The following is a 267,506-nucleotide window of genomic DNA, read 5'->3' as shown; positions in this document are numbered from 1 at the left end:
AATTCATAATTTGTATAGATAAAGCCATACTTACAAATGAGCTTTTTTTTAAAAAAACCGACACCCAGGGGCTTCATTTAACTTCGAAGATGAAATGCCTTAAAGAAAAAATATATTATATGTATACTATATATATGTATATATACTATATAATATATTGTATATACAGACAGATCAAAGGATCAAGCTGGGACCGACGCAGCGTTTGTCTGTAGAGACCGCCAGTAAATGTTCTCTTTACCCCATGCTTGCAGCAATTATACCGCTGAGCTTTATGCGAGAGATGAGAAAATTAGGGAAGTGGCTACTTCTAGATTTTTAAAACTTATAATCTACACTGACTCACAGTCCGCTCTGTTAAATTTGAAAAACATGTTTTTCCCCATCCTCTTGTGCAGAACATGTTAAATGCACTGGACGTTCTGCAGTGCCAGAATATAACAGCTTTCTTACTTTGGGTACCTGGGCACAGCGGGATAGTTGGGAATGAAGCAGCGGATAAAGCCGTAAAACGGTCTAGAACATGGCAAACGGTCTGGCTTTAACCACCATGAAGGTTTCATGTCCCACTTGAAAGAAATGATATGGCTAGCATGGCAACGAGTTATGGAGGTACGGTAACGCGGTATGGAAATAGAAATGATAAAATGAGGGAAGTTAAACCCCAAGGCACATTTTAGGTGTCTTCTTTTCGATCCTCAAGACACGAAGAATCCGTTCTAACTCGTTTAAGAATAGGACACACGAGACTCACACATGGCAATCTCATGGCCAAGGAAGATCTCCCTACCTTTGTAGTGTGTATCGTGCCCATTAGTATGAAACATTCTCAAAGCCTGCAGAGCATATGAGGACGACAGGAAAAATTATAATATGCCATACTGCCTTTCAGAAATTCTAGGAGATTGACCATAGATATTGACAGGCTGATAACATTTCTAAAGAAAACTAATCTATTTTCAAACATTTAAATTAGAAATCTAGCCATAATTGACATCATGCCAGACTTTTAAGGCGTAAATAATCCTTATGTCGGTTGACACCTTTATATATATAAAAATGATTTTCGGCCTTCGTTATGCAAGTATTTCCAGGTTATTAACTATCGGGTTTTTCGTAGGGTAAGAAAAAAGTATGCTGGATATATAAAATGTTACAAAAACCAGAGACACTTACGGTAATATAGGAAAATTTTTTTTAAATTTATTTAAAAAAAATTAATCGGTTTAGTTTTAAGCACTCTTTATAGCCTTTAAATACGACTTTTTCGGCTGGAACAGCTGGAGGAATTTTTTTTCGATATCTGGTGCTCTCCTTAAAATTTCACAAGGACTTTATGTTTCTGTAAAACAAAAGAAGTTTAAAAAAATATTATACTTTTAATTCTAATTTATTTACGGAGGCCAAGTTTGTAACTTTACTGCTCATAAAAAATCGACCACCTGGTTTATGCACGAAAAAATAGCCAAATTTAGCATATTTTCTCAGCCTTTTAAGTCACAGACGTGCGCTAAGTCTCATTTTTTAGAACATTTAACACTGAACAAGATGGCTTTTTAAATGCTTTCCTAGCTTCAGTCATTCATTATTAAATTCAACAATTCGGGAACATGTTAATTTTTGCGCTTTTTACGAAAACTTCCAATTGAATTTTGCATCCAGGAAATCGGGAGAGAGAGTGATCGGTTTTTTTGGGCACGTAAAAAGCACGTTTTTTTGCCAAAAAAATCGCGAACCCAAAACGGTTGAGAAATCGGGCGAAGTGGGAGGTGACCAACTGAAAGCATATTAAACTACTAGCAAATAAAAATGTATGTAAATTCAAATTTCGATAGGAAATTTTAATAAGCTTTCAGTTGATCAACATCCACAATGCCCGAATTCTCTACCATTTTCGATCTATTCGCGATTTCGGGCAAAAAAACGACAGCAGTAGCATTCCGCATCCCAAAAGGTCAAAGTAAAAATTGTTGCTTTCCTGTTCACTTTTTGAAAAAGTCCCCAGAACAAAAGTTGTTGAGAGTAAAATTTGTGAAAACAAGACGGTTCAAAATTTATCCATTCTTGAAAATCGGGAGAGAGATAGTGATCAGATTTTTCCATGAGGACGTAAAAACCACGATTTTTTTACCAAATAATCTGGAATAACCCGAAAACTGTTAAAAAATCGGGCAATGTGGAAGTTGACCAATTGAAAACTTATTAAATTTCCTATGGATTGCTGAAAGAATTTTCAGTAGAATATCCTCGCTCCACAGCTCAATTTAAAGTTTCCGTAAAAAGTGTACCGAATTTTTTTACTTTGCTGATAAATGACTGAAGCTAGGAAAACGTTTAAACAGCCTTTTAAGCCACAGACGTGCTAGGTCTCATTTTCTAAAAAATGACAACTAAAGCAAGTCTATGTCTAAAATAATTGGCCATTTTTCGTGCAAAAACCTTTTTTTTATGGGAAATGTGTATATAAAGTTTATAGGGTTTTCTTATAGGGTATTCCAGTCAAATGGACAATGATCAACCTTCAAAAGTTAACAAATGTGAAGCACGTGCTTTGAGATGTAGTAAACACTTGAAAGTTTAATGAATTTATAAAACACCAAATAAATAAATGTTTCTCCAAATTTTTCCCATTCGAGAATCGATGTAGGAAGTATTTGGCTAAATTCAATTGTGTTAATAAATCGAAAATCCGTATTTGGTGAAAACTTCTTGCGCGTTTCTTCATCTCAACATATCCAAAATATTTGCAATAATTGTACTATGTTTATTGGTGACAAGGTGAGGCTATGAATTGGATTACCGATTTTAATCGGACCTTTTTTCTTGATAATAATAGGTATAAAAATATACACCTGCCCAAGTGTTCTTGTCAGTCGGATTCGTTTTAAGAGCCATGAAAAATTCATATTTAAATTTTGCATGGGACCAATGTATGGATTCGCCGCGGTTAATTTTTTTCTCGGCGTTTTCCGTTGTTGTAATTAAAATTAAAACATCAGAATCAACCTCCCAAATTACAAATCTTGAAAAGATTCATTTCTCTTTTTTGCGAAAATGTTAACAATCTTTGGTTTTTAAGTTATTAAAATAAAGAAAAGTAAGAATGAAATTAAACTCCCCAAAGTTTTTAGTTTATTACAAACTTATGACAATGAGAAGTTGATAGGGTTCTAAACCTCTGTAACGTTTCATAGATTAGTGGATTCGTTTCAGTGATATATTTATTTTTTGAATAACAAAAAATAATCGGGATGCAAACCAATGTAGAAGTAAAACGTTTTTTGATTTTATGAGAAATTTGAATTAAGAAGTTGTTGGATGGAGAAAACGATCACTATTTTTGGTTATAGCCATAAAAATATTTTGACCTATTTTGATACGTTGTACCATCACTACGCCAAAATTTTACTTGGTATATAGTCGTAATATGGGTCACGTAAATACTGGAAAATGTACTTTGTATCCAAATTACGAAAAAGATTGCATTATTTTTTCAAGGTGACTGATATTTTTATCAGATAAGCTCTTTTTATATTCGATTGAGTCAGGATAAAACTAGTCACGGTATACGCAAACATTTTAGAAAACTTACAAGATTCCAGGCTTAACTGGCAAATACGAACTAACTGAAATTAATACTATATAAAGAAAAAGCAATAAGGAATGATGCACATCAGCTGGTTAGCTACTGTGTCATACTCGATGACTAAGAGAAACCACAAAAACAATTTAATTTAAATTGTTTAAAGGCTAAAAACTGACAACAGCAGTTAACCCTTTTGTTAGTGACAATCTGGGATATTCTCTAATATGGGGTCCTTGGATTGGCATTGCGCCATCATCAGTAATAGTAAAACTGAGTTTGTTTTGCAATTTTAGGTGCCGGACCGCATGAGAATGTAGCGAGAATATAAGATTTTATCATTTATTTTACAAAATAAATATAGGACTTTTTTCTCACGTGAGCTGGCAGGCAGATAAAATCCGTCAGAATTGAGATACGAATTGGGAAAACTCCCTTCTCGGAATAAGGAAAGTTGAACGTGGCAAATTGCGTTCATTTTCTGTCGATTTCGTGGTATTGTTTAAAACTAAATTAGTTTAAATGAGAGCATTTTTTCACCCCCTTTCCCCTTGAGGAAAAACGAAAACAAAGGATTTCTTTAATAAGTCATGCATGGCTCACGCCACGCCTTTTTAGATCTCACGTAGACACTTATCACGAGAGTGAACTTCGGCTGGAAGTCAAATAAATAATAATAAGTGTTTACACGATTTAAAGAAAAAATCAATAAATGTACACGTTTATATGACGGTGCAGCGTAAGTTCACCAACTCCCAGACCAACACGAAGTAACCACTCTAATTTTTCTTCTGTTTCTACTATTAAAATCCTTTCAAAGATCCTAGGGACGTGGGGTCATCGATTTTAATCAAACTTTTCTTAGTCATCCTTGGTCAAAAAATATTCTTCCCAATACACTCCAGGAGCCGAGAAAAAATTTTAATTGCTTATTTAAGTACATACTTTCAATATTTCTTTTGGCTTTGTTGTTCATGTATTTCAACGTTTTATATATTATTCGATTATTTTAAACTTAGGATAAGACAATGCCGGATCGTAGTGAATGAGATTAGACAAGTTAAAAGTTGTAAAATCCATATTATTTCCAGTGAAGTAAACAGGCATTTTTTTTAAATGGATTATTGAAGGCGCTAAATACGAATTTTTATAGCAATGACAAAAGAGACATTTTCGGGCTAGTTTCAGATACGTTCAGATTTCAATTTTTTCCCAATGACCAATGTTCCACATTAAAATTCATAATTATTTGGAAATCGTGAGTATGGGTCCGAGAATGCTCCCTTGTGGGACGCCGGGTTGTATCTGTTTGACTTCCGAGTACTCGATCCCGTACCTCACTCTGAAGAAGCGGTCTGCTAGGTAGAATTTTAGATTAAGACAATAAGGAGTGTGTAGGAAGCGTTTAAGTTTATAAAGCATACCTGGGAGGAAAAACTACATAGATCCAAATTCACTAATTTCGTGGTCCGCTTGACCATTTGATATATTATAATTAATTAAGGTTTTTAGTTGAGATAAAAAAGTCAATGGCACGAGCGGGATTCGAACCCACGATCTTCGGCTTGATACGCTGCTGCTCTACCATTTGAGTTATCGTGACCTCGATCCACTCGGACACCAACTTCCCACCTCAACCGCATCTTTTGAATTTTCCCTCCTTTTTGCCATTTTTCAAATGTCGTGTAATCGGATTGGATTCTCGACGACAAATGAATGGCCACGGAGAGCTTTCGTGAAGTATACTTCATTTTAAATCATTAAATTCACTAATTTCGTGGTCCGCTTGACCAATTGATATATTATAATTAATTTGGAAAATGGCAAAAAGGACGGAAAATTCAAAAAGGTGCGGTTGAGATGGGAAGTTGGTGTTCGAGTGGATCGAGGTCACGATAGCTCAAGTGGTAGAGCAGCGGCGTATCAAGCCGAAGATCGTGGGTTCGAATCTCGCTCGTGCCATTGACTTTTTTATCTCAACTAAAAACCTTAATTAATTATAATAGATCCAAATTTTGTTGTGTAGGATACGTCCTGTATTTTATTATAAGGAGTTGTTGTTTAATGTAACATCTTTCTTCAGTAAATATTTAAAAAATATAATATACTAAAGAATCTGATTAAAATATACCATTGCAAAAATTTATATTTATGTGAATTTTAGTACGGAGTCTTCCAAAACTTGGATGATATGCTGTTGAAACAGCTTTTGCTTAAAATGAGCAAGGAGGAAAAAAACTGTTTGTTTTGGTTTATTTTTTCGGCAGATGTAAGAGAAAGGGATTTCCGAAAAATATGCTGGAACGGTGACACCCGATCCAATGGTCTCTCTCTCTTTTATTTCAGCAAATATGTTTTGGTTTTGAGCGTTTTAATTGACATAGGGCAACGTACAACCCTCCTGGGAAGCTGGAGGAGCAGGTGTGGTTGTGTAATCTGCCATATACTATTATATTATTTACACGCCCGGTGTCAATATTTGTCCAAGTCCGTGCTCGGCCGGGGACGGATCTGGTGGGCTTATCGATTTCACTTATTCGTTTCCCATCCCAGATATAAATAGCATCTTTGCTCCCGGCTTGGCGTAGAGAGCAATTTCCGTAATGTTTGCCGGTTACCGGATAGTCGACGAGGCCGGGTTTACCCTCCAGGAAAGGACATTAGGATTATCATGCTCGGCAAACATATCCCTGTCATAAAGCCGCGTGTCCCTTCGTAACTTCTTAGACAAGAGGAACGGGGGAAATTTTATCCGATTATCATAATCTTGCCCCATAACAAATCGATTTAGTTTCAATCCCTTTACCTGATGGTACGAAGATCGATCCAAATAGAACAATATGATAAATACAATAAAAAGTTTCGCATTAGCCATGTCATTATCCTTTGTACCATTCAATATGCAATTTGTATGTGTTTTCTTAAAAAAAAGCATTTCAATCAATCCATAAAAAATTATTTTTGAACATATATGTATGAATATGTATGTATAGGGTACAAATAAAATAATTTTTAAAAAAAATTAGTTTTCACGTCAACATCACAAACCACGTATATTGCAGAGTTTTAATTATTGCCTTATTGCATTTCTGTTTTACACTTTGCCGTCCAGCGTAGGAAAGTTTTTTTCAATTAGTGAAAAACTACAATAAATTTGTATTTAACGGTGTAAATAATTTATAATAGTATTTTAACTTTTTTTCTGTTCTTTCTATTAGAAAATGTTAATGGCAACGCCTGTAACTCAAGCCAGAACCTCGTACTTGATAGATTTGGGTCTCGTATTTCAAATATTTAAAAAAATATTTATATACATTTTATGTTAAAAAAGAAACTACGATTTGTGTGTATATATTTTTAGCAAAATATTTAAGCTGATTTTCTCTCGTCGATATTAAAAGATTTTGATGGTAGCGACTGGGACCGAACCAAGTAACGGGCGTTCGATTGATTTATAGCATTTTTCAGTCAAATGAAACTTTTTTCAACCAAATGAAACTTTTTTCAACCAAATGAAACTTTTTTTTCAACCAAATGAAACTTTCTTCAACAAATGAAACTTTTTTTCAATCAAATGAAACCTTTTTTCAATCAAATGAAACCTTTTGTCCAGCAAATGAAACCTAAAACCTAACGATAATAATTATGTAGAGGAATAAATAAATGACTATAATACTAACAATAATTTTTATGATGATTGAATATTAATATTACAATAATTGAATCGTAGGTACAAGTACGTTTCTTGTGAAGATCCGTTTTCGCGTTGGCGGGGTATCTGCGAGTTCACTTTTGCAATTCATGTCGAGGGACGTGTTTGTAGAAACCCTTCAACCTGATGATGAGCTAAAGGGCTCGAAATCCGGATTGTTGCGAAACAACTTACTGTGAGTAGGAACCATCTTTTTAAAAAGTATTGAACTCCACACCCACTCCATCATTCATAATTTCTATCACAGAAAGTTGTTGCTCGCTCAAAAACACTTTTCTGTCTTACTTAATTAAATTTCGACGGGGTGGGTGTTTGATGAATACGGATCTTCACAAGAAACGTTATTGTACCTAAGCCTTACGATTCAATTATTGTAATATTAATTTCACTAATTTCGTGGTGCGCTTGATCAATTAATATATTACAATTAATTAAGGTTTTTTAGTTGAGATAAAAAAGTCAGTGGCACGAGCGGGATTCGAACCCACGACTTTCGGCTAGATACGCCGCTGCTCTACCACTTGAGCTATCGTGACCTCGATCCACTCGGACACTAACTTATCATCTCAACCCCACCTTTTGAATTTTTCCTCCTTTTTCCCATTTTTCAAATGTCGTGTAATCGAATTGGATTCTCGACGACAAATGAATGTTCGAATCCCGCTCATGCCATTGACTTTTTTATCTAAACTAAAAAACCTTAATTAATTGTAATATTAATATTCAATCATCATAAAAATTATTGTTAGTACTATAATGTCATTTATTTATTCCTCTACATAATTGTTATCATTAGGTTTTAGGTTTCATTTGCTTGAATAAAGGTTTCATTTGATTGAAAAATAGTTTCATTTGAGTGAAAAAAAGTTTCATTTGATTGAAAAATAGTTTCATTTGATTGAAAAATAGTTTCATTTGATTGAAAAAAAGTTTCATTTGACTGAAAAATGGTATATCTCTCGAGCTCCACATGTATTAAAATGAAAATAAAATATCCCAGAAAAACTATATTTATACTAGTAAGTACTAATAAAAAGTATATTCTATATATAATATATACAAATCTTCCAGTTTCTTTTTTATTTGTTATGCCTTAAAATTTGAAACACAGGAGTCCAACGCGGGACGTCGTACTCCAAAAGATTTTACTCTTCTGAATTAAATGTATCGAACACAAACCCGATGGCGATGTCAAACTCTGATAAACTACAGTTTAATTGTATATATATTTTATAAAATTACCTCAGCTTCTTTTCTCTCTTTTGTCAGAAAATTTTGATAGAATTACGAAGAGCCCAACCCATACTCTCCTATGTGACAGATTTGGCTCTCGTATATCGTATATACAACAATGTCGAGGTAAAGCTATGATGAAATGTTTTTCATCTCATGTTTTACGGAAATATTTCAGCTTCTTTTCTACTTTTTAGGAAGAAACTTTTGGTTGAAACTCAACGAGCTGCATCTAGTAGGTCGTACTCAACTGATTTGGCTCTCGTGCTTCATATATATTTCTAACAGGACAAATATCCTTGTACAACTATGAGAAAATTGTGCTTTTGAATTACTTCAAATGTAGGTATGTACGTTCATTATTTATTTTACTTAAGAATAAGTTGATGGCAACGCCAGATGCGTGTTTCAAATGTGTCAAAAAAAACATTCAATTATGATATTGTTTTAACTGTATATTAATCTTTATATGAAACATTTTCAGTCATTTAATAAGTTTTTATATCAGAAAAGTCTGATTGAAACACCAGGAGTTGAACCACGGACCTCGAACATGATTTTTTCCCCATTGTATTCTTCCAAATGTATAGAAAATAAACAGAAAAATGTCAATAAAAACTGTAATACTTTTTTACTTTAATTAATTTATCATACGGACCTTTTTTAGAACTATTCCACTCAATCTTCTCTTATATTTTATATCAGAGGAATTCACGTACTTTTAACAGGGAAACTTCAGTTTTAGGGGGCGTCGGTGGCCGCAACGGTTTAGGCGTTGACACGGCGCTCATCACAGTAACGTAAAGGTCCCGGGTTCGAATCCAGCGGCCCTGCATTCGAGCCCGACATACTTACAAATGGGCTTTTTTTTTTTCAAAAACACCAGCACCCCGAGGGTTGATATAACCTCTGCTGTTGCGAACCCTCTTAAAAAAAAAAAAAATAATAATAATAATAATAACTTCAGTTTTATCATATTTCTTTATTTACATTTAACTTGCTTTCCATATAGTTGGAACACCAAAGTTTCCCCGTTTTTAGTTTGCATATATTTTATCGAACTGTTTCATTAGCTTTCATTTTTTGTATTATGCAATTTGAGAGGCTACTACAACGACTGAACCTAAATGTTTTACACGACGGAAATGAATTTTGTATTGTTTGTACCAATTTTTACCGTGTTTTTATTGTAAAAAAGCCAAATATTATAACAAAATTTACGTACTAATATAGCCGGAAATAAAAATTTTCTTTCTCAGAAACTATTACCAAATTTTGAGGACAGCCAATGGGATGATACCTCGTAGCAAGTGTCATGTTATATTGTAGTGCTGTATAGTTAGCGAAACTGTATATGACAGAAATGTTAAATTAAAAAAAAATTACTGTTATAAAATAATTTTTTGTAATTACTGCGATAATGCTTGACACATTTTTATATATAAAAATGATCTAATCTTGGAAATAGCTTAATTGGCATTTAGGTTGGCGAAGATAATTGACAATGATGCAAAATTGCTAGAAACAATTGCATACGTCCACATAGATTATTAGAAATCTCATGTCTTGAAAAATGGGCTACAATTAAAATCGTACGCGAGAACCACTACTTTCAACAAATAAAAAAATACCCAAGGACGATGTTAAATAGTTTACAAAATTTCAGGAAAGAAAATTGCAAAATTGAAAATGTATAGTATAAATATACACAGAAACAGTATGCCATTTTTTCCTTGTCACATTGAATATCACGCAATTCAATTCAGCAATTTTTATTTTTTTTACGCAAGGAAACGAGGAGAAATTTTGTTGACTTTGGGATAAGTCAGAAAATCGTTAAGATAAAACATTTTTTGTTATGGCGCTAAATCCAGGGCAAAAGGGTGTTATTTGCAATATATTTATTGAAAACAGGTGTAAAAATAGGATTCAAAAAGAACTAGAAATGTCATAAATTCGAATAGCTTTAGGAAGGAGGAATTTAAGCCTAAGGATTGTTAAAGCAATGCCGTAAAATAATAAATGTGTTACAGGAAAAATATGTATGGATGTTTATGTGCACGAAAGATAGTTAGAAATCATATTTATTTAGAAAATTAGAGGGATGATGAGGAGTTCGATGAGGCGTAGTTGTATGGATACCCATATTGCTTAGTGGTCTGACCCTATATTTTTTCATCCATAGCTGCTCTGACTATGGCAGGGGAAGGGTCCGCGGTTGATATCGTCAGGTCTGGGGCTGAGGTCTAACGGGTCTGCCAGGTCTGCCGATTCGGGTTGGCGTCCAGTCGTTAGAAAACACATCCAATGTTGCAAGCGTGATGAAAGGTGTCTTGCCCAATGCATTATTAGATGAAGATCCCCATGTTTTATTCTGTGCATTAAAATCTCCATATATTACGGTGTGAGGAGTCCCAAATTGATCGAGAATTTCCTTCCAGTATTCTTCAAGAGTATAGTGACATAAGAGTACATTGTAAGGACCTTTATTGCTAACAACTGTACGTAATTTCTAGTATTGGGAGGAACTGAATGTTTGTGTCTTAGGATTCTTTCCGTATCCGTCGATTCTCTATTCTCGAATCATGTTGTAATTAGAGATGATAGCCTAATAAAAATAAAATGAAAGCGACTGAAAAATATCTATAAGGAAAAACTAGGAACTTAAGTTTTAATATAGTTTTTATTCACCTTTAACTAGTTTTCCATATAGTTTGAAGACCAAATTACCTAGGTATAATCTATGTAATTGTTGTCTATATAATTGAATGTTCGTATGTGACGTTGTATCATTAACGATAAAAATGGAAACTTCCGAACCGATTCGATGAAACTTTCAAACTTTGGTTTTATTAGTGCCGGGCGGGTGTAGATTGATAGGCTAATAATGGGCGTCAGGATATACAAAAAGAGAAATAAGAGCTTTTATTATCTCCCTGGGCAACGCCGGCTTATAAAGCTAGTATTGTACTAAACTAAACAAGAGCAACAACTAATTAAAATTTTAATCAATTTCAAGAACAACAGCTGTTCACTATCTAGACTCGTTAACAGGTAGTGTAAAACGGCTTGCGAAAAGATTTTTCCCTTTAAGTTTGTGGCATTAAAACGTTTGAATTAGTAAAAGTGAGAATTGAACTCTTTAAACGAAATCGTTCTTTGAGGAGTTGCAGTTTAAGCAATTTCAATAAAGCCTCGATCCTTACAGGGATCAATACAGATAGTATAATTGCCAACTATATGATCCAAAAAACTCTTTCCTGTGCATATTTGATAGTTTCCGTTTTTTAGTATGTTACGCCTTTCGTTGACTGTCTAAAACCTCTTTTACGTGTGAAACGTGGTCTTGGTAATTTTGACTAAAAAGATGAAAATAATTCAAAACAAATTTGTATTTAATATCCTCCAAAATCTAATTCATTAGAACACCGAGATCCGCCTTAGGCTATGATTTTTTATGAGGTTATTTAGTTATCGACCAACTTTGATTATAATCTGGCTTGGGATGTTATTGGGTATGTGGTCCTTCAATGAATCATACACTGTATTATACAGTTGCCAAGCTTTCGGCTCTATTGTTGGCCTTAGAGGTGTATTTAAAAAATCGTTGACTTGTAAATGGTTATTACATTATTATTTTTAAATTCACTAATTTCGTGGTCCGCTTGACCAATTAATATATCACAATTAATTAAGGTTTTTAGTTGAGATAAAAAAGTCAATGGCACGAGCGGGATTGGAACCCACGATCTTCGGCTTGATACGCTGCTGCTCTGCCACTTGAGCTATCGTGACCTCGATCCACTCGGACACTAACTTCCCATCTCAACCACACCTTTTGAATTATAATAATTTTAAAAGAAGAACAATTGGACTCAGCCACCCAAACAAAATTGAATCATCAGGTTTACGTTGCTTGCAATACATTGGGGAGCTATTAGAAAAAGTAGGTAAAATTTTTAAACGAGAAGATTTTAGAGTAGCTTTTAGAGTGTTCACTCAGAAACATCCTGTCAAAAACCTAAAGACAAGGATGACAACATGTTAAAAAGCGGGATTTATAAATTATTTGTAATGTTTGCCATACTAAATATATAGGACGAAGCGGCAGCAAAATTAAAACGAAACTTAAAAACTATACTTAAATCCACACAAATTTTCTGATTTTAAGAACCATCTAAATGAAACGAAATACTATTTAATTTTAAACACAACAGTGTTACATTGTTTTAAACAAGGGAGGGGACCAGATTGGTTTGAAAAATTTGAAATAAAAAAATGTACTGTAGAAACCATATGAGGAGTACACAAATTGGATGATAAAAGATTTAGGTTAGGCCATTCATTGGCATGGTGCAGAAGAATAACAGGATGGAACTGGGGATGTAGACCGGAAACCCTGCTTTGGATGTACACCATGATAGTAAGACCCATACTTACATATCGAGCTGTAGCCTGGGCCGATAAAGCAGAACAAGCAACTAAAATAAAAGAACTCACAAGAATACAGAGACTTGCATGCATCTGCATAACGGGAGCAATGAGAAAATGTCCCACGGTTAGTATGTAAAAAGTATTGGGATTAATCTCCCTACACCACATGGTAAAGAGGACAACACAGAAAACTATCATTAGTGACTTCTCAGACGCCGCAGAACCTTGTATCATTGCTGAGGCAGTGCGCGCAATTCATTGACGGCCAACATCCCAAATGTGCGAGGGTCGCAAAGCATGTAGCGCAACGGTTGACAGACAGAAAACTATCATTAGTATTATCAAAGAAAAACCTCCAACAGGAATAAAAGTAAAATGGAGAGATAGCAACAAAATAATGAAAGACCATCCGATACTCATGGCTCCAAGAGACGACATAAACAGGATGTTTGAATTTAATCAAAACTTCCAAATAAATCTAGGTACCAAAAAAGAATGGGAAGGAGAGGGAAACATCTTCTTTAAGAATGACACCCCAGATGGATCTAGAATACAAGAAGGTACAGTGGTTGGAGTATTCCGTCCTGGAACCAAATACTCAGAACCCATGGGAAAATACACCAGTATCTTCCAAGCTGAGATTTAGGCAATCGAGAGATGTATCCAACTCAACTTGAATAAAGGATACAAAAACAAGAACATGGCTATCATGTCAGGTTGCCAAGCAACCATCAAAGCACTAAGCCCAGATATCATTAGTCCAAAGATGGTGTTGAACTGCAAAACCAAATTAAATATTTTAGGTACGCAGAACAAAGTCTGCTGGGTCCCAGGATACATGGGAGTCGAAGGCAACGAGAAAGCGGACGCGCTTTGCAAGGAAAGGAGCTGCTACACCGCTGACAGGACCCGAACCATTCTGTGGCATAGGAACCCACACTATTAATGACTAACTCAGACAGAAGGACAAAAAGAATATGAAGGAACAGTGGAATTCACTCATTGGACATAGGCAATCCAAGAATCTCCTAACAAATTTTGGAAGAAAAGAAATTAGAGAATGTGTCAAAGGGATCGGAAATAAATGCGAATTGTAATAGGATTCTTCACAGGATACTGCAATTTAAATGTACACTTAAAGAAGATTGGAATAAACCAAGTCGGCACATGCAGATTCTGCAAAGATGTAAAGGAGACCCAAAACATCTACTAACGAACTGCGGTGCCACACTTGCCCGCAGGAGGAAGTGTTTTGGGATGTAAATGTGACCATGTAAGATACTCAACCACTGAAACCGGGCCTACTAATCAAGTTTCTCAATGAAATAGGAGCCACCGGTGTGCTTTAGGCTGAGAACGGGGGATACAATAGCTCTTCAAGGGCGCAGTATATTACACCCCGAATATTACATCTACATCTGCATCTAGACCATTTATTGGCAGTGCATTGTACTTGCGACAGTTTTAAACCTCATATTCATCTGTAGAATAAACCTTGTTTAAATGCAAGAACAATAATAAATAAAAATCCGAAGCGTGACGTCAACATTTTTCTTCCGGTCCCCTGTTGATTCGGACGATTGTTTTCCATGACATGTTAATTGTCGCGCTGGGCAGGAAAGGGCTATATCTTCTGCTTGTATCAGAACGGTTCTGAATTGCCCGTCCATATATCATCCACTTCCGTTTTGACAGGATTAATTACACTAGACGCTTTTCTAGGTCGTGTCACCTGCCGGGCCGTTAATTTTTTTTTCCACCGTTGCGCCTCTTTCGGACATGGGAGAGGAAACCGAGGCCTCGGCCTTCTCGAAAACCTTTTCCGCCAACTATGTCTGAACGTTTTCAAGTCCGAACATAAATATAATCACGCCAACTGATTACGTACGATTACGGAAATCGAGTTAACTGACATAAGTGGCCTCATTCATATCAGATCCTTCAAATGTCAGTTAGACATATTCACAAGTTACAAAGTTCTGTTTTTAAAAGACTCGATTAGACCATGTTATGGATCGTTGACGTTATGCTAAATGTGTGCTATTTAGCGACCGTTAATTAATGCTTATTTGGAGATCGTGAGATGCGGTCTGGTGAGACGTAGGTTTTAGAAAAACATTTTCTTTATCGTGCCAACGTTTCGATCTTTATTGATATCATCTTCAGGGCCTGGGAGTTGTAAAAATTGTTTAAATTTTACAAATACATGTAGGATGTGAAAAAAATGAATTTATACAATGCTGTAGCAATTATGTGCTAGCATTATATATGTTCCATTTTTTCACATCCTACATGTATTAGTATAATTTAAACAATGTTTATGAATCCCAGGCCCTGAAGATGATCTCAATAAAGATCGAAACGTTGGCACGATAAAGAAAACATTTTTCTAAAACCTACGTCACGCCAGATCGCATCTCACGACCTCCAAATAATCGTTATGCTAAATATACATTTTCAACAATCTTTCCTATTTATAAGCAAGGAGAAATGACCGCCTGGATTTTGCAATTCACTATTAACCTTGCTGGGCCTGTTAATTTCTTGGATGTATTGATGCTTACATGAATACAAAACTCGATTTTCTGAATTTATAACTTATACATACTCCACTGTTCCACTGCAACCACGGATCGCGTTATATTAAGTGGTTATGGTTTATTCATAAATGGACATAGTTTAAGTCATCAGTGGTATGTGGTCACTAGCCACTCTAGTCCTTTTATCCTTTTTGGTTTATTATATTGAAAGCCAGCATATTTATTCCATCTCTGATTTTTTTTTATTTTATAAATATCAATATTAATTATTTATGTGCCTAATTTTTATTAATTACATTCAATTTTTCTCTCCCTCTCTTATTGGGTGAATCATTTTCATTAAATAATCAGCTAGTCTTCTTTTTCTTAATTATTTTTATCCTCAGTCTGTATGTATGCATCTCTCTCTCTCACTCTCTCTCTCTCTCTCTCTCACTCACTCCCTCCGTTTCTATTTTTTTTTCTCTCCCTTTCTCCCTTTCTCTCCCCCTCCTCCTCTCTATCTCTTATCTCTCTCTCTCACTCTCCCTTCTTTCCCTTCAAATAACGAATTCGAACCTCAACTGGAGTTGTAAAATTTTTAATTATATAAATGTATCACAAATTAATATAGAATAAGAAAAAATTATATACATTATCTGTCGGTTTATTATTGTATGTATAATTATGTCGTTGAATGTAAGACTGGCAGTATTTGTCCAAATTCTCCTACCCTAGATAAAACCGCATTCATTCTGTCTCACTCTCTCTCTCTCTCTCTCTCACACACACACACACACACACACACGCACTCTATCTTTCTCTCTCTCTCTCTCCCTTTCAATCCATCCCGCTCTCTCTCTCACTCTNTCTCTCTCTCTCTCTCTCTCTCTCTCTCTCTCTTTCTCTCCCTCTCTCTCCTTCTTTCTCTTTACTTAAGTCTTATTTTATTTATTAATTTATATTTTTGAATTTATTCGTTTTATTTGGTAAAAAATTGCTTGCACACGCACACACACGAATACAAACAAAATTATTTATCATTTCTCTCATCTTTAAGCTTGTATAATTCCAACGTTTAACAAAAAATTCAAAATTACCCAGCACCTCTACTTTTCTAGTTTCTCTGTTGTCCTCTCTGACTATCTGCTTGTCTTTCTGTTCCACAATTATATATGGCACCATGCTTCTGTCTGTTTATCTTTGCCAATATCTGTCCTATAAATATTTAACTGTCTGTTTATCCTCCTCTTTTTCTGAATTAACTTCTGTGTACATTATTTATGCCGCTAATAAAGCAAAAGTTGTAAGAAGAACGATAATAAAGCAAAAGAAGTAAAAGTGTTGGTTATGCAATTTTTAAAAAAAAAGTAAAACAAATTGAAAGCGATTTTGACAAAATAAAAATGTAACATAAAATAAAACTTAAAACACAACGTATGGTTAAAATCAATCCTGAAATTAAAATATATATTAAACGTACACAGATATATTAAAAATGTAGGTTATGATTCGATAAAACACAAGTTTAGCTTAAAGAAATGGTCATTTATTTGTTTAAAAAGATAACAAAAATTATTTTCGATGGTATTTCCTAAAAATGTGTATGGTCTGTTACAACCAACATTTTTAATGTTACCCAAGTATACTACGAATTCCTATAGAATACTCACTTTATAAATTATTTTGGCAACAACGTAAAATATTTTTGTTTTAAGAAAATGGTGACTGGCGATAAGTATCGGAAATTTCATGAAGTGTTTCTACTCACCATATGCAAAAAAAATTTCCAAACCCCTATCCAAATCTCAACGGTAAAGAAGTAATTTCAGGTTTTGGGTTTTTTCCCATCTCCACCAATTCGCTGATTGTCTTCCCTCTTTCTTCTAGTGAAAGCACCAGTTTCCCTCAGCCTCTGATGAATTCGTAGGAAGGTGCGATCTGCGGGACGTCTCGATGTGGAAAACCAGCAGCAGTAGCATTACCGTTGCAGTAACCGTAAATGAAATGCATATCAGCAAGATTTGCGTTAAGAAACAAAGACCTAATTTAAATCACCACCCTGAGGACGTTTTCAACTGATAACATAAAGCAAACTGATTGAATTTATCAATAAAGAACTGACACAAAACTCAAGAGCCAGACGGATTTCCTGGAAAAATTGAGCATTCCCCCCAGTTTTTTTCTCAACAAAATGCAAATTATTTGGGCCTTCCAGAAGCGCAATACAAAAAGGTGGGCATGCCGCTGGAAGCAAATTGAATGGAGAACTTTGGAGGGAATTTGCAAAGCTACAGGAGTTTGTAGTTATTAACATTCACCAATCAAACATTTTCTAAAAATTCCAAATTTCAACATTTTTGTTTTTTCTGAATTTTTCGGGCAGAACTTTTTCATCAATTTTGCAATGTAGAATGGTTTTCTTACAGCACATTTAACATTCTTTCAGGCGGCGCAAACCAGATTTTTCTACAGTCCGTAATTCTTAAGTTTATAAGCAATTTAGTAGACCTAAGTTGAAAATTTTTTTTAAAAATCCTGAAATTGCTTCTTTACCGTTGAGATTTGACAGAGATTTATAGGATTTTGTTTTCGTCACCCTGCATGTTCCGTACTTAGGTTGTACCTTTTTTAAATTCATCACTACGACGGTTTGCCTATTATTAATCTAGAAAATGATGGAAAAAAAGTTTCAATATGCAATATGTTCCAAAAGTTAGGAGAAAATTGTACCGATAGGTGATAATATTCAACTTTTCTTGAAAATATACCGAAAAAACGGTCAACAACCATAACCTACTGTTAAATGCGGTGAGAAATATGTAATTTTATATTAATTTTTATAAGTCTATATGTATTCACGTTAAATTATGTCTTTTCTTTTGCATAAATAATTGATTAAGTGGTGAAAGTTAAAAAGAAGTTAACACAGTATTTTATGAATTGATTAAAAACGCTTCACGCTTCTTAAATAACAGTGCAGATGTGGGCTGAGTGGATTATGATGGATCAGGTGCCCTTGAGTGGCCTGTTAAGTCCGGTAGCCGGTCTAGAAAGACGAGGGTAGGAACGAAAATATAAATTGAAAAAGAGCGACCGCTGTTATCGTTATCAGACGGGATTTGGAATGTCTTCACGCTGATAACAGAATGACGCGATAATCTACCCGTTATCAGCAACCCCCAAGTTATAGTTGACTCTGAGCTTAGCAGGGCAAATAAATTGACAGTGCATATACCAGCGACTGTGGAACGATTCTGACACAGTTCAACAGCTTTCTTTAACTTTATATTTTGAGTAGAAGATGTCAACGAAATCAATGAACTGTGTTCTAAATAATCAGCTTAATTGAACGTTTTGACATTATTAATGGGGGGGGGATCTTTTAGAGGAAAGGCTTAAGTATACATGTTCTGCATCTGTTAATGTACAAAATAAAAATATTTGATCCTTCTTTCAATTAATTAATCTTTGTATAAGGTATTGGTTGAGATAAAAAAGTCGGTGTCACGAGCGGGATTCGAACCCACGATCTTCGGCTAAATACGCCGCTGCTCTACCACTTGAGCAATCGTGACCTCGATCCACTCGGACACCAACCTCCCATCTCAACCTCACCTTTCGAATTTTCCCTCTTTTTTGCCATTTTTCAAATGTCGTGGAATCTATTTGATTCTCGGCGACAAATGAAATGGCCATGGAGAGCTTTAGTGAAGTTCTACTTCGTTTTACTTATTAAATCCATTAGATTTCGTGGTCCCGCTCCTGATACTGACTTTTTTATCTCAACCAATAACTTACATAAAGATTAATTATTTGAAAAAAGTTATTTGGTCAATCGGACCACGAAATCTAATGGATATTTTACACTGTTAAATCAAAGAAAAAATTATAATAAATACTTCAAGCTACCTACCAATAGCTTTTCTGCTTCTCATTGGAATTATTATGATATACATAATACTTAAACCATAATTAATTAGAAATCGGCAACTCATTTTTACCTTAAAGCTTCTAAGTTCACATTTAGAAAATAGCTATTTCACAAATTTATATCAAGTAGAAGGCAAAATAGTACTAAGTGACTAAGCCTTCATGCTAATGGCATAAAAAAATATTTATAGTTATTACTTGATGTGATTTTCTTCCTTGTACATGTATTTCATTTTTACGTATATCAGTCGGTTTGTAATATTAGGACAAAAAAAAATCTCTGAATTTCATAAAATTAGATAAAAAGTTACAAAAACGAAAAGAAGCTTTTAATAAAGTAGGTCAAAAACATTTTTTTTATGAAAAAACAATTTCGAATTGTTTTAAGCACACTTTAAAACCCTTTAACACGAATTTTAATTGCAATAAAAATATCACAGTGAAATTTATAAGGGCCGCCCAAAGCCCTTTCACAAGCCACTAAAGGGAGGAGGAAGGAGACTTCCACTGGACTAGATGCGACGTTTGATTTTTTTGGTGAAAAAGCAGTAAAGATCAGCCCATTTTCATCTAGCGAGAATCATCACGGAGGGTTTTTCATTTTAATTTGTTTTTCGTGGAAAAGGATTTCTTTATCATTTAGTTTACAACATAGAGTCAAATTTTTCATTTATTTAATCAACACAAAGTCTGTCTTACAGTTTGTTTGTTCAATTTTATTAATAATAACAATATTTAGTCAATTAAGAATTGTTTCTGTATTTTAATATAAAAATTACTAATAATAATCAGTCAGTTTCCTTTACAAAATTGTCAAATTGTTAATTCCAAACTGACAACCTTAATTTCAAATTTTGTTAATATCTCAATATAAGAATTGTTTCTTTTTTAATATTATTTTATTTATTATTAATTTATTTATCTAAACAAGGAAAAGATCCACTCCCTCAGGGAAGGACCAAACAGTAAGGCAATAAAAATTAGACAATTTTGGGGTGAATCAGCTTTTTTTTTGTACACTCTACTTAAAAATTCATAACCCTTCTGAATTGTGTCGAAATTGAACTTTGTACGTTGGAATCGTTCGTTGGAATATTTCTCCTTTAAGGCTATCGTTTAGACCAGTGTTATATAACCTTTTTTGTGCCATGTCCCAATGGACTTTTTCAAATCTCTTCTGCCCCATCCCTCAACCCCAATGTACATAATCTATAAAATTAAACTGCTCATGGAAAAAAGTTAAAAATTATTGGGATAATCACTATAGAATAACTGATAAAACACAGTATGCAAATTTATTGAAAACCGGGAAAACCATGTTCCACGTTTAGGTTACCGAATATGATATTAAAAAATCATTTGATTTTGGAACTCATCCTCAACAACCTTGAAATACATGGCCAACTTTATGGCTAAGACAAATACATGTTGTAAAATTTATGTAAAATACATAAAAGTAATGGTTCCATGAACCTGGGCATTTTAGGTCATAACAGCTGAAGAGGTGGAGCGAGCAGAACTCCGTAATCGATATTTTTTAATAAATAAAGACTACTTTTTATGAAAGTGTGTTTTAATTGTCTCCGTCTGTAGAATAGCGTGGGTTAAGATAAAAAATAAATTTCAATAAGTACAATATTATTAAGGTAAGATAATATAGTTTTTATGCTTTGGTAAGTGTTATTGCGTTACTGTTTGGTCCTTCCCCGAGGGAGTGGATCTTTTCCTTGTTTGGATAAATGTGTGAATAATAAATAAAAAAATATTTTAAAAAGAAACAATTCTTATATTGAGATATTAACAAAATTTGAAACTAAGGTCGTCAGTTTGGAATTAACAATTTGACAATTTTTCAAAGGAACTGACTGATTATTATTATCTTCTTTTAGATTAAAAAACAGAAACAATTCTTTTATTAACTAAATATTACTACTATTATTATTTTCTTTAATTAGAAAACGGAAACAATTCTCATGTTGAAATATTAACGCAACAAAACTTGATATTAAGGTCTCAGTTTGGAATTAACAATTTGACAATTTTGTAAAGGAAACTGACTGGATATTATTATTTTTTTTATATTAAAATACAGAAACAATACTTACTTCACTAATAATAATTATTATTATTAATAAAATAAAATAAACAAACTGCAAGACTTTGTGTTGATTAAACAAACGAAAAATTGACTCTTTGTTGTAAACTATAAGATAAAAAAATCCTTTTCCAACGAAAAACAAATTAAAATGAAAAAAACTTGCGTGATGATTCTCGCTAGATGAAAATAGGTTGATCTTTGCTGCTTTCTCGCTAGAAAAATCCAACGTGTCGCCTCTAGTCCAGCGCAAATCCAACAGGCTTCTTCCAGTGGAAGTCTCCTTCCTCCTCCTTTTAGTGGCTTGTGGAAGGGCTTTGGACGGCCCTTATAAATTCCACTGTGATAGTGTTTAATATTGTTCGTTTCTCAAAAAAAATTCGTTCAATTCCTCCCTCAACCCAAGTCCGCAAGCTTGTTATGACAAGAGAAAAAGTATTTTGAAGTATAATATCTGAAATTTTTAATGGATGCATTACATGATTATTTATTTTCTAATATTTACGAGAAGACTTGATGGATCCACCAAATCTAACATCACAAAATTCACTATAAACACGGAAGCGTCTCGGCCTTACAGTCAAGACTGATCTTTAATTTGTACATAAAATAAAATTTACAACGCTTAATAGCATAATCTATATGATGTAGATTTATTTAATAAGTTGCTTAACCTGAACTACAAACCGAACCAACTTCTGGACGAGAAGAATGCCCTCTTTTGAACCTGAAAGCAAGGAAGGACATTTTCCATTTTATAGCGGTTTGCCCTATTCCTTCTGAATACAGAAGATTATTCTTCAGGTGCAGTGTACGTACAAGAAAAGAATTTTTAAATTTTTTGGATGGATCCAATTGGGTTGCATTGTGTGGAATACACCAAGGCAGCCTGGATATACAGAAAAGATTATATTGACTGATAACATTGTTTTTATCTCTATCTATTATTCGACGTTATTATTACTTTTTAGTTCTTTTTTTTAATTCTCGTTAGTAAACTTATTTCCCTTCTTAATTTTATTCTTGTTTATCCTTATTTCGTTTTCTTAACCTATTTTTACTAGGGTTTATGGCATTTAACTAACTCATTATATTAGTTTCTATTTAGTTATTTATGTTATTTCGGGATAATTGTACTTTTGTTAACCATTTACAATAATTTATAATCAGAGAGGTATATATTATTTTGCAGCGTATAAAATTATTTTTTTATTTTATTAATTCTGTTATTATTATCATTATTACTATTAGATTATTAGATTCTGACCACCTTCCGGCAGACGGAGAATCTATGCTGTATTGTTTATTTTTTATTGAGTACATTTATGTTCACTTTATTATAATATTGCTTATACATTTAATAATAATAATAATTATTATTATTTATTGTTAAGGGCGTTTTAATGGCTAAGGTCATTTCACGCCCTAACATCCAAATCTTCTATCTTAGGTTTGAAACCCTTCTGAGAGCTACAAAGACTCCAAACATTCACTCGTAAACTAATTTATCCTATTGCCATCCAAACTTTACTTTATCTTTTTAAAATCTTAATTTGGAAGGCCAAATGTATTCAAAAATCCCATTTTAAATTACATATAAAATTTATTTCTGTTTCTTTTTTTAATTAGAATTCTGAATTTTTGTTCCATAATTTAAACATTTCCCATAGGCTTGTATGGCTAATAATAATAATAATGGAGTCAGACTAGCAACAGTCCGTATCCTTATCCTTTTATTCTTCCATTCAAATATGATACATAAACTAAGTCTACATAACAATAATAAGAAACAAAACACTATAACACTTTTTTTTTTTTTTTGAGGGAGCTATCTTTCTTATTTAAATTGCGATTTTGGGCATTTATTACCCCGCAATTTGTATTTGTTTCCATTTCATTTTTCCGCTCCGGCAGCCTCAAAAACTTCTGAAAAAAAAGAAATCTTGCACGCACAACTCTCATTCAAACATTAGCAGGCAAACATTTAATGGTACAACAATTTGGGAAAAGGTCTAAATCTCATTATAAATTCCAATAAATTTGAGAAAACTGAAAAGTGCTCTTCGAAAGAAACATGGGGACCCAGTAACTCCTGTAAATCACTCGAAAGGTTGAGCCTTTGTCTAAAGGGTTGCAAAGTGGGACAGTCGACCAAAATATGTTTTACTGTCAGAATGATACGTTCTCCAGTTCGCATACATTGAGGACAAGTTGGAAGGTTGTTGCCTATTAAAGGCCTATTATGGATTAGCCTGATGTGACCTATTCGCAATCTAGAGAGAATCACAAGTTCTTTTCTCTCAAGTTCCTTAGTTGGCCATTTATGTACAACTGCTTAATTCCTTTCATACTATCTCTACAGACATTCTATCTTGCCGCCCACTTTCGTTATTATTATTATATTTAATAAGGAAACCTGATTACAAGAGTTAGTATTATTTAAATATTAGCTTGATCGACCCGGATTACCCTGATCCGTCGGTTTGTTTTTCTTTGGATTTTTGCGGAATGGAATTTTGATTGACAATAGTATAAAAAAGTATTGAAAATCGGTTTGCTCTGATCCAATGGGTAGTTGGACAATAGCCTGGATAACAAAAATTTAAAAAGGAAAAACCAGTTAAGTATAAATTAAATTAAATTAAATTTATTTTTAATTCGATTCCTCTATTACCAATTTAAAATCTTTTGATGGACATTTGCCTGAGGAACCTAAGTATAATGGGAGGAAAAATGATAAAAACGCCATTGAACAGACATTTAAGACTAACATACAATTCATAGTATAAGAGAAACCCCATAATAACCTTGAATAATCTAATAAATGGAGCAGAAATTATAAAACAAAATTATAAAGGGACATTTGCTTTTTATGCCATGAGAAACTACAAAGCCAATCACACGATAAAGTGAAAGCTCAAAGAAAAATGAATGAAATAATATGGTTAATTGTTTAAGAAACATAAAGTTCAGTTGATGTACATGGTAGTTTTATTTCATTTTAACACTCTTGTATGTTGCTTCCCAAAGCTCAGATTCTTCTGTTTTTATATTTTAAACAAAACAGACTTAGCTTAATCCTATTTCGATAAAAGGAAAATGGATCGAAACCTCGTTTCGAAGATATGGGCAAGAAAGGCATACGATTTTCAACATTTAAGTTCAAAATAACACGATAAATATATCATTTCAAACTGTGCTCTCACAAAAATGGAATCGTAAGGAAAAGGACAGCCGATAAGTGGCGAGGATATGGGCACTCGGATGAGCTGGATGACATAGGGCAGAGGGTGGCCAGCCAACCCCGAAACGTCAGCCGCTTGATGGATCGGTTGTTGGAGCCAATCACGGATCGGGCTTTCGATTTGAGATCTGCTCCTGCTGTAATTGAACCGTCCGTCCTTAGGGTGGCACGTTCAAGTACGTCCAATAAATATTTAAAGGGATATTGTATTTGTCGATAATTGTTAATTACTTGTTAGAGCTTCTGTGGACATTCAATTATTTACTTTTGAAGAATATGATTTAAAACATTATTGGACAAAGGATCAAGCGTAAAATGTTTGTGACGTTAATCGATAAAGAACAATTGGGAAAGCATGAGTTACATCATTTTAGAAACAGCTTCCATCTTTTCAAAGATTTTTTTTATTGTTATGGTTAGTAAGGCAGGTACATAATCTATTTTTCGGATAAACTAAACGTTTCTTTGCCAAAAATAAAATGAGTAGTGGATGAACTCCTGAGGTAAACTCATGGTTAAAGAAAATAAGGCTCACTTCTTACTTTCTGTTATTTGATGAAAATTCCCATTATAACTATCTAATAGGCAGTAGGTAAACAAATGCAAAACAAAATATTAAAATAGTGTAGAAAAAAGTATACTGGCCCACCCAAGGAGGCCCAAAACCGTACTATTGGGTTGGTGCAAATCAAAAGATTTTGAAAATTATTTTATTTTCACAGATACTTACTACTATAAAGATACAGATATTACACAGATACGAAACTAAACCCTCAAATCTAATTTATGGATTTTCATAAATACTTTTAACTGTTATCCACTAGGACACCAACTCCCCATCCGAAAAATGGCAAAAGAAGGGAAAATTCGAAAGGTAGGTTGAGATGAGAAATTGGTGTCCGAGTGGATCGAAGTCACGATAGCTCAAGTGGTAGAGCAGCGGCGTATTTAGCCGAAGGTCGTGGGTTCGAATCCCGCTCGTGAAAGTTACCAATACCTTAGATAAAGATTAATTAATTGAAAGAAGTTATTTGTTCAATCAGACCACGAAATATAATGGATTTTATTGTATGTTGGAGGGACAAAATTTTGAGGCGATGAAGCTGAAAACTTTCCAAAACTATATTGCACGTGAATAAAGATTTTTTTATTTCAGCGGAAGAAAAGCGCTTATTACACGTTGGCAAAGAATGTGATGGACAAATTTCAAATAAATTTACTTTATTTTATAAAAATTAAAAATAGTTTTGACCGCCTTTTCAAAACCTGCATTACTTTTGAACCAGCCCAATATCATTGCATCGAAAATACTCTTGGTATTACAGTAAAAAAGTTATACGAATCACTGAATTTGTCTTGACCTGATCTTTGCCAATGGAATACGAAAAAATTTAGCACCACCACGGATAAGTTATTCCCGTTAAGCGAAAATAATATTTTAAGGGTACCCGTGTGATGGTACCGTCAGGTGGAGGTGGGTGGAAGGATTCGTCTCGGTTTCGGTTAACAGACCCCGTCAGATGTACGGTCGGCCTGGTGGCTTTGTTCTACTTTCCCGTCCCACAAGTTTGCCCATTCATGCTATTCACGTTTGACGGGACTGTCAAAACAGGACTGTAAGCGACAGGGTTTGCCGTCAAAAAGCCATTTCCAGGACGTTAATACGCTCGGTGATTCGAGAAAAACGTTAAGGACAACTTTCAGATGTTTGATTTGACCTTTGATTCACAGACCGTGTCCAATAATGTAAATAAGTCAGAACTACAGGTTTTCCTTATTTCGGCTTTTTACTAAAGAGGTTTTCTTATTGAGAATTACATTTACAAAATTATTCAGCCAAAATTATGTTGAAAATTTCTATTTCTTACAGAAAACATTAACATTAAAACGGTATCACGCAAACATTTGCTAATAGTGCGTGATAAAGTCAATTTTTTATATAGATTCTTAAGGATTTTCTAGCCCTTTTTCACCCAAATATTACTAATAGACTTCTTTTTGTTAACGAAAAATTATTTTATATATTTTTTTAAAAATATTTACAGTGTTTGCTTTTTCAAGGTTTTCTAACACTTTTTCTACTCTCATACAATATTCTAATATAAAAAACTGTTTTTGGTTTATGCAAGGATAAATTATTTTTTTACATCATTGTTTTTAATTTTTTTAAGGTTTTCTAGTACTTTTTCTTCACTCATATATCAATAATATACTCTTTTGGTTTCTGCAAGGTTAAATTATTATTTTATATGATTTTTTTTTTTAAATTTTAAAAGATTTTGTTGCACTTTTCTTCACTTATATTTCGATAATGAACTACTTTTGGTTTATGATAGGTTTAATTATTATTTTATACGATTTTTTTAAAAATGTTTTGTTCTTAAAGGCTTTATAGCACTTTTTCTTAACTAAGCACTCTTTTCCTTTCATATTTCAATAATAAACCGTTTTTGGTTTCTTCAAGATTAAATTACTTTATGATTGGTAATTTTTTTTAATAGGTTTTTTAGCATTTTTCTTCACCCATATTTTATTAATACACTGTTTTTGGTTTATGCTAGGTTAAATTATTATTTTATATGATTGTTATTTAATTCCCTAATATTGTAGTCCGCTTGACCAATTAATATATTACAATTAACTAAGATTTTTAATTGCGATAAAAAAGTCAATGGCACGAGCGGGATTCGAACCCACGATCTTCGGCTAGATACGCCGCTGCTCTACCACTTGAGCTATCGTGACCTCGATCCACTCTGACACCAACTTCCTATCTCAACCCCACCTTTTGAGAGTCGGAGAATCCAATCCGATTACACGACTTTCGAAAAATGGCAAAAAGGAGGGAAAACTCAAAAGGTGGGGTTGAGATAGGAAGTTGGTGTCAGAGTGGATCGAGGTCACGATAGCTCAAGTGGTAGAGCAGCGGCGTATCTAGCCGAAGATCGTGGGTTCGAATACCGCTCGTGCCATTGACTTTTTTATATCAACTAAAAACCTTAATTAATTGTAATTGTTATTTAAATTGAATTTTTGTTTTTAATGTTTTATAGCACTTTGTTCTTTCATATTTCAGTAATAAACTATTTTTGGTTTCTTCAAGATTAAATTACTATTTTATATGATAGTTTATGATTGGTATTGTTATTATTATTTTTTTTTAAAGGGTTTTGTAGCACTTTTTCTTCACCCCTATTTTATTAATAAACTGTTTTTGGTTTACGCTAGGTTAAATTATTATTTTGTAAGACTGTTTGTATTTTAATGACTTTTTGTTTCTTTTTAGGGTTGTATAGTATTTTTCCTCTTTTTCCTCTGTGTATTAGTTTATGTTTGGTTAAATTATTATTACATACTATTTTATAGTGTAATACAATATGAAAATGTGCTAGCAAATTCTAAAAATAGGTTCTATTAAATAATAAGTTAACCTAGCATAAGCCAAGGAACAGTTTAATATTACGAAGTTTTGTGATGCCAATGTGTCCATTTCTGAACTAATAACACATCGACATTAGGTTGGGTCTAAAAACATTTTGATCGAGGCTGAAGGTTCAAAATTCTGTTTAAATCAGGATCAAAAGGAGCTCCATCAAACATATTCCTAAACGAAACTTTTCAAAGAAAAACTCTCAACTTTTTGTAGTTATCTTTGTAATCTCCAAAACGATGATTGGGTTTGTACGTTTTAAACGTTATCGTGCCTTAAACCGTTTTTGCGAACTTAATGAATTTAATATAAATTTTGTACATTTCTTTTTGTAAATTGGGACAATTGTTGATCATTGGGACAGAGCGCAGTCGAAGAAAGAAAAAATCTTATCACACTAGATAACCAAATATTTACAAATCAATTTACCTTCGTACTTTTTTTTTCAAAAAATCCTAATCGAACTCTTTATCGTTGACGCGTTAACATTTTGTTTGAATAAATTTTTTAATTAGGCTATATCTTAAATAAATAATTTATATCTTAAAAATTTCTACGCTGATTTGTTGTGAAATACATTGTGTATTTAGTTTGTACAGATAACACGTCTTCGTCGATACTTACATGTACGGTGTTGTTTTTTTAAAACGGGTTTCGTGAAAATTTGACGCCGTCGATCGATCAAATTGTGTCAAATGGGATTATACCTTCATTCTTATCTTTTTTTCATAAATATACTTTAAAACGTGTTTACTTTTTCGATAGAAAAAAAAAGAAAACAATGGAGCTGGACATGGTGGTAGAGGTACTCATCTTCCGCCTACTCTCGTTTGCTTTTACCCTCGCGAATTTTTTTTTTCAATTTTTGTGGTGGCTTTTAAAACCATAAGTGGGTTACATCATTTTGGAGGACAAGACATTGTCTGTATCATTTGGTTTCAATAAAATAAACCATTAGTTCGTTTTGCGTTTTAATTAAGAAGAAAATATATAATAATATAAGATATGCTATAAAATAACAATAGTCTTTTCAATTTTTCCCTGTGTATCGCGAGACGTCTAAAACACCGTTCTTCTTATTTTTTTGTGGGGTAACGTTACTTAAACAGACCCGCTGTAAATTAATTGTGAAGCCGAACCACTCGGATTACCGCACGCTGCTGACATGATGGGTCCTGACAGTCGGGAGATAGAAATCAGGCACTCAGCCGTCTCTGGAGCCAACTCGGTGAGCGGGCCACAGGCGCCAACTAGTTTTTCCGGAGGCGTAAATTTGATATAAAACGCTTCCAGCGGATCACGTTTCCTCGTCTCCTCGTACGTAGAATTTAATTAAATTCCAAATACTCCGCCTGACAACCGGCAAAACTAACAAGGTGTGAGGAAAACGTCGGGGTTCGTTAAATCTCAAAAGATTGGGCTAAGTGACTGTAGAATGAGAAGAATGCGATGTTTTCTGTCTTTCTGTCTTAAGAGTAAAAGTGATCTTACCTGCTGAGTTTTGAACCAGCAGACAGAAAGAAAATAAATTAACACATTTAACAATAATTAGATTAAATCATGTTAAGTATCTAATGAGTGGCGTAGTTTTTGAAACTCTAAGCCAAATTTTTTTTAATGTTATTTTTAATTTTTTGTTTAGTTTTTTTTGTTTAGTTTTTGTTTAGTTTTCAATTTTTGTTTAGTTTTTTTTAAATGGTATTTGTTGTTTAGCTCTTTCTTCATTGTTTGGGCTATTGCCAATTATTTTCTGCTACTCTTTCTTCTTATAGAAAATACACTGACAGGGAAAAAATTCTGCCTACTTGTAATATAACTTGATTTGTTTATATTTTTGTATATTAATCAAAATTTCACGTTTTTTAACGTTTTCTCATTTTAAAGTAAAGTAAAAAAATAAATTGCTAAGGAAAATGACAAAAAATTAATTTAAATAAAAGACGGACAGATAAAATTTGTTGTAGATTTTTAATTAACATTTCAATAAAGAGGATTTCCTCCTCGTCCCTTAATTACGTCTCGAAGACGCTTCGGCATACCTTCTACCAGTTTGGAAATGTTTCTTTGCTGGAGGTTAGCTCATTCTGCAAGAGTCCTTTGAAGATCGTGGAAGTGATGGACGTGCTTTTATTCGTCTTTTGAGATTATCCCAAATGTTCGATGGGGTTCAAGTTTGGAGAACGGGCTGGCCAAGCTAAGACCCTGATGTTATTCGGTTGAAGGTTCATTTGTACTACGCGAGCGACATGTGGACGGGCATTATCGTACATTAGAATAGGATTGTCGCTGATTTCATCGAGGAAAGGCAACGCATGATGTTCCAAAATTTCATCCACATAGCGAGTGGCAGTCAGAGACCCTCCACGAACAACAACCAAATCTCTGGGACTGTCTACACTATCACTGAGCTACATTGAAAAAATTGGCTCTGAGAAAAATTGCATGCATCCTACCTTTCATTTCGCCTTTTCCGTATTCTTTCACGCCCATCTGGAGAACAAATCTACACTCATCTGTAAAAAGTACAGCAGACTAATCGTCGAAAGACCAATGGCTGTGTTCTCGAATAAATGGGAGCCGTGGAACTCTGTGTGTTCTGGTCAATTCTGATCTTCTTACGGAGCGAAAAGTCATCAGTTCATACGGATTTAATCTTCTTCAAGCAGTGCGTTCAGAAATTTGGACACCTCAAATTTCCTGGAACTGATGAATCCCTTGAACAACAGTAAGGTGCTGGTTTCACAAAATTCTCAAATTCAGAAAACGGTCATCCATTGGTTCTGTTACCCTAGGGCGTCCAGAACCGGGCCTTCCATGGTAGGACCCAGTTCCTCGAAAACCTCTAACTGCATCTCACAGAGTTTCGTAGTGAACTCCTATGGCAATAGCCGCATACCTTATGGAACGTCCATCATCAATAACAGTCACTCCACGCGCAACCTCCTCAGCACTAACTAAGTGGCGTTTTTAAGTTTCAAAATTGAAATTAAGAAATTAAATATGAAAACTAAACAGTTTATTGTTCGAGAATTCAAATGAGTTTCAATAAACATTTTTAATTCCGTGTAACTTAAACATGGAAAAATCCTTTCTCCTTATGTGTGGTGATTAGTGACCGTTATTCGATATTTATTTAGAAATCGTGAGATGCGGTCTGGTGTAATGTAGGTATCAGAAAAACATTTTCTTTATCGTGCCAACGTTTCGATTTTTATTGAGATCATCTTCAGGGCTCAAAGTGTTTGTCTTCTGTGTAATTGTGTCATTCTTGCGTGTCAAAATAGCAAAATCTCACTGGCACTCTCGACACGACACGCAAGAATGACACAATTACACAGAAGACAAACACTTCGAGTGAGTAGAAATACTTTGATTGAATATATAAAATATATTTTGCATTGTATAAATTCACATTTCCACATCCAAAATGTAATTGTAATATGTAAACAATGTTTGTAAATCCCAGGCCCTGAAGATGATCTCAATAAAGATCGAAACTTTGGCACGATAAAGAAAATGTTTTTCTGAACGCAACATCACACCAGACCGCATCTCACGATTTATAAATAACTTTCTCCTTATTTTGGATTAAGGAATAAGTGTTTTTACGTTTAATTGATATACCCAATTAAAAAATATATTAAACAAATATTTATTGATAAAAATGAAGGGCAGAATTTTCGTTTATGGAGAAAATGAATAAAAAAATCAATAAGGTGGAATTTTTTGCCTGTCACTGTATTTTGATGACTTATCAAAACAGCTCGAATTTCAAGTATATAAAAATTCTTTCTAGGACACATCGTTTATATCACCAAAAGTTGTTATTGCGGCCGTTTTGCCGTCCTAATTGCCGCGTATTGTCCCCAAAGTCGAAGGGTTGTTCTGGGACGACATAGTGATGCCCTGTCGGCGCTATTCACCGAGATTGATGGATCGTCCCCAAGGATTTGTAAAGGTAATACGGGAGCCAGTAGGAAGAAACACGTCCGATATTCGAAGACCTTCCGGCCGAAATTCACCCGCTGAATCACTTTATTATAAACTGGAGAAAAACGCTACGAATTAAAAATGCACAGTACAAATTCGCTGTATGATTATTGACTACATTTCAAACAGCAACGTACAAAAATTCGTCATTATTTTCCTTCTTACATTATTAATTAACATTTTGTAGGAATTTTTTAAATGATAAATTAAACCAATTATTTCCGATTATCTTAAAATATGTAAAACCGTTTAATAAAAAAACCAATTTCCTGAAAATGGAATAGGCTTAAATTCTTGAATTCACTAATTTCGTGGTCCGCTTGACCAATTAATTATATTACGATTAATTAAGGCAAAAAGGAGGGAAAACTCAAAAGGTGGGGTTGAGATAGGAAGTTGGTGTCCGAGTGGATCGAGGTCACGATAGCTCAAGTGGTAGAGCAGCGGCGTATCTAGCCGAAGGTAGTGGGTTCGAATCCCGCTCGTGCCATTGACTTTTTTATCTCAACTAAAAACCTTAATTAATCTTAAATTCTTGCTTGATTTTGGGAAAACTGACTTCAATGTGAACTAAACTGCAAAAAATGAATAGGGATATTGCCAATTTTGCAATATTTACTTTCGTTTTATCTTTATTATAAATTTAATTAAAACTTATTAGAAATTATTATGTATTTTAATGAAGGAAAATTTTAATTAAGGTATTTTGAAAACTAACATAATAAAAGTTTTTAATTTCATAATTTTGTTTGTATTGGACACTTTTTTTTTTAATTTAAAGAATTGATACCGTGTATAATGTCCTCAGTTAGCTAAAACCTCTGTGCACCTGTTAGGTATACTGGTAATAAGCTTGTCACTAAATTCATAAGGAATTTCACTCCATAGATGTTGGAACACTGCTCTCAGTTGTTGCAGGTCAACTGGCTGCGGATGGTGATCAAAAATCCTTTCTCTGCGATGCATCCCATATGTGCTCAATGGGATTGAGGTCTGGAGACAATGGGAGAAGGGGCAGATGTGAGATTCCCAGATTTTCTAAACATAGATGAACAACTCTGCACTGTCATCCAGAAATCAAAAATCTCTGCCAATGAGATCCCTGGTTTGAGGGATGTATTCCTTGATAATTTCTTGGACTTAACGGACTGCAGTGAGGTTGCTTACAACAATATGGAGTCCAGTTCATCGTCCAGTGTAAAACCCAGTAAACTGCGCTGAAGTGAACATGAACTGGGGCATTGTACGAATCCTCTGTTCTTGGTGGACTCTTCGGCACCTGCTATCACAATTAGACAGAAACGTGAATCATCAGTAAATGTAACAACATACCGATTGGTGTTCTCTTTTAAGCACTTGCTGCACCATATTCTTCTGAATTGCTGGTGATGAACTGTTGTTGCAGGTGGTTACAAAGGGGCATAGAATGTGAGGCCAATGCGATGTGGCTCTGCATATCTTCCAAAGCAACTGCAGGATTTGGTCAGACAGCTCTGTCATTGGCAAAAGATGCGAGGAGGTTGGTCTAATGGGAATATCTGCAGTATAAAGGTTGAACCGACCACACTGTTCTGTGGTACCCCAGAGTGCAATATTCAAAGTAATCTGATCCTTATCAGACATGAAAGAACTGCTCTTTTAGATATGAGCTCAGGACTCATTATAATTTTTACAGTGTACACATGGATCAAACGTTTGTGGTACATCAAGAAAAGCTCCCATATTATTTGTGCTTAAGAAAGAAGGATATATGGTCTACAACGCCTGATGAATTAACAGCAACTTTTACAGTATATGTAGTTTGATATTTTTTGATCATCCTATTCTGCCTACTTTGCTGGTTTGTAGAAACATTGCATCCAGCATTTTGCCATCTTCAGTGTGTCTGACAATTTTTCCCTGCCAAATATATTTATGGATCATCTCACAACCAATTTATTTATTAATATGTATTATATTAATATGACTAATTGCAAGCACTTAAATCTGAATTTTTAAGAATGATTTGAACAGTAAAAATATTCAATGTTATGCAATATTCTGTACATTTCACAATAGTGGTTCAATAGTACATAAAATTTAAATTTTGTTTACTTTAATTCATATTATTAGTTGCCTTATTTCCTTTGTACATTATTTATTTTAAAACTATTTGTGCATATATTTGTTTTGCCCAAGTGAAAATGGTATGCTTGTCTGATCGAAATCACATTTCACCTTGTGAAATGTAAATATAAAAACACAAAGAATTTATTTAATTTATTTATATTTCAATAATTTTTACATTTAATAATTAAATATATAAATATATTTGATAATAATTCATAAGAAATGACTATCAGTAATTTTTTTAAAGCTTTATCAAGTTGCCACTAGTTGGTAGGGTCGATAACTTACCTGTAGAGTGCAGTAGCAACCAAAGCTCCGGTTTCATGCTTTGTCCTTAGAATTGGTCATTATTGATACATTTAAATATTTTATATATATTTGTATAAATTGAGCCGTCGACTTGCAATGGTTTTCCTAGTATAAATAAGTCAATGATGTAATTGAAAGAAGGAGAGGTTCGGGTGAGCCTAAGCTGGTTTCTCAAGTTGCTAAGCTAAGTCCTATATTTAATTTACTAACTTCTTTAGACAATAAAATAATATGCTCTATTAATTTATTCAATGAATCAAGAAGAAAATGGAATCTATGGTGAGAGGAAAAAAAAGTGGCCACCCTTAATCTTTTTAATTATCTTTTAGACAATCCTCCCTCAAATATCTTGCAACAATATTTAGTACATTTTAAAGGATTGGAGGTTAAAAAAAAAATGTTTGATGATCAGGCCGCCATCGCATCAATGGTCATATAGAATAGATGATCATTATGTTGTTTGAATGTATTCCGTTATCAACATTCTATCAATGTTGAGATCAAACAACAACTTCAAGTTAGAAATACTAATATAAGTTTACACACTGTAAGCCGATGACTTTCAGAAGCTGGATTATATGCGAGAAGGCCTGCAACTGGTCCCAGAACTTCTGACAAGGCACAGAACACCTCGGTTAAGTTTTGCAAGAGATCCCATCAATTAGTCTGATCAAGATTGGACTAAAATCTTGTTTCTTGATGGATCATGATTTTGTTTGATGTCTTCTGATGGCTGGGAGAGAAGTACAGGAGAGCAATATATTCTCGCAATATTTTCTGTTTGGAAAAGCTGTGGTGGTGTTATGGTTTGGGCAGGCATGTTTATGGAATATCGCACAAATCTGATCTTCATAGAGGGTTCCTTAACAGCTGCATGATATGTGTTATCAAAAGAAGTTGTTTCTTATATGCCACTAATTGGAGGTGGTTTTTCTTTTATGCATGATAATGCAAGACAATGCAAACAGCTAGGTAGTCGGTGACTACTTGGAACAGGCTTCAATTCAATATTTGAAGTGGCCAGCATGTAGTCCCAACTCAAACGGATTGTCAAAAAAGGAAAAAAGTCGCCCAGGGATGCCAGAGAATTTACAGGAATTGAGAACGGAGCTGTTTGAGGAGTATGAAAATATTCGGTATAATGTTTATCAATGTTTGTCTTTCTTCTTTCGTAAAGTACATAATCGTTCAATGTGTAATGGATTGTTGGTTTCTATTCACAGGATAAAAATGGGCTCACATTAAAATAGCTTAATTGTTTATATATTTTATAGATAAAACTGATTGGTACAAAACAAAAACTAAAATATTCAGCTGTTCTTAATATGTTCGTTTATTAAAATAAGAGTAAACCAGGGTTTCTAGTTGTATTGTTCTTTGAAAACCGCCGTCCAAACACCTGTTCTTATAACGTCTTGAGCTGCTGGAAGGCTCGTCAGATTGGGTAAAAACGGACGTTTAATTTTTTTCTACCGATGGCGACCTGTGCTGCTGACAAGAGGCCGGGCCTGTTGTCCAACGACGACTTCCGCCAGTTGCTGTACACCCCAAGGACATCGTCGGGCTTTACGGACGCGGCCGGTCCCGCAGAACTTCCTTCGGCGAAACCTGCTGAAAAGAGGCAACAGAAGGTCACGGAGAAAAAAGCGAAGAAAAGGCGCTATACGGAGGCCATGCGGAGAGAAGACGTTCTCTCACAGGTAAAAGACAAAGAAAATGAAGCCAAACTAAATGTAAAAAACTCTGTTTTGATCATTTATTCTTTAAAATCACAGATAACATATGTTCAAACATATACAATTGTAAAAATAAAACACAATTTTTGAGAATAATTTAGAACATGAGAAAGAGGGAGGGAGGGATATATATAGTTCAGCAGATATATAGATATATATAAAGATAGGTAGATAGTGAAAGAGAGAAAGAGAAAGAGAGAGAGAGAGAGAGAGAGAGAAAGAGTGAGAGAGAAAGAGAAAGAGAAAGAGAAAGAGAAAGAAAAAAAGAAATTTTAGAGGAAGCAACGAATGACTACGACCAATGTTGGTCTATTATGAACCTCCATTATTATCTAGACCTTTTTGTTATGCTTAGAGCTTTTTGTCAGTTCCAAAAGCTTTAAGAATACAATGTGTATCTTCAGGCAAGGTTTTTCCTCCCCCAGGAGAAAGAATGTCATTATGCCTAGGCCAGCTGACATGTTCCACTATTTCCTACTTTTACTGGCAATATCTCTAAGGCTTGTTTCTGTTGCTTCGAGTCTACACTTCATCTGGAGTTTGCGGTGTACAATCAGAGGGCAGCTATCATTTTGGCTGAAACATGTTTTAGGTTTAGTAGTTCTGCCTTTATTTCTGCGATGGTCGTTTGATGAACATTTGCCTTCTGCCCATTACCTGGTATCCAAACAAAAGTAATTTTGTTGTTGTCCCCAATGCTCTTCCATGTCCTTCATGCAATCTCAAACTGCTCTAAATTTCACTACCGATGAGTAGTAGTAGTGGCCTTTAGTGCCGCCTGGCTGTCCGAGTAGATGGCTATTCTTTTGTTGGTAATGCCCAGCCTTTTGGTATCTTTGGTACTCCACTTAAAAGACCGACATATTACCCAAGGCTTATAAGAACTCTTCTCCTTGGTATATTCCCGTACATACCAGCATTTGACCCATGCTACGTCTTATAGTCATCTGTATACTAGATATAGTAGGTATTAACTAGTATCCGTTTCTGTCTCTCTCTGCTCTGGCGGATATTTGTTAGGGTGATTGCATCTTTAGATTCTTGTCTTAGCCTGTTTCTGCATTACCCTGTGGGGCTCTAGCTTCTCCTTGGATAAATATATGTAGTGGCTGTAGATTCAGGAGACCTCCAGGACTGCAGTGGGGTGTTCTTTCTCATTGCTCCTGTAATGGATAAGTATGGTAGTTTCTCAACAGTACTCGGTTCCATAATCATTATCCGTAAGCTATCCCTGGTCTAATAACCGCCGTGTCCCATAAGGATATGGCACTAACGGTTAGTACATAGTCCGTAGTTGATTTACTGTCACTTTGGAAAGTGCCTAGATCGAGGGTACTTTCGTTGAAGTCCTCAAATCGTGTATGGTCAATGTACAATAGATCTGTTAGCTCGTTCCAAAGAGAAAATTTTTCTAAACAACTGAGAGATCAAATTAAATTTTTCTTAAATTATTTTCAGCTTCAAAAGAAATACAGGGACAGGGCTCAGGAGAGGAGGGACGGGCAAAACCCTGATTATGTTATAAGCGAAGACAGAGAACTGCAAACGGTATCAGCAGGGGCGTATCACGCAGTCGCGCCGGACGCAGGATACAATAGGAGGCAGGCCCTAAGGAGAAAACAGCTAATTCAGGAGTCCAAATATTTAGGAGGCGACATGGCCCATACTCATCTTGGTATTTTCTTTAATTAATAAATCATTCAATAAAAACAATAAAAATTGTTTTTATAGTGAAAGGCCTTGATTATGCGCTGCTCAACAAAGTAAGAAAGGAAATCGAAGTAAGGAACAAAGAAAGAGGAGCGAAAGAAGAAAAAGAAGAACAAGAGGCAGAGGCAAAAGAGCAAATAGCCGTAACGAAGATAGGCAAGGCGGTGATGGATGTCGTCTTTTCGAGGCGAGCTCTAGAAAAGAATCCGTTGTTCGCTCCTGGAAAAATGTCGTACGTCGTCCATCTAGAAGGGGACGAAGCCGAACACGAGATCCCGACCATTGTTATTAGAAGTAACAGGGACATCGATCCTGAATCTCACATTAAGTCCTTGACGACGACTGACGCAGTCATCGAAAAGCTCAAGACCGTGCTGGCTCATGTTAAAAACGGGGTACGACTGCTAATATAATACGGGCTACTTAAATTTACAAATTTTGTATTTCAGGTAAAAATCAGAAGGTCGAAGAAGATTAGCAATGAAGACCCTTACAACGAATATCAGGAAGAAAAACCTCAGAAACAAGAGGTTAAGAAGACGAGTAAAAGCCCTACTGCCGAGTCATCTTCACTCTACAAGAAAACCCTCAAGACTAAAGAAAGACTGCTCCAGAGGTTGAGTTCCGAGCCTACGAGTTATGCAGAATGCTACCCTGGACAAGTTGAGTCTGTAGAAGCGACGTACGACTCGGACGAAGCGGCTGATTATTCCATGATGGATAGAGCGAGGAAGAGCGCGGTCGGACGGTAAGTTTAACATTTATTGTAAGCAGTCTCTGAGAATAGGCAGACCAAAATGAACAGAAACGACTAAATTATCAATTTCACCAGGTGGGATTTCGACCACGAGGAAGATTACTCGGAGTATATGACCAGGAGGGAAGCCTTGCCGAAAGCCGCCTTCCAGTACGGACTGAAAAAGTCTGGAGGAAGGAGGACGAGGAAAGGTAACCCGGAGAAAGCAGCCTTGGACCGACTCTGGGGAGAGATCAAGACTAAAATGCAGCAGATGAAATCTGGAATAATAGAACCGATCACCTAATACCTTATAATGTATTTTTACGTGAAACTATTCAATACAGTAATATTACATTTTACGGTTTTTGTCTAATTTTACCTACAGTAAAGGACAGTCAATTGTATAGATTTATAATATTGTAACATTGCAGTAGTATTTTTTCTACCAGTCACAACACTGAAATAAATTAACAGTATGGTATTATACTGATATTGTATTATCGTATCCATTATATTTCGTGGTCTTTATGTAAGGTATTGATTGAGATAAAAAAGTAAGCGTCACGAGCGGGATTCGAACCCAGGACCTTCCGCCCAATACAACACTGCTCTACCACTTCAGCTATAGTGATCGATCGATCGACTCGCACACCTATTTCCCATCTCAACCTACCTTTCGAATTTTCCTCCTTTTTGCCATTTTTCAAATGCCGGGTAATCTATTTGATTCTCGACGACAAATAAAACGGACACGGAGAGCTTTTTTTTAGTGAAGTATACTTCATTTTACTTTCATGGTTCGATAGACCAAATAACTTCTTTCAATTAATTAATTTTTATGTAAGTTTTTGGTTGAAATAAAAAAAGTCACAGGGCAAAAAGGAGGAAATTTGGAAAGGTAGGTTGAGATGGGAAGTTGATGTCCGAGTGGATCGAAGTCACGATAGCTCAAGTGATAGAGCAGCGGCGTATTGAGCCGAAGGTCGTGGGTTCGAATCCCGCTCATAACACTGACTTTTTTATCTCAACCAATACCTTACATAAAAATTAATAATATTATTATATTGATATAGATTATTGAGCAATCTGAAGCAGCCCCATTCTTCAAAGTGAGCCTCCCTAGAAAGGGCATGCACTACACCAATGGGAATATCTAGATAGAAATAACTTGTGAGTCCATTTAAACAGACCCTTTCAGGTGGTGCATTGCTTTCCTTATGTTGCGTCGAAAAATGAACCACCATGTACCGAAATTGTAATATCAATGTGAACTATGATAAAACCCTAGAAAAAAAATAAATCCAAAATTTGGCCAAAAATAAAGTTACAACATAGACTATTATCATTTTTTTTAAATTAGTTATTGGGATTTTTACAATTTTATTTTTTCGAAAACTTCAATACCCGTGTTACATTACCGTCAGTCGAAGTTGAGTCCGAGTTTGGTAGATAGCAGCAAATGCTAGAATTCATTGTTTGGCTCCTCCCATAAATCACCCCTCGCTGTCAGCCGTCAGCATGATTCGACGTGGTAGGGTGATGGGACGCCATAGTGACAGGCTGTAAACAACCATCGTGTTTCAAAACCTGGGAGGCCATTAAAAAAGACAGGAATTCTTAAATCGAGTAAAAACCGGCCGAAACAACCGCACACTTATTATATTTTAATATAATATTTTAAGTCACCCTCTTCTACACAAGATTCACTTATGTTACAAAACCGCATATCAACAATTGAAAAAATGTAAAACAAGGTTTAAACCCTCAAAGTCACAACGTATCACTTTTACACCCCGCCGTGAGTGTTCTCCTAACAATACTTAAACAACGAACCTGTTTCTCAAACCGACAAAGTTAATTATTTAGGACTTATATTTGATAGAAGACTAATTTCGAATCTACAGACACGATTTAAAAAAACAGACACTCAACAAACGATTTAAAATGCTTTATTGCCTAACCGACAATCAAAACATCAAAATCAAAACTTTCTACATACAATTCACTAGTATCGTGGTCCGCTTGACCAATTAATATATTACAAATAATTAAGGTTTTTAGTTGAGATAAAAAAGTCAATGGCACGAGCGGGATGTTCTCGATTCACTCGGACATCAACTTCCCTGCTCAACCACACCTTTTGAATTTTCCCTCCTTTTTGCCATTTTTCAAAAAGGTAGGGTTGAGATGGGAAGTTAATGTCCGAGTGGATCGAGGTCACGATAGCTCAAGTGGTAGAGTAGCGGCGTATCTAGCCGAAGATCGTGGGTTCGAATCCCGCTCGTGCCATTGACTTTTTTATCTCAACTAAAAACCTTAATTAATTGTAATATATTAATTGGTCAAGCGGACCACGAAATTAGTGAATCTATTTTAAACTTTTTCAACAGGATTTGTATTTGCCTGAACGAGTATATTTCTTTTTTAATTACCTGAGTAGCTAAGATTTTTGGTAACCTATCATCTGGAAGATTTAGAATTTTAATTGTATACTCAAAATGCAATTTACTTGTATACAGAAACATGGGAAACACAACATATTCCACCATCTCTGGCTCTCTAGATTATTTAGGTATAGAGAGAATAACGTGGGACTGAGGAGGCAGCCCTGCCTTACTCCCATTTCGGTTTGGAATTCCTGTGTTACGTGGAATTCCGCTTATGAATCAAACGTTGTCTCAGTATTTGCAAGTAGGTTTTTTATTGAGTTTATAATTTTTGAAGAGAGGCTAGTCCGTGAAGTTTAAATGTAAGTGCATATCGGTCAACACTGCTGGTTGTATATAACACATATAAAGTTGTAGAAAAAAATAAATGAAGTAAAAAAATTACGTTACAATATAAGTTCGTAATCAATGAGCACTGGATGGAGATGCCTATATTATATAATATAGGTTTTCAGCCATAAATAAACATGATTTTACATTTTTACCCTTCGGTTGTTGTCGTTTTAAATTTTTCTTGGGTTTCTTTTCACGAACTAGACAACCATCAAACTTATTTTCTTTTTATATATGGAAATTGAGTTTGATGGTTGTCTAGTTACTGAAAAGATACCCAAGAAACAGGTTTTTGTTACTCTTAACCTAGGAATTTTTATTTGTATGTAATTGATTAATTACTTTATACAAAGTGGAAGTTTGAAAAGTCGTTTGTTGTGATAATGGGTCTCCGAAGTCATGATAGCTCAAGTGGTAGAACTCGAGACACTAATTTTTTATATCAACTACACTACATAAAAATAATCAATTTATTAAAAATTAATACTATAAATTTAGTTTTAAATCACCAGTACAGAAATATTTGGCATCATATGCATTCTATAGATGAAAATTATAATGTAAATTGAAGAATTGCCAATTGCATTATCTCTTTTTTACAAAAAAATTATTATAATAAAAAATAAAAATAAATAAATATTTAGTCTTCCAAAGTAATTGATTCCCTGAGAGGTTTATCTTTTTATTTAAAATTATCCTTATAAAATATTATTATAAAAAGTAAACTAATGGAAATGAAGCATGAAGGCCAAACTACCAGAAAAATTTTTTTTACTAATAAGTTGCCCTGGAAATGATTAAATATGTAACAAAAGGAACATTGAGCGAATTAAACTAACTGAAGATAATCCGACAAACTGCGATTATACATAAAAATAAACGAAGACAAAAAATGTTTAATATTTATTTATGTCTAACAGACCAAGGGTTTTATGGTTGTGAGAAACCCTTCTTGCATTTATTTTATCATTTTTTAATACATGTTGCTACTTTTTAACCCTCTGGCATATATTATGCTAATCTGTTTAACTTAACTGTTTTACTTTTCTCTTTCGCACATTAAAATTTCATAAACTTCCATAGTCTCAACAACAAAACGGCCTTACGGTAAACAGGATTTAAAAATATTCAAAACCAACTTTTTTTTATGTCAATATTTAAATATAACCTAAGCTATTTATTTTTAAATATCAATAAAATTTAGTTTCAAAAAGAAAAAAACTGAATAGTTGAGCTGGTTTTTTAGTAAGCCATTATTGATCAATTTTCGCCATTAATCTCTTTGAATCACGGTTCGCCTAGATACGCTTTGATATGATAAATTTCACTTTTTTAGCATTTTTTCAGACACTTATAATGGGAAAGAATATTTCGACCTTTTTATTAATTGAAAATGATAATTCAAGATATGTTTTCTTAGGGGGGTGGGTAGAAAAATAAAACTTCTTGATAAAAAAAAATTGTAACTTGTAATTTAAGGTAGGGTTTTTAAAGTCTGAGTAGCACTTAGTTTATTATATAGTATGAAAAATGTAAATAAAGGTCCCCAACAATTTATATTTTATCTGAACAATTGTCTACAGTTGGGTGGTTTCTGTTATCTGTCCGCGTGTTCTCGCACCTTCCTCCCCGACCAAGTCCAGCGTTAGTTGATTCTTTACAGACACTAGTCAGATCGGTCGAAATGTATGATTAAATTATATTTTATGTGTGGGGATTAGTGACCGTTAATCGATAATTATTCAGACATCGTGAGATGCGGTCTGGTGTGATGTAGGTTTCAGAAAAACATTTTCTTTATCGTGCCAACGTTTCGATCTTTATTGAGATCATCTTCAGGGCTTGGGATTTACAAACATTGTTTACATTTAACAAATACATTTAGGATGTGGAAAAGTGAATTTATACAATGCAAAATATATTTTTTTATATTCAATCAAAGTATTTCTACTCACTGAAATTGTTTTTCTTCTGCGTGTCATGTTGAGAGTGCCAGTGAGATTTTGACAAAAAAAAATATTTTGCATTGTATAAATTCACTTTTCCACATCCTAAATATATTTGTTAAATGTAAACAATTACAATTAATTAAGGTTTTTAGTTGAGATAAATAATTGTAATATATTAATTGGTCAAGCAGACCACGAAATTAGTGAATTTAATGTAAACGATGTTTGTAAATCCCAGGCCCTGAAGATGATCTCAATAAAGATCGAAACGTTGCCACGATAAAGAAATTTTTTTTCTGAAACATACATCACACCAGACCGCATCTCACGATTTCTGAATAATTATATTTTATGTGTTTCAAGTGAATAGATAGTTTTTTGTGTTTGTCATTTTTTCTTCGCTTGGAACAATTTATACTTTGGACGTTTTCGATGATTTTGGTCGGTATATTCGCGCCGTTCGGTTTTCCGCAATATTTAGTTTTGTGTGTGTGCGCGAGATTCAATCATACAATATTAAACAATTGTCAGCTGCGGGATTGTCACGTGTCATCTGGGTCCGCCTGTTCTCGCTCTGCTTCATTTTTGTTTGTTTCCTCAAAGGCACTATTCAAACCGGACAGACTAAATATTTAAAAATTGCTATATTGTTATTTTCAATCTATGAAGCGATTTGGTTTATGTTGGTCCACCAGCCCTTCTGATCTGGCACTTTTCTTTATTTAGTTCAAAACGGATGGTGTTACTGACATAGCCAATTCTTAGTCTAAGAACGTTGTGCACGTTTTTACTTAATACATGATAATTTTTGTCTTAAAGTTTTGTTAATAAAGTAATACATTGATTAAGTCTCTCTTAAAATGAAATTCTTGAACGTTTCGTTAAATAAAAAACTAGACTCATGTTTGATGGATTCTAAAAATTTTATTTAGTTTGTATCAGACGGTAGATCCTTTGGTGTAAAATCCAGCATTTTATTTAGAAAAAAATAAAGGTCAGGTTTATTGAACAGGTCGTCACCTTTGAATACACAAAATAACAAAAAAAAATGTAAACCCTGGAAAACGAGGGTCGGGTGGTATTGAAATATTATAAAGCACAACTGGTAGGAAGGGCTGGTATATCAGAACTCTGTTTATCAGAGACTTCCATACGTCACCGTTTTCATATCTTCTTATTCGTCCCTTTTGCAAGAAAAAGCGAAGAAGATACATAAAATTTTCAAATGACAAACCCTATATTCAGTTTATGAAGTTTTCGTCACTACTGATATCTAAGATTCGAGAATTCATGCCGTTTTATTCTACCTGCTATTTTCTTCGTTCAGGTCAAACCAATTTTTTATATCACAAATTATAAAATATTCGCTTCACCATTAAAGATATATAAGGAAATATGTCATGAAACAAGGGTAGATTACGCTATTAACAATTGCAATATTATAAAGACATGAATACGAAAATTTTTTGAACATTTTTTATGCAACTTATATTGGGTTGTCCGGAAAATAATGCAGGATTTTAAGTTTTCATTAAAAAAAATCTATATAAAATATTCTGTTTACGTTTACAGGATTACTCATTTGTATGAATGTCAACACTTATTAATCCTCTTCCAAATGATATTGTTTGTTTACCTCTGTAGCATTCCGCTACNGAAGATCCCGTGGCCATCGTCTTTTTAGTCGGCGAAGAGGGTTGGAAGGAATTCGTCGGGATGAGAGGATTTGAATTTGAGGATTTATAGTGGTTGGGAGGTTTGTGAAAAATTTTTGGTAACGGGAGTGGATTACATCTTGGACAAAAGGAATATTTAGGTCTTTATGGGTAGTGTCGTTGGACACATAAAAGGGAGCATTAAGGATTTTCCTGAGGATGATGGATTGGGCTCTTTGGATGCGTAGGATATTGAAATGTTTGGCTGAACCCCACACTTCCAGTCCATAAGTCCATATTGGCTTCACTAGGGTGATATAAAGTAGTCTTTTGTTTAAGAGAGGTAGGTTAGAAAGTCTGTCAAGAAGTCGTGAAAGTGCTCTGTAACGTTTCATAACTTCTTGCCGTTTCAGTCGTGTGTGAGGATACCACGTCAGACCTTGTCCGCAATTGGGAGGGGTATTTGATTGAAGTAGACTGGAGGAGGGATCTTTTTGCGGAGGGTGAAGATTATGTGGGTGGATTTTGCTGGGTTGAATTTGAGTCTTTTTTTTACACCATGATTCCAGTAGTGTGAGGTGATCTTGAAGGTTTCGAGTGGAAATGACTGGATCAGAATTGCTTGAAAGGATCGCTGTATCGCAAAGGTTAGAGTGGTAGTTTGAGGATGGGATGGGAGGTCTGCCGTAACACTTGGTACACTGCCCTGCGGCACACCAGCAAGGAGAAGGTGGTTTGGGGAAGACGCCGATCCTTCAATGACTCGGAAGTACCGGTCAGTGAGGTAGCTTCGAAGGATAAGGTGATAGGTTGAGGGAAGGATGTCCTTGAGCGAGAACAGCAAGCCCTGGTGCCAAACTCGATCGAAGGCCTTGGCCACATCAAGAAAGGCCCCCGAACAATACTGTCCCAACTCAAGAGAGGCAGAAATAACATCTACTTCTCGGTGGCACTGCTGAACTGCTAAGTGACCGCCACGAAATCCAAATTGATGGTTAGGGAAAGAAAAATTGACGGATTGTTATTTTATCAATTAAACTTTAGCAGTCCATGACGTTTGATGATGTTGGTCTGCAATTTGTAAAATATTTGTTACCTGGTCGTGACAGAGGTCCACAAACAATATGTACAATCATTTGCTTTATAGATCTAACGGCAGAAAAATATATATTGAAAGGAAAAATAAGTACCATATTACGTGTTCTTTTACTGTATATTATAGACCTAAGTATGGATTTTGAAATCCAAAAAAATTCCAAAATCCAAAAAGTTAAAATCACATTGGGGAAATTGTGGTAAGCCATGTAATTTTCTACTTTTTCAACGTTTTCATACCCAGGTTCCGGCTTTTAGCCGACCACTCCTTTTCTGTTTATCCGGCTCGTCTCCATGGGGGCTAATGCGGCCCGGATAAGACCACGGCCCTCAGTGACAAATGGGCTGGCGTGATCGCCGGCTACCTGAACCAATAACCCTCCGGCAGCAGCATTTGTCCATTGGCCGTCTGACACCTTGGAAACGGAAAACGGTGGATGTCATGCCAGCCGATTGTCACTCGGAGTAATAATAGAAACTAAACCCACCGCCAAAACAATAAATCGAAAAAAAGTTGATATAAAAAATTATTTCACAAATAATAGTTACTATTTATGTATTTTCTTAAAGGTTTAATTCTTAACGGCTTATTTAATACTTAACATTTTAATACTTAAACTTTTTAATAAAGAGTCATTTTTGAGTAACTAGATGGGTTTTGGTGTTGTTGTCTTTATCTTCTTTCTTAACCATTGCATTCAGGCTGTCTGACTCTAAAAATGCAATAAAAAACATGATTTAAAGAATGTGGCAGCGTCGGTGGGTTGGATTGGCAGATAAGATCTCAAAGATACAAGATAAGAACCTGACATAGGTGGCCTTCGGAGGAGCTGACTCATAGAGGAAGGGTCATCCTCACAGGATGAAGAATAGGCAATGCTAGGTTGACACTCGAGCACTTAATTTTAGGCCAAGTCCCGCTTATTTTTCCTGGATGTAAAGAAAGCTTGCTCGATCTGTGGCACCTAGTTGACTGGTGGAATTCCTTGGCTCAATGTAGAGAGCGCTTAGAAACACCGCTCGATGTGAGAATTGTGCTTGAGTATCTGGTCCCCTGTTCCGATTCTCGAGCACAGGGTTATCAGGAAACAGGGTTATAATGATAGTTACCATGCTTTCATGAACTAGGATACAATATGAGCGTGAAAGTATATTTTCTCCACTCACTCGTAGCCTACTTTCTCGAGAATCTTGGTGGCTTCTGCGAAGAGAATGGTGATAGGTTCCACCAGGATTTAAGAGAAATGGAAAGGAGATACCAGGGTAACTGGAATTCGTGCAAGATGGCAGACTACTACTGTTGTATGCTGAAGCGAGACTGCAAGGATGGTGGGTCAACTTTGGAAAACCAAGAAAAGAAAATTCAAAAACTAACCTAGAAATGAACTTGGTTGTAAAAATGTATTTAGTTTACTTGCATAGTAATATAAAGTTTAAAAATATTTCATGTCTCAATAAATTAATTTAAATTATGGGTTCTCGTTGATTCCGATAATAAAATTTGCTATTATATTGAATTCGATTTGTCAAAAATCCTGACGTGGTAGAAAAAAACTGAAGTCATATTCAGAATTAGCACTGAAAAACCATTCAGAAACACCTGATGTGATGAAATCATTGCTTAAAAAAGTTTTATTTGCACACTGGTGTCGTCATTTTCCCCCGTAGCGTGTGTTAGGAGTGAATGTATTTATTTGCGTAAGAGAGTCGATGGCCGAATATTGAGTACCCCATCGGCCCCAGTTAGGATGGGCACAATCGATTTAAGGGGCGATGGAGGGATTTGAGAACTCCATCAACTTAACTGAGTGAATGGTAAGTATATATAGGAAGAATGCATTTAAGAGTGAGTGAGAGTGTGAATGGGTTTGGTTTTAGGTATCTAGACCTAGGTGTTGACCAGGAGCCTAATCTCGGTGGCTGAACGGATAATACCGAGGTTTGAACCCGAATTGCCATCACCAGGGGTGGGTTTTCGAGGCCTGCCTATAATTTACTGTAGATTGATGCGAGAAGTGATAGGCTTAACTCTGTACAGCTGTATATTATGTACGTGCGTGTCAGATTTGAGCTTTTATAAATCAGTAGTGAGAGATGGGTTTTTATCCAACCGTGTTTGCACATATAAATTTTCTTCTAATTTCGGCTTAACTATGAGAATTAAATAGTTATTTGTAGCTTTATAAGCTATTACATGTAGCATAAAAGTATTTTCCATTCTCTTCTGAACTTGTCACAAATAAAAATATATAAGAAAATAGTGACAAAAGAATATTGTAGGGTTGTGTTAACTATGGGAAATCATTCCACCAATTGAAGTTTGACATTGTTAGGAAAAATAAACGTCTCGATCAACCCCAGGATGATTTCTTTCTGAATTACGAGGAGTACAGGTAGCCATGATATAATGGAGGTCGTAATAACACGTCTGGAGGGGCGAACTCGGGGAAAAAAATTATCAGTAAATTACACAGGCCGGTTCCGAGCAAGATGGAAACACTCCGTAGAAAGAGAAGGCAGATAAAACACGATAGACAGAATAATAATGGCGGCTGAGTAATTGGGTGAAATCACACGGGAGTTGTAATTTGTCCTTCCAGCCGTGGCAGGGAGAATGGAGGATTTATGACCATTCACACCTTCTTCTTCAGCGATGGTGAATAGTGGGGAAAAATGTAAAATGGGAATGACCGTACGTGTGAAAAGGCCGTCACGAACTCAATTCCAAGACAGAGTTTTACCAAGCTCATGTCGGATATGGAATCGTGCAGGTTCTCCATTTCCTTTTAAAATATCCAATCAATCAGATTTCGTCTATAACCAGCTCTTGAAAAAGGACTTAATATTTATACAAGTAGGCTAACACAAGTCCCAATGTACGGACTTGCGGTCAAATGGTTCTACGCTACATTCGTGACTAGGTAAAAATGAATCCTGAGAAGAAAGGCAACGACAAAAAAATCCTGAAGAAATCGTGTCTGGGACATTTAGGACCATAGAAGCGGAAAAGTCGTGCAGTTCCACTTGAAAAATAAGATCTGGAAAGTAAGATTAAAAAAGTTCACTTGAAAACTCACTAACGAACTGTAAAATCAAAGAAAAGATTATATTATTCTAAAACATACATTAAGGATATACAAATGCATATTATGTACAAACTGATTCACATGTGACCATATGGACTGTGAGATGGTTACAAGTATATGTCCAATAAATTTTTAAAGTGATCGTCTAGCAATAAAAACCCTCAACCCTTTCCATTTTTAATTCCCGTCTTTTTTACCACCTACTGTCCCTACAATTTAACACCCAGGATGTCCAATTTCTGTTAATTTTACCCCTTTTTATTTAATTTAGTTAGTTTAATTTTTTTGTTATAAGATTTAAATTTTTATTTAGTCAATGCCTATCAAAAAACACCGACCCCCCTGGATTTTGCACGAAGAAATGGCCCAATTTGGAAAAGCATGTTTTCTCAGCCTTTCAAGTCAGACTTGCGCAAGGTCTCATTTTTAGATAATTTTACGATGAAAAAAATTCCTTTTTTGAATGTTTTTCTAGCTTCATTTTGACAGTTTTTAAGAAAATTTTTGACCCAAAAATCGCGAATAACTCGAAAATGAGAAATTAAGCAAAGTGCAAGGTGATTAGTTGAAAGCTATTGATTATATGACCCCGCACCAGGACGATTTCCAGGATCCTCAGCTCAATTTGAAGTTTTCTTAAAAAACCTAAGCCCTCTCCTGTTGCGATTTTTGAAGGAAACATGGCTGTTATTGTATAAAATACATATCTCATTTTACTCGAACGCTTTACTCATATTGACATTCAGATCATTTTCCTCGCAATATAAACGAAAAGTGATTTAACTTATTCTAAGCAATTATGCCAATTGTCCGCATGAAAGAACGGATCAAAGCTCTCCTCTTTCCAATTTCAATCCTAAGTGCTCCAAGAGGTGAGTTAAATACTTTATTATGACTTGCGTAAAACAGGAAAACAGAAATGGGCTTATAACTTTACCCTGCATGACTCCCTCAAAGATACCGTTTAGAGTGACATCATTTTTCATGAGGCATTGAGTCTATCGCTTCACGGAAGATTATAAAAATACCTTCTTTTGAAAAATATATTACCATCTAGCTCTTCGCCCTTTTAAAGCCTTATCTGAAATATCTTAAATCTATTCGCTCAGGGTATTAAACAAACTGCGAAAATATAACTAAACACTTTCAATAAGGTGCTACGAAAAGAAATGCCCAATGTTTATTTCCAAATTCAAAATGTATACTTACATTTGACAATAATCCAAACCTTGTATATTTTTATTTTGTTTTATTGTTTATAGCCATGTTATTTAAAAATGTTTATTTTTATTGACCAACAAACACTCGCCGGTCGATAATGTCATGTTTTGTTTGTACCGTATGACCACCATTAGTGACATTTAAATTAGCCCCATCATGACATCCATTTGTGAACAATTGTTTCGCAAAGTTAAGACTTAAAGGTAGTAATAAACAATGTAAGTTTGTTGTTTGAATCTTGAACTTGAATTTTTGTAATCGATCTTGCCTTTATTGATGGATGTTCCATTCAACATCGTCGAAAAATATTATCTTATGAAATTATGATTTCTTAACGAAGGGACAAGATTCCGTCCTTATATGCAACTTTATATATTCAAATTTGGATTTATATTACATATTTACATTTTTTTATAAAGAAGAAAGGGTTCCTTATCCATGTAAATATTGTGTTAAATTGTTGATACAACACAAATTATATCAATTCTGCATACTCCAGTTTTCAAGGGGTAAAAGATGTCAGTTCGACTGCACTTCTCCCAACCCTTTTCCTCTGTACACAAAATAAATTGGATGATGGAAAGACAAGCCGACTGAAACTTTCCTACGCCTAATTGATATCAAGAGCCCGGCTTGATAATATGACATGGAATTGACTGGAGAACTTTGGAGCAACTTCACTATCTAATAATTAGCCGTTGGTGAGAGGGTACGAAAGGGATGGAACGCGATGGGCGGGACGGGAAAAGAACTGAAAGTGGGTGAAGGATAATAATTATAACGTCGTTATACGTGTTTTGCTTTCCCCCAAACCGAATTTCATTGAAGGTTCATGGAATGAAAAAGTGCGAAATAAAAATATATGTTAACATCCGTATTCTTAACTCACCAATTTTAAATACCTAAGAAAAGCTACGATGCGGGAACCACAAGATTAAAAGTTTTGCAAGATATTGTTAAAAATTGAAAGAACACAGTCAAACAATCGGCCCGATCAATGATCAATGAATAAATTCATTGGGGCCATGTCGGGATCGCTTTCAAAGCATAAATACCACTGTGGTTTAAGCATTGGTCGTTGGGTAATGCCCTACGAAATACATCACTAAATCCTTGGGACGGCCGCGAAATGATTGATTGCCGCAATCCGTTGCTGGTTTGAGTTACAAAACAGAGGTAATCCACCGAATTGCCATTGGGACGCCTGGCATTTAAACCAATGGATATAACCTACAATAACTAAACGGTTATTCTCCCCCTAAAATGGAATTACGGATTGAACAAAAACGCACGAAATCTTCCTTTGTTTAAAATTTTATATATTAAACTGTATTCATTCATTTCACAACCTCCGGTAGATAGATTTTCTATCCATGCTGTAATGCTTACGTCATCTATTTATTTGTTAATTATGTACACATGTATGAATGAATGTACGTAATGGAGAACTTTAGAGGTAATTTGCAAAGCTCCACGAGTTTGTAGTTATTAACAGTTACAAATCCAACATTTAAAAAAAATTCAAAATTTCAACATTTTTGTTTTTTCTGAATGTTTCGTGCAGAATGTTTTCATCAATTCTGCAATGTAAATAGGTTTCCTTACAGAAAATTTAACGTTCTTTCAGGTGGCACAGACAAAATTTTTCTACAGTCAGTAATTCTAAAGTTTATAAGCAATTCAGTGGACCTAATTCGAAAAATTAAAAAACACAACAAACCTGAAATTACTTATACACCGTTGAGATTTGTACAAGGGTTTATAGGTTTTTGTTGTATATGGTGAGTAGAAACACATCCTGAAATTTTCGACAATTATCGCCAGTCACCCTGTATATAAATTATACCATCCCCCTCATTTCTCCCAGTTTCTCATTCTCTCTCTCTCTCTTTCTCTCTCTCTATCCATCTACCGATCTATATATTTATTTATCTAACTTCTACCGATCTATATAATCTCTTGCACACGCCCTTAAAAATCATTAATTAATTATTAATGCTATGCATTAGTTTTCTTCTTATTTTTTACTGTGTTAGTTTGCTTTCTTGGAAATTTTCGGTGCCCTAGGACATATCGCTTAAGCTATTGCTTAACAGACGAAGGCATTATGAGAGGCAGTTCCTTTCTTCTCAATGCATAATCTAAAAATAGGTTAATTAAATATGCCTATGTTGTGTCAATGTTTATCGGTTCAGTGTACAGTCATATCACTTTTCTGAGTTTTATTTTGTCTGACTGTAGCAATGTGTAAAATCCTTTTTTTTTGTAGGTGTATTCTCAGATACCATTGACTATTATTCTCTCTCACTCTCTCTCTCTCTCTCTCTCTCTCTCTCTCTCTCTCTCTCTCGATTTCCCTCTCTCTTTCTCTCTTTGTTTGTAACTGTGTGTCTGTGAGTGCGAGATATTCCCTGTTTTACAAATATGCACTTAACATATTTTTCTATATTAATTCTATATTAAGAATCGCCTACTCTGATTCAACTATATACTCTCAAACTCTCTCAAAATATGTATGTAACAAAATCATTTGTTTTGTTTATTTTGTATTTATTTATTTTTGTAAAATCGAATATTACAAATAAACTAAAACACACAACAATAATAAACACTAAAACGTAATGGAATGATAAATATAGTTTTTCAATTCAAATCTATTCTTTTTTTCTTCCCTATCGCCCATCTCTATATCTCACTCTCTCTCTCTCTCTCTCTCTCTCTCTCTCTCTCTCTCTCTCTCTCTCTCTCTACCTCCCTGCCTACCCACCAACCTACCTACCTATTTAACTATCTAATCCATTTATCTACCTATCTAATTATTTCTGTCGATTTCTCTTTACTTATCTATTATCTCCCCTCCCTCCCTCCCAAAAATGTGGGAGTTGGTATCGAGGCGGGTTAAGACGTCAGCTTCTCAATTTGTAACCGAGAAACATGTAATGTTAATGAAGATGAAATTAACAGCATCACAACGCACAATAACCCTATGTATTTACTAGTGTACAATCTTAATTGAACAAATCTGATTTGTGACATAATTTGCTAAAACGCTCAGCATGAATATACATAAAAATTGGAGGACATTTTGAATTTTGGTACAGCCCCAAAAGTTTAGTGAGTGTCTAGTCTAAAACGGGTCTTATTCTTTGCAAAAAGGGTTCTATAAAAAAGTAAAAAAAAGATTTCAAATGAAGACATCTTTAAATAGTACTTAATTTCACTAATTTCGTGGTCCGCTTGACCAATTCATATATTATAATTAATTAAGGTTTTTAGTCGAGATAAAAAAGTCAATTGCACGAGCGGGATTCGAACCCACGATCTTCGGCTAGATACGCCGCTGCTCTACCGCTTGAGTTATCATGACCGGTCACGATAGCTCAAGTGGTAGAGCAACGGCGCATCTAGCCGAAGATCGTGGGTTCGAATCCCGCTCGTGCCATTGACTTTTTTATCTCGACTAAAAACCTTAATTAATTTTAAATAGTACTTTTGTCTATAAAAAATTGGAAAAGTAAGCAATCATAAAAACAAAATTATAAAAAAAAGTTGATTTCGTTTCTCTTAATACCATTCATCATCCCTGCTATTTTTTTTGTTTGACAATTTCGTAGATGGCTAAATCTTCTCTTTTTCAGAAAACGCACTTTCTTCCATGTACCAAGGTACATGTGGGCCCGCAAGTCACCACCTTGGACGACAGTGCGTGGCTACAGGCTGATAATTAAGTTCCTTGAAACAATTATGGAATAGTCAATGAACTAAATTGTCCTTTTGGCCTTGACCGTGGCGTTGACACCCTTGGAGAAGCCATGTCACTTTCGTGCCTTGGTTGACTCCAAGCAAGTCTCAGGAATAAGAAGAAGATGAACGAAATTTGATAGGAAAACAGAAAATTAATTTTATAATCTATCTCATAAAAACAGAAAACGGTTTTTTTGTCGATTTTATAATTTATACGCAGTCTGTCAGGCATAAAGATGTGCTGAAGTATGACCAAATCTCACTTAAACAAAATTCGATTTTTCAAGTTTTGCGGGATGATGCAAAAAACTTATAGTGGGCAAAATAAATCAGAAAATTAGCCTATTTATAATTAATTCGCATTAATGTACTGGCTTGGAGGTAGCTTGCGATAAACTTATTGTTAATGCGGGCTTTGAATTTGCCAGCTAAGTCGTAGAACAAGCCAAAATTACATCGGCCAAAAGCTAAATTCGCGCCATTTTCCAAAGAAAAACGGAACAACAGGCACGATTAAATGTCACGCTGTCAATTTTCCGCGGAAGGGGATGCCCATGTATTTAAAGCCGAAGGGTTTTTCTTACGATCGGCCGAGGCAAAAACGGCCGAAGCCCTTGGCTCAAACACTTGTGGGAACTAATTAAAAACGGATTACGCGTAAACCTAGTAGCGCGGGCCTGTTTCAATTACATTTGTGACTTCTGGAGAGAGAAATGGTTTAATAATTGGCAGTGCTCCCTTCTCCGAATTGCCGGCCCAGTTCAAAGAATCCTATGGAACGTTAATGTAAGTGAAGTTCTTAGTGTTCAAATATTTCGATAAAGGTTGAATTTTATCCTGGCAAAACAGTGTGCAGAACAAAATACACAGTTAAAACTTGCGCACATAAACCCAGCCTTTCCGTTTAAATATACTTATGTACCAAATTGAAATAGGGTTAAAATGTTAAGGACGGTTGACAGACAAAGTAAACAATTGAGCCGCAGTGCCCCATGGAGCGATGCGATAGTCAGGTAATATCAAGCAATCTTTAATAGACCGATACAACCTTTATCGGCGCAACATTCGCGTGCCCACTAGAGCAAGCAATACGATACATACCATAGTACCTTTTTACATTAAATTATTATATATGCTGACTAGCTTTTACCTGCGACTTCATCAACGCGGGACTTTTAATGCCATGCAGTGCTAGTAGGCTTTTTAATGCAATATGTAGTTTCTCAAATTCTTCTCTTCTTCAGTTCACTTCGGTCTATACAAATTGACCATATGATTCCCTTGGAGATGGAATTTCAAAAAATCTTTTCTTAACGGCTATTACATTTCCATTATAAGAATGCACTGTCGAAATTTCACCCCTTTAAATGCAGGGGTTTGGTCTGTGCGTTATCTCAGTCAGTCACAGAACTTTTTGATATATATAGATGATGTGGTACTACTGGCAGACTTTCCTTTGGTGATACAAAAAATGGTAAAAGATTTAGGAATGTATTGCGATTACTGGAAATTTAAAGTTAATAACGCTAAATCAAAAATTAAAATTATTATATTTAGAATTTAAATAGGTACACCCATATAATGTTAACAATATTTTCAGCTTCAGCTTTTGTGCTATTTTCTTCCGTGCTACGCTTGTTAAATTAGTTCTTGAATGACTTTTCAAAGAATAGTTCCATAAACACGGGTTCTGTTCAACTATTTTGTCAGAAGAATTAGCAGCAGAGACGTCCTATTGTTGACCGGACATAATTCACTGACGAGTCACGCCGATTGACAAGCTGTGTCGTCCCAACCGATACGCCGCCGATAATTATTGCCGTTGTATCGTAATAGCGCTGGAGTGCACTGGTGGCCTAATTTCTTAGGAACACGTAGTAAGCGATACGGTGTCGAAATTGCATATCGCATCACTTGTCGTATCGCGTATTGCATCGCACTAGTGGGCCCCGCGCCAAGTCATGTGAAAGGCAGCATTAATGAATGACCTAAGCGACTATTTTTCATTTTGAAACGTTTTCGAGACTGCAAGTCCCATCTTCAAAAAGTTTTCCAAGTGGAGTGCCGATGCAAACGGTAAATATTCAGGAAGAATACAGGTACAAGAAGAAAGTATATAGACGTTTGATAAATATAATAAATAACTGTACATAATTAGGCATAGTATTGACACCACTTATTGTCAGTTAATCGCAAACTTTGAGGATAAATACAGAATAATAAAGAAAGCGATTTATAATATTTATTCCCGAATTTTCCCGAGTGGAATACAGTTAAGACAAACTAGTTCAAACTAAATTATAGCCCTGTTCGGATTCGCAAAAATTTAAATTAGCTTAAAAACTGCGATTATCCAGAAGAAAGCATTAAAATGAAATCTAGTATATCAAGGAATGTTTGTAAAGAAACACTGAGTCAGGGATGGAGGTTTAAATCAACTGCACAAGGGTGAAAGTGTTGTTTGGCCATTTCTGAACATTTTGGTTTACATATAATCACTTTTAGTCCGTCAGATGCGTTTTGGTTTCTCATTACAGCCTTATCATTACAGAACATACTTGATTAGGTATTGCCACAGCACCTCTTAAGGGAAAATGAAATAAGTCCGGATCTAAGAGAAAGCCACTATAAATATCTGAACATAATAAAAATAAATGAGATGGATACAAAAATGTGAGATAAAATTGCCTTATTACGATATACAAATCTAACCTGGAATATGGTGTTGGGGAAGGAGTAAAAGGACCATATTTTGACCTAGCGAAACCTCTAGGCTCCACAATATTCATTTTCAGAACTGAGATCCATGCAGTACTAATAACTCTGCACAAAAAAGGGGGATTAAAATGGATTCAAAAGTGCACAGATATGCACATTCTCTTACAGTCAAGAATCACTGTAGTCTTTAAACCCCTCTGCCTTCAACGCAAAGATAGTCTGGGTATGCCTAACATATATACTAACATTTCAACTCCTGGGAAATCAGATAACTGTGATGTATCAATGGAGGCAATGAACAAGGTGGAAAATAACAAAAATAGGAGTGGCACTCATAACCTTTGGACCATAACAGGAAATTGAGACCTCCGCGCCCCAAAACAATCAAAAATTTTTCTCAATATCTCAACCATGAAGTAAAAAAACATTTTGTCTTCCAGCAGATGTTACAACTTTTGAAGATATCAGAAAAGTAAAAAATTCACCCCAACGTCGCATGATGAAGTATTTCGCAAATTTCTGAGGTAAAAAGAGACTGCGAAAGGCTTCTTTGATATCTGGCTGCCGGATGAGATTATACTGGCCATAGCTCGTTCTATTACCATTTTAAGAAAACCGACACAAACTTAGAAAGTAAACTAAGTCTGTCGTCAAAAGCAGTAACATGGGATCATGCCTAGGAAAGCGAATAGAAACTCGGAAAAGGGCAACTTTTTAGTTTAGAAATAAAAATGGTCAATTTATACCAATATAAGGGGCCCTGTAGTCACTAGTGACCTTGGAGGGAAAATGTCAAAAAACATCTGTTCCTCGACCTAAATGTCTATTCTTGTTAAAACCTTACACTGTTATTAAAGTGTACTAGTCAGCTTTAGACTGTTGATCAAGTTTCACAGGTTGGTGATTCTTTTGTATAGGTAACTGCTTGTGGTTTTTTCTCTTTTATCAGCAGAAATTTACACCCAGACTAATCCACTAAGACGACTCTTTTTGAACATAATGCACAATAGTAATTCAGATATCGTGAGATGCGGTCGGGTGTGATGTAGGTTTCAGAAAAACATTTTCTTTATCGTGCCAACGTTTCGATCTTTTATTGAGGTCATCTTCAGGGCCTGGGATTTACANGTGATGTAGGTTTCAGAAAAACATTTTCTTTATCGTGCCAACGTTTCGATCTTTTATTGAGATCATCTTCAGGGCTCAAAGTGTTTGTCTTCTGAGTAATTGGGCACTCTCAACACGACACGCAAGGATGGCACAATTACACAGGAGACAAACACTTTGAGCCCTGAAGATGATCTCAATAAAAGATCGAAACGTTGGCACGAAAAAGAAAATGTTTTTTTCTGAAACCTACATCACACCCGACCGCATCTCACGATATCTGAATTACTATCGATTAACGGTCACTAATCTCTACACACAATAATGCACAATGTTTCTTCACGCAGTGCTCCTATCCAGTACATGTGTCTTAGGCGCCAAGGTTTAATGAGGAGAATTTCCTGAGGGGTTAGAAGGAAGAAGAAATTTTGAGGCAGTTGAGAACTTTCAAGACTTCAAGAAAAACCTAACTTTTAGGTAGCAGCATAAGAAAAGGAGGCTGTAGTCACCAGTGACTCCGTAAAAATGATTTTGCTTAATGAAGATGATGAGAAGCCGAAACGCTTCTGGCTGATTAAAATCTCGTGAATAGGCAGAAAATTTGACGGGGAAACAAACAAACTACATTTAAACTATTGGCAGAAAAGGAGTGTGCTACGCAGGTTTGTCGATCTCCATTGTACAAAGCTATCTGAAAGATATAAATACAATTGTTTGACCACTTTGTGGAATTGCAAAAAAAAAAAAAAAAAGGAATTAAGAAAAAACCTAATATAAAACTAAAATATTTTTTTGAAAGATGATCGCCAAGGACGTTATCGTGATTTTTAATTATTATAAACTGGCAGACCGTGATGATGACCAAAGAAATAAAGCTGAAAGTTTGACAAAAGCCTGACAATACTCAGCAGATCCATTCCAATATAACGTTCAAAAAATGATCCACTTTTTCAAAAAAATAAACTTTATTATGTAAGAACATATTATTATGTTATTAGGATGTGGTTTTTGGATTTATATAAACCTAAAGGTGCACATGTGGCACACACATGAGGCATAGTTGAGCCTATTACCTCTTGCAGTACACCGGCACCTCCAGCTTTTATAATTTACACCAAATTTCCTCCTCGTCCTCCCGGTCCTTGAGAATCTCTCACCACGGTGGTTGACAGACCTCGGTCGTGTCAGTCCAGCACCGGTAGCTACAACTCACGACAATAAATTCATTCCACTCAACACATGTTAGTTACTCAAAACTTTCAAAACTATGTACGATAAAACATCCAAAAATCGGAACAGGCTACACAAAGATTCGCTGCCGTGCTCGTATATTATTATGTTTGTTTTTTAGAACACTTTCTTATCAATTCTTAACTTTACAATTTGGATGATTCAGTAATACACTCAGGTGAAACACAACAAATTTTCAACAGAGTAACTGCCCTCTACCAGCAATGTAATATTTTCGATTTGAAAAAGTCACAGCCGTCTCAACACAATGGAATCATTGTGAAGATTCCCATAGAGTAGGATAGAAGATTGGATAGACGACATTTAAAAAACAGCCTTCATATGAAATTAATTACGGTCATAATAAAAAGCAACAATGAAAAATCACTTGCCCCCAGGTTTTATTCCAATCAGGCGAACGACGACAGACGCCTCAGGAAAATGGATGGCAACACGGAAAGAATAAGATTCGGGCAAGACATCCGGTTGACCATATCCATGGAACAAGGAGCGGCTGGCCGCGGAATGGCGTCCAAACCACGCCCACCTGTCAACCATTGGTCTTTTCAAAATCTGACAATCAATAATTATTAACTTTTACGCTTTTTTTCACTCGCGCACTTCGTTTTTTTCCAATTTGTTCTTTTTGTGTTGTTCCGAGGAGTTAATGGGAAGCGTGACCCGAGCTTATGGACGTGGGCGATCATTGATCGATTGGCCATTTCGGCCTGAAATGGTTTGAAATTTTTTTTCGGAACGTGTAGTCGATAAATTAATATAATGAAAAAGTTACAGTATCACGAACAAACGTCATACGTGGTTCAATGTTAAAAATCTCGTCTACTATTTTATTTTCTATATTTTATACATATCACTTAAAATGATAATTTTATGGTACAAGTTGTAAGATTCTTTCTTTTATTTACTTTATAAAAAGTTCATTATTGCAAGTGCAAAAAACCATCTCGTTTTATATATACTATATACAAAGGAAACGAGAGCGGGAGGGAGGAAGAGAGAGAAATAGAAAGAAAGAAAGAAAGAAAGAGAGAGAGAGAGAGAGAGAGAGAGAGAGAGAGAGAGAGAGAGAGAGAGAGAATAACAGTCAATGATATCTGAGAATACACCTACAAAAAAAGGTATGTAAACGAATAGAACTGGGCTACTTGCAAAGGTGCTAGACACAGAGAAGGAAAACTTCAGCTCAGGAAAACTAGCAAGCACATTGCTACAATAAAATATATAAGCTAAATAAAACTCAGAGAAGTGATATGACTACATACTGAACCGAAAAACATTAACACAACATGGGCATATTTAATTAACCTATTTTTAGATTATGTACTGAGAAGAAAAGAACTGCCTCTCATATTGCCTTCGATTTTGAAGCAATACCTTAAGAGATATGTCCGAGTGCACCGAGAATTTCCAAGAAAGCAGACTAACACAGTAAAAAATAAGAAGAAAACTAATGCGTAGCATTAATAATTAATTAATGCTGTTTAAGGGCGTGTGAAAGAGAATAGATAGATCGGTAGATTGATAGAAATAGAGTGAGTGAGTGAGTGAGAGAGAGTGAGAGAGAGAGAGGGAGAGAGAGAAATGGAGAGAGTTAGAGGAGAAATACAGAGATCCATAGATATCCATAGATAGGTAGAGAGAAAGAAAGAGATAACGAGAGAGTGAGAGAGAGAGAGAGAGTGAGATAGAGGGGGGGAGAGTGAGAGAGAGAGTATAATAGTCAATAGCCTGAGAATACACCTACAAAAAAGTATGTAAACGAGGAGAAGTGGGCTGCTTACAGAGGTGCCAGACAGAGCAAACTCACGAAAACGGGCAATCACTTTGCTTCATTGAGGCGAAATAAAACTCAGAGTAGAGATAAGACTATACACTGAACAGAAAAACATTGCCATAACATGGGCACATTTACTTACACTATTTGTAGATTATGCAACGAGGAGGAAGAAACTGCCTCTCATATTGCCTTCGACAGTGAAGCCATAGCTTAAGAGATAAAGCCTATGGCACCAAGAACTTCCAGGGAAATGAATTAATTGCTATAACCCTTTTTACAAGAAGAACTAGTCAATTAAAGAGAACTAAGGAACTAGGAAAAGTACAATAAACAAAAAAAGGTGGAGTGCTTACGGAACACAAAGCCCCCACTTCCTAGTAGCACCATACCTCACCTGTCCTCTCAGACGTGTTTCAAGATTTCGACATTTTCAGTTCATTTTGATTACAATTATATTAATAACTGATCGATAAGAAAAGACCGGACTACACAATCACCCTCGTCCAGTCTCCTCAAATTTTAGAGTTTATCTTTTTAGATATATGTTTATTTTCAGATTGTGTGTGATACTTTCATAATCTAGATCTGTTTCTGGATTATTCGGTTTTTTTTGGTGTTTTTATTAGGAGGGGGGTATGTAATCTGAACCAAATTCAGTACCTCCTCGCGGGATTTTTTTGCAGTCATCTAGCGAACCGTCGAATTGCCGCATGTTGCCAAAAGAATAAATTAATCCATATATGACTTTATTTCATTATGTATTTACACAATAAACATGATAAAATGTTGATTGGTCATTGTAGCTGCCTGATGATGCTTAAATAATAAAAAAAGCTAAACCGGTTGCAACATCCAAAAAACTGTCTCAAAAAAGTGATGTGAAACGTCTTAACAACCCTAAATTTAAAAAATAAGTTGTGAATTTATTTGTATGAATTCATACTTTGTTTAGTTTTTATGTTTTGTTACGATTTAATTTTACATTTTATTTGTACTGTTTGGACAACCTAGGAATGTTGAAAAATTCAGGGAAATCGCGGTCAAAAGATATCTTACTCTAAATCAAGGCCGATGGGATCTAAACAACCGGTGGAAATATGTTTTTTTGTTTCCCGGCTCCGATAGGAATAAACGATAAGCGAGGCGGCGAAGGCGGACGGCCACAATTGTCAAACGATCAAATCCGCCGGTTAATGCGCGTTGGCCACGGCACAGGGCAATCACCGACGGACGGTACGAATTACTACCACACTTTAATAATATCGGGGGATTTTTTTCCCCCGGTTTGACAAAAAAGAAAGGCCCGGATAAGGAAAACGGTTTGCTTTTTGACCGCCTGGAACGTGAAGAGAAAGGAAATGAACGGAGTGCGTGGAGGAATGGCCTGCGCTGTCACGGATTCCTCCTCTCTTCCATCACGAGCAGAGGCGTCCTTTTACCTTTACCGCTTCCTTGCATAACTGGAGACTTGCTGGAAGTGATTTATGTCCGTGTTCACCGATTGTGCCTCACTGGTATTACGGTGCCGCGGAAAAGGACAAAACGGACATTCGTCATTTTACACAATATGGTTTTCGTTCGTGTCGTTCCACCTATTCAACTACGGCGTGGAAATGAAGCATAACATATAAAAGTGAAAATCCAGCGGAGAAATATAGATAAATGTACAATTTTATAATAAAAGCCGACCAAGGATAATGCTAATTAGAAAGAAGAATAGTACTATCTATGAAATATCCCCTTCGTCAGGATATTGGAAATGCTCTCAGTTATCGGGTTTGTTCAAGATAAACAGCAAGGTTTTGCTTTATTGTCAATTTTTCGACTGTATATTTAGTCATTTTCAAATTGCTACAATGACAAAACCGTTTAACAATACAGCAATTCAAGAAAAAATACACATTTTTGTTTCGGACTTACAAAAACAATGTCCTAAGTTTATAATTATTTATGAGCATACGAAAATCACGGTACAGGTAACAAAATAAATACATGCCTCTCTTTATCACAGTACAATATCATTCAAAAAAGATAGCAGACCAATTAGGTGCCGTTCTTACATAATATCCAAAGCACTAACGCAACTTTCCCTCTGTTGGAAGGTTTTTTACAAATATCAGAAAAAAAAGCATTAGGTTTTGCCACAGATGGAAACTCAGGTTAAACACAACAAAAACTGAGGCAATTCTATTCACAAAACGACATCCTATACATAGAGAATTTATAAGAATCGGTGACTCAAATGTTCCTTGGCGCAATAGTGTCCAATACCTTGGTTTACACCTCGATAGCAAGCTTAACTTTGGTACCAACACTTGTAAAAAAAGTTGATAAAGGGAAGTGTGCTATCAAGACTCTGTTCCCTTTAATGTGTAGAGAATCTGGAATGAGCCCCCAAAATAAACTCATTATATATAAAACTATAGTCAGACCATTGCTGTTATACGCCTGTCAGGTATGGAGCTACACAGGTAACACCAATATAAAGTGCCTACAAACAATTCAAAATAAATTTTTAAGGTTAATTACATCCTCTAAAAGAAGTGTTCGTATAAATTATATGCACGACATTTTAAACATCCCATACATTAAGGATGATATCAAAAGGATCACTAGCTCCTTTTATGAACGTAGCGCTGAGAGTACAAATATGACAGTAAAGAATGTAGGAAATTATAACCACAACAAAAATTGGAAACGCAGGAGGATCAAACACATTTTAGTGTGACTGCTTTGTATATTTATTCACTGTGATATTATTTATTATATTATTTATTAAATTGTTAATTTTACTGTTTATATATGTATTTATTTATTTATTTACCAAATTAGTAAATGTCAGACTATGTATTGTACAAGTCTATTCAATGATTTTAACTCAAAATAATTAGTAATTATTTATTAACTTGCTTATTTATTAACTTATTTATGAAATTAGCTAATATTAAAGAAATGTGTTGTTTATCAAACTTATCTATTGTACATATGTAGTCAATGACTTATGATTTATAATTTATAATATATGTAATTATTTCTAACTTCCCTATTTATTAATGTATTCTTTCTGCAAGTGGTTTTTAGTATAATTTTCACCACTGTTCTTATTTCTCTAGGCCAAATCAACAAATATTGTAAATATACTTAAGCCCTCTGCCACAAGGATGTTTAATGTCCTAGACATTTCCCCTTGTAGTCACTTTGTACAAAATATATGTAAAATTATCTAATAAATAAACTCGAACTCGAACAAATATCAGAACTTATATAAATAAATATGAATAAATAAATATGAATAAATAAATATGAATAAATAAATATGAATAAATAAATATGAATAAATAAATAAATAATAAATAAATACATAAATCCCGTTCCCGCTCTACTATGGTTTTTGTAATCATATGTTTGATTAATCATGATGGAACTAATAATATAAAATATGTGCCATTAGGGATGGTTAGAAGGTAGGTAAAAGAAATTTATGTAAATTTTTTTTTTATAAAAAAAATATTTAAAATTATTAGGTAAATTAAGGCATTATCAAATTATTAGGGAAAATTACTTTAATTTACTTTTAGGTAAAAGAAATTTCCACAAAATTAAATAAATTACTAAAAAGAAAAATAGAAAACGTCAGTTGTTTGCAAATTTGAAAACAAAATAGAAATTTTTTTTACAAAATTAAAAGACAAAGAAAAAAAAAGTAAAAATATCCAACGTTATACATTGTGTTGATTGTAACGATTGCCCCACGTGTAGTAAGGTCTGACTAAACAATTTTTGGCCGAACGCATTAGTCCCACAAATAATATGATTACAAAAACCATAGTTGAGCGGGAACGGGACTCGAAACATTCAATTGAACACAAAAACACAACTTTAAGTTAAATATTCTTTGTATATAAAGTCTCGGTTGAAATGAAAAAAGATTAGTGCCATGAGCGGGATTCGTACCCACGACTTTCGGCTCAATAGCCCCTGCTACTTAGAGTCACGATATCTTAAGTGGTAAAAGCAGCTGCGTACTAAGCCGAAAGTCGTGGGTTCGAATCCCGCTAGTGGCACTAAACTTTTCATTTCAACCAAGACCTTATATACAAAGAATATTTAACTTAAAGTTGTGTTTTTGTGTTCAATTGAATGTTTCGACAGTCCCGTTCCCGCTCAGCGATGGTTTTTGTAATCATATTATTTATGGACGGAATGCGTTGGGTCAAAAATTGTCTATCCTGACCTTAGTACACGTGGGGCAATCGTTACAATTAACACAATTCACGGTACAATTGCCATCCGAAGATACACACATAAATAATTTACAAAATATAAATATCCCTGGACTATGCCATAGATACACATATATTTCCACCCGATTTGAGGGTGATGTCGTCAAAATGGTTTAAAAAACTTTAATAATAACGATCATTTTCATTTTTGAATAATTAATGATAATTTTTCTCATTATCATATGTTTTACCCATGTAGGGGACTAAATAAAATTATCGTTATTATTACAGGTTTTTAATTTTTTATTTTTTTATTATTTTTTTTAATTTAATTTAATTTTTTTTTAATAGTCCAGGTATATTTATTTTTTGTAAATTACTTATGTGTGTACCTTCGGATGGCAATTGTACCATGAGGTTTTCCATGTTTAGGTCTGATGATGGGCCGTAAGCCCGAACGTGCATGTAATAGAAAAAATAAATAAAATATTTCAACCATGGATAATTTGGGATTTTTCAACCATTTACATAATTAAGATTTTCTATGGTACAAACATAGAGATCATGTTTCAGCTTGAAAGGGGTGCACTTCTTTAATGAATTTGATTGCCCACATTTTATCTAGCTCAGAATATACCGGTTTCTCATTTGGGAACCATCTATTATGCATTACCATATAATTGTATTTGGTTAATTTCTCGAATAAATTTGATGAATATTTGAATAGACTTCTTATTCTCCTCATTATTTACGTTGGTTGACGAGTCAACCTGCTAAGTATAACTCACAAGACGTTGCTTGGTGGCTTAATTAACATTATGTTGTACGAAAGTGTTACGGACCTATTGAAAAACTGTGTTCGTACAATATACACGAAAAGTCGTTTAACACTAAAAAGGTGTTTTCCTTTCTTTTGTATTTTTTTTTTAATATTTCCGTGTGGTCTGTTTTTACGAATCGATTGATAAGATCGGAGGGAGGAGCTTAGCCCACGAAATGTTTCCAAAAAAGGTTTCAAGTAGTATAATTGTAGTGCTGGCTGCACGATAGAAGGAACGCGATACGGCAATAAGAGAAATTGTTGAAACGTCCCACCCACATCTTATTTTTTTTCTTTCTCTTTTTGTCCTCTTTCTATCAAGTCCTTAGGAAGAGTGAGAAATTGAAAATGTTTGTCATATATCGACGGAAGCATATTCATAACGAATTCAGTCATGTGTTTGGAAACTCGTTTTATGATTTAATTTTTTGATGGTTTTCAAATCATCGATATTCAATTCAATTCCGTTTAAATTACATACAATTTTATAGAAATACAATTTTATAGAAAAGTATGAACAAAAACGACAATAAAGGTTATATTACGTTGTAATGAACGTCGTTCAGTTCTGAACTCCATTTAAACCATCCTTCGGGACGTGGGTTCGAATCCCGTTCTTGAAATAACTTTTTCATTTCAACCAAGACCTTAGATAAAAATAATAATTAATTGAAAGAAATAATTTGGTCAATCAGACCACTAAACAAAATGGATTAAATATAGTATAACCCATTTTATAATAATATATAAAAAATATTGACGACATAAAAATTGTAGACTATGAAAAATTTCTAGGGCGTAGATTACGCAAAGAATCTATATATGCCCAAAAAGATCCCAATGCTTGCAATTTGAAAACTGATTACAATATTATTAGTACAATTTATACCTGGACTTACTTACTCTAGAGACTTAATTACTCCTTCAACCTGATGATGAGCTAAAAGCTCGAAATCTGGATCGTTAGAAAACAACTTACTGTGAGTAGGAACTAACTTTTTAAAAAGGATTGAATACCGCACTCACTCCACCATTCATCATTTCCATCATCTTCCATGTTGTCCAAAATCTGATTATCAAGTATATTTCAGATAATGTTAAGTTTTTTCTCCATAAAATCCCTTGTATCTCATCAAATGTTAATCCTAAAGTAAATTGGATTACATTAATAAAAAGAGCATTAAAAATCTATGATAATCATATATGTTTATTTTAAGCTTAGGCAAAACAAAGGCTTAGCAGATGAACTTTTTTGAGTTGCCAAAGTTCAAAGTGTAAGAAATATTTTCATGGTTTTGTAAACATGACTGAACCATTTCATGATCTTGTTAAATTGTTGAAATGTAATGATAAACAGCACGTTAAGAAGCATTAATAGCAATAAAAATTTTTGTCATCATTACGAACTAAATCTTCCGTTTTGCTTAAAAACATCGATTTTCTCACAATACCCAGTTCTTTGTGGTGTTTGATGTACCAAATCCTCGAAAATATAATGCACCTATCTTACCAAGCATACCATTCGAAGGTTTATTAAATGAAGCAGTTTTTGTGGAATGAGCCAAACTTTAGGAAGTTGAAACTGTGAATTTTTGAAATTCTTGGTAGATCTTCCAATTATTAATTTTATAGGTTTGTACCAGAGAAACGGTTTTCATTTGCACCGATAGGGTTCCGAAGATAAATCATTCTTTAGGTAGTGTAACGTAGATTTTACAACTAACCTTAATTTTGATGACAATTGCTTAGTTAAACTGAATTTAAGGAACTAGCAAAAGCACAATAAACCAAAAGGTTGCAATGGTTGGAGAATAAAAAACGCATGCTTCTTAATCTCTTTTCATCAACATCATCATCTTCGATGTTGTCCAATAGTTGTTTCATGTTGTTTAGCAATTTCTAAAGTAAAATTTAAACTTTCTTAATTCTACTGCGTTTACAGCCAATCATCCATTAGTACAGCAAACCATCCTGTATGGCGATAACATCTCAAAACTGAAGAACAGAAAGAAGTAGAAAGTAAATATTCTAAAGAACAACTGATAAAGAAGATATTATTCGTGGATCAAAACAGGCTATTCTAAAATGACTTTTTATTAGTCTGAAATGCTTATGACTTAGAAAAAAATGATTTCCTGTCTGGAATAAATAATACTTAGTTATTATGGCGACCGCCTCAGGGCCTGTTCCATGAAATAGGAGGACCTGTAGGTAAAAATTGATGGCCATAAATGAACAAGAAGTAAAAAAGGGAAAAGAAAGATTTATATCCATTAAGCTCCAGGAGCGATTAAGGCATAAAGGAAGCGTACAGAATCGGTGAAATATCAACGTTCTTAGTTTCCATGGTGTCTAAAAACAAAACAAAAACTATTCCAAGGCGTTTTTCTAGGATTGGCCGGTGTGGGCCGAGAACAATGAGCCATTAATAACTTTCACCATGGCGTCGGCCAATTTGATATATTTGCCGGGGACGTCCCATTATCTAATCGTCATGAAATGTTCATTCGATTTTTTTTTAAATAGTACATTTATTGCTGCCTTCAATGAGCAGACGTTATAATTCCAACCGGGTTTGACAATTACTCAAGACTATAATTTTCTTAGTAGCCTTCCATCAGACAGAAAAAGACAAACAGAAATTCTCCATTTCCCATAGAGCAATTATGGGAAATTCTTTTGGTATTCGTATAAACTTATAAGTAATGACCGAGAAAATTATAGGCTTCAATACGAGCCGCATATATTTAGGTTTATACGGGAACGAGATGTGTCTTCATGATCATTGTGCCATTCAACTCTCTCAAATTACATCCGAAGTCCTTGATTCTTCGATAAGAGATCCTGAGGAAGACGTCAGCTTTCAAACTAAATAGTTCAAATTAAATAGACAACATCCAGTGTATTAACATATATCGCCAAGTTGGTTTCATGGTCGATATGTATTTTTTAAGTTGTCTCACCATAAATGTATAAAATATTGCAATATTGATTTTTTTGCTTTATTAGTTCTTTAGTTGTTAAAGACAGTACAACCCAATTTTTTATTTTATTCATTAACTCTCCAAAGAAAAATCCTGAGTTGAGAGTAGGAGTTGGCAAATTACTTATTAAACAATATATACTTTAAGAATTAATATAAATATCTGAATCAATATTTAGTATAACTGTTTAAATTATCCAAATTATATAAATTTAAATATACTTAAAAGTAATTGAATATTTAATTTTATAATTACAAATAAAAAAATATAATACGTATTACATTTATTTACATTTGAGCTAATAAAAAACAAAAAAATCGATATTTCCAACATATTGATATAAGCTTCTAAATAAGAAAACTTTAATAGCAATAATAGAAATAAAACATTACAATAAATCACTTAAGAAGCTCTCGCGTATCGAGGACTGTCGATAGGTGGCTCTCGAACGATCTGGGGTCGTCCTCACCTGAATGAGAATAGGCCACGTGAGGTTGACATACGGACACTTACTTTTGGGCCAAAGCCCGCGTATGTGTCCAGCTTTCAGAGAAAGTTTGCTCTTGCTCTTTGTGTCCCACCATTAAATTATGGAATTCCTCGGCTACACATAGAGAGCACTTAGGAATGCTACCAGATATATAATGACAGCAATAAAAAGAAAACCAAAAAAGCTGTTTGGTATAAAATAGAACATAAGATACAACATCGAGCTTCTAAAAATTTTATTAATTTAAAAAAATTCCACCTTCTTACAGAATACAAGACTGACATCGACCCCTTACAGATTTTACTGCTTTCAAGCTTTATTAAAAAAACGACAGTAATATAAAGTAAACCAAATAGACACTTTAGTGCACAATTGAACAGAAAAAACAATAACAAGGTTTTAACAATAAATTGTTAAAAATGTCCACGTTCTTAAAGAATACAAGCTTGACATCGTTTCCAGACAGATTTTATTGCTTTCAAATATCTATTAAAATAATGCCAGCAATACAAAGTAAACCAAAAAGGCGCTTTGGTACAGAATTGAACATAAAACAAAACATCAAGCTTCTAAAAATTATATTAATTTTAAAAACAAGTCCAGCTTCTTAAAGAATACATGCCTGACATCGATTACCTGCAGAAAAATTAAAAAATTATGACAGTAATATAAAGGAAACCAAATAGACACTTTAGTGCAAAATTGAACAGAAAAAACAACAACAAGATTTTAACAATAAATAGTTAAAAATGTCCATGCTGTTAAAGAATACAAGCTTGACATCGTTTCCAGACAGTTTTTATTGCTTTCAAATATCTATTAAAATAATGTCAGCAGTACAAAGTAAACCAAAAAGGCTCTTTGGTACAGTATTGAACATAAGACAAAACATCAAGCTTCTAAAAATTATATTAATTTTAAAAACAAGTCCAGCTTCTTAAAGAATACATGCCTGACATCGATTACATGCAGAAAAATTAAAAAAATATGACAGTAATATAAAGTAAACAAAATAGACTCTTTGGTACAAAATTGAACAGAAGAAAAAGGACAGTAAATTGTTAAAAATGTCCTCATTCTTAAATAACACAAGCCTGACATCGTTCACTGGCAGATTTTACTGCTCTTAACCTTCTATTAAAAAGTAACGGAAGTAGAACAAAGTTAACAAAAATTCTCTGAGGTACCAATTGAACTTAAGAAAAAACTAGAATTTTCGAAAAATTAATTTAAACAATTTGCCGGATTCGTGAGGAGCGGCCATGAATGAGGTTTTTAAAAACCCATTTTTCTTTTTTGTCGAAGTTTCAACCTTTATTCGGGTCATCTTCAGAGCCAGAGTGAATTACCAAACATACGTTGATTGGAAAAAATTCAATACAGACTTAAATATAAACTTTGGATCTAGTATTTCACAGTCACATAAAGTGTGTTGCTTCTTCTTGAGGTGTCATATTAGTGTGCGAAATTGTTGTGAAACTTGAATCCGTGTTTTGCTGTTTAAATCACCACACTTTAAATGAATATGAAATACTTGGTTAAAGCCAAATTTACATCTGAATTTCATTTGTTTTCAATCAACGTCTGTTTTATAATTTACCAGGCCCTGAAGATGACAGAAATGAAGGTCGAAACGCCGGCAAAAAAATGAACAAAGTGTTTTTCTGAACTACCTCATTCTTGACCTCTTCTCACGAATCAAACAAATTAATAAATAATAGGTCACTAAAAAACACACATTAATTTAAATGTTAAAAATGACTACCTTCTTACAGAATACAAACCTGATATCGTTTTCTGACAGATTTTACTGCTCATTGACATAAATCATCAAAATCATGGCATGGTTTTTGAATAAAGAAATATATTCTGACTTGATAATGATGGTAAATTAAGTCTTTTACTATTAGAGTTGACCAATATAGTTTATGTTAATTAATAAGAATTTTTTACTTAGCTATTCCCATATATTAAAAAAAAATCATTAAAAAACATGTTTTTAAAGTCATAAAAATCACTCCTAATAAACAAAACGAAGCAACAAAATTAAAAGAAGTGGACCTAATACAGTTCCTTGGGGCATACCTCAGGTCACACATTTAATATTCCTTTGAGTATCACCTCTAACATCAAGCTTTTTGAGATTCTTCAATAATCATAAATAGTTAATAGAAGGTACTAGTTTTATTATATTCTGTATGTATATATTATATATACACAGACTGATTACATAATTACCATTAATGAGTGTTTCATATATATATTTAGAAACGTCCAAAATAGCATGGAAGGTTGACTTCTCGATCTGAAAACTATATGAATATGCAAAAATAATTATTGTAAGTTGCAAAAAGTTAACTAGTACAATTTTATAACGCTTTATGACAATTTAAAATGATTTGGTTATTATTGTATTAAATCCATTATATTTAGTGGTCTGTTTGACAAAAGCACTTCTTTCAATTAATTAATCGTTTTATGAAAGGTTTTGGGCGAAATGAAAAAGTTTGTGTCACGAGCGGGATTCGAACCCACGACCTTCGGCTCGATTCGCCGCTGCTCGAACCACTTACCATGTCACGATAGCTCAAATGGTTAAAGCGTTGGAATCCCGCTCGTGACACTAACTTTTTCATTTCGACCAAAACCTTACATAAAACGATTAATTAATTGTATTAAATGTTGGGTTACTTTCGGAATAATATAGCACAAATACGCGGGAAACGAAATGTAGTTGTGTTGTATAAATAGAATGACGTTGTATTTCCGGCCTGTATAAAATAAATAAGAAAGATTCGGCAGAGATCGAATCCTTGTGAAGGGGTTCGGTAATCCGCAGAAACAGAGAGGAGAGAGAGATAGAAGAGGCGGTTCTTAAAGACGCTTTGAAACATTTATACGTGGCTGTTGGATGTGCCACCCCAAGGAGTGACGTTGATGGATCACCGGGCGGCCTGACTCACCAGAGAGTATTTAGATGTAGCACCCACCCCCCGAGCAACCCTCTACGCCTCCGCACGGCACCCCACAGCCGAAAGCGATGCCCGAGCGAATTGGATTCATTAAAATCCTCCTGGCACGCAACACCCAGCACATGTGTGCCTCCGCCCCCGACCTGGACTACAGGTGGTATTTAATAAACGTTAGGATGTCCGTTTCTCTCGCTGCATCTCCACGACCCTCATGAACCCCGTCATGTGGCATGTGGTAGGAGATGTCGGGGATGATTAGCACACTGAATTTGGTGAATGTAAAATATGAAAAGGAAGTGAGTCCTTATGTAGAGAACATTTCACATCGTATTGTCTGAATACAGAAAATAAAATCTTTTCTTTCCAATATTTTTATACAATGACCACTGACCAGAGAAATAATAAAAAATAGTTTTATTTAAAACTTGATAACATCATTGAGTCACCTATCTTATCCAGTATATCTTTTCATTCTACAACAATCCATCTAATCTCATCATTTCGGTTTGCCACATATTTCTGATACTCGTCAACGTCAGGCTGGCCCTGAGTGGTGTGAAAAAGGCCAACAAAGATATCCCTAGAAATAAAAAAACTAAAAGGTTTATCTTGGTCGAATGAGAATAAAAATACTGGGAATTAAAAAAGACAAAAAGATTACTATCTACCGTGACAACTATGTTACTCATAATCGACTTCTTCAACCTAAGGTAATGTAAAATTGACTTAAAAAAGGCTTTAGGGAGCTACAACCCTTACGTGGAAGAGCACAATAGTAAGGCCTTTTATTAATGCGAACCTACTAACTTTACATAATCTATTATTTTTTTCATGGTCAAATCAATGTAACAAGTCATTAAATAGCTGTGTTAGATAGTATTGTGGTTTTATTGAATTCTACATGAATTCATTGCATATAAAAGGGGTATTCACGATGTTTGTAAGAAGTTATCTCGTGTTAACTCGAATAGAGAAATGTCCAGTAAGATCGTAAACGCCCCCTTCTTTTCTTAGCATGTTGAATGTTAATTTTTCCGCAATGCTGCGCGTGGCGATTTGTAGAACCAAAAATAAAGATATAACAGTCCTTGAAGGCGTGTTGAGGTTTGTTATGGTTTTTTTTCTGTTAAATTGTAAGATGCCAGAAGTTAATAAAAAAGGAAAATTAACCAACTTTTCCATTCGAAATGCTATCTATTCACTCGAAAGTACTAACAAATGGCACGCTTCAATTCGTGCCGACATACTTAACATGTATCCTAACGTCATACAGCCTACAACTTTATTAGGATTATCTATTATGAATAAGAGTATCAGGACAGGGCAGAAATTAACAAAAGAAATGTATTGGTAAGATTTAATTAATGCGTATTTAAGAATAAAAATACGTGTTAACAAAAAACAGCTGTTATATTCATGGCTGTCATGTTGGTTACCGACGCGCTAACGGATAGCACTGTGACTATTTTTTCGACCTAACATTGGCCCTGGCCAAGCAATGTTAACTAGCCGATTCTTACAAGTCTACGTCATCATTTTTCTCGATCTAACAGGACCTAACGGAGTTATCAGGAAGATCGAGAATACCCCTAAAATGAATTTATAAAAATTGTAGCTAACGATTAAATACATATAATGCTGTTTGTCAAAGCAGGTTATAATTTTGTTATTTAACTTCAAATTTTGTTAGTTTCTATAATTTTCTCTTGTTGCGGAAAAGTGTTACAGTCTAAAAAAATCGATATGGACTCCGTTTTAAATACCACTAGTTTTCTAGTTTCAGCAACCCTGGTCAATTTCGGTAAAGGTTTTAAAAAACAAATCAACACCTTTTTTCTGAATGGTCGTAGGTTGGAGTTTTTCCACAGGAAATCTCATTTTCTCGAGTGAGGATGTAAAATTGGAATTCGGGGCTTGAGGGTGTGCGGCTCTAAGCCCTTGGCAAGCCTGTGATGTGGGGATCAGGAGAGTGACAGAGCAAATTGGATCCTCGGGGTCACCATCCGACCGGTAAAACACCATCCTTTACCATCTAACTTGATGGGATATTTTACGGAAAAGGGGTACCACGAAAAACGCCTGAAACGTCTTTACACACGATCCATTAATTTAACATAAAAATGAACTAAAAAAAAGAAAATTCGGCCAAATCCTTATGTTAAATATTCCAGGTTTAGACCCATCTTCCCAACCCAATCAATCGAACACCTTGAGTAAACTTCAAAAAACAAATTTTGCAATATCTGTAATTATAGTGAAGTTATAATAAAACGAGAGGCCTTCCGTACAATTCACTTACCAAAAAACACGCCACAATACTTGTGATGTAATAAAATAATACAACACGATTTTAGTACAAAAAATAAACTTGGGTCACTATTGAAAAATTAAAAATGAAAGTCAATGGTTCGAGAAAGAACATTAGGCAATTTTCAAATAAACATACACAAGCACGAGACCTTGGAAGAATAGGAATGACCTCATTACAGCAAAAAACTATCTGACCCTCAAGAAGGAATGCAGCGAAGACAAAGAAAAAAATTGGACACGTCTTTGACCTCTAACAGAAATCTGGGACAGAGAGAAAATAAAAATGTCACAAATTTAAAAATGGGACTGGAAGAGTAACAAATAAAATAATAAATTATATTATTTTTTATATGTGGGAAAGAAATACACCAAGACAAAACCTTAGCTTGCCTTAAAAGACTCCTTGTTGATAGATGATATAATGTAAAGTAACTCCTAGCCCTCTTAAATCAACTTTATTTTTCATTAAGGAAAAAAAATAATAAAAAAGACGGATCCATGTACCTGAAAAGTCCCCCTGCATATAAACAACGCAATATAACCTATGAATTTCTTACAAAATCAATAGTGGGTGATAGGAATCAGAGAAATTATCCAAACCCAACATTGAAAATGACGAAATTCATTCCTTGAGTACTGCATAAACTCTTGAGTAGATGGGACTTGTAAAGTAACGATAATACCGATAAAAATACCGGTAAAAATCCTTTTTTTAAAGGAATTGTATTGCAGGTTGCATTCAAAAAGTTTTATTAAAGGAGCATCCCAGACATTTTCGCAAAAACCTACGACATTTGAGGACTAGAATGATAGCTGGACTTTCACAAAATACTGGAGATTCCTAAGGAATAAGTATAAAATCGGAGCTCACAAACAAGCTGATAACAAGTGATGATATTGCCAAGAAGAACAAGAAACAGAGGAAAATGTCCTCTATTAGTTTATGCAGACTGAGATTCATACTCCTGGGAGTGGAAGGCAAGGCCTGAAGGATATACGAAGAGCTCTACACAATAATGGGATTGCACAGTAGACCGACGTTGATATCGGTTCGCAAGGTCGTAAAACGGCCGATTCATTATTTAAAAAAAAACTACCTAGGTAGAAAAGCTTATCAAGCTAAGTCCAGGGGTTAACTTCAACAAATACCATGTTATCACCAAGTTTTCATTGGGTATTTCAGAAGCTTATCAACCTTCCACATTCACTGGAAAAGCACTGGCTGCCAGTACATAGCACAAGCTCCCTCACCTATCCTAGGATGGAGGATATAATCTCTTTCTTGCTAAAATGGCGCAGCAAGTTGGCGGTTTATTAGGAACAAAATGCTTTGACAGCGTAGTTCGTCTTTTCAGGTTGCACTCCAACCGATGTCTGCCCTCGCCGTTACAAAATGAGATACATAAGAAGACATACTATTCTACTTGTCAAACAAATCAGTTCCCTACTTAATTCCGCTAGGTCAAACCGTCTTTTAAGGCGATGGTAGTTTCGCGCTCTATGATACATAAAGTGCCTGGGCACAGAACCTCACCTCTTCAGGTTGCATTCCACCCCAGGTTATGTCTACCCGCTTTATTTATTTATTTAAATAAATATAAGATCAACAGCTTTGGGTCATTTTCCGCCTTAAAAGCTTCCGGCTGGGAGGCAAATGTGCCACAGACCAGGAACACCCGACAGCGGAAGCCCCGGCAGTATCACTTGCCCCCAGGACACCCTTCATATTAGACTTTATTTAGTACAGATCGTTCAAAGGTGTGTGGATGTGAATGGGGTCGTCCACACACCTCCTCAATCTGGGCCTCATAATGACACATGGATCCCAGGGGCACACACCCCGCCCATGGCACCACCACCCGATGGACACTCAAACCGCATTTTAAGACATCTACCAACCTTTGAGTAAAATACAGATTAATGCATAAAATGAATATTCTTTTGTATTAAATTATAATTTTATCTTCATATTTCAGAAATTAGTTTAGTTGCCAGGAAAGTTAGTAGTTTGTCCATTTGGTGGAAATTTCCAGCGGATGTCTTTCTCTTTCATATTTTTTTCCAATTTGTCAAAATGTGTTTAACTGTTATCCTTTCTGTACAAACATCACAAAACGGAGTATCTTATTTTGCTACTGCTTGGATACTTCTTGCCTGGAACCTCTATGAGATGAGGCCCAAGGTTTTACACAGTCTTTTACCTCCCTAAATTTGACATTAGAAGTCGTTTCCCATTCCTTTTGCAAAGACTTACTGCTTACTTACTTACTTATTTACTGCTGCAAAGACTTTCTTTTATGCCAAGCCGTCACATCGGATTTTGTTTTTTTTGTAATTTTATCTCCATTGAGGACAGCCTGCTTTGCCAAATGGTCCACTTTCTCATTACCAAATATTCCGCAGTTTCCAGGAATCCACATGTATACTACACTATTTCCCTGATTTTGCAGTAATTCAATGGCAAATAGGATGTCTTATATTACTGGATGTACTGAAAAGTTGTTTTTGTCTGCCAATAGCGCCGACAAAGAATCAGTACAGAAGACTATCGTTTACCTGGAGGGGACTAATATAGTTAGCTCTTTGCTCAGCAGTATAGCTGCCACGTATATGTTGTAGGGTAAACATACACTGCGCATTATTTTTACAAATGAAGAAAGCAGCACCTGCCCCTACATCATTTTTTGAGCCATCTGTAAAACAGTGTTGCATTCAAAAAGGTATTTATTGTTTTATAAAATTCTGACTATACATGTAGGGGGGAGTATTCTGCTTTAAAAATTTAGTAAGGTCTAAGTATAAATTATGCTTCGGAAGCAGCCAGGGTGGTTTGGATGAAACTCCGATTTTATAGAGAGGGGGATAGCAGCATTTATTAATTGGAAATGAGCAGCCTCTCTAGATGGAAAGTGTTTTCGTTGACAACATAGAGTATTTTCAAACGGAATGGAGTTTCCGCTTGGAAAAAGGGAAACTGAAGGATGGGAAGGGCATGAGAGAATTTTCACTGCAAAGTTCAAATCAAGCCTTAATCTCCTATGATCGAGGGGCAATTCTCCGGCTTCTCCATGCACATTAATGAGCTGTTTAAACTAAATCTATTCTCTACAACGGATTCAACCCGGGGACAGGCTACCACTACACCCAACGGGTTGCACTGGGCTTCTCGGACCAAGGAAAAGTCTTCACGGATTCAAACTCCTGCCACGCCGACCATATAGAATCTTGCTCAGTCAGGTTATTTATTTCCATACATCTAGTTGGTTGAATGGAAAAACGTAATAATTTCGCATAGATGGCAGTGCGGTGTCCAATATTTTTCGCAATCATCCTTAGGGGATGTCTATGTACTCTTAAAATACGTGGGATGATTAACCTATTGAAAGATGGTTGTTAGAAAAAACCGGTGGCCATCCACCTCCGCCTTTGCGTATGACCTTTCTTGCACCCCGGCCGCACGGGATACGAAGGATCGGACCGTCGTTGAGGACGCTCAGACTACGCTGACGGAGTCCCTCGAATGCGTGAGAAATGGAGGATGGGAACGGATACTGGTCGGTGGTGCCTACATGAATGGCGTACTTTACCGAAGGCAGTCTCCTCTATTGGGTGATTAGTAATTCCGCTTTAAAAAAAACCGCGGCCGGAGCGGATCCCGAAGTTCTTACTCTGGATGAATGCCAATACTCTGGGAGATAACGGACCTTCTCTATCTAGGGAATGAGTGGGAGACCAGGCTGATGCATTTCAGCCACCTTGGGTAGCCCTTTACCCGCGGTGTACGGTCTGATGCTCTACGCAGACCCGACCACTCGGAATGGGCAAGCGGGGAGTGAGATTCGTCTTTCTGTGTGTAGGAACTATCTTTTTAAAAAATGATTGAACACCGAACTCACTCCATCATTCATCATTTCTATAATTTCTACAACGCAACACACTTCAGTCGTGAGCGGAGGTGCGTCATCTCTCATCTTGAGAATCAAAACGTCCGGTGAGGGCATGAGCCAGGTATGGACGCTAAAGATTCTCGTTGTCCTTTTAAGGACGACCGAGTATTTTGGAACGGTTGTTTGAAGAAATCATGTTTTAAAAGATAATTCTACTTTTTATAAAATATTTAAAAAAATCACTAATTTTTATGTTAAATATCATTTTTATACACCGTATTCGTTATATTTTGTATCAGTGGTGCTATTAGTTTCCCAGAGTAAATAGTGAATATTTGGATATTTTGCAGTATATTGGATTTACGATGTGGGGTAAAAATTTAAATAAGCGTTTATGTGTCGCCAGTGAAATAGGCCCTTTGAAAATTCAAATGAACTCTCCCAACCCCCAATTCTCATAAATCCACCCGGTCGAAACAGAGCAAAAGGCCGGGCAACAAAACAGTAAGAATATGCGTAAACAGGGCCGGATATATGGAGTGAGAAGGTGAGAGGGAGAAGGAGAGATTCGGCCCGATACATAATAAATCCCTTCAGCGAAGAAGGAAAGCACCGGTGCGAGGAAAGAGAGCGATAGACGTCCGGGGGTCGGAGGGGGTGAACCGCTATATGTATAAAGGGGAAAAAAATCCCTCTATTTCCATCTCACTCTCTCCATCTCTTCGAGCCACCCCCCTTTTATCATTTACATAATGGCTGTCTCATCGATCAGTCGATAAAATTGTGCGATGCTAAGTCAAAGCCGGCCGGCCACCCTCCGCAGCGACACGAAGTTCTCCGAGGATCGGTGCGAACTTGACGAGGGATCCTACGAAGATTCGAGAAATAGAACTTATGGTCGCCATGGTTACACCCGAGGTTGAATACTCCCGACAGTGACGTGCTAATCAATTCAGCAGCGGCGTCATCGCTTTCAGCAGGCCATCGTAAATGGAGTCGAAAGGGCCAATTTTGATAAGGCCTTTATATCATCTCGTGTAATAGCGGACACAATGAGTAAAAACTTTTTTTTTCAACCCTCCAAAGAGGGAGAAAAGGAATCCCTTAGATGCTTATTACTATATAAAAATATTCCAAGGGGAGCGCCGTTTAGGCATAACAATATCGGTATTCTCTTCTTACTAAAAAATTGTAAATCCTTCATGTTTCCTTAAGCCTGATATATTTCAAGCCCGCTTGATAAGTTAATTTTTTGAATAAATGAGCACAATCTACGTGAAACGCAATAAGTTACATAGGTAATATATATAGAGAGATAATATAAAAAAGAAAAACGAAAAGTCATGGAATGGAGAAGCTGTCCAGTCCACCCCTAAATCAGAAATCATCATTTACTCACTCGCCGGACATTTAGGTCGTTATAGATGGCGCAGTTGAAACATAAAACTAGAATAGAAAAATGTGATAATAGTATAATTCATCAATTTTTACCCTTTGCTCAATGCAAATAGGTGTGTCTGGAGGTGAGCTATGGCGTGGTCAGGGTTAGAAATTAAAATGGCATTATCATCTACTTATGTTAGGATTGTGGTGTCGGGATGGAAAGGGAGCAGTACATATTGAGTATATAGTAATTGTAGGCCGAAGACGATACCCTGAGTGACGCCCGCTTCCACCCTGTACAACGGAGAGTGTGAGGATCCGACCCATTCTCTAAAGTGCCAGATAGGAGTTAAGAATTAGGAAGTGGTAGACGGTAGGATAACCCGTGAGTTTTCCAGAGCAAACCGAGGTGCTAGACTCGATTGAAAGCTTGTCCGACATTGAGAAAGACCCCCGAGGAGCATTTTTTTTTTTAAGGAACGATGCGATGATTTCCACACGATGGCATTGTTGGATTCATATGTGCAGTTATAAGGCACAAAAAGCATTCTTACCTTTATGAAATGACATTTTTCTAAATGTCTATATGATGATAACCCTGATCCTTGGTTGTTTCCGGTCATTTTAGTCTGTCGTAGGCGTTTTCTCTTTTCACCATCTTCAGTGTTGGGTTACAGTTTTTTTAATAGTGATAAGAGCCGTTTGTATTTTTTTCCATTGGGAGTCAAAGGGATTTCCGTTAGCTCTTAGAATTTTGTTTAATTGTGCCGTTCTGTGGCAATCTTGGAAGATTTACCGAACTATGGTGACAAAATCTTTAGTGCTCAAGAACGGCTTTCCCAGTAACATAGCCTTTTGCTAGTTATTTCTGGGCTGGTCTGTTCTTTTGTGTCTATTTTACACATAACCATTTGGTCATCTGTTAATTGTCTCATTGTTTTAGGGAGAGACTTGGCTCGACCATATCCTGTAAATATACCAGTTTTTTATTCCTTGTTAAGTAGGGATCACTCTTTCCCCATTTGGGTTGATTTTGCTACCAGTCTTTTTGCTTGTTTTTGCCTGTTCGCTCACAGTATTTATTGTGTTCTTTAGGTAACCCTAGATTCCAGTCCTTTAATAACTGTAACTATAGTTTATGCTAAGCAATAGATTTGTGCCTACTTTAAAAAAAGACAAATATAGCTACCTTGGTGCCTGAAAATCATGATCTAGTATCCACAATAACATTAGGCTCTGGCTAGATTTTTAGGGAGTTTCAGTTTTTTGTTCACACCGTAGACATAGAGAGTCTTTAAAGCTGCCAAGCTATCAAAAACTATTGTTATTAATAGGTATTAAGATTTTTATTATTTATTTTATGTGTACATGTTTCTAGGCTAGCAGTTCGGCTTGAAACGTGTTGTGTAGCCGAAGGCCATGTAGTGCTCAAGGTTTTGCCCGTTTATGCCCATGTCCTTACAATTTCCCATCTTTGAGATTTCCATAAACCATAAAAAAGTATCAGGTTTATATACTTTTGTTTTATTTAACAAATCAGCTCTCTTTTCAATAATTATTATGAATGCTTTTTCAAACCATAGTATTTTCTAAATAAACTATGATTTATTATAACTATTGGATCATGTAAATACAAACTGAACATATTTTAAAAATTTTGAATTTTTTTCACATTTTCAAATATTGCCTCGTGTTAATGCAGTCTACCATATGGTTTTAAGTGATGAATGACTGTATATAGTTTAAACTCTGTTCGCATTTTTCCAATTCTTGTCAATTTCCTGTTCCATTGAAAACAGAAAAAATCGAATTTTTTATGATCTATGTTGTTTCTTTGAGCTTACCATTTTGTGTGTAACTATATAACAAGAAGTAAATAATAATATGATTTTTATTAATAATTAAACACATTTGTAAAAGACATGTAGCAAGTGCAAGATTTGTATTTTTTTTATATTCTAAGCATTCCGTTTTTACGCCTTTCTGGTTCTTCTATTTGTGAATTAATTGATTATTAAAAACCATCCACGATGGGAGTCACCGACTGGAAACTGATGACATTCGCGGGAAATGAAAATTTCCGAAAGGCCTGCGAAAAAGAGGCGGATTCCCGCTATTATTGGGTCGAGAAATGGGGATGGATCACGAAGGAAATCATGTGAGTAGATTGCGTCGGAGAGTCTGTAACTTACGTGTTACGCGTTGTAAATCGTTTTGTTAAAATAATTTCATTGCAGAGACGTGAATACGAAGATGCTAGAATTGAAAGCGGAACGGGCGAATAGGCGGGAAAGTCTGGAATTGAAAAGGGAAAACGAAGAGAGCTCCGAGGAAATTATTGTACTTCAAGACCCCTGCCCATTTCCCGACACGACAAACCACGAGGTATACCAAAGCATAATTATACTAAGCATAAAATACTTTTACCTCACAATTGCCGTACATAATCCAGCCTATTTCTCCGTTCAATAAAGAAGGTATTTCCCAAGACAAGATCCTGAGCCCTATGCTTGTTAAAGTTTTTATTACACTTTAATGCACAATATAGTTACTTAATAAGTTTGTTATTAACCAACCAAAGCTATTATACAGACCCCTGTTCTTGAGAAAGCGCTGACTAAATCGAAATAAGTTAAATCTCAAATTTCTTGTCGCTCGCTCACCAATATTGTCTAGTATACATCAATATGCAGTATAGTAATTGAATACACTACATTTTAATACTCTGTTGTTAAGCAACATATTAAATGTATTTTTAATTTTTACAACCTGCAACAGGCGTTTAGTTTTTTATTCAGTTTAGTTTACTCTGTCACTAACCAACAATTAGAACCTCCTTAGTTGTTTAGTGCTGCCTACATCTCACACCTACACCTTCTAAGTCGGTAAGTTACCAATTAAGGTAGTTTAATAAGATGGGAATATTTTTTTTCTTTTATCAACGTTTAATGATACAACTTTCCATGACCTATTTCATTTTCTAACACTTGAATGCACAATATAGTTATTTAATGCAGTTTACTAGATGTAGATGTAGATGTAATATTCGGGGTGTAATATACTGCGCTCTTTACGAGCTATTGTATCCTCCGTTCTCTGCCTAAAGCACACCGGTGACGCCTATTTCATCAAAAAATTTGATTAGCAGGCCCGGTTTCAGTGGTTGAATCTCTACGGTCCCATTGGACATCCCAAAGCACCCTCCTGCGGGCAAGTGTGGCACCGCAGTTTGTTAGTAGATGTGTGGGTGTCTCCTCTTTGCAGAATCTGCATGTGCCGTCTTGGTTTATTCCAATCTGCTTTAAGTGTCCATTTAGCTTGCAGTGTCCTGTAAAGAATCCTAGTAGGATTCGCAGTTTATTCCTGCTTCCTTTGACACTTTCTGTAATTTCTTTTCTTCCGAAATTTGTTAGGAGAATCTTGGATTGCCTGTGTCCCATGAGCGAATTTCATTGTTCTTTCATTTTCTTTTTGTCCTTCTGTCTGAGATACTCATTGATAGGGTGGGTTCCTATGCCACAGAAAGGTTCGGGTCCTTTCAGCGGTGTAGCAGCTCCTTTCCTTGCAAAGCGCGTCCGCTTTCTCGTTGCCTTCGACTCCCATGTATCCTGGGACCCAGCAGACTTTGTTCTGCGTACCTAAAATATTTAATTTGGTTTTGCAGTTCAACACCATCTTTGGACTAATGATATCTGGGCTTAGTGCTTTGATGGTTGCTTGGCAACCTGACATGATAGCCATGTTCTTGTTTTTGTATCCTTTATTCAAGTTGAGTTGGATACATCTCTCGATTGCCTAAATCTCAGCTTGGAAGATACTGGTGTATTTTCCCATGGGTTCTGAGTATTTGGTTCCAGGACGGAATACTCCAACCACTGTACCTTCTTGTGTTCTAGATCCATCTGCGTACCAAAGGATGGTGCCATTCTTAAAGGGGTGTTTCCCTCTTGTTCCCATTCTTTTTTGGTACCTAGATTTATTTGGAAGTTTTGATTAAATTCAAACATCCTGTTCATGTCGTCTGTTGGAGCCATGAGTATCGGATGGTCTTTCATTATTTTGTTCCTATCTCTCTATTTTAGTTTTATTCCTGTTGGAGGTTTCTCTTTGATAATACTAATGATAGTTTTCTGTGCTGTCCTCGTTACCATGTGGTGTAGGGAGATTAATCCCAATACTTTTTCCATACTAACTGTGGGACATGTTCTCATTGCTCCCGTTATGCAGATGTATGCAAGTCTCTGTATTTTTGTGAGTTCTTTTCTTTTAGTTGCTTGTTCTGCTTTGTCAGGCTTCAGCTCCGTATGTAAGTATGGGTCTTACTATCATGGTGTACATCCAAAACAGGGTTTCCGGTCTACATCCCCAGTTCCTTCCTGCTATTCTTCTGCACACCACCAAAGCTCGAGTCGCCTTCGTGATGGTAGAGCCGCTGTGCTTCTTAAATGTTAGTGTTTTATCTAACGTGATGCCCAGATATTGACTTCTTTTTTGATCTCTATCACAGTGTTATTGAGTGTTATTTGCCTCATGTGATCTAGTTTTCTTTTCCGTGTAAAAGCGACTATGGTCAAAATCAGCGGCTTTACACCATTCTTCTGTGATTTTTAGTCCCTCTTGGATTATGTCACAGAGAGTTTCCTCCAATTTTCACCTAGCAGTCAGGACTATGTCGTCCGCATATCCCTGACATTTTATCCATTTACGATCCAGGGTATGCAGTTTATTACACATGTATTTACTGTTCACTAACCAACAATTACAACCTTTTAAGTTCGTTGAGCAAATGCTTCCTTGATCGAAATGCTGCCTAGATACCACACCAATAATTTCTAGCTATAAGATGGTTTATTAAACTTTAAACAAAGTATAGTTTTTTAATACAGTTTAATACCGTGTATAATATTACGTTTTGTTACACATAGTACACAGTATATAATATGTATAAACAATATTAATGAACAAATCCTTTTTTCGCCTAGGGTGTCGAGAATGTGGCGTTTTAAAAAGCAATACCTTATAGCCGTCAAGTTTTCTAATAATATTTATTTATTAAACTTTAGTTCGCAATATAATTTCTTAATACAGTTCAATACGCTGTTAGTAATTAATATTTATATTATTTTTGTTGTTGAGTATACGTCTCCTAATCGATATGCTGTCTTGATCTCATACCAATAACTTCTAGTGTCCATGTTAAAGATTGTTTATTTAATTTTAATACTCAATATAGTTATTTAAATCACTTACTCACTAACCATCACTATCGTTAAAAGAAGGCAACCTCTTTAAGACCTTACGCACCGCGACCAATATTGGTCTACTGTGCGATCAACATTATTATCTAGAATTCACTAATTTCGTGGTCCGCTTGACCAATTAATATTACAATTAATTAAGGTTTTTAGTTGAGATAAAAAAGTCAATGGGACGAGCGGGATTCGAACCCACGATCTTCGGCTTGATACGCCTCTGCTCTCCCACTTGAGCTATCGTGACCTCGATCCACTCGGACACCAACTTCCCATCTCAACCGCACCTTTTGAATTTTCCCTCCTTTTTGCCACTTTTCAAATGTCGTGTAATCGGGTTGGATTCTCGACGACAAATGGCCACGGAAAAAAATAGCAAAAAGGAGGGAAAATTCAAAAGGTGCGGTTGAGATTGGAAGTTGGTGTCCGAGTGGATCGAGGTCACGATAGCTCAAGTGGTAGTGCAACGGCGTATTTAGCCAAAGGTCGTACGTTCGAATCCCACTTGTGACACGGACTTTTTTATCTTAACCAAGAATTTACATAAAAAGAATAATTAATTAAAATAATTATCTAGTATCGTTAGGCTTAAGACTTTTTATCAGATCCCAAAGCTTTGTTAACGACTATGTTTATCCTCCAGGCCTAGGCTTTACCTCTCCTAGGAATCACAGCCTGGATAAGCTTTCGCACCAACAGAAGACATGTTCTTCTTCTTCTTGACAAAAGCCACAGTCTCCGCCTGAAAGACTGGCACAATGCCCAAGACTTATTTGGACTTTCGTTTTGGTTTATTTCTATAAATTCAAGCTCTTGTCCCATACTCGATATTAGTGCCATTTGAAGACCAGTTATAGTCAGTCGGCTTTGACTTGAATCCTTTTTGCCCAAGCTTCTCTATCTTGTGTTAATTAGAAATGTTTGTATCAAATCGCAATTTTTTCGTCAACAGGCTCCTTAGAACTTTAACTGCCTGAAGTTCCTCCCCAAGCTTTAACCGATTATTTATAAACACGTATAGCAACCTGTCCCTGAATCAGTATTTGAAATGTGACACTAGCCTCTCCCTCGATGAACAATATGCAGTGAAGGATAATCAAAAGGACTTCGGGACAGCAGTTCCTAAGTAATGACAAGGCATGCTAGTTTCTGATCAGTACTGAGAATCCTGACTGGCTTAGGTAACAATAAGGACATTTTTGGACTAGCTCTCTGGTTTCCCAAAAGAAATTTACTTGTACATACACCTATTGCAATTTACGCGTCCCTGTGTGATTTTATTTAGGTCAAAGATAACGTCTAGATATTTCAAAATTACAGCTTGTGCATAAGTCCTCCCTTCTGTTGGTAGAGGGACCACAAATAACTCAAATAGAGCTATTCATTAAAGTTTATCATACTCTGTCGCTAAACAACAACTACAACCCCCAAGGTTTCGTGAAAGTGTCATCTACACTGGTTCGAAATGTCGTTTAGATCTCACAACAAAACCTTCTAGTCGCCAAACTATTATTACGTATATTTGTTATGTTTTCAACGAGATTCAGGTTGTTTTATTTCTATGATTTTATACAGAAAGCATCAACTTTTTAAAAATGTTATAAAATATTGTTCTTCAGATCCAACTAACTAACACATCTAAGTTTGAATTGAAGAATGAATTTGTCTTATTTATTCGTTGAACATACAGAAGTTTGTCTCTATATTAACGTTTTTTTTCCGGATATGAGCTATCAAAGACTTGCCACCTACACATTTTTCATGATCCTATTATATTTCTTTTTTCAGTACGGATGGTTACATCAGTATAAGGACTGGAACTTGGAGAAGTTTGGCCCGTTCCCTTTGATGCCTCTTAAGGCCAGGACGTCTTTCACAAAGGAAGAGATCGACGACATGATCGAACTGAAGAAGAAGGAACGACGCAACAAAAGGCGTAATTTAATGAAACACAACTAAAACATGATCTGTAATTTATAGTGGTTCTCTGTTTAAAATGAATAAATGGAATTGCTTTGTCATTGCTGTTTTAAAACCGTTTTTGTTACTATCTTCGCCTTGAGGAGAGAGGATCGGTCCCTCAAAAGTTTTAATGCGTTTAAAATTGGACCTGTGGGAGTTGGGGTTGCAGCGTAGGGCAGGTACGCAATTACACCACCGCCCTCTGTGAAATTATGTTGTTTACGACTAATCTTCGGTTTAATTGCGGCCATTATTATGTCATTAAATTCCACCGTTATTCAATCGTTGGATGTACAGACGCCGGCGGTGAGCAAACGCCTGTGAATAAATCAAATGTTTTTACGGTACAATTAGAATTTACAATATATATGTATTTAATACGATGAGTTTCTGTTGTAAAATATGTCAAGATGGGTAGGAAGGGAAGGGACACATGGTGTAGGCAATATCGGTTTTGCGGCCTTCGCAATATACTTGGCGGGAAGCTACGGTCATTAATCAAACAAATTGAAATAATCCCCTGGGGTGACTCGGACATCAAAAATTAAGCCGGGGCCAAGTTGTCTGATTGATCGGAGTCGGGGGAGGCCTTGTCCTAAGAGGGTGGATTTTAGGCTGCCGGGGGAGGAAGAGGGTCATCCGGAGTGGACACCATTATCAAACAAATTGACGGCTCAGCTATATCCGGGGGGAGGGTAATAGGCCATTTAATAATAATTTTGTTTGTTCAAGAGTGAGCTTATGTGAAGTAAAACGCAATACCATTTAACATATTCAATTAGTCATTATTATAAAGTTCAACACAAACGTCTTTGCATCCTTAAAATCTTTGCCAACTCGTACAAGGATCAAACCATTAAACATATTGACGTAAAATTGATTACAAATTTGTTAATTTTTATTCTTATTTTCAAACTGTCACGACCAATGTTTCAGGTTTGTTTAAATCTTTTGCGATTCCTACGTGTGATCTGTGAGGTTATTGAGCCTATATTTTCTTCTTTTTTTTAAATTTTAAATTTCCAAGTTTTCAAGAAAGATAATTTTTAAGTAAGTGTTTTGTAGTTTCATGAAAGTATGCATTATTTAATGTTATCGGTTTATGTGAGGTGCGTCACGTAGTGACATATTTCCTTAACTATTTCACATGTTCTTTGTATCTTTTATTTTTCCTTCTTTCTGTTCTGGCTTATCTCCCCCATTTTTGATAAGTTGGTTGTTGTTTCAAGTTCTTTTTTTCTGCCTCGGTAAATATAATTAATTTTTACGTTTCTTTCTCTATGTATGTGAAAGTGGTCCATTTTTTGCCCGCTTTTATAATGTCGTTTTGTGTTTGATTGTGTTTTTGTTGTTGTGTTTGTGTGAAATCAGTTATTGCGTGCTATGGTTTTGGTTTCCATTAACTTTTACTTTAGCGATGAAAATTTAGTGATTATAAATAATTGTCCTTAAGATGTCTCAACGGTGAACATAACTCACACAGACGGAGAAACAGAGAAGAAGACAGATAGTTTATATACCAACTGAATCACAGACAGACAAGAAGACAGCCCAACAAATAGAAGAGAGAGAGAGAGAGAGAGAGAGAGAGAGAGAGAGAGAGAGAGAGAGAGAGAGAGTGAAACAATGAGGATGACAGACAGTTGATATACCGACTGAAAAACTGAAGAAGAAAACAGGTAGATAGATAGACAGATACATAGATAGTTAGATAGAGGGAGAGTGAGTGAGAGAGAGAGAGAGAGAGAGAGAGAGAGAGAGAGAGAGTGTAACATTGAGGACAGACAGTTGATATACCAACTGAAAAACTGAGGAAGAAAACAGATAGATAATCGGCAGATAAATAGATAGATTGATAGATAGATAGATAGACAGATAGATAGATTGATTGATAGATAGATAGATAGATAGATAGATAGAGAGAGAGAGAGAGATAGATAGAGAGAGAGAGAGAGAGAGAGAGAGAGAGAGAGAGAGAGAGAGACAGAGTGAATGAAACAGTGAGGAGAACAGACAGTTGATATACCAAGTGAAAAACTAAGGAAGAAAACAGATAGATACATAGACAGATAAATAGGTAGATAGATAGATAGATCAATCGATAGATAGATAGATAGAGAGAGAGATAAAGATAGAGAGAGAGATAAAGAGAGAGAGAGAGAAAGAGACAGAAAGAGAAAGAGAGAGAGAGAGAGAGAGAGTGAGAGGAAGAGGGACAGACAGACAGGCAGAGTGAGAGAGAGAATACTGTATTCTAGGAATATACTCCCCTAGGTATAACAATAAGGTCACAAACTTTTTTATCATTCTGGCACTTCACTTAATGAAAGTTTGACGTTAACATATAATGAAATAAATTGACGCAAAACACATACTGCACAATCTAAAAAAATAGCTATAATAACAATTTAGGGCAAATGGTAATAATAAAGAACATTCTGTCATGTGAGATCATAATAAATTTTAAACTGTAAACTTACAAGTTGGATAAAGATGGAAACAAGCTTTCTGATGTAATAAAATGATCTAATCAATTGTTGACTATGTCGGTTGGAAGATGAGGTGTTTTACAGGAGGGTTTTAAAAGAGGTAAGGGAGACGGCTTTGCGGATTGGCAACAATTTCAGTACATGTTTGATGTTCCAACATATGTTGTTATTATGCGTGTTATTATTTTTATGACTATTTTTATTTACTGTCCTATACGATATATAGTTTATCTAATTTGTTAATTGTGTTTGAGTGTAGTTAACTAAATTTAGTGTTGAATAATTATTTTCTTGAAAATTTTCGTGAAATTTTGTTACTTACCGTAACCGACATATGCCGACATTTAGTTTTCTTCGTTTCTCAAATTTAAAGAAAATAACTGGCAAAATGAAGCAGACTTTTTCTTATCTTATTCTTGTAAAGAAATTGAAAAAAAAAAAGCATGATGAGTAATTCGAAATGGATTCAAGCCACGATTCCTTCATCGTGCGTTATGATGAATGGTCCACGATGACATGTACATATGCTCCCGACTTGTTGTTATCCATAAACCTCATTCACCCTCGCTCCTCCGACCCTCAAGGGCTGAATGGACAACGGGGAAAAAACCCGTCCCATCCCACACACAGTCGCCGCAACAGTGAGTTGTCACATCAATTAAACTGCAGTTTCATTTCCCTTTCCGCTTCGTCTGTTTTCTCAATTTTCTACAGACCGGATGAGGAGTAGGGATTTTATCTTTTGTTGTATTCCAAAACTGATTTAGATTCCTTTTTGCCGTTTTTTCAACCCATTTTTGATGTCGAAAAGGTTCAATATTGATTTCAAAAAATTTCCTTGGGAGGGAGAGTAATTAAAAACTATAATCGGTCGCAATTGTCTCTAAGTTTTAATGCCAAGTATATTCTTACAAGGTGTGTTTTTTTTTTAAATCTATCCGTACCCTAAAATGAGTATATATTTATATACAATACTTGCAGTGACAATAAACATACAAAATATTTCTTAATTTTTTTTATGTTATATCATATAATATATATTATAACAATCAATTTTTTTAATAATAAAAATTAAAACAATTTAGCCAAGCTTTTTATTTATGTACAAAATTGTACCTATGTACACAATTTTTGTTGAAAACAATTAAAAATCAACACAATTTAGAAATTAACAATAATCAATAACATCGATAATCGTAAAAACATTGATTTAAACTAATTAGTCCCGTTTGGTAAGATTTAATATTTTTTCGAGGGAGTAGTAAATACCAGGAGATGGGAGGGTTTATTCACATAATTTAAACACGATAGATTACAGTCAACAACTTTTTACACAAATTATTCACAACTATATAATCAATATGAGAGAGAAATCCAAAGGTTATCACAATCTGTACAAGTATTGCACTGGTGGCCCCGCGTCTATGAGATCTCTCAGCTGAGCTGGTAATACTCCGGTGCGAAATCGTTGGCGAAGTTGGTGAGGAAGTTGAAATCCGACGAAGAGTTGCTGTTTTCAGAAGGTTGCTGCGCGTTGGCCGGAGCCTGGTCGGGGTAAAAGTGGTGAATTGAATTGTAGTACTCGCCCGAGGAATCTGTCCTGACCGAATTGGGCGGAGTCATGACCGCTGCAGTAGGCTGCTGGTTCGCAGGAAACGGATCAGGCGATGAGACGCCGTAATGCGGTACCGAAGACGCCTCGCCTCCTTGGTGGTTCATCTCGTAATAACCACCTGGTGGTTTCCCCGGGCTGTATTCCACGTTTTGGTACGTCTCGAAGTACCCTTCAGCCGTTGTATGCATTTCGGACGAATTTTGATAATTCTGGTAGTAATTGTTATATTCCGGATCGTACTGGTAATTTCTTTGATAGTACTCTTGGCTGTATCCGTTGTACTGACAGTACTGCGGCGGGTATTGTTGGAAATTTCTAGGCCGCGGTGGGTGCATTCCGTTCGGCCGAGGGCTTTGCTGTCTATACTCGAAAACCCTCTGGTTGTATTCTCTTGGGTTGTACGTTTGCCTGTATTGCATCCGTTGAGGAGGAGAAGGAAAAGATGCGCTGTTCTTGCCCTGAGCGATCACAGGATTCGACATGTTTGGCAATATGGCAGTAACGGATGCCGTTGCAGTCGCTACCGCTGTTGCAGCCGTCGGTGAGCTCCTTCTAAAAGGAGGATCCGTCGTACCGACAGGGGTACCGGGCGTGGTCGCCGGCGTCAATGCTTTAATCCCAAGATCTGGAGATATTAACCTACTTCCCAAATTTTCTTTCCCTAGTTTTTTATTTCCAGGCGACGCGCACATCGTGATGCCCGATTCCGTTTTCACTACCACTTCACTGTGTCTTTTCCCTTGAAGTAGACCCGGCGAAGTCAGCACCCTGCTTTCGTTTGACCGCGAATCTTCTTCTAGCTTCTCGAACGAGCTCGTCGTACTCGTGACGCTGCTGGCTCCACTGCTTGCGTTGCTGTTGTTGTTGTAGGTTGAGTTATTATTGTTATTCCTTGACAAGTGTTCGCCAAGCATGCCAGGAGGGAGTTCGCAGTTCTGGCAGCTCTTTTTGCTCGAATCGTCATGAACCAGGATACCTTTGTCGCCTCCTTTTGCTTTGGCCGTCTCCTTTTCATCCCCGTCTTCACTTTGCTTACTCAAAGTCTGTCTTTTGTGCTTCATTCGCCTATTCTGAAACCACACTTTCACCTGAAAAAAAGCAAAAATAAATTATAAACAAAAATACTATTTTAAGAAAATAACAATAGTACCCAGAAACACTATTCGAGTAATCTTCATATTATAAATGCACAATAAAATTAAAGTAATAAAAGTTATTTTTTCAAGGTTGCATTGGAAAAAGGAAACAAGCGAGGATATGCAGACCAAAATGATATGAAATGACTATAAGGCTATTAAATCCAATTCACACTATCTCTTTTTCTACGGTGTCTTCTACTCTGGACATCATTTTCAAATTAATTTGTAATCTTTAATTTTTTTTTCATAAGTAAACCGTTTGTTTCGGTAGGATAAGGTTTAAATTTTATGGCAACTGCCTTGAGTAAAAACCACCTATTCTTTTTTTTCTCTCCAGCTTCTAGCGATGGGCAGTGGCTGTGAAGTGAGCCCATCTGCCCACTCCATCAGAGATGCACATCTGGGTGAAACAATCTCGGTAATTACAGCAAGTGTGGGACTGGGAGCAAGAATGCTTCCTTCCTCGGCGACCTTTGTTAACCGGGGAAAACCGAAAACATCTCAAAAGGGAATCTTTTCTGGAATAAGTTTCCATAAAAATAGAATAATAAGTACTAACTTAATTTTTTTATAGTCATGTTATGCAAAAACCATCGTATTTTTAGTACAATTATTTTGTTTGAGAACAGTACTTTATATACTGAAAAATATAGCAATAATCTTTATTGGATAACTTACAAGCTGAAAGCCGGAATAAAATATATTTCAAAGTTACAGTAAATTTCTATTTTATGATTTTGATTTGTTTCCGTTGATCTTCCTAATATTAAAATCAGTGATGATAAAAGATAAGAATCGCGTGGACCTTCCACGAAAATAAAATAGTCGCTTCGAGCACTTATAAGTAAGTGTAAAAAAATATTTATGATAGGATGCTATTAGGCTAAAAGGGTTGTAACGTAATACGTGAGAGGGTGCAGTTCCCTACTGAAATATGTAGAAAGGACGACTTAATTAACTAATAACTTATGGAAAAAAACGAACTGTGCGCGTGAACATTTCTATTAGAAAAAACCCGATTAGAATATCGTGACGTGTTGACTTTAAAATAGAGAGATGCCTCTATCAAATGAGATCGTGACAAAGTTATAAGGTTAACTTCCGGTGAAAAAGTTCATAAACATAAAATCTTAAATATGTGAATTAAGAATTTACAGCTTTATTTCTACAAACAAAATTACTGGATAATATGCCTACTCAATTCCTTAAAATTATCCATTAAATGTTGTTTAAAAAATCCATCATGCTAGTTTTTAAGAGTTCAAATATATTAAATAGTAGCTGTGAGTTCAAAGATAAGTTCTAATATCTATGAGTTAAGCTAGAATTCTAAATTTTAAGATAAATAACAAAATTGTAGAAATCTGGACGATCATGATTCTCACAAGGTGAAGCCGCTGCTAGTAGATCCCGCGGTCATGTGTGAAATTTTTTTCCGACCCCTAATGGAACCGGTGGCTGCAATGAAAATTGACGCGGCACTCATCAATGGATGAAAAATGAAAAGAAAATGATTCGATAGAAGAACAGCGGCTAACCGAGGGCTTAAAGTCGAAGGTCGTGGGTTCAAGTCCCGCTCGGGACACTAATTTCTCTTCTTCACCGTCTCTGCATAAAAATTTAAATATTTAAGATTACTTAAGATAGTTATATCCAAATAACTTTAAAATAGGTCGCAATCTTGACAGTAAGAACTGAATTCGTGATTCAGATTATTGTGGAATTTTTTAAATTATACTTTTAACAAATCTAATGATATAAAAAATATATTATTGCTTTGACGTACATACGATAAAAAGAAGAATAATATTTTTGGTTTAGCAATGGAATTTCATGGCTACTTGACGGAAAGTAAACAAAATTGTAAGGGTGTGTTTTGTAACTTTACCAGACCACATCTCACGATTTCTGAATAATTATCGATTAACGGTCACTAATCACCACACGTTAATAAAATTATTAAGAGACCTCAATTTCAGTTTATTTAAGGCTCTTGTGTTTTACTGAAGGAGTCTCCAGGTCAATTGATTTTCTTTACAGATTATGTCTTCTTAAAAATGGGTCGTCCTTTTATGAACAGGGTCGCTATCTACCTATATGTATTAATTTTCTCCATGGAATTTGTGTAATTTGAATATTTCCTATGACACTGGTACCCAAGATGTCATTAAACGCTTTCAGTAAAAATATTTCCAGTAAAAGTTGATACTTTTACTATATAAGTTTAATAAATTTCGTATGCCATTATTTTCCAGTAAAAGTTGGAAATAAGGTAGTGCCATGTACACATCCTTAGTATCTCTTGCTTTAATTTTGTAAACAGACGAAAAAAAAAGTCACTCACTCTTTTCTTTATTGTAACAATTCGTTTACTATTTCACTCCCAGAGAAAAAAGAGAGAGAGAAAGAGAGAGAGAAAGAGAGAGAGAAAGAGAGAGAGAAAGAGAGAGAGTGAGAGAGAGAGAGAGAGAGAGAGAGAGAGAGAGAGCGTGAGAGAGAATGGTTAATTATTATTTTTTAATATTTGTCATATGTTCTATCTTTTGGAGACCAAGAAAGATTGAGAGAGCAGACAGACAGACAGAAAAATCAGACAAATTACTGAATCATTTTAAGGTTTAAGACGTATGTCAAAAGAAAAAACAAATCTAATCAAAATTTCGTATAAAGCAAAGGAGCTCTCGTCTCTCAACTCCCGCGGGGTGGAATTCGAGAATAGATTTGTATTCTGTTTTGTCGCCAGGTTTGTTTGGCCAGGATCACAATCCAATAAATGTATGCGAAAGGGTGGAACAGGGGGGCGAGGGTATCTCTCCAGTTTCTCTGGATGGTGGGAGGTGGGTTGAACGGGGGCGGCGTGGCCGGACAGCGCGGGGGCGGCTATCAAATTTGCGCAAGTCTGAGAGGCGGTACCTGTCGCTCGGTGAGGTCCAGGGAGGCGGCGATCTCTATCCTTCTCGGCCTGCACAGGTACTTGTTGAAATGGAATTCCTTCTCCAGCTCCAGGAGTTGGGTATTGGTGTACGCGGTTCTCAGTCTTCTGGGTAGTCCATTCTCTGTAACAATGTAAAAAAAATTTCATTGTCAACACAAAAACAACTTTTTAAGTCGTACAAAATGTTTTATAAAATATTAGGTATAGACTATGATTGAGAAATTTCAATTTTCTTCTCCATTTTATATTTATAATCGTTGGATGTCGCGGACAACGGATAGAACAGCTTTACAATACATTTTTCTATATTATTTTTAATTAAAATTTCATGGGTTATGGGGATTCGAACTCAGAACTAGCCTGATTAATACGAGTCGGACGGCTTGACCACGCGGCCACCGCGGTGGTGGACTTTGGTGGGATGAGTAACTTCGTAGACAAAAAAAAATTTTAAGTGGTAATTTCAAACATAAAATCAAGGGATGATTTTTTCGAGCAATTGCTGATTGAGCGGTTTCAATAAGGAAGTTGTTTGAATGCTTGATTGAACTCCAGACTTCTATTCCTTAGTCTATATATNGTGCCGTGTCAATTTCTTTCAATTGCGGCCACCGGTCCCCTTAGGCGTCAGAAAAAGTCCAGAGGCGACGGTGGGGATCGAACCCACGACCGCGGGATCTACTAGCCGAGAATCTGACGCCTTAACCACTCGGCTACCGCGCCCCCCTAGTCTATATTAGTTTTAGTATTCAGCTGGACAGAGATAAACTGGATCGTTTGTCCAATAATGAGAGAATTTTCTATTGTTTTATTAGTTATTTTCATTTAACTCTTGTGAGCTGTAGGAAACGGAAACATTATAAAAGTATAATGAGGCCTAATAATCCTGAAAATGTCTAAGGTTATATGGGTGGATTTGTTTGGCATGTAATGTTTACCTTTCTTTCACCAAGATCCCATAGTATGAGATGGTGAAGGTTTCGATAGAAAAGAACAGAACAGAAATGCTGAATCGTCTGCGAAGGTATACAAGTATGATGATATGTGTATGAGATGTAATGTCAGCTGTGTATACTTGATACAGTATGGTGACCCTCACGCTGCCCTGAGGAACACCAAGTTGGATAAATAAGCAGAGACCCTTTAACGATTTGAGAAAACTGGTCACTCAGGTAGCAGTGAAGTATGAGATAAACCAAGGGGTCCGAGATAATACCTACGACGATAGACACTGTCGGACTTTAGATGAAGTTGAAGGAAAAACAATATTTTGGGAATATCGCACCTTAACTGTTCTGGAAGGAGAAGTATGGGGCCAGTACACCTCCCTGAAGAAAACCAGTATGCATAAGCTAATACGCAGAGAGCGTTCAATGGCTCGAAAAAATTAGTCAGTGAGGCAGCTGAGAAATATGATATATTAGGAGGAGAGAAGGATGTCTTTTAGCATGAAATGCAAGCCCGAGTGCTAAACTTCATCCAAAACTTATGTTTTGGCAAGAAAGGCTCTAAAACAGATCTGCACTAACTCAAAACAGGAGGAGATAATGTCTAATTGTAAGACGCGATGACATTGTTAATGGATTGATCGGCAGTCGTGACGTTAATTTTAACTAATTATTCTTTTAATGTAAGGTCTTGATTGAAAAAAAGTCAATGAAAAATGGTAAAAAGAGGGAAAATTCGAAAGATTGAATGTTGAGATGGGGAGTTGGTGTACGAATGAATCGAAGTCTCGATAGCTCAAGTGATTAGAGCAGCGGCGTATTGAGCCGAAGGTCGTGAGTTCGAAATCAGTTCGTGATACTAACTTTTTCATCTCAACCAAAACCTTAAATAACCAGAATAATTAATTGAAACGAGTAATTTGGTCAATTAGACCAGGTGATACAGGTTTCTAGATGATAAATCAAGATCGATGTTACTCGAGAAAGGCAAGGTGCAAAGGTAAAGGTGGTGTGTAAAACATGGACTGTCAGGTGTGTTTACTTGACATTGGGGCAAGTAGGATATCCATAGAGACAGAATTCAATGGCTCGGAAATATTGGTAAGATAGCTGTGAATATGAGATAGTAGAAGGAAAAGTCGTCCTGCCCGTGAGCCTGAACTACAAGTCGGAGAGCAAAACTCTGCCAAAAGTTAAGGAAAGGCAAAAAAAAATTGCCCCAACGTAGGAGGATTTAACGCCTGCAACGCGCGGACAGTGTTGTATAGTTGCAGAAAGTTGTGGAAACGCCGAAGATAAGGTTAATCGTTTAAGAATTGACGTGGAATATCAGTTGTGTACAGTAAATATAGTCTGGGGGCCATATTAATATACAAAATCCAAGTAAATGTTGATGGAAGCGCTGGAGGGTAAAGTTGGAGTTTTTGGATTTAGAAGTATTTGCCGTTTTGCGAACCACTGCTCTCCGTACATATCAGTGAACTATGACAGGATCAGGATTTGATAATGTTATGGTGGTGTCATAAATTTGAGAATTGTACTGTCAGAATGAAACGGAATATCGGAAGTGAGTGGTACACCTATGCACAAGGTGGGAAAAAGGAGGCAAAAAGGAGGGAAATTCAAAAGGTGCGGTTGAGATGGGAAGTTAGTGTCCGAGTGGATCGAGGTCACGATAGCTCAAGTGGGTTCGAATCCCGCTCGTGCCATTGACTTTTTTATCTCAACTAAAAACCTTAATTAATTGTAATATATTAATTTGTCAAGCGGACCACGAAATTAGTGAACCTATGCACAAGGGAGAATCCAACCAAAACTCTTAAGTGTCAGACATTTGAAAATTAAAATGTGTATTAAAAGTAGGATGTCCTTCAACTTCCAGATTAAACCCTAATGCAAGACTTAATAATAGCTTGTTCCATATCGAAACGTCTCCCAGAAGGTCTATTTCTTCCCCAGAGATGAAGAAATAAGACGATAGTACTTATTTATAGTTGAATTCCTCACTTCAATGCTGTAAGCCCATAGGCTTTGATGTGACTTTTGTCATGAATCTCTTGTCAGCTAGACGTTCAATTAGTTGATAGGGTCGGTTCGCTTCTCTTGTTTTAAGCCGTGTATAAGTTTTCAGGTGAATCGCTTAAGGCAGACCAAGATAATGTAAGATTTTTTTGTTTGGAAAAGGAATAAAGTTGTAACATTGCAACTGGTGTTCCGGAGGTTAAAGTTCATGCTTTTCACTTAATAGGCATGCAGTTATATGTGCCATTTTGTAAAACATTGATTTAAGGAGTTTGCGAGAATCGTTGTGGCAGAAGTGGTTATCAATGGAACCAGGACAGTAACATGCGGAACACCTGCAGCGACCTTACATGAAGAAAGATCCAACGCAAATTCACGTTTAGTCATATGTAGGATTAGAGGATTAAAATATGTGTAAAGGATAGATGCATTAAAGCTTTCAGAGTAAATCATTATGCCAGACTTGATCGAAAGTTTGTTCCACATAGAGAAAAGCCCCCGAACAGCACTCCTTGTTGAAAGAGGGATTTTAAAGTTGATGCTCTAGTAATAAATAATAATAAATTTTATAAGTTTTTGCTGTTGTGATCTATTGATTTTAAAATAAGAGAACCTGTCGAAGACAGCTAGTCAATCAAATCTTTTTCACAGAGATATTAAATCGTACCCTCCAAGTGCTCAATAGGGAGGTCTGCATATATCTGCATAAATCGGAGAGGTTGCGCAAGAGAACAAGAATGAAAAATGAAGAGTTCGTATGTCAGGTCTGTTGGCTTCTCCCGTCCATTTGTCAAGGCGCGGCGAGTCTCCGAATCATTTTTAACCCCCACGCCCCGCAGTTTTTCTTTGCGAAGGAACTCACCCCCGACTCCTTTCTTGCCTGCATCCCATGGATATTGAAAACAATGTCTGCGAAAGGGAGGGATGAAGGGAAAAAGAAGGCATCATGCAAAAAGCCGCTCGCGGATTGATGTGCCCTTTATGCCCTGTGTATTAGACAAGGGTGGAGGAGCCCTCCTATATTAAATTCACCTGCGACAGTTGGCTTCTCAAGGGAAAGGGACTTTGTCATATGACAGATGGAATAATATTTTGACAGTGTTATTCGCTTCTCTCGTCCTCCTGTTCTTGGAGATGAAAACTTATCCAATAAGGTGTCCTCGCTCCCTCTCGCTCATCCGATCCCTCACGGCAAAATGACGTCACGTGTGCCTCTCCCTTCGTTCAATTCAAAGTCGTAATTAACGTAAACTTTCCAGGTAATTTAGATTTCATGACTTAACTCAAGCAGGCCTTTCTTCTCAAAAAAGACAATTTAAATCGTCAGTTATAACGGTAGATAACTATTAAACTTGGGAAAAACTTCGATCCTATTTTTCAAAATTCGACGTTTATCCTCTTTGATTAATTGACGAACCAACTGGCGTCAGTAGCAGGGCTGTGGATGGAAAAAATAAAATACTTCTTCTTTCTCGTTCATAGCAGATGGCGTTTGTCGAATTCGTTTTTCCCGTTTTTTTTGTCCTGTCCTTTGCGACAGATGAGGTACAACATGAAAGATACTTCAAATTGTCTAAAACTCATTAAGTTGCTGATGCTTGTCATTAATGGTGCTCGGGCTTCGAATTATCGGGAAACTTATATGTTCAAATATAAAAACATTTTACCCGGAAAAACCCAAGAAAAACCTTTACCATCAGACTTTTCTTCCTTCTATGTAGTTATTCAGAATAGCACTTTCATATATCAAGTTAAAAGATGAAAAACGAGCAAAATTTGTGAACCCAGACACAAAAGGACGTGTAAGGCAAGAACGATGGCCATACTGTTGAAAGAATTTAGCTCATCTAGCTTAGATACTAATAGCTTTTATGAGAGACAAGTATTGATGTGTCACAGGCAAAGGTGAAAATGAAAAGTTTAGAGTGAGTGGGAAGATCAGCCGTGTAAGTGAATATAGGAGAAGAGCGAGTACGCTACCGTGCGGAACACCAGCTAGAATTGTCAAAGGAAGGAAAAAGAATGACTATAAAGTACAAGGAAGGATATCCTGAGCTTCCATAGAAGTACCAAGGCATGTCAAATGTCACAAAAATGTACAGGCAGACACACGGTTGTCTTGTATTTGTCGTCTTTCCTTGTGGCACTCCTGCGCTGACAGGAGGAATAAGATTATCTTTTGTTAACAGGAAAAGAACGATCGGAGAGATACGATTTAAAGACGAGGTCGTAGGTCGTGGGTAGAATGTTCTTAAACTTGCACAGTATATGTCATATGTCTGATATATATTGTCTACAACGCAATGTCCATGATGAACGGTTGAGTGGCCGAACTGATGTTTTTATCGAATCTTGTCGATTATCGACAAAAGAATGGTCTGTAAGATCTAGGAAAGTGAGTTAGTATGTTTTATTTAAGAATAATCGTTACAGAAAAGAATTTCCAACGGTGATTCAGTGCGTAGTGCGTGGGACAACGTTGAATAGCTAGGTTAGCTATGTTATGAAGATTGTTATTTTTTAGGGAGTTGAGGATTGTAGAAGTACATAATAAGTTCGGATCTATGACTTTTTGGTTACAGCGAAATAAGGAACTTTTATAGCAGAAGTTGAAAAAGATTATAGTTTGTATTTAAAAATAAATAAATAGCATGATGCCTCATTGACTAATAAACTGGTAGAATGACAGACAATATACATGCTAAAGAGAGACCCGAGAGAAAAACTGAGATAGACAGATAGCGAGAGAGAGAGAGAGATAGAGAGACAGAGAGATAGAGAGACAGAGAGATAGATAGATAGATAGATGGATGGATAGATAGATAGATANAGAGAGAGAGAGAGAGAGAGAGAGAGAGAGAGAGAGAGAGAGAGAGAGAGAGAGAGAGAGAGAGAGAGAATGAATGAATTATTTAATGCCAAATACTGACCAATCATACATTCAACGTCATAATTTTATATACTACAAATAATATATATATACATTTTTTCTCATTTGTTTCTCTCATTCTAAATTAATTTGTGTTATATACATATAATTCAAAATTATACTACGTCAATCTTAGGCAAAAAAATAGATTTAAAACGAATAATTGGATATAAGATTAAAAAAATGAGAGAGAACATAAATAAAGAAAGAACGAAGAAAAGGAAGAGAGAGAGATGTGAGAGACAGTTTATTGTTTTGCTAAAAATGTAGTATGTAATAAGAGAAAGAAAATGTTTTTTGTTCATATCATAAAAAAATTGTTTTTGAAAAATCTGTGCAGTTTACAGACTTGCAGGAGCCATGCACCCTGACAGACTGAAGTAAGAAGAAGAAACAGAGAGAAAAAATGAGGGAGGGAGAAGGAGAGAGAAGAAACAAGAGAATGAAAAAGACAGAGATGGAGGGTTTTAGGGAGAAAGAGAAAAAAAGAGAATGAGAGGAGAGGATGGGAAAGACATTTGTTTTACAAAATATTGTGCGAACAAAAGAAAGAAAATGTTTTGTTTTTTTATTCATATCACAATAAAAAAATTTTAGTTTTGAAAAACTACACAGCTTGCTGACTCGCAGGAGTCATGTTCCCTGACAGACTGAGGCGAAATCAGGGAGAGAGAGAAGAATAAACGGAAAGAAAAAGGAGGGAGAAGGAGACAGAAAGAGTGATAGTGAGAGAGGCAAAGAAGAAAAAGATAGAGATAGTGAGTTTTAGGGAAAGAGGAAGAAAGAAAGAGAGAGAGAGAGAAAGAGAGAGAGAGAGAGAGAGAGAGAGAGAGAGAGAGAGATGTTGATTTCGCAATATTGATATATGCAGGTGATTAATTATTATTTTTTAATATGTATTCTCTGTTCTACCCCTTTAGTCATATTGTTTTAGATTAATGTAAATCCATTTAACGTATTTATTAAATTTCTATATATGTTATATTCTATTTGGAGAAACATTGTTTCTTTTGGGGCAAGGTCTTTCATTCAGGTGGCTCTGTTTAAAAATTAGAGAGTAGGCAAGTCATTTTTTTGATGTAAGACGATGAAGAAAAGAAAAATACAGACGGGATTTTTTCCCAGCAATATTTTTCCCCCCGTTCACGGACTAATGTTAATCCAAGACGGTACATATTTTCATTACGCAGCACCGCCAGATAACTCTGCCCCTAATGAAAATCCCGTTGTAAGTGGCGGCGGTACAAGGGCGGCCGGGAGGAGTATTATTTCCAGTAGTTGATATTCAAGGGCTGCGTTTTCATCAAGGCCCTGAAACTTCATTACTCAAGTCTTTGGAAACAAGGCCTGCCGGGTAGACGAGCGAGGGGGTTGAAATGACGCGAGGGTTGAACACGAGAGGACGAGGACTCAAATCCGTAGACCGTGTCCACCCTTTTCTTCCTCCTCGGTGATAAATGAACCCGCCGCTCTGGGAAGAAAATTCTTTTTAAGGTAGATTGTCTCGAAACTGGAGAGGGGGTGAAATTATTTAATATTAACAAACCAATTATGGAGATTGAGCTTGATGTTGAGAAAAAAAGGGTCCGGATTTGGATATTTTTTTCTTCGCTCAACTCTGAAAAACACGAGGCCAAGCTGTTTAAAAAATTAAATTACCTTTTAAGCAAATCTCAATCAAAAATAATTTGTTTATAATTAAGATTTTCATACTTGGAATCGTCATGTTAAATTTATTACTCAGAATTTTTCATATTACAATAAGCAATAAACATAAGAACCATAAAACAGTACTTCTTGCCTGTAATAAAACATAATGGGATGTGAGTGTACAATTAATTAATAACTTCATGTTGGTTATTTTAGACTACCTATCCACGCAGGGTTGGTCTGTCACATGCGTTTATGCATTTCGCCATTTTCAGTGTGTCTTTTAATTTCTGTGAAGTCAAGTCTCTCGTGAAGAGTGAGGTACGTGTGTCGGAATGATCTTGGTTTGTAAATTCTGTTGAAGAATTATGTCTGGGTTTTTACTGTTCCGGTTGGTATTTGTGATTTTGAATTTACGATGAATTCTTAACTTGAAATCGTTGGCGGAAACTATGACCAAATTTAAGTGCTGTTATCTTACTTTTACTTTATCTTGGTTATTCAGATGACTTCAATAATAATTTTACTGTATTTCTGTCAAATTTGTTGATGAGGGAATACTACGTAAAAAACTCTGCCTAACGAACTTTCTCCTTCTACAGAAGGTGCTGGACCTGCCTACTGGAGGCTTATAGACAAATGATGAGCTGGCTTCTCTGATGTTTCTGATGCATCGGTTGTACTTAGGACGGCCGGTTGTTAAAAACCCTTAACTTACGTGTTTGTGCTTATAAAGCAATGATGTGTAAGTGCAAGAGGAAATCAGGCTCAGAGTATAGTAGACATATATCATTCGATTGATCAGGTTCAGCCTAACTTCTTGAAAAGTTGAATGTCATGCAGTACAGACCAATAGGTCCACAGGGCTAGGTGTGGTAGAAAGATTCTCATCACAAACTACACTAAACAATGGCCGTTTTTCCACGTGTTCTTATTCTTACTTAGACCAGTTGTTTTAGACTGAGGAAATTTCAAGTTCACAGTTCAAAACATTCTTTCTCTTCATAGCAAATACGTATTAGATACTTCTGTTTGTCTATCTATTCCTATGTCCATCTATTTATATCTTGTTATTTTTTATCTATCCTAGTTCTTTAATGTATTATTTCCTAAACTCTCTTTCCCCATCCTCCTCTCTCTCATTTTAATCTCCCTCTCTCTCTCTTTCATTCTCTTTTTCTCTCTCATTCTATGTTTATCTATATATCTTGAAAGCTAATCATTAAATAATTATGAGATAAATAAATAATTATTTATATAGGCTTGTAATTTGCGACTGTATGTGATATTCTTGTAGTGTGAAATGTTGTATTTTTTATTTAGATTTTCACATTTTGTCCCACTTATTTTTTTACAGGATTAATTTAGGTGCTTAGACTCAAATAATTATTTTTGCGGTTAACACTTCAAACGTCAAGCTACAAGTTAAACCTTCTCAAAACGTATGGGTTTTATACAGAACGGCAGGGCAATTTTGTTTGGTCATTTTGATAACTAAAACAATATTTATGCAAAAATGTTTATCTATTTTACAATAGAAGAAGAAATTGATGAAAGTGAAACTTGATTTCTTATTAAAGTAAATACACTACTTACTAATTAAAATTAAAGTATTAAATATCTTTAAAAAGTATTAAATATCTAAATAACGAGGCTACCATAATATATAGTCAATATTTGCTTAATGGTCATATTTGACCATATTAATTATTCCAATTAATTATTATTTTTATCTAATGTTTTTGGTTGAGATGAAAAATTAATGTCAAGAGCAGGATTCGAACACACGACCTTAGTACCTATAGCTCAAATGGTTAGAGAAGCGGCGTATTGCGCCGAAGGTCGTGGGTTCGAATCCCGCTCGTGACACTAATTTTTCATCTTAAACAAAAAACGTAGATAAAAAGAATAATTAATTAGAATAAATATATACTATTGTGACTATTGATGTATTATTGATTTGTAATAATTCATTATAGAGTACCTTGTGATTTTGTAAATTTTATTTGGAACATAACGTTCTTGTTATAATTAATTTTAATATTAATTTTTTAATGGAGTAAGACTTGTCATGTATAAAAATGAAACATTTAAATCATTATGACCACCATGATAATTTTTACAATTTATGAACTACTTTTTTGAAATGAGCCTAGATATGCCATTTCTCATTCTTGTTATAATTAATTTTAATATTAATTTTTTAATTCATATTAGGCAAGTAAAAAAGGCCACGTATAAAAATTAGCTATTTATATCTTTCTGACCACCATGATAATTTTTTTAAATTTATGAGCTACTTTGTTGAAATCAGCGTTAATATGCCAATTCTCGCTGATCGAAATTACATCCCGACAAACCAGTGAAGATTACTAAATGACAAAGCGCATCTGACAGGCAACAAACATAGGCAGACGGGGTTCTGCAAATTTTCATTTACTTTCGAAATATTCCATTTTTAGAAATAGCCTGGATTCGATATTCTTGATCGAGACTATTAGCAGACCCATCAGCAGAACCTTCTCGCTAATGTTTCCTCGATCTCGTCACTACTCGGTAGAACGAGACGTGCTCAGCCAGACTAAGGAGCGTCCCCTTGTATTACGCATCCCTCCATTTCATCTGTTTTCTTCCATCAGTTGAATTATTATTAAAATATGCAAATATCTCTCGTGGAAATGGTCGGAGGAGGGGTGAAACGGGGCCAAGGGCTGTGTCGGGTAAATGATATATTAATCCTCCCTCGCTAACAGACACAATACTATCGCTGAAATTAATGTCTTTTTAAATGATACTATATTTCTACAAATTAAGGTAGACAAGGGAAGACAATTTGGGTTGAATTTTACTTTTTTGAAAAATAACCAGAGTGCGAATTAACTCTTTTACTTCTAATACTTTTAACAGATCAATTCACCAAGGATAAAGAAGTCTTCAGGTGTATTTTTTGTTTGATTCGACACGTAATATTAAGTGAATGTCAACATTTTATGTTTGCCAAGATTCATGTTTCAGTTCAGTTAGCTGATTAAAGACACACGCGCGGCATAAACACAAGGGGGTCGCCGATGAAAAAATAAAAGGGTGATTTACAGACGGTAAAAACTGCGAGGGTGCCCTTCTCCATGGGTGGGTAGCGAAAGGGCTCCCTTATCCAGCAAGGGGGTTACAATTTCCGATCGTCCAATTCATTAGGAGCCGTGATTGATGTTTGTCACCTACGCAGTCTTAAAAAAATTATTGATAAATAGAAAGCCATCAGTGAGTTGATCGTCATCGACCTTAGACGGGGTCTGTAATCTTTGAAATGAATAACTGACAAAACCGGGTTCTTTCGGACGGCTGGAGGTATTTAGCCATTCACTATTGGGTCAGGGTGATTTCCATGTAGGCAAGTGTTACTTTTACAAGGTCGTTAAAGGTATGAAAAAGTATAATATTTTTGCTTAATTTCAAAATAAACCCAAAAAAAGTACTTCAAAAAATTACTTTTACAAAGAAAACAAAAAGAAGTAAGGTAATTTCCGTCATACAGAAGGACTTAACGTCAAACTTTTGGGTGTCGAGAACGACGGGTCATATCACTTTACAATAACTTTTCCAAATATAACTCAAATAAAATTAAGGTCATTTAACATTCTATCGTGGAATATCTGGAAATCCAACGTAAAAGTGGTAAAAGGCCACACTTCTTCAGGTAGGCTACGTTGTCTTCCTCAAAGGCCTCCTGGCCGCACCTCTTCAACCTTTGTGGTCGTAGCTGTACATACTAGATAGTAAAATTTCCTCCTGTGGTCTGCTGGGTGATGAACCCGTAATTTGATCTTTACCGATCATGCTACTATGATAGACCAACGCAGCAAGATAGGTGCGCCAAGATAGGTAAGGATTAGATTGCAAATAAGCACCATAGTTGGTGCTATCTGCCAACCAGGTCACGGTCGTCATTATGTTTCAAATTTTTCGGGGGCCGGAAATGGTTGGCGGTATGTGGCTAAGAGCACGTGAACTATGCTGGGATTTGAATACAGAATCATTATCGAGACCAATCCTCCTCGGGCGCCCTAAAAAGTCTGAAACTAAAAGGATATGAGTGATTTTAAAAGGATTAAAGAAAAGACTACCAGTGACTATTAGTGAGATTTATATACGTCTAGATTCTATTTGTTAAAAATCAGCTCAAATTGAAAGATTTTTAAGCTAGTTGAACAACAGACTCTGCATGATTCTTCAAGTTTTGACTGGGGCACAGAATAACCCCTGAATTTTTGCAACATCTCTAGACTCCCAAAAACGTAGAGCATTAGATAAAAATGCATTAAAGAACCATCGCAGAAACTAACGGCAGAGCTACAAAATCTAGGACGTACTAAGGCTAGAATAACAGTTGGACTGCTGACTGGACACTGCAGACAACGGAGATGTATGTATAAGCTCGGAGGCGGAAACAAACCTGTGCAGATATTGTTGTTAGGAAGAAACATGTTTGATGATCTTGATGGGGAGAATGATCCAGGGTGGAGGGAAAGCCGTCCTGAAGGATATTCACAACAGTAAGAGTTAAAAGCAGTCTGACCCTTTACGTCCTTACGTGACGACCCACACAACTTCACCAGCGACCATCGACGGACCCAATGACAATTTTTTTTTTTTTTTTTTTACGAGAGTTCGCAACAGCAGAAGTTATATCATCCCTCGGGGTGCCAGTGTTTCTGACAAAAAGCCCATTTGTAAGTATGTCGGGTTCGAATGCAGGGCCGCTGGATTCGAACCCGGGACCTTTTCCTTACAGTGATGAGCGCCAAGTCAATGCCTAAACCGTTGCGGCCATTGACACCACATTATTATCTTATTATCTCTAAAAAAAGACATGCTTTACTGTTTTTTTCCTGACAATAGCTGCACAGGATTTTGTCTCCTACTCCGAGATTAAAAATAGTCCAGTTGTATGTCCTACTACAATTCTTATACTTCGACGTCCTTGGTTTAATGGGGCTAACGTTACTTTCTGCGATGGTCTTGTAACAAACTTTTTCGCATGTTTCTGTTCTGAGCTTGAGGACGTCTGTTTAAACTGAGGAGATATTTTAATCCATTGTCTAATGGATGTTTTGGGCAGTTGCTCCTTGTCATGCGAGTAAACTATTGACGTCGCCTTCCCCCAAACAAAAACACCTGTAAACGATATATTTAAGGAACAATTCCAAAGATTCAGAAAGACATAAACACAAACATATAGGCACAAATATATACATATATAACCAGATATAGAGACAGAACATTTGCCAGCAGATAGTCTTGTGCTGTCAAAGACATACAGATAAAAAGATATACAGACATATGTACTGACGGACAAGCAAATTGACTGACAGACAGATAGTCAGACATACATAAAAAGGCAATGTACATGTGAAATGTTATATACTTATTAGCAGCTTTCACCTTATTTAGGCTTGAAATTACATATTTTCTTACCATTGTACGACATTGATGGTTATTGTGTTCATGCCGTAGAAAGGCAGGATTAAAGAAAAAACATAATTCCAATCCACCCCTTAAAGTCCACATTTTCCATTCGGTTATTCGACATCCGACTTCAAGAAATTTCCATTACCACGACCACCGGGAATATTCCCTCCGGTTGAACTATTCCACATATTTTTAATTATGTCCCACCACCCCTTCGAGTGCGGGGGGTTGTCGAAAGTAAGGCCGGGGTGCAGCTTAGAGTGAAGAGAGGGTATTTGATTGACAGGGTACGGCCCACCAATCAGAGAAAGCGGCAACCATAGTTTGCCCCCATGTCCCCCTCATTCCGTTTTGAGTACAAAACCAAAAACAAAAATTAAGAAAGAAACACGAAGAAAAATGTTTCCTTTCATTGGTCGAAAAGGCCACCGCCAGTTCGAAGACAAAGTAAGAAATGATGGCCAATTAGCATGACTAATAGGTAAAATATTGTTTTCCTAATACATCCATTGATCTTCACGTCTAACTGGTAATTTTAAATTTTCGAAATCTGATTTTTGTCAGGCTTAATGTCTCAACTTAATGTGTACAAATTATCAACTTATGATAATAAGCTATAATAATGATAATAATAAGAAGAAGAATACTATATATTCGAAGATGGTTGTTATTCAGAACCACAAACTCTAAGGACGATCCTGGGATTGCCATCGCAACTATTAATGTATAGCTATATATTTAATAAATTTGATAATTGACCGTTTAATTAAAATTCACGTAATTACCGATAAACAGACAGATACCTGAATAGCTAAAAAAAAGTTATCATATGACAAATCAGTTTTACCAAATGGGAAAAAGGACGATTTATCAAACGGAGGGATAGAGATTGGGGGACGAGGGGTCGGAATCATTTAATTGTAAACAAGGTATACTGGCGAAAGTACTGTAGGGTGAAGTAATCCCAGTATGAAGACGACTCGTGAGGGGGATAAACCATCCCCGGGGGATGATTGACCCCCTTCGGCCCATCAAAATGGGTCTACGACTCTGTTTTAATTACGGCCGATGTAGGGGTGGGACGGCGGTCTTTATTGTTACCCTTAAAGAGAGTCCTTCTGGTTTATCTGGAATCATATTTCAACCGTGTGGTAATAGCAGTTTAATATTCGTTCTATGTTTTCCGGAAGATTATACAATGACGTATCGCCTTTGTAATTTGGCCGGTTTAGTCTTCCTCAACTGGGGATAAAAGGTGTGATAATTGTTTCATTAAAGTGAATTTTAACGCGTTATCCGGTTTTACATCGACAGTCCACTCTGAACTTAATCTAAACCTTACATTTTCATTCTCATTTTCAAACATTTTCGATAAGGAAAAATTCAGTTTTAAGTTTATTTGAGCTGGATGTTCTTCTATCAGAAGAGCTCTTACATTTGGCTGTAAAATTACTAAGTTACCAGCAGGAACGAACAAAAGATTGAATTGCCGGACTTATTGTTAGCTCATATTTTAATATTGATAAGAAACGTTTCATGCATTGGCTGTGTACTGTAGTAAATGGTAGTCAGAAGGAGCCAGGTCTTGGGTTTCAGTTAAATTATTTTGGTCAGTCTATTAAGGTTAAATATACCAAAATACGTGATGTTTAGTGACCGTTGGTTAATGATTATTCAGAGATCGTGAGATGCGGTCTGGTGTGAAGTAGGTTTTAGAAAAACATTTTCTTTATCGTGCCAACGTTTCGATCTTTACTGAGATCATCTTCAGGGCTCAAAGTGTTTGTTTTCTGCGTAATAGTGTCATTCTTGTGTATCGTGTTGACAGTGCCCACAGTGAGTCACATCCACACTCTCTTTGTTATTGATGTTCTCAATAAAGATCGAAACGGCACGATAAAGAAAATGTTTTTCTAAAACCTACGTCACACCAGACCGCATCTCACGATCTCCGAAAAACCATTGAAATACGTTTACACGAAATGATCTAAATTTACATAACCTGTTTTTTCTATAAGGATGAAATTTTCTTTGTTTTGTAAACAGAATTATTATCCCAAACATCTTAGAAATTAACTTACGCTAACTGGTTTACAAAACAAACATACAATTTTTTACTGAATTTTGTGTTGGAATCAAACCTAGCGGAATTTTATAACGCAAATAATAAAATATTTGCACAATATTTTTATTTTACATAAAAATACGATTTTAAAGAGAAATTTTCGATAATTCTAATTCGTTTAAGAGAAATCAATAGGGCTATCTAAAAAGGACATCCTAGGGGTATTCACGATGTTTGTAAGATGTTAACTCGAATAGATATATGTCCAGTAAGATCATGAACGTACCCTTCTTTTCTTAGGATGTTAAACGTTAATTTTTCCGCAATGCTGCGCGTGGCGATTGGTAGAACCAAAAATAAAGCTATAACAGTCCTTGAAGGCATTTTTTTAAAAATTTTTTGACAGGGGCATCCGTCAGCTTGGTCATTTCAGCCCCAAAGCACAAGCAAAATACCACTACATACTCGATACACAATCACACCAATAAATACATTCATACCTATTTACATTGATCGCGATCATACTGTTTGGTAGATGGAGTACTCGATATTCCTCCATCTACCTGTTCCCTATAATAATCTAATCTAAATTGGGGGTCAATGGGGTATTTTTATAAAATTTTCGCCAACAGTCCAGGACATACACACAACCTGAGAGACGATGGAGAGGCTACTTCGCCATTCACACCAATAAATACATTCAGTCCTACAAGACACAGAAACACAAAACACATAACTTAAATTCTATATACAATAAAAATTCCCAATTCCCTTAAAAAGCGGAATAGGGGACCCTGAAACTCGCTGCTGCGTCCGAGAACCCTCTTTAAATCTGGCGGCATGCCTACTCGCGCCCTGTATGGAGCCAAGACACGACACCCTTCGACTATGTGCGACACATCGAGCAACCTAAGCTTATTGTTGTTTTCTTTGGTTTTGTTTTGTGTTAAATTGTAAGATGCCAGAGGTTAATAAAAAAAGGAAAATTAATCAACTCTTTCATTCAGAATGCTAACTATGCACTCCGAAAGGAATAACAAATGATACGTTTCACTTCGTGCCGACATACATAACTTGCATGCATCCTAACGTCTAACAGCATACAACTTTACAGGATAGGGGATGTATCTATTACGAATGAGAGCATAAGGACAGGTCAGAAATTAATAAAAGAAATGTATTGTTCTGATTTAATTAATGCGAATTTAAGAATGAAAAACATGTAAACAAATAAAAGCTGTTAAATTCTTTGCTGCCATGTTGGTTACCTACTCCCTAACGGATAGCACTGTGACTGCATTTTTGACCTAACGTCTAACATTGGCCGTGGCCTGTTAGATCGAGCAATCTTAACTAGCCGATTCTTACAAGTATAAGTCAGCATTTTTCTCGATCTAACAGGACCTAACAGAGTTAACAGGGTTAACTCGAAGATCGAGAATACGCATAATATATGTTATGATTGAGTAAAGGGAAAACTATTTTTTCCCAAATGAATCAGAATTTATAATAATTTATATCTGTTTGTCTCTCTTTATTAACTAAATTCTTTCCTGAATTTTTCACATTTGTACAACTGCTATATTATGTGACAACCTGGTTGATTTTTAATGGATTTTGGACATGTTTTTCTTATAGTGTTTTGTAGACTACCTGCCTGTCTTATAGTTTGATTTAATTTACGCTTATTTGTCAGCCTGTTGATAATTCTCTGTGTTCTGTCTATATTTAGACATACTTTGTTTTCTTTATCTGCAAATCTGTTATGCTGCTTCCCAGATGATGTTGAATACCTGTTTCTCTGTTTCTGCACGTTTACATGTCTATTAGCTTAGTTTAGGCTGTCTTTTCAGATGGCTTGATATCTGCTATCCATTTTACACTTAATCTGCTCGTTCACATCCGTTGTCTGACGTAAATGTTATTTTTCTTCTGCCTTTATTTGTCTTTCCCCTTTTGAGTAACTTTTGTATAGTGTGTGGTGTTTAGTGACCGTTAGTTAATGATTATTTAAAGATCGTGAGATGCGGTCTGGTGTGACTTAGGTTTCAGAAAAACATTTTCATTATCGGGCCAACGTTTCGATCTTTATGTAGATCATGTTCAGGCCTCAAAGAGTTTGTTTTCTGCGTAATTGTGTCATTCTTGTGTACCGTGTTGACAGTGCCAGTGAGATATTCTTTATATAGTGTAATATATATCTTCTCTCCCTCTCCTTCTCTTTCTTCTTTCTCTCCCCCTTCCTCTTTTCCCTTTCACCCTCACTACTTTCGAGTTTTATTGTTTTTGGTACTCACCCTTACCCTTTACATCTATTTATCAAGATATAATATTAGTTGAATATAATTCAGTGTCCAAGGGGCGGAGGGTAGTTATTTAAGAAGCCTAGAACTATGCATTAAATTACATTCTAAGGTGGTACATTACTAGGAGTCTGCGGGCACGGCATTATTGGACTGACTACATTTAAATCATTGTGGTCAAGCCGGGGGTCCGAGGGCGGTCATTGTGGATGGAAACAAACCTCCCTTTCCTTACCTCTCCGGAACCACCATTGGGCCTCCCCGGGGTATAAATCAAGGAGCAATTGTTCAAGTGCCTCTCCACCCCTTTCTTGCCCCCACATGTGGACGAGAGGGCGTAAATTAGTGGGCAGGGGCGAGAAGGCGACCTTTGAAACCGTGGTCGGACTGAGGAAAAACAGATTATACCTCGGTTTTGAGGATTTTACCGACGATTTCACTTTTTTCAGCATCCGTTTTCCATAAAAATTCCTTCATTCCTGAATAAATGATTAATTTTTATATATATCTACATTAAGCTTGAATTTTTATATATTAAAAAATCACCTATTCACTATAATGTGTGGTGATTAGTGACCGTTAATCGATATTTATTTAGAAATCGTGAGATGCGGTCTGGTGTGATGTAGGTTTCAGAAAAACATTTTCTTTATCGCGCCAACGTTTCGATCTTTATTGAGATCATCTTCAAATGTGTATTGAATGTCATGTAAATCCCAGGCCCGGAAGATGATCTCAATAAAGATCGAAACGTTAGGACGATAAAGAAAATGTTTTTCTGAAACTTACATCACACCAGACCGCATCTCACGATTCACTATAATGTTTCTGCAGTTTACAGAGTTACCAAGGTAATATACCTTTAATTAATAATGTGGCTACTATCAAGTCTAACATAAGCATGTTTTATACTAACAGCTACATAAGGCAAATGTCATCAGAAGGTATTTTCTTTGTTATGAGTCGAAAGAATTGCACATCATCTGTTGTGAGTAAACTTTTGCCAACAGGGCAAAATTGGAAATGCTCAGTTGTTTTCTGTTGTTGTCATTTGATGATAATTCCTTACTTAACTGGAGCATGCCCTGTATGAGTCTGGAGATTTAAAATCTACTGGTCCAGATTTTCTCTTCCTCCACGGATTTTGCGAGTTATCGTTTTGCTTACCTCATGCATAGCGTACCTTCTCAATGTTTGCTGTGTTCTTAAGTAATCTGAGATTCCATCTATGTTTTATGATGCGGCTTTTATTTATGTTTCATATGCATTTTTTGTCTTGAGTGATAACGGTTTCCTTTCTAAAAAATTCCTTTATGAATTGGAACCAACCTTACGGATAGTATATTTTATAAATCCCAATGTTTTAGGACATTTAGATTCCGATAAGTTTTAAGTTGATACCGTAAGCTTAAAGAACCTGTAGAGCAGCCTGAGTAACTAAAAATAATGTTATTTTCATAGCTCTTATATGTTTATTATTTATTTCATGTGTAAACGGCTGCCGCTCGCAAGATTAGAAGCATCTTCCATCCACATTCAACTTTATCGTCAAATCTTTGATCCATGAATATTTCAAAACCATTCAAGGCACCACTTTTTTTCTATAAAACCCTATTTATCTTTTGTCACGGAACCATACTGGCTCCGATTCTTTACACCGACTCACCGACAAAAAACCCACTTGAAAACTACATACCTCTAAAGAGACTATCCAAACTGACATTACCAAAGAAAAGATCAATTTGTGTTTTCATAGTTCAATCTTCAATTATCGACTTGGACTGTACGGATCAATTCAAAAGACTGTTCGAACCACAACAAAATCCAGTACTCCGAGTACCAAACCTTAAGCACATTATTCGATGCTATAAATCACTGTCTATGCTCTTCGCTCTGATTTACATTACCTATATGCCCAAAACTTAGACTCCACTTTCGAATGTCTTGACATTTCAATCCACTAATCTGCGACAAATCTAATACAGTGTTTCTTTTTAATACTCGCCATCGAACATCGAAATAAAAAGTTGATTACATGCAGCATTAATTGGACCTCGCTAAGAACAACAATTGATGACAGGTGTGTGGTGATTAGGGACCGTTTGTCGATGTTTATTCAGAAATCGTGAGATGCGGTCTGGTGAGATGTAGGTTTCAGAAAAACATTTTCTTTAACGTGCCAACGTTTCGGTCTTTATTGAGATCATCTTCAGGGCCTGTGATTTACAAGCATTGTTTAAATTTAACAAATACATGTAGGATGTGTAAAAAAGAGAATTTATACAAAGCAAAAAAATTTTTTTTATATTCAATCAAAGTATTTCTACTCACTGAAAGTGTTTGTTTTCTGCGTAATTGTGCCATTCATGTGTGAGAGTGCCAGTGAGATATTGCTTTTATGTTTATATACTTTGGATTTTGAAGGGGTGGGGAAGGAAGTCGGTATAGAAAGACATTGTATAAGGAGTAGGCGTCTTTGAGGTGAAAAGAGCCGACGATGGGAATAAACGTTGGAAATGGTTCGGCCAGATTATCCTTTCAGGATTATATAGACGGGGATAAATAGGAAAAGGAAAGCTAAATTGTTCCAAAATTAGACTATTTGTAAAAATGTTTGATGTGTAGAATGTGATGAATGTTTTATATGTTATATTATATGTTTGTGTGAAGTGATGATGACATATATTATCGATATTGAATTTGATTAATGATATTGGCGTAGCTGCGGCTGAGTTTACATGTGTCTGTTCGGTAATTAATATTGTGTTTATCTCTGTTGATGTAAACCATTTCTAAAAAGTTACGAGACAGACCCAGTAAGTGGCCGTGTGCCGGTTCGATACTTGGGCAATATACAAATAAAAATCGAATCGAACAAAAAACAGCATGTGGGGCAACATAGACGACTTGATGAAGCAATCAGCCTCTATCATATATTCCGCAATCTAAGCGGTCTCGACGCCCATTAGTAACGCCAATACCCCCAGGCCCTTTCTTCACTCGTAACATTATCCAATTAGTATCATATATTCCACTTATTTTCAAAAGGTGTTTGTTTGATAAAATTTATCGTTGTGTATTATAACATTAGCCTTTTTGTTCACTTAAATCATTATATATAAACTGACGAGAAACAAATTAAAATCGTTAGGGCATTTACATCAAAGGTACAAAAGAAATGTGAAACAGTTCCGTAAATTTTTCATTAACCCAATGACTGAACAATCTAAGTTCGTCAACTGTATAAAAAAGTATGTTTTTATGCTTTTATTTTTGTTATACCTTACTTGTAATTTACCGCAAAGTTGATTGTATTAAAGACTCGTGATGAGAATTAAAAGTCGAATGAGTTATTTGTACAAGAGATTGCTTAGTGACGATACTTCAAACTATAACCATCTGCACTAATTTTCACCAAGAAGATCTCGGGTTCACTTTCGATTTAATCATTTTGTATGATCATGAGGTGATGTGAATCGACATACGCTGAAAAAGGAAATTATTGTGCATGTCGGATGATTTATGAAAACAAGATTTACAACTAGACTTGAGATCATGTACCCATAGGATATGTAGACGGTGGATGTTCTAACTGAATACGAATAATAGCTTACGACCACTTTGAATTGCAGTTTTTCTTTGGGGCGACATTGTTCCTTTTAATTTGTTGTTTGGTACTTTTCTTTTAGATATTGCGTAAGGAGTTCAAGTTAGTCGTTTGTCGATGAAAAGCCCATTACAGCGCTCAAAACAACTGGCCCCCTGGAGAACGGAAGGTAAAGCTACATGTGGTATGTATTTACTGTTTATGTAGGAATACAGTTTGCGCGGTAAAAAAAATTATACCTTCTTCAGGGAAGCTGTGTGATAATATCTGCAATGTATAATGAAAAAAGAAATGGGTAAAGAATTTTTCCCTTTTTCTTTCCTTGAGGAACCAACGTCATGATGATTCAGTGCCTGGACACATGGCAAAATCGGCAGCCAGGAATGAGGGTGCATGTTCTTGGAATCATTTTGATGTAGCAAGTACCATAGTCAATAGCCTAGGTTGAAAAGGCATTGTCAAATTTTAGTTTTATACTGAAAATAATACTTTTTCGTGAGCTTATATTCGTGAAAGGCTTTTTTGATAATTTGCAAAATCGTTTTGTTTCTCTTCTTTTCAATGTTGTGTGGGAGTCTAAGTTAGTCTTTTGTTTATAAAAAGTTCATTACAGCTAACAAGGTTCACTAAAGAACACGTACGTTTATGTTTAGGTAAAGTTCGTCTGCTGAATTTGAAAATTTCATCCTCTATTTTGTGAAGCGTACACTATAGTATTTATTTCCTGTTTATGCAGCACTACAGATTGTATCTTACAAAAGCTGTATTATCAGTGAAATGAAGGTATATGAGAATACTTCAGTGTTCGATGAAAAACTAGATCAGCTACAGATCCTTTCTTGAGGAATTTACCAACTATTCGCCGTGATGATTCAGTTCCCACGCTGACTTGGCAGATTTGGTAGCCAGGTAAGAGTACAGCATGATATAATTCGTACGAGGGTTGCATGTTGTTAAGCTTTCGATGTAAGCTAAGTTAGAAGCGTTAGTGGATCGATAGGTTGGGTTGATAAAGCACCGTAAAATTTGACTAAGTTTTTGACTGAAATAGTCGTTTTTTTAAACTTAAAGTGTGTTTATGTTTGCGTTGTCTTTTATATAATGTGAAACGCATGTTTGTTTTCAAGTCTATGAAAGGTCCATAATAGCGAACAAGTTATGTCCTATTTAAGTCCATTTACATGCAAAATATATCTTTTCTGTAAACTTTTATTTAGAAATTTTATTTTTTGAATTTTCAACCATGCTTTCAATATAATGCGGATTGATGGAGGGGGGACATAACATAAAAAAAAACTTGACATTATTTAAATGGTTAAAAGTAAAGCATTAGTGTATAATGAAAAAAAAAGTGGTCAACGAATGTTTCCCTGACGAATACCCAGTGTGATAATTCAGTTTCCCGACAGACACGGAAGAATCAAGTCCGTCATCGATGTATTTAGGTCAAACGACTTGGTTGAAACAGATTATTAAATGATTATTTGGAGGTAGTGAGATGCGGTCTGGTGCGACGTAGGTTTTAGAAAACATTTTCTTTATCGTGCCAACGTTTCGATCTTTATTGAGATCATCTTAAGGGCTCAAATTGTTTGTTGGGCACTCTCAACACGACACGCAAGAATGGCACAATTAAACAGAAAACAAACACTTTGAGCCCTGAAGATGATCTCAATAAAGATCGAAACGTTGGCACGATAAAGAAAATGTTTTTCTAAAACCTACGTCACACCAGACCGCATTTCACGACCTCCAAATAATCATTAAGTAACGGTCACTAAACACCACACCTAATATTAATTGTTTACTATAATTTCGGATTTTGGAATAAAAAGATTAAAGTAATGAACTTTGTGCTTATGTTGTGAGGAAATTATCAGATTAGCTTATAGCCTATTACAAGTGGTTTTTCACGCAAGTGTGATAAATCCCATCTGCGGTAACGATGGCATAATCTGATGAATTAGGTTTAAAATTAAGTCAGTGGCCGAATAGCGTCGCAACAGTGGAAGTCGGTGGACGCGGTGGAAAGGGGTTGTAAGCGGGCAGCTTTCATTAGTAGCCACCCCCGTTCGTTCCAGTAACGTATAATTAACGGAAACTGTTCTTCATGTGAGAGCTACATTGCATTAGGGCTGTGAACTCAGGAGCGATAAGGGCGGCAAAAACACCCTCGTTTCTGGGGGTGGAAAGACATTTGTTTATCGGGGCCGGCCTCTCGTGTGGGGACGGAATAATTGAAAGAACCGTGGAGAGGAAGCGGACCCTTCCTTTTTGCCCATTCCTATCCCACTCGACGACGACTTCTACACGGACTTTATGAACCTGTTTATCTCTTTACTAAATGGCCACTCGAGGGGGGCACGTTTTTACCCAGAGCGACACTCACACTCAAGCCATACACGAGCGTGCGTGTTATATTAACACGCACGTACGCGTGTCCCTCCGGGTCCGACTGCAATTCCTGGACCATCGGGTTAACATTTAATGCAAGAGGCGGAACATTTCATACACCCGGTACTAAAATCATTTATAGTCCATTTACTCCTAATCAGCCCCTTTTCCTTCGGACATTACGGTCACACTGACCCCTGAGAATTTACGTCTCGATAATTAAAACTCCTTTCAAACTAATGAAACATATTTCCCCTACCATTTATTAAAAGCATTTAATTAAATACTACATATAATTGAAAAAAATTTATTGCTATTTGCAAAGGTATAAGATAATAAAATTAGTAAATTGCTTTAATTGACACAGAAACAATAGCAGGGGTTAATGATTAAAAATTCCTAATACATTCCTTGTCCTTTAAAATTCTTAATTGATGACATTGTTCTATAACTGTAAGACCTACTGATCTAGAAGGTCATGCGACCACCATTCATACATCTTTAATGGTTTTGATGGGATTTCTGATATTTTGACTATCAAGGCGTAGTTTCACCATTGTGTAAAGTATGTAGTGATTAGTGACCGATAATCGATGATTATTCGGAGATCGTGAGATGCGGTCTGGTGCGACGTAGGTTTTAGAAAAACATTTTCTTTATCGTGCCAACGTTTCGATCTTTATTGAGATCATCTTCAGGGCTCAAAGTGTTTGTTTTCTGCGTATTTGTGCCATTCTTGTGTGTCGTGTTGAGAGTGCCNTTATTTGTACAGACAAATGCAAGCTTGTCTTACGCTAACTAAGCACAACTGCATTTGTCTCCCTCTTAACCCGAGGCGATAAGCGAGCCAGGGAAAAATGTAAAACCAGTCTTTGAGCTTCTTTTGATAGTTAAACAATTCACCGAGGGCATATCGTTGAATTTGTATCTATTTTTAAATAAAGTTGTTTTTAAAAAAGAAGAAACTCGGACTCGAAACATAACTTATATAAACAGGTTCCTTCATAAGGTTTGCTCGCCACACCTGGAAGTATAGATACCATTTAGTCCAGGAATTTAATGTTTAATTTCCTATACACCTTTCCTTCATACCATAATTATAAAAAAGTTAATGTTTAAATTAATAGTCATTACTTTTGTATGTATTTACATCTAATTTTTTATGTTCTACGATTAATGCATGTATAACCAGAGTTTTATGTTTAATTTTCAATTTACAACGCTCTCCGACGACAGACGGATTTAATTCCATGTTGTGTATACTTTTATTTATATGTTTCATGATGTGCTAAAAATTGTAAAATAAAGTATTTCTATCTATCTAACTAAATAGCTTCCATCAACACTAGGTGTTCCAGCAATAAAAGATCAATAAAATAAATTAAACAATGTAAAATTTACTCATTAAAAGGTGTATGTGAAAGATTTATGTTTGAGAAATTGGTATATAAAAAAATTAACTAGATTGGAACAACATGAACAGAAGGATTAAAAATCAGGGAAAAATTACGGTAATGGCTCAACAGGTTTTTATGATATAGAAAGAAATCGATTTTCAAAAATTATAAAAATTTGTACAAAAAAAAATTAATTAAATCTCATTGCCACTTCTCCTACAAGAGACTCAAATGACAAATTCAATATATATGAGCAAATTTACTTAATATAATACTTGTAGTTGTAAACATCAAATAAATATAATAAAAAAATTAAAAAATCTTGATGTGTTAGAAACTATACATATTAATTGGACAAAGAATAATGTTAATCTACAAATTTACAAAAATGCATTGAAATGCATTTGTTGTACTTAACATTAGCTTTACGACTCAGAATTGGGCGTACATGGTTGACACATCTACACTTACTTTGGGTGTGTCCAACATGCAGAAAAAATTTGCTTAATATTTTAACTTAATTGAATGGTGTCATTCTTTGGCTCCATATAGGGAGCGAGTAACCGTGTCCGATATGAGAACCATGCTCGAATTTTGCTTCCCCTATTCCGAGCGTGCCATTCCTTGACCAAGTGTGACAATCTGAGCATCAATTCTTTACTACCTTTATGTTTATTTTATAATTATTTAATTACATATTCATATTGTAAACATTTGTACTCTAGTGTTAGAAAGACACAATTTAAGCCGAATTTGATCAAGAGTAAATATTTCAAAATTGTTGCTTTCATTAAGAGGAATTTCTGTCGAAGCTAAAGTTACCGGGCAAGATAAGGTCGTGGGGATGTGCATTAAAAGAAGAAAAAAACACAGAACGGATACCCAGGTTTATTCGGTTTTTAACCCGATGTTTAGGGCGCAGGGTGGGCGCTAGTTAAACGGTACGGTTTTATTCCATGGGGTTGTTAAGGGGGATTTGGAGGGTGGCAATCTGGGGGATAGCGGGACACTTCCTAAGAGGAAGTCGCATTTTACATCCCTCCTGTTCCAGAGGAGGAAAAAGGAATTACGGCAATTCTATATTTTCCCCGGGCCGAGAGGGATTTGGGCTAGGGCACACCTCTAATCAAGGCTTCTCGAACATCCTTTTTGTATATTATATTTTGAAAAAGAAAGTCGTCTTTTGGCTATTTTTTTACGGAACGGACATTACTTTACAGGTCTCTCATGGCCAATAATGCACCCATTTTAGAGCAAACCACCGACACTGATTGTCAATATGTGGCGAAGTTCAGAGAGGGCTTCGCCTCTTGAACTCACTGAAGTGTTACAATTTATCATAGAACTTTTAGTTGGAAGAATTTTATGCGTTGGATATTACTTAGCTTGGTGGAACCCAATTTTTCCATTCAGTACGTACAAATTGGTCGCAGTAATGTCGTCTTGAGTTTGCTGAGTTTTGAAGGTCAAAAGAGATTTCATTCCTAAAAGTTTTCATAGTTGATTTAGTTTTTTGTTAAGTTATTTTCTTTGGGGGACCGGAATGGAGATTCCACGTTAGTCTGCCGTTCTGACTTGAGCGGGAGTCGAACCTTCTCGTTATTGACGTACCAAGGAAGGCAAGACTATTTTTTCATTGTAAATGTACACTGTGTACATTTTTCCTAATTCACCTTTCTCCTCTATTTTTAAACCAGTCTTTGATCAGCTTAAGGTTTTCTTGGACATTGGAGGATGATCAAACAGGATTCTTAAGAAGGTCCTGGGGACAAAATGGGCATTAGGCATAGTAGTATATAATCCAACGCGGCACGTGCAAGGAAGCAGAAGAGACATCAACACACCTACCAACAAACTTAAGTGCTACATTGCCCAACGGAGTGAAGGTTTTGAGATATTCAACCGTAGAAGACATTCCACCATTAAAATCGGACCTGCTAATCAAATTTCTTGAGGAGCTAGAACTCACCGTTGTCCTAGAGGTACAGAATGGAGATAAACAGCTCTCAAAAGGTCTATTACATTACTCACCCCGAATATTATAACTACATCTATACTTAAGTAATGTAGAGGGGTAACTAACAACTTATTAATAACGTATGAAGAAGATAAATACCTGGTCTGTTTGACGAAGGGGCAGAGTTTTTCATTTCCTCCAAATTTCCAAATACCCCTGTTTTTTAATATACAATACTGATATTAATTATGACGAGATATATTCACATAAGTAAGAAATTTCAATAAAACAATAAGAAAAATATGCCATAAATTTACCTAATTTCTTTCAATGGTGGTTAATGAATATCTAGAAAATTTTCTTATTTTGAAAAATATGAGAATATTTAACAAAATGTTTTCATTATATTGAATTGTTTTAGCGGAAATTCCTTGTCAAAGAGTATATTGTATTATGTGTACAGGTTTTATTTTTGCTGTGAATAAATGTTACAATAAGAAGAATAACATAAATTTGATGGAGAAGGAAAGATATGTGAATTTAGGAAACATTTAGGATTTAGAATATTAAACGTTTTACCGGAGTAATTTTTAATACTCTGTACATCGCGGGAACAACCGTTGGGTTCTAGGATATGTAGTTGGGAGCTTCATGAGCTTATCTTTAAAAATGATGAAAAATTACTTCTATAAGAGAAAAAGTGAATGGTAGGAAAGGATTGTATATTGCAGTTAAAAATATTACGCACTTCTGAGGATGTTTTTCGGTTATCGAAGAAATAATCAAGTGATGTCCAAGGATTGTACACTAAACTTGGACTGCTTGATGAAAGAAAAGTTTATCATTACTTCGCTGGTGGGTATGTAGGAAGATATGGATTGGAAGATTTGTGAGCTTTATAATGAAAAATATTAACTAAATGTTTGTGATTGATTAAATTAAAACAGCACATATCGAATAGGTTTGCAGATTTTACTTTGAATTAAGAGGGCTTACTGTGGAAGTCCTTCAGTTACGTACTATCTTATTCTCAAATCCTTACTAACAAACCGGTACTTCCAAGTAACCCAATGTACCTCTTCCTGTTCTATTTTTCCCATTTTAGCACCTTCCTCCCTTACTTTACTCCTATTTTACATCCCATTACATTCCGACACATTAACCTTTACATACGCCGATGATACGGCAATCTTCTCCTCAAAGATCCATCCTGTTACTTCTATCCGCAACCTCCGATCCCATCTTCATGTGCTTGAACCCTGGCTTCGAAAGAGGAAAATAAAGGTAAACAAACAAAAATCTAAATACATAGTTTTCACTCTTAATTGTAAAACTTTCCCACCTGTCAATTCTCAAGGTAGCCAAATTCCTCTAGCGAATTGTATACCATATGAAGTTATTTCGGAGGATCTACGGAAGAGGTCAACACAGAGAAAACTTCCTTTCAGTTTTCGCCGAGCTTTCGACAGTTTTTATACTGTCATCTTCAGGGCCTGTTTTATTATCACATAAAAAAAACAATTAAAACATGAAAAACAAATTGCAAGATCTTTAGATAAGTAAGATATTTCAATTTTTTGCAATTTGTTTTTCGTGTTTTAATTGTTTGTTTTTTTATATGATAATAAAATAGGCCATGAAGATGACAGTATAAAAACTGTCGAAAGCTCGGCGAAAACGGAAAGGAAGTTTTCTCTGTGTCGATCTCTTCCGTAGATCCTCCGAAAAACTTCAAGTTTCCAGCAGGTCGATAATCTAGCTCATAATGTACCATATCTTGGACTTTACTTGGACAAAAGACTTACGTGGAATCCTCACACTCGACTAAAACGAATTGACGGTAACCTAAGATTTAAAATGATGAAGAGACTACTTGACAAAAGATCTAAGCTGACGTTACTTAACAAAAAACTAATGTACATTACTCTAATCGCCATAATTTGGATATACGGACTTGAACTGTATGAGGCCACAGTTCAAATCCCTACAATCTAAAATCCGCCGAACTATAGTTGATGCTCCATTCTATGTCACCAATCATACATACTATCCACTCCAATCTCAACATACCCAACGTCCCGAGTCTGGCACAGTCCCGTTACAATAAATTTCATTCCAAACTATCATCACATTACAACCCGTTAATTCGCAAACTGTCCAGCTCAACCCTTCCTTCCAATCCTTTTAGAACACTGGAGCGCAGGTGGCCTTGCGACCATCTGCTTTTGTAACTTCAGCAACTCGAGGGATGGCTGTTGATTTCACGCGTAATGGCCAATTAAGGCCACTTTCACTCGGTGGTGACCTTTCAAATCAATCACGCCAGGCATATAAATGTGCATATGCATGTATACATGTATATAATTGCAAATACCATAATTTTAGCTTGTTACATTTTGTATGCTGTGGTCAAATAAATAAATATTTGATTACTACTACTGGCAAATTTAAAACCTCATCGTTGCTGTTTATTAAACACTGCACATCGATTAATTGCAGGCTTCAAAAGTTTATAAAAAAGTACATCCTTTTTACTGGGAGGTTTAATTAATATCGATAGGCAAGACTTCCAAGTCATGAAGACGTTTTGTATACAGTTGTAAATGAATAAAAAATTAAAACATTAAAATTAGAAGATAAGCGGGTTTATAAAAATATACTTGTTACTTATCGCTTAATAAAAATCGAGATAATATGATTTGGGTTTGTAGGCAAGATTTTGCTTTATCCTTTTAATCTTTTGTACCAAGAATAATTTCTATTTATAGTTTATGATTATTCGGAGATCGTGAGATGCGGTCTGATGTGACGTTGGTTTTAGAAAAACATTTTCTTTACCGTGCCAATAATTTCTTTATTTTCTTTATACGTTTCGATCTTTATTGAGATCATCTTCAGGGCTCAAAATGTTTGTTTTCCGTGTAGATGTGTCATTCTTGTCTTTTACGTTGGGACTCTGGAACCGACTCTCAACACGACAGACAAGAATGATACATCTACACGGAAAACAAACACTTTGAGCTCTGAAGATGTCCTCAATAAAGATCGAAACGTCGGCACGATAAAGAAAATGTTTTTCTAAAACCTACGTCACACCTGACCGCATCTCACGATCTCAGAATAATCATTAAGTAACGGTCACTAAACACCACAGATTTATAGTTTATATTAAATTTAAGTACAAATGATGGGTAGGAAATAAATCGTCCTTTCTACAATAGGCATTTATATTTGATACAGCTGATCAGCCTTAAATAATTAATTAGTGTTTGATTTCGGGAATGAGGCCACGAAGATAAAAAAACAACAACCCAGCTTCCTCTGTCTCGGCTGTCCATGAATCTATTTTAACAAAAACGATACAGTAACGTTGAAAAAACTTAATTTGAAGCAAAATTAAATTTTTCAATTTCTGAATTTAAACAGCAGCATTGTAAGTGAATTTTACTTTTTCCTAGCAAACACTAATGGGCATTTATTAAGTCAAACGCGTTTAGGTCTAGCATAGACCATTTTCAGTGACTTTTTTATATAAAGTGGGTTTTTTAAATATAAAGTAGTTGACGGTTTACTACTACAGACTACTCGCCAAGTCCACAGTCGTCCAGTCATCTACTTCTGAACTTACAAGAATATAAAAAACCGTCCAACCACTTTATATAAAAAAAGTCACTGCAGATGGTCTTTATTAGACTGAAACGCGTCTGACTCAATAAATGCCTATTGTGGAAAATAAAATTTATTTCCTACCCATCATTTTATTATGGAGTTCCACAAAATCAGGATGGACACCATCAAAAAATTAAAAATAAATAGAAATGTTTTCGGATTTTCCGACTTGAAGGGGTAAAACAGATAAATTTACATTAGCCATATTTCAAGGGATCGCCTTCTACAAAGTGTACGGATCGTGAAAATTTACTAAAGCCCTTAGTGGGTGGTTAAAAATGTAGATGAGACCCCTCCACCCGCAGAAAAAAAACAAACATCCCCAGCTAATTTCTTGATAATTTGAAATTCCCAACGATATAAAACCTCCTCCCATTCCCGGTCTTACTAAACACCCCAACCATTTTGGAAAACGGTGAGACGTAGAAAGGGAAAAACAGAAGGCGGTTTGTCTCCAGGGCGGATTTCTTTTTCCCCATCCTCTTCAGAGTCACTCGGAATAATCAGCAGCAAATATATTCTTCCCCCCCCGGCCCGGCTCCCTCGGGCAGAAGTTAACCTTAACTACCTCGGCTTTTAAACCCCCGCCCACGGCCGGATTTACATCCGGGGCTCTCTTTCTATTGAATAATGAAGAAAACAGCCAGGGGCCTCCAACAGAGGAGAGCTGCGTTGTTTACTAGGCTCCGTTTTATGAGCCTCTGAATTTTACGAGAAAAATAATATATCACTTTTAGCCTGGTTGGCCATTACATTATTTCTTAAGTTGTGATTCATTTTCTAGCTCTGGACAGCAATTTTAATATAATCGAACAGTGAAAAATCACAAACTATTATAAACCTTCATCCTCAACGTACTCTCTTAGCACAAATTAGATGCATTAAATAAGCAACTAGGGATACTCACTAAACTAAAAGTCCATTCAATAATTAATTACAAAGATGGTAGTCCACAAGAATTAATCACCTTTACTCAATGCTGACGAAATAGTGTCTTACCTGAAAAATAAAAACAAAAAATGAACAGAAATTTAAAAAAAGAAAGAAAGAAATTTAATGTACATTTTAAATTTAAATGAGGGACAGTAATATTTGCTCTCCCGGTTTACTTGTAAATATTATCGTATTAGAAACTATCCATCTACGAAAGCATCTATCAAGAAATTTTCTATTTATTTATTTTCTATTCTAACAAGTATAATGTTTATTTGTATACAAGAATGTCTTTACCTTTATCTGACTTCATTTATTTTTTGTTAGGTAGTTAAATAAGTACACTAATAACCTCCTTTTAAACCATCCATACCTCTCTCTCACTCTCTCTCTCTCTCTCTCTCTCTCTCTCACCTTCTTTCTTTCTTTTTTTATCTTAGTACACATGATCCTCCCAAATTACACATATTAATTAAACGACTACCGTGGGTATTATATATAAAAACAACGTAAATATTTCTTTACTGACTGGCCATTATACATCTCTCTCCCTCTCTCTCTCACTCCCTCTCTCTCTCTCACTCTCTCTCTCTCAGTCTGTCTGCCTCTCTCTCTCTCTCTCTCTCTCTCTCTCTCTCTCTCTTTCTCTCCCTCCCCTCTCTTTCTTTAATCTTCTCCTCTCGTTATTGTACACAATTATTTCAGACAACATGTATTAATCAGGCAATTACTTCTGATATTATATAGAAAAATAATGTAATGCCAGTTTAGCCGGTTAGCAATTGAATTCCTCTCTCTCACTTTCTTTTTCTCAATTTCGCTCTCACTTTCTCTCCCTTTCTCCTTCGTTCTTTACTACTTGCTCTGTCTCGCTCTCACTCTCTCAGTATGTGTGTCTGTCTGTCTCTGTCTGTCTGTCTGTCTCTCTCTCTCTCTTTCTCTCTCTCTCTCTCTCTCTCTCTCTCTCTCTCACCCCTCACTCTCTCCCTTTCCCTCTCTCTCACCCCCTCTCACCCTTCCTCGCTCTATCTCTCTCTTTTTTTTGTGCTTGATATTTTCTTAATATAAGAACATTTAATATAAGCAATTAATTAAGGTTTTCAGTTGAAATAAAAAGTCAGTGTCACGAGCGGGATTCGAACCCACAATCTTCGGCTTGATACGCCGCTGCTCTACAACTTAAGCTATCGTGACCTCGATCTACTCGGACACCAACTTCCCATCTCAACCACACCTTTTGAATTTTCCCTCCTTTTGGAATTTTTGGTCAAGCGGACCACAAAACTAGTGAATTTAATATAAGATAATTACATTCATGGTCGCGCGTTTTATCAAAGAAAGACATTTATTTGTTAATGTCAGTAACATCAGAAAACATTAGCCAAAAATCTGCCTTTGCTTTGCAATGGAAAACACTTCGACGGTTCTATCAACCCTTAATGAATCTGAACTTCAAATTATGTATATTTTTATATTTAGCAAAAACCATCCTGCTATTTTTATACATTTTATTTCAGCAATATAGGAACTGAAGATAATTGTAAAATGAAATTTCGTTGTTTTGAAACAACAGAAAGCACTTTCTTCCGTAAGCAGAAAAAATGTGTTAGAATTAAGGAAGAATACAGCTAAAAAAAAATCTTAGCTTGGCAACTTGTTTATTCCAAGATGCTGGCGTAAGCTGACCGATTGAAGGAAAATCTCTACGAAAAAAATTTTGTCTTTCATACCTTTCGTTTGATCAGAAAATATAGTACATTTCTTATTCTGACTTTACAGAAAAGTACCTGGTGCGTTTGTCCTTCGTTACAAAGATCTTCCCTCTAACATTCTCCGTGTTTTATTTGTGTTTATTTTTAACTTGAAGTCTTTTGGTGTTTTAGTTGGTTTTTTAATGCATGATTTTGCGACAATTTAAGGCCCAACATTGTTTATATAAATATAAAGTAAAATATCACATATGTATGGGTTTGGAAAGAAAGTATGAATGAAAAAAAAACATTTGAGGGTTTATTGCGTTACAAGAATACTTTTTATTTTGTCAAGTTGTTGAAAGTCCTATTTTTAAAATACAATAAGAAATGTTTGCCCCTTTCTTGGAAAAGGTGGATAAAAGCTGAATTGAATAGTGTTCTCTAATATGTAAAACGTCCCTCCCATTAATCTCCACACACACCCCATACACAGACACACGGCAGCAAACAGTTACAAAACTTTTTCTTAACCCTCGGCCACCCTCAAGGGTCCATATTTTCAGGCGATAAGAGCTGCCAGCCCACCCCCGGCCCGCGACCCCTTGCAAAGTCACGGTAAATATCATTTTAAAGTTTACCCCACCCCGCTATGAAAATATTTAATAAATGTCCCCGTCGAGACTAATCTTAACCTTTTTTTGTCCCTCGCCCCCGTCCCGACTTTGGAAAAGGACAGGGCAAAAACTGTGACGCGTAATCGACGTAGCCACCCCCGGCCCACCTTCCTACTTTTTTTTTTTTTAATCAGAGCCCTCCTCCTATTCCTTGACATTTTTCCACCGCTAATTATCCGTAAGTTCAAAAACAGGGAGGCCCTGCCCGGAAGGCATTAACAGTGATGTATCTATAAAAAGAACATTGGAAATATCTGTTGACAGGGGTGCGTACACCCCTTGCATAAGCATTTAGAAATATTTTTACTCTTTAAAATTATTTATTAAACAATAATTTATTAATTTGATATCTATGTTCTTTATTTCAAACTTCTTTTAATTTATTGAGATATTGTATGTTTCAAATCAAGAAAATAAATAATAAAATATCTTTAGGATTAGCTTCTAGTAATCTAATCACCAGGAGTACTTATTTTCTTACAAAAAGCATTGTTTCTTGTAATAGGTATAATTTAATCAAATGTTATTATTTTTTATTAATTTTAACTTAATTTGGTGGTAAAAATATATTAAATCTAGAATGTTTGGGTTTTTTTTAACTAAACACTCCAATTGATTTTTATGCAATCTATTTCTTATCTAAGCCCTCTTCAGTGCTGCAATACTAATCTTTAACTAAATTGAACTCCTTTTTTTATGATATATAAAATAAATACTATAAATATATGTATAGAGTTACTATAAATAAAAACAATAAATTCTCAACAGTATTGTAAAATGCAAAAACAATAACAAACAAAATAAGATCAATAATTCTAAAAATAACAATAAAAAAAGGTTTGTATAGTAAAAATAATTAATAAATATAACATGCTCACTGTAAATCATATTCTACTTACTACCTAGGTTAGTTTTATAAATATTTTTATAGGTAATTCATTTTATGCAAGTNTTTTTTAAAGAAGAAGAATATAAATTTTATTTTGGGACTTGGGACACCTCGAATAACAAATTAGTAAAAAGTTTGTCACAATTCGAGTTAAAATTAACATATGAATACAAATTTAAATGTTATAGCAAAAAAATAATTAAACGTGCTACATTATAATAGAAGGGGAAAATTAACCATTCTGGGTGTTAAATTGTAAGGACAGGAGGTATTCAAAGAGACGGTAATTAAAAGTGGAAAGGGTTGAGGCTTTTTATTTCGAGAATACCACTTATAAAAATATACTCTAACTATATTTGGCCACAAGGTTATTCAGTTTGTATTGGGTTGGTGCAAAATTAATGCAGATTTTGAAAATTTGTTTTAATTTCGCTGGTACTTGTCATGAAAACAAAGCTAAATGTTCAAATCTAATTTATGGTTTGTAATAAATAGTTTTAACTGCTATCTAAGAGTGAGAATTTTACCATTTAGAAAATTAAATTTATGTTTTGTCTAAAAAACATGTTGAGCTAATTCTGTAGTTAGTTGCTGATTTACGAAAATTTTTTAATCGTTTTTCGTTTTTTTTGTCTGTTTTTAAGAAATTCTATTGTTTTACAACATAAATCTTTTTACGAACAGACTTTAATGACAATTTTACTTTGTTCCACTAAATTTATTATTTCTTTAATTGTTGTAATGACAGTATTTACTTTTTTATTTAAGTATTTACAAAAACAGATATCCTTAAAAATATTCCCTTTTTTTTATTACTTTAAGTATTTCGTCCGTTAAACCAGCAATAAATGTATTACCCATATACTTTCTTTTTGTTTCCCACCACTATCTCACATAAGCTTTTTTAAATATTTTTTATAGCTAGATTAATTCAATTTAGCGAAGTAGCGAGTATTGTAGCTCTGAAGAGAGTGTCCCGAAATGCATAAGCATCTAAAATATATTGCATAAAAATAAATTGGTTTGATTAATCAATAAAATTCCAAATTAACATAGCGGATTCGCGATTCAACTTTTCTGAAGTTGAACTAGTTCAGTAAAAAGTTTGAAGTTCAACTATTAAGCTTATAAACCACATTGGGCTTGTTGGGAGCTTGTCACATTCAATTTTCAGAATAACGTCATATTATCTTTCTTTTCGTAACGGTTTTACTTTTCCTAGTTGAACGCGTTCAGAATTTAGAATCGTCTTTCCTCGGCAATAAATATGTTAAGAGCACTGCGCACGACTCACCCTCGCTCTCCTAATCCAGGGCGGTTGTGTGTGCGTGAAAAACCATTAATCTCTCGCAGCTTGAAGCAAGTCACTGTGATTCTGCTGAAAACGGCCGATCCCGATGGAATGGGGGTCCAATTAAACTCGGGTTCATCAGGCCCACCATCTCCAGTCCGCGTTATCTCCGCCCAGTTCCTCTCGTTCGGCGTCTTCCCTTCCCAAATTCACATTGATAAATTGCACGACAGATTGTCTCAGCGTGATTCTTCGGCCAATTTAGAACGCAGGGAGTGACCGAAAACACATCCGACCGAGGGGACATTGGTTGTTCTTTCGCATTTTTTAATTATGAAAATAATTTGCATGAATGTTAAATAAGTGAACGGTTACAATACAAAAATTTAATACTCTATGCGTGCCTTCTCGTGAATAATTAAGTGAAGTTATGGTATATAGTGAATTATTATTTATCATCATAATCATCATCATGATCATAAAACATTACGTTCTCAGGCAAATTTATTCTCCGATCTAGTTTTGTTTATTTTATACGAGTGACAAAGATTTTCTTACTTATCTGTTTAAATTAGTTTCCTTGGGTACCTGTGTGCATGGTGGATGATACACGTTTAGACCGATGGGTGTATAACCTGTTGTTTAGTTATGTGTGATTCATCCTATATGACTATAAAGTTTCCGTTAGATTATTTGGTTTAGTGTGAATTATCGGATATTTTTAATGAATATTGTTGGGGCATTCTTTGATTTTCAATTTATTACGAAGTTATTCCGATATCAACCAACTTTCATTATACATTACATACATTCACCAAGCTATCGCCTCTACATTTGGCCTTCATCAGTGCACAGCAGATTAAAACTATAACGATGTTTTTCAAAATTACAGCTAATTTCGTAATATAGAGATAATATGTTCATTCACCTTACATGTACGAAGTTTTCAATTAAAAAATATTAATAGACACATTAATATTCAAATATTAAAATATGTTAAACACCCTTCTACACGTTTTAAACATAACATGTCTGAATATAATAATGCTATTTATCTTTCGAAGGGTCTACCAACACATTTCAATTTGGTAGGTGAATAGGTTCAATTAGGCTTGTATATCCGCACGTATTTGTGCCTCTTTTAGCCAAATGAATTTTAAAGTCGAATTTTCGTAACAATTTACTTTTCTATATTAATAAATATGTTAGGAAGATCGTACTTATATCTGTGTAAATCAGATTATGCGCGGGTATGCCAGTGGAAGAGATTGGAAGGTTGATAACTAGAGAAGATTTAGATGATTAGATAAAAGAGGGAAACACAGATAAGAGAGCTGAGAGTGATAGAGACAATGAGAAAGAAAAAGAGGACAAGTAAGAAGGAATGATCAATAAACAGATTAAAGAGGTAGGTAGATAGATAGGCAGAGAGAAATATGTAGGGAGTGAAAGAGAGAGAGAGAGAGAGAGAGAGAGAGAGAGAGAGAGAGAGAGAGAGAGGGAGAGAGAGAGATAATGGGAAAGAAAGTTCAGCAGACTGAGTGGGGAAAAGATAAAACGAAAAGAGAAAAATAGATAAAAAGAAGAAAAACAAGAAAGAAAGAGAGATAGAGAGAAAGAAATAGAGAGAAAGTCATAAAAAGAAACAATGGACATAAAAATGCAAACATAAGAGATATAAGTAGATATATAAGTAGAAATAGAAAAAGTGAGAATGAAAGAGATAAAGAGAGATTGATTGATTGTTTAAACGTTTTATTTAACCACGAAAAGTTAGGTCTCTTGGACCTTTCTTTCATTTAACGTGAGTTGTACATTTTGCATTATACATACAATTTATGCAGACTCTTTTGGTCTTTACAATTTATTTTAAAAATAGAATACAAGAAAAAATAAAGTTTTATACATTTTTTGGTTTAAAAACTTATAAAACAATATGTACTCATCTATGTAAGAAATCAATGAATAACACTCAAAAGAAAAAAGAAAAGAAACAAATCATAAAAACTTTAACAAGAATTTTTGATAGTTAGACATGACTTTAAATTAATTAACCAATTATTTTTTCTATTTTCGTTATTATTATAGTTATTTAAAAATATGCAAAAACACATAATATAAAACATTAATTAATCTATGATTATGATGGTTTTAGTTATTTTCCATCAGAAGTCTTAAAAAGTTTTTTTGAAAGTATGAAAACAGCTCTCAGAGGAAATACTATTTGGAGCATTATTAAACAGTTTTATTCTGATAATTATGAAAGAGTTGGAGTATGTTTTAGTTCTACGAATTGGAATTTCGAATATATTGTTGATATTATGGTTATTTTGTGTAATTTATCATATCTTAACATATTTATTCTCTTATGTTTATCACTATCGTACTTTAGTCTTAATCTTACATATGCAATTTGTGCTGTTTGTATATCACGTTTTTTGTATCGGACAAATCAGAGATTATAGCTGCACTTTAACGCAAATGAGGTGTTATAAGTGAATTAACTATTTTCTTTCATTACTGGCTGATATGATTTTATTAAAACAGTACAAAAGTGAATACATTTCACTAAAAACAAATCTAGTTTGTCTTACCCAATTGAGTTTATGGTCTATTGAGACACTCATATATAATTTAGACTATATCTATTTATTAATAGAGAGAGAGAGAGAGAGAGAGAGAGAAAGAGAGAGAGAGAGAGAGAGAGAGAGAGAGAGAGGAGAGAGAGAGAGAGAGGTTTTTAAATAACGAAAACTTTTGTTACAAATTTGAAAAAAATAGCACAAAAAGAAATAGTCTATGAAAAGAGGAAACAATAACTGATTGGGTTAGATAGAGATAGATGAGAGAGAGAGAGAGAGAGAGAGAGAGAGAGAGAGAGAGAGAGAGAGAGAGGAAGGGAGAGAGAATAGAAAACGGAAACAATGGGTATAAAAATGATAAAATAATATTACACATACGACATTATATTGTACGTAATATTGTATAATATGTACATAAGATATATGTACATGATACATAAGATTCAAAATAGATAAGTAAATATAAATAGAAAAAGAAAGTGAGAGAGAGAGAGAGAAAGAGAGAAAACAAAGAAGAGTAAGAAAGAAGATGATGGAAGAAAGAATATATATAAAAAGTAATGAAATTATGATTAATCCTAGACAATGTAAAATGGATACAAACATGGTTTGTCCGTTTGTTTATTTTTAAGTTTTCTATTTTAAGTGTTGTTTAATATAGATTTCATTGATGTGAACACAATTTGTGGTTGATTGTCCTTCTTGGCAGTATTCTCATAAAATATGTCTTTTTAGCGACTGAACTAAACAAATTACTGTTTAAAGAGATAATTCTCTACCCTCAAAACTCTCATCAGCCATGTTGATAATCGTTGGTCTGCATTGTTTATCCTTTGTTCTTCTATTTCTTTAAAACAGATATTTTATACATATATCGTGCAGTTTGTCATGATTTGTTATAAATTGTGTCAATTTGTCCCATTCTGGGGAAGGGATGTTCAATCTTGCAGCTCGATAACTAGGTTTACTCAGAAAAAACCCATAGAAAGCGTGACATGTAGAAATAACCTGGAATATTTAAAAGTTACGTTATTTTAAACTTGAAAATAAAGACATTTGAATGTATCCAGCAGCCTGTTTTATGTTTTTTCTTGTTATATAAAAAGATTCCGAATCCGAATGCGTTTCGCTGAGAGGAAAGTGTCATCGGCTCGTCGGGGGTGCCGGGGATGAAATCGTCCGGCAAACTGTCTGGTCTTACGGCCGGGCGGTCCTGTGAAAAATTGGCCTCATAACTAACCCCCGAAAGGGGGGCGGCATATTGCCACCTTTGAGAGTGTGTTTGCGAAGTGGCGGAGACGTGAGGAGTGTCTTATGAATGATGGATTTCACAGTAAAAAAAAAAAAAAATACAACCAAAACATGTTTGGCATGTCGTTCTTCAGGATTTACAACAAAACCAGATAAATAAAGACTTTCTGCTAACCCAAACAAACCAAAGAATTTATGTAGTTTTTCAATAAAAATTTGTTAATTCAAACAAATTGTTTTCATAAACTTGGAGCTCTGTTTATCTTTTTTTACACTACTTAGTCAAAGACTATCAATTTTTGTTATGTCATTCATTAATAATATACTCTGCACAAATATGAAACTTAAAAGTTTAACTTACTCTCACTTTAGTCATTTAGTTCGTTGTTGATTTTACTATAATTCGTTCATTTTATTGTATGTCAGATGCGACTAAAAACATACATTACAATTGTAATTAATGTAAGAAAGGTCCTCGAGTTTTAACTTTCGCGTGTATTTTAATAAATATATCCTTAATGAATCGATCAATTTCTCTTCCACTCCCTCCCTCACACCCTATGTCTGTCTGTCTCTCTCTCCTCTCTCTCTCTGTCTCTCTCTCTCTCACTCTCTCTTCGCTTGCCAACACACTGAAGAAGATCAACCAATCGAGGATAAATAATGACAAAATTACAGCTGGGTCGTTTAGACCATAGGGGGGATTTCAACAATTAAATAAAAAATAATACATGTTATATAAATAAAATGAGACGTAATTTTTCCGTAAGCTTGTTAAAAACTAGTTTAGGAATCTACTAGAATTGGAACATAATTTTACGAAATTTAAAAAGAAAATAAACGATTTTACGTGTTAATTTAAAAGTATGTGTTATTAATGTTCATTTGTAATATTATAGTCAAAAGTGTTTACTAAATAAGTATTCTTTAAGTTCTATTTTGAACGATTTTATGCTTTTTATGTGTATGCTCCGGTATTGAGTTAAATATTTTTGAAGTTTTTATTTTAAATGAATTTCTAAGTGTTGTTATTCTGTGTTTTGGTAGATGGATTAAGAGTATCGCTGTTCTGGTCATGTTATGGATATTGCATTCAAATTTAAAATCATCAAACATTTATGAAGGTTTCTTAGTTTTACTATTTTCTATAAAAACTCTGCTCTGCAATTGATTGATGTAAGTCTTCCATTTTAAACGTTTCTTTATGTCAAAAATTTAGCATATATTCTAAAATCATATTTTTGATTAAGGATATAACGGATGCACGTATTTTGTGGTTTTTGAAGTTTATTTTGCAATGACTAGTTGAAATAACTCATGACGTCTAGGTTGTAATATGTTATTACTAAAGAATGCACTAGTTTTAAGGTGATAACAGGTTTTTTGTAGGGCAATAATTTTTTTATGGTGGCGTACGTGTTTGTATAAGAGAGAGATAGAGGTAAATAGATAGAGATAGAAAGAGAGAGAGAGAGAGAGAGAGAGAGAGAGAGAGAGAGAGAGAGAGAGAGAGACATGAAAAGCAGAGTAAGTTTCTTTAATTTACAAATTTTGCGGTTGCGGCCGTTGGCACTGGGAACAAGGCCCACGAAAACCGCCTCCAATGATAAAGGGTTGGACAAGGAAGAACAGATGGATCTGCACAACCCCTTTGGATTATCTTAGCCGGATGACAGCAAATCAAAGGCGTCCCCCTTATCAAGTCGTTCCCAGTCCTTCTCATTTCCCGAGCTCTTCCGGCCATAATTCCTTACGGTATACTTTAAGAACGTAGTCAGATCTAATCGCCAGCTGTTTAACAATATTTGTAACAGTTTAATGTTTTAACGGCTAATTGATAAACATAAAAAGCTACGGGAATTATGAGACTAAAATTGACACGGTGATTTTTCAAATAAATAAATTAATCGGATAAATAATTGCTTTTAAATTTACAGTAATAAGCTGCATAAATATGAAATATGTTAGTTTTGTGTTCATAATGTTTAACGCAAAATTTAGTCAGGGTTTAGGAAGAAGAATAAGGAAAAATATAAAGGTTTTGTTTGTCGATTCATATCTTTGGTATAATCAGCCACTAGTTCAAACGACTATAAAAGTTCAAGGTTTTTATATCTCTGCGGCTAATAAAAGAGGCCTCCACGAAGTGAGATAGAGAAAAAAAAGCGTGGTTCCATTCACAAAACTTGTAATCCCGGGACAAACGGTTAATTAGGCGCGGTGCGATTGTGGCTTTTGTCAGAGGTCCATTAATAACACGTGTAGGAGACAAGACTGGTAGCAGACGTGCCGACAATGCAACAGCAGAGTCATCGGACTCTTTGAATATCGCCGAGTCTCCTTTCACGGAACGTGAATGTCGAATAGTTGCGCGGGTACGGGGCCTGCAGCTTCGATAGACCTAACATAAGTTTCTCACAGCCGAAACACAACCGACACTCATATTGTTGCAGGGTTTTAGAGGTCTGTAGGAAATAATTGTAAAAAAATAAGGATCGAAAATATAATAGTGAAAAGTGGAAAAGAGTGTTGGACGATGATGGGATAAGGGATGGGAGACCTTTACATCCATCCTCTCGGCAGGTCCACCGCTCCAGCGAGAGCTTCAGAGGGTGGATTCGCCACGACAAACGCGAGAGAAATAATAAAATTAAATGTTTTATCTCCGCTATGTGCGCTCTGCGGAAACGGCTATTTGATGGGGCCAACTGATCAAACGAACTGGGCAATGAATTAAAAATTCACTCGCCGACTGCGATACAAGGACTAATGACGGTCAAAGCAAGGTACACCGAACACTGGCCTCCCGGACCAGAGTTCAAAGGACGTATATTAGGCGGAACTTTAAACAATACAGTCAGAAATGGAAAAAAAATACATTAAATAGGAGCCTGCCAGGAATGAAATTGGCATTCAACCATAAAAATGTGTAGAAAGGTTGCATGGATTTTTAGTCCATAATTGGTTTTGGTAAATTTTAACTAAAAATAGCGTTCTGATCCAGAAATGTTCATTATAATATTAATAACGAGAAAATACACACAACCAAGGGTATTATTTTAAATAATAAATAAATGAGTTGGTTCTTTTTTGAACAAGTTAGAGAACATTTCGTTTATGCGAAAGGCAATGTTTGACAATAGTTTTTTGTAAACAACTTAAGAACGGTTACCCCATATTAAAATCCGTTTGCATCGTTAAATTCAGTGTCAAAAGAAATATAAATAAAATCCTTGCCAATCGACGTTAAGCTCCTATTCGTACAGCAATTATCCTGCAGAGTTAGATCAAATATTTTTAGATCACAAAAAGACAAAAAAAATTGTTTTCTAAAGCCCCAATAAAAAGTATAGAGGGGAACAGAAGTTAAATTTACCCTGTAGATTAACTGACAATTTATGATCATAGATAATGGAGATTTCGATGAGCTTATGTATATGCATTTTTTTTTTAATTTTAGTTCAACTTTTTCCAAACATATTTAAACCTATTCTAAATAAACTGAGTTTTTCTGAATTTGACGTTGCCAATTAATATTGAATAATCGACATTTTAATTTAAAATTTTCTATTTAATATACGACTTTCATTTTTAAATTCAAATTTTCCGTTTATCATCGAAATTGTTCAATTTATGCTTAAATCTTTTCCACGTTCCATATTTTTAGATCAAGAAAAGACAAAATTTTTTTTTCTAAAAATGCCCCAATAAAAAAGTATATAGGGGAACAGAAGTTAAATTCACCCTCTAGATTTTCTGAGAATTACAGATCACAGATAATGGAGATTTCGTTGAGCTTATGTATATTTTTTTAAATTTTAGTTCAACTTTTTCCAAACATATTTAAACCTATTCTAAATAAACTGAGTTTTTCTGAATTTGACGTTGCCAATTAATATTGAATAATCGACATTTTAATTTAAAATTTTCTATTTAATATACGACTTTCATTTTTAAATTCAAATTTTCCGTTTATCATCGAAATTGTTCAATTTATGCTTAAATCTTTTCCACGTTCCATATTTTTAGATCAAGAAAAGACAAAATTTTTTTTCTAAAAATGCCCCAATAAAAAAGTATATAGGGAACAGAAGTTAAATTCACCCTCTAGATTTTCTGACAATTTCAGATCACAGATAATGGAGATTTCGTTGAGCTTATGTATATTTTTTTAAATTTTAGTTCAACTTTTTCCAAATATATTTAAACCTATTCTGAGTAAACTTAAACTTTTTCTATTTTAATTTTTCAGTTTCCAATTTCTACCGAATAATTTATATTTTAAGTGAAAATTCTGTATTTAATGTACGACTTTCATTTTTAAATTCAACTTTTCCATTTATCATCGACAGTTTTCCATTTACTTTTAAACATCTTCCTCGTGTATTTGATCGGTTTTTAAATTTATTGAAACGTTTTCCTATTTATATTAATATTTGTAAAATTTTTACATGTTTTAAAACATGTTTTGAGCAATGTAATGAGACGTTTACATCTGACAGTTATTGCATGATATTTATGTCAGACAGAAATCGTGGCTAATGTAAACATGAAGAATTATTGTCCGAGATATGTAAACCCACCTCTCGCTATTTGTATCGACAATTCTATCTACACCATAGATGTAAACACCAGTTAGTGTTCGACACTTGTCGCTAAATTTGGCCATTCGTCTACTTTTCGCCTATTGCAATAAGCGTCGTATAAACTTGAGTGACAAAAAAAGAGTAGGTAAAATCAAAAATTAAAAAACAAAAAAAAAACAATTACAATTATAATTTTTATTTAATAGTAGTACCTACTTACCAGATGATAAAAATTGTAAAGTTACCGCAAATCGTCATGTTATAGTAATAGGTTTTCTGAATTTGGTAATTTGCTTTGATATAAAGGGACCAGTTTTACAAGCAAGCTTTTCAAAATCAGCAGGCTTCATTCTTCAAAAATTCGAAAACTGAACTGGATCGTCAATACTGAGCTCAGACACTAATTGATTGTGGACACCGACTTTTTCGTCTCAAAACACACACTGGAAACCATATAAAACGTTTTTTCTTCCTTTTCATGTTTAGAACAATTAACATGCTTTTCTATCAGTATCTAAATAGAGATTTTTTGACACCCGACAAAAAGGACAAAAATTTCAAATGTAAACGAACTTTTAAGACTAAAATAAAAGTTATATAGATATTCAATTAAAAATCCGAATATAAAATTGAAAGTTTTAAATTAAAATTGAAAAAAGATGAATATTAAATGGAATAGCTGAAATTACAATAGAAAAAGTTGAATAATAAATTCAAAATTGAAATAAAATGGAAAAAGTTTAAACATATTTCGCATAAGTATAAATGTATTTATAGCAGGTTCAATAAAAAGCAAAAAAGATATATATATATANATATATAAAATTAAAATGTTTAATACCAACAAGAACGGTCGAAATTAAAATTAGAAATTAAAACAAAGGGAATTTTAAATAGAATAGACGAAATTAAAATAGAAAAATTCAAATATTAAATAGAAAATGTTTAGATTAAAATAGAAAAAATTGATTAAGTCGAAACAAAACAGGGCAACATATGTATTTGGAAAAAGTTGAAATAAAAAAATATGTATTTACTTCTGCATTTTTTTACAAGGGTTCGAAACAGCAGAGGTCATATAAACCCACAGGGTGCCGGTGTTTTTGAAAAAAAGCCCATTTATAAGTATGTCGGTTTCGAATGCAAGACCGCTGGATTCGAACCCGGGACCTTTACCTTACAGTGATGAGCGCCGTGTCAACACCTAAACCGTGCGGCCACCGACGCCCCCGAAACTGTTTCTTACAATGACCTTAGGTTGGTGATGAACACATATGTAACATATCGCGATGTAGTTTGTTTCAGATTTATAAATTACTTAATATGTTGTTCGGAACTTTCAGAAAGAATTAAATTGAATGTACCTGATAAAAGGGCAAGATATACAAAGTTGTTTTATGTTCCTATCAGCAAAACAAACTACACGGTCAACTCATGATGCACAGAATATGGGTTGAATACAATTGGTAAATATTAAATCTAACTGCCTATTCTTAACATTAACTATATTGTTTACCTGCTTTAAAGCTAGTATATTTACAAAGGAGTCATAGAGTAACTTGGCTGGGGAGGAGCATATCTCTTGATTAGAGGAACAATCTTCATTGTCCAACCAATCTGGTATATTCAAATCACCACAAAGAAGAATCTGGCAGTTTGGATATTGAGCACTGATCAGGTGATATGTGTATCACTGACTAGGTGATATGTAGACTGTGGCCAAATACTTAGTTAAGCCGATGTCAATAAGTATGAAGAGCAGTTACAGGTTTTGAGAGTTTAGTAGTATACGAACTGATGAATAGCAATTCCTGACAGCAATCAATTCACCTCCGCCATGGTGCTTCGCGCTGATTAGAGCATTTATATCATGTCCATATAGACAATAATTGTTCAAACCAAGTTCAGAGTCTGAGACTCCAGGTGAGAGCCATGTTTCAGTAACTAGAATAATATCATAGTCCAAGCTAGAGATTACACTTCTGAAGTTGTGTAGTTTAGTGTTTCTCTTACATTTTGGTAAATTAAACTGAGAGAATGATTCGATCCGTTATTTACATGTTTTTTGGGTTTTGATTATTTACTATTTTAGAGGTGCCATTGAAATGACGAATAACCAAGTTCGATTCTCCAGAATCTATTTTATTTTCAGTTCTTCTCTTAAGATGAGTAGTAAAGGTGACCATTCACGATCATTCCAAATGGAACCGCGCCAAGCCGTACAGCTCCATTTGGAGTGATGAAATTTGAGGGGGCATTCACGACCGCTCCACAGCCAGTCGCTCCGAACGTCAACCAGTGAATTACCTTCTCAAAATGGATGACGATCTCTTGTCCTACTCTTCTGTTTATTTGCATACTAAAAGCAAAAAATCGAAGAGAAAATGGTGTAAGAAGTGGCTCCTGAACAGAAGCCGTAATACCCACATCAATTTGATGAAAGATCTTGCCTTGAACCCGCTGATTGGAAGAACTATTTAAGGATGGATGAAACGTCTTATTTATTCATTATATTTAGTGTTCTATTGACCAAATTACTTCTTTCAATTATTTAATATTTTTTGTAAGGTTTTGGTTGAAATGAAAAAGCTAGTGCCACGAGCGGGATCTGAATCCATGGCCTTCGGCTAAATACGCCCCTGCTCTACCACTTGAGCTATCGTGACTTCGATCCTCTCCGACACCAAAAAATGGCAAAAAGAGAGAAAATTTGAAAGGGTGTAGATTGAGATGGGGAGTTGGTGCCCGAGTGGATCGAACTATCGAAGTCAGGATAGCTCAAGTGGTTAGCGCAGCGGCGTATTTAGCCGAATGTCGTGGATTCGAATCCCCTCGTGACACTATTTTTTTATTTCAACCAAAACCTTACAAAAAGAAAAGTAACGTCTTATTTATATTTACTCCAGCTTGTTACCCCGTTGATTAGAAAACTAAAAAACAGTCATGAGAGAAATCATCACTACATGGTTGGTAACCACATTACGATTTCTCGCTACAGGGATGAACTACAAAGAACTAAAGTTCTCTACTACGATTTCTGATCATTGTTAGGGGTTATCAATACCGCATCTCTCATTGCATTTGTATCCTTTGTTTTGAAAACGTCGACCAACTGGTTGAGGATCGAATTTCTTTTATTTCTATCGTGGTAATATAATCATTGTCCACCACTTTCATAAACATGTTAAACTTTCATACAATTCAATCACCTTAACAATAAAATCTCGATTGGATGTCATTACCAATAAAGAATAAACGTTTTTGACTTTTTGAGAATGTACGACGGAGATGTTTGCTCAGTGACAGAAAGACGGAGACTGCGCCAAAAAACGAGGGTTTTCCTATTCACGACCAGGCCAGCGCGCCAAAATCCCCACCCTCCACGCCAGTTTTCCCATTCACGAACGCACCATGCCGTCGTCGCGCCGTAAATATTTGGAGTGGCGCGATGGAGTTTGGACCGGTCGAATATTCGGCACAGCCGGGCACGCCAGTTCAGTTTTGCCATTGACGTGGTTTTTGGAACGGCGTCGCTCCGTTTGGACTGCTAGGAGCGATCGTGAATGGCCACCTTAAGGCACAGCCGGTTCAGTTTTGCCATTGACGTGGTTTTTGGAACGGCGTCGCTCCGTTTGGACTGCTAGGAGCGATCGTGAATGGCCACCTTAAGACTGTTGCAGTGGTTGTAATGGAAACAAGACCGGCCTTCTTACCAGCTCTGAAATTACGCGGCAGCAGCTGGGCATCTTCTTCAGAGGAGTAAATCACTTTAATAGGGCGGTTTTTGTTTAAAATTGGGTGTTTTCCCAGTCCTTGCCACCGAAAAGTTTTATCGAACGTAGGAGAAACAGTTTTAATTAAACTCAAAACCAATTTTTCGTCCTGTTTTAACCTTTCTTGAGCATTCAAAGAAGTAGGCTTCGTCAACACCGAAAAGTTTGATATGCTTCCTTCTTACAGAACGTTCATTTAATTCTGAAATTACTGATTCAATAAAATCAGGTTTATCACAAAATTGAGCGCTTTTTGCATAAGACAGCTTACTCTCCATATCATCTATCTTTTTATTTATGTCGTTTAGTGATTTTTCCAACCGAGCAAGATCAATATGATTATTTTTCAATTCACAAATAGACTGTTTTAATTCCTTTAAGGAATAATTCGAGTCTGTATCACAACGAAAACAAAAGAAAAGCAATTGTCCCTTGGCGTCCTTCATAGCCTTGATCGCGAGTCAAGATCGTGCATTTAGTATGAATTGGTAAATTACATTTGAAACATTTGAATTTGTCAGTAGTACCGATGTCTTTTTGATATTTTAAGGAAAAACTTACGTCTAAAACACCATTATTAACTTTTGTAGAACTCGAGAAAAACGCAATAAACCCAAAAAAATCGAAAAAAAATGTATTGTGTTTTTGGATGTAAATCGACCTTTTGAGGCGATTGGAAAAGGATTTAGGCTCGTAGGATACGTAGTTTTCGAGAAAAACCCCAAAAAATCGAAAAAATTTTAATTGATTTTTCGAAGTAAATCGACCTGCTGAGGCGTTGGACAAGGAATTAGGCTCGTAGGACACGTAGTTTTCGATAAAAACGCAAAAAAAACAAAAAATTCGAAAAAAAATTTATTGTGGTTTTCGATGTAAATCGAGCAGCTGAGGCGATTTGAAATGAATTAGGCTCGTAGAACACGTAGTTTTCGAAAACAACCAAAAAAAAAAATTCGAAAAACTTTTTTTGAGTTTGTCGATGTAAATCGACCTGCTGGCTAGTAGGACACCTATTTTCGAGAAAAACACAAAACACCCAAAAAATCGAAAATTTTTTTATTGTGATTTGCGATGTAAATCGAACTGCTAAGGCGATTTGAATAGGAATTAGGCTAGTAGGAGACGTAGTTTTCGAGAAAAACCAAAAAACCCCAAAAAATCGAAAACAATTTTATTGATTTTTTCGATGTAAATTGACCTGCTGGGGCGATTGGAAAAGGATTTAGGCTCGTAGGTCACGTAGTTTTCGAGAAAAACTCAAAAAATTAGAAAAATTTGTAATTGACTTTTCCGATGTAAATCGACCTACTGAGTGGATTGGAAAAGGAATTAGGCTCGTAGGACACGGAGGTTAGAAAAAATCTCAAAAAAACCCCAAAAAATTTTTATTGTGGTTTTCGATGTAAATCGATCTGCTGAGGCGATTTGAAAAGTAATTAGGCTAGTAGGACACGTACTTTTCGAGAAAAACGCAAAAAAACGCAAAAAAACCCAAAAAGAAAAAAATTAAAGAACCATGTAACAGGAGGTGAGCGTCAGAATATGCACGGAGTCTTATAATGTTCAGGTGTATCTATTTCATAATTCTTTGCGTTCTGTGAAAAATATGTAAATTGTATAATGTACTCAAATTGGCTTGCCCTAAATAAAGCTATTATTATTTCTTACTAAAAGTGTGTTAAACAAGTGTCAGCTGCTTTAAAAAATTTATCCACTAATTTCATTGAACCGTTAATAAAAAAATGACTGAATATAATAATTTTATGAACGTTACAAAGCCGTGTTCCTTTTTACACTTGAAAAACATAACAAAGGTATGTACATAAAATTTTAACTTAAAATTAAGCAATAAAACATTTTTTTCGTAAGTAAAAAATTATGAGGGAACTCTGGCTAGTAGAGAGGCCACAGTAGCCTAATGGTCATTCTCAAACCCCCATCAAAGTAATAGCACTTAATTCGGCTTCTTCCTAATTAATTACAATTACAAGGTCGTTACAGTGCAGACTGATTAATAAAGGTGGATCGCCTTGGTTCGATAAATGGGCCGATTAGAATGATTCATTATTTCCTTTCCAGGCGAACCGTGCCCGCCGTCCTTCCCACCCGGTTCAAGGATTTCGAAGAGAAATAAAAATATATTTACCGCGATTACAGGACATCAATTTGCTGCCGTGTTGGATATTGGATTGTTCCGTGTAAATCCTTGGGCAAGGGTTTGGGCAGGTAAGAGCTAGCCTAGGTCTGGCTTAGGTCCAATTTGGCCCCAGTCCAACCCGACCCCCCTTATCGCCTCCTTCATATTTCTTGTACACCGCCTTATCTCTCTACAACCGGGCCGAATGTACAATAGGAAGTCCGTCCTGTGTACCTATCCTGTCCTAATTTTGTGCCTGCGGAACGAAAGGGGGAAGGAAGGCGGGCAAAAACGTCTCCGAAACCACTTACTCAATGCGAGTTGTGCTTAAAACTGCACAAAAACATAATTGACATATATTAATAAATACGGCTGCTTCTTTAATTAAGGAGTAGCTGGTTAATCGCTCTTTCGCAAAGATGTCAGCAATGTGGATTACACAATTTCAGAACTATTTTCACGAACTGAGTTGGAAAACAGTAAGTTACTTTGTTTTGTGCTCAATCGTTACATCATTAAAAAAATTAGAGGTTTTTTGAAAAATGGAAAAATCCTGTACATTCACTCATTAAATGTCGTAATATCTTTGCATAAGTCTCTCTATTTGTCGTTGTTTGCAATAAAAAAGAAGAGATTGTCTCAAAAATTCGTCAACTTTTTCTATTTGAACATACTCCAGGCATAGCGCAATTTGTAACGTTAATGACATATAACCTTGCATTTTAAAATCTATGAGTACTTTCAATTAATTAATCTTTGTGTAAGGTATTGATTGAAATGAAAAAGTAAAGGATAAAGTAAAAAAGTAAAAAGTGAAAAGAAAAAAAGGATTTTGAAAAATGGCAAAAAAAAAGGGGGGGAATTCGTAGTAGTAGGTAGGTTGAGATGGGAAGTTGGTTCCGAGAGGATCGAAGTTACGATAGCAAAAGTGGTAGAGGAACAGCGTATTTAGCCGAAGGTCGTGGGTTCGAATCCCGCTCGTGACACTAACTTTTTCATTTCAACCAACACCTTACATAAAGAGTAATAAAGAGTAATTAATTCAAAGAAGTTATTTGGTCAATCGGAACACGAAATATAATGGAGTACTATTGAAACTAAATTTATTGGAAATAAAGATGGAGGACGAGTGGATTTAAATGTGATTGGAAATTTGGCCGAAATTATCCAATTTTGTTCGAAACATAAACTGGTGCGTTAAAAATAGACAGGTTATTGTAAAATATCTAGTCGATTGAGGGTGGAAGGTTTCGTTGAACCCCACAGTTAAGTCCATGTTACATGATTTTTGTAAGGTATTATGTAATATTTTGTTGTGAAGGGATAATTGTAACGAATTACGATTTCGGTAAAATTATTTTGAATAGAATAATATTCAAATTAGATGAATTTTTGAGGATGAATTTTTCACAAACATTTTGAAAGTCCTTACTATTCTCAAACAAATGTATACGAGAAACTCAAAAAATAATCGATTCCATTTGAATACATTGAAGTTTCCCTTCAGACATAAATAAATCGATTTTATCATGTAATGTATGATTGATGTTGTTTAAAGTTTTTTTAAGAAATAGTCAAAAATTAAAATTTAACATTTTATTTGATTAAATTTTAATTTTTTTTCTATTTTAAACGGTTAGCCGATAAATTGAAATTATCGAATTCTGAAAGAAGTCTCAAAATGTGTGAAAAAAATTCATCCACAAAAATCGTCTTGAATGGAACTATTGAAATTTGGTTAATTTTTCACGCACATTTTGAAATTTCTTCTATTCTAATAAAAATTATGTAGAAACTCCAAAATTAATCGATCCGTTCAGGTATATGGATTTTTTCCTTTAGAGTTCGATAGTTTGATTTTATCATGGGTCTGTTTGTTGTTGTTGAAAGTTAAGATGACAAAAATTTAAATTTCACTCACATCTGAAAGTCCTCTCTATTATAAACAAAATTTTACCAGAAACTCAAAAAGTTCATCAATTCCGTCGGGAGATATTGATGTATTCGACCAAAACTCCATAATTACAATTTATCTTGAAATTGACTTTTGTTGTTTAAAGTTAGGTTTGAAAAAACATTATAAATTAAATGTGGTTATTTCATTCAATTAAATTTTAAATTTTTTCTTTTTTTAACTATCATCTAAGTTAAACGATAAATTGAAATTGACTTGTTTTGCTTGTTTAAATTAATTGATGGTTGAAAAAAGAGAAAATTTAAAATTTAATTGAATAAAATAACCACATTTAATTATAATCATATAATAGTGTTGGTAAAGCCTCCTCAAACTATTGAGGAACTGAGCACTAGTTAAATTATTAAACATTTTCGTCGAAATAAGACCCAATTAATTTATTTCCGAGAAGTCCACACCAAACGTTGATACTATGAACCATCTGATGATGTCAAGAGTACGAAATTTTCGGATTTCCTCAGCCCACGTTGATAAACACCAAAGGTTTAGTATGTCTTTAAAGGAGAACTTGGTTCATCTGTCCATAGGATGTATGGAAGAACATTTCCTTCTGCAACCCAAATCGACATTTGTGCAAGGAACGTTAGACGCCTCTCATAAAGTCCGGAATTCACTGGTCAAGATCGATACGGCTTAAAAAAAGTTCAGTGTACATCTCTAATTTTATTTTTTGAAAAATCTAAAACCCTGCCAACATTTCGGAGAGAGGAATTCGGATTTACGCGAACACACAGGAAAATATTCAGCTCACCGTCGAAATTACGCTGCCGGTTTCTTGGTGATGGAACAGCAACCGACTCGTATCTCCTCATATTGCGAGCAACACGAAACAAATGAAATACTTTTTTTTTTACTTTTTGCCATAACTTTATCATTTTTTCACCAATTTAAAACCCAATAGCACCACTGTTTTTAGCCTAAAAATCTTTTAAAATGATGTGTCAGTATATAGTGTCGTATTTGAAATTTTGAAATTGAACTGGACCTGAGGTACCCTGAATAATTTTTCTCCAAAAAAAAGGGAAAAAAATTGAAATTATACTAGAAAACATTAAACACTATTATTTGTTTTTATTTAAAGCGTCATTGGTTCAAGAAAAATTGACCCGGGATATCTTAAAAAGACACCCTGCATATTATGTCAGTTTTAATAAATTTAAACAAATTTTATCATTAGAAAATTACATATTGTACCATTAATATATTTAATTAATATTAATCTTGGTTATAATTAATAATCGATCATTACATACTTTTAATTCATATTTCAAATAGTTTCAATTAATTTGAAATAGTTTATTTGTTATTTTTTTAAATTGTTTATTATAAAGATTTCTGCCTTTATATACAATTATAACCTTTATAATTTTATTGTATAGAGTAAAAAATCGTTTAGCATGGTCTGTCAGAATATGGTGTGTCCTAGTATTTGAAATTTTGTAATTGAACTGGTCCTGAGGTGGATGTATGTACTATGTATAATTTTTCTATAATTTTTGTAAAAAGTTGAAACTAGACTAAAAAATGTTAAACACGTATTTTTTGTTTTTTGATATTTTCATTGATTTGATAATTTCATTTGATATTTTTTTGTTATTTTGGTATGTTACAAGAAATATTCAGCCGGGCCGTCTAAAAAAGGACACCCTGTATTTAATGTCAGTTTAAGTAAATTTGAACAAATTTTATCATTAGAAAATGAAATTTTGTAATTTATTGTATTAATCTTGGTTATAATTAATAATTGATAATTACATAGTTTTAATTCATATTTCAAATTGGTTCTATTCATTTTAAATAGTTTGTTTGCTATTTTTTTTAATTTTTTTTATTATAACCACTTCTAAATTTATGTACAGTATGTTGTATTTAGTGATCTTTAATTAATGATTATTTGGAGATCGTGAGATGCGGTTCTTTGCGAAGTAGGTTTAGAAAAACTTTTTTTTTCATTGTGTCTACGTTTCGCTCTTTATTTAGATCATCTTCAGGGCCTGAGATTTACAAGCATTGTTTGGATTATACAAATACATTTAATATGTGAAAATGAATTTATACAATGATGTACGCTGTATGTTTTTTAAACCTACATCACACAAGACCGCATCTCACCATCTCCAAATAATCTTTATGTACAGTTATAACTTTTGTACTTTTATTTTATACATTTGTAATTGAGAAACCTTAAAATAAATAAATGGTTGTATGTGTTATGTTGGAGGGTCCCCACAATAAAAAGTAAGGTTTGATTAGAACCCATCAAATCGGCCCATTTTAACGGAATGTTGTCATGAGATGTTTTACCCTGAGTATGACGCATCCTCTCGTGTTTTGTGCACGAACCCAGGATGGAATTAAAAAAAAAAAAAAAAAAGTGTACAACACGAAAACTCGTCCGTCCGTAGGTTCAGTAGGAAGTTCGTCGTCCTGGCGATTGGAATGGGCCCAGGTGGGCACGACGTGGGCGGAGCACCAGCCCCTTCCCAGGTGGGGAAAAATATACACATTCGTTGGTAGGACCGCACCGGGAGGGGGTGGACGAGGAAAAAATATACAGATTGGTCGGCAGGACTGTGCCCGTGGAGGGGGCCCGAGGACCAATCCAACCTTTGCTGGAGGTAACGACTGGATTCCGTGCCACCTTCCATTTACCTTGGTTTTCTTTTAGCCGCCGCCCCGCCCGTTCCAGTATCCGATATCGATTCCACCTTTAAACTAAAACAATCTTATAAATAATGCAGACCTGGATAATTCCGCTCAGTGCCAAAACTACTTTCGACCTCCGGCAACTCCACGCCATTTCAGGACTTTATCCATCAAACTAGTGGAACTAATTCAATTAGGACTTCTTTTAAGTTGAAAGACCTTCAACGATGCTCGACCTTCAACATTAACATTAATGAGAACCGCAGATTAAAACATTCGACTTTTCCACAAATTCCATTATTCTAATTTAATCAAATACCATTTAATTTTGTTTATCTTGTTTTTTAAATATTACGTTAAAATAATACAAAATCTTATATAAATAAATTTAAATTACATATGAAAAATGGCGAAATTTTTTTTAAAGAAAAAAATATGCAATAACAAATTTTATTTATTTTTAAATTTGTACGAAATTTGTACATTTACAAAAGAAATGTTGATGTTGGTTCAAAATTAACGTAGGTTTTGAAAATTTGATTTTTTCATCAAAACATCTAAAATCACAATCTCATTTCAAAAGGTTATTTTAATCAGGTTTTCTTTTCCACTGGCAGACAGTCTCACATAATAGTTATTAGAAGAAGAAGAAAATATATTTTATTATTATTCGGAAATTGTGAAATGCGGCCTGGTGTGACGTAGGTTTCAGAAAAACATTTTCTGTATCGTGCCAACGTTTCGATCTTTATTGAGATCATCTTCAGGGCCTGGGATTTACAAACATTGTTTAAATTTAACAAATACATACAGGATGTGGAAAAAAGTGAATTTATAATTAATAATGTTAAATTATGATATATAATGTTAAATTTAAACAATATTTGTAAATTCCAAACCCTGAAGATTATCGTGCCAATAATTTCTTTATTTTCTTTATACGTTTCGATCTTTATTGAGATCATCTTCAGGGTTCAAAGTGTTTGTTTTCCGTGTAGATGTGTCATTCTTGTCTTTCGTGTTGGGACTCTGGAACCCTCTCTCAACACGACAGACAAGAATAATACATCTACGCGGAAAACAAACACTTTGAGCCCTGAAGATGATCTCAATAAAGATCGAAACGTTGGCACAATAAAGAAAATATTTTTCTGAAACCTACATCACACCAGACCGCATCTCACGATTTCCGAATAATCATAGACTAACGGTCATTAATCACCATACATATATTTTATTCTGGGGCTTTGCCCCCCCCCCCCCGAAATAACAAATGAGTACAAAATTTGGCACAATCGTGTTAAAATGAATATTTAAATAAACATTTAAATGTTATAGCAAAATAGATGAAACGTACTAAATCAAATAAAAATGGGAAAAATTAACGGAAAATTTTCCATCCGGAGTATTAAATTGTAGGGGCAGAAGGTAGTCAAAAATACGGAAATTAAAAGTGGAAAGGATTGAGGCTTCTTATTTCGAGACTCCTACTCATAAAAATTTAGCGAACATATACGGTAACTTTCTTTGGTCACAAGTTATTCAATATGCATTGGGTTGGTGCAAAATTAATGCGGGTTTTGAAAATTTGTTTTATTCATCTAAAAATACACCTTCCCAATCTGATTTCAAATGGTGACTTACTTTTAGAAGAAGAAGAAAATAAATTTTATTCCAGGGCTTTGGCACACCCTGAATAACAAATGAGTACAAAATTTGGCACAATTCATGTTAAAATAAATAGACACTGTCCAAAAAAAAAAAAAAAAAAAAAAAACCGACCACCTGGTTTTTGCACGAAAAAATTGTATATTGCATATTTTCTCAGCCTTTTAAGTCATAATCCTGCGCTAGATTGCATTTACAGATGCAAAATGGTCATATATGTTTAAAAAGAAAAAAATATCAATAACCAATTTTAATTTTTTTTATTTGTACATCCAGCAACAAACAAATGATATATTAGGTTCAAAATTAAAGCAGAATATTTGCTTTATTCATCTTATAATCTACCTTCACAATTTGATTTTAAATGGTACAACTGGGCAGGTTATTCTAATCAGATTTTCTCTTCCATTGGCAGACAGTGTCACTTAATAGTTTTTAGAAGAAGAAGGAAAAAATAAATTTTATTCTTGGGCTTTGGGATCCCCTGAATAACAAATGAGTACAAAATTTAGCACAATTCTTGTAAAAATGAATATGCTACTCATAAAAAACCGACCTCCTGTTTTTGCACGAAAATATTGTCAAGTTTGTAAATGCATATTTTCTCAGCCTTTTAAGTCATAATCCTGCGCTAGATTGCATTTACAGATGCAAAATGGTCACATAGTTTTAAAAAGAAAAAATATCAATAACAAATTTTAATTTTTTTTATTTGTACGAATTTGTACCCCCATCTAGAAATGAAACAAATAAATGATATATTAGGTGGAAAATTAAAGCAGAAAATTTGCTTTATTCATCTTAAAGTCTACCTTCACAATCTGATTTTAAAAGGTCAATTACAACCGGGCAGGTTATTTAAATCAGATTTTCTCTTCCATTGGCAGACAGTGTCACTTAACAGTTTTTAGAAGAAGAAGAAGAAAATAAATTTTATTCTTGGGCTTTGGGATCCCCTGAATAACAAATAAGTACAAAATTTAGCACAATTCTTGTTAAAATGAATATGCTGCTCATAAAAAACCGACCACCTGGTTTTTGCACGAAAAAATGGCCAACTTTGAAAGTGCATATCTCAGCCTTTTAAGTCATAGACCTGCGCTAGATCGCTTTTTTTAAAATTTTACGATGAAAAAGATAGCTTTTGTTTTCCTTGCTTCAGTCATTCATCAGTAAAACTTAAAATTCCAGAACATGTTAATTTTGGTTTTAAGAAAATTCTTTGCCCAAAATCGTGAATAACTCAAAAACGATTAAAAATCGAGCAAAGTGGATTAATGAATCTTGATTAATTGAATGCTTATTAAAATTTCCTATCGATTTCTAAGGGCGCCGCTCCAGGACGGAACAATTAAAAAGGAATTTTTTCAGCGTAAAACTATCTAAAAATTGAGACCTAGCCCAGGTCTGTGACTTGAAAGGCTGAGAAAATATGCATTACCAAATTGGGCCATTTCTTCGTGCAAAATCCAGGGGGTCGGTGTTTTTTGATAGGCATTGTCTAAATAATGATTTAAATGTTATAGCAAAAAAATTTACTTAATTAAAAGAGGAAAATTAACAGAAATTGAACCATCCTGTGTGTTACATTGTAGGTACAGGATGTAGACAAACAGACGGAAATTAAAATTGGAAAGGGTTGAGGCTTGTTATTTCGAGTCTACCACTTATAAAAATTTAGCGAACATATACTCTATTTTTGTTCGCATTTCAAAAATGTGATATCACTGGTCAACCTTTTTTTAAGCGGAAAAAATTTGAATGGACTATCTTTTTGTCTCGGACCATAAGCTAAGGACCATAAGCTATAATAATAAAAGGTTGTAAAATACTACTATCCTTTGATACATTAACATTTTTTAACATGTACATCTGATGATGGGTAAAATTCCCGAAACATAAAAAAATATGTAAAAATAAAGCAAAATATTAAAAAAACAAAGTAGAGGTTTTTTAAAGAACGACCGAAAATTATGAACATTTATTTATAGACCAATAAGGACAGCAACGTTTTATGGAAAATATATATTTGCAAAATGTAAAAAAAAATGATAAACATAATTTGTACATGTTAATATGTAGGAAACCTAAATTAATGATGATATCAGGGCGTGTATATAACAAATGGAAATTCTGTTTTCACCGAAGGTTCTGTAAGTAAACAAAATTACTGACAACATGAGCATTTTTTTACTGAAACAGTGGGGCTGTTATGTCAGAAAAATCTCTAAATATTATAATCTCAATGTCATTTTTTGCTAATAGGTTACTGTTTAATCTAGAAACCTTGTGTTCTTCCAATTTGCGAATGTTTGTTTTGCTTGTTTGATGTTCTTGATTTATTCTTTATTAATGCTTCGTTTTTCATTATTCACATGCTGCAATATGACAAAAAAATTAATGACACTTTTATAGTAGATTTTATATTATTTGTTTCATTATATTTAAGGAGAAAGGAATTCGGGGAATAAGTTAGGCTGTTATTCATGTCTCTTTGTTAGGAATGTTTTTGATAACCGAAATTAAGTTCGTTAAAAATAAAGTTTCACGTCCATGCAATTCAGATTTTGAGCAAGTAAGTGATTTAAAATAAACAAGCTCGTAGGTTTGGTCCAATTTGGTCTTGTAAGAATTGCCACCAAGAGTCCTTTCTGGTCAAAATCGATTATGAAAACGTTTGTATTAAATCTAAAATCTAAAAGGAAAATTCTTACGGGAAAAACTAACGGACTTACCCAGTGGCGATTCTTTCAATGATTTTTTTGAGTTGTACCGGACATGTCCACCTGCGTACAATTGATACTGTATTAGTTTAACAGGTGGTTTTTTGGTTTTTAAATTTAATTTATGTTATATTTACATTTATAAAGTCCAATTGTAAAGGAGTATTTTGGTGTTGTCATTTTATAAGTTTATATTCAAATTTGACTTAGGGGGTTTTACACTAAAGCTGGTATTTTTTTAAATCCTTTTTTTTTCTTTCATCCATAATTGTTCGCTTTGAGTTATGGTGAACGTCCGAAGAGGTAGCATCGCCCCTCCTCCTCTTATTAATATAATTACAGCATACGGACAAAACCCATTTTCCGTCATGGCTCCATCCAAGCGGCCATTTTTTACAAAGTCTAGCCGTCCTTCCGCCTGTCCTTCGTTCTCTCTCCTTCTAATTCCCTTCGCCCTCGCCCACGCTCTGGCCGACATGTGCTCACCAAACTTTTTTCCATTTCCAGGCCCAGGTCTTACAAGTTCAGAGGACACGCCTACAGGAAGTCGATTAGGCATGGCAACGGGGGGCCCCACAGCGTTCATTTTCACTCCGATGCAACTTTTAGATTATATTAAAAGAAACAACGAATTCCCCTGGGCTTTGTATGTTAGGGCATAGTCCAGAAACATCTGCTATCCCTAGGGGAAGACATCCTTTTAAACTCTAGACTATTCAAAAGGATTCATAATCAATTACCGAAGATTTATGAAAAAAAATACATTGAAGAAAAGTTCGTTTTCTATTAATAAAACAAAAATATATGAAATTTTACTAGTTGAATTAATATTCATAAACCTAGTTGTATTAAGTAGGTCTCTTGGACACTGTCGATTTAGTTGGCGTGTTGACCCAGCGTGATTTTGGACGAAGCAACTTGTTGGAGAGGAGGGTTAGTGTGTATAAATACAAAGTTATGGAATTTTGTGAAATTGGAAAGGACGAGTTCTTTGACGAAAGGAATTTGGAGGTCAGTGTGTACGGTAAGGTTATGACGGTCTCCTTGCAGTGATATTACGGAGAATTTTTGACTGGAGTGACTGAATTATTTTGGAATTGGAGCGTTTGGTTGGGCCCATAGTTCTATTCCAGATGGGTCGGTATTTTGTATATTAACAGTTTGTTCATTAGTGAAAGTTTTAATCGTTTGTCTAGTATACGTATAAGAAGTTTCTATCGTTTGTTAAGTGCCTGTATTTTCAGTTTAGTTTAGGTTTCAATGTCAGTTTTTTATTGAAAAACATGCCTAGATGTTTCACTATGTCAGCAGTCGCAATAGTTGTTAATCCATCAGAGTTCATGGTCCGATTGACCGAATAACTTCTTTTCAACTAATTAATCTTTATGAAAAGTATAGGTTGAGATAAAAAGTCAGTGTCACGAGCGGGATTCGAACCCACGACCTTCGGCTAATACGACGTTGCTCTACCACTTGAACTATCGTGACTGAGATCCACTCGGACACTAACTCCCCGTCTCAACCTATAACTTTTCGAATTTTCCCTCCTTTTTGCTATTTTTCAAATGTGAAATCCGGATTCCATTCTCGGCGACATATGAAGTGGCTACGGAGAGATGTTGCTGAAATTATACTTCGTTTTTCCTATTAAATCTATTATATTTAGTGGTCTATTGCCCAAATAACTTCTTTCAATTAATTTTTCGTTTTATCTAAGGTTTTCGTTGAAAGAAAGTTATGTCACGAGCGGGATTCGAAAAACGCAAAAAGGAGGGAAAATTCGAAAAGTTGTAGGTTGTGACGGGGAGTTAGTGTCCGAGTGGATCGCAGTCACGATAGTTCAAGTGGCAGAGCAGCGTCGTATTAGCAGAAGGTCGTGGGTTCGAATCCTGCTCGTGACACTGACTTTTTTATCTCAACCAATACCTTTCATAAAGATTAATTAATTGAAAAGAAGTTATTCGGTCAATCGGACCACGAACTCTAATGGATTTATAATTAAAATCAAGAGTGTCTCCGTTTACAGCAACAAATCTATTAGTGGCCACGAGGAGCTGTTAGTTAAGCTACACTGCGTTTTACTTATTCAATCCACTATGTTTCAATCAGACCACTAAATATAATGGATTTAAAAGTAAGTTTTAATTAAAACAAAGTATAACTTCACCAACAGCTCCCCGCGGCCATTTTATATGTCACCAAGAATCGAATCTTTATTACACGACATTTCAAAAATGGAAAAAAGGAGGGAAAATTCGAAAGTTTGGGTTGAGTTGGGGAGTTGGTGTCCGAGTGGACCGAAGTAACAATAGCTCAAGTTGTAGAGCAGCGGCGTATTTAGCCGAAAGTCGTGGGTTCGAATCCCGCTCGTGGCACAAGCTTTTTCATTTCAACGAAAACCTTACATAAAATGATTAATTATGTAAATAATTAAATTCACTAATTTCGTGGTCCGCTTGACCAATTAATACATTACAATTAATTAAGGTTTTTAGTTGAGATGAAAAAAGCCCAAGTGGTAGAGCAGCGGCGTAACTAGCCGAAGATCGTGGGTTCTAATCCCGCTCGTGGCACTAGCTTTTTTCATCTCAACTAAAAACCTTAATTAATTGTAATATGTAAATAATGTTGAAAATTATGCTATGTTGACGAAGAGATGGATGGACTGGTATTGATAGTTTTGAAATCGCTAAGCCCGAAGGACTTCTTAATCCAATCTGAAACTTCTGGTACATTCAGATCGTGGTGGCAAAGTTAATTGAATCTCCTTTAGATATGTGATGCTTAGAATTAATTCTTCAGAATCTGCAAAATCAATATTGTTCGGATAATTACAAAGCTGTTGTTGTAAATTTTATCGGACATGAAATACCGATTCATTTTCAGCCTAAGTAATTTCAAAAATCCTGCTGCTCTGTTAAAATGTTGTCTGTTGACTTAAAATGTTCAATTGTCTTATTTTGTTTTATCTTTGAACACTAACTTTTTCATTTCAACCAAAACTTTACATAAAAAGATTAATTAATTGAAAGAAGTAATTTGGTCGATCTTGAACACTAAATATAATGGATTTAATTATTATAATCAAGAAAACTTTTAAAGAACAATTATATTTGAAATAAAATCTCGACTCTCACTAGGATTAGGATTTCACAGCCGGTAAAATCTGAACGACTATGATCAATTGACCATGAAGCCAACAGCAGTGAGTTTGAACTGAACAAATTGAGATTGAAAGATAATAGTATATACCATCTCACTTATGCGATGTAATGAATAGTAATTAGTAATTACCAACCCTTATAAACTACATGAAAGGAGATTTCACCTTGTTCGTACGTTTTTTATATATTGTCTGTTGTGTATTATTATGGTTCATATTCAAGCTAAATGGTGTAGAATTTTGGATCGTCGAGCGTTGAATGTCGGGGAGTCTATGCGCCGGAATCATGGGTATCCCGTGGGATTAGAGGGTTAGAGCGGTGGGGGAGCCTTAACGACATAATAATAACATAGGGACAGGGCCTCTCCGTAATCTGACCTGATTTGTCAATGTAAGCCCTCCTCGAACAGGTAGAAAGATCCCCCATCCTGCATAACCCGACGGTTTAGTTTATGTGAAGAAGGCATTTTGACATTAAAAAAATCACTTTCCGACCCTAAGCGAATTATCCTTGAAGATTTGTATTAAGCATTATGCATACTGAATAATTGGAGTGAATTGTTTCATCTTCATATCAAAATGAAAAAGGCGAGACCTCATTCGGTCGTTACCGATCAGCCTATCCTCGCTGAGATGGTCTGACAGAAATCGGAATTTCGCCAAAATCCAGTGCTGTATAATTTCTATCAATCTACTTTTTATAAGATTATGATGGGTGGGTTGCGTTTGTCGAGTTATCATGGTTTTCAATATATTTGATAGAAATGTGTAGAGATTAGTGACCGTTAATCGATAGTTATTCAGATATCGTGAGATGCAGTCGGGAGTGATGTAGGTTTCAGAAAAACATTTTCTTTATCGTGCCAACGTTTCGATCTTTTATTGAGATCATCTTCAGGGCTCAAAGTGTTTGTCTTCTGTGTAATGCCCTGAAGATGATCTCAATAAAAGATCGAAACGTTGGCACGATAAAGAAAATGTTTTTCTGAAACCTACATCACTCCCGACCGCATCTCACGATATCTGAATAACTAATATTTGATAGATTAAGTCTCTGTTTCTTATTGTTCCGATCGGTTTTTGTGATCCTCCGTATATTTTCAAATGTTATAGTTTGTTAATTTTTTTCCTCTTTTGTACGACGTTTACCAGTTTTACGTTCGCCTGATTGTTGAGGGTTCGTCATGGTTTTTGTGAGGTGTATCACATAATTTAAATTTCCTCATCTGTCTTTAATTTTTCTTTTGGTATCAGCAATACTGGTATTCACAAGTACTGCATGCACATCCTTCTGAACACTTTATAGGTAATATGCAGCAATGGAATCCATTCTGAGACTAGGTGACCGGAGTTAAGGGGGTCCCTGTAGTTTTCCAGGCCATGAGTTCCTTGCCCCAGTTTTCGTCACCAGCGAATGTATCAAATATTATAATAATTCTATTAGCAAGAAAATAATCAATATGTAGTTGTTAGACTTGTTCAAAAAAATTACGATAAGCCAGTCGGCTGAGGCAAATGACAAAATTCTAAACAAATGTGTAGAGATTAGAGACCGTTAATCGATAGTTGATCAGATATCCTGAGATGCGGTCGGGTGTGATGTAGGTTTCAGAAAAACATTTTCTTTATAGTGCCAACGTTTCGATCTTTTATTGAGATCATCTTCAGGGCCTGGGATTTACAAACAATGTTTTTCACTTCAAAGAAGCCGACGCCTTACACAAAATTGTCTTTTATATACCGACTTCCTTCCCCATCCCTTCAAAATCAAACATATATAAACATAAAACAGCAAAATCTCGCTAGCACTCTCAACACGACACGCAAGGATGGCACAATTACACAGAAGACAAACACTTTTAGTGAGTAGAAATACTTTGTTTGAATATAAAATATATTTTGCACTGTATAAATTCACTTTTCCACATCCTAAATGTATTTGTTAAATGTAAACATTGTTTGTAAATCACAGGCCCTGAAGATGGTCTCAATAATGATCGAAACGTTGGCACGATAAAGAAAATGTTTTTCTGAAACCTACATCACACCCGACAGCATCTCACGATATCTGAATAACAATTCTAAACAAACATTGTCTGGATGACATAATTTTGCGCTATCAGAAGCTATGTTCGGGATTTTTCAGAGAGAGATAGAGAGACATAAATAGGTAGATCGATACAAAGAAAAGTATTGATAGATCAATATTAGAACAGATCGAGAGAAATATAGATTGACAGAAATGATGAGATAAAAGAGAGAGAGAGAGAGAGAGAGAGAGAAGAGACAGAGGGAGGAAAAGACTTTGTAGAGAGAATGTGCTATTTCACATATAACAAAGCGAGAAACCGAGATAGAAATAAAGAAAAAAAAAACTACGAAATTTCGAATAAACTTGAAAACTTGAAGGATTAAAGGAGGTAAAGGGAGTCAGAGATATATAGATTAATAGATATATAGTTAGATAGAGTGAAAACTAGAGAGGGGAGGGAGCGGGAGAGGGAGAGGGAGAAAGAGAGGGTGAGGGTGAGGGAGAGGGAGAGGGAGAGAGAGAGAGAGAGAAAGACGGAGAGTGTCAATTATTATACCGAGTATCTGAAGAGTAGCAACAGGACAACAACATTGGAAGAAACAGGGGAAGAAAGGTTCAGCGAATAGGAAGTAGTTAAAGGTATTATTCGAAGAATTATTAGAAGTTTAAGATAGAATGAGATACATACTGATGTTGAGAGAGATAAAGAAAGGAGATGAGAAAGAGACAGAGAGAAAGAGAGAGAGAGCGAGAAAGGGTGAGAGAGAGAGAGAGAGAGAGAGAGAGAGAGAGAGAGAGAGAGAAAGAGAGAGAGGGGGTGAGACGGACAGAGACAGAGGGAAAGAGAGAACTAATGGGAGAAAGAAATTTTGGGAAAACCCCAATGTTGGTTTAACGATACTAGGGAAACATAAATGGAAAAAAATAAATGGAAGAGAAATATAGATAAAGAAAAATGCTAAGGAAATATAAACATATATATTATTTGAAAGAAAGACAGAGGAGAGAGGGAGATTCATAAATGCATGATTCATTAATGCTGAAATATTTTGTTATTACCTAATACATATCCTTTTTTTCCAGTACTTTATTTGTACGATATTTTTTTAACTTTGAACTGTCCATGAAATTTCTTACATAGTACAGGTCAGTGTACCCTCTGAATTATTCAAAACGTATGTAACCTTTTCCTGCCATTTTCTGTAAAATCAAATGGACTTGACGAATCTGTAAGTAATATTTATTCGTATTACCGTTATTCTCAGTTTTCTGGAAACGTTGTTTTCTAAACGAAGGACACTCGAACTTTTTTCTTAAATGTCTTTTCCCGTTGTCAGCTTTTGTACCATTCCCCAGCTGCATTCCTGAGTAACGAGTAGGTACCGAGGACAAGTAAAAGCATTCAGGACAATAAAATGGGAAGTCATATCTCCGGGGTGGCTCTGTCCGCACCCGCCCCCTCTTCGGGTATTATACCCGAATTACAAAGTCAGATATGACCCGGGCCGGAGTTCCTCCAGGCCCCCGCGTCTCCCGACTCTTTATGTCCACCTATTTATCAAGTCTTTCCTAAGTGAATCTTATCACCGCCTCGGTTGACGCTCTCGTCATTTTTTACCCCGAGACAACCCACCCCCTCGGAAGGAGGAGCCCAGACATGCCCTTTCATTTTTTAAGCTTGCAAAATGACGTGGAAGCTCCCGCGGGTAATGGACGGGAAAGGGCCGCTGCCACATTCTAAATATCTTTATACTAACCGTTAGTATGAACAGTCTCAGACACCAGAGGAAAAAATGAAAAATGAAATAAACAGGTTTTCCTCTCGCAAGTTTAAGTAATAAAAGGAGTGTTGAAAAAAAGTTAGTTTAAGTTGATTCATATATAGAAGAATATATATCAATTATATCCTTTGATTGATAAGAATTTCAAGAGATTAAAAAAATGAATAGGTGGTCAAATATTGAAAACTGTTTAATTATTTTGAAAAAAATTGATTAAAGATTAAATTAAGATTTGTCCATGTGGTCTGCGGGCTTTCCCAAATAACCGGTCGTCCTTAAAAGTACAGTGAGGATCTGTAACGTCCGTACCTGTCTCATGGCCTTACTGGATGTTTTTATTCGCAAGATGGAAGATGATGCACCTCCGCATACGACTGAAGTGTGTTACTGCCGCAGCGTTAGTGTCGAAGCTTTCCCAACTCCGAGGAGCGAAGACGAACCTCACTCCCCGCTTGCCATTCCGAGTGGTTGGGTCTGCATTAAGCATCAGACCGAGCGTAAAGGGCTACCAAGGCCGAAATACATCAGCATGGTCTCCCACGCACTCCCTAGATAGAGAAGGCCACTCTACCTCCCAGAGTATTGGGGCTCCCCTAACGTAAAAACTTCCGGATCCGCTCCGACCGCAGTTTTGTTTAAAGTGGAATTGCTAACTACCCCCTAGAGGAGAGCCTTCGGTAAAGGACGCCATTCGTCGACAGACCACTATCCGTTCCCATCCGCCACTTCTCACGTATTCGAGGGACTCCGTCATCGTAGTCTGAGCTATGCGCTATACGCTTCGTCCGATCTTTCGTATCCCGTGAGGCCAGGTTTATAACGATAGCCATAGGCACGTTTGGGTGAAGGTTACAGAAGGAACAGCCTCTTTTCTAAGTTCTCGCCAGGAGTCTCCCAAGATATAGAAGGTCACTCTATCTCCCAGAGTATTGGGGCTTCTTTAGCGTACAAACAACCGGATTTGTTTAAAGTGGAACTGCTAACCACCCCCTAGAAGAGTACCGCCTACGGTAAAAGCCTCCAATCGAGCTCAGCCTACATCTACGTGCAAAGCATGCTCGAGTAGGAGCAACCGATTCTCTGCCCGTTCCCATCCGCCAGTACTCACGCATTCGAGGGACTTTTCGGCATAATCATAGCGTCCTCAACGCTTATACGCTGCAGTCCGAACCGCCGTATCCCGTGAGGCCGGGTGTATTACGGTGGTCATACGTAAGTTTCGTGCGATGTTCGGTCACAGGTAGAAGACAGCCTCTTCTCTAAGTTCCCGCCATGGGCGTCGCCACGTGCCACTTCGAATCCATTCCCAACGTAGCAGGGGCTGGGCTTTGGAACATTTCTGCTACCCCGTAGTCCAGATGATTATGCTTCCTCCCCCGTCTATGAAGACAGGATCTGGTACCCTATCCCTCGTGTGCCTCTGATAAAGCACCCGCCGTCCCCTGCCGACCCAGAGGCCGACACGAATACAACTTGTGCTTTAAAGAGGTTGACACGCCTTCTAGGCTGCACCATTATTTTGCACCTGGAAACCCCCCTTGAAACCAAGGGTTGGGAGAGGTCGCAAGGAAGCGAGAAAGAACCCGGATTGAGGAAGGGAAGTGAACGAGGACACGAGGTTCACCTATTCAGGCGCCTCCCGCCTTGTCCATACTGTACACCCATCGTCGCCGTAGTTCCACGTTAAATGGGCTATGACTCCCCTGGGTGGATGAAGGAGATGAGACCGCAGTTCAATCGTCGAACGAGTCGGCATCGTCCCGACCAGTCATCTCGAGTGACTGCTGAACCTTTACCTACCTTTACCCATCATTTTGGCCTGCGTATTCTTACTTCGTTGGTCTGTCATATTGTCATTTCGCCAACATCTGCAATGTCCGTCCAGTCTGTCGCAAGGAAGCAAGAAAGAACCCGGATTGAGGAAGGGAAGTGAACGAGGACACGAGGTTCACCTTTTCAGGCGCATCCCGCCTTGTTCATACTGTACACCCATCGTCGCCGTAGTTCCACATTAAATGGGCTATGACTCCCCTGGGTGGATGAAGGAGATGAGACGGCAGTTCAATCGTCGAACGAGTCGGCATCGTCCCGACCAGTCATCTCGAGGGGCTGCTGAACCTTTACCTACAAAGTTTACCATCATTTTGGCCTGCGTATCCTTACTTCGTTGGTCTGTCATATTGTCATTTCGCCAACATCTGCAATGTCCGTCCAGTCTGTCGGAAGTCGATACCGACTAAAAAATATAAAGAAATGCGTTGTATTAAGCCACAAACAAGTCGAACTGAACAGAATATCGTTCACTCTAATAGGATAATCAAAACCAAAAAAAATCTTGCGGGCTTATTTGGTAAACTTAATTCACAAATAAATGCTTCCGAGACGCTTCCAATTGGATCAAATTAGCAGAAGGCTGAAGTAATCCCATGGGATGAATCCTCAGGGATATCGGTACGTCTCGTTTTAACAGGTGGGATTAGACGGGGAGCCCGGGCCGACTTTCACCCACCGAGGGATTTGATCCAATCGTCCTTTTCAGAAACGAATGAGTATTTAATTATTCCTATCGGTTTAATTTCTATAGATCCGCAAAAAAAAGAAGAATAAAACCCCTGCTTCTTTTATCTAAATAAAGCAGGATGGACGAAAAATGCAGATTTTTCGAGAAAAAAAACCGTTTAAAGAAGGAAAAGAATCAATAAAAAAACACTTTCTCTACAATTTACTAATTTTTTGATTTCTTTCTTACAATTAATTGTTCTCTTAAACCAGAAATGACAATTCCTCAAAAGTCAAACGGCACTGAAAATAATATCCGTCTTAATTTTACGTTAAACTATAAAAATTAAAATTTCAATTGTGAAAAGCTTATTGATCCTGTCCAGATTTCTTTTGAGTCCTTGGGCGATCCTTCACTCGGTTGTTCCATATCGCGACGGCCTCGGCCGGCTGGCTGATCTTAATCGCCTGATGTAGTTCCGCCGGAACCGCTTTTCAACAAAGCAGATCCGTTTTTATTTATTTTTAAATAAACTTAATAACGCCGGTGAAAATGTCTATCTTTTTGGAGGCAATAATGACAGGGATGTGTTATATTGACCGATGATACTCAATTTCCCAGAAAAAAGAAAAGATTGTTAATATTTTTGGGTTATTTTATTGTAAAATATTTAAGTAACTGGCGAACATAAAGGTTTCTTAAATCTAAAAGAAATGTAAAAACTCCGTATTATACTATAAAGTAATATTTCTTGAATTTAATGGTTGTGGCGAGAGATAGAGCTGACAAGCGAGCGTAGGCGGACCCATTAACGGCCAATCACTCATGGCAAGTTCATCGTCCACTCGCAGACAAACCCAACTACGCATTTTACCATCAAACTTAAAAGTAACTAAATTATAATAGTCTATGGTCAGTAATATATACCTTATTATTTATATATAATATATAGATAGATTAAAAAATATAAATATATCTTATTTTTTCTTTTTTTTGTATATTTTAAGCTTTTAGCGTTATAGGAAAATTGCAGTACACATTTGTAACATTTGTAAGGTTAAATCCTCTAACAATCCATTCTTTGTTTAAGTCTTGAGCTTATGTGTATGTATTACATTATGTTGGGTTTTTCAAAAGTACCAGGCATACGATAAAAGAAAATAATATTAAGCTCGTTTAATACATACACAGGAAAAAAGTTAAGTGAATAAATTTAATTCGCATAAACTTCTTAAATGAAATAAAACTAACACAATAGTGGATGCTAGTAGATTGTGGCATAAACTTACAAAAAATTAAATACATATCTTATCGATAAGTGAGAATAGAGGTAGCTCAGGACAAAGAAAAATGAAATAATCGCTGAATGAACTCCAAAAATGGACATAAACTGACCATATTTTGAGTTTTGTGAAACGAGATTCCTCGAGAAACTGAGATTATATTAAATGTTTAGATTTATGCGTTTACAGTAAGATAAATATCTAAATAATCCATTATATTTAGTTATGTATTGAGCAAATTACTTCTTTCAATTAATTAATCTTTTTATATAAGGGTTTGGTTGAAATGGAAAAGCTATGCCACGAGCGGGATTCGAACCCTTCGGCTAAATATACCGCTACCACTTGAGGAGCTATCGTGACTTCGATCACTTGAAAAATGATAAAAAAGAGGGAAAATCCGAAAAGGAGGTTAAAAAAGTTAAAGTTAGTGTCCGAGTGGATCGAAGTCACGATAGCTCAAGTGGAAGAGCAGCGGCGCATTTAGCCGAAGGCCGTGGGTTCGAATCCCGCTCGTGGCACTAGCTTTTTCATTTCAACCAAAACGTTACAAAAAAACATTAATTACGTAAATAATGTTGAAAATTATGATCTGTTGACGAAGAGATGGATGGACGGGTATTGATAGTTTTGGAATCGCTAAGCCCGAAGGACTTCTTAATCAAATCTGAAACTTCTGATACGTTCAGATCGTGGTGTCAGTTAATTGAATCTTCTTTAGATACGTGATGCTTAGAATTCTTCAGAACCTGCAAAAGCAATATTGTTCGGATGATTACAAAGCTGTTGTTGTAAATTTTATCGGACATGAAATACCGATTCATGTTCAACTTAAGTAATTTCAAAAATCCTGCTGCTATGTTAAAGTGTTGTCACTTGACTAAAAATGTTCAATTGTCTTATTTTGTTTTATCTTTGAACCAAGGTTACTTTGTAATCAAGAGCTTCCTTTTTCCCACATTTTCTTTTCCAGTCGCTGTTCTCTCCAAGGATCGCGAGACCGTGGTGACTTTTTTCGCAAAAAAAAAAACAAACTAATCTACCAGATTGCATTAAAATACCTAGATTTGTCTAACCCGTAAGTTAAATCCGCAAGCTTATGATTAATAGTTTTCCAATGATTTGAATCTTAATAATGGAAATTCTTTAAGTGTTGTTTTTATATAAAATGAGGATTATAATCATTAGTTGACAGTGTAGATGAAGAGCCAACCCATACATTTGCATTTAAGCTGTTCTTGTAAATACTGTTAGCAACTAATTCAAATAAACGCTAAGTTTAAAAGATTGTATAAATAATTCAATTCGAAGAGAATGATGTCATTACAAAATTCGAGCAATCCACAAATATTTAAAAATAGAGTTATATGTAATAGTTAATATTAATATATAGATATCCGCCTTCTATATTACAATTTTGAGATAAAAAATCAGGGAAAGGCCAATTTGAAGAAAAACAAAATTACTCAGTTCCTACGTCAAGGTTTCAAAAAAAAAAATATCACCTTCAAAGTTCTGATTTGAATCTATTTATAATTTTAATATTCATCGAAAGCTTAACGAAGAAACTGACTGGTTTTATGTCGTTTAAAATAGCCTTATTTAGATTTTTTAATACAAAGAAATCCACAAGACCTTTTGTAATAGTTAATCTGCGAAAATAATCGTCATTGCTGACAAACATTTCTTCTCTGTGATTATTAATGATCGTATAAAGAACAATGTGTGTTTCTTAGTGACCTGTTGTTTCATAATTTGTTGAATTCGTGAGGAGCGGTCAAGAAAAACATCTTTTTCATTTTTTTGCCGATGTTTCGACATTTATTCGGGCCATCATCAGAGCCTGGGTAATTTACAAAACATTTGTTGATTGGAAAAAATACATTTTAAGATGTAAATATAAATTTTTAATTACGTATTTCATACTCGCATAAAGTGTGGTGCTATTCTGTGATGTTATGTTGGTTCTTTGTGAAAACCTTGAAAAACGTGATTTTGTTGTATTCTACGGTTTTTGTATGATTGCTACAGGGTTGGGGACGCGGTAAATCTGGGAAAATTTCTTTGATCATAGGCGGTTTCATTACCAATTTACTCAAAGTAAGTCGAGGATGGCGATTTTTCTGAATTGGATTTGAGATTCCACATTGGAAAAGAAGTTAATTAAGGACGATAATGAAGGAAAGAGAAAAATAAAATGAAGGTTTGATAGTTTATTTGCTTTATGAAGTTAGCATAACTACCGCTGAGTTTGCATGTACTGTAATTGTGTCTATGGTAATGCAAACCATTTCAAGATAGTTGCGTTTGTATTTGTTTTTTTGTTTTTACATCCCGTGTTTAGTGTTTGTATTTGTCGAATTTTGAATAAAAGTCAAAACTTCGGCCATAAAATGAAAAAGGTGTTTTTCTAAACTCCCTCATTGTTGACCGCTCCTCACGACTTCAACAAATTATAAAGAAGTCCTGGAACCAACAAATCCCAAAGCATTGTTTGGAACTAAAACACCATTAATTCGAGGAAAACAAAATGTATAGATATATAAGGCTGAATGTACGTTTGGATTGTAATTGTCCAAAAATTGATTAAGTAGATTTCATCAAATATGTAATGTATAGCTACTAAAAATGGACAAAACGTATCTAAGATAGTTAAAAACCTAACAAAGTAAGATATATCTTTGTTCAACTACGAAACATTCCGTGATGAAAGATGCTAAAAAAGTGAAGTGTTTTTGTTTAATTCAAAGCCAACTTATTTCCTGCAATGCTCAATAAGAAAATACCTGTAATACACAATTGCAATCACTCAGAAAAGTTCAAAAAGGTCTAATACAAATTTATTATAAATATATATATATATATATATATATATAATTTTGAAAAAAATAAAGTAAAAAAGAAAACAATCAATGTTTTCCAGGGAACGAAATTAAATTTACTTTTTTTTGCTGGTTAAATACTTTTATCTGAATGTATGTATATGTAATGTAGAAAATGTAGTTTGATAAGAATTAATCATGTTACATTGTTATGAAAATCGAAAATTATATATTACTTTTATTATATTTTATATATGTGTGGTGATTAGTGACCGTTAGTCGATGGTTCTTCGGAAATCGTGAGATGCGGTCTGGTGTGTGTACTCAGTGAGTAGAAATACTTTGATTGAATATAAAAAAATATTTTTTGCATTGTATAAATTCACTTTTTTCCACATCCTACATGTATTTGTTAAATTTAAACAATGCTTGTAAATCCCAGGCCCTGAAGATGATCTCAATAAAGATCGAAACGTTGGCATGATAAAGAAAATGTTTTTCTGAAACCTACGTCACACCCGACAGCATCTCCTGATTTCCGAACAATCATCGACTAACGGTCACTAATCACCACACATATATAAAATATAATAAAAGTAATATATAATTTTCGATATTTTATATATTTTTATACTTATAACGAAAATCACTTTGATTTAATTTTTTTTAAATCGTACAAAATTTATAAAAGGCCAAATCGAAAAAGGTCTGTGGCATCGATTTGATACAAAAATACACCCAACCCATACAACACGTTTCAAAAGCGGGGTTTTATACAAGAAAGGCGTCGTCCTGAAACATATATATATATATATATATATAGAGAGAGAGAGAGAGAGAGAGAGAGAATGAGTATAAAGAGCAGTTGAAAATACAAAAATTTATCAAGTGATCAGTTTTTTTATAGGATCAAGCATAATGATATGTTTTTGTGTTATAAAAATCATTTTCAAATTTCGATTCGAACGAAATTAGTTAATTTTGAGAGTAATAATTACATTAAAAGCAATTATTATAAGTGTTTGCAATATGACCGTATGTACACAACATTAATGGTTCGTTTTTAAAACTTTTGTTATGATAAAAGTAGAACTTTTCTGTTTATTTTAATATGGTAAAAGTCTGTAGACCTATATTGCGTTCATAATAAAAAAGGATCCAACTGCTAAGATCAAAGCCTTATAATATGTACATATTGTGTAATAATGGGCAGAAGCATAAACACTAGTTAAACTTCAATTGTGCTTAATTGATCAGGATCGCGTTTCGATGTTACGCCGGTACAAGGCAGAGGGCAAGCATGTTTTTATGTTGGTTTTAAATATGAGAATTTCAGGTATACGTGAGAATTTGCTAAGTTGGTTATAGCTTGGAACAATAACTACAGGACAAACAATCATTTTTTATATTTTAATTTGTATTATTTCGAGTCAATGTATATGGTTCTACCTTGGAGAATACATTGATTTTTTTTAACCGACCGTAGTCATTAGTGATCGCAATAGTTTTCCTTTCGACAGGAACAAAAACGCCTTGAGGTTTTTAATTCACTTTTGTGCGGTTTCCCACATTTTCCTCCCTTTAATTCACCACGTGATTGATACCGGGGCCGGGTAAAACGAAAAAAATAATTAATACGATCTCATTAGTCAGTCGGTGAGCGGGAATTAGTTGTTATTTGTCAGAGACGACAACAGACACGCCCCGTACTCCGGCGAACCCCTTACAAAACCCGAGGCGTTCGATAACAATCCTCTCGTGTGTCACAAACACAATTTGTACAACACACTTGTACAAGTGAAACTGTGACGTTTCAAAAAGACAGACATATATCCAGTTTTGATTTGTACGGTGAAAAAATTCAAATAAAAAGCGATCGGAAATTCGCCATATGTCAGTAGAAACTCAATTATACTTACGAAAAAATAAATTAAAAAATAACATATTGAAACTAATCTATAATTATTTAAACAACAGAAATGGGTTAAAGTATAAAATTAACCATAAAATGCATTTTGTATGAAAAGTTTCTTCATGTCAAATTAACCTTTTTTTAACGTCGAATTAACCTTCTTTAATTTCAAATCAACTTTTTTATTTCAAATTTACAATTTAACTTTTAAATTTTAACATCCAATTTAACTTTTAAATTTCAATTAAACTTGAAATTAGTCTTTTTTGAATTTCCAATGCATATTTTTCAATTTCAAATTAACGATATTAAATTTTAAATTAACCTTTTAAATTTTGATTTTATCTTTTTTAATTTAAAATCAATGCTTTTTAATTCAAAGTAACTTAAAATAAAGTAGTGAACCTAAATTCGCTAATTTTGTGTATGTGAAATAACTCTTAGAAGACCATATGTAAATTAATTGTATAATAAATAAACGTTTTTATTTCAAATTTACTTTATTTAACATCAAATTAAACGTTTAAATTTCAAATTAACAGTACTTAACTTCAAAGTAGTCTTTTTTGATTTTCAAAGTAAAGTTTTTTAGTGTCAAATGAATCTTTTTAAATTTCAAATTAACGCTAATTAAGTTTAAATTAACCTTTTAAATTTCGAATTTATCTTTTTTAATTTAAAATTAATCTTTTAAACTTCAAAGTAACCTGTTTTTTAAAGCAATAAAAACATTTAGGAGACAGATCAAACATAAACATGTAAAGTGGTGAACCTAAATTCGCTAATTTTGTATAAGTAAAATAACTCTTAGAACACCATATGTAAATTATTTGTATAAAAATTAATCGTTTTTATTTCAAATTTACATTTTAAACATCAAATTAAACTTTTAAATTTCAAATTAACGCTATTTAACTTCAAATTAGTCTTTTATTATTTTAAAAATAATGATTTTTAATGTCAAATGAATCTTTTTAAATTTCAAATTAATGCTATTTAATTTTAAATTAACCTTTTAAATTTCGGATTTATCTTTTTCCATTTAAAATTAATCCTTTTAAACTTTACAGTGCTTTAAATGTTTTAAAGCAATAAAAACTTTTAGGAGATAGATCAAACATAAGCTTGTAAAGTAGTGTACCTAAATTCGCTAATTTTGTATATGTAAAATAACTCTTAGAAGACCATATGTAAATTAATTGTAATGTAAGTTTAAAATTATATAAAATTAAATATAAAAACAAAATTCTTCGGTTATTTTGAGAATTAAAAATATAAAAACCACTCGGATTCTTAAGTAAAACACTTCTGGAAAACAAAACTTATGTGTATTATAAATATACAAACACATGATTCTTCTAATTTAAAAAAATTAGATGGTTTTTGAAATATAACATAATTGGTCTCTAAAATAATTAATTTACAGAACAATTTGTTCATATTTGTTTTTTTATTTAGTTTTATATATTTTTTTGAATATTTTAAAATTAATACGCAAATATCCTGATATTTCACTTTACATGCTTATATTTCATATCATCTAAGCTGTTTGATGCTTTAAATAATGTGAAGGGCGTCGGTGGGCGCAACAGTTTAGGCGTTGACACGGCGCTCATCACAGTAAAGTAAAGGTCCCGGGTTCGAATCCCGCGGCCCTGCATTCGAACCCGACATAATTACATATGGGCTTTTGTTCAATAACACCTTCATCCTGAGGGTGCATATAACCTCGTAGTTGAAATACCGTCGTTTAAAAATAAAAGTGTTAATTTAAAATGAAAAAGGGTTAATTAGAAGTAGAAAAGTGATTAATTTGACTTTAAAAATGTTAATTTGAAATTACAGGTTAATTTGAAGTTCAAAAAGGTTAATTTGACGGAAAAAGGTATAAAAAGTTAAATTGTGATTGCGCCTACTCTCGCCGATTGCCCCTGTATTGATGGACAGCCGAATGTATTCAGATAATAAAAATTTCGCTTTGAAGAGTCATTAATCTCTTGTTAGACAAAGCAAAAAAAATAGCTCACAGATATTTTTCAAATTTAATATATCGTTTTAATCTATATTTCTCCTTTTCTGTTGCGATTATTCATAGGTATATTATACGCTGAAACTCTGTGAAATAAATTGTAACACGCGAGAAAAAACAGGCCGTCCAATTAGCTATTTTTTAAAGCAATTATTTCCAGGGATATACCGCCCATCAGGGCGATAAATCGTGGACGATTTGTTATTTCACCGGCGTGTCTTATTATTTAAAACTATATGAGTGAATATTCATCTCTGTCTTGGCACAGAAAACGGACTTGAATAAACATGAATACACTATGTCGAGAAGAGCAAAATAATCTATCGTTTCTTTTAATTCGACTCTACAGATTACTGCTGAAAATCATTTAAATTTCAAAAGTAAATTTTGTTATTGATTATTGGGACATCGTGAGATGCTGGCTGTGTGAGATAGATTTTAGAAAAACATTTTCTTTATCGTGCCAACGCTTCGATCTCTATTGAGATCATCTTCAGGGCTCAAAGTGTTTGTTTTCTGCGTAATTGTATCATTCTTGTCTGTCGTGTTGAGAGTGCCCCACAACACACATTTCGAGCCCTGAAGATGTTCTCAATAGAGATCGAAACGTTGGCACGATAAAGAAAATGTTTTTCTAAAACGTATGTCACACCAGACCACATCACACGATCTGCGAATAATCATTAACTAACGGTCACTAAACACCACACACGTAAATTTTTGTATTGATCAATTGGCACCCGGCTTAATTTAAACCTTCAATGATCTGATGATTGTACACTGTGTTTTTAAATTTCGGTCTAGTTACTCTAAACCAAAAACCCAACTGGTCTGACATCAGTTACAATAGATTTTCTCTGACTGCCTGATCATCATGTAAACACGGTTTTTTGATGCCCTTCCAACCTGCAGACACATGAAAGTCTCCGTCATCGGCACCCTGTGAGAAAATCGTGGTGACAATCCGTGAATCCGGACGCAATGCGAGTTCGTGAAGAAGGATCGGAGACGAGTCCTGCCAGACTCTAATAGAACCGTAATGAAATTGAAATAAGTAATTGACAGGAGAGCCGTTAAGACCCGGGGGGCGAGGGGTCTATTGATAAATGATGTTCAGCCACTTCAATCCAAAGGCCTCTCGGAAGACGGTGAAAAAGGAAGACGTGTCCTGTCAAAGAGACACTGGAAGCGGCCTCTTTCATCTCCTGGTCTTGGCCCAATCTCCAATAATGACAGACCATTAAACACTGGTTGACGTTTAATTTCAACAATCCTGCTCCCACCCTTCATCAATTTACTATTATCCAATCAAAAAATGCTAATTTAATTATTATACCGCCCTCGAATCTTTTCCTTTGTTCCGCCAATCTCAACACGAAATTAGCCGCGTGTACTCATTTCTACTTTGAATCGATAATCAATGAAGGTATTTTCCTTTCAATGTAGCCGCTAGAATGCGATCATTATTTGTGTAGGGTGCTTTAAACTTGTGCAAGCTACATATCAGTACGAGAATCTAAACAATCACTGTTGTACTTAAGGCATGACTTCGTAGAAAGATAAATCAATAAATAAACCAACTAGTACGTAGATAAATAAACCTATAGATAGATAAATAGAGAGTCAAATATAGGGTTAGACAAATAGATATATGAAATAGATAGAATCAAATACGTAGAGAGGATATATATGTAGATAGATATATTGTAAAATTAAAAAGCCAAATAGATAGACAGATAGATAAATAAGTAGATAGAGATAGATAGATAGAGAGAGAGATAAACAGGTTGATATAGATAGAATTTGAATTTGTTTACAAAGTTACAATTTGAAGGTTGTTTAACGCCTGGTTGTTTTCAAAATAGAAAAAGGTTTATAGTAAAATCCTTTTTTCTGTCACACATACATTAAACTGGCAACAAAGATAGATAGATAGAGATAGGTAGAAATAGATAGAAAGATAGTGATAGGTAGAGATAGGTAGAGAGAGATAGATAGAGAGAGGAAGGTAGAAATAGATAGATAAATAGAGATAGGTAGAAATAGATATAAAGATAGACAGATAGAGAGAGAGAGAGAGAGAGGGAGAGAGAGAAAGATAAAAGAGAGAGAGATAAACAGGTAGATAGAGATAGAGATAGATAGATAGATAGAAAGATAGATAGATAGATAGATAGATAGATAGAGAGAGAGAGAGAGAGATAGAGATAGATAGAGAGAGAGAGAGAGAGAGAGAGAGAGAGAGAGAGAGAAAATGAGAACTTAAGAATGGAATGATAAACGTTGGGGCAGATCGATCGATAGATTAAATATTTTGAGTAGTTTTACGCTAAAAATATTGATGTGTAATCAAAGTGACAGTTAGGGTGACCAGTTGAATTTAGAAATACATACATAAAACCAGAAATTTAGAGAAAAAATGGGAAGAACAATACAGACGCTTATATGTGATAAAAAAATAAAGAAAAAGTGAAGAAAGCGAGAGTGAGAGAAAGAAAGAAAGAAAGAAAGAGAGAGAGAGAGAGAGAGAGAGAGAGAGAGAGAGAAAGAGTTGGATAGATAATTAGATAAATAAATTAGTTAACTATATGGTCATATTATGGAGGAATAGACTAACAAACCGACAGACAGACATACAGACACACAAACACACACGATTTGTTTGTTCTGGTTTTATATTTATGCGTTACAAAAATATATTAGTAGAAGATAGATTTATACATCTATCAAGGTAATTGAATATAAAAATTTAGCTCTCTCTCTCTCTCTCTCTCTCTCTCTCTCTCTCTCTCTCTCTTTCTTTCTCTCACTCTCGCTCTACATATAATATATATTTATTTATTTATTTATCAATCTACCTATCTTTTTTCCTTTCGTTCTCTTGCTATCTTTCCCATTTTCTTTCTTTTTTTCTTTTTCTCTTACTGAACACAGAATATAACTGAAACTTTCCTTAAATTGACGATTTTACCGATGAAACAAATCTGAAGAAAGTACTTCAGAAAATTACCTTCAACGTTCAAAACCTTTTTCTTTCTCCCTCTTCTCATTTCCTTTTTCTCCATTCATATCTTATCTGTAGGCGTTAACTCGGTCGTTGATGCCCATTTGGAAGGTTTTAACGACGCCACGGCTCATACGGTCGAAATTCATAATTACCAATAAGCCAATGGATTGGTGGTAATTAAAAATAGGATTGGTTTGTAGAATAACAAAAAAGGTTGAACATTTGTCCGGGCTCATTTTTCAGTACGGGATGTAATTTGTCAGAGGTATTTACATCCTAGCACTCTTCGTAACAGTCTCGCTCTCTTTCGAAAGTCGCCGGACATTTCGAACTCGCTTTCACAAGGTTTAGGGTTTTTTCTTTATAAATTCATCTGTCGACCGAGATGAACATTTAAGCACAAATTTTGCTATATATCAAAGCTATATTGGTTTATTTACGCGATACTTTGCATTAGCAATATTAAAATCGCTCTACTTGAAAAATTAGATTTCTGACTAAAATTAAAAAAAAAAGATTGGATGTAAGGTACAATGATCATGAACGTTGTACTTTGATCTTGATATTATTTGATTCAGATTGATTACATCAAACCACTAACAATTACTAATAAAGATATACACTCAAACACAAATAAGAACAATACAACACACGTACTTTTGTCGTTATATTAATAACAACTTATTTCGATGTAAATCAAATTAAACAAAATCAGAAATTCATGAGTTTTAATACAAATTAATGAATTATGATGGTTTGAAATAAAATTCTCAAAACACCGGAAAATATTTAGATAGATTAAATGTATCTAACAATTTATTATCTTTTTTGCTGTTACGCGTTTTATCCCCCTCTGGTCTTGCGGAAAGCCTTAAATTTCTATGATATCAAGAAAACAAGCGACTGGATTTTGTCTTGTAAACAGAATTCAACAAGAGAGATTTGGAGCAGTTCAACGCTTGTTGGAGGCGACGAACGACGTCTAACCCGTCTCTTTTATTATGTTTTATAAACATGATATATAAGGAGAACGTGTTGGCCAATTCATCGTGTTAATCCCTACATCGTCCAAGATGGCGACAACTTGAGATATATGCGGTTGAGCCTGAAGATGTGCCTAGGAGCGAATGGGACCACACCTTGAAAATGAACTTTCTCAATATACCGTAGTGAAGTCAAACAGCGGCTTGATAATCAGGGCATGGATTCAAGATTCAACCCCTACTATGGGTAAAAAGACTTTGAAAAGGCTGTAGCTCACACATATAGCAAAGCGTTGTCCACGTCTTCTTCACAAACAGACCAAGTCATCTGATTGTCGCAAATTAAACCTGCACTCATCTGTCAAATGAACACTCCCCCCCCCATTGTTCACGTCTCCAAGGGCTATACTGATTTGCGAATAATCGCCTGTGTACTAGATGACTCTCCAGTAGTAGAAACTACTAACCTGTACGTCTACAGATTAGGCTATACTTGCCAAGCCTGATGACCACTGTTTTTAGGATCACTCTTACAAAACGGCCGTTTGGAGTTGATACATATCAGGATACCGTTGGATGACGGTTTCATAGTGCGGTAAGCGCAATAAAACAATCATTTTTGGTCATCGATCATCGGTCGTTTTAAGCCGTTCTAAATCACTTTAGACCATCGGGGATGGTAGAACGTGGCACACCTACCATTGGGTATGAAGTCACGCTACGCATTTTCCCAGGAGATCTTCTGGTCTTAAAACCATGCTTTTAAGAAAAAAATATTTATTATAGCTTTACTCAAATTTATTGTTTCATCAAAGAAAACTTGCTCGACAAGTTGGTTCGAGAAAGGATGAAATTGAATGGATTTTCTTTATTTTTAATCTAAAGAGTGAAAAAATTAGTAACATTCTATAAAAGATTAATCCATTTACGTTTTAGTGGTCAATTGACCAAGTTATTTCTTTCAATTAATTATTCTTTTTATGTAAGGTCTTGGTTAAGAAAAAAGTCAGTGTCACGTGCGGGATTCGAACCCACGACCTTCGGCTAAATACGCCGCTACTCGACTATTTGAGCAACCTGACTTCGAACCTCTCGGACACCAACTCTCCATCTTAAACTAAAACCGTTCGAACCTCTTTTTGTCGTTTTCAAATGTCGTGTAATCAGGTTTCAATTCACAGCAACTTATAAAGTGATCACAGGAGTGAATTTTTTGAAAATAGCCGAAGGTCGTGGGTTCGAATCCCTGTCATAACACTGACTTTTTTTATCTCAACCAGGTCCTTAAATAAAAAGAATAATTAATTGAAAAAAAATCTACAAAAGGTAGACAAAATACTTTTTAGTTATGTGTTTACGTTTTAAGTCAACTATTAATCTTTAGTGGTTATTATGGAAAATAAAAATATAAATGAAAGTGTTTAGTATATTTGTTATTGGTAATATTGTATTTTCCGATAAAAGATTGAAGTATGCTTTAAATAAAACCAAACCAAAATAGTTGACAAACTCAGTAAAAAGTGAAACATAATGTAAATATAATTATTATGCTGTGTACATAACCGTTACAAGTAACGCTGTTTTTAACTGGTTAAGTTGTCAGTAGTTTCCTGTCATTTTTCTTTTACAAACTAAAGAGATTTTATGTCTTAATAATAATACAATCATATTTTTATTTTTATTATTTTATTATTAACCGATTAACAGGGAAATAAATCAATTTGTATTACCAAGAAAAAAGGACGAAAGAAACATTTTAGCCTAATACAGCGACATGAATAATTGCGTTAGCAGGAAGTCGTAGAAAACCATCTAAAATCCATAGAAAGACAGAAAATACACTTGTTTTTAATCTAAAATTTTCTAGCATTGTATAAATTCTTGTTTTAATCTAAGATTTTCTAGCATCATATAAATTGATTTTTTTTCATATCCTACATGTATTTGTAAAATTTAACCTTGTTTATAAATCCCAGGCTCTGAAGATGATCTCAATAAAGATCGAAACGTTGGCACGATAAAGAAAATGTATTTCTAAAACCTATGTCACACAAGACCGCATCTCACGATCTCCGAATAATTATAAAATACACCTTTTGTATAAACAAAAATTGATTATATTTACAGACAGTTATGTGCAAAGTAAAACCGTTTTGTTCATTTTATTGAAATATTGCCAAAATTTGCCCAGCAAATCAAATCGTTATATAAACTAAGTTGAAAAATTTTGTTGGTTGGTTTATTGTTGTTGTTATAAATTTTTTTTTTCAGAATGTTTTCTTATACGTTTGGATGGACAGTATATCCCGAGACAGAAGGGAGAAAACCGGAAGGAGCAGGACGAACTCATCAATCGGTCAATATTTCATCTGGTCTCGGTTTTTTTCCCTATCAGCCTCCCTTCGGCCCTGTTTCAATCGAACCCTCTCGCTCGCTTCTCCTGGGCGGAGTCGTGAGACTAATGGCAGGGCCGAACTTATTAACCGGTGGCACCTGGTTTCGTCAGCAGACAGGCAACTATCTACAAACTATCCGCCTGTAAACTCGCGTCGGAGAGTTGCACCGGGGTCGGACATAGTTTCAAGCCGTCGGTAATTTCCCGTTCCGAGAAGGGTTAATCTCGTGTTTCCCCCTTGCATTTCGCAATTCCACTCCATGGGAAAAAAAACTGAAAAAGTTTCCACAAATCGTAGAAATTTGTCCCCGTCACCGGTCCACCATTGTTCGTAAGGGTTCATTAAACAGTCGACTACAATCAAATTAACCACCCCCGAGATTAGGCGCAATAAATTTCCCAGGAGAGTTGCCTTCGGCTGTAACCTGTTGGACGGGGTTTAACACCCTCTTTCATGGGAATAGCATAAATATTCCGGACACGTCCGAATCCCATAATATCGCTATGCAAACAGCCGCAATTGAACCAACAGTCCTTTAGAAGGGCGTTTTTACCACACTGTAAAAGCCACAAGTTGTATACCGTAAAAATTTATTCCCGCCTTTAAAGACACAAATAATTTATTAACTGCCTAATATACAAATAACAACTACCATTAATATAGACAAATACCTATAAATTGACAAAAAATAACTATATTTTAACGCTTTTATAGCATATCACTTATAGTGATAAAATAAGAGACAGAAATAAATAAAGAGTCCACTTTTAAAATGATAAACTTGTTTTATTAGCAGTTTTTGAAAGTGTGCTATACTATCACTCATCACTCTCTCTCTCTCTCTCTCTCACACTCACTCATTCATTTCTTTGTTCCCCTCCATCCTTCAGTTTCTCTTCCTCCTTCTCGAGATGGAGTTTCACTGTTCTATCTGTTACCGACCTTTTCGTTAACTATATATCTTTCTGCCTATATTTCTGTCATTGTATGCTCACATAGATCGGTGAATACCTGCCTCACTCTCGCGACTCTCTCACTTTCATCCATTTATTCGCACTCATCGCTCTCGTCTCTTAAATTTGTATCTAACTATTTATTTAAATTTCAAACTGTCTTTGTCACGTTTTATCCCTTTTATCTCACTCTGGAAGTCCTCTCTACTTTTCCCTCCCTTTCTAGTTCCGTCTTACGAAGAACGATTTGATATACATAATAATAAGTGTCCTATATCTCTGTTTCTGTCTGTCTCTCTGTATGTCTGTCTCTCTCTCCTCTGTCTCTCTCTCTCTTCCTCTCTCTCTCTCTCTCTCTCTCTCTCTCTCTCTCTCTCTCTCACACACACACACACACACACACTTTTTCTTTCAACTATCTTATTTCCAGGAAATCTGATTTGCGTGGAAAATAAAAAGTTATATCTTCTTCTTTTTATCTATCAATATGTTCAATCAAAGTCTTTCGCTCCTTGTGTTTTCCCTCACTCACTCTTACTCTATCTCTCTCATTTTCTCTCTCTCCCTCTCTCTCTGTCTGTCTGTCTCTCCCTCTCTCCCTCTCTCTCTCTCTCTCTTTCTCTCACTGTTCTATCTGTTACCGACCTTTTCCTTAACTATAACATCTGCCTACATTCGTCTCTCCTTACACATGCTTTAAAAAATTCCTGGCGGGGCTTGTTAATTGGTACTGTTCACGTGAAGCCAGATCAGGTGATTTGATTGAATAATCAATGTATTTATACCCTCTCTTCTTCTATCTCTCTTGCTCACTCATTCTCATTCATTACTCTCTGCCTCTTTCTCCTTTAGTCTCTCTTCTTCCTTCTCAAGATGAAGTCTCACTGTTTTATCTGTTACCGACCTTTTTCTTAACTATATATGTTTCTTCCTATATTTCTGTCAATGTATGCTTACATATGTCAGTGAGTACCTACCGCTATCTCGCGACACTCGCACTCTCATTCATTCATATGCACTCATCACTCTTGACTGTTAGATTTATATCCAATTATTTACCTTTCAAATAGTCTTTGTTCACGTTTTCTTTCTTTTATCTCACTCTGGAAGTACTGTCTACTTTTCCCTCCCCTTCTAGTATCTATCTTACGAAGTATTCTCTGTTTCTATTTCTGTCTGTCTGCTTGTCTCTTCCTCTCTCACTTTTTCGACTTTCTTATTTCCAGGAAATCTGATTTTGCGTGGAAAATAAAAAGTTATAATATATCTACTTTTTATCTATCAATATTGCTCTTTCGTTCCCTGTAATTCTCTCACACTCACTCTTACTCACTTTCTCTCATTTTCTCTTTGCCTCATACTCTTTCTTCTCCTACTCATTCTCTCTGATTCTTTCACTCACTCGCCCTAAAATCTCTGCATTCTCTTTTTCACATGTGCCCTCACCCATTCTAGCCTTTTCGTCTTTCTCACTCTATCTGAAGTCGTACTGATCAAACAGAGTAAATTGTTGTAAAAATTAATAAAGAAATGTACAAGAAAGTGCTGATGATACATCATTAAAATAGAAAAAATACAGTAATATTCTGTGCCATTCGCGGAACGAGAAGAGTAACCACATTGTAACCATTAGGCAAAATAAATTCCCAGCAGTGCAAATTATTAATGAGCACGCATGGAAAAACCGCAGACGAGGTAAAATTACGGTAATAAATATTTCCAAAATATCTTTACACGGATGCAAATTAATTAAGTGGATGGTTTAAAAATTAATCCTGCGGTGTGGAACTTGGTGTAGAATGGAGGTAAAGGGTGTTGTTGTTGAAGGATTAATTGTAACAACCCCTAAAGTACTCCCCCTCGCCGTTATCAATTCACCGCCCCAGCCAGATGCTGACTGCTAATTCACGGGATCCCCTGGGAACTCTTCGCGTTTCGCGATGCCATTGTCGTCAATCGAAATCGGATACTGATATATAAAACTATTCCTGTAGGTTATTTTTAAGATTATGATGCATATGTCAATATATGCAGTCATTTGTTATTTTAAGCCCTAAAACAAAAAGAATATGTCTAATGCAAGAAGAATTTGTTTTTAAATTACCTTATTCTTTTCAGGTTTTTTGTTATTCAAATTGTTTAAACACTATATTTGATTATTATTTATGAATGAAGAACCAAATATGACAATGGATTTTTCCAACTTTCCCTCATGACTTATTTTAACATTGTATTTGATGAGCCAGTAAATCCGTTTCGGTATAACTCAGTGTGCAAGAGAAGTTTGCGATTTGCTTCAACCCCGGTAGAACTGTGGGATCGTTTTCTGATTATCCCGGCGGAACTAATCGCGGTATTCTCCGGACAATCTCGGACAAACGACCGGCCATTTGAGGAGTTTTCCCACCTATAGCCGTCGGGCAAACTTTCTCCCGACCCTCCTGCAAGGGCCACATTGGGACTGGCTGTCCGAGTTCCCTCGTAAAACAATGATGAGGAACCGACGGCGATAGATACCCTGATCGTTACACCCTGATCACCGGTAATCATGTAAAAAGTCCCATCCATCCTTGGGAATTCGCCTGCCTAAAACAGGCTCAAAGCAACTGGACACATTAGTCGAGATAACATCTTCCCAATAAAACAAAAGTAACTTTCACGCTGAGAAATTTAGGGAAAGACTATAAAACAATACCAATGGAAGGTATTAAGGCGTAAAACAAAATTACTTAAAGTCACCAGCAAACAGAATTCATGTTAAAACTAGTGTTTAAAAAGAACTAAATGTGGGTCTGAATGTGCATGTCTGTGTGCATGTGCGTGCGTGTTGAAAGAGACAGAGAAAAAGAGAGAGAGAGAGATAGAAAGAGAGAGAGAGAAGGTATCTACCCCTCACTCTTTATCACTTTGCGTGAAGAAATAAAACATTATCAATCAATTAATTCGCTCTTCTCTCTCTCTCTCTCTCTCTCTCTATATATATATATATATATATATATATATATATATATATCCGCCCTCTCTCACTATCTATCCATATATCTAAATAGATATATAAGTCTCTGTTTGTATCTCGTGAATATAAGACCTAATTCGGCACGTCTAAATAACGCGCTATCAATCAATCAATCAATCTCTACTTCTCCATCTCTCTATCGTTATCTATCTATCTCTATTTCTACCTTTCTGTCTGCCGCTGTAGCCCAGAGGGCGTGGCAACCTCTCTTAAGCACAAGCTGTACTCGTGTCGGCATGGGCGGCGGATGCCTTATCAGAGGGACGAGGGTTAGGGTACCAGATCCTGTCTGCATAGACGGGGACGGTGCCGACTCGTTCGGCTTTTGAACGGCTGTCTCATCTCCTTCATCCACCCAGGGGTTCATAGCCCTCTTAATGTAGAACTACGGCGACGATGGATCTACAGTATGAACAAGGCGGGATGCGCCTGAAAAGGTGAACCTCGTGTCCTCGTTCACTTCCCTTCCTCAATCCGGGTTCTTTCTTGCTTCCTTGCGACAGACTGGACGGACATTGCAGATGTTGGCGAAATGACAATATGACAGACCAACGAAGTAAGAATACGCAGGCCAAAATGATGCGTAAAGGTAGGTAATGGTTCAGCAGTCACTCGAGATGACTGGTCGGGACGATGCCGACTCGTTTGACGCTTGAACAGCCGTCTCATCTCCTTCATCCACCCAGGGGAGTCATAGCCCACTTAATGAGGGGAACTACGGCGACGATGGGTGTACAGTATGGACAAGGCGGGAGGCGCCTGAAAAGGTGAACTTCCCTTCCTCAATGTGGGTTCTTTCTCGCTTCCTTGCGACCTCTCCCAACACTTGGTTTCAAGGGGGTTTCCAGGTGCAAAATAATGGTGCAGCCTTGAAGGCGTGGCAACCTCTCTAAAGCACAAGCCGTATTCGTGTCGGCCTCCGGGTCCGGGGTGGTCCGACCCCTCGGAATGGGCAAGCGGGGGCGAGGTTGTCTTGGCCCTTCGGGGCTGATCTGCCTCTACACCAATGCTGCAGCAGTCACACATTCTGTCGTATGTGGAGCTTCGTCAGCTCTTATCTTGAGAATCAAAACGTCCGATAGGGCCGAATAGGCTAGGTGGGGAAGTTAAAGATCCTCATTATCCTTTTTAGGACGACTTAGTATACGGGAAAGACTGTCTCTGACTTTCAATTGTCCCTCATATATCATTATAAGTATGTAATAAAAATGGAAAGTTTATCCTTCTATATCCTTTTTGGAATTTTCTAAACATGGAGGGACAGTTTGTGGGCTGAATGGGTGAGAATTACAAAATGAACCAAACATGGATCTTTTTTCAGGACATAAGTATACATATATTACTAATTCACATGCATATCAACAGGGGTGATGTGCGAACCGGCCATGTTGTATGTAAGGTTAGTACCGCATGAAATTTTTGATGTCCTTCCTGATATTACCAGCAATCGTTTGCATAATTTATTCTCATTTCTTCGTAAATAAATTCTCCCGTCGAGCCTAAAACAGCCTTAAATTTCGAATAATGAAACGGAGGGGTTATTATATCGATTTGACCGTCTCGAAACCGGTCATCGTTACGTATTAAACGAATTAATAGAGAGCCGTGGGTTTTCGCCCTGCCCGCTTCGGTAATTGTTCCGGTAATGTTTACACTGGAGGGTCATTAAATATTTGGCTGATCGGCTGCCAGTAATTGCATAGGAGATACCTCTTGTTCCCAGCATGGAGCATTTAATTCTTTACAACGATGAGTAAGAAGAAGACGAGAGAGAATAACAAATGAAGAGGGTTTTCGTTTAAATATACACAGATGCTTGACAATTACACGGGTAGACTTTTAAATAAAACGCGATCTTGTAGGGTAAACCAGAATTTGGTTATATTTCATGATATTTCAAAGTTGCGTATAACAAAATATCTTAAAATTGATAAACGATTGTTTTTTCATAACAACAGAAATACTAGAATAGATGAATAATTCAAAAAAGATTAGCGTGTCTAGACGTACCTTAAAAATTCTTCCTGTACTGATTAATTACCACAGAACAACCTTAATGAATAATTTATTTGCTAGAATACACAAAGAATTCGAACATGTGTTAAGAAATTTTTCATTGTATCTCTTTAAATTACAATTACGTTTGTTGAACACATTTTTTATTTTTGTTTAAGTAGATGTTATAATTTTCTAATGGTCCTACGTGAAGATTTATTATTGTTTCGAATGACAGAACCTACATTAAACGATGTTTTTATGTTAGGTTAAAATATAACTTGTACCAACTGTTTTAGGAGGATTATATTAATAGTCTTATTGTGGAAATATATTAGAATTAGACTGGATGTCTATACAAACCTAAAAGGAGATGTCTAGACTGGTAGTTAAATTCAAAATATAGCATGTTTTGACGCCGTGATACGTGGATTTTTACTTTCTTTTATGTTCTTCGCCGTTATAATTTGTAGATAAGCTTATGTAAAGCTTTTCATCCGGATTTTGACACTTCATGCTCGCACGAGCTAATTCAGGAGGCTAATACGAGACGGCAGTGATAATAGCAGCCTGAATCGAAGGGTGCGGGTCCGGAAGATTAAGTGCCTGCGAAGCTGAGGGGGTGGCGGATTGATGCAAATGGGAGAGCTGACTAGGTTAAATATATGGCTTGTAAGTCTGAGCCTCCCTTCTCACCGACTTTATATCAATATACACCCACTTAGGGACTGCTTAAGGGAGATTTATCAAGGTGAGGAGGAACGGAGGACGAGGGGTGACAAGGATGCTTCCCTCGGGAGCTGGACTGGGTCAAACGGAGGTCGTCGATTCGATCAGACCGATTCCGACCTTTTTGTTTAATCTTGTCAAAATTATTATAAATTAATAGTTTCTTCTTATAAACATATTTTCAATGATTATTATGGATATTATCACGAGTTGATAATTTCGTTACAATTGATGGTGCGGTAGGTAAATTTGCACTAAATGAAGTGTGGAGCAATGCTAGGGTCAATACATGCCAGTTAGATTTTCGATTTGATACAACAATATTAGAAAGATGGCAATACGTTTGAAAATTTATATTCTAATTAAGTGCTTAGTACACTAGACTACAGTACAGCATGTCAGGGTAAAACATATATAAACCTGATCATTTATATGGAGGAAAGGAATGGACCATTTCTGGAACTCTCAAAATTTAAGAGGATTAGTTTATTGGTTTAGGGTTATGTTAGGAGGTCACAAGGCCACTGTCATCTTAGGCGGCGTGGAGGATAGTTGCGTTGGGACATTAAAGTGAGGCTTGTACTAGTGGACTGGTATGGAAAGGCAGCACGGAGTGCAAGTTGTGTACTGGTATGTCTAGGTCTTTATGAATGGTTAGGGATGGTTAGGGTTAGTTTAGGGGTGGTTTTTATTAGTGTCGTTGATTGGAACGATTGAATTGTTGGGACGTTGGATGGCTTGACTGGACCCAACAGCTCTACTCCTTAAGTTCAAATTGATCTAATTAGTGTTTTGTATATTATGAATTTGTTGTGTGCACGTACTGCGGATTTATGTCCGAGTAGACGTCTGAGTAATCCGTATCTTCGGTTGAATTCTTTCCTTTTTTTGTTTAATGTGTAGGTTCCATGGAAGTTTGCTATCCAAGAACCAAAGATAGCGGATTTGGTTGGATGGAGGAATTACTTTACTGTTTGTACGTTTATGAGCCATCAAGAATACCATTTAATAGTAGTCTAGGTGTTCTTCGATTGCTTTTGCTGCAAGAATGGTGTCAGAGATGAAAGATAGTGTTTTGGGTGTTAGGATGTATAGGAATGTCAGCCGTGTAAACTATTACAAGAGGTCCTAGAATGCTCCCTTGGTGGGCTTCACGTCTGAAAACTCAGTGCCAATTATCATCTTAAACCAGTGATCCGAGAGGAAAGAATTCATGATTTAGGAGTAGGGCAGGATACTTTTTAATTTGAAAGGAAGGCCGGCGTGCCAAACTCTGCGAAATACCTTTGACATCGAAAAAACAGCTGACCAATAATGCTTGTTTTCTAGGGCAAAAAAATAATGCCACCACTTTAATTTGCAAGTGAAGAGTGAATTTAATTTCTCAAAGGAGAATTTAATGTTATAAACCTGTGTAATCAATTTTACTTCATGGTGAAACGTCAGATTGGACTGACTATAAAGATTAAATCTGATTCCTGTACCATCGCTGTTTTTCAAGAACCAAACGAGGATCTTTGAAGCACTGTCTGCTAACTTATATTTTCTATTCATGTAGCCTTTAATACCTTTTGATTCATGCAGCTTACTGCGACATAAAACTTAAATATAAAAAATATGAAATATAATAATGTTTGGCTTGAATTAGGAATCGATAAGGGTAGTTACTGCCCAGATTTCTCCTCTTGTAACCTAGACGACAAATATTTTCGAATTTTTTCACCATAATCGGGTGAATAGGGGCGACTTGTTCCGTATCGACAGAATTATGGTATTCTCGAGGGTTCGATAGAGTAGGAAGTCTTTCCCTCATATTTTAAGTAAGTGGTGCAGAGGAAGGGTCGCACGTGTTTGGGGGAGGACAGAATAAGATATAAACAAATATGACGCTGAAGGGCGACGATAGGCCGTGACCCACAACTCAGCCCTTCCTCACGATTTCACCGTAGTAAAAAAACTCTTTGCCGGCCGTAAAAATTTTACTGCCCTCCGCCCGGACGGAATAAAAAGAAAAATATCATTCCTAGAGCCGTTGGGGAAGATTGAAACGCTGACGAATGAAATAATCTATCCGAACTTTATCTTCAGAAATATTTGGGCTATTACGTTGTCGAGGAAGGGGTTAAAGGGACTAGAGGGAGGTCAAGGTGGTAACAAGGACCCACCTTCGCCTGATACACGGCCTGGGGTGCCGGACTGAATTATGGCCCTGCGGTCACGGACCCTCTTTACCACCCTCTTTATTGTGTCACTTGCCGAGGGGTCAGAAACACTAATTCACCCCCGCAGTCTTCCTTCAATTAGGTCTCGTAATCACGGTTCCATTCATCCCTGATTCCTAATGGGTGGGCTGAAATTCAATAGAAGTTTTCAATATTCACAGGTTATTTAAAAATATGTACACCCTAAATTATTGTAAAAGGTCAACAAAAAAATAAGAGAAAAAGGAATGTTAATTAAACAAAAAATTGAACTATAATGCGTGCAACGGCTAAGGTTCATCGATTTTCTTGAAAAATGTTTTTTCCGTTAGGTTTTTTTATGGTTAGGTCAAAGAATATTAAAGTTTTGAAGGGTCCTTCCAATGGGCAAACAAATATATTTTAAGCACTTTTTTAAAACACAAAATATTGTTCGTACCATAAAGTATACATAAACCTAAACCTAATCTAAAAATATTAAGAAGAATTAAATCTAATGAGGATTGTAGACTGCTTCAACCTGACTTAAATCCACTTCAACTATCGTCCATTGAAAACAATTAAATACTCAATTCAGTGACTTAATCTTTTTATGTAAGGTTTTGGTAGAAATGAAAAAGCTAGTGTCACGAGCGGGATTCGAACCCATGACTTTCGGCTCAATACGACACTGCTCTAACCACTTGAGCAATCGTGATTTCACTGAAGGTCGTGGATCGAATCCCGCTCGTGGCACTAACTTTTTCATTTCAACCAAAACCTTACATAAAAAGATTAAGTCATTGAAAGAAGTAATTTGATCAATAGACCACTAAATATAATGGAGTAATACTAAATGTTGAAAAATGCTATAAAATTAGATCTGTCTCTTATATCACTTATAATTTTAACATAAACAGGTCCTTTTTATCCTCAAAAACCATCATCAATGATCATAGAGTAATCTTTAATTATAAATTATATTTTAATACACACATTGATAAAATAAAATTCACTAGTTTAAAATCGCTAAGATTTATCTCACGATATCCAAAAGATTTAAAGATAAATTCCGTGACATTATATCCTCTATGGTGAAATCTTTACTTGAATATTGTTCTCCAGCCTGGAATCCGTACACTGCTCATGCAAATTATAAACTTCAGAGATTTTTTTAGACAACCATACGCTGGGAATAAACCTTTCCGATTGTAACCATTTTCAATCACAGTTAAACCTAATCCCACTTCGACATACCAACTCTTTTCAAAATGATTCATACATTGACTGTCCTCAATTTTTAAGAAATACTCTCCACTACCCCTTATCACCTTAGGACCTTCTATGTTCCACGATACAAACTGACGATGGCAAAAACTGAACGCTAGACTGTATAATGTATCCCCCCCATCCCTTACAATTAATTAATTCCTCTATTAATATTTTTCTGAACCAACTTCACAATTTGCTAAACAACTCTTGACAATCTAGGCATAAAAATTCATTGTATTTACAACAAAAAGAAGGAAGAGATTTTAGATAACAGAGACAAAATACAGACCTCCCTACGTACCGATCCTATCAAATAAATAAAATCAGAATATCATATATACCTAAATAACCTACAGAAATATAATTTTATAACCCCGAAAAAAGCAAAATTAACCTCTCAGGGTGGCATCCTCCAGAACTTACGGCCTAATCTTCATAAAAACAATCACCCCCTTAGAAACATTATTTCCAAGATTGGCTCCTCCATAGAAAAACATAACTAATTTTTAAACAAATCCCTTAACTATTTAAATTGCGATAACCCATATGACATAACAAAACGTTTTGAATTGATAAAGAAAACTTAAAACTATTAACATAAATGATTTACATGTTTTGGTTTGTTTTGACAAACGTCTCGAAATATTCTCTTAAATTTATCACATGAAATTATAAAAAACAATTGGTCTAAAATTGAAAATTATACCCCAATAAAAAGCAAACCCATGTTCCTAGAATGCCTCAAGACGTGTATAAATACAAAATTTATAAACAATTGGATGGTTTCCAATGGGTGGATTTTTATCAATTGATCTCTGTTTATAGCGGTAAATCACACTATTACTAAAGCAAAAACAGGCAGTAATATACAACCTATAATACTATACAAATACATAGATGATATTTTTTGAATAATAGACCAAGAAGAAGTAGAAAACTTCCTAACCTTCCTAAATTTAGGAAACAAAATCATTAAATTCACAATAGAAATAGAAGGAATTTTTTTCTGGATATAACGATAATTCAACAAAACTTATTTATTTAGAAATCGTGAGATGCGATTTGGTGTGATGTAAGTTTCAGAATCACCACACATTCAACAAAACTATAAACTTAAATTTTGCTGGTTTACCAAAACTACTACTAAGTATTTTCGGGCAAATTATTAAATTACAATTCAAATGACCGTTAACATTTGAGAATTAATATAATCAATAAGTTAATCCTCTAATGAAAATTTTAGCCCCTATTAAAACAAAAACTTCTGAGCATCAGTAAGATGACTGCATACCCTCTTACAACGTTTAAAAAAATATAAAATATAAAAAATAAAGTATAAAAAATTAAAATAATAAAATACATTACATAATCCCTCTACAATAGACCCAACAAAAATTCACCACTTTATAACAATATAAAAATTAAGAACAAAAATTGCAATACCTCTCTCACATACATCCCAGCCTTAACAGAAACAATAACAAGAGCACTTTGGAAGTATGATATAGGTGACATCCAACAAAGTTTTAAGACAAAAGATAAAATTTCTAAGTCTATCCTCCCCTAAGGGATAAATTGGATCAGAAATAAAAAAACAAGGTTATCTATAATATTAAATGATATCCTGGTTCGGAGTCTGATGAACAAATTATGTATATTTTCGAAGACGACAATGCGTGTTGCAACATGAAAAAAATTGGGTTTAGTTCAGTATATAGTAGAATTTTAAGTGATGATCATACATGATGACTTAATTGATTTTTAGTAAAATTTATGCATATAATTATTTATTTTATTGTATTTATATTCTTATTTATTATTTATTTGTATTGTAATTTATGTTATGCAAAAAGATAGTTAAACTAGTATGTTAATAGAGGTTTACAGCTAACTAGTCATTGTTGTTTTTATTTACAAGTTTTTTAATGTCTGCGATATTTGTATAAATCGGTCTAGTCATTTCATAGTTGTAAAGATGAAGAAGAAAGTAAAATAGGTTATCAGTGTTAACATGGAGTAAAAGAATTTAATTTTATATACTTCTGACCAAAAATCAGGTAGTACAAAATGTATGTTTTGTTCTTATATATATTTGACGTTAAATTGTCCAAAACTAAAAGTGTATAGCATATCCTTTTGGAGAGCCCTGAAGAAGGTACAATAAAGTGCCGAAAGCTAGGCGAAGATTTAAAATTAAAAATATCTTTCTTTGACCTCATCCCTGATAACAAATAAGAGAATATTTTCTACATAAATTGCTCGATAAATCTACAAAACACACCACAGGTACATCACCCTGCAATTCCCGAGAAATGATTTCAATAGGAAAAATTGAAATACTCTCTCTGGGAGAACCAAAGGACAAACACTGAAGATGGCGAAATGCCGAAACATATCTGACAGACCACTACAAATTCTAGACATGTGTAAACACAAGAGAAAACGCTCAGATTTGTAAACAGTGAGTGTCCGAAGGAAAAAGCGCGTATGGCTGACCAAAAAAAAGCCACATATTTCTCTAGGCCATTATTGTTTGAGGACCCCTTTATTATGAAATATATTTTTAAACTTGCAGGAACATTTAGTTTAAAATTATTTAGTTTAGAAACACTTTCGTAGAATAAAAGTAAGACATTTTGTTGATTCCGTTTTGTTTAGCAGTGTAGGATGAAATCTTTTATCACTCTAATTATGAAAACAGTGGAATATCAAGAAGGGTAAAGGGGCAAGGAATTGGTTAAGGGTGGAGGAAGGCCTCTGGTTTTACCGCAAAATTCGCAGTTAAACCTAATCTGATTAGTGAAAAGAGTGAGTCACTTTTCGTTGGCAGGGGTAAGGGGAATGAGGAAGAGAAAAAATCTTCCCTTAATTAAGTAAGCGGGCGAGGTTTAAAAGAGGAGCAAATTGCCTTTTGGGGATGTATAGGTGGTCGTAAATATACGGCCTCCCTTGAACCCCGGCACTTAGGTTCTAATCCCGAAGCAGTTTAAGGCCTCCTGGAGGAAGGGGTCGGTTTCGCCAGGGAGTGAGGAAGAAGCCGGCCGGATTTACAGCTACTTGTAAACCTTAAAACGGGGGAAGGCTTATCGGTGTTTACGATGCGGCTTCCCTCGAAATCATCGCATCCAGGTGGTATTTATTCGATTTTAAATAGTGGAACAGTATACAGCGGGAAAGAGGTCAGGTCGTGACGGTCCGCCGGGCCAGCTGCCGTTAATGACGGTCCTAGATGTCTGAGGAGCGTCATTCCGTACATATAAACAGGTGACAGTCGGATTTTGCTGATTCCTCCGGATGTCTGTACAAACAAACCTGAAATCTCGTTCCAAATTACACATAAAGGAACGAAACAACTTGCGTTGACGACATCCATAGCTGACCGAAGGTTCCCTTCAACGAACAGTGTAAACGTAATTTACAAACGTAGACAAATGAACAAAACTTTCACTGACAAAATGAGACAGTACTTCTACCTATCCGAATTTACAAAATTGCTAGAAAGGGTCAACCAAACGCTCCATTTCAGGAGATGACATTTTCAGTCGAATTCAGGCTGCAATCTAAAATCCTCCATTAGATACATCATACTCTGTAACCAACCTAACTCTCTCGTGTCCAAAGATCCAATCCAGTGCACAAAATTTAATAACTCTCTAAGCAGACATACACTTAGTTTGTTTTTTGGCCCGGGGTCATTGGATTATAGCCATTGTCTCCTTTTCTTCCCTGACGACATGGCATTCTCTTAGGTCAGGTACTATTTTATTTTGATATTAAGGTTTATATAGTTCCGTTGGAGTCTTAAAATGAAACATCAAGGATTTTTCTTAGAATTATGGATTGGGCAGATGGGTGCGGCGGACTTTGGAATGGCAGAACCTAACACCTCCAGTCCGTTAGTCCAAATCAGTTCTGTAAATACTGACAGTTATAGCGCTTAAAGAAAATTTGCCTCTAATAATGAGCATTAAACACGTCAGTTTACTTTTGAAAATTATCTGAGGTGGGATGAATATATCAATTCATCTTTTGGAACTATGATTATTTGGAGATGGTGAGATGCGGTCTGGTGTTACGTAGGTTTTAGAAAAACATTTTCTTTATCGTACCAATGTTTGGATCTTTATCTAGAACATCTTCAGGGCTCAAAGTGTTTCTTCGTAGATGTGTCATTCTTGTGTGTCGTGATGAGAATGCCCTTGGGAAAACAAACACTTTGAGCCCTGAAGATGATCTCAATAAAGATCGAAACGTTGGCACGATAAAGAAAATATTTTTCTAAAACCTACGTCACACCAGCCCGATCTCACGATCTCCAAATAATCTTTAAGGTCACTAAACACTACACACTTTTGGAACTATGCTTTCTACAAAGAGACAAAAGTTGAAAACATGTATTTCATTTTTTAAAGGTCAATTATCACCATTGCTAAATTAACGTGTGATCCCTAAAAATCTGATTTTTCGTTTATAAATGGTTTAAAAAATTAACCATTTCGATTTTGAAATTTCTATTAAAAATAATGAAAGAAAAACAAAACCGACAGTTTGGTACATAATTGAATATAAGACAAAATGTTTTAAAATTCCCATTAAATGTTTAATAGGTCCACTCTATTTGAGAATGAAAGCCAAAAATTGGACATTTTCAATATTTAATTTAATTTTATGAAGTTTTTTTGTTTTTTTCTTATGTCCAATTTTGTACGAAAGAGTTGTTATTGTTTACTTTGTATCACATTCGTTGTTTTCTACAAGTTTCAAAATCTCAAAGACTAATTTTTTGAGCCGTTTATAACCGAACCGTTTTAACAGATTAACTTAACAGATTAATTTTACATTGGTCATATGTGATAACTGACCATTGAGAAAGTAAGTATGTGTGTTTATAACTGCGCCATATGTCCTTACTTGTGGAACAAAAAATCTTTCTTAAACTTTAGAGAAGAACTTTTGAAACTTATAAAAGTTTACCTTCTAGGTAGTTTTGCTTGCTACGGTCACAGTAAAACAACCGATGAATCTTATACGGTCCTCATTGCACTTTCCACTAGTGTAATTAAATTAATTGTAGAATTAACATTTTGTTAGATTAAAGTTGTGAAAATTTGAAAGCTCAAAAATGAATTCGCTTTATACACTGGCCATAAAAGTTTTAAGTTACAGACCTGTGCTAGGACTCATTTTTTAGAAAATTTTAAGCTGAACAAGACGTGTTTTTTAAATGTTTTCCTAGCGTCAGCCATTCGTCGGTAAATTCAAAAATTCTGGAACATATCAATTTTTGCACATTTTACAAAAACTTCAAATTGAGTTGTGGAGCCAGGAAATCGTCATGGAGTGACACCCTTTAGAAATCTCTACGGGTTCAGGGAAAACACTGATCAAATTTCTCCCCCGATTTTCAAGAATGCATAAATTTTGAACCATCATGTTTTCGCAAATTTTACACTTTAGTACTTCAGTACCGAGGACTTTTTCAGAAAAGTGATCAGTGAAGAGACAATTCTTACTTTAGCATTTTGCCTTGCAAAGTTTTGAAACAAATAGACATAAATAGATTTATGTAAAATCGGGAGAAAGGGTGATTGGTTTTTTTTTTTCCAAGAGCACGTAAAAAACCACGTTTATTGCCCAAAAATCGCAAATAACTCGACAAAGGTTGGTTGCTACATGGGGCAAAGTGGAAGTGACCAATTGAAAGCTTATTAAAATTTCCCATCGAATGCTAAAGAGCGTCGCTCCAGGACGAATTCCTGGTCCACAGCTAAAGTTGAAGTTTTCTTAAAAAGTGCAAAGAATCGGTGTTCCTGAATTTTTGAATTTACTGATGAATGACTGAAGCTAGAAAAACATTTCCTAAAAAATGAGACCTAGCGCAGGCCTGTGACTTAAAACGCTGAGAAAATGTGCCTTTCCATATTTGGCTATTTTTTTGTGCAAAAACAAGGTGGTCGGTTTATTTTGATGGGCAATATACAATCTGGTAATGTATACAATACTCGAAACGCCGATCAAAATCACGGCCGAACCGCTCTACGGATTTTTGGTCCTGATGGCTTAAACGAAAGCCCAGACCGCAAATTTATTCGGAAAATTACCAAAAGTATAAATTATTAATCGTGAGGAGAAAAAATAAATACTTAAAATATGATGGGTTGGAGTATGGTGGGGGCCGGCGCCAGAATTCAAACTTGATTAGTCGCGTCTCTTCGCAGTTGTATTATATTTCTTTATTGTTTTACTGTTTTTTATAGTACTTTTACTAAAAACACTGTAACTGTAAGTGCACTGTACTGTAACTGTCATAATGGCATTATTTTACTCGCAGAATCACAAATCAGCTGGGAGTTAAAGGAACTATTCCTTAAGTGTCCAAATTTTATGAACAATATACGGAATTACAACAGCGCAAAGGTATTTACCTCTTTTTCTGGCACAAGGAATTCCAGGAGTTCGAGCTTACTGTTTTAAAATGCATTGAGAGATTCACTTATTCATATCTGATTATTGCGTCATACACTCAATTATATTTTATACACTCCTCCAAAGCTGTGGATGTGCGATCATGACCCCCAGAATAAAAAATAAATAAAATAAAATAAACCGCGCATTTTTGACAGCCCTTGGCGGCATTTTGACTGAAAACCCTTACGTTGAGACATACAGGACTGTAACGGAAACAATGCAAGACTGCCAGGTCATGGACACATCGTCAAAGCGGTCCAAAATTAATTTTTATTTTTGGTGATGTTCTACCCACTGACTATCCCTGAGGTTAGTACTCTAAAATGTAAAATGTAAAATAACTGCATGAGAAACCAAAACGTCCTTCCTGTTCGTAATGCGTTTTTCCACTTCATAAATCATACCGTTCCCTGATTCTGACCACAGAATGGGGTATTGTCCCAACTAGCCACTAGTCTCTAACATAATTGAGAATCAGCCTTTAGACAAGAGGAATTTTATTTCATTTTGAGAAATAAGATAATCTCCTGTATTATTGACGTCTGTTCAACGAACACCCTGTATATTCATTAATAACTACTCATTTTCTCTGGGTGGAGTGTCAAGAAACCCGTTATCAATCTCAATATCAATCAAGATTTATGATTTCTTCCCATTTCTGTTGGGCCATATACTACTATACAGTATATGTAGTTTCTACTGAAAGGAAGCAAATACCAAATAATTTTCTAATAAATTGGTGGTGGTACAACAATGTCGTGAAAGAAACAATACCACCATAGAAAAAGAATGAACTTCATTAATTAATTAGGATTGAATTTACCCAATATTGTATTGCATGTATAAAACAAAGGCACACTATTTCTACCAAATCAATATTTATGGTTTATTCATTTTCTTCATAATTGCAATAATTCAGACCTGTGGTGGTTTTGAATTTCTGTTATTAATGAGAATAGTGCATCAACTTGTAAAATTGCTTCAGAATTGTAGGTCGATTTTTTCCCGAGGTGTCCAGCGTTCGCTGTAATAAACTGAAATGGACCAATTTGGAAGATCGGGAAAGAAAGATCCGAGGCGTGTCTTGATGCGATTTTAATAACAACTGCCCTTATTTCTTTGGGTCTGTTTTCCCCCCACCGAAAAACCCAGGTCGGGGCGATTCTTTTATTTCCACGCTAAGGCGGACTTTTGACAAATGAGCTTGCCGAACCGGTGCAGGTACGGGGGCTGAAATTGCGCAAAAACCGGCTAAAAGTCCAGACGGGAAGTTCACTGACACTCGGCCGGCATCCAGGTAAACAGAGACTAGTGGGCATAAGGCATAAGTCACACCTGAAGTCCCTTATTTTAAATGGCACTGATGTATTGCCAAAAGTGCCTTTTCTTTTTCCCCTGTACCGAAATTATCAGGGGTTTCCTTTCACCCTCTTTTGAAGATTTACGCCCTGGTCTGTGGTCATATTGTTTAAACAGTTAAACGCGCTTAAATTTATAGCAGTGCTACCGTCTGTCTTATGGACGTTTTATGATGGTATTTCATAAAAATAACACGTATAAGACAACCTAGACTAATAAAATCCCAACAAAACCGCCTAACGCCCAACATAACCTATGAAGAAACTTCACATTTGAACCATTTGATTATGGTCTATAATGTTCAACAAGTAAATTCTAGAATATTAAAAAAAAATATTAAGTAATTCCTGTCATAAAAAAGTGTTAAAAATCATGTGTCACAACATTCTCAAATAAAATTTCACAGGTTATGCTCCGATTCGACCCAAAAACCGCTAGTGATTCATAAAAACGCCCTAACCTCTCGGCACCACATTATTAATGCCATAGCGACACGACACGGCAAGATTATTTATTAATAAAACTATTAATGATTAGCTTGTTGGAGGAGGCGTCAAGCTGATATGAAAGTTTAATGATAGTGCACTAAACCATAAAAAATTTGGCAACTCTCAAGTTGCATGAACGTCAACCTAGAAAGGATTTGATTAATTTTCGACCGTTGTGATGCCATAATGGTCCGCCTATTCTAGCTCTTTGAAAATTCCGTCCATTGAGAAAAAAATAATTAATTTTATTAGGATATCAAACTAGCAGACTAATAATATCAGGCATAATCATAAATAATCCTTAATTATTCCAGGAATTAAGGAATAAAAAATAAGCTAAAATACCAGACGACAGACATTTGTGGGTATAAAATTTGACAATTGGCAGACCAGGATCACCAAATTGCACCTAAGTTTGTGTGTACAGAGTATCTTTATATAACTTTTTAAGAAAAAAAAAAGAGTTGATGCTTTTTAGTAAAAATCACTCACCTTGCTGGTTGCTTTTCCGTGCTGTCTTCTTCTCCTTCATCCACGGATATTCTTGGACGGGTTGCTGCTGGTCGATCGGCTGCTGCGGGTAAGTCGGCTGGGGCGCTCCGGGACTGGGCGACATCTCGGCCATGTGGTGGGGCAGGATGAACTCGGCCATGGAGGGTTGGGAGGATATGAAACCCGATTCTGGTATCATGTCCATGCCGGAGGCGGCGGAAACGGCCGTCATCCAAAAGCCCTGGGAGCCGGGGGCGGCCGCGGCCGGCGGTCCGCCAGAGGGGGCGGTCATCTCTTCCATTCGCCCTTTCATCAAGTATTCTTCCTCGTCGGCTTCCTCGTCCTCCTCCTCCGGCTCCACCACTTGCTTCCCTCTCATTCCGGCCTCGCACATCAGTTCCTCCAGCCTGCTTGACTTGTTTTTCCCACTTGTATCACAATCTTATTGACTCGCCACTCCCGAAAGAATAACTGGCATCGCTTATTTTTCAGCCCCCTCCTCACCAGTTCATCTAAAACATAAATTTGAAAGTCTTCACTAAACCATAATAATTAATAAAAGTTGAAATTTAGAAAATAACTTATTTCAATAAATTATTCTTTTTATGTAAGGACTTGGTTAAGATGAAAAAGTTATTGTCACGAGCGAGATTCGAACCCACATCCTTCGGCTTTCATCTCAACCAAGACGTTACATAAAATGTTAAATTAATTGAAATAAGTAATTTGGTCATTATACCACTAAACATAAATGGATTAGAAAATAACATTGATAAAAATTAATTAAGGCTTTTTAGTTCAGATAAAAAGTCAATGGCACAAGCTGGATTCGAACCCACGATCTTCGGCTTGATACGCCGCTGCTCTACCACTATCGAGCTATCGTGACCTCGATCCACTCGGACTGGTAACTTCCCATCTCAACGCCACCTTTTGAATTTTGCCTCCTTTTTGCCATTTTTAAAATGTCGTGTAATCGAATTGTATTCTCGACGACAAATGAAATGGCCACGGAGAGCTTTAGTGAAGTATACTTCATTTTAAATCATTAAATTCACTAATTTCGTGGTCGGCTTGACCAATGTATATATTACAATTAATTAAGGCTTTTAGTTGAGATAAAAAAGTAAATGGCACGAGCGGGATTCGAATCCACGATCTTCGGCTAAATACGCCGCTCCTCTACCACTTGAGCTATCGTGACTTCGATCCACTCGGACACCAAGTTCCCATCTCAACCCAACCTTTCAAATTTTCCCTCCTTTTTGCCGTTTTTCAAATGTCGTGAAATCAGGATTTGATTCTCGGCGACATATGAAGTGGCCACGGGGAGCTGTTAGTGAAGTTACACATCGTTTTACTTATTAAATCCTTCATGTTTCGTGGTCTATTGACCAAATTCCTTTTTTCAATTAATTAATCTTTTTATTTAAGGTTTTGGTTGAAATGAAAAAGCTAGTGTCACGAGCGGGATTCGAACCCACGACCTTCGGCTAAATGGTGCTTCCCCTGCTCTTCCACTTGAACTATCGTGACTTCGATCCAGTCGGACAGCCACTAACAGCTTCCCGTAGGCGCTTCATACGTCTGAGCGTCGGGGATTGAAGGCTTTTTGTGATAACTGTGATAAGCTAGCTTGTGTGACTAGGACAGAGGACAAAAAGCGGAAAACAGACGATAGTGACTTTTGATAGTGTTTTGATTCTTGGGCAAGCTGAGGCCCAACTGGGGCTGTAGTGCCAACCGTTAAGTCTATACTCTAATAATTTAAAAGATGTCAGATACAAGACAACCGAAAAAGAATATGACTGTTTAGACTGAAAGAAAGATCGAAGTTGAGGTAGATGGATGTCAAGGAGGAGGGTCTTAGCAAGTATAGAGAGGAAAAGCAGAAAATAGAAACTGTGGCTTTTGAATCTTGAGGAGGCTCAGGTTCAGCTGGGGCTGAAGATCCAACCAATTGATTTGTTTTGGTTCTTTTTGGTCCACCTCTATTTTGATTTGTTTGAAGTGGTTTTGCATTTCACCATCGTCGATGCTGGGGGTTGTGGGGCTCCAAGTGAGAACTGGTCGGTGCACTTTCTCGAGTGGTTGCCTTATTTATATGTCACAGACCCATCACTGAATATGACGTTAAGTCAAAAATATTCTGGCAAATGAAACCAGCTAAAGAAAAGCTGTCCGAAATTACCAAAGTAAAGGTCCTTTTCCACAAAAAACTCAAAAAATTTTAATTATTAAGTTTTGAACATTTCGTAGATGTTCAAACAAATAAAACCAAAACGTGCAGTGAACTACTTGAAATTTTGACTAGTCTCCGAGTTGTTAACGAAGTTTTGTTTGTACATGTGGTATTAACCACATGATTGATACTTGATTAAATTTTGTCGCAATACAACTCGTTTTGTAAAAACAATAATAGATTTGTTAAGTTGTTTATTTAGAATAGAAATGTTCAAGTTTTTAGTCTTCTGCACTTTCGTGTTTACGGTTACGACTGAAGGAACCAAACAGGTTATTCAGACGTACGCAGAAACAATATCGTTTCCTTACTACGTCACCATATTTTATGGGTATAGTCCTCAATGCAGTGCCGTTCTTATCAGCATGTTTAAAATAGTCACTCTCGCAAGATGTTTTCAGTACACGTTCAGTTCGAATTTCACTGCAAGAAAAGATCTCGATTTGTCGTATACGGAAGCGGTTGTGGGCCTGTCTGACGATTTATCCCCTGGAAAATTCACACAGAGGCGTACATTGAAAAGTGTAAAAATCCACAGTAAATTTAGTATGCGATTCGAATCGTATGTCGCCAACGACATCGCCACGGCGAACCTCGTCAAACCGTTCACGTCGGCCGAAAACGTCGGCCCGATGAAAATCGTGACGGAAGAGCCGGATAAAAAATGGGTTTTCCCGGAGAATTGCTTCTGCTTCACCATTGAAATGAAGGAAAGGCGCTCGTACGAAACAATAAAGATGCTACACGCCCCCAAGGATATTTGCGCTGGTTTTAAGGGAGTCGGCGAAGATGAAATTTGCACGAGCAGTACAGATCCAAAAACATACGACATCCTCGTCGGAGCGCCACTGATCTGCAACGGATACGTCTTCGGTATATTCCAACAATTGTATTCGAATCCATTCTATTCTTTCAGCTCTCTGCAAAATCACATAGAATTCATGGATTTACACGAAGCGGAAAATGTTGGGACGGATGGCAAATCGATGAAAAAAAACTCTTCGCAACCATCACACGTTGGTCATTTCTTCAGCTCGCATTCACTCCTCTTCTGTACCCTGCTGGTGACGCTTTGTCGACTTATTTGAAACATAATGAAATTTAAAAATGAAAGAGTGAACCGAAATCATCTGCTAAATAAAGGTTTTGTTTAGTTTATTGGTATATTTATTTTTAAATTATTTATTTATTGTTGTTTGTACGAAAAATATTAACTGAGCAATTCGTACATTACATACATAAAAATCTGACAGATCTCATCATGGAAGAGAAGTCAGCCGGCAGTAATTACTGGTGGTCTATTTTATTTAGTCTGAATTAGGATAGAGTCAAAAAAGTAGGCCTCAAGACCATCTGGAGTTATAAGATGCGTTTAGAAAAGAACTCCAGCTTCTTAGGATGGAGGATTAGCTTAGATTAAAATTTTGGAAACGTATTTTGATCAGATCCTAAACGAATGTTATATTTAGGTCTTTGTGAATCTCTAGACTGTTGACGTGGAAGGAGGACTTTGATTTTAAAATATATGATTCCTTCGATGTATGCTTAAAGTTTAATTTAAGTCCGAGTAGATTTCAGAGTTGTCCGTATCTTTTGTTGAGTCCTTGTAAGTGCTTTCCATGTCTGGTTCCATCGAGTGATTACTTTTTTGTTTATGTGCTCTGGTGGGCAGATCTGACGTATGAGTTTACATGTCACGTGTTGGATTTTTAACTCGTTTAACTTGAAGTCCAGTTGGATCGCGGTGCATCCATGATAGACCACGTTAGATTGTGAAGAGGATTGGTCCTAAGATAAGTCCTTGCGAAACACCAGGTTTGATTTGCATGACGCGTGATAAAACGAAACCGATTCTCACTTTAAACTAGTAAACCGAGAGGAAGGACATGGTTTATTTGTAGAAACACCGGAACTACAAGAGTTTTGTTACCGTGGTATTCGAGTACCACAGAGAACTCGTTTAATTTTCACTGGGAAGATATGATTTCATTTTGTTTACTTAATTTCTTTATTATTGATTGTGAAAATTTACAAAGTATGTCCTATGCCAGTAAATTTCCCCTGGAGACCTCCTCCAGCAGACAGTTTTAATCAACGATGTATTTGGAACTGTCTTTTAGTTTCAGTTATACTAGCTTATGAACATTTATTTTCTTTTTATTTATTTATTTATTTATTTATTTACGGGTCGAAATCCACTATAAAAAAAGACATTTTACAATAACAAAAGATATAAATGATATATGTAAAAATACAAATAATATATATAAAAAGAATAAGGACATGTATATACATGGTAATAATATAAATGGTAAATATAAATGATAAATATAAAAATACAATTAAAGAGTAAAAAACTGAACAACAAAAATGAAAGACATGATTACTAATCAGATAAGGCAGAGGAAACAAAACAAAACTACAATAATTAGGTACATATTTAATGAAAATAATGCTCTTTGTAAATATATAATAAGACGAGAGTGCGAGAATTAGTTGACCCAGTAGATGAAATAAATTGTAATAATTTTGTACAGTATGAAATATAAAAGCATTCAACCAAGGTTGTACGATATGGTTTTTCACAGATAGCACAGAACTATTGAAGAAGTCAATGCTATTGCAGATGTTGTTACTCTTGATCATCATTCTGTGTAGAGGAGAAGAGAGCATGTAGTTAGAGCTTTGGAATTCAATATAAAATAATTTATAGATTTTAAGAGAGTGCGAAGGGACATGTAGCTGTAGTTGAGAGAGGAGAGAAGGACTATCAATGAGATTGTTTAAAAATTTAAATACAAAAACAATATCAAAGTGATCCCTTCTTAGTTCGAAAAGTTTAAATTCAGAGCGGATTCCAGGATAGGCAGAATTCGGAGGAAGAGTGAGTTTGTAGGAAAGTTTTTTAAAAATTTGTTTTGTACAGATTGAAGAATTTTTTGATAATTTAGATAGAATGGGTTCCAAACAGGTGTATCATATTCTAGTATGGGTTGTACAAAAGCTTTATAAAGATAGACAAAACAACAAAACAACTTTTAAACTTGAGCTTTTGATCAAAAAGTACACCAAGATCCTTTACGACCTCAACTCGCGTTAAAAGAGCATCATGGAGAGTATAGAGATAAATAAAAGGTTGTTTCTTATGAGAGAATGTAATTGTGTAGCATTTGGAAATATTAAGAGCAAGTTTGTTATTAGAGCACCAGGTTAGCAAATTATTGATAGAATTTTGTAATTGTAAGCAATCGGAAGGAGAAGTGATTATGGAATAGATTTTCAGATCATCAGCAAATAATAAAAATTGAGCAGAAGGGAGAGCAAGATAGATATCATTAATAAATATGAGAAACAAATAAAAATTTTGTAAATAAAATTATTTTTTAATTCATTCACAAAGTAATAAGAAGGTTCCAGTATAAAAAATACGAAGGTCCGTCCCTTTCTGATTTTAAGATGTATGCGCTGTCTGGTTGCTCTATGGATGTAGATTAACGATATCTTCTTAAAACGGTAATAAAGATGGGATTCCGTAGGAAAAAATTTTAGGTAAGGGTCTGAGTAACTGTAAAATTTGATTCGAGTTTCCTGTAAACTTGAAACTCATGGAATTATCGTTTTATGCATGAACTTTTCGACTAATATGAAAAATTATTTTATCATTTATTATTCCAACAGTTGATTATCTTTTATTAATTTTAATAATATAGGTTACCATGCTCCAAAATAAATAATCTATGACCATATGAATTTTATTTTTCAATTTAATTTTATAGTTATGTTCCTCTCCGCACATCACACCTCTTCCCAAACAACATATCCAAATTATTGAGTGATCAATCCCCATATTTAGACGCTGTCTTTGATTTCCTGTCAGAGGCAGGCTTAATTGGTGAAATATAAATTGTACTTCTTGAAAGACTCAAGGCAAAAAAAAAGAGAATTCAATGCAGGATGATGTCTTTCAAATTCTGCTTGTTTTTATTCATGGCGACGTGTTTAAATTCGAATGCGCACCAAATCTCACAACTGTTTCCATTTTACGTAACTGTTTTTCAAGAGTCCTCACCCCGTTGCGTCGGCACACTTATAACCTTGTCCAAAATAGTCACAGCGGCCAGGTGTTGTCAGTACAGGGAAACTTTAAGTTCAGCGCTCGTCAGGGAAGATCTGGACATGAAAAAAGCCGTAGCGGTCGTCGGCCTGACAGACGAAATGAAAATAGCAAATTTTACTCAGGTGAGTCGGATGAAAGACGTCAAGATACACAGTCGATTCGAAATGAAAGCTGATGCTTTTTCTTCTTACGACATAGCCACGGTTAAGCTAGTGAAACCGTTTCAATCCACCAAAGCGGTCCGCCCGATGACCATCGTGTCCGAAGACCCGAACTTATTCCAGCGTAGTTGGGAGACTCAAGTTTCACCGAAGCAGTGCGTCAGCATGGCCCCAATGCACGGTCGTTTCAGAATAATCGCGTTGAGCCCCTGGTCGAAGACAAACTGCAACCAAATGAAAAGAAGAAATACGGAAAGCGATGAAATATGTTTGAGTCTCCGCAATTTGTTCGACAAGTCTGCCTTAAAATTCGGATCCCCGCTCGTCTGCGAGGGATTCATTTTTGGGTTTTACCAAGGGTGTTACAGGTTCCCGATCTTATCCTTCACCAGTTTTCACAACTACATTGATTTCTTGGACCTACACGAAAAAGTTGTAAAGACCCCCGACAGAAACCCATCGAAAAAATTTAAAAGCAATAAGGACACACAATCAAACGGGTACCTCTTCCGTTCGCCCCATTTCCTCATCGGTATTCTATTATTTGCGATTTCATTTCGAAACAACGGATAACATCTGTTCCTGTCTGAATGTTCTCATTGATGTTTAGAAATGTATAACCCACTCTAAACACTACAATAAAAAAACGAAAAAAAATAAATATACAAAGACCACATATGACTAATACTGATGTATTTAAGCCATCTGTCTTATCAAAAAGACAGCCTTCATGCAATTTTGAAATTCAAACATTTTTATCAAAATAATTTCAGTCAAAAGCAGCATCACGACCGGACAAACTCGAAATTGTAAATTCACCTCTAAGTATAACATGTAAAATGATGTAGCTTCATAAGCTGTATGTACTAGCACTTGCTTGAGTAACTGTACAGTGTTCAAATCCAGCCATAGTGACGAAGTGTTCGAATCCTAGACTAAATGCATAATTGAATAACAAAAACATAACCAGGTTTTGGAGCAGTTAATCAGGTTTTAGAGCAGTTCGACACAATTTATCATCCCTGATCTAGTTATATTAACTGGTTGATTTAAAATCTTTTTTTTACGAGGGTTCGCAACAGCAGAGGTCATGTAAACCCTCAGGGTGCCGGTGTTTTTGAAAAAAATTCCCATTTGTAAGTATGTCGAGTTCGAATGCAGGGCGATTGGATTCGAACCCGGGACCTTTTCCTTACAGTGATGAGCGCCGTGTCAACTCCTAAACCGTTGCGGCCACCGAGCCCCCCCCCCTTATTTAAAATTGTTTATAGCCATTAAGCTAGTTCCAATTTTAATACGTATAATTAAATATCAACAAAATAGTAAAATTTCTTATTAACTGTTGCAGGTTGTTGAACTTAGTTTCTGGACATTTTGGTAAATCGAGCTGTTTTCTAATTATTCTAATTAACAACTCTTTTAAAACTTGTAGGGTGAATATTTGAACCATACTGTTTCGGCTTCCCGCCCTCGGTGGGAAAATCCATCAGACTAATATCATTGACTAAAACAGTGAGATCGGTAACGTCCAAATTACCTTCACGTTCATCACCTCGCAGACCGTTTTTGCACTTTTACGCATATTTTATTTGTATAGGTCGTTTCCCATCATTCAGTCTATCCTCACTGGGTTGACCTGTCGGACGAGTTTCGGCTTCTCACCATCTTCGGTGGATTTTATTTATAAAACAGACCCACCTCTGAAGATGTCGAGAAGCCGAAGTGCCAAAACAACAAGAATAAGCAGACTGGAATGTTAAAAAATACATTTAAAAAAATACAATTTCGCTAGCCCTAAAAACTTGATTAAACTAAAATTGAAAAATGTTGTTTACGTTAATTAATAAAAAAAGACACAATGAAGATGGCGAAATGCGGAAACGGATCTAACAGGCAACCCTTGTTAGGATAGACAGACCAAAATGGTCGGTAATGACCAAATTTGAGTTACAGTTAAGCATAAAAAATTAATTTGTCCCCTTTCTATATAATCCTGAAAAGATAATCTGGCCGAACTATTACCAACACATTGTTCCCCTTTGTCGGCTTTTTTCACTTCAAAGAAGCCGACGCCATACACAAAATTGTCTTTTATATACCGACTTCCTTCCCCACCCCTTCAAAACCAAACATATATAAACAGCAAAATCTCGCTGGCACTCTCAACACGACACGCAAGGATGGCACAATTACACAGAAGACAAACACTTAGAGTGAGTAGAAATACTTTGATTGATTATAAAAAAAAATATATTTTGCATTGTATAAATTCACTTTTCCACATCCTAAATGTAATTGTTATATGTAAACATTGTTTGTAAATCCCAGGCCCTGAAGATGATCTCAATAAAAGATCGAAACGTTGGCACGATAAAGAAAGTGTTTTTCTGAAACCTACATCACACCCGACCGCATCTCACGATATCTGAATAAATAAAAAATTAATTTAATAGCCCATCAGGTTCTTTACCATAGATTATTTGGAATTTGGGTTTATTTCTCGTCGAATTTTCAGAACTTGTTTAACAGCCTTTACTTCTTTATTTGGAAAGAACTTTTCAAACTTCACTGTGCTCCTTCGTCGCATGTTGGCTGTTTTGTTATCCTTCCTCCCGTTCTATTTACACGATATAAATTAGGTATTTTAATATTGAATATAAAATATCAACTATTTTAAATGTGCCTAGGCTTTTCACTAGCTGAACAATTTGTTCAGTTTGAGCGGATCATACTGAATGTGGGTTGGCTCCAACTTGACCATACAGTAAGTGGGTTGATATACTGATGCTTAGAGTAAGCAGACATTATAACATTTACCAGATTTGCTATACGTGTTTATCATATCGAATCGGACCACTGAGCTGCCACTATGATCTACAAAAAACTAGAGATCAGTACTCTTCGAAAAACATGATGCTACAGCCTCCGAGAATAATCCCCAATAATGGTTCGAATAAGAGAAGTGCAGAAGGCAGTCGGTTCGTAAACTTAGGGGTGGACATGAAACTGAATCGTCGGCAGACGGATTTCTTCCATGCTAAATTTCTTTTGTTTATTATTTGTATGAATAAATGTACATATATATACATTTTTTCGCGTTCATGGTGAACAACTTATTTATCCTGGTCTGTTTCCACGCTGTTATGAATAAAAGATGCGATATCAATATATCGTTATCATCAATGGTGGGTCTGTCTCATAAAATAAGAGCACAACTGATATAATAGCTCACAGACCTATCACTGAAGATGGCGAGAAGCCGAAAAACGAACGCGTCTGACAGATCAACTTTGTTGATCTTGTTTGGACTTGTCGATCATTCTGGTCTACCTATTCTCGCTGCTTCGATTCAAATCAGACAATATTTATCTCGGTTTATCAACAGCAACGGTGGTTGGTTTGTCCCAAAAAATAGAAACACGACTGGGGAAAAACATCTCCAGCTTGAAGATAGACGAGAAGATATGATATGAGTTTCCTAGTTGAAGGAGGAAGGTTGATGAACGTATGCCATATTCGACCACCCTGGTTTGTTTATCAAAAAAGGTAGGTGTTTATATTCGTAATCTTGGGTAGTGGGTTTGTCCAATAAAATAAGAGTAACTGACAAAATAACACGAATAACACACTGAAGATGGTGAGAAGAATAAAACCGTCTGACGGACCAACATTGTGGAAGGATCAGCGTGTTGATCTTGTTTGGACCTATCCTCGCTGCTATCGGGTTGTCCGGAAAATAATGCAGGATTTTAAGTTTTCATTAAAAAAAATCTATATAAAATATTCTGTTTACGTTTACAGGATTACTCATTTGTATGAATGTCAACACTTATTAATCCTCTTCCAAATGATATTGTTTGTTTACCTCTGTAGCATTCCGCTACTTGGAAATAATTCAGTCATCCTTATAATGTCAAAGCGAGAATTTCGTACGATTTTCTTTTACGAGTTTAAACTCGGCCGAAGCGGAGCCCAAACGGCTAGAAACATTAACCAAGTCTGGGGCGAGGGTTGTGTTAATGAGTGCACTGTGCAAAGGTGGTTTAAAAAATTTCGGGAGGGAGATTTCAGCCTTGAAGATGAAGAAGGTCGTGGAAGGCCTTCCTCTCTTAATGATGATGTTCTGCGATCAGTGGTGGAAGAAAACCCCAAAACAACTGTTCGAGAACTTGCAGAGCAACTCAAAGTCAGTAAAACGACCGTCGCTGACCACCTCAAGGCGATTGGAAAAGTGAAAAAACTCGAAAATTGGGTTCCACACTCATTAAACGATCGCCAAAAAAATCAGCGCTTTGATGTTTGTGCATCACTTCTTTGTCGAAACAAAAATGACCCATTTCTGGCCAGAATTGTTACATGTGACGAAAAGTGGATTCTGGACAGTGGCTCGACAAAGGAGAAGCTCCAATACATTTTCCAAAGCCCCCAACTCATCAAAAAAAGGTAATGGTTACGGTATGGTGGGCTTCATTTGGTTTAATACACTACAGCTTCTTAAATCCTGGCGAAACCATCAATGCTGAATCATACTGTAACCAAATTAATACCATGCATCAGAAATTGGCAGTAATGAAGCCCTCTTTGGTCAATCGGAAAGGGCCCATTTTGTTGCATGACAACGCTCGACCACATGTGTCACGTGTAACGTCACAAAAATTATTGGAGCTTGGCTATGAAACTTTGCCTCACCCACCCTACTCTCCGGACCTCTCGCCTACTGACTACCATTTTTTTAGACACCTGGACCACTACTTACAACACATAATATTCAAAAATCAAACGGAACTGGAAAATGCATTTATTGACTTTATCAATTCTAAAAATTCTGAATTCTACTCAGACGGAATTAATAAGTTACCAACACGTTGGGAGAAATGTATTGAGAGTATGGGAAATTATTTTGATTAAAGAACATTGCTTTAAAGTAACTAGTTTCTTTTTTTTTGTTTAATACCAAAATCCTGCATTATTTTCCGGACAACCCAATACAATCTAAAAGAAGCGAGTTTATCAAAAGCTACGGTTGATGTTTTTCATCAAAAAAGAACAAAAATGTACAAAAAACTGGGGGAAAACAGAACAGCTCTGAATATAGCGAGAAGCCGAAACACGTCTGATAAACCAAAAAGGCTGAAAAATTTACCCTACTAATTTGTTGTAATTCATTCCATAGAGCTAATTTAACAATATATTTCAATAATTTTATCTTTCGATTTTCACCAATAACCAACGTAATATCGCATAATCAGTTGAAACAGTTTTGTAGGGTAATCAATATTTTATTTCTTTTTTTGGTTGATTCTTATCGTGTCTTCCTTTCCTCGCCGTTTCGTAAGGTAGATAATTGGCATAACCGAAACGATTTATTACTGATGAAAAGATGAGGATTAGCAAACCGAAACGGTAACGATCAAATTATAGGTTTATCAACCCGCAGACCGTTTTGTAGAGTAAGTTAGTTTTTATTTGTAGTTGTTGATTTCGATCATTTTGGTCTGCCTATCCTCTCTGTTTTTCCACTGAAGATGGCAAGAAGAGGGAAAATAAATTTTAAGAAAAGAATAATTTTTAATTTATACGGTTGGCAATGATCCAGAGAAGATAAACTTGCCCAGGTATATATTCATTTTATGCCCATGACATCATTGTTTTTCTTTCATCTACAATAGTGATAGTAACGGATTTCCGGGCCGGATCTACTGACGGATGACAACATCTGAATCCGAGTAACTTCGATTCTTCTCGCCCTGTGCGGACCTTCCCGAGAAAGGAATCTGACAAAGGCGACGGCCGACAATCAATCAATCACCTTTCAGAAGCATCGACGATCGATCGGCTTCAACCCCTGTTTTTTCAATGTGAACTCTTGAAAGCGTTTAGCGGCTTCAGGTGCGATTCCGGTGAAAACGGATGTCTTCAACTTAGTCAAGTTGGGCGCATATGGTTATTTTTACTCTATTTCGATTTATTGGAAAAAAACTCAATTAACTGAAATACAAAACTTTTCGCTAAAGCCTAGTAAATAACATAGTTCTCCATCAATTAATAAAAACGATCAAATTTAAACGAAAAAACCCAATATGAATCTGATATAGGAGGTTGGAGCAAGTGCGGCCGCAATCCGTGTTGTCAACGTTAAAATCTCTGCGACTTGCCGATCGGTTCTCGAACAAGTCTTAAACTTATTTTAATTTATGTGATAAAATATTATGCTAAAAAATTTATTGATCGGTGAAATGTTTTGGTAGTTTAACGGCAATATCATTGGTCCTCCTAGTCTCGCTGATGACTCATTATACGCAGACATAAGTGTCTCCATTTAACTACGATCAAAATAAACATACATACAACACGCATATTTGACTACTTATTTTTATTTTTTGAACTCATGCCTACTAAAAATTAATTTTACAAAAAAAAACTATATATATATACATATACATAAAGTACTCCAAAGTCATAATACTCATGAGACGCAAGATTTACCCAGGAAATAAGTTAAACATATAACCAATTAAATATCAATGAAAGCATAATATTATAAAGGCTCGCAATTTGTGGAACAAAAACAACACATGAACACAAAAGTAGCAGTTAGTGATGACGTGAATATGCAACACGAACCGTGTTATGATTAATGATGAAATGGCTCACATGAAACCCAAATAATCAAGCACAAAAAGCACTAAAATTATAAATTAAATCTAAAAACACCTATTGAAACTGTTATGAGTTTTAACTTTTACATTTACTGTTATTGATAATAAAAGTATAAATCATTATATCGTCAAACGAGGACTAATTTAATCAAAGTTTTTAATAAAGAAATTAATATTTGATACTATCTGATAAATAACTATTTTTTGAAAAATACGCTAACATTATTGATGAAAATGTTATTAAAGCAAGCGGGTGTGTGCGGTATATACAATTAATATTATTTTTTACTATATTTTTATTAGATTTTTAAAATTCATGCTGTCAATTAAATTGAGCGATGCTTTTTCCATTTTTATGGAGACGCTAATGTTACAAAATGTTCGTTATTGATTTCCCATTAAGTATTCACAAGTCAGCTAATCAACAAAATGGGCCGTATGGAGTGAGAGAGAGAAAGAGGCAGGAAGATAAAGGATAATTTTTGCATTATAATAACTGATTTATTATTAGTATGAGCGTATTACAAAATATACAACTATAACAAAAGAAAGACAGAAAAACGGTAAATTTAGTCAAATTTTGTTTGAATAAAGAAAAACAGAAATTATGTCAGAAAAACGAAGTTAGATTTAAAATAAAACCAAACATACAGCTGTGCATCCTTTTTAAAATAATGGTTAAATAAGTACATCACAAAACATTGTGATTATCAACATAAAAAAATATAGACCAAATCATTAAATAATTACATAACTAGTTATGTACTGTACCTCTATTAACTTATATAGAGAAAAGGTACTATTCAATTATTTTATAAATAATTATTGCAATGTTCTAATTATCAAATATCGTTAAAAGAAATACTTTATAAAAATAAATAATTAACAAACTATCTACTAGATGATGTATGAGTGTAATTTCTTTCTTCCTCCAGCTACACAATAGATAAATTAATTATGCGTTTTAATATTTTTTTTACAATCCTATTTCATTACAAATCGTTTGGTTTTATTGCAACTTTACGCCATTCTCTGAAATTTCAGGCATCGTAAATATATATTTTTCACATTCACCTAACGCTAATGATCTAACAAACCGGCTATATTTCGCGAACAGTCATTTCTGTTCAGTAAACGTCTTCATCAGCGTAGTAAATGATAAATTATCATTAAAAAAATGAATCCGTAATCATTAGAATAAATTAAATTATCGCCAAATGTCTTAGCTTGGTGTAGAAAACATTACGGAAATTCATATAAAATTTACATATTTTTGGGCATCAAACGTTATTTTAAAAACTATTTATTACCACAAAACATATCATAAAGTAGTCATATCATAAAAGATCAGCGGGTTCACTCTTATAATTCATGTGAGAGACGTGGTTGTAAATTCCCTACCTGATGAGGGAAAACAACTAACTGTGAGTATGAACTATCTTTTTATAAAGATTGAACAACATACTCACTTCACCATTTATCATTTCATCGTAAAGTATGTTAAAATAAGTGGTAAGGTACGCCAAAAAGCAACAATAATGTATTTGATCTTACGTTTTGTAATAGGCACTTTCCCCTATAAAAAAGAGATTAAAAAGGATTACTTCCTCGTTATTAAGGAAAAACGTCCCTAACTTCGACTTCAGCACATATTTATTGCGAACATCTCAAAAACCAACTGGTCAAAGCGGCATGTTTTTACAAACAATTTTTAAACATCTAACGCAAAATATAGTTCACCTTGAACATAGTCATTTTACGAAAATTAAATAGCAAATAATGAAGAAGTAGTGAAACAATTGTAAATGCAAATTTTACACGAGCTGTCGCTTAAACTTATAATAAAGTATTTAGCACAACCTTTTGCAGTGAATATTTTTCGTTCATATTCTCTTATAAAAGCGAACGCAATTAGTTTGCATCATTCAAGAATCTTATTCATTTTTGGAGATAGTATTTGCTGGAATATCAAAAATTCAACGGACTGTGTGGGTATTTTTGCTAACTACAAATCTTTGAGATCTATACATTATTTCTGACATTCATTTCGCCATATAATTAAAATAATAATTGAAAGTTAGTGATGTAATTGTATAAATAATATCGAAATCTTTTATCACAAAAAACCTATAAAAATGTAAGTTTCTGGAAGAAATGGTTTGTAGCCAATTTTGTTATGTGTGTTTTTGTGGTTTATATCATTTTTTTTGTAGTTTACGATTGCCCAAGACAAACAAACAAGACTTTTTTAGTTAGGAAATGTATATTATATTCCATCTTTCAGAGTGCGTCTATTAAAATTTATGAAAAACCGAAAAGTGCTACGTAAATAATGTTGTCATGTTAATACTACACGACGTAGGCCCATATATAAAAAAAGCAAAAACAGCGTTTTTGTTTAGATTAAGGAAAAATTGAAACCATTGCCTTTATTTCAAATTATTTCTAGTGGATTATCTCAAAAACTATAGGTCAATGTGGATATTTTCGTTGACAAAAATTTGCGGAAATCTGAGGCTAAAGACAAACAAGGATTCTGTTTGCATTTTCTTCCGCTTCACCATGAATATTTAGCCATCTAATGAAAGAGAAATAACCGTGCTGGTTAAAACATAGTGAAACCTACTTTAATAACTACTATTCTCAAAATTCTATAATGAAATATTTAAAAAAATTACTGTTCAAATTTTCCGTTGTTTGCGTTATCTACCGTTCATCCTAGTATAAAAGCAAATGCAAAGTGAGATTGTGAATTTAGAAAACAATTTTTTTTCTTTAATTCTGATAATATTTCCAGGATTATTTCCGAAGCCGTACAGTAAATGGCGTTATATTTTTCGCTGCAAATTTTGAAATATCAAACTCTAAAGATGGAGATGATCCGGGGAACATTTGTTTGTTTCAGTTCACCATAAAGTAATCTTATAAAATAGAAATAGCAAACAATAAAAACATCGATATAATTGCAAGCCAACTTTGGTGTCATATTGACAAAAGTCTAAAACAAAGAATTTGAAAAAGACGGTTCACACTCATTTTTTTCTGTGTTTGATAAGGTTTTTTTTTGCAATTGGTCTTTACAGAATACTTTATGTGTTAAAACAAAGACATTTCTTAATTAAAAACGAAGAAAAATTAGCTTTATTTCAATGACGGTGACCAATTTAATTGAAAAACGGATAGGAGCGAAAGAAATATTTTTGGTGACAACTAATTTCCAACGAACAAACGTTAAAGACTGAGAAGATATTAATTGCATTAATCCACCATAAACGAAACGACAAAATTATTCAAATAGAAGACTACTATTTAAAGATATTATATATATTCAAGAAGCAACCTGATAAAGCGGGCATTTTTGTTAAATTGAAATTTTGGACAATCAACGCAAAAAATAGAGTAGGATTTGGTAAGTATTTTTTCTTACGGTTCACCTCCATATGTATTGATCTATTGAAATATAAATTAATGTAAAGTTTGTATAAACTACTGCCAAAAACTTTTACTAAAGTATTTGAAAAAGACGGTTTACTGCTAGTATTTTTATGTGTTTTGTGCTTGCTCATATTTTAATTATACCCAAATACCCCAAAACGAGTAAAAAAAGAGTTCATTTTAATTAAAGAAAATAGGACCTTTATTTCACTTTAACTGTTGCCTTAATAAATACTAATATAATTAATAAATGTATAACAATCATGATCAAATACAAAAGTTACAAAACTAAAACATATTGTATTCAAACTAACTATTTTAACATACTTTATCGTATTTTTCCATAAAATAGTTGTTAAAGTTATGTATACGAACTTTTAAAATATTATTTACAATTTTCAGGGTTATTAAATGGTGAACCGAAATAAACAAATATGCACATAATCCTCCCCTATTTTTCGCATTACCCCAAAATTTGTGTTCAACAAAAATAACCGCTTTGTCAGCTTGTTTCTTGAGATATTCCAATATAACAGATTCATAAATTAAGCCTTATATTTAAACAAAAGGATTATTGTTCAAAAACTTTGACGTTCTGTTTATGGTAAATTAAACGAACCGTTGTATCCAGCAAAAATAGTACCTTTACTAATTTCGGTTTGTCAGATATCCTAATAAATAAGGTCAATTTTCTTCCCTTCTGATTAGGAAATGTATTTTTTCACTATCTTTTACATAACGGTAAAAATCAATTTTGAAAATTCAATTAAACGCACACAAAACTGTAAACCGTCTCTTTTCAATTTTTGTTTTGTTACAGGCTTTGATGATACAAGTTTTTTTTTATAATTTACTATTTACGTTTATTTATTTCAGATGATATTAACTAGCGTACGTAAACTGAACAGTTTTTTGAGTCATTTTTTTTTTTAATTTTCTTTGTCGACACATTTTTGGAAATCTATCGCGAAAGGGAGAGCTACATTCGGTCAGCATTTTTTAATTTCGGTCATCCATCATATAAATACTCACCTTATAAAACATGTATAGCAAATAGTAATATAATTACATCTAATTAAATACCATTGTAAAATTAACTTTCGAATCAATATAAAAAAAAGTTTGCCGTTCAATTTTTCTGTTCTTCATAAGAGAGAGTTTCCATTTATCTAAGAATTATCTGATTTTTCTTTATTTTAGATAATATTTACTAGAACATCTCAAAAATCGAAAGATGAATGCGGATATTTTGGTAGAATACAAATTTTGGATATCTATAGCTAAAGATAGAGTCGCATTCGGCCATCATTTGTTTCTTTCGGTTAACTATGCCGGTATGATACATAGTATCATATGAAAGTAGCAAATAAATAATGTAGTAGTACAATTTGAAGAGTATCTTTGATATCAACTATTTCCAAAACATGTACTAAAATTTGAAAGACACGTGATAATTTTTCTGTTTGCTCCTATTTTTTGGTATTGGTGTTACCTACCTACCTTACATGTGAAAAACCGAAAGGAGCAAAGAAATAGTTTTCTTAACTTCCAATTTCGAACAACAAGTTATAGATAGAAAATCGAGGTTACTATAGTTTACCATAAACAAAACAGAGTTTGAGAACAAAGTTTTTGAAAAAAAGGGTTTTATTTTAACATAAGGTTTTTATTTATGAGTATGTTGTATTGGAATATGTCAAGAAGTAATCTGACAAAGCGACAATTTTTGTTCAATACAAATTTTGGGAACCTAACGCTGAAGATAGAGGAGGATTGTATGCACATATGTTTATTTCGGTTAACCACGATTTGATATCATCTATCGTTAAAAACATTTAACAAAATTAGAAAAACACGAAGTAAATTTTGTTCTGTAATTTTTCCGTTTGATCCTATATTTTGGTAATTGGTGGTTACCATTATATCTGAAAAACCGAAAGGAGCAAAAGAAATATTTTTCCTTACTACAAAGTTCCAACATATAAAAGTCAGAGAAAATCGAGTCTTAACAGTTTAACACCAACAAAATAAAGTTTTTGAAAAATAGGGCTTTTATTTAAATATAAAATTCTTATTTATGAGTATGTTATATTGCAATATCTCAAGAAGTAATCTGACAAAGCGACTATTTTTGTTCAATACAAATTTTGGGAATCTAATGCTGAAGATAGAGGAGGATTGTATGCACATTTGTTTACTTCGGTTAACCAAGATTTGATATCACCTATTGTTAAAAACATTTAACGAAATTGGAAAAACACGAAGTAAATTTTGTTCTGTAATTTTTCTATTTGATCCTATTTTTTGGTAATTGGTGTTTACTTCCTTACATATGAAAAACCGAAAGGAGCAAAGGAATTATTTTTCTCTACTACAAAGTTCCTATATATAAAAGAGATTTCTTCAGTTTACAATAAAAAAAACAAAGTTTTTTTAAAGTTTTTTTATTGATGAGTATGTTATGTTTGAATATCTCAATGTGCCGACGCGGTTATTTTTGTCAAATACAATTCTTGGGCATCTAACCCTAAAGTTAGAGGAGGATTGTATGCACAGTTGTTTCTTTCAGTTAAACACTAATTTTTAATTGAAATATTTCTGTGTAATCCTATTTTTTTGTAATTGGTGTTTGCCCTTATATCTGAAAAACCAAAAGGAACAAACAAACGAAATATTTTTCCTTACTTCAAATTTCGAACTTTTAAAAGTTTTGTTGTTAAAAGAAAAATTTTTGAAGAAGAGGGCTTTTGTTTATTTATAAGTTAGTATTTTGTTTATTTTATATTATATTGCAATATTTAAAAAAGCCAAGCTGACAAAGCGTAAATTTTGGACATGTAACTCTAAAGATAGAGGAGGATTCGGTCAGCATTTGTTCTTTTGGTTGAATTGACGGTAGCCGAAGAAATTAAGAGAGTCAAAGAAGATGAGTCCTCTAGTTTTGTGGGTTGTCAGAAGGGGTTGAAAGATCTGCGAAGACTATTCTGCTATTTGACCTGACGGACCTCGTACGATGAAAAAATTCCAAAATTTGGACAATTTTTTAATTTGTTTCTACTTGCCGTTGTCCGTTGACGGGAGGCGGTGAGGGCGAAGTCGAGCCGGCTTTCGACAATTTCACGAGTTTCACTTGGTCGGAACGGGAGCGGCCACTTGAACACTTGAGTCACTTGACGGCTGAGCGAGACGGCGAGCGTTTGAAGGCGGGGATTGGCCGGGGGGCGGCCCCTGGCGGCCGGTAGGAAAACCAACCCCCACCCTCGCCATCATCCCCCTCCAAAACGGCACGCACGCACGCACTCATCTACGCACGCACCGCCAATGGATTCAACTCCCGACGAGCCACCTTATGGCACTCGGCCACCCCTGCAATTCTTGATTTAATTTCAAATTAAACAATTAAATAAAATTTGGATGGAATAGCAAACCAAATTCGATCTGTGTATAGGGGATCTTGAAATGTTTATAAAGTCCAAAATCAAAGCTTGTATGATTTAACTAAGTTTAACCTCATTTAAATTAAACAACGAAGATTAAACTGGCATTCGCACGTAGAAGAACTACATAGATCAGACCAAACTTTTTTTTGGTGATTCTACACTACAAAATATCGGACACGTATCCGCCACTTCTTGCAAACATGCCCTGCTTTCGCCAGGTTTTTTTTTTTGTAATTTATTTAGTTACTAAATTTACTCCTTGAAAAGTACGTGTCTCAAAAGGGGACGACCAGGATGCTGGGTCATGAATTTAGACCAAACATTTTTTGATGATCCTGCACTCTAAATTATTGAACACGTATCCGCCACTTCTTGGGTTTTCTCAAAAAAATTTTTTTTGAAAGTTGAAATTTTCGGTTTTTGATATTTTCGCCGTTCTACTCGGTGAGCTATGTGAATATATCATTTTACAGAATTTTTTACGTAGATTGCAATAAAAATATAGTAAAAGTTATCCAAATTTATGAATTACCAAGTTTTCTAAAACCAAATATTTTCAAATAAACTAGGTCATAAATTTTTTTTCGTTAACATAAAAAAATGTTCTAGGGCGGAGAATATTATAATTCCGTATAATTTAAAAAAATAAATCAACAAAATACTCCTTTTTTTGTATATATCTTAACTAACATCCTGCAAGCAAATTAGGCCTCAAAATGGTCAAAACTTGGATTTGATCTCATTGTCCTAATTCTAGCGTTATAAAACTCTTAGATACCGATTTTCGTGGAAATTGGTGTAAATTAATTTTTTGACTGATAATTTCGACGACCGTGACTGACATTCCTAGTGCAAGCTCTAACATAATTTTTATCAAAAGCTTGTGGGCTGATTTTCATGGTTTTCATGGGGGTTTTAAAGAAATTATCAAGTGCATTTTATAACTGTATCAAACATTAAAATCTGACTAATATAGTAATGCTAAGCTACGTTCCTCTTCTTTCAAATGGTTCCTTTGACATGATCTTTTTAGACGTTAATTATAGCCGTTTCAATCAGATATTCCGACGACCTTAAAAATTGGAATAATTTTAGGGATTAAATAGTCGATAAATTTAAAATCAAACAAAAATTTATATTTAAGGGTCGCTAAATGTGCTAAAATTAAAATCACACAAAAAATTATATGGCCTGGTTTACTTGAAAAATATTTCGTTTTTAGGAACTTTTTGGTAATTGACAAATTTTGATAGTTTTTGCTTAGGTATAATTTTTATTGCGGTCTACATAAAAGATGCTATGAAATGGTATATTCACATACTTTAATTGAGCAGGTAGAACGGCGAAATGAAAATATTAAAAAGGTAAATATCAACGTTCAATATTTTTTAAGTTTATTTATTTGTTTATTCATATATTTTTCTTTTTGGAGAAAACAGGGCCTATTCACAAGAAAGGGGGATACGTGTCAAATAATTTAGAGTATAGAATTACCAAAAAAAGTTTGGCCCAAATCCGTGACACACCAACCTGGTCGTCCCCTTTTGAATCACGTACTTTTCAAGGAGTAAATTTAGTACCACATCCCATATCAAATGTAAATATGTCGTTGAAGCTATTATCATTTTTTTTCAGGATTTCCCATTTTCTCATTTTTTGAAAATGTATTAAATATATAATCCTAAAGAAAGAAAAGAACATTTACTAAGTATTTTGGAAACTTTTAAATAATTATTCAGAAATCGTGAGATGCGGTCTGGTGTGATGTAGGTTTCAGAAAAACATTTTCTTTATCGTGCCAACGTTTCGATCTTTTTCGAGATCATCTTCAGGGCTCAAAGTGTTTGTCTTCTGTGTAATTGTGCCATTCTTACAAGTGTGCCCACGACACGTAAGAATGGCACAATTACACAGAAGACAAACACTTTGAGCACTGAAGATGATCTCAATAAAGACCGAAACGTTGGCACGATAAAGAAAATGTTTTTCTGAAACCTACATCACACCAGACGGCATCTCACAATTTCTGAATAATTATCGATTAACTGTCACTAATCACCAAACACTTTTAAATAATCTTGAATCACTATTAATTGTGGAGTGATTCTGTTTATGTTTCTCAGTTGAATGCTTGAACCATAGTGGCATGTAATTACAAGACTAAATACAAAAAAGTGGCCAACCTTAATATTTTTAATTAAGACTTAGACTTTGATTAGATATTTAGATATAGATAGATAATTTTCTTAGATTAGATAATTAACTTAACACAATATTTGGTCCGTTTTAAAGGATTAAAGGTAAATAAAACACAGATAAAATCTCTCACTTGTATTTACAATAAATCTTTGGATAGTCAATCTCTTATTTATTATTATTTTTTTTTTGTAAAGCTTCTTTCTAGCATTCATATAGTTTGATTTTATAAGTAATTAATAACTTTCAAATTTTTTTGAGTGATCGTTTTCAAGTAAACAGATTCCGGTATTATCATAACATCATCTACAATGCTGAATTTTCCTACTGATTTCTTCTTCTTCTTTGTGGTGTGCTGGAAATTACATAAGATATTTCAAAGATTGTTTCCTCGATGGTATAATCAATCCTAATTTCTAGGGATGAATTTCTAATTTTATTTAATAGTTTTGTATACCCGAAATGTTTAGTCTCCACCTAATTTATTGTTTATAAAGTTCTTACGAACTTTTCCTAGCTTATCTTTGTATATGAGTTCACTAGTTTTCGTGGTCCGCTTGACCAATTAATATCTTTCAATTAATTAAGATTTTTAGTTGAGATAAAAAGTCAGTGTACGAGCGGGATTCGAACCCACGATCTTCGGCTAGATACGCAGCACACTAACCTATCTCAACCCCAATTTTTGTTTATAAGGCGAGTTTAATTTTTGTTCCCACAATATATTTTTATTGGGGCGTTTTTGAATAAAAAAATAAAGTTTAAAAAAAATAAAAAAATTTTGTTCTAGATTTATTAATTTTGGACAACCTACTAATCTAGTATATGATTGATATGTTACACGGGTTTCTCATGATCAGACATCGATACATCGGAGGACTGAAAATTCCCCATTGTGTACGAGTTATTTCACTTTTTGGGTTATTACAACCTTTCTAATGTTTTTCATAAAGACCGCGTATCTCGTTACCTACTGTAATGAATTTGTTTAAATCAATTTTGATTGTATATTTTATTGCAATGTTAAGCAATCAAAATATAAATTCAATTAGAAGAACTTATTTTATGAGATTCCAGTATGGTTATCTGAAGTTTAATAAATTTTTCTTGGTTCTGTAAATACTGTTTGATATGGCGCTTAGAAAAACGTTGCTATTACTAATGTGCTGTAAATTTATGTATTTAATTTCTTCAATGACCAGTTATTACTATAGTAAATTCAAATTAAGTTGCTGAAAAATGTTAATTTTTGATTTTTTTAAATGTTGAAACTTTTATTAAAATTAATGAAAGTAATACAAGGTAAAAAACGGACCCTTTCGTTCAAAATTTAACATAAACAAATTTAAACACTTTTTAAAAAAATTGAATCCAACAAATGTAATAGTAATGTAATGCATGAAAGTTCATGCATTAAATTCTTAAAAAAGCTGTTTAATATTTGTTCTAGAATGAGTAATTTTGGCCAAAATCTACTACTCTAGTACATTGATATGTTATACGGGTTTCACATGATCAGACATCAATACTTCTGAGGACTAAAAATTCCCTATTGTGTACGAGATGTTTCACTTTTTGGGTTATTACAACCTTTCAAATGTTTTCTATAAAGATTCGTAAAGTATTGAACCTACTGTAATGAATTGTTTATATCAATTTTGATTGTACATTTTATTGTAATGTTAAGCAATCAAAATATAAATTTCATCAGAAGATAAAATTTTATGAGTTTCCATTATGGTTATCTGAAGTTTAATAAAATTTTCTTGGTTCTGTAGATACTGTTTGATATGGCGCTTAGAAAAAAGTTGGTACTACTAATGTGCTGTAAATTCATGTAATTAATTTTTCAATGGTCAGTTATTACTAGAAAAAATTTAAATTAATTTGCTAAAAAACGTTAATTTTCTATTTTTGTTTAAATGTAGAAACTTTTATAAAAATTAATGAAAGTAATACAAGGTAAAAAACATACCCTTTTGTACAAAATTTTACATTAAAAAAAACTTTAAAAAAATCACATTAAATTCAAAATGTCCACCTTCCTGAAGAATACCAACCTGTCATCGTTTCTTAACAGATTTTACTGATCTCAAGCTATCTGTTTTCTCTTATATCCAGTTTTGTACCATACCTATTACTTTCATTATTTTTTTAATTAAGTTCCAAAATCTCAAAGACTACATTTTTTGAACCGTTTGTAACAGAAAAATCAAATTTCGAACAGTTATACGTTAATTTTACGTTTGTGATAAGTGATAACTTAAATTTGAGGAATTATTAAGTACAAGGTTTACAGATGAGTAGTCGGACCGACCTGTTTATAAGCAGTCTAGCTGTTAGTACTGACAGAACCAAGAAAATTTTAAATTTTAGAAAAGAACTTTGGAAACTCGTGGAAATTTACCTTCTAAGTTAATTGGTCTTTGTTTATTCGCAAAGGTTACAACAAAAAAAGGATCGAGCACATATGGCTCTTTTCATTAGTATAATCCAATTTAGTAAGAGTGTAACTTGAAATACAACAAAAAGTGAAATATCACGAATAAAACTGATATTCATACATTAGACAATATTCTTTAAATTCACTAATTTCGTGGTCCGCTTGACCAATTAAATCATTAGAATTAATTAAGGTTTTTAGTTGAGATGAAAAAAAGTTAATGGCACAAGCGGGATTCGAACCCACGATCTTCGGCTAGATACGCCGCTGCTCTACCACTTGAGCTATCGTGACCTCGATCCACTCGGACATCAACTTCCTATCTCAACCCCACCTTATGAGTTTTCCCTCCTTTTTGCCATTTTTCATAAACTCATAAGGTGGGGTTGAGATAGGAAGTTGATGTCCGAGTGGATCGAGGTCACGATAGCTCACGTGGTAGAGCAGCGGCGTATCTATCCGAAGATCGTGGGTTCGAATCGCGCTCGTGCCATTAACTTTTTTTCATCTCAACTAAAAACCTTAATTAATTAGACAATATGTGCATTTTACTTCAATTTGGCATAATAGGATAACCTCGTGAAGTATTGACGTCTTTTGACGGGAAACCTTGTATAATTTCTCACAGTAACTCTCTGTGTATGTAACTATTTATGAAGTATATAAAATAATATATCGTGATAACAGTTTTTTTCCCGCATTAAATAATAAAAATATTTAAACAACAATCATATGAAATATATTTAAATAGATAGCCTCTGGCTTGTGCCTCAGTTCCTCTCAGGAGTGATGATGAAACTTGAACACTTTCTGACATAGAAAAGTCCAAAACATTTACGAAACATCTCAACCTCTCCGAGGTATTCAAACCATTCGTAACTTAGTCGGTACTGAACACGATAAATGTATATCCGATTCACCTATGCCACCTATACCTCTAGATCTGCCACCTACCAAGTACTCCAAAACAAGTATCACGATAAATACCTCAGCTTCCTAATAAAATCACCTGGCCATGATTTTATAACAGCTGAAGTTCTTCAAAAACTGCACAAAAAAGGTCGTCTTTCTGTCTTCTTGAATTGGAAATTTTTGTACATTAAAATGATCCCAAAGCCTCATAGATATTTAAACTCCCCATCATCTTATTGTCCTTGTAGATGATTTTTTACCATTCCTGCTACATTATTCGAAAAATAACTTTTTCAATGTTTTGTAATTTAAAATTAAAGCCAGTTTTGTATAGGTACTATATTTCACATTTTTTATAACTTACATATACACTTCTAATTTTTCTTAATAAATTAAAGATTATTTTAGTTTTATTTGCATATATTCACTGATTGTAACAAATTACATAAAAAAATCATCAAATTCACCTTGGAAACAGAAAACAACAAAAAGTCAGCATTTTTGGATGTATTGGTGATCCAAAATGCAGACCATAAACTAACAATTGATCTATATAAAAAACATATCAGATCTGAAGAAGTTTTAAACTATTTCTCCATGCACCCTATAAACCAAAAGGTTAATATTATTACAAATATAGCAGAAAAAATGTATGAATTATGACATGCTTTTCACATATGTAACTTTAAAAACATTAGTAAAAAATAATTACCCAAAAAATCTTATAGAAAGAATCATAAGACAACAAAGAAAAAATTTATTACTAAAAAAGAAAAAAAGGGACGACAAGAAGTAAATCAATATGCAGGATTAATTTTTGTAGAAGGTCTTACAGAAAAAATTGAAAAAAATGCAAAAAAGGAAGAAATGTTTAAAGGTTTTACAATTTATTCATACATCAATGAAAAGATACACAATTTATTAACTCTCATAAAAGATCCTATAGGAAAAATAAAAAACATTAGCAATAAAAAGTAAAATAGTTTATAAGTTTAAATGCTCATGTAAAAAAACCTATATAGGAGAAACAATACAATTTTACGTAAAAGGCTCAACAAAATAGAAAAATAAGAAAGACAACACAGGTTTAAGTCGACATATCACACACAGGGCCTGGTATAATGTTTGAGGATGTAAAAATACTGGATAGAGAAAATAATAATGAAAAATTTTCAGAGTTGGAAAACATTTAGATCAATTTAGATAACAATAACATCAACATTCATCAAGATAAAAACAAAATTTGTCAACAGTACAAAAACATATTTACAATGTACAAAAATAATTTTAAGAACATAAATATAAATGTGAATAAAACAAAACTGTAATTAGTAAGAAATAAACACAACCAGTAGGGAACCTACTAGGTTTATGCGCGTCAGCAAATAAACCAAGGTAGGTGCTTGGAAGAATAAATTAATTAATAACCATAAATATAAACATATAAACACTAATTTTAGGGAGTAAGACTGAAGAGGGAAAGCGGAAGGCCCTGAAATCGATTTCATAAAAATAAAAACATTAAAAAAAGACGGGATTTTGTTCTTAAATAAAAACCTACTACATGTAATGGTGTTTATGTCATATATATATGACAGCTTCGTCGATGTTCCGTAAAAATAAATATTCAGTGTTTAATCAATCATATATGGACTTCGTGTAAGCTAAAAGGAAATTTTAATAATCGTTTTTAAAAAATTTTGGAAGGTTAACTTTTGCTTTCGTTTGTTTGATATGTTGCAGTTCTCTTGCCTTTTCGATTGAAAATATGCTGTAAGCTGTTCTTGCTATCAAAACGTGTGTTGAAGGCTTTTTACAGGGAATTGTTTGCTTACAACACAATCGGTGGAGGAGGGTGTTAAGGTCAGAGTTGTAAGTGGGACAGTAGAGCTCTCCCCCAGGACCATCACGAGAAGGGGAAGTGGATTTATAGCAATGTAATGACGTCCCGGCACCCCTTCTTACACGGTATAATTTGTTTCCTAACATCTCTCCGTCTTCCTCTCACTTATGTTAATCCACTGACCCCTTCCCATCCCTGTTTTTAGACTGTCTATTAAAATTTTAATTGCTCGACGAGCCGAGGTGATTTATCCGTTGTTAAAGGCTTTTCCCACGACACGAATACGCCGCATTTACGAGGTGGTAGTAATAAACGCCCTGGCTGGATGAAAGAAGGGGTGAGCAAGAAACAACACCTATGAGCTTCGTGGGCTCCACCTGTTGGACCATCCCCTATCTCAAGTCAACGGTTCCGCTTTGTTGGGCCATTGTCTCGACAATAGATGATGTCTTTTAAAACAAACAAGTCCGCTCATGCGTTCTCCAAGCACGTACTTACTCACAAAAAAGTCCATATGTCATCAAACGAATGTCTTATTAAAAGCAGTTAATTTCTTTATGTCTTATTATAAATCTCGATCAGCATTGTTACAGTTAACGGTTAATTTGAGGACTAATCGAAAAGTTTTATATTTGGCTAGAAATTTATTTCTAATGTGCTATATTCTCTATACAGCTTTGCCATTTGCGATCATTTTTGACCTGCCTATCCTTGATTTTGGCTCTATCAGTCCGGTCATTTCAGTGGTAGGTTTATCTTATAAACAAGAAACAACTGGCTATATCGAAAAGCTGTCTGATAGATCAAAAAATGATCTAGAATGGCCAAACTAGAATTTCATCTCGCCGCAGACTTCAAAAATAAATACATTTGAGCGATAAGATATGCAACACCCATTGGCTTTTATTTAAAATTTGTAGTTAATTTGAATTTTTTGTTATAAGTACCTATTTTCATAGTTTGAGTGACTATCTCACGCTATCCTACTATTCCAATACAAAATTATTTCCATATCTTACATTGATAATAGATAACTCACCGGATAAGAAGAAAAACTGATATTTGAAAGACTTTTGACAAAGTTTGACATAAAGAATTGATATACATTTTAGAGTTAAACCAGAAGATCAACATGCAAAACTGAAAGATTAAATTCAGAACTGCCCCAAGGCAACATATAAGGTCTCATAATTTACTTGTTATAAACCAATCATAATCCAACATTAAGTGGAATAAAAATGGAACTGCTTGTACATGGTACCAAGGTGATATCAACAGAATCGACTATCAACCATTCTTTCAAAAACGTTAAACAGGTCTAGTTAAATCAGTGGATAAAAAAATCAGCTCCAACTTCCAAAATTTTACAAATAAAAAGTTGAACTATTTTCCGTCTATCACCATTATGGAGCTAGTATGGTATGCAGTGCTGGATGGAGCTAAATTTCTAGTCATGACCCTAGAAGGCAAACTAGTAAGAACAAGTAAAGAAAAACGTCTGTTTAAGGTATACCCAACTATACTTTTGCTAATTTCTAGTTTCTTTCTCGGGCTTTTGACAAGGTCTGGCAAGATGAACGCACCAGTAAAATAAAAATAATATTACCAAAGTAGTATTTAGGCACTACTTAACCCTACTTAACTAACAGAGATTTTAGAACGAACAATAATTAAGATGCTCCTTATGCAGAGAAAGATTGCTCGATGTGTCCCACTTACTGGAAACATGTCATGACTTGGCTCCCTACAGGGAGCGTGTAGGCATGCCATCGAATCTGAAAATGGTACTCGAGCACTGCGGCGGGTTTCTGGGTTCCTGTTCCGCTTTTTGGGGGAAATTGATTTTTTTTATTGTATATATGTCTTATGTGTTGTGTGACTATATGTTTTGTCTAAGTGCATGTATTTATTAGCGTGAATGGCGAGATGTGAGGGTGAAATATAACGTCATCATCGCCCCTCGAACGTTGAGAACGTATGAGTGTGTGCTCGGGGTCGATGGCGGAATATTTATAAAAGTACTCCATCGAGCCTAATCTAGTTTAGTTTGAGTATAGGTCGGTGGAGGAATATCAAGTACTCCACCGACCAAACGGAATGAGTATACTGTATGGATGTATTTATGTGTATGAATGTATTTATTTGTATGAATGTAGTGTTTGAAAGGGTAAATAGAATATAGAAATAAAATAAATAAAACAATTAGGAACAATAAATAAAACATGGACTTCCCCCAAGGAAGAATACTAGGTTCAATACTTTACTTGTTCTATACCAGTGATTTTCCGAAAAAAAGTTGCGAAAAAATGGTAACGTTTGCAGTTGATGCAGCGGCAATATTAAAAAGGCCAAGCACCAATTGTTTCTTCAAAAACCTTTAAATGATTTCCAATGTTTCTAGTTTTCGGATCGATGCTCATTTTCAATGTTTTTAGCTTCCGATGCTCCTTCGTATCAATCTTCCTAGCTTCATACGTGAAAAGCAACAAAACTAAACTGGTTTGGGTTTCAGGGGAAATAAATTGGCCAAGAAAATTTTGATGATGACACCTATTGGTCATGGACCATTTTGCAGCCCTCCCGTGAACCCGTTATATGAAACGTCAACCAATTTATGTGAGCCATCTCTCCATGATGTAAAACAAATTGGAATCTGACTGCATTCCCAAAAAACCTAAAAAAAATCGTGAAGTTTCAAAAGTCATAAGCTAGATTTTTTGTCAGAGAGACAATTTTTGACGCTTGTCTTTGACCTAACTGCTTATTGTTATCAGTTTTGGTTTGGCTGCCGCACATTTCTGTGGTAGATTACAGCTTTTCTTATAGGTCGTCATTTCATAATACAAAACAAATGTCGAAAGATGCCACAATGTTTAAAGGCATTAAAAAAAAATTATTAAAAAAAAATACTTACTAGGGTTTAAGACGTTCAGATTTCTAGATTGATGTGTAATTCACTATAGTCTGTTAATGTCTTCCCTTAAAACTGTCACGGTTGTACATGTAGAATGTAAAATCTATTTACCTAGGTGTATAAACAGTCTCAGTGTAGGTTTGTTGGTCAGGTGAAATTACCAAGTTAATGTTGGACTGAGTTAATATGGTTATTTGTTTCACTAAGCATCAGGATTTATGTGTAGGCCCCGTCTGACATGGACGTCACCTACTTTGCAGTGCACATGTCCCCTCGAGGGTATCTCACGGACCTCTCTTCCTTCCAGGCTATCATAACCTATCTTAATGTAAAAGACCATTAGATAACAATTTGTGCGGGGGCCCATTTGCCCACCCCTCCTAGTTTCTCATTAGCCCCCTCGCCTGATGACTTGGCTCTGTCTCTCTTCAGCACGGCCTTTCCATACTCGACCCTCTCAGTTGCTCTCATTTCGGATAGGAATGATAGAGTCGCCCGCTCTACCCACGTTCTGTCTTCTGTCAGTTACCCGCCGTCATTGCACCTCCTCGGTTCGAACCGAACGTCTTCTACCGGCTTATTTGCCGGTTTAAACAACGTCCGAGCCGAAGCGGAAACCGAGAGGGAATGGGGAATTAACGGAGTGAACAAAATCCAAGTCGATCCATTATCAACCAGCTGAATCATTTTGTGCTGTGCCTGGAACGCTGTTATCAAATATTGTGGATTATTTCATTCCAACGTTCCTCGAAATCGGATACTGAAGCTTTCGCCGCGAACGTTATCAGGTACGATATCGGAATTTATATAAATGGAAAATTATAACTCAAATATTTTCATGACATAATTGTAAAATATGTTTTGAAGTGGTGCCAATGTTGTCAGTTATGAATAGACCTCAATAGTACTGCCTCATATTAATGAAGACGACCAAATATGTATCTTAATATTTATGGGTGTTTTTTTTTTTTTAATTGACAACATTTAATATTTGAAAAAGGCCAAAATGATCTAAGAAAAAACATAATGCACTACTCAGAATTGAAGTAAATTGATTGTTCCGATCGGTCAGAAGGTTACGAACTATCTACTGACCATCGTGATAATTTTCTGTAGATTTTGACAGTCACAATAATAACGAACTAATCAATTTTCTATTATATTTATACAAAAGTTAAATTTGGATTTCAAAACATTGCATTGTTATGAGCCAAGTAGGGAGGTTATTATAGGGTTTGATGTCTTTTCATATAGCCACATGTGATCCCACGTTTCAAAATATGCAGCCATTAAAGTATTTTAGTAGCAAATTTAACGCTTTTATCACATAATTAAACTCTCTGCTGGTATTAATGATAAATTGAACTATTAAGTTATTTAAACAAATAAAAACATTAATTTATAGGACCATAAGTACCTTCATTACACCACTTCTTTTTGTAAAACAATAAAGCTTTAAAGAGTTAGGTACCTTTTTCAATATTCAGATTGTATGAATTTCTTTGCTACCATGAGCTCGTGTGTTGGTGGAAATTTTTTGGATTTACGCAGTGAGTAATTTTATATGTCTGTGTGACATGATAGCCCCATCAGTCGTGAAGGCCGTAACAAGTTCCAATTGTTTATTTGTATAATTATTATTCACCGATTTGCCTGGTTGGGGTGGTTTTTTAAAATTTGTCAAAACCGAATAACATCCTCTAGGCTTACATGTGTTTTTTTTTTGTAATTTCAGACGGACTATTTCCTGATTTGATGAGATTTTTTCTCACCACCTTATACTTGAATGCAGACGTAAGTTTTTAAAATATTTGTACACATTTACATAATTTCCATGAGACAGTTGCTTTTCTGGGCGGGAAGGANTATAGAGAGAGAGAGAGAGAGAGAGAGAGAGACAGAGAGAGAAAGCAAAAGAGTGATGGGGAGTGATTGAGAAATAGTGATTATGTGTGCAATGGTGGGAACGTAAAAATACATAGATATTCGTAAAGATTGATAGATGTTTTGTGTATGTAAAAGAGACATAGATAGATAGATAGATAGATAGATAGATAGACAGACAGACAGATAGATAGATAGATAGATAGAGAGAGAGAGAGAGAGTGAGAGAGATTGAAAGATTGAATGTGACTGTAAGAAAAACAGTGAGAGAGTGAGCGACAGGCTCTCTGACAAACAGAGTAAAAATACAATATTTAAAAATACAAATATATAAATAAAAAGAACAGTGATACTCCTCCTCGAGAAGTATGATGACTTCCTTTCTATTTTAAATAGTCAATCTTCTTTCACTATCTCTGTAGAGTTAGATCAAAACGTATTTATTTATGAGAAACTATACAAAAAATTAAAAGTTTACATTTATCCGGTTTTTTCCTACAAATCCCTCAATAAAATAAAGATAGGAGGGGGGGACAAAATATAAACTCACCCTGTATAAATAGATAAAAAGATAAATAGAATGATAAATGGAGAGAGAGAGAGAGAGAGAGAGAGAGAGAGAGAGAGAGAGAAAGAGAGAGAGAGGGGCAAAGAGAGAGAGAGAAGGAGAGAAAAAGAGAGAGAGAGAGAGAGGGAGAGAGAGAAAAAGAAAGAGGGAGAGAAAAAGAGAGAGAGAGAGAGTGAAAGAGAGAGAAAAGAGAGAGAGAGAGAGAGAGTGAGAGAGAGAGAGAGAAGATAACGAGCCGTTACTCAAGAAACACGTTCTTAATATTTTAAAGGCTTGTTCAGTTAATAATAATTTGGCAAATAACTAATAATTTGATCAATTAAATTATTTGTTGACATTTGAATTTAACATTTGTAGGAAGGGTTTAGTCAAAAAATCAAAACAGCAATAGCATTTTAATGGCTAAATTAATAATTTATTTCTTTAAACCATGTTTTGTAATGTAAACGCTTAATTACTAAAGGTTTTGTCAGAAATTTTGTCAGGCTTTGTTGAAAAACCAGAAGTTTCTTTTTCTTATATTCTTTACAACTTAATATGCCTTTTCATGTAAATTTAGCTATTATAACGTTTTCATGGACGTAAAATAAATAATGAAATGCATTACTTATTTCTTCATTTTTGAAGTGTATTTATTACAAAACTATGTTTTGGCGAGGATGGTAGATATATTATCCTTGTTCAAATACCAATACATTTACAGTTTTACATATGCAAGAAGGTCGACGTTCGTTGTTATTCAGGGCGAAAATAAAGTCTGGGCGCTTATTTGTCCACAAGATACAAAGTAGTCTCACGCTACTAACGGATATTTCACATCCGTCTTCAACTCCGTTGATTGATCACCTCGCTGCACAATAAGCTTTCCCTCGCCCATGCTTTTCTCCCCGTTTTTGTTCTTATTGTATTTTGTTTTTAGCTTTTTGTCCACACCCCTCTTATGGGCGGAGAGGGTGAAAAAAACCGAACAACCCCCCCTTCCACGATTTTAATTTGTTTGCTTATGAATGGTCAATTTGTGTAATGCATCAAACCGTTGTATAGTGACATCTCTTTTTGACGTGGCACAGGCTTCAGAAGGTTGCATGGTTAAACGGATGTTTTTTTAATAATGGAAGGGACTAAATGCATCATTAAAAAATATATATTTGTACAAATGCTTTTATATATCAGAATTCCTGATACATTATAGCGGTATTCACGATGTTTGTGAGACGTTACTCATGTTAAATCGAATAGAGAAATGTCCAGTAAGATCGTGAATGTCTCCTTCTTTTCTCAGCATGTTAAACGTTAATTTTTCCGCAAGGCTGCGCGTAGCGATTGGTAGAATCAAAAATAAAGCTATAAAAGTCGTTCAAGGCTTATTTGTTTGTTATGGTTTTCTTTTTTGTTAAATTGTAAGAACTTAATCAAAAAGGAAAATTAATCAACTCTTTCATTCCGCTTCAATTCGTGCCGACTACCTAACTTGTAACCTAACGTCTTACTGCCTACAACTTTATAGGATATGGGATGTATCTATTATGAATTAGAATATAAGGACAGATCAGAAATTAACGAAAGAAATGTAGTGGTCTGATACGTGAAAACAAAACAGCTGTTAAATTCATGGCTGCCATGTTGGTTACCTACGCCCTGACGGATAGCAATGTGACTACGTTTTAGACCTAACACCGAAACATTGGCCCTGGCTTGTTAGATCGAGTAAGTTAACTTGTAACCTAACGTCTTACAGCCTACAACTTTATAGGATATGGGATGTATTTATTATGAATGAAAGTATATGGACAGGTCAGTAATTAACAAAAGAAATGTATTGGTCTGATTTAATTAATGTGTATTTAAAAATAAAATTTCGTGTAAACAAAAACATCTGTTAAATTCATGGCTGCCATGTTGGTTACCCACGCCCTAACGGATAGCAATGTGACTACATTTTCGACCTAACAACTAACTAAATTCATTTGATTTTGTGGTCCGATTGACCAAATAAGATCTTTCAATTAATTAATCTTTATGTAGATGTAGATGTAATTTCAGGGTATGGTATACTGCGCCCTTTAAGAGCTATTGTATCCCCCGTGCTCTGCCTAAAGCATATCGGTGAGTCCTATTTCATCAAGAAACTTGATTAATAGGCCCGATTTCAGTGGTTGAAGCTTTTCTACGGTAACATTGTTCATCCCAAAACACTTCCTCCTGCGGGGTAATATAGCTCCGCAGTTTGTTAGTAAGTGTGTTGGTGTCTCTTCTGCTTCCTTGCAGAATCTACATGTGCCATCTTGGATTATTCCAATTTTTTTTAGATGTCCATTTAATCTGCAGTGTCCTGTTAGGGATCCTGTTAAAATTCTCTGTCTATTCCTGCTTCCTTTGACACATTTGCCAAAATTGGTTAGAAGATTCTTGGATTGTCTATGTCCAATAAGTGAATTCCAAAGTTCACTCATTTTCTTTTTGTCCTTCTGTCTGAGATATTCGTTAATAGTGTGGATTCCTATGCCACAGAAGGGTTCGGGTCCTATCAGCGGTGTGGCAGCCCCTTTCCTTGCAAGGGTGTCCGCTTTCTCGTTGCCTTCTACTCCCATGTGTCCAGCAGAGGCTGACTTTATTCTGCATACCTAATATGTTTAATTTGGTTTTGCAGTTCAGCACCATCCTTGAACTAATGATACTTGAGCTTAGTGTTTTGATGGCTGCTTGGCTATGTGACATGATAGCTATATTCTTGTTTTTGTATCCTGTATTGAGATTGAATTGGATACATCTTTCAATTGCGTGAATTTCAGCTTGGAAGATACTGGTGTGTTTTCCCATGGGTTCTGAGTATTTGGTTCCGGATCCAAATACTCCTGCCCCCATACCTTCTTGTGTTCTAGATCCATCTGTGTACCAAAGGATGGTGCCATTTTTGAGGGAGTTATTTCCCTTTCTTTTCCATTCCTTTTTGGTGACAAGATGTATTCGGAATTTTTGGCTAAATTCAAACCTCCTGTTCGTGTTCATTAATCTTTAAAAATTAATCTTTATGTAAGGTATTTGTTGCGATAAAAAGTCAGTGTCACGAGCAGGATTCGAACCGGCGGGTTGAGATGGGAAGTTGGTGTCCGAGTGGCTCAAGCGGTAGAACAGCGGCGTATTTAGCCGAAGGTCGCTCGTGACACTGACTTTTTTATCTCAACCAATATCTTACGTAAAGACTAACAACTAACATTGGCCTTGGCCTATTAGGTCGAGCAATGTTAATTAGCCGATTCTTACAAGTCTACAACATGGTTAACACAAAGATCGTGAATACCCCTAATACCGCTTATATTCTATTAACTCAAACAGTCGATTATCTGGTCTCGATATAATTGTTAAGTATTATAGATTAAAAAATTACTTCAAAACCGTCGAAAACCGACAATCGAAATGTGTTAAGTTTTTTCTGGCTGCCACTCTAAGCTTTGGAAAATCCTTCAACACGAAGAATCAACCAATCAATATTTGATCAGAGTAACAAAAATTTCAATGTTTGTGAACTGTCTTAACCATAAGATATGTGAACCAGTTAAATTTCAAATTTTTTACTAACTGTATTTTTTAAAATTTTTATTATTAGTCCTTATTTAAGTTATAATATACAATATACATAAATACATTTTTAAAATTAAAGACAGGCTCTTTGGTTATCTTCACAGTCAAGACGAGTTTACAAATTTAAAATTATAGTGTACATCTATTTTGTTTTAATTATTAAACATGCAATTATTTAACATTAAATTACTAATGACTTTTAAAAAAATATGGTAATGTTAACTGCATCGCATGCCATTCATTAATATAATACATCGAAACTTAACCCTAAACTAAAAACGTTATACGTCACTATCTTCAACGTGCCAATTTTCTTACGTATTCTGGGCGTTTGCTAGGGGGTTTATATGAAGTTTATCGGAATGTAGATTTGCTAATTTTACTGAATGGCGCGTTTCGTACATTTTGGGCAGAAGCTGTTTCCTAGTTAGTTGGAAAATCTTCGGAAATCGATATTACTGCGTACTAACTGGATTTATTGATAACAAGTATAAGAAATGCAATTGCTCACGTTTTAAATAAATTGCCTATTTCTAATTTTAGCTACATTTAAGAGTTCCTATGAAAATATGTATAGAAAGGAAAAGCTAGTTAGTTAGAAAAAAATAAAGGGCTAGATAGATAGAGGGAGAGTGAGAGTGAGAGAGAGAAAGAGAGAGGAAGAGAGAAAGAGACAGTGAGATATGAGTGAGAGCGACAGGCACTCAGGCTTACACATTAATAAAGTATATACTGACAGAAATATAGGGAGAAACACGGGCAGCAAAATACATGAGTGACGAACTAAAAATAGTACCACTGACAAAGAAAAAAGAAAAACGTATACTAACTAAACATATTGCAAGCGACAACGGTTACAACATTAACACGATGAACAATGTGGGCACGCATAAATACTGCAATGCATCAATCAGTTTCACAATCGCTAAAACTGAAAACAAATTCTGCATGAAGAAAACACGAGGCGCAATCAATAAAATCACTCCTAACTGACGACATAATACCAAAACACACAAACACTAAATGATCTGCATTCACATAACGGGAAATGAGTCGGTACAAATTACTAATCTATTCAACAAATTGGGAGTCAAAACAGCACTGAAGCTAACGACCTTAACCAAATCAAACCATTTAAAAAATATGCCATACCATGCGAATGCAAAGACAGCGGAAGACAGGAGGAAAAAATAAAAGGTTGATACATAGAAAATAAGATCAATCAAAATCAATTTTAGCGCTACCCTCAATAAAACCCTTACGAAATACCTCAAAAACTTGGCTATATACAATGACACATTTGACCTAAAAAAACACAAAACTCGCAAATTTATGTAGGGTTACAATCTTCGTAGAGGTCATTAGGCAGGTGAAAAAAAAGAAGACTAATTGTTCGGTTCGAGCTTTACGCACTTTCTAGTGCCATCATCAGGGCCTATTTTATTACAAATTGAAATAAATACATAATAACATACCATTAACAATTAATGTAATAAAATGCTATACATACTTTCCCAACAATGAAAAAAAACGATTAACATGGAAAACTATTGTAAAAGCGTTTTGGGTTTAAGGTTATTGAGCACATGGCCAGCATACTACATTTTTGTCGGTGAAAATAGAACATCTATATAAAATTATAAGTAATTATTAACATACAATATTTATGTTTGACAAAGCAAACAATAATTTATAATAAAGTAAAACAACGCCTCTATAAAAATCCGTATGACTAGAGATACAACTATTTGTTGTTCTGACCAGCAATTTCTTACAGGTAATATTTGTGATCATAGAGAATATATTTAAAACTAAAATTACAGCTTTACAGAAACTATGAACAAAGGATTAAAACTAATGAGAGAGAGAAAGAGAAAGAGAAAGAAAGAGAGAGAGAGAGAGAGAGAGAGAGAGAGAGAGAGAGAGAGAGAGAGAGAGAGAGAGAGCGACAAACCCCTTCGCCACCGGTTGGACTGCTATGATTAGTGAAGGTTACCAAGCTCTGCGTTCCTTCAATTATGCGCCCTCTAACGGTCGCCTCCTTCTTCCGTTTTTTGTAAACTATCAATCTCGCAAATGTTGAGATGGAACCTAGTCTGTCAATCAACCGTTGCAGGCGTTCTGTGTTACATGAATATGTACGTTTTACAATAGAAGGCCTCTTCTCAAAACCAACTTCACGACCCAAAATTTTCGGGGAGTCCAACTTGAAAAATTTCATGCAATAGAAAACGGCCATTTTTTTCAAATTGGACCCCGGAAATTTTGGGTCGAGAAGTTGGTTTTGAGAGGAGGCCTCTATTGGAAAAAGTACATATTATTGTAACAACAATTCACGTACATATCTAACTCTGTACTAGAACAGAACAGAACAGAAATTTCATTCACACACATATACATTTAATACAATAGTTTAGTGAAATTTCTGGGTTAAATTTTAAATTTTTTTCATAGATTTAAACTCTACTAAAAAGGTTTAGAAAAACGGTAGGATTAGAGTAAACTGATAGGATCACTGGATCGTCTGGAAAGGTCGAGGTGATGATTCTAGGATCGAGTGAGATATCAGCTGTACACCTGATGAACTTGATAAAGTGTTGAGCCCTGAACGCTGCCCTGAGGAACATCAGCGGATATGACAGAATAGTATGCAGTATGCGGACAAGCAATGGACGTAGCTGTGAATTATGAGAAAATTTGACATTATTACTTTAAATGTCATTTTTAGCGATAACCACATGCAATTTCTTATGCTTCACCATATTTTTGTTCATTGAAAAATAATAACGTTAAAGGTGTGTAGTTTTGAAATTTTAGTTTTACTATTTATTAAGGATGACTAAATACTCGTTTTTCCTTTTTAATAAACGCGTTGAAAGAATTTTTCACCATTTATAAAAGCATCAAGATGATGGAATTTAAGTTGAAAAAATATGCTTTAAATCAATACAAAGTAAATCCTGACGTGCTCCCTCGCCAACTTATCCGCCGGTAGTTAAAATTCCCCCTTAACCCTCGGCCGCATATATTACCGGACAGGGAACCTTTCCCACATCCAGGGGGGCCTAGAGGGAGGAAACTTTTTAATAAATTTTTTCCCGATACAGATAGATCGATAGGAAAGCAGATGACGCCCCGATATTAAAACATGTTACATAGAGACAAAATTTCCGTACCGGGGTGGGAAGGTAGGTTCTCGTCGTGCTAACAACATAAAAACATAAAACGGGCAATGTAGTCCCCCGGTATCTAAGAATTGTTTTTTTTTGTTTTTTTATTTCTTTCCAAGCCTCCGGACTGTCTTCCTGGTAGGAAACATAACCGGCTCCCCCCTTGTCGCGATGTATCTGAATGTCGCTGGCGACATTTACGACATCCCGACCCGTTTAAGTCCCATCGGAGCTTTTTCGTATACTTTCGAGCAAAGCGATCCTTGTTGAAACATTATTTAAAACAGGATGTCTAGTTTTCTATTTATTCACTTTCGTCTTTTTGTTATTTGCTAAATAAATATATTTTCCTACGAATTTAAGCTCCTTCAGTACTTTTCACAATACAAAACTTTGAAGAAGTTTTATTACAATATTGGATTTCTTTGAACATGTATCATCATCATATCATACCAATAAATTATTATTATTTATCTATGATGATTAATATACGTAATTAATCCTCACTCTATTTCATTATAATGCCATAAAACTATAAACGATCTAGCAAAGCGGTTAAAATAATATAAACTAAGTTCATATTCGTTTTTCGCGTTTGAATTAATCCTATTTTTGCCTTATAATTCAACAAATCTAAAAATTGCTTACTTGGCCGAAAACTAGAACTATTCCATTTATTCTACTATTGTAATAAAGTTGGATTTGGATGGAATACAGAGGAGTTAGGAAATTTTCAGTAGACCATTGGACGTCGAAAAAGAAAAATTTTCCCTCAGCTATTTCACTTCAAAAATGATTACTTTTGTATATTTTGTATATTTTATTTGCTAGAAATATTCGTACTAATCGGCTTTGTAGGGTGCTTTTTAAGCATGTGTGTTCGTGTGAGTGAGCTGATATAATTACAGATATACATAATTTGATTTGGAACCAAATAGTTAGTGAAAAAGCAAAAAGAGGGAGTGAGGGAGACAGTAAGAGATAAAGATATACCGACAGGTGGGAAGATAGATAGTGAGCGAGAGAGAGAGAGAGAGAGAGAGAGAGAGAGAGAGAGAGAGAGAGAGAGAGAGAGGAGAGAGGGGAGAGGAGAGAGGAGAGAGAGATAAGGCGAGCGAAGGAAGGAGAGAGAGAGAGCGAGCGAAAGAAGAAAAGAGAGAGAGAGAGAGAGCGAGCGAAAGAAGAAAAGAGAGAGAGAGAGAGAGCGAGCGAAAGAAGAAAAGAGAGAGAGAGAGAGAGAGAGAGAGGCGAGCGAAAGAAGGAAAGGGTGAGAGAGAGGACGAGCGAAAAAAGGGAAGAGAGAAAGGGAATGAAAGACAAATAGACAGGAGGACTTACTTTATTTAAATCCTTTAACTTTTATTAAGGTGACTTAAGGCATGAACCTCTCGAGACGCATTATCGAAGCACTTCGTCGTTCATGAGTTTGTTAACAAATGGCCCGAAGTGTTTTGAATTACGCCAGAGAGGCTAGTTGGAAACAGGTGCCGTTAAGATGCCTAGCACCTGACGTTGTTGTCTAACTTGGAAGAAAGGTCGTCTAAGATGACCACGTGGTCTACATAATAACAACTTTGTACAAAGGCTGGCTGGCACCCCTCGCACTTGCTGTGCTATGTTCGCTGCAAGGGTCGATTTTGACGGAGGAACATTTTGGGAATACGAATAAGTGGAAAAGATCTGACTGGATTTGTTTTATTTTCAAAATTATTTCGTTACTCCCATTCGTTCTTTTCTTGTGTATAAACGAAGAAAATCATTTTGAAAAATCAACAGCTAGCCTGAAGGTTTTCATTCTTTAAGCAGTTTTTGCATCTTTTTTCGAATTAAAATTTTTAATTCTAGCCTAAATTTTTGTCGACTATCTTATAATTTGAAAATATTGAACTTTCATTTACTTTCAAATATTGCTAGTTTTAATTATTCAAAACTGATTTTTTTTTATCAATATCTCTTAAAGTTAATATCTCTATTACTAAATAAACATCAATTGTCCAAAGATCTCTTTATGCCCTTACATTCTTAAGTCATCAATACAATTTTACAAACTTTTTGAATTTCTTGTTCTCTTGCCTATTTATTCCGTTTCTTCTTTCTTCACTCTATTTAAAGCTCTTCTTCGCACAGATAATCGTGGAATCGCACAATTCCTTTCGAAAATGGAGTGTTCATTCTTAACATTTAAGTAACAACTCGTCGTAGTGAATGACGAGGTATTGCAGTCAGTGGAACGAACTTGTATAATTAATCAACATTATTTTTCCCCCAACCACACCCCCATGTCAACAGTAATTAAGGTAGTGCTAATTTGGCTAAAAATCTTTTCAACCTAATATCTCAACTGGATGGAATTACGAGGTCATTTAAAATTTCATATTTTCAAATTAATTATAAGATTGTATTGTCTTTATTGTTTTTGTTCACTGTAAATATTGATTATTTTGTACTCATTATACTTCATAAATGTTTTATATTTACTTACAAAAATTATTAATTGCATATAGATGTAAAAAATTAGTAAAGCGTAAGAACTTCTGCTTCGTGCTTTGAGTTAGACATTGTTTTGGTTTACTGAAGATTATTTGATCACAACAGTATGTCTCAACTTCACATGACTAGAGTTTCTTGGAAAGTAACGTAAAAACCAACGTATTTTTTTCATAGGAGTTAAGCCTAACATATCCTTTTTGATAATCCTTGGACAGGACAGCACAGGACATTAGCTATACTTATTTTCTCACAACCGTTTATTTTCATTTTTTTAAATTAATTATCCTGGCTCCATCAACCCTTTTCTTCTTTTTAATAATCTACTTCTTTATTGACTTATCAATCCAGCGTCTATTATTTTACACTTATTTCCATTAATCTGTTTCACTTTAGGTTTATGAATTCTGCTTCCACCATCCTATCCGTTCTGCAATCTTTTTTTTCTGGTTTCTAATTATTAATCCATCAACATATCCGTTTTTTCTCTAATGCTTTTATCTATTGGTCTATCTATCCTGATTCTATGATCCTATGTTTTCATTAATCCATTAATCTTAGATTAATCAATGCTTTATCCATCATATTACCCTTTTCCTTCTAATATCTTTCTGTTTTAACCTATTTTTGCTGCTTCCACCTTTCTATCGTTCTTTCTAAGAAGTGCAGTTTGCTTCCATAAATTGATGGCTTTTTATTGTAATGTTAGTAACTTTTCATCCTGCATCAAAGAGCCCATATTTTTTTGTTTATACCTTTTACCTTTAGACCTTTCAATCCTTCTGTTTTATCATCTTTTTCTTTTATTTTGTTATTATTTTATATTTTGATTTATTTATGTTGTTTTCATAATTTTACCTTTTTTTCATTCAATCTTTTTATGTTGTGACATATTTTTTCTGTTTTCATAATTCTATATTTTTGATTTAAATAATTTTATTTTCTGATCTACTTATCCGGTTTCATCATCCTGTGCTTTCTTTCTTTAATAATTTCTTTAACATATCCTACATCGATCAAACTATCATTTTTTCTGACAATGTTTTTATCATTTGACATTTTGTCTTATTCTTTTCATACAATCATTTTTTCCAATATCCCTTTTATCTAAGAACTATCAATCTGGCTTTCATCATCTTATGCTTTTTCTAAATCATTTTATCGTTACACCTTACCATTTTATTCTGTAAATATTTGGTTTTTAATTTGTTTTTCCCGCTTCTATAATTTTATCTCTTCTTTCTCCACATATTTTATGTTTTGATCTATTCTCTTTTCACAATCCCATTTTTTTTTGCTAAGAAGTTTATTTTCTCGTTAAGTAAAGAATTATTCCTGTTTCCCTGATCCTACCTATGTTATTCTTTCATCCTTTCTACAGACTTGCCGATTTTTCTTCAAACATCCTGTCTTTTTTTCTCTAATCAATTTTTATTTTGACCTATCTATCCTTGCGTCTACCGGCTTTACTTTTTATTCTGTATTTTATTTAACCGTAATTATTGCTTACATAATTTTATAATTTTTTTCCTATAATCTTTTTATGGTTTGATCTTTCTACCCGACTTCCATCATCCTATTTTTTGGCCTACTTTTTGCATTTATGACCTACTTGTCTTACTTGTATCATCCTATTGTTTATTCCTCCAATTCTTTCAGCTTTTGACCTATCAATCTTGTATATTTATATATTTTATTATTTATATTATCGTAATTGAATTTCTAGAACATTAATTTAACGCTTAAATGGATAGATAAAGTAGTCTAAAATAAATTGACAGACTAAAATTTAAGTAAAATAAAATCGAGAGTAAAACAGCGTTTTTCCTATTGCTTGGCATGCATTATTACCAAAAGAGGTTTGGGTGAATAAGGGCGGAATGATACGCTTCCTAATAACATATTCACATAGGTCCAATATATGTGGGATCTATAGGCTTAGGGTAGCGGAACGGTGGGGTGGGCTCACCCATAAACCACAGTCTTCCCGTGGGATAACATTCTGTCACAACCCACAACCCCCACGGCAACCTATCCTCGGCCCTCTTGAAGAATTTCCATGTGAAAGCCCCCCGCCCACGCGCGCAGTCAACCCACTTTTCCGGGTTCGCCCCCGTCTCGGCGAATAATTCAAGATATCTATTTATTCACGAGGGCCTGGGGACTTATTTGGTAATCTGACCGGGGGGGGGGGGCTGGCCGAGAGGGAAAAACTTATAGTTCTCAACAGGTCCATAAATCCGATATGCGGTTGAAACGGGGCCCCGTTCGAACCCGAACTCCTGATTCATTGTTTATTGTCGGGCCATTTGCATAAATTTGACATTCCCTAGTGCATTGCTCTTGGAAATTTATTCCCCGTCTATGGAGGGGTTTGTAAATTGTGAGTCTTATGGTATCTCTGTGATCAAACTACAAGATAGATCATCCAAATTAAACACTTTTCATTTTTCCAGACATCCTCTGAAGGTTTCAAAATAAATAATGACGTCTTGCTGGATTATAAAAATGAAATACGACAAAACTATTTTACCATCTAGACAAATCAAACTGATAATTCGTAGATCGACCAATATGGAATTTAATTAATTTTTATTATTAGTGATTACTAGTGACATTATTTTTCGTAGACATGTGTTCTTTCACTGTTCTTTTCTACTTAACATTAATAATTATTTTCTAAATATAATTTTAAATACTTAAAACTTTTAGTGCATAGATATATGCTGCTTTTATATATTTATGCTTGCTGCTTTTATATATTTATATCATTTTTAAATAACAGTGATATGAATTCTCGGAAGTCAAACAGATACGGGCCGGTGTACCGCATGGTAGTATCTTGGTTTTATCCTATATATCATTTACTGCTGACCTACCTATACATCCTGACACGTTATTACCACCTAAGCGGACGACACCGCAATCGTTTCCTCTAACCCGAATCTTGTCCAAGCTACCTCCAACATCCAGGAACAGCTTGAACATATCGAAGACTAGAGTATAAAATGGAAGACAAGTCTGAACTAAGAAAAATGCACTCAGTGTACTTCTACGTTAAAAAAGCAGTCTTGCCCTTCATTGCACATCAACTACAAAGAAATACTAGTTCCCCACCCAAGACTTAAAAAAAAAACAAATTACTACAAGACTTGGACTACTACGAAGATTTCTAAGACCGAAATCTACTTTGACATTTAAGACAATGTTCACTCACAAGACTTTACTACGACCAATATGGACATACCGAGTAGGACTGTGGGGTACTGCCAAACCTTTCAATATCCAGAGCATATTGGTCCTATTCTACATATCATTTATACTGCTGACCAACCTATCCTGACACGTTTATCACCACCTAAGCGGACGACACCGCAATCGTTTCCTCTAACCCGAATCCTGTCCAAGCTACCTCCAACATCCAGGAACTGCTTGAACATATCGAAGGCTGGTGTAAAAACTGGATGATAAGACTGAACGAAGAAAAATGCACTCAGTGTATTTTTACGTTAAAAAAGCAGTCTTGCCCTTCATTCTACATCAACAACAAAGAGATACCAGTTTCCACTCAAGCCAAATACCTGAGACTATATCTCGACAGCAGGCTGACGTGGAATCCCCACACAAAGCTTAGAAAACAACAATTACAACAAGACTTGGACTACTATGAAGACGTCTAAGACGAAATCGACTATGAAATTAAGACAATCCTAACACTGTAGAAGACTTTAGTAAGACCATACGGAGTGGAACTGGGGTTCTGCCAAGTTTTTCAATATCCAGCGTATTCCGTCCTTCCATTAAATGTCCTTAGACAAATTGACAAAGCGCCTTATTATGTCAGTAACCTCACTCCACAAAGAACTCAACATTCCTTTTGTCAATGAACTGATCCAGTCCAAATTCCAAACCTTCCACACCAACCTTTCGAACCTTCCTAGTCATACTGCTCGAGCCCTCTCCACTCAATCCCATCCGGACAACCGGCCACGTCGACACAACTGACGCTGGACCTCCTCGACACCTAATCATACAAATTGAGTGCTGGCAATGGCTGGCTCCTCAAAGCATATGTTCTACTGGCATTAGTGTTAGTATTGTGCTGTGTGTTACATTAATCATGTGAACTATTTGTATAGTATACGATCAAGTATAAGTAACAAATAAATTTTAAAAAAATTAAGAGTGAAAATGTAGACTTCAGACTATATGGTTGGTCTAATCTTGATTGAACTTTTTTCCACACTCTCTCCTGATATTCTCCTTTTTACCTGTGCCTTACTCTGCTCTCTCTCTCTCTCTCCTCCTCTCTCCCTCTCTCTCTCTCTCTCTCTCTCTCTCTCTCTCTCTCTCTCTCTCTCTCTCTCTCTCTCTCTCTCTATCTTTCTCACGATGTGACTGTTCCATCTTTTGTTGTTCTTTTATTCTGCCTACCTGTCTGTTTGTTTATGTATACATTTGCCTTTCTGTTGTAGTAATTAATGTCATTTCTCATCTCATACGCACACTCTCTCTCTCACTTTTTACTCTCTATCTGTCATTTTCACTCTTACTCTGTTCCTCACACCTTCCGCCCTTTCGCTCTCTCTCTCTCTCTCTCTCTATCTTTCTCACGATGTGACTGTTCCATCTTTTGTTGTTCTTTTATTCTGCCTACCTGTCTGTTTGTTTATGTATACATTTGCCTTTCTGTTGTAGTAATTAATGTCATTTCTCATCTCATACGCACACTCTCTCTCTCACTTTTTACTCTCTATCTGTCATTTTCACTCTTACTCTGTTCCTCACACCTTCCGCCCTTTCGCTCTCTCTCTCTCTCTCTCTCTCTCTCTCTCTCCCTCCCCCACTCTTTCTATTTTTTCTCTCTCTCTCTCTTTCTCTCTTTCTCTCTCTCTCTCTCTCTCTCTCTCTCTCTCTATCCCACCCTTTCTATTTGCCTCTTTCACTCTGTAACTTTTTTAAGAAATGCATTGGAATAAAATTAAATTTGGAATTTTGAAAAATTACAACGAGTCGTTTATTTAATTGTTACTAGTAAATCCTTCAACTAATACAAATACACAATGTATAAAGAAATATAAGGTAAAATACTTTTTCTTTTGCATGAACTTTTGAACAAGTTTTCATGTTCTTAAGAAAGCAGTTCAGACCAACACTCGGCCCCTCAGTTTTTTATTCTTTCTGGAAAATCTCATCCAGTAATGTTAAGATCTCCAACAGGAGGGCATAAGACTGATGGGACGAGAATTGGTTTTAAAGCTTTGTTAAACAAATAAAAACTGTTGGAAGAATTCACAAAAAAGAAAGTAGTATTTAGCAAAAACCACCACCAAAATATCTTACTGGGCAATATAAAGTATATTCACGTTAGGTGGATTGATATTCTCAGCCCTTTTGAACCGAAGAACTAAACTATATAGAACGTGTGACAATAATAGATCAAAAGAATGACAAATGACATATTTTATTTCCTCTTGGATGCTCAAATAACCTTTCCTGTACAAAATAGTACAGTTTTGTGTAGGAATAGTTGATTCAATATAATATATAAAATAATTCGTTGATTATGTTTGCATAACTTTCCACATACGTACATACACATGTACAAAATTGAACTAATGATTTTTCTCAGCTTCCCATTTCAGTGTTTTAGCAGTCCGGGGTTCATACCTCTAACTGAAGCTCCAGGGGCTCTCGACATCTGCCACTCGGCATGCAATTTTAAAACCTGGACTCACGCCTTCTTACATATATTTATTGACATACCATTCCCTTAAGTAGGATAGTTGACTATTCGATATTCCTTTATCATCCTTTTATAACACAAAAGAACTAATCTAATTGAGAGTAGATGAAGTACTCAATATTCCGGCCCACACACATTCAGGCCAATAAATACTTTCAACTTTCATATAAACATAAAATAAGTATAAAACGAGATATCTGTCAAATACCACATACAACAAAACAGCCCTCTTTCCTCCAAAATTAGGAACAGGGAAAGATAATATTCGGTGTTGTTCCTTCACGCTCTGGAGCCAAAGAACATACTTCAATTATGTGGGATGGACATAAGTCTAGCTTTGAACCAAATGGGTCCGGGTGTCAACCTCGCAGGATTTATACTTAACGTATAGGTTAATTCCTGTTCAACGATTCAGATCATCATAGGGTCATCTATAGTCTTCCTCTTGATGAGTAGAAGCTTCCCTGCTGGTCCGACCCTCCAAAACGTTTTTAATCATATGTTTTATTGGGTGTTTATTTAGATCCAGAAGATAAGATCGAGGTGGTCAGCTCCAAAGTTTGGGACGTTGTGGGCTTTGTTAGTTCACCTTGTCGTTACCCTCCAAACCTCTGACCATAGACCCTGACAACCATCTCTGAATGTGCCACAACACTACTATGTATTGTGATTTCTTGCTGAGCTCTGTGGGGTAAAGAACCTGTAATTTGGTCGTTACCATTTCGGTCAGCCTATCCTGTTGGGTTGGTGTGTCAGGCGGTCATGTGTGATTTGTGTGAATACAAGTATATCTTAAATCGTCATTTTTGTAGTGGACTAAGTATGCTTTTTAACTGAGATCGTAATTAAGGGTAGATAGAAATCACTCTATCAAATAAATAATAATATAATAAATGGAATGATTTTTTTTAAACTTACAGCTTTAATAAATGTACAGTTATTGATTTATTTAATTTGTAATTAATTACATTAAACACTTGGACGGTTCTAATCCAAATTTTTTTCTATAGTTCCAAAGATCTTTAAAAAAATTTACGCCCTCCCATGAAGGAAACCTTTTGCAGGAACTGGGTCATAGTCGAGACTATCAAAGTTTCTTTCACTTCCCCCGACCCCACCACTTCAAACCCGAGCGATCCCGGGAGGCTCCTCTTTTCCATAATCTTGGTATTAAGTCCCCTGGCACAAGCTGTTGGTTTTATGTCGTGTTTACGCTCTTCGCCCTACAACCTCTTTACTCCGTCGTAAAACCACCCCCTCGGCCCAAAGACATCTACCCTTTCCCCACTTTTGATGTGTGCGGCATACCCATGAAACGTTCCCCGATCGGCTTACAACTAGATGCCGTTCTACTTTGTTGTCGTCGCACAAAGGACAACCCATCGCAAACAATCGTAAATGCCTTAATATTTGTTTTTGTTTAATAATTATATTCTTCATACTTCAACATACCATTACTAGTTATGATTCACAGTTGACAGATTGATTAATTTGCGTATTGGTTGTTTGACTGGCGTCTCAATCCATAATTAAAACGATAGCTTATCTGAAGCCTTTAATCCGCTCGTGTTTGTAATATAATATGTAATAAAAAATACCTCACATAAACAATATGTTGCAAATGATTCACATATTTTTCTATGTGTAACGTACAAGGCTATGGACAAGTTAGTTTTAAACAATAAACTCATTTTCTTCTTATAAAAGCTTTGATTCATAATTTCAAACCTTCAAAGTTTTCTACGTGCCGTCCTTTTTACAAAACAGGTCATTGAGGAATAAACAACCATCAGAAAGAGAAATGTTAATAAAGCATAATTATTTATTCATACATATATGCATGTTAGGTCAGAGCATTAATCAGCTGCTACAGATTAATTAGCGAGAGCAGCTGGAATCAAAGTACAACAACATAGGTCACTCGAAAATCTCACAACTATTGAGTAAGGTTAACCTTTGGATTATTAAGCGTTAGTGATAAAAAGATTAAAACCCCTTCTAGGAAAAAGCACTTTCAGGTAGTCACCCCTTGTCTGATGATGATAGTCTGGATGATGACCATCGTAACATAGGTTGCTACACGGATAGATCACTTATCAAAGGAAGAGGGATGGTGCAGTAATCTACATACCAAAATTAGGAATCAGCATCTCCTCCCCTCTTGGCAATAACACTCCGTTTTTCAGGCGGAAATCTGGGCCATCAATGTGTGTTGTAGAACACTTATGGAAAATAAAATTAAGGGAAAAGATATTAAAATCTTTTCTGACAGTCAGGCTAATATTAGGGCATTACAAAAAGATTTGTCAACCTCACGACTGGTGGAGGAAACTATAGATCTTATCAATAGGATGTCTTTCAGGTTTGAGAGTAAGGTGATATTATTTGGATACCAGCACATAAAGGACACCATGGTAATGAAAAGGCGGATGGCCTAGCCAAAGAAGGTTCTAATACTGCGTTTGTCGGGCCACAACCGGTATTACCTCACTCTATGAGCACAGCGAAAGAGAGTATCAATAACTGGGGCATGAAACAATTCCTAAGGGAGTGGAATTTATCCCCTGGACACAGGCAATCGAAAGAGTTTGTTAAGGTGACCAAACCAGCAGAATCGAAATGGCTATTCTCTATCTCAAGGAAGGGAATTAGGAGGCTGATAGGTATTCTGACGGGCCATTGCCCACTGAGAAGACACCTCTTCGTAATGGGTATCCTACCAGATCCCTTTTGCCGCTTCTGCGAAATAAAAGAAGAAACGGCAAGGCACTACCTCGCAGAGTGTGATAGGTATGCTAGGTCTAGATTTGAAATCTTTGAAGGAGAGGACATCACCACCCGAGATAAAATGGTCCAAAATCTTGGGATTTGTGAACATGTCCAAGAGGTTTATGCAGGACTCGTGAGCCGACCAAGTCCCGGACCTTTTAGGGATGGGGTACGAGTCTACCCAGGCATTTAACCCCTCGGGTCTTGTCGCCCACCCTGCATAATAAATATATATATATATATATATATATATATGCGTGTTAATAGTATTTTTAACCACAATGCGTAATGCCTCCCTACATACATTAGTAGTCATTGTCATTCCTAAAGCTCTCAACCACCTATCAATCTACAGACTCATCAGTCTACCTATGATGTCCAACAATCCTCTGAAGACTTCTTTTAAACTCTTTAATGCCCATCCGAGATATATATAGAATCAATCCTTCTAACCAATTACGTTTCCGTCTCTTGATTTCCACGATTCAGCGTGGTTTCAGAGTTGTTCATACCATTTCGACTGCTCAAGATAATAAAGAGTATTGCTTGGGTGCGTTCTTGTATGGCATTCAGTATTTTGATAGGATGTGGCACCAGCCATTTTCTATCAACTTAACGCTTCCTACCGACCCCTTATTTCCTCATCCTGGAATCCTACTTAACTGACTACTCTTACAGAGTGAGATGGCCCAACGAATACAAAGGAAGAAGACCGATGTAAGCTGGCGTCCCACAAGGGAGCATACTTGGTCCCATACCTTACGTAATTTATTTCTAAATATCTCAACTCTATTTTTACCACTTATGCGGATGACATAGCAATTCTGTCTTTTAACTCGACTCTTATCCAAACAACCTCCAAACACGCCTAGTTCATCAAAGGTGCAAAATGTGGAGGACAAGGCTGAATAAGGAAATATGTACATAGTGTACGTTTACAAGGGAAAAACAGATTTTCCTTTCACTGCATATCAACAACAAGGACCTACCACTTTCACTCAAGGCAGAGACTAACAACCAGCAGACTGACGGGCAACGACACACAAGACAAGAGGCAACAACTTAACCAACTTCGAAGATTTTTAGGACTAAAATATTAGACCGTCAAAACTGACCAATTTCCAGCATCCAACTTTCCAATCAAAAGTTTGACATATTGACATTTTTACAATGACATCCACATTCGTTTTCTCCAAGAACTGATCCGATCACGCTTCAAAAGCTTTGATTCGACCCTACAAACCTTACTTACAGTTTCCTATCTTGAAAACCCCTCAAACGACGACGTTGGTATTGACACCTCAATGACCATCCATACCAGACATTATCCCTTTTATTGAGTGCCAGAGAGGGATAGCTTTTCTAAACCTATGTCCTCCGGGAGCACTACTGGTCATAGTGACAAAATTGTGACCGGTAGAAACATACATCACGATCTCAATGTACCACACGAATCTCGCATGTTCGGCAAAGACGCTGCTGGTGGCCCCATGTTATTATGTCTTTACGTGTTCTTGAGGATCTACTCAGTAAGGTCCTGACAATCACACTACGCTTACCCTTCTGCGGTTTTCAACACGGCTATAAACGTTTACGGGGATTGTTAAACCAGTATTTGTCGCGGAGAAGGCTTTCCACGGTTCCCAAAGGGCCAATTAGTCGGCTAACTGTATCCCGTGGCTAATTGTGAAACGAGGAAGGGCCAGATTGGGAAGGGGAGCCGCGGGGAAGGAGGGCAGACAGATTGCCGAGGGATGGAATAATAAGAGAGATATAAGGTTGCGGTCCCGGCTCTTGCGGATTTAATTAAGCATTTCTCAAGCTTTCCTTAAGCCCGTCCCGGCCCGCAGCGCTTTCTCATTAGACCGGTTACTCGGAAAGCGATGTCGTACATCTCCAGGCCATCAAATGCTAAATACGAAAAGGTTCACTTTATTTTTTCTTATTTACTTTCTTTCATTGCGTTATGCGTATGACGTTTCCATCTTCGGACATAATGTTCGTCTCTTCTTATTCTTGCTAAAGAATGAACATTTCCGTAGACATGAGGAAGATCGATGGTAACTGGCTTGTCACGCGTGCTTTTAACAAAACCCATTCAGCCCCTTGTTTTCTTTGTGTTGTTTTCTTAAGTTTTGCTTATATGTATATTTGTCGATGTTCTGGAGAATAAAAATATTTAGAATGAAAGAGAGAAGAATGAATGCGGTTTTTTACTTGCAGTGAGTTTGAGAGTGAGCGTAAGAAAGAAATAAAGAGATAGAAAGAACTTAAACTAGAAAGTGTGAGAGAGAACCTAAAAGAGAGTTAGAAGTGCGGGGGAGAGAGAGAAAGAGAGAGTGTGAGAGAGAGAGAGACAGACAGACAGAACAGAGAGAACGAGGGTCGATGAAAGGCTGGGAGAAACTGGTTAATAGAGTGAAAGAGTAAGAAAGAGAACTTGAAAGAGTGCGAGTGGAAAAAAGAATGAGCGTGAGGAAGAGTAAACGTAAAAAAAGAGCGTGAAAAAAATAAGTGGAAGAGATAATCTAAGAAGATGGAAAAAAGAGTGGGAGTGAGAGAGGGAGAGGAGAAGATGTGAGAAAGAAGGAGAAGGAGTGTGAGAGAAAGAAGGTGTAAAAGAGAGAACAGAGAGTGAACAATAGAAAGAAAAAGTGAAATTTAATGGNGTGTGTGTGTGTGTGTGTGTGTGTGTGTGTGTGTGTGTGTGTGAGTGTGAGTGACTGGAGAAAACAAAAAATGAAGGATTGCGATGTTGTAGGCATATACAGATAATGAAGTGGGGAAAAAATATTTGGGAAAAAAGAGATATAAATGCTTCAATAACTGACAAACTAATGTATATAACGAAAGAGAAATAAATACATAGTCTTTTAATGTGATCGAAATAAAGTGAAGAAGAGTAGTACGTTTCAAAAAAAAATGTTTACAAAAGATGAATAGATGGTTGGCAAGCGAGTTAAATAAATAAATATATAAACGGTCAGTAAGGTAGGAAGATGGAAACATAAAGATAGTGTGAGAGGAAAAAGATGGAACGAAAAAGTAGTAGAGAAGTAATAATGTGAATAAAATAGTGTAAGAGCTGAAGAAAAGTTACAATTTTTTACAATTATTTACCACTGAAACGTGAAACTGACCATTATAAAATATTTGGTTTATCGTTAATGCATTAATGCAGAATACGTGTTGAAAATTTGTGCCTTATCAAAAAATTGTAAATATGTTGAAATACATTTACGTTTTAGTGATCAATTGACCAAGTTACATCTTTCACTTAATTATTCTTCCCATGTGTCTTGGTTGAGATAAAAAAGTCAGTGCCAAGAGTTAGATTCGAACCCACGACCTTCGGTTAAATACGCCGCTACTCTACCATTTGAGCTATCGTGACTTCACGTGACTTTTTTTATGAAGTCACGATAGCTCAAGTGGTCCAGTAGCGGCGCATTTAGCCGAAGCTCGTGGGTTCGAATCCTCCCCTTGACACTGACTTTTTTATCTCAACCAAGACCTTACATGGGAAGAATAATTAATTGAAATATGTTGAAATGTTGAAACCGCAGGGTGTTTTTAATAAAACCTTTATACACAAAAAGGTTGGGTTCCACCGGTTGAAAGTAACAAACGAGGATGGTATTTTAAAGAAGAAGATTAAACACGAGTAGGGAGCCGCAAAAATGCGTCTCGTGTGTCTCGCCTAGAAGTAGGTAGAATTAAGCCGCTGTAAATCACCTCAGCGAGTATATTAATTAAAAAAGAACCCTTACATCCATTTAAAGGGTTTCTACTTTCGAAGGTTTGCCCGAGGTGGACGCCGCCCCCGATGTTAGCACAAATGACCTCCGGAGCCACAGCTACCAGATATTAATCATTGCCCCCCTCCTCCAAATCTTGTTAGTTTGTTACTAGTTAAAGGATAATTATCCAGAACGGAGTCTTAGCCCTGTAATCACGATTTGAGTGGATCCATTAGCGAGGTTAAGACGATATACTGCCGGTTGGTTGTTGCCGACGGGCGGAAGGGGACAAACTTGAGTTATTTGTAATAGAATTAATCAACGTCTGGTTCTCCGCAGTTCCGCCCTCTCATCGGGGGCCTAAATTGTGCAGATCGGTTGAAACCGCCGATGTTGGTCCGAGTTATAAAGGATGGCACCCAATTTGCAGCGAAGTTGTGGAATAATTCAACGCTTCCTTGAATTATTGCTTTGATTACTTTCAAATTTGTTCCGTTTCCTTGCCAGGCTTGACTCCAATGCCGTCTTACTTTATTGACGGAAGAAGGGTCTCAAATTTTTGGAAAAATGTGTTAAGTGGAAGGACTGAAAGAAAATCAGTATCGACAGCATTGAATAGTCTGGTTTACAGGCAAACACTTTTCCATATTAAAATGAAGCATTGTCATTTTTAAATTACGATAATTATTCAAGAAATTATTTTTATTTTTTTAAGAGGGTTCGCAACAGCACAGGTCATATAAACCCTCAGGGTGTCGGTGTTATTGAAGGAAAGCCAATTTTGTAAATATGTCGGGTTCGAACCCGGGACTTTCACCTTACAGTGATGAGCGCCGTGTCAACGCCTAAACCGTTGCGGCCACCGACGCCCCTTCAAGAAATTATTAATTTCTTAAAAACTAATCGGTCAAAATTACATATGCATGCAGAGTCGAGATGTTCGTTCTCGAAAGAAAAAAAGATCTTTAGCAAAAATGTTGCTTTTGGTTTTCCCTTGTTCACCCTTCTTCGTATAGGGTCGGAATTAGACTTAGCAGACTGTAAATCTCCCCCAGGAAGAAACAGGTTGTTATAACAGTGTGTTCGCCCGTTTTAACATTAATCTGAGAGGAATCTGTGCCTGTGTGAGCTCCGAGGTTCGGAAAGCGAAAGGGGTCCTCCGCACTATAAATATGGCAGGCCCACTTTGGGTCAGGCGGCACTCCCGGACCATAAAAGTAATGTATAGGTGAAACAGGTGCTTCCGACCAGGAGCCTTAATGGTAATTGTATTATTTTTCTGGAAACTCGGACGGAGTTAGCGGCTGCGGTTTCCTCGCCGCAAGATATATCTGCGACGGTACCTGGTTAATACTAGATTAGGTTTAAAATGGCCCATTACTACTTTAATAATTGAGATATTTCGACCCCCACTCGGTTGTAAATGAATTTTAACACTTAAAACTTAATACTACATAACGACAAACCAATTGAAATTATTTTAATTCAAGGGCTAAAATTAAATAACACTTTGCACATTTTTTTTGTTCGTTTCATTGCAATTTTTCATCCACTTCGTCAAAGAAGAACTCATATCTAACGTGAATTTTACTGGTGCACAGATAGATACATAAACAGATGCCTTTATATATAGATAAACAGATATAAACATAGAAAGGTAAATAAATAAATAGATTAATGGATAAATAGACACAGGGTGATTCTTGAATATGTCAAACTTCAGGTCGTGTTCGTTTTTATACCCAAAATACAGTAATTTCTCTTGACCCCTGTCCGATTCTCAATTATGAAGATTATACGGGTATTCGATTATCCGTACCTAATACGGAGGTATATCCGGTTAAATAATGATACATACCTATTTGCTGCAAACAAAACGATAGCATTACGATAGTAGGGGTATTCACGATGTTTGTAAGATGTTAATTCGTGTTAACTCGTATAGAGAAATGTCCCGTAAGATCGTGAACGCCCCCTTCTTTTCTTAGCATGTTAAAAGTTAATTTTTCCGCAATGCTGCTCGTGGCGTTTGGTAGCACCAAAAATAAAGCTAACAGTCCTTGATCGGTTGTTGTTGTTTTTTTCGGTTTTGTCTTGTGTCAAATTGTAAAATACCAGAAGTTAATAAAAGAAATTAATCAACTCTTTCATTCAAAATGCTATCTATGCAACCGAAAATTACTAACAAATGACACGCTTCAATTCGTGCCGATATACCTAACTTACATCCTAACGTCTTACAGCCTACACTTTATAGGATAGTGGATGTATCTATTATGAATTAGAGTATAAGCACAGATCAGAAATTCACGAAAGAAATGTATTGGTCTGATACGTGTGAACAAAAAACAGCTGTTAAATTCATGGCTCCCATGTTGGTTACCTACGCCCTGACGGATAGCAATGTAACTACATTTTAGACCTAACATCGAAACATTGGCCCTAGCCTGTTAAATGGGGCAATGTTAACTAGCCGATTCTTACAAGCTACATCATCTTTTTCTCGATCTAACACGACCTAACAGAGTTAACAGGGTTAACACAAAGATCGTGAATACCCTAATTCTGGTGTTAGATATTTCTCTCTCTTCCTCACTCCCTCTCTTTCGTTATCTCATTGCCGCTCCCTGTAACTATCCCTCTCTTTCTATCAGGCTATTTCTCATTTTTTCCTATGACTCTTGTTCTCTGTCCCATAACTCAAACATTTTTTAAATCATTTTGGGAATGAAACAAAAATCAATAAGGTACTTCTGAGAGGTAAATTTTGCTATCTCACTCTCTCTCCTCCCTCTTTCTTTTCTTCTCTCTTGCCAACTCGTTCCCTCTCCCTGTGACTATATCTTGCTCTTTCCATCAGCCTATATCTCATTTGTTTCAATGTCCCTTTTTCTCTATCGTATAACTCAATCATTTGTTATGTTATTTTGGCGATCAAACAAAAATCAATGAGGTACTTCTGATAAGTAAATTCCTCCATCTCGCTCTCACTTTCTATTTTCCTTTCTCTCTCCCTCTCTCTTTTTTCTCTTTCCCACTTGTTCCCTCTCCCTGTTACTATCTCTTGCTCTTTCTATCAGCCTATATCTCATTTTTTCAATGTCTCTTTTTCTCTATCATATAACTCAAACATTTGTTACGTTATTTTGGCGATCACACAAAAATCAATGAGGTACTTCTGAAAAGTAAATTCCTCCATCTCACTCTCACTTTCTCTTTTCCTTTCTCTCTCCCTCTCGCTTTATTTTTTCTCTCTTGCCCACTTGTTCCCTCCCCTATTACTATCTATTGCTCTTTCTATCACTATATTTTTTTCTCTCTCTAACTGAAACATTCAACGATCAAAAAAACTTTCACAAAATTAAGTTGTATGTTAAAAACTTTTTCCCTCTATCTGTCTCTGTTTCTCTCTCTCTCTCTCTCTCTCTCTCTCTCTCTCTCTCTCTCTCACTCTCTCTCTCTCTCTCTCTCTCTCTCCCTAAGTTTTTCTGAAACGAAAAATCCTGCACTTATGCTTGCAATGATACAAGAAAGCAGAAGGTCATGGTGAATTTCAGCGGTGCCGAAGGTCTAGGTGGCAATATGTCCGGGCTTGACAGTGCGGCTCCCCTCAAAACGAAATGATTAATGCCGGTCCGGAGGATCCCGCAAAGGACGAGTCTGGTTGTTTTTCGCCCATGTCCTTCTCTTTCTGCCCCGTCCCCGTCCTACTCACAACACCACTTGACGGACGTGGACATACCGACGAATCAATCACGCCCATGTCATATTAGCCCCTGGTTTAGGAGCGGATCCGATCACTTCATCAATCGACCACCGACGGTAAGTCGGGTAAATAACCGTCTGTTTACTAGTTCACCGACAACGTGACTGATGTGTTTATCTGGAGAAGAAAAAAAATTATATTTATATACTCTATAAATGACTTTAAGTGATTTTAAGAAATAAATCAAATAGTTCATCATAAAAGTCAATGCAAAAAACTTGCGTTATGCAGGCAATACCTACATACAAAGTTTATGCTACGTCACCATATGATCAGTAATCAAAAATCTTTATTTCATCACATTTTGAGTTAGTAAGAATAAACCGTTTATTGGATAATTTTTACGAAAGTATGATTGTCATACAGTTGAGTAAGAAGTTTACAGAAAATTACTAGAAACAGTTAGTTCACAAATGTTAAATAGTTAAACAAAGTCGAAAAGGGGGCACCTGAATTTAAGTGCGAAACTTAATGTTTAGCATAGACGACAAGTCATCCTGACCATAGTGAGAATAGACCATGTGAGGTTGAAATACTGACACTTACTTTCAGGACCAAAGTCTTTCTATGTGTCAGACATGGAGAGAAAGGCAGCTCGATGTCCTCGGTCTATATGGATAGCGTGAAGAATTCAACCCGATATGAGAATTTTGCTAGTTGGCTCCCATTTTCAAATTTTTTGGGTGAGTTAGGACTTTTCATGTATGCAGTATTTGATAGATATCTTGTTTGATGTTTATTTTGGTTTGTATTGAGAGTGCACTATTTATAAGCATGAAAGTGTTCTGTGAGAGGGCCGATGGCGGAATATTGTACTTTTCACCCAATTCAACTTAGAATAAAACTGATGAAAAAATACAATAAAACAGGTAGATAAGTGATAAACAATACATAGCTGTGTCCAGCTAAGTAAAAATGTAGCAAAATAAAAATAGTAAACGTATAGTAAATAGTAAAGTAAATAAAAAAGTAGAAAAAGTAAGAAAATAACAAAGGTAGAGCTAAAGAATCGAGAAAACAAAATGCAGGATGTCAGGTGCACAAGAAACCAAAATGCAAGAAAATACTAATTATATTCAAAGGATAGTAGAATGAAAGACAAATAATAGGTAGGAAACTGTAATATAAAGAAATGAATAATTACACGTAGGCAAAACAAAACCGTGATAAAGTTACGATAAGTTAAAGAGGGCTAATAACATGATTTTAAAAAAATCTATATTTTTTTATATTGGCCAAATCAGTTCGAATTAAAGGTACATATTGTACCACTTGGAACACTTGTAATGGCAAAATTTAAAAAGCAAAATTACTTTGTTGTACGTAAAAATACACTGTGACGAGACCAAAATAAAAGATAATCAAAATAAAAACGGTACACTCTTTATTGATAAAAAATAACAATTTGAATTGAACGAAAAATGAACTCTGATGTATGTCTCCAGAATAAAACAATAAAAATTAAAATTTACTTACAAAAAAATAATAAATCTTTCGAGAGGAATAAGAGGAAGGAAGATTCGTTTGAACACGCTCAGCCAATATCCGAACAACAACAACAACAACAATATCTTTCCTGTCCTTCCTCAACCTTAGGGTCTCCCCACTTGAACATATTATCGTCACAACACCTTTGACTTGAAACGATAGAATAATAAGCTTTATTATTATTCTACGTTATTAAAAGCTTAACTTACTTTCAGACTGTAAGAAATTGGGAATAAATTAAAAAAATAAAAATATAAAAGGATCTTTTTTTCTTGAAATCATTTTACCCTGAATGCTTTAAGAATATGTGATATTCGCCGACAAAATGCGCGTACTACTTGGAGCACTTGTGATGGCAAAATTTAATTAATTAATTTTAATTTAATTACGTAAAAATGCACCTTTAACTTGAAATGATAGAATAATAAGCTTTCAGTTAACGGGAACTAGTAAACATAAACGTTATTAAAAGCTTAACTTAGTTTATTTTGATCGATAATATACAGAGATTTTGTTTGTCAACCTTTATTACGTATAAACATATACGTTCAGCAAACGGGTCCTTTTTTATTATTCATCCCCTCACTATTGTAGCTGACAATAGCATGACACTTAGCTTTTTCTACAAAATAATGCTTCTGGGCAATCTCAATCTACTGTCATATGTTCGAGTAAGGCAGAATCGTTTTTGTAGTGATGCCGTACATGACCATTAGTGACATTTTTATTGTTTATTATTATTACTATGATTTCATACATACCATTCCCAGTATTTTTCTATGATAATTTCCTCTATTTTCATTCTAAGATTCACACAGGTTTTGTTTAATTTTTATGTCAGACCAACATACAAATAATCGCAGTCCTGAAAACAGTTGAGTCAGTCGATCAGGCAAATAGAGATGTTAATGGAAGTTAAACAACGCCGAAACCCTGCCCGGCTCAGGACGGGGTTTCAGGCCATAATTAACGCCCTCCATCAATCAGATCTTATAAAGCAGCAACATATTTACATAGTAAACATAATAAACAGACAAAATCATTAAATTCGGACGCCGGCTTGTCCCCGTTTTAACCTGTAGGAGCTGACAAATTTGGAAGCACTGTGATACAATTTAGGTCCATCTGAAATAATTAGGAGCCTATTATTATAAAGAAATTAATACAAAAAATTAGTTATTTAGAATATTTGATATTTATTCACGGTCAGTAGTTTCTTCATGATTTGGCCAATTTAAGGCTAAATGTACACATTGTTTTTTTTCTTTTACGAGGGTTCGCAACAGCAGAGGTTATATCAACCATCAGGGTGCCGGTGTTTTTGCAAAAAAGCACATTTGTAAGTATGTCGGATTCGAATGCAGGGCCGCTGGATTCGAACCCGGGACCTTCACCTTACAGTGATGAGCGCCCGGCCAACGCCTAAACTGTTGCTGCCACCGACGCCCCTATATACATATTGTTGTACGTTTATCTGCCACCGCAAGGTATACCGAAATAGCCCAAATTTATGTGACCTCTCATCTCTATGTTACTACAAACGTTTTCGTTGTGCAATCGAATTTAATATCCGCAACGTTATAGAATTCCCGCTGATTGGTATTAAAATCTTGTAAATAAAAACAAACACGAATAAAATCTATAAATTTTTAACTTTTATTTTATTTGTAGGAAATTTGGTTGCAACAAATAAATTATACGTATTGTGTTATTTACAAAATTAATAATGACGAAAATCATATACATGTATACACATATATAGCATGAAAAATTTAACTGGCGTGAAGGGTGGAAAAGAAAATTTGAAAATTTGTCAAACTACATGATAGATTTCCCGATAAATTAATATTACTGAAATCAATATATTTATTGATATACTGAAAAATCACTCATGTCGATCATACAAGACATTAAACTAATAAATAACCACGTCCTTTTTCTGAATATTCTCTTCGAAAATAACCGAGTGTTGTTAGTGCCTGTTCGGCTGCATAAATCAAATTAGCCATTCAATAATTCCTAATAAATTACCAATTCCTTTTATCCGACATTTTACAAATCGGCTTTTCCGACTCATTGCTTGTTCTCCCTTTTGGCTTTTATATAACTGAAAAGCCGTTTCTCGCTCTGCACTAACACAACTAGAAATATTCAACTACAACTAGTCACACTTTATAACCTCCACACTATTGCACAAGTCAATGGACGTTTTCCATCGTTAGACCAAACCTTTTACTTCATTCACAATCGTTCCTTCTTATGTATTTTATTACATTTTTGAATACTACCCTGACGTAACATCTACTATCTTTAATTCAGTTCTTCGCACCGACTTGCTTCCATTTTTCTTGAAAACACTCCAACATCCGAATGATATCCAGACCGAAAAACCAACATACCACCTTCATCTTTCAGAACCATCAGCTTATTGCCCAACTTGGGAAAAATCCTAGAGAAAATCCTCGTAACACGAATCATCCATTTCCTAGAATCTCATAATATCATTCCCGTCAGTTTGGATTTCGCAGCCACCCTTCTACTAGCCAGCAGTGTGCGTCATCTCTTCCTTCCTAGTGCTGGAACTGTACCTTTCCTTACCTTTGCTGATGACATAATGGTGCAAAGCTAAGGGAATTAAACCAAACACCAATAAATCAATAAACGTTACTTTCACCTTCCGTCGACTAACTGCTTTCCCATCTGCCTCAATAATATTCTCCTTCCAACTGCAACCCTTGTACGATACCTGGGAAACCTCAACAAATGAATAACATGAAATCCACAAACAAGTCATCAAATAAATCACTAACCAACAGACGACTAATTTACAATAGTATTTTAAAACCGATTTCGACTTATGGACTGAAACTTTTGGGTTCTACCAAGCGTTCTAACACAGTTTTAGTGGCTGGTTATGCTGTATCATCAGTGAGATCTATTTCAGCTGGGGTACTCCAGGGATCCGTTCCGGACCTATTTTATTTAACATATTTATCAATGATTAAAACGAAAACTAAACGTAGTTATGCATTGTATGCAGATGATACAGCATTTTGTATCTCGTCAGATAGAATAGAAACCATCATCTGTCCTTAGTTCTCAAGAAATGCCTTCAAATACTTTCACAACTGGCGGATTATACCCACTGAAACTAAAACCAAAGTTATATTGTTTACTAAACGTAGGCCGAACGTTAATCGATTTTTTCTATTGATTATTCTTTGTATGCAAAGTGTTGGTTGAAATGAAAAAGTGTCAAGAAGGATTCGAATCCACGACCTTCGGCTCAATACGCCCCTGCGCTAACCCCCCAACGTGCGACACCGTGAGTCTGTCATCCTGGCATGCTGGGCACCTAGGTCGACTCGCGCCAACAAACAGGTACCCATGAGTCGCACGTGTGTGACCGATCCGCAGGCGGTCAGGACAACGCTTTCCCTTCGAGATATCCCCTCCGGCCTCCACCGGTTGACCGTCGGCTTGACGGACACTAGCTCGTCAGTCGAGTCGGCCCAACGACGCTTCCACCTGTCTAATATCAAATTTTTCACTATTCTCTTAGCGTCGTCAGGCCGAATCGGGGTGGTCTCCAGGAAGAAACTGGGGATGCAGGCCAGAAACCCTGTTATGGATGTACACCATAATAGTAAGACCTTTACTTACATACGGAGCTATAGGCTGGGCTTATAAAGCGGAACAAATAACCAAAAGGAAAGAACTCACAAAAATACAGAGACTTGCATGCATCTGCATAACGGGAACAATGAGAACATGTTAGCGTAGAAAGAGTATTGTGATTAATCCCCCTACATCACATGGTAGAAAGGACAGCACAGAAAACCATAATCAACTTTATCAGAGAGAAACCTCCAACACGAATAAAACTGAAATGGAGAGACAGAAACAAACTATGGAAAGACCATCCATCACTCATGGCTCCAAGAGACGACATGAACAGGATGTTTGAATTTAACCAAAAATTCCGAATACATCTGAGCATCAAAAAGGAATGGGAAGGAAAGGGAAATAACTCCTTTAAAAATGGCACCATCCTCTGGTACACAGATGGATCTAGAACACAAGAAGGTACGGGGGCAGGAGTATTTGGATCCGGAATCAAATACTCAGAACCCATGGGAAAACACACCAGTATCTTCCAAGCTGAGATTCACGCAATTGAAAGATGTATCCAATTCAATCTAAGTAAAGGATACAAAAACAGAATACAGCTATCATGTTAGATAGTCAAGCAGCCATCAAAGCACTAAGCTCAAGCATCATTAGTTCAAGGATGATGCTGAACTGCAAAAACAAATTAAACACATTAGGTATGCAGAATAAAGTTAGCCTCTGCTGGGTCCCAGGACACATAGGAGTAGAAGGCAATGAGAAAGCGGACACCCTTGCAAGGAAAGGGGCTGCCACACCTCTGATAGGACCCGAACCTTTAATCGGAATCCACACTATTAACGGATATCTCAGACAGAAGGACAACAAGAAAATGAAGGAACAATGGAATTCACTCATTGGACATAGACAATCCAAGAATCTTCTAACCAATTTTGGCAAGAAAGAAATCACAGAATGTGTCAAAGGAAGCAGGAACAGACTGCGAATCCTAACAGGATTTCTAACAGGACACTGTAGATTAAATGGGCACCTAAAGAAAATTGGAACAATCCAAGATGGCATATGTAGATTCTGCAAGGAGGCAGAAGAGGTACCAACACATTTACGAACAAACTGCGGAGCTACATTAGCCCGCAGGAGGAAATGTTTTGGGATGTACAATGTGACCATAGAAGATCTTCAACCATTAAAACCGGGCCTATTAATCAAGTTTCTTGATGAAATAGGACTCACCGATGTGCTTTAGGCAGAGAACGGGGGATACAATAGCTCTCAAAGGGTGCAGTATACCATACCCTGAAAAAATTACATCTACATCTATAATTTAAGCTCACTACAGTACAAAAGATATAAACATAAGCGTTTAAAACATATTCTGTTTTAAGGTAAATCTTAAATTATGTTAAGGTTTTTTATTTTATATTTTCCTTTACAAATAAATAGTTTTTTTTTAAGTTGTAAAACTTATTAGTCGATAGTATATAGGCAATGAGCCCAAAACATCTATATCACACTTTTCTTCATATTTGTAAATAAATTATTCTTATTCTTATTCTAACATAACCTAAATATTCCAATCCAAAATCTTTAGAAAAATACTATGCAAGACATAAATGTTGCTATAAATGCTCCTCCCTTCTACGTATCGAATGAAACAATCAACAACGACCTTAGTTATCCCACCGTACGGAATCCATTTAAGTTAGTAGTTCATAAATAATACAAATAACTTCCAGTCAATATTAACCCACTCATCCAACAGCTGTCATCTTGCCGAATCACTTCAAATCCTGCATGTTGGCAAAAGAGCAAATGGCATAGTGATCTATTTAGTGAGGATGTTAGATCAGTTAAATGTGATTGGAGTGCTACCAATTGATAACTTCTCCATTCTGATTGTTTTTGTTTTTTTAAATTTTATTTTAATTTTTGGTTTGTTTCTTTCCTCTTGTCGCTATTACTTGTTACGCACTATATTAATTGAAATTAGCTTAAAAATGTATAAAACTTCCCTTACCCTTTCTAACTTTTTCATTCTTAAAAAGAACGTGCGGTTGAGATGGGAAGTTGGTGTCCGAGTGGATCGAGGTCACGATGGCTCAAGTGGTAGAGTAGCGGCGTATCTAGAAGATCGTGGGTTCGAATCCCGCTCGTGCCATTGACTTTTTATCTCAACTAAAAACCTTAATTAATTGTAATGTATTAATTGGCCAAGCGGACCACGAAATTAGTGAACTTAAAAAGAACGATGGGTCTGCACTTTGGCCATTTTTCGTCAGCCTGTCATCACAATGGTCCTCGTGGTCATATGAAGCCGATGAGAAATTGACACAAATGATCAAAAAAGACCAGTTTACAGATAAATCCGAATGTTCTAATTAATTCTATTTGAAATATCTTTCCTGAATCATATATAATTTACAATATGGTTCGATTGATATTGACTACTTTTACTTGTAGTTATGTTTGTATTTGTTTTATTGAACTAGTCAGCACCACTTCGAAAAAACTAACCAAATACAAACAGCATGAACTATTAATAAAAATTAAATTTTAACAAAGCCGATTCAGGGTAAGAGTTGAGTTTGACCGGATGACTATCACGCGATCCCTGCCCAGAGGAGAAGTTAGAGGCCGTCCTTTTCCTATTTGCTCATTGTCCCTTCAAACAAAAGAGCATGGACAATAGCCATGAGCAAATGTTGTCCGAAGGCATTGTGACCACCGACTATGTTTGTTTCGGTGTATGAATTAAACACAAGTTACAAACACGTGTGCGTCTTCCAAGGGGCGGCTATGAATATTTCACCCCCCACGGGGGTTGCGATCCTAAGCGAGACTTATTTTTGTTAATTCAAACCTCTGCTTAATTACTGCTAAGTGAGAAAAAATCCAACCTTTTGCTAACTTACGTCATTCAACATTTCGTCAATCCCGTCTCAGAAAAAGTTACCGTCAGGCAAACAAAAAAATTAAAAATTGAAAAGTACTACACTGAATCCAAAAATAAGGCAGTTTCACAAATTTTTCAAGAGAAATAAGGACGTCCATCCTTTCACCGGTCACAAAAATATTACAGGCAAGCGAGCACTCACGAACGAGAAAGTGAACTGACCGAACATTTGATTTTTTATTTATTATTAATTAGAAAAAAATCGTAAAATAATATGGGATAGAGACAAATAAACATTGCCTATAAAAAAACCGACCACCTGGTTTTTTAAGAAAAAATGGCCGATTTTGGAAATGCTTTTTTTCTCAGCCTTTTAAGCCATAGACCTGCGCAAGGCCTCATTTTTTAGAAAATTTTCCGCTGTACAAGATGTTTTCTTAAATGCTTTGTGGAAATTGGATGGACTCACGTATTGTCTGATCGTGTTTGCTTGTGTATACTGAATTAATGAAAAAAGTTAATTACTTTTTATCGTTACTTAAGACCTTATTGTTCAATATAACTTTTATATGATTAGTTACCTATAAAAAATATCAAGCGTTAGTTTTCAGAAAAGTAAAAACCTCTCTACCTCATTATTTTGTTTGTACGATAAATCACGGCTGTTATATTTATCTGAATCTTGGTTAAAAGTCTGCCGCGGTCTTGCTCCGTGAAAGGGGCGAGGATGAGATTTGTGTTCTCCGCCGCAGAACCTTATTTATCTTTCTTCCTACCGCTGAGGAGCAGAAGGACCCGGTTATTAAATCAGTACAGTTAATGCCCCATGTGACGCGGGTAAGTAAGTGAATAATTTTATTGCTTTCGGGGCGTTTTTTTCTTCTTTTTTATTCCCAACCCCCTTTCGCCACCCCGCTCAGACCCCCACACAAGAAACAGGAGGGCCGTGGTACGGCGTCTGAATTTTTAAACAGTCGCCAAACCGCAGTTCACGGGCTATTACAGTGTCAACTGTTTCCCATCTACATCATATTTCATACGAGTCATCGCTTTAAAAAAATATCTCGGGACCGCGACCTTCTCAGTTGAAAAAGGGGGCTCCGCACTTTATGGTGTCTATTAAAAAACATTTTGTACGTGATCGGTATGAAAAAGTGGAAATTGAAAAGCCGACGGATTTCAATAAACAAATAAATGGGTTTCAGATATTATATTGAAAAAACTTTATAAAACTTCATATTCGAAATATTAAATTGTCTACGCAAGCACAAATTCAACAAAATTATTAAATTGTATTCGCCAGTTGATGAACAAAAAACCAATTAAATTATTTATTAACATGATAAATGCATAAATTCTTAAGAAGCCATCGGTTGTACCTAGCCTAGTTCACACGGCGCTTTGAAATCACTGTAATCCCTCTCTGTAATTGATACTCGCCGCGCCGTTGGGGTCAATTGACGCGTCAGGAAACATGTGGTATAACAAAAAAGGGCACAATTAATGAAATCACACCTTGGGCATATGGACGGGGATCGATGTGTGCCGATTCACACGCTTGAATCAGGGTCAGCATTGAAATCGGTCTATTACAGAACGATCGATAGTATCTGTGTCATCGTATGCCGAAACTTACTATTGTCCAATCAAGTTTTTTTTATGTAAAGAACACGTTACTTTATTTTCTAACTCAAACAAAAAATCCTAATTCACTTCCTATTCCGCATTTTTACAAATCATAAACAATACGGTGCATGCATACTAAGTTATTCTAATCACGAATATGACTTGTTCCTTCAATGTTTTAAAAAATTAAAAATTAAATAGTAACAAGTATATACCTACAAAAATAGTTTTCATCATCACACGAACTTTTACTGAAGTGCGCAAATGACTGGTCAGGATCATAGTAATATAGGAAAATGTTAGGGAAATAAGCAGGGAGATGCAATATGTAGACAACGTTCCTTTCTAGAAATTATCATACCTAGATATCGAGGAATAAAAAATTGTGCCCCAAAAATTCCTTTATTTCATAATTATTTTCAAATAGGAGCATAAATAGTCCTCACTTCCATAATTAACATAGTTCAAATTTTCAATGATCCGTCCGTCTTTTACTGAAGTGCGCAAATGACTGGTAAGGATAATAGTAATATAGCAAGATGTTAGGGAAATAAGCAGGGAGATGCAAGATGTTAACTAATTTCACTAAATTCGTGGTCCGCTTGACCAATTAATGTGTTACAATTAATTAAGATTTTTAGTTGAGATAAAAAAAGGAGGGCAATTCAAAATGGCAAAAAGGAGGGAAAATTCAAAAAAGGTGCGGTTGAGATGGGAAGTTGGTGTCCGAGTGGATCGAGGTCACGATAGCACAAGTGGTAGAGCAGCGGCGTATCAAGCCGAAGATCGTGGGTTCGAATCCCGCTCGTGCCATTGACTTTTTTTATCTCAACTAAAAACCTTAATTAGATGTTGACAACGTTCCTTTCTAGAAATTATCTATTCCTAGATATCGAGGCATAAAAAATTGTAATGCAAAAATTCCTTTACTTCTTAATTATTTTCAGTTAGAAGCATAAATAGTTCCCACTGTCATAATTAACATAGTTCAAATTTTCAATGATCCGCCCGTCTTTTACTGAAGAGCACAAATGACTGGTAAGGATCGTAGTAGTTTAGCAAGATGTTAGGGAAATAAGCAGGGAGATGCAAGATGTTGACATCGTTCCTTTCTAGAAATTATCTGTTCCTAGATATCGAGGCATAAAAAATTGTAATTCAAAAATCCCTTTATTTCTTAATTATTTTCAGCTAGGAGCATAAATTGTCCTCACTTCCATAATTAACATATTTCAAATTTTCAAAGATCCGCCCGTCTTGTAGTGAAGATTAGTAAGGATCATAGTAAGATGGCAAGATGTTAGGGAAATAAGCAGGGAGATGAAAGATCTTGACAATATTCCTTTTCGAAAATTCAGAAAATAGTCTAGATATCCTCATATACCGACAGTACGAATTTGAAAAAATTTGTCGTGTTTAAAAATCTTTTATTTACTGTGTCTAACTGGTTTATAAAAGCAATTCTGACATGGCAAAAGTTGCAAGTAGAGACAAGCAAGAATACATACTGTTTTGCAAATTATGCATGGGTCTAGACTACTCACAAATAAAACAGTTGTAATCCTACAATCCTTCATTTAATGTATTTTCAGTTTAGGACGTAAATAGTCCTCACTTTCTGAAACAATATAATTGAATTTTTCCAAGTTCTGTCTTTTATAAAAGTATTAACTGCCTTGTAAAAACTGTAGGCAGATGGCAAAAGTTTGGGGTTATAAGCAGGAAGAGGCAGTACGCTGACTACATTCCTTCAAGCAATTTATATAAGTGTCTGCCTCGCTCTGTGGATATATAAATAGTTATAATTCAAAAATTCTTTTACTTTTATGTTCACTTTGAGGCGTGAATATTCCTCACACATTTGAAGTTTTAAAAAATTCGTCTATGACAAATTTTTTTAAATTAGCTTGTAAAACCATCATCAGATTGCAAGACAGGGTTATAATCAAAAAGAACAGTACGTTGACTACATTTGTTTGTTCAAATTCGATATCTTGACATAAAAATAGTTGTAATCAACAAATTCCATTTCTTCTTAAAATACATTCAGTTGAGAGTGCAATTAGTTCTCATATCATAAAATC

At 35.3% G+C, this 267,506-nt stretch overlaps 4 protein-coding genes across 4 annotated transcripts; 3 read left to right on the top strand and 1 right to left on the bottom strand.

Moving 5' to 3' along the window:
• The first annotated feature begins 35,894 nt into the window (after positions 1–35,894).
• On the top strand, positions 35,895–39,135 carry LOC106661647 (protein Red-like). Its single transcript, XM_014385182.2, has 5 exons — positions 35,895–36,291; positions 37,786–38,002; positions 38,059–38,432; positions 38,487–38,785; positions 38,870–39,135. The coding sequence occupies exons 1-5, from the start codon at positions 36,067–36,069 to the stop codon at positions 39,078–39,080; spliced, it is 1,326 nt and encodes a 441-aa protein (XP_014240668.1). The 5' UTR covers positions 35,895–36,066; the 3' UTR covers positions 39,081–39,135.
• A 42,831-nt stretch (positions 39,136–81,966) lies between these two features.
• Positions 81,967–87,501, top strand: LOC106661328. Its single transcript, XM_014384628.1, has 3 exons — positions 81,967–82,386; positions 82,466–82,613; positions 87,269–87,501. Exons 1-3 carry the CDS (start codon positions 82,259–82,261, stop codon positions 87,437–87,439), a joined length of 447 nt encoding a protein of 148 aa, XP_014240114.1. The 5' UTR covers positions 81,967–82,258; the 3' UTR covers positions 87,440–87,501.
• A 3,552-nt stretch (positions 87,502–91,053) lies between these two features.
• Positions 91,054–200,044, bottom strand: LOC106661548 (homeotic protein proboscipedia). Its single transcript, XM_014385036.2, has 4 exons — positions 199,903–200,044; positions 197,712–198,223; positions 95,599–95,741; positions 91,054–92,634 (listed from the first exon to the last, which is right to left on the bottom strand). The coding sequence occupies exons 2-4, from the start codon at positions 198,103–198,105 to the stop codon at positions 91,366–91,368; spliced, it is 1,806 nt and encodes a 601-aa protein (XP_014240522.1). The 5' UTR covers positions 198,106–198,223; positions 199,903–200,044; the 3' UTR covers positions 91,054–91,365.
• Positions 200,045–203,940: 3,896 nt separating this feature from the next.
• LOC106661282 lies at positions 203,941–204,804 on the top strand. The gene has a single exon (XM_014384572.1). It carries the CDS (start codon positions 203,941–203,943, stop codon positions 204,802–204,804), a length of 864 nt encoding a protein of 287 aa, XP_014240058.1.
• Positions 204,805–267,506: the final 62,702 nt, after the last annotated feature.

Source organism: Cimex lectularius, unplaced genomic scaffold (assembly GCF_000648675.2).
Source record: "Cimex lectularius strain Harlan isolate CLEC.00 unplaced genomic scaffold, Clec_2.1 scaffold166, whole genome shotgun sequence".
NCBI classification, from domain to species: domain Eukaryota; kingdom Metazoa; phylum Arthropoda; class Insecta; order Hemiptera; family Cimicidae; genus Cimex; species Cimex lectularius.
This window is presented reverse-complemented; position numbering and strand designations above follow the sequence as displayed.

What these genes read in the sequence shown, in the direction of transcription:
- LOC106661548 (XM_014385036.2), bottom strand. Translation starts at nt 198,105, where the DNA reads ATGTGCGAGGCCGGAATGAGAGGGAAGCAAGTGGTGGAGCCGGAGGAG. An exon ending in ACGGAAAAGCAACCAGCAAG is followed by an intron (nt 95,742 to 197,711) that starts GTGAGTGATTTT and finishes ACATTGTTACAG; the next exon opens with AGAATGGACTACCCAGAAGA. An exon ending in TGGACCTCACCGAGCGACAG is followed by an intron (nt 92,635 to 95,598) that starts GTACCGCCTCTC and finishes GCTTTTTTTCAG; the next exon opens with GTGAAAGTGTGGTTTCAGAA.
- LOC106661647 (XM_014385182.2), top strand. Translation starts at nt 36,067, where the DNA reads ATGGCGACCTGTGCTGCTGACAAGAGGCCGGGCCTGTTGTCCAACGAC. An exon ending in GAGAAGACGTTCTCTCACAG is followed by an intron (nt 36,292 to 37,785) that starts GTAAAAGACAAA and finishes AATTATTTTCAG; the next exon opens with CTTCAAAAGAAATACAGGGA. An exon ending in TGGCTCATGTTAAAAACGGG is followed by an intron (nt 38,433 to 38,486) that starts GTACGACTGCTA and finishes TTTGTATTTCAG; the next exon opens with GTAAAAATCAGAAGGTCGAA.
- LOC106661328 (XM_014384628.1), top strand. Translation starts at nt 82,259, where the DNA reads ATGGGAGTCACCGACTGGAAACTGATGACATTCGCGGGAAATGAAAAT. An exon ending in TGGATCACGAAGGAAATCAT is followed by an intron (nt 82,387 to 82,465) that starts GTGAGTAGATTG and finishes ATTTCATTGCAG; the next exon opens with AGACGTGAATACGAAGATGC. An exon ending in CCGACACGACAAACCACGAG is followed by an intron (nt 82,614 to 87,268) that starts GTATACCAAAGC and finishes TTCTTTTTTCAG; the next exon opens with TACGGATGGTTACATCAGTA.
- LOC106661282 (XM_014384572.1), top strand. Translation starts at nt 203,941, where the DNA reads ATGGCGACGTGTTTAAATTCGAATGCGCACCAAATCTCACAACTGTTT.